At 34.8% G+C, this 288358-nt stretch overlaps 11 protein-coding genes, 1 long non-coding RNA gene and 1 pseudogene across 16 annotated transcripts; 7 read left to right on the top strand and 6 right to left on the bottom strand.

Moving 5' to 3' along the window:
• Positions 1 to 12325: 12325 nt before the first annotated feature.
• LOC129244875 (antichymotrypsin-2-like) lies at positions 12326 to 14149 on the top strand. Of its 2 annotated transcripts, none has more exons than XM_054882770.1 (4): positions 12326 to 12414; positions 12496 to 13541; positions 13693 to 13804; positions 13913 to 14149. In XM_054882770.1, exons 1-4 carry the CDS (start codon positions 12390 to 12392, stop codon positions 14044 to 14046), a joined length of 1317 nt encoding a protein of 438 aa, XP_054738745.1. In that variant the 5' UTR covers positions 12326 to 12389; the 3' UTR covers positions 14047 to 14149. The 2 variants fall into 2 exon arrangements, with proteins under 2 accessions (XP_054738745.1, XP_054738744.1); XM_054882769.1 differs by having other exon boundaries at positions 13910 to 14149.
• Positions 14150 to 73637: 59488 nt separating this feature from the next.
• Positions 73638 to 74381, bottom strand: LOC129246359 (dynein axonemal light chain 1). Its single transcript, XM_054885112.1, has 3 exons — positions 74221 to 74381; positions 74026 to 74137; positions 73638 to 73940 (listed from the first exon to the last, which is right to left on the bottom strand). Exons 1-3 carry the CDS (start codon positions 74370 to 74372, stop codon positions 73638 to 73640), a joined length of 567 nt encoding a protein of 188 aa, XP_054741087.1. The 5' UTR covers positions 74373 to 74381.
• Positions 74382 to 82993: 8612 nt separating this feature from the next.
• Positions 82994 to 84485, top strand: LOC129244721 (putative odorant receptor 92a). The gene is made up of 4 exons (XM_054882517.1): positions 82994 to 83789; positions 83848 to 84049; positions 84128 to 84283; positions 84354 to 84485. Exons 1-4 carry the CDS (start codon positions 83002 to 83004, stop codon positions 84399 to 84401), a joined length of 1194 nt encoding a protein of 397 aa, XP_054738492.1. The 5' UTR covers positions 82994 to 83001; the 3' UTR covers positions 84402 to 84485.
• LOC129244720 (nucleolar GTP-binding protein 1) lies at positions 84329 to 87072 on the bottom strand. Its single transcript, XM_054882516.1, has 4 exons — positions 86952 to 87072; positions 86495 to 86769; positions 86100 to 86430; positions 84329 to 85899 (listed from the first exon to the last, which is right to left on the bottom strand). The coding sequence occupies exons 1-4, from the start codon at positions 86997 to 86999 to the stop codon at positions 84598 to 84600; spliced, it is 1956 nt and encodes a 651-aa protein (XP_054738491.1). The 5' UTR covers positions 87000 to 87072; the 3' UTR covers positions 84329 to 84597.
• Positions 87068 to 88615, bottom strand: LOC129244198 (uncharacterized). The gene is made up of 5 exons (XM_054881810.1): positions 88219 to 88615; positions 87975 to 88142; positions 87559 to 87907; positions 87332 to 87501; positions 87068 to 87165 (listed from the first exon to the last, which is right to left on the bottom strand). Exons 1-5 carry the CDS (start codon positions 88520 to 88522, stop codon positions 87068 to 87070), a joined length of 1089 nt encoding a protein of 362 aa, XP_054737785.1. The 5' UTR covers positions 88523 to 88615.
• Positions 88616 to 108116: 19501 nt separating this feature from the next.
• On the bottom strand, positions 108117 to 286599 carry LOC129243527 (uncharacterized). Of its 4 annotated transcripts, none has more exons than XM_054880601.1 (10): positions 286240 to 286599; positions 283228 to 283533; positions 214832 to 214880; positions 210080 to 210128; positions 149781 to 149985; positions 149608 to 149674; positions 112514 to 113064; positions 110228 to 110387; positions 109995 to 110153; positions 108117 to 109900 (listed from the first exon to the last, which is right to left on the bottom strand). In XM_054880601.1, the coding sequence occupies exons 3-10, from the start codon at positions 214874 to 214876 to the stop codon at positions 109703 to 109705; spliced, it is 1434 nt and encodes a 477-aa protein (XP_054736576.1). In that variant the 5' UTR covers positions 214877 to 214880; positions 283228 to 283533; positions 286240 to 286599; the 3' UTR covers positions 108117 to 109702. The 4 variants fall into 4 exon arrangements, with proteins under 4 accessions (XP_054736576.1, XP_054736578.1, XP_054736579.1 ...); XM_054880603.1 differs by lacking the exons at positions 283228 to 283533; positions 286240 to 286599 and adding exons at positions 231134 to 231236; positions 239519 to 239644; XM_054880604.1 differs by lacking the exon at positions 283228 to 283533.
• Positions 154031 to 155321, top strand: LOC129243529 (apolipoprotein D-like). Its single transcript, XM_054880605.1, has 5 exons — positions 154031 to 154057; positions 154134 to 154248; positions 154306 to 154436; positions 154813 to 154994; positions 155080 to 155321. The coding sequence occupies exons 1-5, from the start codon at positions 154050 to 154052 to the stop codon at positions 155229 to 155231; spliced, it is 588 nt and encodes a 195-aa protein (XP_054736580.1). The 5' UTR covers positions 154031 to 154049; the 3' UTR covers positions 155232 to 155321.
• Positions 157906 to 159001, top strand: LOC129243531 (apolipoprotein D-like). The gene is made up of 5 exons (XM_054880607.1): positions 157906 to 157962; positions 158024 to 158138; positions 158208 to 158338; positions 158454 to 158635; positions 158721 to 159001. Exons 1-5 carry the CDS (start codon positions 157955 to 157957, stop codon positions 158846 to 158848), a joined length of 564 nt encoding a protein of 187 aa, XP_054736582.1. The 5' UTR covers positions 157906 to 157954; the 3' UTR covers positions 158849 to 159001.
• LOC129243534 (apolipoprotein D-like) lies at positions 175866 to 176947 on the bottom strand. The gene is made up of 5 exons (XM_054880609.1): positions 176876 to 176947; positions 176693 to 176804; positions 176494 to 176624; positions 176193 to 176365; positions 175866 to 176121 (listed from the first exon to the last, which is right to left on the bottom strand). Exons 1-5 carry the CDS (start codon positions 176881 to 176883, stop codon positions 175994 to 175996), a joined length of 552 nt encoding a protein of 183 aa, XP_054736584.1. The 5' UTR covers positions 176884 to 176947; the 3' UTR covers positions 175866 to 175993.
• LOC129243532 (apolipoprotein D-like) lies at positions 183053 to 184178 on the top strand. Its single transcript, XM_054880608.1, has 5 exons — positions 183053 to 183176; positions 183253 to 183364; positions 183433 to 183563; positions 183705 to 183877; positions 183947 to 184178. The coding sequence occupies exons 1-5, from the start codon at positions 183169 to 183171 to the stop codon at positions 184078 to 184080; spliced, it is 558 nt and encodes a 185-aa protein (XP_054736583.1). The 5' UTR covers positions 183053 to 183168; the 3' UTR covers positions 184081 to 184178.
• LOC129243530 (apolipoprotein D-like) lies at positions 189246 to 190453 on the top strand. The gene is made up of 5 exons (XM_054880606.1): positions 189246 to 189367; positions 189429 to 189543; positions 189613 to 189743; positions 189861 to 190042; positions 190116 to 190453. Exons 1-5 carry the CDS (start codon positions 189360 to 189362, stop codon positions 190241 to 190243), a joined length of 564 nt encoding a protein of 187 aa, XP_054736581.1. The 5' UTR covers positions 189246 to 189359; the 3' UTR covers positions 190244 to 190453.
• LOC129246656 (U2 spliceosomal RNA) lies at positions 192464 to 192649 on the bottom strand (annotated as a pseudogene).
• On the top strand, positions 196325 to 196672 carry LOC129243535 (uncharacterized). The gene is made up of 3 exons (XR_008582323.1): positions 196325 to 196352; positions 196430 to 196509; positions 196579 to 196672. It is a non-coding gene; the product is annotated as an uncharacterized LOC129243535 (long non-coding RNA).
• Positions 286600 to 288358: the final 1759 nt, after the last annotated feature.

The following is a 288358-nucleotide window of genomic DNA, read 5'->3' as shown; positions in this document are numbered from 1 at the left end:
CACATTATTTTATTTTTTATACGCACGTTGAGTGATCAATTGTGAATGACTTCTTTTGTTGAATGTAAATTTCAACAATTTGGGAGCGCTCGCGTGGCGTGTACTGTTCTATGGTAAAAATCTGCTTGGTATGTCATTAAGCGATCTGACGTCTCTGTCAAAATATACAGGGTTGCCAGATGGGTCCGTCGAATATTGGCAACACTGTATATAAAAGTTATATGGTATATTAATTTCATAAAAGAACTGTCAATTCTGTTTTCAAAATTTGTGGAATTCTTCGTTTTCTGCTTGCTTTTCAACATGTCAAAACTAGCAAAAAGAATACTTCGTTCATCGCCAGTCCATTTGATATTTCGAAATTATAGGCTTTTAAGAATGTACTGTGAAATATTTGGAAGGATATTCTCAGTATTTCCCATTTTAGTAGGTAGAGTCAGATTCGTCACGCGGCGGTATCAATGGAAAATATCCACTGTCAAAACTATAAACCCAATCATCTCAAAATTACTTTTTTCGGCCTGGTATTGTCAAAACAGCAATGGCTATCGCCCCTACTAGAATTATATTATTCTTTCAATTATTTCGTTTTTTTTTTTATTAAGAAACTGAAAAAAAAAATTATTTTTAGAAGGTCAAATTCAAAACCGCGCCATTTCGTAGCTATACTGATTAATAATTTTTTTGGTTTTTATATGTAAAGAAAAGAGCCAAAATGTACAACACCGTCCAGGTCCAATTTTTCAGAAGAGTCAACTTCCGCGCCATTTTTAAAATTATTGCAATTAAAACAAAAAATGTGAAAGAAGTTAAATAAAAAGCCTAAAAAAGTTAAACATTGTTTTTCATTTTTTTTTATTGTAAAAACAATTCCTGAAAATACCCTAAATTTTCGAGCTCTAGACCACCGGGACCCTTTAATAGAAAATCCAATATTCAATGCATGGTTTGAGAAATTAGAGGCCAAGCTTGAGGTTCAACATAAAAGTATCAAGTCAGTCCATAAGTTCGTGCATTTTTTAAAGGTGGTTTTAAAATTATTGAAAAATTGTTTGTCCCTGGAGCCAAAATACGCTTCGATATCCATTTTTATAGCTTCTTTTGAGGAGTAATTCTTGTTACTCACATGGGATTGAAGTCCACGAAAAGGGGGATAATCACAAGGTGCAATATCCGGAAAGTATTTTTTTTTTATTTTTATGGTGGATGCGGCATTAGCTCCCATCCGAGATCGTTCAGCTTGCCTAATGTTGGCCTTGCGGTATGAGGTCATGCGTTGTCGTGGTGAAATAAAACTTTGTGTCTATTCACTAAAGATGGTCAATTTTTGTTAAGTGCCTCATTCAGGTTTGATAGCTGATGGGAATAATAATAAACAGTTATCGTCTGGTTTGGTTCCAGAAGTTCATAATAAACAATACCGTCCATATCCCGCCAAATAGACAGGAGAATCTTCTTGGGGTGAAGGCCATCTCTAGGGGTCGGTTCTGGTGTTTCATCTTTATCTAACCATTGGCGTTTGCGAACAGGATTATTGTAAAGGACCCATTTTTCATCACCTGTAACGATGCGGTTCAAAAAACTTTCATTTTCAAGCCGTTGCAGCAGCTGAGAACACACATTCACTCTCTGCTGAAGATTGGCGACGGAAAGTCTATGCGGAATCCATTTCCCCAGCTTTGAAACCTTTCCCAACTGAACCAGGTGCCTGTGAACTATTTCATGCGATGAATTTAACCTCTGAGCTATCATATCGACTGTCAAATTTGGCTCAGCTTCCACGAGTTCGAGCAAGGCGTCGGAGTTAAAGGCAATTGTTGGCGTATGCCGATGATATTAACATCATCAGCCTCGCTGTTAGTTCTGCCTTTTCCAAACTGGATAAAGAGGCAAAGCGAATGGGTCCGGTGGTGAACGAGAACAAAACTAAGTATCTCTTGTCATCAAACAAACAGTCGCATATCGCATTCTAACCATCAATCACTCACCGTATTCACCTAATATGGCGCCCTCTGACTTCTACCTATTCGGAAAATTGCATTTGGCCACGAAAGGAAAACGTTTTGCGTCCGTAGAGGCCATCTAAAAGGCTTGTGCCGACATCCTGAAGGTTATTCCGGTCAATGACTTGAAACACTCTTTCGAAAAGCTTTTATATCGCGCAAAACAGTGTATAGAGGCCTTAGGGGACTATTTTGAATAAATAAACTCAAAGTCATCAGAACAAAGCTTCTGTCGTTTTTATTTTAGCTCAGTCTTGCTTATTTTGGACTTGCATTTGTAGACTATTTGGAATAGAACAAAAGAATATTTACATTTCGATTTAAAGATATTTAGTCCGCGCCTTAATTCTGCCATATTTGATTCAGCATCAAAACGAAGAAATCACATACTATCTAAAATGGTATACAATGGCTCGGAGAAGCAACCTTTTGTACTATTTCTCGTTACGACTTGTCTCTTTTACCTTGAAATAAAATGTCTATCGTCCTTTCTCAGCTCACGTTTGTACTAAAAGCGTTAGCAGCCAAGCCCTATTATTTTTTCCTGTGGTAGCGTGGCATTATTTTTGATTTTATTTGGTTTAGTGCGTTTTGCTTTGCCCTCTTGTTGCTCCACGTAAATAAAAAATGTCTTTTAATTGTTATTTATTTTATAACTTGTCCACAAAAGTTATTCTACCTCATTAAATTTGGGGCGTGTAAGAACTTTCCAAAAAAAATACAATAAATTACAATTGCAACTATTTCTCACATCAAATAACAAAACAATTTAAATGACAGATAAAATATTATTTCTGTAAGCTAAATAAGTAAAATTACGCATGCAGACACACAGACAGATAAAGGAGCAGACATTTTATTATTTGCTAGAAGTACGTGAGAATGTCGCAGCGCTGGCCAAAATAGAAGAAGCAGTGGCATATTTAGATATACTTACAGCAACACAAATACGCATATGGCTATGCATATTTGCAGTTGTAATATTTCGAAACATTTCCATTGCCCAGCCAACTGTAACACCTCAGGCGTTTAGCTAACTGTCTGCTGCCACCTGCACCTTAGCTGAAAGAGAGCGCAAAAAAACATGCTCATAGTATCTAAATGCACTAGTGTAGTCAAATATTTGTTCATGTGTGTGTACGTGGATGCGCGAGAGTATTACAATATATGAAGCTTAGCAAGCACAACTCTGCTTTTATCTTTTGCTTCGTGGGTGCGTATCAGCTGAATTTGCTACATTTTACTGTTTTACTTATTTCTCATTTTTACTACTTTTTTGTGTAACCTCAATCGTTTCTACTCATAACTGAAGGGTATTGGATTTTGTATTCTTTGAGATGCCTTCACATGCAACCCAACGCTGCCACAATACACTGGTATGCCACTTGGCTGCTTGTTGATTTTTTTTCCTTTTTTCTAATTTTTTTCCTTTTTGGTTAGTAGCAAAACGAAGAAAACAAAAAGCAAATCGTACGTGAGCAGATTTTATGTATGATTCTAAAGCAAACACAACAATACATACACAAACACACTAGTACAAATTTACATTTACAACTTTACACAGCTCCCTTTAAATTTTTTATTTATTTTTTTTTTCTTTTTTTGTTTTGTTTCATTTTTTTAGTTTGTCTTTTACTTTTCTTACTTTCATTTTAACAATTGTAAGTGTTTCTGCTTTGCGAAACAATTCAAGGATTTTGCATAAATCCCATGTTGAAGGAAACAGCGACAACGGAATTAGTTGGAAGGAAAGACAGACAGTCAGATATCAGCGAAGGTGGACAAGCATACACACACACCTTCTGTGGAGGAGACTAGGAAAAGCTGGCATGCACTAAAACACCTGGACTCACTGGTAGCAAAAGGAATTTAAAACTTGGAAAATCTCGGCATGGAAGGCATAAAACATAACAAATACTATGAAAAACAAGAAACTACTAAATCGGCATGTAAGCAAGTGCAGGTACAAAACTTTTCTTGTACGAGCGAATTTATCATGCGACACCTTACACAACACGCACCCATGCCCGGTAGAATAGCAGAAACAGAGTGTAGAAAAGACCAACGCATATTAGCGTGCCAGTTAGTAAAACCTTTGGTGCTCTTGCAGAAGACATTTCCGATTAGATTCTCTACATAATCTGCCCCTTACAACAATATTTTCAAACTTGTCATTCTTTTTTCTCGAGTAGTAACGTAGAGAGATTCCACAAGGCTGATGCAAAGCGCCTCTAATAGGCGCGTACGCCTTTGTTAGGTGTTTGGCCGAACTATAACTCCAATTTGTGGTGACGGTTTGTTGTTCTCCCATAAATGGAAGTTTTTTTGTTAAGAACTCGGAGATTTTCCAGTGCCTGCCGAGGGGCGACTGCTATTCGAATTTTTTTTTCTATCATTTGGTGTTTCATGCACGGAGTTTTGCACCCTGGTACTGCCGAATCTACCCATTCGGATACGGCGATGGACTTTGCAAGAGGAAATAAGCAATTTGAATTGTCTTTAATTTGCAGATTGCTATTTAAAATGGGCAATTGAAATGATGAGAGATGCAGGAGACAACTATTCCTGTAACTGCAGTCATACAGATTACTCAAAACCGAATCGTTTCACACTCGTCTGCTTACTTTATGTAGAACTAATTCAAAGTGCAATTTAATAAAAATAGTTTAACGATTGGTTTGAAGCTCGTCCGCTTACCTGCAGGGTGTATTCGCATACATATACAGTACCAATCAAAAAATTAGAAACACACGAATATTTCAAGCCGGCATTTTTAAAGAATTCAACATTGGATTTTGTAAGTTTAATTTATCGATCACATAAGCTAAAAACGCCGTGCAACAAAAATCTATAGATTTTATATGCCTGCATATACAGTTTTTTATTTTCTCATCAGTTCAAATAGTAAAGAAGAATTTTTTGAAAATGTATTTCCTTCAAACTTGAAATCCCTTTAAAAAAAAAATTGATGAGAAACTTAAAAAACTGAGTACACGGCATTACTATTGTATATAAAATCTTTAGTTTGACGAGCATATGAAATTTATCTGGATAATTTTTTTGTCACACAGAGTAATAATTAAAGCAATAAGAGGCTTTACCGCATTTTTTTATGGAGGTTTCTAGCTAAGTACAGCAATTCATTGCTAGACTGTCAGCCTTATTCGCCAGACTTTGCGCTTTGCGACTTCTCTGGGTTTCTTAAAATGAATAACTTAAGATTTTAACCCACTGAAATAAAGAGAGATTTGCACGAAGCAAAGGAGGGACGCAGGAGGCAAATATGTTTATGGTGCGAATTAGCAAAAAAATAGTAGCATCTCGTAAATCAGATTGTAATTTTTTTAACTGTTTTACCACCATTCTATAGACAGCACACCAGGATATCATTACACCCTCCCCTCCTCTAAATAAATAAAGTTCCCAAGTTTGAGACCATAATCGACAAAATAACTTCGAAGTCCATAGTCACCAAGTAAACAAACATTTAGAAGCAAACCAAAAATTTCATATTTTGTTATTCCATGCATCTAATTTTTTGACAAGTTACTGCATCCACCTGGTAGCGAACACACAAAAAATATAGATGCTTTCTGACAAGCGCAGATTTTCGACTAGTTCGCATATGAGCGCATGTACTAAACGACGGCATGCATATCATGCGCGCATTAGCAGCGTCACTCACTGCATCATACTCACACACACAACCGAGGCCCTCTATTGCTGAAGTGCCCTTGTTAAGCTGGCTGTCGCGCTTAGTTACAAAGATTTTCAAAATTGGAAACAATTTGTTCAGCTGGCACATTTGTGACTGTCGTGCTTTCCTCGGAATTTATGTTTCTTTTGTTCCACTGCAAAAAAAAACAAAAAAAACAAAAAACACCAACTTCGGTACAACAAAGAACTAGCGAATGGTATACTCAGTTACAGTATGTCTACTCTCTCTTACTGGTGTTCTTGTAATCTTTGGTATTAACGTAAAAAGTGTTGGCGATATGGTTTAACGCACGTTTGAATAATTTGAAAGAGCATTGAATAAAGGGAAAGATTTTTTATTTTTCTGTACTTTGATACCAAAGAAAAAATCTTGTCTATCAACTCCAATTGCAGATTATGCTTGTTATGATGAGACATCACTGCATAATACATACATGTGTATGTATGTAAGCACAAGTGAGGTATATTGGACATTTTTGCACAAAATATGTGCATATGCACTAGTATATTCCAATGTACGTACATAGATGGACCAAATGAAGGCTTTGCCCTTAATAAACTAGGAAGATTCTTCCGTGAGTAGAAGTCCTTGCAAGTGGGGAAAGTTCCAGATCATCATTCCCTTGGGAGTGACCAGGATAATTCTTCTACATACGCTTCAAGCAGCTCACAACTTACGCGTTTCACCTGGGTATCCTTTCGGTAGCTTTCGAACACTTGTTTGGGAGCGAGCTAATGTGAGAAGGCGAAACAGCCCTGGTATTCTGGTTGTGCAATGGGTTTGGAACCCACTACGTCAAAATCCTTTCCCAATTAAATGAAAGTAAAGCTGACAACCGGACTAAGAATTATGATTTCAGGCATATATCTGGAGTCCCGGTCCCTTGATGGAGAATGTATCTCTGTCCGGCTGGTTTATGTCCTCCTGAGAGTAAAGGCTGGCATCAGCACCATTCAAAATGTCGTGGCGTCGGTGGATGTGGCAAGGCAAGAACACCATCGGACCTTACAACGTCTACTACAGCGGTCATGTCTAGTCGCTAAGTACTATCGCTCACTCGTAACGAGCGACAATGGAAGAGAAGGACGATTGCTTCTATGAGCGCCTGGAACGTTCTTATGAATCACGCCACAAAGCAAGAAGATGATTTCCCCTCCCTCAGTCGGGATATTCAACCTATACATCGAAACATCCGATAACGGACTGAGAGTGATGGGCTTTGTCTGGCCCAAAACATGGTATGCAACACTGTCCCCTAATAGAAAAATGCGAAATCAGATCGATCATTTGCGATAGATGGAAGACACGCTTCTAGTGTTTTAGATATACTTACCATCCGAGAACCCAACTTTGACTCGGGTCATTATTTTATTCCAGCCAACCACGCACACGCTCCTTTGTAGCAAAAAACTTACATCTAACTATGCAAAGATTGTTCCACATCGAAAAGCTGCAATCGCAACATACAGCCAGAAGGTTCGCTACTCAACTCTCACTCCAGCTCTCAGAGAGTAATACCCATCAAGCCGACATGCACGAGCAATGGTGCCTTACTTCTCGTTCTTTGTGTACCGCCGCCCAAGAAGAAATCGGATTTCGGCGAGCCCGAAAAAACAATTGGTACGATGAGGAATGTCACGCTGCCGGAGCGAGAAAGGACGCTGCATATAACGCCGTACTGAGATCGGCCACAGCGGGAGCCGTGTGTGATCGGTACCGAGAGCTAATAAAAGCAGAGCGACGTATAATCAGTAAGAAGAAACGAGCGGCCAAAATACGTGAGTGCGATGACCTTGAGATGCTGACCGAAACACTCGACATTTTTTCGTTTATCCTTCAGATTTGGCTTGGATTGAAACGTTCAAATAAATGCTTGCAAAAGTTCGCCATCACATTTGCCTGCAGTTGATTCCAACCAAGTACTAAAAATTAAGCAACATCTTTTAAAGTTAAATTTTTTAAAAACTTAGTGGTGTCCTCTTTACCTATAGCCATTAACAACAGATGTTTCTTGCAGTACAGCTTACTTATGAGAATCACATTTTTATCTATAGATTGAATCAGGAGCGTTAGTCATTTTCTGGCGAATGTGAGCGCACGTTGTCAAGCAATAGAAAAGCTTTGTTTGGCGAACCCTTTTGTTGCAAAAAACTGTTGGACTTTATGGTAGTTTAAAACGAAAAACACTTTACAAAATTATTATTAAGATTATAATAACTATTAAATAAAATAATTTATTGTTAATTTTACCTGAGTTCCTTTAGGAAACGTTTTTCAAACTAAGCCGGACTCGTTCTCATTGCATATTTGGTTCTTGCAAAGCTTCAGCTCGTAAATAATATTGCTAAGGTTATTTTTAAATGTTTGAATCGCTTGGGTATTCGATGCCAGTTTTACATCGCACACTTTTAACAATCGAGTTCCAAAACGGGCGGTCAATAGCTTCTTGAAAAAATTCGCGTTGTAGGAGACTTTTAATGCATACAAAAATCTTGGCTAAGTTCATATTCGAAAAAAACATATATGCTTTTATATGTTTTATTTAAGATATTTTTCCAATTATTGAATTCATTATAACAACATAAATTAATACCAACAACACAACACAAAACAAAAAAATAAAATCTGAAAAAAAAACAATGAATTAAATCCAAATTCAAATCACAACCTTCTACAAATCTTCCCCCTCCGGATCACTTACTATAGTTTGAATGTGTTTGAAACCGTTTGCTCGTGGTCGTCTTAATTCAAAGCCAGAGCGATTACAGGTTTTAAAAATCTTTTATTGAAGTCTGTTTTCCCTTATTTCGTAAATCTTTAGGTAGATATTATAAGTGGGCAGGTTTTCTAGATTTCTTTTGAACATTTCTGCTCTATCCCTGAGAGGATCGTTTTCTAAAACATACTCTTCGAACTCCTTCACCAGATTTAAAAATTTCTCCACACTTTTTAGTGAAAAGTTTTTATTTTCTACATGGAAAATATCGTCAGAACTATCTTCAATCGATAATGCTTCATTTGTCATTACCACTAAATCTGCTCCATTTATTTCGCCATCCGTAACTAATTCTCGAAAATAATCGCATAGTAATTGCGTCAAATGCATCGCCTCTTATTACGTTCGCCGGTCTTGCTACGTTTCTATATTCGACCTCTACTGGATTAGCAACAGTTTCCTGCACTGCTACCTCCGGCAATAGTGTTTTCCAGCAAGCTCTCAGTGCTAATGGTAAAACTTCTTTATGTGACGTACCAACGATTTCAACACAATTTAAAATTGGGAACTGTTTCCAGATTTCCTTGACCGTTATTCTTGATGATTCCATCTTCTGCAATATGAACTCAAGGGATTTGCGTATGTAGTATATTTTAAATATTGCTATTATTCCTTGATCTAAAGGTTGTAAACGATGTATTGTTGGGCCTCGACTTGAATATAAGGATGGCATAAGTTAGTTGCATGAGATGGAGCATTGTCTAAAAGTAGTAAAACTTTAATTGCCAAGTTCTTTTTTTTTTAATAATTTTCTACGCCAGGAATAGAGCAATGATGAAACCATTCATTAAATAAACTGACAGTCATCCGTACTTTTTTGATCGTTCTCCAATACACTGGAAGATGGTTTTTTTGCATCCTTTCATAGACCGTGGACTTAATGATCGGTTAATAAACATTGGCGTTGTTATGAAATCACACAATGTTATTCGCTCCTTAGAAACCTTAAAGCCAGGTGCTGTGTTACCGTTTTTCGAATTAAAAGTTCCTGACGGCATTTTTTTCCACCATAAACCCATCTCATCAGCGTTAAATATATGATCTGGTAAATAATCATATTCTTTAACTATTTTTGTGAGCTCTTCTGGATATTTATCGCCTGGATCAGCATCTGCGAATGCTCTATCCCCCTGTATTTTCGAACTGTGTACTGTGTTTTCAAACCATCCTTTGCTAGCCACGAATTGATGGCTTTCTTCATCGGTTGATGGTTGTCCTGTTTCCTCTAAATAATTGAATATTTTTAATGCTTTCTACTTAATAACATTTCCATCTAAGGGCAATCGCATTTTCATCATATCTTCTATCCACACCGTTAGCGCTTGTTCCATTATCTTTGTTCTTGGACGAGAAGTGACTTTTGCGACTACCGATGATCCAGATGATATCGAACATCTTATCTTCTCTTGGTTTTGTTTTTCTTATTGTTGATTCATTTTATTTAAAATGTCTAGCAATATTAGCTACCCTCTCATGATTTTGAATTACATCCAAAATTTTAATTTTGGTTTCCATTGTGATAAATTTTCATTTTAACAACGTACCTTCCTTCCCTTTTGGCATTTTAAGGGCCTAAATTACAATTTAAGCTATAAAAGAACTTAAAAGAAACTTACCCATTACGAAATGTGTTCACGTTGATTTTCACAAAATAAATTTGTAAGACAAAAAATACAAGCATATAAATCCTCTACCTTTAAAAGTTTTCAAATATATTTCAAAATTAAATATTTCACAAATGTTTTAAAACTTGGTGACGTAATTCTCACGACTTCTTTACTGTGAATGACGAGATAAACATAAAAATCCAAAAGCTCTTTCAAATTTAATTTTCGGGAATTAAAAAAATAAATAAATAATTGGCGCGTACACTTCTGTTAGATGTTTGGCCGAGCTCCTCCTCCTATTTGTGGTGTGCGTCTTGATGTTGTTCCACAAATGGAGGGACCTACAGTTTCAAGCCGACTCCGAACGGCAGATATTTTTATGAGGAGCTTTTTCATGGCAAAAATACACTCGGACGTTTGCCATTGCCTGCCGAGGGGCGACCGCTATTAGAAAAATGTTTTTATTAATTTTGCTTTCACCGAGATTCGAACCAACGACCTCTTTGTGAATTCCGAATGGTAATCACGCACCAACCCATTCAGCTACGGCGGCCGCTATTTTCGGGAATTCCCCTTTTTAAAAATAAAAATGCATGTGTAAATGTTAGAAAAAAATTACATTGTAACGTTGCCGTTAATTTGAAAATCGCGTTGTAGCGAAACCGCGCTATAGAAGTACCGCGTTATAGGAGGGTTACCTGTACAGTTAACTAGGCGGAGCTGACATGAAAACATCAGTTTGTTTCGTTAATATACATAAGCCTTATTGCTTTTCCTTTCAGCATTTTCCTGCTGACTGGGCAGTTTTTTTGCGTTGTTCAACAAACCAGTTGCTTAGTGAATTCTCAATACGCGAATACCCGTCTCTTTTAAAAGTTTTTCTCTTCGTATTTCGTCTTTTTTTTGTTTATTTTAGAAATTGCTAATTTGGCTAGTCCATATTGTAACTTGCCAAAAGTTCTAACACCTTTTCTGGTATTTTCAACAAATTCCTGATTTTTATTCTAACTAAAGGAATTTCCTCAAACGCACAATCAAATTATTAGCAACTTTCAACCAGGCATCAAAAAAGAAACACCTTACTCACAAACAGGTTCCTCTCGACAAAAAACTAATCAAACGTTAACGAGAGAATAATTAGCGTGTGATTAATCCTTATGAGATAGTGACCCGAAATCAGCCTAGTTATGGTTTTACAGTATTATATTTTACCACAATGCAATGCGTATGTGGCCCAACAGTAGAGCGATCGCATCCTCAAGTGCAGTGTGCCAAATATAAAGACTTTTTTCATTTGGATTGCGTTAACATTTTGGCGAGTGATGTTGAATTTTTGTGTGCCGCTATTCGTCGTAAATCCATTCGTTCACCTCCCTCTCCAATTGTATTAGTCGAGAGTGTGAGTCCGACTCTTATAAGCAAGCAACTCGAAAGTATCAATTTGCTTACGGGAAAATCAATTGCTGAACAACAACATTCAATGTTACAGTCAATGGTAAATGAGATTGCTGCTCTTAGAGCTGATAGTGCGCATATGTTTTCGGTGATCAATGCACTGCATAAGAATAAGGAGCCCTTAATAAGCAAAACTAAATCTCTTCAGTTGGAAATACACGCTGCAGAGTAAGCTTCGCTTGGATGGGTTGCCCTCGGCAATTACTCTTCTTACTGCGGAAATTAATTATTTTCGGGAAAATGTTATAAAGAACAGGCGAAAACATTGTAAAATTTAAAGAAAGCAGGGAAAGCTACCTTATTAATTCACCTTTATTATTCCGCCATGGCACATATCTACGAGTATACCATTTTTTTCTATTGCAATTCGAAAAGACGAATTTGATAGAATTCGAGAAGCGATAGAGATTAAATTCATAGTGAGATTTTATTTCCATAATTAGAGCAACACTCATTGCCGAAAAAGCAAAGCTGATAAGAGTTTCAAACACGATAAGCTTTTATACGAATATTGTCTATATGAGAATTTACTAGTATTAGGTTGGGACGTTTTTGTTTGACAGTATATGTGAGTGATGCTTTCAAGCAATATAAAGTGATTTTATTGTTAAATTTCAGTCAAAATTAAAGCGGTAAGCTAGTCTTAACGTTTAAACTATAATTTAAAGAAATGAAGAAGCCAAAATAAATAGCCACCCTAATGCGCTTGGGCACACTTGACTAGCGTCTGTTATTTTGTTGATTTGCATATTAAATTAATGCTTTAGTAGTGAAATAAAAATGCGCATGTTAAGAGCTTGTTGCGGTTTTTAAAGCCTCAAGAAAAAAATATGACCAGTAAAATTATTTTCATATGTAAGTATGAGAGTAGAAAAAATGCAAGAATAGCAAAAAATTGCAACACATGAACCAAATCATGGAAATATTTCTTTACAGATTTTTTACTATCGCTGTTGTGCTACTTAAATCTCACATTCACCACTGCCACTACTGAAAGGCCAGCACTAGCAGGGATAGCGGCGACAGTGGGCAGTGCTACCAACGCCACTGAGCACACCGTTGATTTGGTGCATTTGGTGCTGGAACGCGTACTGGCCGAGGCGGATGCAACAACCAATTTTGTGATTGCGCCACAGGAACTGCTGGCATTGTACCTGCAACTGCATGGAACGGACAAAGAAATTGCTGCCGCTGCCGATTCCTTCAGCGCCAATGAAAATAGCTACGATCCAGTGCGCAATGAGGTCGAGAACACCAACAGTACGGGGGAGGTGCAAGAGTACGAAGAGCTGTTCAACATACCGGGGAGTCCGATTTTGGTGTCCAATACGTTGTACGCCGACGTATACAACTCCAAACGATTTACAAGGAAGTTGAAAAATCTGCAAATTGTGCTGCATGAGGAGAGCGATGAGGATGATGAACGCACCGGCAGCAGCGGCTACGGTAGCGATAATAATAATGCTGCAGTGGCAAGGAACCGCATGGCGCACAATGTGTGTAATAACAACAACCGCAACAAAAACGACAATTGTAACGAACTAATCAATACGGTGCGTATAAATTCACGCTGGGCGCACAATTTCCAAAAGCGTGATACCCACAAACGCCAATTCTACATGCCACATACACATACACATGCCTACTTGCATGCCATGCGCAAGGACGACATCTTCCCCTATGCCAAATTGGAAGAGTTCAATGCTACCGCCTTGGAATTGTCGCTGCAGCGACAGCAATTGAAAATGCTCCTCATACTGCCTGATGCCAGGGATGGTTTGCCACAACTGCTGCAACGTCTAAGTGCCAATGTGAAATTGCTGGATGAGTTGTGTGGCATGACGCGCGACACGGAACAGCCGACAAGGACAGTCAGCATAGCTGGCTATGAACGTCGCTATTTGGAACCGACATTGGTGCGCGTTTCTTTGCCGAAATTTCAATTTTCACAACGCACAGCCTTAGATGGCATTTTTCGACAGGTTAGTGCACGCAAATAACCCAAACAAAAATGCTCATATGTACCTACTACTGCAGCAGTGCAATTCATTGTGCGCATATGTGCATATATGTATGTGCATGTGTGTATGCCTACGTACCTCGAGTGCTTTCAAAAGCTTCGATTAATTTCAGTTACTAAACGCTACAGCGAATGTGGATCTTCATTGGCCCAGCGCATGGCAAGTGACACAGGATGTACAGTTTGCAGTGAGCGAAGATGGTATTGGCGAACTGAAACCATCGAGTAAGCAATGAATTTCAATTTAATTACCTGAAACATTGATTGAATGCTACCACTTTGTGTACGGCATGCATGTATTTGTAAGCTTAATTGTATTTTCATTTGTAGTAGTACTGTTTTGGAACGCCTTTTCGTCGTTACGCACTAAACCACTGATGTTCAGTGTCGATCATCCGTTCGTGTTCATCGTCTACAATGGAAAAGGAATACAGTTATTGGGGCATTTGGCACAACTACACGAATGAGTGATGGGAGATGTTTGATATGTGAAGGCGAGTATGTTGCATGTGTGTATGGTGACTGCAGAGCCATGCGTAGCCAATACAGACGAATGTTAGATGTAAAATTTGCAGTGCAAAAGTGTCGATAAACTCTTGGAAAATAAATATTTGTTTTTGTTCTTGAACATAAAAATTCTAAATAAAATAGAACAGTGGCGTGCAAAACTGAGGCACAATTCTAATCATTTGTATATTTTTATAGTATAATGAATGCGCGATATTTTATTATACGGAGGGAGATGCGCAACAACTCCGCGAAAAAAATTCAAAAACAATGCGAATTTCGAGCTACTTGTAACTTGCGCTTTATTAGACCAAAATGGAATGAGTTTTAAACTGTACAAGTATAAGCAGAATTTTTTGAAAGATTCTGAGTTCAAAGTTTGAAGTTTTGATGAAAATTTTCCAAAACTTCATAAATATTGTATAAGGTTTGAAACTATGCGTAATATGAATTTTATTGTAGTCACTTAAAAAAAAATAAATAGTTGAAATTTGTCAATATACTTTCTTTTGACGCAGGCAGAACACATAAAAGGTCTTTCAAAAGAGACGCCTCATTTTTTTTTTAATTTATATCTTAATATCTAAAAAAGCTCAGAATACTGTGTCATGAATTATATAATCAGGGTAAAATTACCTACAATTAGGTTACAAAAAGAAAATTAAGTATTGTGACTTATATATTAAATGAAAATGTATGTGAATTTCAAATCTTTAAAACAATGGCAAATATCGATGAGCCAAGGCAGCAGGCAGGTCCTAGCAGGAGTGGTGAGATCTATCCTCCTCTAAGGCACGACGAATTGGTATGGTTCACTTAAACGCGCTACATATGCACGAAGCACAAATTTCACGTACCGCTTGTACGCTCTTACAGTCTGCTCTACTTTCAGAACGGTTTTGGAAGACCCAGCCCATGTCTACTTGGCCTGGTAGCGCAGGAGATGTATGCAGCTAAAGACATAAGGCTCAACAAAAACCTATGTGATCCCAATGAACACATACAAATAGGGAAAGTGCGCATCCCCAGAGTGGAAGAATGGCTTGAAAGAAAGCACGGGGAAATCGATTACAACCTTACCCAAATCCTTAATGGTCAGGAATGTTTTAAAGCATACCTTTATCGCTTTCATACGTTTCTATGGCATGGAGAGAGTCATGACGGATAGGGGAATGGCGATATGATGATGGTTCTTTCATCAAATGATTTAAACAGTAGGTGGTAACAAGCAAAAGCTACTTTCGACTTATTGCATCAGAGCAGTAACGGACGTTACGTTGAATCTAGTGCTCAAATTGCCACCCGATGAAATACTTAACGGTAGTACCGGGAAGATTGACAGTTTAGTTCGGGTTAAAGCCCCACACTGACGGGGTTAGGTTTTCGAAGTGTTCCTGAAAAACCTTCAATATCTCGACGTTCTTAATGGTCAGACATTCATGAATCGACTGTTGGGCGAATTTTAACTCGTTGACATGCTCATAGTGGACATTTAAATTATGTAATTTTTTACATATAAGTTTTAAGAGCCGCAGTTCGAATGAAAATAGTGGAACCTGAAAGAATCTGAATTTTTATATCTTTCGTTTTAAAACAACATCTAGGCACGTCTTTGAAAAGGTCCTTTATTTATTGAAGTGCTTCTCTGTACTAACAGTGGAAGAAGCAGTGGCTTCAAAATGTTCATTATTTATCATTACTTTTACGCATTACTAGTAATTACTTACGTAGTTTTGACGTCACTAAATAACTTTAAGAAAACGATTGAATAACTTTTGTTCAATGCATTTACAAAATACAGCGTGTTTACATACATATACATACATATGTATATGTAGTAATAATGCAGGCGAACTGATGATATATTTATTCCTTTATTATTCTACTTGGAGTAGAGTTTCAGCAAAACATTTATATTTTATTATATTGACTGCTGTTCTCTTTGCAACATCCTACGTTTGGTTAACTGCTTCTAAATCACGAAGTTTAGAACGCCTCCAGGTATTTCGTGGACGGCCGGGTCATCTGTGGTCTTGAGGATTCCACTCCAACGCTGGATGGATTGGATTCGTTCTTGCTCGGTGATCTGCCGCAAGTCCACATTTCGGATAATCTTAGGCCAAAAAACGTTTCATATAATCCAAAGGCAATTGTTTGTAAAGCTTTGTAATTTCTGTGTATTGCTTCTCAACCTCATCCACCCTTCACTGCCCTATAATAATGTGGATTTTACACATGCATTAAATATTCTTATTTTAGTTTTCTATTTTCTTCTCCAAATGGGCTGTAAACGTCCAGAAGCCAGCCTAGCTTTACGCAGACGATTTTCTGCGTCCTCTTCAGCTCCTCCGTCAATCGACAATATGCTTCCCAGATAGCAAAAACCTTTAAGAGGTGCAGTATCGCTTCTCCCTCGATTACAATATTGTTGAGATTTGTATTATCAGCCGCATTGCTACCGTTTTCTTGCTGTTTATTTCCAGGCCAACGTTTCGTACAGCAATGGTTAAAAGATCGATTTTGGTCTGTACGTTAGAATGTCTATGTGAGTGTCTATCGTCCGCTTAGTCCAGGTCATGTAGTTGGCAAGATTGCGCCCAAGTGATGTTATAGCTCCTTTTTTTCACTTTCTGCATTACTTCGGGAAGTGTAAACGCGAATAAAAGTGGTGAGAGTGGGTAGCCCTGATTTATACCGAATGTTGTTCTAAATGGTGTGCTTGTAGCGCCATTGGGGAGGTCCACATTGTGATAGAGTGCCTTGATGAGCTGCACAATTTTTGTAGGAATTCGTTCTTTTAATATATAAATTTTAAGAAATTAATTTCTTAAATCGATAGTGGTTTTAATACAATGCAGCTGAAAAGAAGTAGATTTACAGAATAAGACAATTCCCATACTTGTCTATTAATTTAAATTTTTTCTTTAAAACTTGATGTCAATGGCATTTTAAAATACTGATAAAAATTATCATATTAATATTGGGATGGATCATTCATTAGCGACCCGTCTGGCATCACTACCGAAGAAATGAGATACTAAAACAAAACATGAAAATATGAATTGTCACATCTATAAATTATGATAGCATTAAGCAAAGGTGCACGCCGACAAGGTAATCATTCTAAACAAGCTCAGAAGAATAAAAGAGAGGCATATTATTTGTGAAAAACGTACCGATGTATATTTTTTTTATTCCAAGAAAAATAAGTGACAACGATATTTAAAAAAAAATACTAATTTTATATTTAAATTAAAAATTGTTTTATTAAATTTGTTCAAGCTCCTTCCATCTGGTATCCATATTTTAGTATTTAAGTAAAATGTGTCATAAGTTCGTAATTTGCAAAAATAATAATCATATAGAAACACCAGCTAGAAATATTTTTTAATTAAAGCTTGTTAAAATACTTTTAATTTGTGACTTATGTACGAGTAATAGTAATCAGATGAAATTGGGAGTGGGTTATTATTTTAGCAATGAAATTCGGGTGGCAACTCTATCAATTATTTGATTTTTCTTAAAATCATTTGCCTTAATACCCATTATGTAATACTTAAGTCAGTTTTTTGGCATATAATTCTATTTTTGCTTAATACAGGCAGATAGTAAGACTCTGTTAAATTGAGTGTTACACACAAACTATCTACGACCCATAGACTTTCGAACGTTCGAAAACATATATAAATAAATTAAAGACACCTATTTTGTATAAGTAGTCCGACTATCAAGCGAACAGTCATGGCCCATTGGGCCTGGTTCCGATTTTAACACCAACATTTCAACCTAAAAAATTATCAGAGAAATGAATCAAATTTGAGATTCCATCACTAGAAATTAAATCTTCAAGAACCAGAATTCTTTTCTGGCCAAGGCCTGTACCTTCGGCCTTATCCTACTAACTTCATGGCAGTAAAGTGACCTACACTGATCCCTTAAGGCTCACAGAAATGTGTTGATTTCATTTTTGAATATTATGCAAATTTTCGGTTCACATACAAATCGACCTGAAAAATTAAAATACTCACATACTTACAAACGTACAAACGTACACACAATAAAAACCCAGCAAAACAATGAAGTTTAAACCACATTTTCCATTTATGTCAATGCATTATATGTCAGCAAAAACAAGAACAATAATAAAAGCAAACAACAGCGAACTATTTTTATACCAGCAACACTGCAACAACAATGTGGAATCAGCACCAGCAACGTTAGCGGTGAGCAGGCGGTAATTTTACTGTCATCCTGCGTCAACATGAAAATCTCAGCAGAAATCGCAGCTTGACAGCTAAGGGTGACAGCCAATTCATTTCATTCCTTTCCCTTATACTATCAACACATTTATATACCTACATATATACATATTAAGAAACGCACACAAGCACACGAAATATGCACGTACGGGTATTTGCAAATTCCTCGCATAAACTATGCGCGTGTGTGCGTGCTGTGCAAAATATGTGTTTGTGCAAAAATATTTTGCTGTCATCATTCGACGCTTTTGAAAAGGTTTTGTTTGTCATAAATGTGTGGCACGTTGACTTTGCGCTCAATGGCACATACACATACATATAAGCAAACAGCGCATACTCATACATGTGGCACTATCCATATATTCGTATATACATATTAATATTTCTTATCCCTATAGAAAATCTTGGAAAGTTCAGCTAGTTTGTCTACTAACAATTACTGTATCATCTTTCGAATGACTTTGAATTCATGAACTTGTTATTATGTTTCAGATAAATACAAATTGATTTTTTTGCTGTTTTCTAATTTGTTTACCTTTTAAAAAATTAAACAAAAATATTCGGAAACCATTTTTTTTAATATTTTCAAACAATTGATCAACGTAGAATTATTCGATAAAAAAAAGTTGTCAGTTATAAATTTATGTTAATCTGTACGTCGATCAAATGCACTATGCCCGAGCATCTTTACCAAATTTCATCAAAATAAAAGCCATGAAGCTATTTGGTGGATACAATTGAAGTATTTTGTTCCATAAGAATAATTAGAATAATAACTTCATTATTATTTTTATGGAAAACACTAAAAACTTTTTAATTCACTTAGTACAGGGCCCGCCATCTATCGTTACGGATTTGAACTAGGTATTATTTGAAGAATGGTAACACTTAGCTGTCATCTGATTTGACAGAAAATTACTTTTATTCATCCGCTGAACGAAAATGGTTGTGTATACGCTCAAGGAACCCTGGGAAATATTGCGACATTACTTTGAAAATCATGGTAATGTTGCAGAATGTGTACGAAAATTACGTCGCACGGCAATGGGAAGAAGAAAAGCACCGAATGAAGCGTATGTGCGATGAAGCGCATTTCGCATCTCGGCGGGTATGTTAACAAGCAAAATTGCCGCATTTGGGGCTCAGAAAACCCGCACGCACTCGAAGAAAAGCCGATGCATTCACAACGAGTCACTGTTTGGTGCGGATTTTGGTCGAGAGGCATCATTCATCGAAAATGAGCGAGGAGTGGCCGTAAATTGGCCGAGAAATTGAAGTGGAGGATATTGGTGGCATTTGGTTCCAACAAGATGGCGCTACTTGCCACACAGCGAATGCTACGATCAATCTTTTGCGCACTGTCTTCGAAGATCGCATTATTAGCCGAAATTCTGATATCGTTTGGCCGCCTCGGAGCTGCGATTTGACGCCGTTGGTTTATTATCTTTGGGGTGCCGTCAAAGACCAGTGTTATGCCAACAAACCAGTAACAATTGATGCACTGAATACCAACATACGCGATGTTTTAGCTGAAATACAGCCGCATACAATCGAAAATGTGTTGAAAAATTGGACAGATCGTATGGGATGGTGCCTAGCTAGCCGAGGCAGCCATATGAATGAAGTTGTGTTCCATCATTAACCGGAAGGATTGTACTTCAAAATAAAAAAACAGTTTGGAAAAATATTGAGTAGTTTCTTTTTTATAGAAATTTTAATTCCGTAAAGTTGTATGGCGGGCCCTTTATATTCTAGTACGAGAAAGGTGCTTGATCACAAAAAGAAGCAGGGTAGCAAGGTTTATATGTAGGTTTTTGACGAGTAACACACGCAGTAAAATCACAAAAATAATGTCCCATTAATTTTTGGCTGCTGCATTAGCTGCAAGTGGATTTAAGTGTTACTGTCATTCGAGTAATCCCGAGTTCAGTACTAGCTGACGCCTTTCGGAGGTAAAATAAAACTGAGGAGCCCCCTATTTATAGAGCAACATTAAGGCGCTCAAGGTTCTGGGTTGAAATCTACTGCAGGCATAACTTAAAATAAAAAACATAACTTAATAAAAAAAAGTTGTTCCTGATAACGGTCCTATGTCGACTGGCATTGGCATGTATAGGTTAGCTATATCTGGCTGATCTGAATAGACCTCACATAACCGTGTTAAGCATAGTTCGATATACTTGTCTTGGAAGGTTTTAATAGACAGTTCAAACTTTTGCAAGCAATATACTTAAAAGATATACCTTTCATCTCAGATCATCTCACCGATCCCAGGCAGTTGTAAGAAGTTCCGCTTAGAGCAGGGCAGTGGCAAAGAAGGCGTTCTAACGTACCCCTTTCTTCCTCGCATAAGTTACACGTATAAACCAATTAGTTTACTGCGTAATATGGAGTGAGACAATGTCCTGTCCATACTCCAACCAATATTTTATATTCCTTCTTGGGAGTGATAAAATAAAGTTTTTTTCGTGTTCCAAGTTCTTAGCAAATCTTTCGGCTGAGTTTCTTACTAATAATTTGATTGGGAGCCAGTAGAGAAGTCTTCCTATTGCCGCTATTGGATTTGTTGCACGCTTTCCCATCTTTTAACGTAAGTTGCTTTATCACATGCCATCCACCATACTAGCAAGCAATAGAGCATTACTGATCTAATGACCGCCATGTACTCGTATAGCCAATGTGTGAGTCGAGGAGATAAGCTACTGAGCATTTTCCTGCGTGCGTATAAGGCGTTGGAAGCTGTCTTTGCGCTTTCTTCCACATTAAATCTCCGCGACAGTTTACTATCTACATAACACCGAGGTGTTTGGTCGATGTTTTAAGCGTTAATTCAACTCCTCCAAGTATCGGTGGTGACCAGTTGGGAATTTCGTACCTTCTTGTGAATAGTACTAAGTTCGTCTTATCTGGATTTACTTCCCGTCCGACCAATTCCGTGCACTTGTAGATTAGATTTTCTAAGCGTCTTTATGAGTATTTCCCTCATCGTTTGAGGACACCTACCCAAGATGATAACAACCAAGTCACCAGCATATACCGTCAGTTTTAGTCCGCTATCGCGGTATTTGATGAGAATCTGGATGGCATTCGCAAATACCCAAGCGCATTTCAGCTATGAAATCCTTGTTAAAAAACTATATCCAAAATTTTCAAGAACCATCTGCCAATCGGAAACAACAACAAAATGTATGGCATTGCATTCAACAGACGCTTTGTTGTATTCAATTTACTGAGTTGTTAAAAATATGTTCATTAGGATCGCTAAACATTTAGAACTTAATAAAAACAAAATCTACTTTAATTCAATACAACACGCACAAATTTTCCTGCCGACAACACAAGAAGATGTTATTTACTTCTATTAAACTCAGTGTGCGTTCAGCTATTTCGTAACCCAATTGAGGGCGCAAACATATGTGGCACGCTGGTGTGGCAAATATAATTTGCATTGTCATCAAAGCGTACAGCTACAGCCAACCTCGCATTAGTGGCATACAGAAAAAAGGAAATAGTACAAATACAATGAAGTAAAATGCAATACTGAGGGAAAAATCTATGGCCAACAACGGTTAGGATGAGTAGCAGCCGCCCATATGCTGTTAGTCAGTCAGAAAATAAGTACATTTCTAAGTACGTGTATGTAAGAATGTGTATGTATGTATGTATGCATGAAATTATCTATATGCACATATAAATGGATGTATGTACATGTAGTAGGGTAGCTCATATAAAAAGAAGCAATTTTCCGACTGGAATTATAGAATTTATGATATTTTAGAACATCCACCAAAATATTTTGTATTAACCGAAACAAAAGATTTTTGGACTCTGAATAATTTTCCGAAATAATTAGGCAGAAAGATTAAAATAGATTACATTTTATATTTCTGATGCAAAATCGTAACAAGCCTTACATAAAGAAATAGCTGCATTTGTAACTGACTACAAGAATTTGGTATATTTCTTGAATCCAACCAAAATGAGTTGGCTCAACACGATTATTCCTAAGCTGGTTTGTGTTAAAAATATGGTTAAAAGAGGTTGTCTGTAAAGTCGGTTTACTGACGATAGTTTAACGTGACAACGTCATAAGAAAATATTGATGGAATGGTTGCAATTTTCAAAACAAAATTTTAATTTTATTTGTTTGATAGATATTTTGTATGGATATAGAGAAGAAGGTAAATGGAATCGCAATGGAAGAAGTCAAGTTACATTTACACAAACGTGAACAATTACGAAACATTGATCAAATTCATGAAAGATATGTTCCATTTCGATTATGCATCAGACGTTAATAAGTCAACAACACTAAGAGGCACCATCATCGATTTGCCTTTTACAAGACACTTTACACTCGAAACACTCCCTTTAATTTCCTACTTTTTCTATCATCGTCGTATTCTCAACACAGAAATAGTTCATTACCATGCACACAGGAAGAAGGCATATGCAAATACAAGTATGTGAATTTATATACAAATGCGCATATACATAAATATACATACATATATATGCTCACTCAAGTAGGACAGAGCCAGATGTCGAACGTTGCCGAACACGGGGGCCGATTGTGCTCTTTGTCGTTCGTTCCGCGCTCTCGCTTGCAGTTCAAGCACATTTGCTTGCCTACAGAATAGATTCGTATATTTGATATGTACATATGACTTGTATGCATCTTTACATATAGATTTGTTCTTTTTGAAAATTGCGCGAAATTGTATGTGTATATGCATGTTTATATACATATATTATTTAGTATACAACATATCTTACAAGGTATGTGGTAAATATTACCATACATTTTTTCCTTCATATATAATAAAAAAATTAATAATAATAACATTAAAACAACAGGTATTATTAACAAACTTGGTTTTATTTTAAATTCTTCAAGTAAATCAAATTAATAATAATCAATAAGAAGGCATATGCAAATACAAATACGTGAATTTATATATGTAATTAATATACACTAGCATTTCCCAGTGGGCTTCGCACCACCATACATAAAATGTTTTTTTTATATCGCAAGAAATTTTTCATATTAAGTTTTCTTTATTGAACTCGTAAAATGTTTAAACAGTTAAATTAGTTGATTTTTTTCATTCAACATACTTTCTAAAGATGTCACAATAGCCTTTTCTGTACTTTTTTAAAATCTGATTGTGGTGGTCACCTATATACAGGTAAGGTGAAAGAGCCGATAAAAACTTGTAATTAAACTTTGATTCTTTAATTTCCATTTCAATTTTTTACGCTAAATAAATTATGCTAAAATAAATAAAGAAAAATGTTTTTCCAGTTCCTTGAATGCTCCAGGTTTTATTATATTTTCGTCCAAAATTAATATTAACATAATACACTTACAACCACAACAGTACAATAGAAACGCTCATAAGCGGCTGTGTATTTGTTGTTGTTTTTCCCATACAGGCATTTCGTATGAGAGGAAACCATTACTGACATAAAATGTCATAACTCAGGAACGGCTGCACCAATTTCAATCAAACTTTACACAAACCACCTCCTTAAAGATAGAAAAGAACTCTAAAATTTGTGTGTCAATCGGTTTGGCGGTTCTTGAGTTATAAGATTACCAAGGAAATGTAACTTCTTTTTATATATATAGATATGCGCATATACATACATATATACGCTCACTTAAGTAGGAGATGTCGAACGTTGCCGTTCGTTTGCTTTGTCGTTCGTTCCGCGCTTTCGCTTGCAGTTCATTCAAGGTAACGACAAATGAGCAAGGTAACACTAATGAGCAAGGTAACGACAAATGAGCAGGGTAACGACACATTTTTTCGTGCGTGCAGCCAGCTAAATCGAATTATAAGACGTTATCACGTCAAAAATTATTTTGGTTATGAAATCTTATCTTGATTTTTCAACACCTTTTTCAATAAAAATAACTCTTTTTTATTCTAGTTAAATTTATTATATACACTAATTACTAATATAAAACAAATCTCAGTATCTTTGACATAGATTAAATAACACCAAGTCCATCAGATCACCTTAGCTCTTGCACGCCAAATTTCAATTCCACGCCACTTTCCCGTATTTTTTCCTATTAGCATAACTTTTTCCTCCCTACTTTTAACTCTCTTATATCTTAAATGTTTTATACCTTAGAAATAAGTTTCAGATTTCAAATTTAAATATATTTATCTATCTAACTTATACCCAGTGCTGAAATACAGCCAAAGGTTGTAGTGCTGGATATTAATACAGAAATAAAAAAAACATGAATAAAGGCTACTTACTTTAAAAAAATTTAATTTTGAAATAATTTTTTTTTTTATAAATACTTGATCAGTAGGGATTTTTGGTATATTTTATGGATTATGGCGTCGTTTGACTCAACTATTTTGAGTATGTCAGCAGATCAAAAAAAAACTCTTATGCTTACAGATTTCCCATCGTCAGAATCAAATAATTCCTGCAATGTAAATGTTTTTTTTTGTTTGTTTTTTTGAAAAACTTAATTTAAAGTATTTTCATTTCAATTACATGTAAACATGTGGGGTTAAAAAATATTTAGATTTTATAGCATTTTATGGCTTACAAATTCAACAAATTGTACAATTCGTACCAAGGCAAATTGAACAGGTATTAACAGTTATTCTAAGCCGTGTCTCTGTGTTTATAGATCTTGAAATTCTAGATACCAAAAGCAAAATCAAAATACATTGCGCTTGTTGTTTTTGTTCTATTGGTAATACCTCTTCGTTTCTAATCAGATACGCAGAGGATATCGCCGTAGTCATCACAGCACGAAACTCGAAAGAAGCTCGTAGAAAACTTAACGAAGTCATGATGCGGAGAAAAAGGTGGCTAGCTTCTCGTGGTATTAAATAAACCACAGAGAAAACGGAGCTAATACTTCTAACTAAGAAGCATATCCCGTTACAGACTTACTCAAATAAGTTAACCACAACAAAAGTTCTAAAGTACCTAGGCTTAAGACTGGACTCAAGAGTAACTTTCTGGGCCCAAATAAAACACGCAGCAGAGAAAGCCGTCAAAATTATATCTTTACTCAGCAGACTGATGGCAAGCATAGGGTTGTGGATATTAAAGAACGAGAGGATGGAAGAAAGAGTGATAAAACTTGCAGCTCGCGAAATAACTCCGGTGATGTCAATTTTTATACAACCCAACTGCTTTCGGGGCACAGGTACCTGTTCAAAATCGGGAATTGCGAAGACCCCAGATGCATATACAGTGATGCAGCCGAATATGATGTTGAACACACCTTTTCCCATGCTTGCGCTGGGAACAAGAACGTCGAACTTTGGAAAAAGCATGATCACATAACCTATGAAAATTGTAATCGACAAGATGCTAAGTAGCGAGGAAACGTGAGAGATCAGCAGTGGTTTCGCAAAAAAAATTCTCCGGATAAACAAGGGGACCTGGAGACAGGCACATGGAGTTGGAACGCCACTCTGAAGTAATGCGAAACCGATTCCAAGAGTGCGCGACGGTTCCAAACGAGGTGGAGTTTTTTAGTCTCCAGACATACCATTGCTGCCACGGCAGATTTGATGATACATTCGATATTTTAAACCCTCTCATCCGCAAACAAAAAAAATACTATTACTTGTTTAATGTTCTTTGATTCGTAACGTTTTTTTATGTTGTATAAAAAGTGAGGCACATTAATGTATACATATGTAAATTTATGTGTGCTGAGAATAGAACTTACATGTGTATTAGTATGAGCTTTTTCTTAAGTTTTCAGTAGGTGAATTTAAAAATATGTAATGAAATGTGCAATTTGCTAAATATTTTCGGGCAAGTTGTTTCAGTGTGAACACATATACATTTGCGTGTATAATTATTTTCTCTAGTTAAGTCACAAATGCAACTCTGTTCCGTGGTTAGCGCTAATTTTCTTAATAAAAAGGTTGAAAAGGAACAAACCACTGAACCTCTTGCTTTAATATTAGGTAGTTGTATTTTTTTTTGTATTTCTAATCAAACTTCAACTCATTTTTTTTTTAATATTTATAATGAACTTTATTAAACCAAATGTGTACCATTTTGGTCGACCACCTTTTGCCATTTCTCTTCTAGAGACATTATTCCATCAGTGTAAAACTTTTGTGGTTTCTCGGCGAAAAACTGCGACAAGTAATTTTCACACAGGCTTCTCTTGAAGCCAACTTTAGTCCATTAAGGGAGTTCTGTATTGACCGAAACAAATGGTAGTCCGATGGTGCAAGGTCAGGGTTATATGGTAGATGCATCAAAACTTCCCAGCCAAGCTCTCCCAGTTTTTTCCGAGTCATCAAAGATGTGTGTGGCCTAGCGTTGTCCTGATGGAAGACGACGCCCTTTCTGCTGATCAGTTCCGGCCGTTTTTTTCGATTGCTTGCTTCAATCTCATCAGTTGTTGACAGTAAAGTGTAGAATCAATCGTTCGAGCATGCTGGAGCAGCTCATAGTGGATGATTCCCTTCCAATCCCACCAAACACACAGCATACCCTTTCGAGGCGTCAATCCTGGCTTTGCGACCATTTGTTGAGCTTCACCACCCTTGCACCATGATCTTTTTCGCACATTATTGTCGTATTTGATCCATTTTTCGTCTTCTGTTAACATTCGCTTCAGAAATGGTTCGATTTCATTTCGTTTCAGCAAAGAATCGCAGATGTCAATTCGGTCCATTAAATTTTTCACAGAAAATTCATGTGGTACCCAAACATCGAGCTTCTTTTTGTAACCAGCTTTTTTTAAATGGTTCAAAACCGTTTGATGATGAATGTTTAGTGCCTTGGCGATGTCGTGGCAGCTTATGTGACGGTCAATCTTTTCCATAATTTCATCGACTTTTTCAACGATAGGTCGACCGGAGCCGACGTGCATGTTTCACATCGAAATTTCCAGAACGGAAGCGAGCGAACCATTGTTGTGCTATACGAACTAATACAGCATCGTCTCTGTAAACTTCACAAATTTCATTGGTGGCTTGCGTGGTATTCTTCCCTTTTTTATACAAAAATTTCAAAATATAGCGTATTTCTTCATTATTTTCACTCATTTTTGAACAGCTATAACTTTTTTTCAACTTCTCCGATTTAAACTTTTTTTTTGGCTAAATGAAGCTCAAAATGTCACCTTTCTAACACCATATGATATAACACAATGTGATTGGTAGCACTGGAGATAGATGACTCCAACGACATCTATTGACAAAATACGAAAAGACTTTTTCGAATACGCAATATATCCATGTTTTGAAATAAATATTACTTGTTAGTTTTGTTAACTAGATATGGCAAAAATGAAAAAAATAATAAAAACAGTGAAAAGTATTTCTTTATCTCTCTAATATAAAGAATTTCTAATTCAATTAATTTTCAAAACATACTACCAGGCGCAACAAATAACCCCTTCCAGCGCATAAAATTTTCACTGCTCTTTTCATATGTCAAGAACAAACTGCAAAGGCATTTTTATTATTAAAAATTCTTACCCAGTACCTCAATAAGTTTCGCCAGCTATAAAATAAATAATTTACTAAAGGTACATAATAAATCCTTCAACACGTCTGGTGCTCGACAAAAAATCACACAGGCATTGCACGTGCTTTCCACTCAACTGGCGACTAATGAAAGCCGGAAGTCAATAAAAATGCTGCAAATAACCAAAGGAAAATTACCGAAAAAAAATGCAAGCAAACCAAGTGAAAGGAGCATCACAGAAAATTGCTAAGGACGTCTTCTGCGCTCTCCATGCATACATAAATATACTCTCCTTCACTTAAATAATCGTCGGCAACCATTGAGTGACGAACAAATTTACTATCCTTGAGTGGAAAAATAATCGCCTGCTACTTCACACAAATCTTCGGGTAAATTCGTAAGTACGTGAGCATCTGTCGCACATACACACACACACCCACCAACACCAGCAGCACCAAAGCTGATAACATAAAGCCAAATTGATTTTCGTTAACCTTCACCTTCTTCACAAAATTTCGTTTTCGCCTTTCATTCAGCCTTTAAGCAGCTGAAGTGGCCCAGAGTAAGTGTCGCAGCATCAAACAATCAGCAAAAGTATTCAAGTGCTGAAATCGTTGAAGTAGCGTAGTGTTGAAAACCAAAGCGAACAGTCGACACTTGTCGAATTTTGTTGTAATCTGGTGGTACTCAAGCAAACTTTGCCGTGTACACCTGTCTTTCAAGCTACCTTCTACGTCATTCCACGTCCTTTTCGTTCACGTCACTATGCAGCATTGCATTTACTAGGCAACTCTTTGCCACAGTCTCCACTACTTAGACTAAATACTATTTTACTAATGTGCACTCGTTTGATAATGATGTTGGTATCATGTCTATAAGTATTAGATTTATATAAACATGCATACACGTATAAAAATCAATGTATGTATGCACTTAAGGCGCCAAAGATACGCCGCTGAAGCCAGGGTGCGAAGAGCATCTGACATTGTCCGCTTGCTGGTATGTATGTATGAGCGCTTGGCTGTGCGCTTATTGGTTGCTACAGACATCATTAAGACACGCTTAATGATGTACTTCCTTTGACAACAACGACAACAACAACAATATGATCAGCAACAACAGCAATAGTCGTGTTCGCGAATGCGTAAGTATCCGCTTAAGTGTGGATTGCAAATGTGTTAAAGTAGAAGTGCAGCGGATGGGCGAACGATGCTGCATAACGGAAGCAATGAAAAGCGGGTTAAGATTATAGCGTTGATTCACTTTTTTTACTGTAGTTGCTCAGAAGCTGACAGCAAGCTTTAGAACTACATTGCTAAGTAAAGCTACTTAAGTAGTGAAAGCAATACTTAAGCATACAGAAATAAAATTTACTTTACTGGAAATTAAGCTGCTATTTTTGTTAATGGTAAATATCAGATATTAAAGAGAGTACCCTTGATCAAATTTTTTAAATTTCATTATTAGTAAATGTAGTATCGCATTTAGCAGAGACGGCAAAATTTTGTCAAGCGAAAAATATGTGGAAATCAGTGGAATTAACAAAAGGTCTGTATTACTTGCTTAAAAACTGTTATTAAATGGTTACATGGGTTTCGTTGGTTCAAAAATCGATTTATTTTTTTTTTTCCTTATTAATTTCTACAACTTCTCAGGAATATTATCCAAAATTTTTAAGTCGATCCGAATAATAAATTCGGACATACAGCCTTTGGGATGTGTGCGCTCCAAGCCACTTTTATTGTTACTCAAAACTTTAAACGCGTTTTTCTCGGAACTGTGTTTTCAAAGTCAGCTGTCAAATGTTCTCGAAAACTACTCAATCGATTTTGATGAAATTTTACACAGGTGTTCGAAATACAATTTACTCGTGCTTGAACGAAGGATTTTTTTTTTTTCAATTGCAACTATTTAAAAAAATCAAAATGTCAAGCAAATTTGACCGAAATTTTCATTTTTTTGCAAAAATGTCTGCCAAAATTCCAATTTTTACTTTTTTTTCCTTTCCTTCGTTCAAGCACGAGTTTATGGTCTTAACTAAAGCACTTATTTTTGTTTTTTCATTTTTGATGAGCCTGTCAGGAGTTATACTGACAACGCGGAAGCACCTTTTTTTCGAGGGATCACCGAAAACGACGTCACAATGGAGGAGTTTTAATTTTTTTTTTTTTGAAATTTCAGAAATTATTCTTTAAATATGTATCTTTAAAACAGAAAAAAGTGTATATATAATTTTTTATATAGAAAAAAAATATTGAAAATAGGCCTTTTTTAACCCGACGAAACCCATGTAATCCCTTAATACAGACTGGGCCATATAGCGTTTGCTTTTTGAACCACCTATTTTTTTGAGAATGGTAACACAAATGACATGTCAAATGTGTTCATAATTTACTTAAAGGTTTGACATTTACGAAATGGGACGCTATACGCTTGAACAAAATTGGGAAATATTGAAAACCTATTTCCAAAGTGGTGAGCCTTCTTCTTTTTCCGCGCTTACAGTAAATGGCGAGCGTTACCGTGACATGCTCAACGAGTTGTTTCCAAAAATTGAAGAGGATGACATGGACGACATTTGATTTCAACAGGATGGTGCAACTTGTCACACTGCCAAAGTTACACTCGAACTTTTGGCTACCGTTTTTGAATTCCGATATCAATTGGCCGCCACGGAGCTGTGATTTAAGCCCGTTGGACTATTTTTTGTGGGGAGCCGTTAAGGACAAATTCTATGCGAACCATCCAGAGACGATTGATGCTTTAAAATACAAAATCGAAGTTGCCATTCATGAAATTGGAGCTCAAACAATCGAAAATGTGCTTAAAAGTTGGGTTGATCGAATGGACTACTGTAAAGCCAGTCGTGGCAGTCATTTGAACGATATTATTTTTTATTCATAAATGTCAATGTTCAATCTTCAAAATCAAAAAAAAAGTTTGAAAAAATATTGATTAGTTTTTTTTTATAGCCGATTCAAAAAGCAAATTTTACTAATTAACCCAAAAGGCAGGCAACTTTATAAGTGCATAACTGATAATAATCTCTCCACGCTGTCTACAGGTAAACCAACTTACTGGCCTTCCGATCCTAGGAAGATTCCTGACCTACTAGACTTCATTGTATACTCAGGTATACCCCAACACCAAATAAGTATAGCTGAAAGCTTTGACCTGAGTTCGGATCACTCGCCACTCATTGTAACATACAGCTCCGTGTCAGTAAAATGGAATTTTCCTTACAAGGTTATTACGTCGAAGACAGATATTACTGCGTTCAAAAACTGGCTTGAAAATAAAATTGATATAAATATGCCCCTAAAAACTGGCACAGAGATAGACTTAGCTGTCGAAAAGTTGACCAACAACATACACGAAGCTGGATTTTTGTTTGCGCCACCTCCAAAAGAAAGGGCAAGAAGTAGCGAATTTATATCTTTAGAAATCAGACGACTAATCAAACATAAGCGAGCTCTGAGGAAAAAATGGCAAACAAGTCAAAATCCTTTGGACAAAACAATGTTCAATAAGCCAAGAAACGATCTTAAGAAACGAATGGTTGAATTAAGAAATGAATCAACAGCTGATTTTCTAAAAAATCTTGATCCCTTTACAAATGACTATGAATACAGCCTATGGAGAGCTACGCGATACCTAAAGCGTCCTACTAGAAGAAATGTCGCTATTAAAGACAGCAATGGAGTTTGGTGCAGGTCAAATGAAGAAAAAGTGGAGGCATTTGCGCAACACCTTTCCACAGTGTTCCAACCTAATCCTGTTGGTGATGGAATACAAGACGAAGAAATTTTTAATTTCTTAGATGTGCCATGCCAAATGAGTTTTCCAATAAGCCATATTAGCACGACAGAAGTAGAGATAGCGATTAAAAACATCAATAACAAAAAATCACCAGGATATGACAAAATAGATGGAAAAACTCTAAAAAATCTGCCCCAGATGTGTCTTCAACTATTAACGAATATATACAACGCTATGCTGAGACTTGACCATTACCCAACGCAGTGGAAATGTGCGGAAGTTATTATGATAAATAAGCCCAATAAACCTGAAAACATTATGTCTTCATACAGACCGATAAGTTTGCTGGTAATATTCTCTAAAGTATTTGAAAGAATACTTCTAAGAAGAATGCTGCCAGTGCTGGACAAGCATAATATAATACCGGAACATCAGTTTGGGTTTAGAAGAGGTCATGGAACAGTAGAGCAATGCCACCGAGTCATCAATCACATCACAGAGGCACTGGAAAGTAAAAAATATTGTACAACAGTTTTTCTTGACATACAACAGGCATTTGACCGAGTTTGGCACCCGGGAATTTTACATAAAATTAAGAAATTACTTCCCGCTCCATACTACTTATTACTGAAATCATATTTAACTAACCGAAAGTATTATGTTGTAAATCAAGGCGTAACATCTAATATATACTCCATAAATGCTGGTGTGCCGCAAGGCAGTGTGCTAGGTCCGGTTCTGTATACAATATTCACTGCCGATTTGCCAGTGTTGGCAGATGTAAGCATTGCAACGTATGCTGATGATACAGCTATAATTGCAACATCTCTGACCCCAGAAGGAGCGTCGCTGAATGTACAGAAAGAGCTTTATGAAGTAGAGAAATGGATGCACAAATGGAGGATTAGGGTCAACCCCCAAAAATCTACACAGGTAACTTTCACTCTTAGAAAAGGAGACTGTCCTCCTGTTAATCTTTGTGGTACACAAATACCACCAAATACGACTGTGAAGTATCTTGGTGTACATCTTGACAGAAGGTTGACCTGGAGATCACATATAAACTCTAAAGTGAAGCAACTTAACCAAAAAACAAAAAAGATGTATTGGCTTTTTAGTAAAAAATCGCAGCTAAGCCTGGAAAATAAAGTAAGAATCTATAAAGCAATCTTAAAACCGATTTGGACTTACGCTTTACAACTCTGGGGAACAGCAAGCCACTCCAATGTGGAAATAGTCCAACGTTACCAGTCAAAAACTCTAAGACTAATAACAGGTGCTCCTTGGTTTGTGAAAAATGAGGAGATACATAAAGACCTCAATATTCCTTATGTTAAAGAAGAGATAAAAAAATACAGCAAAAAGTATATTAATCGACTCGAAAATCATTGTAATATCCTAGCTATAAATCTGTTAGATAATAGTCAAAGTATACGACGACTAAAACGATCCCATATACTAGATTTATCAAATAAATAATATAAAATATCCTAACATAAAATGGCATATAATGGTTAGTCTCAGTGGAGACTAAACCATTTCTGTTAAGTACCTAGGTTAAGATTACAAAAATTATAACATTTGCTTTTTGTCGTCAAGATAGATTGCAAATAAAAGTATACATACAAAAAAAAAAAAAAATTTTACATGGCCCACCCTTTACTTGTGGGGTGCCCTGTTCTGTACATGTTGAGCATAAACCATCTTTTTTGTCGGGAACCAGTTATCTCGTCGAACTGATATCTCACCATTGCTGTACCTGGATTGCTTCTGTAGATTAAATTGTTTAACACTTTTAGATTAAGATCTCCTATCATCATTGGGATCTTTTGGAAAAAATATCTTTAAAATGTAACTTTGTTAAAGAAAAAGCTCTGTTTTATAGGTATTTTAAAATCTGTCTTACCTGAGATCTTCACATTTTTGCGAAATCGCTTTGTTTTTTTTCATGCATGGCGAGTAGTGCACCTACCTAATGTACCCTAATATTTATATATTATCTTTCAGAAAAATTGAATTAAATATAAAAAATAGTGGGGAAAATAATCAAGACACAAGACACTGCATTCAAAGAGTAGGCCTTTTTTCAATAAATTCTTTTCTGAGGTACAATAATGCAAGTATGTTTTATAATAGCGACCAACGTAGCAAAAATAATTGGTGCGTGACTACCATTCGGAAGTACATGGGTTCGAAACCCCTGGCTTAAAACACCAAGTGATAGAGAAGTTGTTTCTTCTAGCGATCGTTCATCGGCAGTCAATGGCAACCCTCCGATTGTATTTCTTCCATGAAAAAGCTCCTCATGAAAAACTATCTGCCGTTCGGAGGCGGCATAAAATTGTAGGTCTCTTCATTTCGCACACCACAAATATAAATTACGTATAACGTTTAAACTTACGAGCTCTAATTGTTCTTTTATCAGTGAGTCGCCCAAAAGATGGAATTAACTCGTGAAAATTTTCATGTACTGGTTTTTTATGACCTTCCACAGCACACTTAGTCACTGTGAAGCGCTGATACAATGATTTGGCACGTTGGCCGTCGATTCAAAAACGGTTATTGGGCGGTTATCGATTATCGTCCGTCCAAAAACGGTTATTGTGCCAAAAACAAACTATGCTGTGCGTCATTTGATAATGCAAGATCGTCATATGATGTATGTTATCGCGCGATAGAGACATCCTTGGTTATTACCACGACCAACATACATTCAATAATTCATGAACATTTGATCGTCAAGAAGAATTCTTCTCTTTGGATATCGCATAATATGACCACTGCCCCACAAAAGATTCGAGTCGGTGACTGTAAAGAAATGTTGAAGAAACTTAGCCGCGCAAAGCACACCTATGACATTTTGTATCTATGCATATGAGCCGAACACAAAGCAGCAGTCCACACTATGGCTGTTCCAAAACGAGCTGAATCCAATAAAATGTGTTCGAGGAAGAATCACCTCAAAGCAATTGGACACCATTTTTTCGGAAAATCTTGCCGTGTCCCAACTGTACTACAACAGAAACTTAAAACAGTGAATTCTGAGTGGTACGCCACCAATTGTTTGCCATGAAATTTTCGAAGACTTAAGGACAACCAAACGCCGAAAATGAATCATCCTTCACCTAGTCAATGTGACCTCTGACGTATCGACTCACACAAGAGAGGTTTTGAGTAGTCAAAAGATCGTGTTAGTGGTCACCCGCCTTACAGCCCTGATTTGGCATCTAATGTTCCTGAAAATCAAAAATAGAATGTAAGCTCAACATTTTTGCAATACTTGAAAAAGCTGTTAAAGCCTTTAAACAGCTCTTTTTGGAGATATCCACTTCTGAGCGGTAAAAGTGCTTTGAAAATTAGTTCAAGCGAATGCAGTTGTGTATTATATTCCATGCAGAGTATTTTGAAAACCAGTAATGCCATTTTAATTATTATTGTACTGCGTTTTCATTAATAGGCAACTCTCGTATTCTTTTTTTAATCAGATGTAAAAGTGAGTAGTAGTAAAATTTACGCGGTTCACTTATAACGTTACTTATAAATTTTTGTTTTATAATCTGCAGATACACTACTTAAGTTCACTTTAACTTAGTTGAAATTTAAATGTTAAAAAAATGTAAATTTACCCCACTTTCGGTGATTACATATATATGCGCTAATACAAATTTTATTTCCTATGAAATTCTTAAGCTTGTCAATAGAAGTTGTATTCAATAGAAAAACAGTTTATCACTGCTGATAGCTTTGCAGACAGGTTATTGGGGTCGAGTCAGCCACTTTAAGGGGTTACATGGGTTTCGTCGGGTAAAAAAAGGCCTACTTTCAATATTTTTTTTTCTTTGTAAACAATTATTTATTTAATTCAAACCTTTTTCTGTCTTATAGATACATATTTAAAGAATAATTCCTGAAATTTTCAAAAAAAATAAAATTAAAACTCCTCCATTGTGACGTCATTTCCGGTGACCCCCCGAAAAAAAGGTCCGTCGGCGTTGTCGGCATAACTCCTGACAGGCTCATCAAAAATGAAAAAACAAAAATAATTGTTTTAGTTAAGACCATAAACTCGTGCTTGAAGGAAGGAAAGAAAAGAAAGTGAAAATTGGAATTTTGGTAGACATTTTTCCAAAAAAATTTAAATTTCGGTCAAATTTGCTTGACATTATGTTTTTTTTTAAATAGTTGTAATTGAAAAAAAAAACAATATCCTTCGTTCAAGCACGAGTAAATTGTATTTCGAACACCTGTGTAAAATTTCATCAAGATCGGTTGAGTAGTTTTCGAGAACATTTGACAACCGGCTTTGAAAACACAGTTCCGAGAAAAACGCGTTTAAAGTTTTGAGTAACAATAAAAGTAGCTTGGAGCGCACACCTTCCAAAGGCTGTATCTCCGAAACTATTATTCGGATCGACTTGAAAATTTAGGATAATATTTTTGAGATGTTGTAGAAATTAATAAAATAAATCGATTTTTTGAACCAACGAAACCAATGTAACCCCTTAAGAACACAGATCTGTTTTTTCTTGTTTCTTGATATGAAACTGGTTTCCGATGTATTCTGGCGACTCTGGTGGCCTGCACGTGATGGTTTTGAAAAAAATTTAATATAAAAACTCATAAAAATTTAGTTTTGTATATTGCATAGTATTTTTACCCCTACTTCTCTCGAAAGCCTGACTTGCTAGAGACCCCAACCAATACTCAAATAAAAGCTAGAAGCTTGCATTATAATAATCAGGCATGCAAGTTCCAAAATTAAAAGGTATTTATTAAAACGGGGTTAATCCATTAAAGTCCAGTGATTACGGCTGAATTCTTCCTCTTCTTTATTAGTACAACAACTGCGATTTCGGCCGAGTTCAACAAAGCGCGAAAGTCATCGATCGTCATCGATCATTGACAAATGGTACTGCTCGCGAGTTTTTGGACTCACTTATTACAAATCACTTACTGAAAATGCCTGAGTATTCAATTTGACGATCTGAGCTCAACTTTTTTATTTTGCATTCGCAAACTTGAATCCGCCAAGAAATATAAGTAAGGAAAACGGAGGGAAAGAATGTACTACATAGGAGCTGTGTTCAAAAAGAACCGCGAATTTTAAATTTTCGAAGGTTACGTTTTTTTTTTTGTGGTGATATGTTGGTACTCATGTCTCTCACTCATGCCAACGAGTTCGGCCATTTTGAATGTTCAGTTAATTGTTGACAGCTGCTTTGCTTGCACGTGCTTCGGCTCGTGGATTTTTACCTATTCAAAAATATGGATCAAAGAACCTGTATCAAATTTTGTGTGAAAAACAAAATTAAGTGCGCGAATGCATTCCGAATGTTGACTTTGTTATACGGTTATCGACCAAAGCAACGTTTATCGGTGGTAAAAAAAAATCATGGGTTTATGGTTATGACGTGGAAACCAAAACTCAATCATCTCAATGGAAGCTGCCACACGAACCAAGACCGAAAAAAGCGCGCTAAGTTCGGTCGAATGTATAGGGTTTTGCTTACCGTTTTCTTCGATTGCAGTGGCGTTGTGCATCATGAGTTCTTGCCACAGGGTAAAACGGTTAATAAAGTTAATAAGTTTGGCCAAAAACAACACACTTATGAAGCCACATCCACCGTATTCCCCAAATCTGCCCCCCTGTGACTTTTTCTTGTTCCCGAAACTGAAGAGGCCCATGAAAGGGCGACGCTACGCTACGAAGATTGGAAAAAACGTTGGCACAAGTGCATAATATCTCATGGGGATTACTTTCAAGGGGACAAATATATAGATACTAATGAATAAATAAATAAATTTTGAAAACCCCAAATTGGGGGACATCAGAATTCGTTTTAGAGGTATGGTTCCTTCAGCAAAGTTTCTTATTGTGATCCCTAGAATACGATTTTCACAGAGCAATGAGCGATTTTTAAATCGACGCGCCCTAATGTGTAGTCAGAATATTTCCATAAGAGTTTCAAGTCAATTGATAAAATGTTTTCCTAAATATCCGACAATTGAGTACAGAGCTACAGAGCTCTTGATAATCAAAACAAAAACTTTGAACGCGTTTCTCTTTCAGCTTAATGAAAGCTTACAAAAATTAAAACATGATCGCAGGATTTTTGTTTTTGTTGAAGAGCTAGATTTTTTTGAACATTAAATCATAAGTATTATATATAAATCAGATAAATTTGAGTTTTATTTTCAAATTACCTTTAATAAACATACAACCAAATATCAAATTTTTTGTAGACTTCTTAAACACTTATCTAAATTCATCAAAATTTCATACTTTTTATTCTGAACTGTTGGAAAGTTATTGGGTATGCAATTATATAGCATTCTTCACTTAACATTTGTTATATGAAGAAAAAATTGAATGTCCTACAGAACTGCGCACTCAATTTTTTTTTTTTCAATTTGAAATTTTAATGAAAATTTGTCGAATTTGTATAATTTAGATTATATGTCTATATAATTAGGAGGGCGGTTTAATAAGTACCTGTGTTTGATGACAGAGGGCATTCTTGAGGGAAGTTGGCGTTAGCATAAAATAAAATTTCAAACTTATTGATAGGTTAGTTTGGATTTGGGAGCTATTCGAGTAAGACGTGTTTCGTGATTTTCGCTAAGATGGACATTATCGTTCGTAATTCGTTTGTTTTTGGATGGGAAATAATGCGAGGAGATAAAAGCAAAGATGGATGTTGTCTATGGGGACACTTCGCCATCTATGACCACAGTTAGATATTGGTTCAACGAATTTAAACGTGGGCGAATATCCGTTTTTGCTGAGGAGCGCCCGGCAGACGTAATTACCGAGGATATCATTCAAAAAGACCACGACATGATTCTCGCTGATCGACGAACGCGAAGTAACAGAGGTCATAGGTGTGTCGGCCGGAAAGGACATTAATATTTTACATGATAATATGGTGGATGCGACTGTTAACTTCGAAGAAGTATTTAGAGTAATTTAAGCGAGATCCGAAGGAATTTTCGCATCGAGTTGTCAACGTTGATGAAAACTGGATTCATCATTACACACCAGAAACCAAGCAATAATCAAAACATTGGATTTCTACCGGTGAATTTGCCCCAAAGAAGGCAAAAGGTCATGGCGATGATTTTTTTGGATGCGAATGGCGTCATCCTCATGGATTTTTTAGAAAAAGGAAGAAGAATTACTGCATAATACAACAGTGAGTTATTGGTCCATTTTCACAAAAACTGAAGGAGACACGGCCGCATTTGGCGAGAAAGAAGGCACTGGCTCACCACGATTGCGCACCAAGAAATTCATCCGGAATTGTCGCTGCTTAACTGCATGAATGCGCTATGAATTGCTGCCGCACCTCATCTGGTTCCCTTCGACTTTTTCTTGTTCCCTAACATAAAGAAGTGGCTCGCGGGAAAAAATTTAGTTCAAACGAGGAAGTCATCGCCGAGACAGAAACGCATTTTGATGAGTTCGACAAATGCTATTTTTTGGAGGGGTTAAAAAAATGCCCGGATTGTTGGGAGAAGTGTATCTTTCTAAAAGGGGACTATGTTGAAAAATAATAAAAAAAAATGTCTAAATGGTGTCTTCATTTCTAACCCGAGTACTTATTGAAATGAAAAGAAAATAAATAGTCAAAAAAAGTACGTAAGTGTGTATGCATTTAAAATTAAACAAAAATATATATTTTATTAAACTGAAGCAGTTAATGTCTCTTTGGCGTAACTTCACATGAAAATACGAGTCACGTCAGCCTTTTGGAAGAAGTTTACATTTGTGCACCAAAATAATGTATGTACATATATGGGGCGTTCCATGAAAGTAGTACCAGTTGGTCCTTCAATTTTCTTTATACTTTGGAATTTTGTTGTGTTTGTGACTCTTTGGAAGCATGCCAAAGGGTTGTGCAAAATTTTAATTATTTTGCAAGTTATTGTTTATTGAATTTTTATGCTAAATTTTTTTCGATAATTTTTATCTTGAAATATATTAGTGATACAAAAAAAATTGTTTATAAAAATTATAGGGAAAAAGTTGAATTTTCATAACATATTTTTTAAAAAATAAAAAAAATAATTTTTAGCTAATTTGTTTAAACAATAATTTTTATTGTTGTTTTTTTACTCGAAGTACACCGTGGAATTTTATAAAAAATTTTTTTTATCAAAGTTGCAACCCTTCTTAAAAGATACTGCAAATTATAGAGATGGGTTTTTTTTTGTTCTCGAGAAATTAATTTTTGAATTTTACACTGCATGACTCGGCCTAATACTGTACCAATAGCAACTCCTGGAGTATTTTTTAACATAGTTAAAAACAAATTTGATTCAATTACATTTGACTTTTGTTCCAATGAAGCTCTTGAAGATATAAAAAAGTTCTTAAGTAAACGATTTTTAACATGCAAAACAATCAGTGGCACACGTGGTTTTCATTCTTTTATTCCAGTTGAAAATGAAAAAATTAAATGTAAAAAAATTTCTAACTTCAATGATAGTTTATCTTCCGTATTTCTATTAATATTTCATAATAATTCTTATCAATTCTAAAATTCTAAATAGAACACAAAAAATTTTTTTGATTATATTGAAAAAATATATACAACTTATGTTATGTATTATTTTATTTTATAATATAGAGAAAGGGAATGGTGGATTAGGCCTACTGGGGATACCACCTTTTTTTTACATTTTTTTTTAAAACGCACTTGACTTACTGTACCTCCAGGGTGGTGTGGAAAACGGTATTTATTTAATAAAAAATTTTAATTTAGTAAGTTGGAATAATATTAAAAAAAAATATGATGTAAAACTGTGTTCTTTATACTGTATTGGTAAAGAATAAAGCATGCTGCGGGAGCTGCCGCGCGCGGCTACTAGGCCGAGTCATGCAGTGTAAAATTCAAAAATTAATTTCTCGAGAACAAAAAAACACCCATCTCAATAATTTGCAGTATCTTTTAAGAAGGGTTCAAACTTTGATAAAAAAATTTTTTTATAAAATTCCACAGTGTACTTCGAGTAAAAAAACAACAATAAAAAATTATTGTTTAAATAAATTAGCTAAAAATTATTTTTTTTATTTTTTAAAAAATATATTATGAAAATTCAACTTTTTCCTTATAATTTTTAAAAACAACTTTTTTTGTATCACTAATATATTTTAAGATAAAAATCATCGAAAAAAATTTAGCATAAAAATTCAATAAACAATAACTTGCAAAATAATTAAAATTTTGCACAACCCTTTGGCATGCTTCCAAAGAGTCACAAACACAACAAAATTCCAAAGTATAAAGAAAATTGAAGGACCAACTGGTACTACTTTCATGGAACACCCCATATATATAATAAATTTATTTTTACAAGGAATTCAATTAGCGTCAGCAATGGATTTTTCGCCATTTCTGTTTTCTACATAAAAACTTTTTCTGAAAGGTCGCAAAACTCCAAACGGGACTTAATCTTTATTGCGCAACCAGTCGCCTTGCAAATAAACGACAGTTCACTTAAAGTATGGCTTAAAAAACAACAACAACATTACAAGCACACAACTGAATATAAAATTCAGAGTATTTTGCAAAACGTAACCGCGTAGTGGTAAAAGACGCAAATCCAGGGAAGCGCGGGCAGTAGCCTCTAGTCGGTGCAGTTCACTGAATTGATAAAATTTATGTACTGGAAATAAGCAGACGTCCATCTGCATCTGCGATGGCATCAACAACTAGTAGCCAACAGCGCGCGAAGGCAAAAGCAGCTACATACATGCAGCAAAAAATCAAAACAACAACAATAAGTATGCAAATGTATAGTAGTTGCGGAAAATAAAGTAAAATAAACGAAAAATCCCAATCAGCACAATAACAAGAAAAACTAAAAAAAAAACTATTAGTCGGAATCAGCGCTGAGCAAAACACACAACAGCACAAGGAAAAGAGTGACACAAGCTCTGTTGGGAGGAGTATTTTCAGGGGACGGACGCGCATTGTTTGCTCGCGTTTAGCATCGGCCATTGGTATTGGTGTTGGTGTAAGCCAAAGCTGCCTGCAACTGCATTCACCTGGCAACGGACAATATTTTTCCAAAAGGTTGTCCACGGCGGATTGAACAATGTCAATAGAGCTTATGGAGTGGGAGTATGAAATAGCTGTTGGCAATTGTTGAATTGAATGCATTAAATATATTTGCAACTAGTGGTACTACGAACATGCACGAACATGGTTTAAAGATCTTTGTTTTTCTTCTGTTTTTTGTTGAGAAAATAAAATGTTGAAGCAGCTGATCTGGCAGCGAAACAGAAACAGACAGCGAGCAAAAGCACACTCAGAGAAAGCGTTTTTGCCACTAATCCATCGTAAATCGGCGTTGCTGGCCTTCGCTCCTTAAAAAACAGGGACGTATTTACATTATTGAAGGCACAGATCCTTTAGAAAGTTTAACATGAAAATAGAGTAATAACTTAATGACCAGAAAGAAATAAAGTGTTAGCCGAAATCTGAAGTCGATTTTTTTACAATGGTTTAAAGTTTTAAAATTTTCGCCGAAAATGTAATTAATTTATCGAAAATATCATGTATAAAACGACAAAGCATTTTCTGTATTAGATTTTTAACCCCTAAATTCTGATTAAACAACTATAATGAAAGTTCTAAAAAAGACAATTAGGGGGTTAAAATGTTCCATGAAAATTTTAGGCAACCAATTTTACCAAGGATCTATTTTTACTGCGGGTTAATATATCAAAAATGCATATGAAATTTTAGCTCAAGCTAATGTTTACACATTCGGCATAAAAGTTGCGAACATTTACACTTATGAGAACTAGTGCGGATCGATTTTTATTGAGAACTATTATTAGACTTTCTGTATTACATACAGTGTTATATATAAGGCGTTTTTCAATAGGTGCGCTTCAATTTTTTCCGATAGGGAGGGCGAACGACGCAATATTTTTTGTTTTTCACTTGTCATTTGTAAACTTCATTAGTATACATTTCATCATGGAACGCTACACACTTGAGCAACGATTGCAAATCGTGCAAATTTTTTATGAAAATAATCGTTCTGTTGCTGCTACTTTAAGAGCATTACGGCCATTTTACGGTCCATTTAACAAGCCATCCCGTTCGGCAATCGACCGTCTAGTGAAAAAATTTGTATCTACGTTTTCGCTACATAATGTTCCGGTGTCAGTGAGAGCAAGAAGTGCACGAAGTGTTGAAATTATTGCTGCCGCCAGGGCTTCAGTTCAAGAAGACGCAAATGTGTCGCTCACACGACGTTCTCAACAATTGGGCCTTTCTGTGTCGTCATTGTAGCGAATTTTGCGAAAAGATCTTGGCCTACATCCGTACAAAATCAAGCTGACACAAAAACTGAAACCGTTTGACCATTTGAAGCGACGTCGATTCGTAAATTGGGCTGAAGATCAACTCGAAAATGATCCAGATTTTTTCCAAAAAATCATCTTCAGTGATGAAGCTCACTTTTGGCTCAATGGCTTTGTCAACAAGCAAAATATGCGTTACTGGGCAGAAAACAATCCACACGTGATTCATGAGGCACCGTTGCATCCCGTTATAGTTTAGTATATGATTTAGGTCAAAGCATGGAAAATATTAAAAAAATATAACAAGCAAACTTTGGAGCGGAAATCCATTATTTTTTTTACGCAAATGCTTTAAAACTGTTTTATGGTGGATCTTTAGCTCCTGGGCAATGTTACGACTACTAACATCGATTATTTCTGTGATTTAATCGACATATTCGATATTATCGACATTTTCTTTAACATCAAAAATGATTGATCGGAATCACAATTTCAGCGGGCCAACTAATATTCAGACAAAATCACCAAGTATCCAGTTATGCTTACCAGTATATCTTTATGCAATAAAAACAGTGAGGGATTACGAAAATATATTTTAATCGAGGCATGCATCAAGCCGACTTGACCAAGTAGAAAAAAATTGCGCACTCAGAATTTTTAATGTTTATTTATTCAGTGAAAAAGTTGTATATGTTATTAAAAAGAATTACAAATTTGTGTTTATAATGATCGTATAAATAGAAAGTTACGGATAAGTATAGCATTCACCTTATGAACATTTAGCTTTTCGTCCTCATTCCAGATTATAAGGGTCGACTTAAAATTCCGAGCTTTTGCAATTTCTTATTTAAAATTATATTACTTTGGAAAATTTGGCAGCCTTACGCATAGCATTTGAACATTTTGCAGCCAAAGAAATAACTGGAAGTTGAGTTTATAAAGAAATAATATATATAATTAGTAAGCAAGCTAAAAACCAAATTCAAGTTGGTCGGATGATTTGTTTCCAAGTTAGAACTGCAGCAAAATTTTAAAAATGATGGTTTGAAGAAAATGTGTTTAAAGTTTGCGTATTGATTTCATTATTCTGTGAGTGTAAAAATTTGAGATTTAAGCTACAAGCAAATGCAAAGAAAAATCCACTTTCAAAAGTGTCACACTAGTAGTGACCCTCAATATTTTTCGGCACAATTTTTTCTAACTTTTTTCTCAACAGTTATAGCCAAATGCATTACTACTATTTTGTTAGTCGTAGGCTCGAAGCCAACCGCTGACAAAAACCATCAAATAATTAGAAATGTATTTTTCTTCTATTGGGGTGACCCTCAGCAGGCGGTGACAAATCAAAAAGTGTATTTCATCTTCCTTTCGGAAACCGCTTCTTAAAATTATAAAATGGGCTTTTGGAGAACAATCTCGACCGAATGTCTAAAAACGGGCGTATGTGTATTAGGATACCTCAGCAAAAAAATTAGCGAGTTTTTCGCCGATTTTATGCAATTTGTAATATTTTAAGAATTTAAAAGAAAAATACACTATTTTCTCGGTAGATGGTTTTAGCGGCCGATATCTCGTTGTCAAAGGTGACATTTCACAAAAAACAAAATATTTTGCCGTTTTTCCTTTGTTCCATTCAAAGAGAAAATTCCGTGCGAAAATGTAAGCTGAAATTGTGAATGGTGTTTACGGTGCCGATAATGTAACAGCCAAATACGTACAATTTTGTTTAAAGAAAATGTTGATAATGTCGAAGATATCCATAAAATCACAGAAATAGAAGTTGACCGGCGTGTTAGTAGTCGTAGCACCGCCCAGGATTTAAAATTCGATCATAAAACAATTTTACCCCATTTGGGCAAAAATTTTACACAAAAATTATGGATTTCTTTAATAATGGATTCAAATTCAAGTTTCCTTAAATCTAACTTCGAAGAAAGTCAGAAAATAATTCAAAAATCTCATTATTTTGATTCTGTTGATACGATTTTTGAACATTTTTGTGCAAGCCTTTTACGCTTTTCAGTCATTTAAATTAATTTAGTGGGAAAAATTTTTTGAAAACCAATTTGATTTACAAAAAACTCAATTCCTAGAGATATGTATAGTAGATTTTATAACTACGATGGAAAAGGAGTATGCATTTTTTTTTTTCTACGGAAAATATACTTTATACTATAATACTTTTATTTATTTCTAATTATTAATTTTTTAGAATTTTAGAAGGTTTTCAAGTTCAACATAAAAAAGTTTGTTTTTAATAAAGCAGAGTGTATCATTTTTTGGCCGTTTGTGAAGAGAAATTAAAAAGGAATATTATATTAAATATATCGATCTATAAATATTTTTTTTTCTTGGCAATTCGATAAGAATTTTCAAAGCAAGTAAATATTAAAAAAAATGATTGATAAGAATTAAGGAGACTCATTTTTTGACCATAGAACAAATTTAGTACTATTATAATATTGTACATATTATGTAATATGTATATTTAATATACCTCTGTGTTAAACATAAAAGTATGTATGTATATTTTCTTCCTTTATTTATTTTCCTTTTTTTCTAGTATTCAATTTTTCCATAAATTAATCAGGTAAATTTGGCGCCCTGTGGCAATCTCATTTCCAACAAATTTCACTGCACAAAGGGAAAATAGTTTTGAGTCCTCGCGAAAGCCGCTCAAAGCTGCACATCCTCTTTTCGTGGCGCGAGTTTTCCGTTGGTTCCCTACGCTAAGGCAAAGAAGGAAGCGAATTTTTGGTTTATGGCTTCAATTGAGTTCTTTTGCTTGGCAGCACACAGCTTAGCCGGCAGCGGTCATTGTGGTCGCAGTAGCGGCAGCCGCCAAACCAACGCAATTCCTTTTTTTGCATTCCTTCTCTTGCTTTTGAATAATTGTTATGTTTGTGTTGTTGTAACTGGAGCTGCCATTGTAATTAATATTCTCAAGCAGCGCAATAAATTTTAAGCCACTGATTAATCCTGGCACAGCAGTATGCAAACAAACAACACATATACACTCATCCACAAGTGCACCTCATTTAGCGTATATGTGCATACATAAGCATATGGTTATACATATGTGTGTATGTACTGCCTCCTACGAATTTTAAAAACAAACAACTAATAGTAAATACCTACAAAAGCAAGTGGAAAAAGGGCTTTTCCTGCTTTAACGCGCTTTCATAGCCTTTACAGCTGACTGTAGCTTTACAACCGTTGCGCCTGTTGCTATGCAATTATTGTTGCCATGTTGTTCTTGCTCGGTTTAATTACTCGCGCACCCGAAAATAACCAGGAAATCCTTGGAAAATATTTTATTCTCACTGAATTTACCAGCATCCAGAATTTCATGTTTTACATTTCGGCCATTACAGTTGGGATGCGTTGCTGGAAGCAGTGTACAGCTGCTTGTTGTAGTTGTAATTTGTTCTGCTTGTTTGTTTTCAATACTACCTTATGCCCTATGCTAAATATCCACTGACAAAATCCAAATCTTAATCGGTGTAAACGTGTGGTTCTCTATTGTTATGGTACTTTCTACTATCTACGGCTCCATACTGAATATACCGCTCTTTATTATAGCATTTGTTGTTGTTTTTGTTGTTGTCTTTGTTATCCACAGTTTATTGTTGCACAGCAATAAATTTCTGCAACTGGCTTTTGCGTAACAAATGAGTCTGCTGCATGTTTTCACTGGTGCTCAATGTTGTTTGTGTTTTTGTTGTTGGTGTTGCGGTGTACATACTTGGACTCGCTTTTACTACTTCGTTTTGTTTCCTACACTTGCATTCCACTGCCATGCCACAACGTACATTCTAGGGATAAAACAAAGGCAAGCGATATTTTCATTTCGCGTAAAAGCAACCAAATGCCAGGTGAATGTGAAAGAATTCAGTGGCGTTTTTGTGAATGTCAGGAGCATCGAAATTCAAGAGGTGGATAAGTGAAAACGAACTGCATAAATCATGTCATGAAATGCAGCAAGGCTTCGAGTTCTAATAAATGCAATGTAAGTGGTGAGAAATTTTGTGAATGGAGTAAAATTTGGCGCAATTTGCGAAGCTTATCTGATTCCCAAAAATTCATTTACCAGTCACACAATTCAGAATAAATTTAGTTCATATTTCTTTTAAGTGGATTTGAATCAGATAGATTTAAGCTTTCCTAAACTAGTTGCTTGTCTATTGGGAAACATAAAAAAAGTACAGCTTAAAATTTTCTCTATCGGAGATTCGTTCTAGTGAAGCCTACCTCACCGAACGGCGTTGCACCAGAAAGCCATTCCTAATCTTCTTTTCCTTCTTCTCGATTGGCACAACAACTTCTTGAGCGCTACAGTTTAACAAACGCACCAATCGATTTACACTTCTACTAAGCGGCACCAATTGAGCATACCAAGTGAAGCCTTCCCCGCTTGATGTGTCCCACCAAAGGAGGCCTTCCTCCTCCTCGGCTACCACCAGTAAGTATCGCATCGAATCCTTTATAGTTGGAGCGTTTATTTGGCATGGTTTGCCATGCCATATCACATATCGTTAAATATAAATATTCTGAGTTCGTAAGCTCTTACGTTTTCTTATTATCAATTTAAATTTAACGATAAATAAAAACTTTATTTATAGTAATGTTATCCAAAGAAAAATTTGACTTTGTTCACTTATTTTTCACAGATTTTTACTCGGTAGCTATGTGAAAGGTCAACATTTCCTGCCTTTCCAGCCTATTTTGCTGCTCTTGAAAGTTGTAAATATTTGCAGAGAATAGTTCTATTCATGAAGCAAATCAAGTTTTGGTGTTCATGTATCCAATAAACATGCAAAGTTGGGGAAAGTGACAGAGCAAAACAACATTTCATTTTGAGGGGAAGTTGCCAGTTTTTACTTGTAAAAATTTGCAAGCGAAAAAAAAAGGTAATCGCAAAGTAAAAATAAAATTTGTGAAGCCAAAGTTTTAAATTTAAATGCAAGCGGTGATTCAAATGGAGAATGTAAGTAAATATATTTTAGTTAAAATTTATAAAGTTTATTTGAAATGATATATTAAATAGGAATCTGCCAATGATATAGAGATACATACGCACTTCTGACCCACAGAACCACATTAACTAATTTGGTAATATTTGTCCAAGACAGCAGAGCGTAAATTGGCACATTTTCTTTAAATATTTCGTCGAGTTCAATATTTATTAGTTAATTGAATAAGAGAAAAAGTAATAAAAAAGCGCATTCACAACATAATAGTAAAGAAATTGTATGCTTACGGAATTTACCGAGAGAGAGAGAGAGAGAGAAGCAAATAGCAACAAAATTCAGCCGTTAAGCTTAGCTACGAAATATGTACATATGTATGTAGTAATGTTCTTTCGTTTAGAGCTCTGTTAAACTCACATTTTTTAATTAAAATTATGTTAAAGTCAATGTACTTATACCAGAGAATGTTAATGCAACATTCTCTGCTTATACACTTACTGTTTTCTGTACTCCTTTTTCTTATGATTGTGTAGTGCAACATGTTAAGTTTTCATGCAAGAAAATAATATGCATATTTGTGAATTCGGTTCGGCAATACATATTATATATATTTATTATAATATATTATGTATATTAAAATAACGGGCGATGTTCGGAACGAATTACATGTGTGTAGACTAGCATTTCTTCGTCTATTTTTTGTGAAGCGTCGTTAAGAATACTACTGTGGGCAAAAAGTAAGGTGAATTTATTTGTCAAACTTCGCGGGATTAAAATTTCGCTCTAGTTATTTTTTTCATGAGTTGGCAGCTCTGTTAATAACATCTGGCCAACTTTCATGTGAATGTCATTATCAAGAGTGCATTTTTCGATTTTCACAATGTCTGATTTGATTGAGCAGAGAGGTGCCATCAAATTTTGTTTGCGGAATGAAATTTCGGCTACGGAAACGTTTAGCATGTTGCAGAAGGCATTTGGTGATTCGACCATGTCACAGAAAAATGTTTATAAGTGGTACAAAGACTTCAAGAGGGTCGAGAACGTGTTGATGACTTGGAGCGCTCCGGACGGCCGTCGACGCCAACAGATGACCAACACGTCAATAAAGTGAAGGAGTTAGTGCTCAAAAATCGTCGGTTGACTGTTAAAGACCTTACTGATATGATCGGAATATCAGAAGGATCTGTGAAAACCATTTTGAAAGACCATTTGGGCCTACGAAAAGTCAAATCTCGTTTGGTACCGAAAACTCTCAAAAAAAAAGGAAAAAAGTCGTCGCGTTGATGTGTGTGAAACAATGCTTTCAGACTATCAGGACAAGCTCAAATGCATGATTACGGGAGATGAGACTTGGATTTATGCTTACGACCCTGAAACAACCGACCAATCAAGCGAATGCTCGTATCGTGCTAAAAGCGAGGCCAGACCGAAAAGAGCACGTCAAAGTCGTTCAAAAATAAAGGTCATGATGACAGTTTTTTTCGATTTTCGTGGTGTGGTGCACTATGAATTCCTTCCACCTGGCCAAACTGTTAATAAGGAATATTACCTGAGCGTTATGAGTCGTTTTCGTGAAGCAATTCGTCTAAAAATACCAGAATTATGGGCCAACAACTCTTGGTTTTTGCATCACGATTATGCACCGTCTCACACTGCACCTCGTTCTTCGTGACCATTTCGCCAAAAATTCCACGCATATCGTTCCGCAACCACCGTATTCGCCTGATTTGGCTCCGTGTGACTTCTGGCTATTCCCAAAACTCAAGAGACTACTCCGGGGAACGCGTTTCGAGTCGATTGAGGAGATAAAAGCTGAATCGAAGAAGGTGCTGATGGCTATACCGGAAATGGACTATTTGGCATGTTTCGGGGATTGGAAAAATCGTTGGCAAAAGTGTATTTCATAGAGAGGGGATTATTTTGAAGGGGGTGAAATTGATTTACAAGAATAAATAAAGATTTTTCATTTTACAACCAAATTCACCTTACTTTTTGCCCACAGTAGTACATGTTACAGTAACCATCCAGAGCCGATGCGTCGATATGATGCGTCATTCATTTATAGACCAATTAAGTTCTTTACGCAAGATGAAACATCCTGCATTAAATTATGAGAATTATGATTCCATTTATTATTTTTAAACGATTATGAAGATTAATTTGGATATTTGTTGTAATGCCTTGACTTTAGATTATTACTTGTTTAATGATAACCTTCCTCATTAACTAAATTAATTCACTAGATTTATATTCAAATTATTTAGCATTTAAATATTACAGCCAATTACCTACACTAATTGTCTCCAAAATTTTTGTCACCTCTGGCTAAATTAGAAAAAGACTGTTTTTATAGTTCCTCGTCTCCCTTGAACAAATGAAAATCTGCAACACAAAAATTTCACTAATCAGAGCATTCTACGAATATGATAATTGAATGAAAGACCAACTTGGTTGGCATAGAAAATAATGTATATTAATAAAATTTTTCAACCCTTTGCAGGCATTTTCCTTTCTTAAATTGCAATGAAAAACTTTTTCCTCATTTTCATTCATACCGACTGCTCATTCATACCCTCTGACTGCAATTTATTTCAATTTAAATTAGCTTTATTATTTTGCCCCACACGTTGTTGAGGTGAAATTTGCCTAATTTGCCGCCATTATGCAGTTACTACAGCGCTTAACAGACTGAAAGTTATTTGAAAATTCAATTTGAAATTAACGCGCATAACCAAAGGTGCCGACTGCCATCTACTTCTCCATCGACGCCGGAAGAAATCTTATTCTACACTAAAACCTTTAGCAAACAGGCCCAACTACGTCAGGAATACGGGTACGGGTGCCAGCAAAAAGTTCATGCAACAAGACAGACAAGACAATTTGGTTGGCAAATTTACGCCAACGGTCAGGCAGCAAGTCGGCCGAAACTGGCATTTGCTTTGTTTTACTGCGGCTAAAGTCACGTGATAATCGAGTTAACCGAACCAAAACATCCGGATTGGGGATTTGCTCAGGCGCTTTTATATATATGTATGCCTGTATGTGAGAGTGTGCGTATGTATGTATGTATACATTAGAATGCGGAAGGAAGCGTTTGAACTAGTGGCTCTACAAAAGAATTTTTTGAAGACCCGCCGGGTGGGAAGCTAAAGAAAAACTGTGCAGGCCTGGGTATGTAGGTATGCATGTTTGTATGTTGCAGTTGCGTAGGTATAATCAAAGCGACTAGTGGCGAATGGGGTGGGTATGTAATTGGTAGCACAGGTCTGTATATAAGATATATGCATACTACATGTAAATATGAAGCGTATGTGTGTGTATGTCAGGGAATGATATGAAAAGTTCATGTCAAACTTTTTAAATTAAAATTATGAATTTTTACACTTTTCATCGAGTGTGCTGGCTTCATTCATTCAATATGTGTTCAAGTGCACCGGCGCTATTCAACTCATATTGAGGTTGGGATTTGGGCGTGAAATTGTATGCATGTGATTGCATATGTATGTATAAGTAAACACACATTACATTGCAAACAAAATGCTTTGCCGTTATAAAAAACTAAAGTCACCTGAAATTGGCTTACTTTTTTTATTTGTTTTTTTGTTTTTTTTTTCGTTTTTTACTCCAAGGGTTTTAAAAAAACAAGCCTAGAACTTTGCCGGAAATATTCCACATACTTTTCTAGCCTCATGTGGCATTTGCGGCTGATCTGATTGGAACATTCCGTAATGTTTAAAAAGTTTGTCTAAACTTTTCATATAAAATTTGCATATTGCATTGCTACTCTTACAGTTATCCCCTTTTGGAATTTCTCGCTTTTGCTTTTATTACGGCTTATGAAATTTCAATTTTATTTGCTGTTAAGCGGATAATTGATTTTTCACTGTGGGAAAGATAAAATACACCAACAAAAGTTATACGTTTCAGTGAGCTTAACAGTGTAAGCGAATGTTTTTTTTTTTTGTTGTTCACATTCACTATTTCGATATAAGAATTGCCATTAAAATGCAAAGGTTTAAAAGTTTATAGCTTTATTTATTTAATTTTGCACAAAATTCCTTAAAGCGTTAAACTACTTAAATTTAAAAAAATGCCACTTTCGGAGTTCATTTATGTATGTATATACAGGGTGTCGGGACAGAAGTATTTTTTATATTTAAAGTTTCGACCGGACCGCTGGGCATATGAGAGGAGTTGACTGCGATATCTTCGTTGTTCATCCGGATTATTTAGTCACAATGTCGCAGAGGGCCGGTAAACCACTCGTGTTCGCAATCGAAGCATATTTCAAGGCCACTCATTGGCCTACAACTGCCTGTCGTAGACTTTTTTCACGTTACAATATTCGACGTTTGCCTGATACCAAGGGTGAGACTCGTTCATGGTACCGCGGAACAAGTTCGATGGCAAACGACTCACGGCCGTGGATATCCCATCAAGACATCGAGAGCTAATGAAAATATTGAATTCTTCACTTTTTGCACGATAATCCACGTCACGCCATGCGTAAGAAAACGGCTGCAATGGGATTTCCAAATCATGGCGCGATAGCGTTCGCCATTCACTGTTACATTGTCGCCAGCCTCCGACTCCTCCAACCTATAGGCCGCATCGATCGGTTGTTTTGAATTAATGTAATGGCTGTTCTTGAATGGATTCGGGTTGCTCTTCAGCCAAAATACGGCAATTAAGCCAAAAACGGGCCTCATCGCTGAACACCATAAGTTGCTCTGAGCGCGCGATGAACTCCTTTCAGAGAGCGTCGCTTTTTGTAATACAATTGTACGATTTATAAATATAAGTATTTCGATGATGAAATATCTATGAATACTGAAAAAAATTACGCATTTAATTTGACAGTAGTCATGCATAATATGTCAAAAAAAACCCTACTAGAGAGAGTACCTCCAATCTGATCACCCTTTAGTACTATAATTTTTAAATTATGTACTAAAGTGCATTTCGAAACAATGGTATCAAGTTTAAAATACCCTATGATCAAAAAGTACCGGGAATGTTTAAATTAAACGAACCGCGCACGTGGGAACCGGTCCATATTTTTACCTTATGTTGGTAGGACTGTAAGACACACATCTGTCACTTTTTAGCGCCATCGGATCATTAGTGTCTGCCTGGCCGGCCGGAAATGTGAGCAAACAATTCTTGGATTTTGCATCGCCATCGCACCGAGCCCAAATTGACCAAATACCAAGTAAATACCACCGTGCAAGCACCGTATTCACCTGGTACGGCCCCGTGTGACTTCTTTTTATTTCCCAAGCTGAAGTTAGCACTTCGCGGAAGGAGATTTCAGTCGATAGAGGGCATCAAAGAGAATGCGACGAAGGAGCTGAAGGCCGTCCCTTCGTCGGCCTGCCAGGGGTGCATGGAGGACTGGGTTAAACGTTGGAGCATGTGTGTTGCTTCCGACGGGTCATATTTTGAAGAAGATAAAATAAATTTGCCTGAAATTTAATTCTATTTTGTTTTATTTCAACATTCCCGGTACTTTATGATCATAGGTATATTGTTTTTTTTTTTTTATTGAAACGTTATAAATATTTAAATACATTTCATTCTTTTACACCTAGTTCACAACTATCAAGTAATATTATTTTATTAAATTCGACAGTATTTACAGGAAATACGTATATAACTGGAAGACAGCTGACAGAAATTTACATATACAGGGTAGGCCATTTAAAGCGGGCCCATCTGACAACCCTATAACTTTTGACAGGAACGTCAGATCGACTAATGACATAGCGCGTTGGAAGCGTCAGTCCAAGACAATTTTTACCATGGAGCAGTACACTCCAAAAGAACGCGCTGAAATAATTCAGCTTTACATCCAAAATAACTTCTCAATTGTGAAAACTCAACGTGCGTTTAAAAAAAAAAATAAAGTTAAAAGTGCGCCATCCAAAAGCACTTTACAGCGTTTATACGCAAAATTTATTAACCACGGTAGTCTCAGCAATACCAGCCACGCATCCAGACAACGTACACGACGTTCTGCTGAAAATATCGAGGCTGTACGAGCCAGTGTTGAGGAGGCTCCGCGAACATCGAGTTATCGTCGTTCTCAGGAATTAGGCATCGCCAGGACAACACTCAGGCGCATAATTCGCATCGATTTGAAAATGTTTCCGTACAAAATTCAAATGGCACAAAAATTAAACCCGGCTGATTACCCGAAACGGCTTGATTATGCCAAATGGGCCGTCGAAACCGTTCGAAATGAACCCGACTTTTGGCAAAAAATCATCATGTCAGACGAGGCTCATTTTCAGTTGAATGGAGGCGTAAACAAGCAAAATTGTCGCTTCTACGCTGCCGAAAATCCTCAATTAGTTGAAGAACAGCCTCTCTTCGATCAAAAAGTGACTGTGTGGTGCGGTGTTTATGCGGGAATGGTCATCGGACCGTTCTTTTTCGAAAATGAAAATGGAGCCTCTGTCACCATCAATGGAGAGCGTTATCGTGCCATGATACGCGATTTTGTTATGCCAATCATCGAAGAAAATGACATGGAAGGCTACTGGTTCCAACAGGACGGGGCTACATGCCACACTTCACGCGCTACAATCGATTTTTTGAAGCCATTGTTCCCTGGAAGGTTGATTTCGAAAAATGGTGATTTTCCGTGGCCACCGAGATCACCAGATTTGACGCCACCGGACTTTTATTTGTGGGGTTATCTGAAATCCAAGGTATACATCAACAAGCCAAGGACTCTAACTCAACTTAAAAACAATATCCGACGCGAAATCGCCGCCATACCGGCCGAAATATTGGCCAAAACGATGGAAAACGCCGAAAAAAGGACACATTTGGCCATCAAGGCCAGAGGCAAACATTTGAAGGATATCATTTTCAAAAACTAGCTGGAACAAATCTCCTTGAATCAAAATAAATGATTTTTCATATCAACACAAAAAAAAATGTTTTTTTCAATGTTTTTTTTTAGAAACAAATGGGCCCGCTTTAAATGGCCTACCCTGTATTTGTCAGTCATCAAAATTTCTGGGGCAAGATCATTTGGTTTTTTTCGTTTAAGTCTCCGGCATTGGTCATCTAAATAGGCAAGTCGCCGAGTCTCCAGGTTAGTATGTTTTTCCAGCTTTTCGGCATGAGCTACAGCGTAATGTTTAACAACTTCTGATACTAATGACATCTTTAGGTCACGATGTAAATCAGTGTTCCTCACATACCATGGTGCGTTTACAGCGTTCTTTACAAACTTGTTTTTAAATCTTTGTATTTTTTCGATATGAGTTTGTTTGGCACAGCCCCTTAGCTGTGTACCATAAGTCCACACAGGTTTAAATACTTGTTTCTAAATTAAAAGTTTGTTTTGTATGGAAAGAGGAGACCTTCTTCCAGTAAGCCTGTTTAATTTTTGCATTTTGAGGTTTAATTCCACGTGTTTTATTTTAACGTGCTCTTTCCAGCATAGTTTCACATCAAGCGTCATTCCTAAGTACTTCACCGTATTGGAGTAAGGAATTTTCGTGCCAGAAATATATACAGGATGATATTGAATTTTTTTGTTTGTAAAATCCACATGAAGTGACTTGGCTTCATTAAGTTTTATACGCCACTTTGTAGTCCATTCGGTGATTTTGTTAACATCTTCCTGAAGTTTGCGAGTGGACTGTGTCTCATCGTCTCCAATTGCTAAAATGCACGTATCGTCAGCAAAGGTAGCTATAGTGCTAGTCTCAGAGACCGGTAGGTCCGATGTGAAAAGCACGTAAAGTATAGGACCAAGGATACTGCCTTGTGGAACCCCGGCTTTAATTCGCTTTAGGCTTGAATAAGAGCTATCATACTTGATCCTGAAATATCTGTTGTTTAGATACGAAGTAAATAGGTCCGAAAACTCCCTTGGAAGCAAGATTTTAATTTTATGGAGTAGTCCGTCATGCCATACTTTGTCGAAGGCCTGAGCAACATCGAGAAATATGAAAGATCACATTTTTTTCTTTTCGATTACTTCTTCTATCACATTTGTGATCCTATGCACTTGTTCGATTGTTGAGATTGTTGCAATTCTTCTGGCTGATCTTCATTCCAAAATCAACAATTCTACTTATTTACGTACCCATTGATCCAAAAATGAGCTTCGTCGCTGAACACAATTTTTCGATAAAAAAGTGGATCTTCGGCCAACTTTCCAAGAACCCATTCACCAAAAATTCTGCGTTGCGGTACGTCGTTCGGCTTCAATTCTTGCACCAGTTGTATTTTGAAAAGCTTCACACCTAAATCCTTTCGCAAAATTTTCCACGTTGTTGAGTAGGCCCAATTACTGCGAACGGCGACGAATCGATAATTGATGGTCATTGATGACTGGCCGATACAGCTGCGATATTTTCTTCAGTTCGCACTCTACGTAAGCGTGTTGGTGTTGGTGGTTTGATGTCCAATAATGTAAATTTGGTTCTGAATTTAGTCACAATAGCTCGAATAGCTACTTCAGTGGGTCGATTAAACTGACCATAAAATGGAAGAAGCGCGCAATAAACTTTCTTAACAGAACACGCATTTTTATAATAAAATACAATGATTTACAAGCGTTGTTCGTTTGTAAGACGATTCATGGTTAAATTATAGACCACACTGAAGATGTTTGACAGTGAAACAAAACACGAAACGTGCGTCAGCTATTTAAACCAACTGTTTAGAAAGATAAAAGCTAAAAAATCACCCGTTATATAAAGATAAGTTATTTTACTTGTAGACTCGTTCTACAGATTAGGTTTTTCAATAGCAGATTCATGAAAACCGTAACCAATGTGATTACCCTCTCCAAGAACACTCAAGGATTGGAACAAAGGCGTTTTACATATTTGCTTATATAATAACAGAAAACAGTTTCTATTTTAAGTGTCTTGAAGCCAGAAAAATACATATTAACGCATATTTTTATGTTTACACTGAGCTCTTAAGCTTAGAATCAGGTAATATTGCAACAACAGCCTTCAAACTACAAACTAACCATCAAATAATATTTACTTTAAATTGAAATGTTATATTCTCCTTTAGTAATGAGCAAAATGACTACGAGTATTATAGTACTATTCTGTATGTATTACTACATCTATTCGCAAGTATCAAATTAATGACCAGCTTTACTTATGCCCATTTTAGTGCCTTGTTTGATTTGGATGCTGCTTTTCAACGGGGGAAATCTTGCTCTTCTTCTTATGCTCTGCCACTGCTGTCGCATAAATACACTTTGACTTCGACTTCTGTCAATTTCATATGAGATATTTACTGAGTAAATAATTTATTCATTTTGGAAGCTATTTATTTTGTGTTTTAGTATATGTGTGTATGTAATTAATTAAACTGATTTTCATTCTCGCTTCTTTTCGCACAAATAAATCAACAAATATTTAATTAAATGATATATTCTCATTATACAACGACGAGTACAGAAGCAATTTGTAATGCAAAGCTCAAAATATTATATTAAATTTCTTTATTGGTTAATTTAGCTTTCCTGGAAACAAGTAACGATTAAATGAATTAAATAAACTCAACAATTTCCAAGCAAAAGAAGTTGAAGTCAGACAAAGTCTAGAAATTTCAAAGTAAAGTAAATTCGGATAATATGGACGACTGGAATAATAAAGGGTATTTCAAAAGCGACAGCTCGAGGTCAGTAGGGACGGTGCCATTTTTTATGCCATCTTCGGCATTTGTCAAGTAGGCAGATGTATAATTTTAACCAAACGCGTTAAAAGTATTGAAACTTATTACGAAAATGGTCAATCATATACATCGCAAATTTCATAATTTTATTGGTAGAAATAATCATCCGAATGAGTCGACAATCCCAAGGTTGGGGACAAATTTCAAGATACTGTTTCTGTCGAGGATAGGAAAAGGATTAGTAGTCCAAACACTGAACTCTCTGTTGAGAATATTGTTGCTGTAGCGCATTCAAGAAACGACTGTTTGGGTTGGTTTCACCTGCAGATGTGCTCATGATGGAAATTTATAATATATTATGTAATTTTTTTTTTTAATTGCAAGAGCCTTATTTTGAATAAAAATAGTGATACTTGAAATAATCTAAATTCTTACATGACTTGTAACAAAATAACATCTAGGCGCGTCTTTTGAAATACCCTTTCTTTACGATCCAACTGTGTGTCCATTTAAATGGATGCATTTAGCGTGTGAATGAGTGTATGCCCTTTACAGGTATTTTCTTTATATTCTTTCGGAATATGAAGTTGCTTTGTATTTAATCATCTTTAAATCCCATTTCAGTCCATATTTTCTTATTATAAAATTATTCTCTACATCATACAAAATTAAGCTCCAAAATATGGACATTTTTTGTATTTATATTTTCCTCTGTTGGAAGGTTTTTCGACATAAATTGTATGAACTGGTAAGTGGTGCGTGCGTATACTGTAAGCCAAACTGTGTTAAAAAACTATAAAATTAATTTTCAAACCTAAATGAAAAATGACTCTACCGTTTCTTGCTGTAAAACTCAGAAATTTTTCACTATCTAAAAGCACGCATTAGTGTGGAAAATTCATCAAGCGAATGACACAAAATTAAGAAGTATGGGATATAACAAAAACAGATCAGATGTTATCAGCCAGTGTTGCCGTTTTATCCATTTGATGGTTAGATAACTTTTGCCTATTTTTTGCCCCAGAGATTGAATTTCGCTATTAGCCACATTTACAATGGGTTTAGGCCTTAAAGCTGATACATTTTCCGTTGAATGTTCTATTAAATAGACTTGAAAGTACTATCGCAAGGACAATACGAAATGCTTTTAAAGCTTTTCTTGTAAAATTGTTTTCACAAATCATCTACGCAAACCTCACTTCATTTTGGCAAAGAAAGTGAGAACGGCATCGAAAACACCGAACTTCCGTGGATAAATACATAAAAATATTCATAGGAAAATGGAGATATGCTTAATTTGTTGTCTGAAGTTTGAAAATTTGGAAATACTGTTGTAAAAAATCCTTTCAATTATTAGTTTTTTATACCTGTGCCATTAAGTACTGCTGAAATTAAAAAAAACTTGCTCCGTAATGAATTTTGTATAAAAACATAAACACCGAAAGTCGCTTATGCATTTTTAGGTACTTTTAAAATAAACACCAAAAACCTTTATAAAAAACCATATAAAATAAAGGTTCAAGTATTCATTACATGGAAGGAAATGAATCGATGCGAATTTTGAGTCACTTTAAACTTTCATAGAATTTTTTATGAAGTTTGAAATTTTGATGGAAATTTGTTGATTTTTTTTTTTTTTTAATTTTGTTCATAGTTTAAAATTGTAAGTTATCTAGCTTTTTGTTTAATATGAACTATATTTTTTATAAAAAGATAAAAAAATTAAATTAAATACGAAAACTATAGGGCGGGCCATGTAAAATTTGATTTTTGAATCGGCTATAAAAAAAAACTAATCAATATTTTGTCAAACTTTTTTTTTTTATTTTAAAGATTGAAGATTGTCATTTATGAATGAAAAATAATATCGTTCAAATGACTGCCACGACTGGCTTTACAGTAGGCCATTCGATGAACCCAATTTTTAAGCACATTTTCGATTGTTTGGGCTCCAATTTCATGAATGGCAACTTCGATTTCGTGTTTTAAAGCATTAATCGTCTCTGGATGATTCGCATTTGTCCTTAACGGCTTCCCACAAAAAATAGTCCAACGGGTTTAAATCACAGCTCCAAGGCGGCCAATTGATATCGGAATTCAAAAACGGTAGCCAAAAGTTCGAGTGTAACTTTGGCAGTGTGACAAGTTGCACCATCCTGTTGAAACCAAATGACGTCCATGTCATCCTCTTCAATTTTTGGAAACAAAAACTCGTTGAGCATGTCACGATAATGCTCGCCATTTACTGCAACTGCGGAAGAAGAAGAAGACTCACCACTTTGGAAATAGGTTTTCAATATTTCCCAATTTTGTTCAAGCGTATAGCGTCCCATTTCGTAAATGTCAAACCTTTAAGTAAATTATGAACACATTTGACATGTCATTTGTGTTACCATTCTCAAAAAATAGGCGGTTCAAAAAGCAAACGCTATATGGCCCACCCTGTAGATATTTAGAGGCCACCGTATAAATCGGATTATACAAAATAAGTAAAAAGTCTGAACTTTGCATCATGTTGAGCTGCAATTATTCTTACCGCCACTGAAAGTTAAAGGTTCTGAAAACTATGATATGATAATTATATGCAGCGGTAATTCTTTAAGTTTTTTTCATTCTTCGAATTTGAGTTTAAGTGACAAAAGTACATAATTTGCATATTAACTTTTGTTGTAGAATTTTAACAAATTTTTATTAACTTTTATTCCAAAAATTACGTAGTCCATATTTGGCTATTTCCCATACACCTTACAACAAATCGTCACAAATGTGTGATTACTTTGCAGGTACTTCAACACCAGATAATGCAAGTAAATTAGTAGTAAATATGAAATGCAACCAGACAACAAGAAAATCAACCAACACTCTCCTCTATCAGTTCAAATACTAGTGCAATGCCACTAAAGTAAAGGCTGAAACTAATTGCAAAATAGACGAGTACACATATTTACCATTTGCCCAATGGCAACAAATTCAATTTGTGCGCAAATTAATTGAAATGTTGTATGCGAAGAGAAACTAAGTATCTGAATGTTATGTGATGTTCATCAATAGCCCAGGTGGAATAGGTTTACTTAATTTTAAAATCTTAGACTTGCCATTCCTTTAAATTTGTCAATTTAATAATAATAATAAAAAAACAAAACAAAAAAAAGAGCTATATTAAATATGAAATTGTTAAAATGCTCCAATAAATTTTAAAATTCTAATATAAGTTATACATGAAGTAAGTTATACAATTTTCGAGTAAAAATTAAATCTAATAACATAAAATATGCATAAGAATTGTAAAGAGAAAAAATTCTATAGTTTTCTATGTAGTTTTGCACCAGTGTAAATACTATGCTGTCATTAGGTAATAAGATTTTTTTTGCTGAATATCTGTATTCTAAGATAGATTGCAAATAAAGTATTTCCATTAAAAAAAAAAATTTTAAAGTTGTAATCTCCGGACTGCCATTCTAACCGATAATCATGCTGTGCTCAAGGCATTATCATTCTTTATTGTCAAGTTCTCAATAGTCTTTGAGTTCATAGAGAGAAGAAACTTATTACGGTTCCGGGGCATAAGGGGATGCCTAGGAACGAGGTAGAGGATGTGTTGGCTGGAGAGGTTGCGGCTTCGAAACCAATGGAACCTTAACCCATCTTTGAGACCACATACCATCAAGAAAGGCCTCAGAAATGAAGAGCTAAAGACACGAGACGTTTAGTTGACACCAAACTGTAGAGCTACACCAAGCTAAGTCCTTTCTGAGAGGGTAAACTCAGAAACGGTTTAAATATATCTAACTGATCACTGCAGGCTTTGAAGAATCTTTAATAAAAATCAACTTTTTTTGTTATCCAAGAAAAATTTCATATGCACATTCAGCTATAGAATATTTGAAGTAATGCTGCATACACAGTTTCTCATTTCGTCATCAATTTCAATTTTTAAAGGACTTTAAAGTTTCAAAGAAATAATTTTTCAAAAATGGTTTGGAATACTTATACTCACCTTATGATATTAATATGGATATCAAACGAAAGAGGATATATCCAGCTATTAAAAAATAAATTTTGTTTCCTTTTGATTAGCACAAATATAGATTTTTCATAGTACTCATTCATTTAAGTTCACTTGCTCCTTGGATGCTATGCGATAGCGAGAAGAAGTAGAAAGCATCTTGTGCTGGTGCGGCAAAAAGAAATACACATTCGCTCGGCGTAACTTAATATTGTACAGTTAATATTTACATCAAAGTCTCAAAACAAAGCCTAAAAATATTTACATATATAAGTTAATAACTGAGCACAGAATGCACCGATTTGCACTTTTTTTTAAACTAATCTCTCCCGGAAGGCTTTTTTCGACATAAATTGCATGCACTTACAAAAGAGACATGTCTATAAACCAAACTGTGTTAAAAAGTCATAAAACTAACTTTCAAACTGAAACAAATCAAAACTAATTCAATCGATTGGAGTACGGAATTTTGCTAAAAAACTTTGAAATACGCAAAATCAGTCGGTTTTAATAAAAATTATAGATTATTTGTTATTATATTTAAATTTTTGAAAACAAAAGGAACTTTTTTCGAAATATTGCTGCTTATATGTATGTATGTTCGCTCTGTGATAAATTCCAGTAAGCGAAACCATACTTAAGTTTACTGAGAGAACTGAGTCTGAATGAGGTATTACGATGAGTAAAGGGCACACAATATCTTCAGGTCGAAGTGCAAATCTCCATTTTATTCTATTCTTTTATGTAAATTTTAGTTTTAAGAGTAAATTCAGGCCATTGAAGTAACTTTTCTTAGCTTCTCATTCAATTTATGATGTGTATCTTGTTATTGTCTACATATGGAGGGGCCCACAGTTACTCTCTCCGAACGGCAGAAGAGCACTCCCTCTTCTTCCTACATTCAAAAGCATTGCTGCCAGGGACGGAGTTATATTGTTTTTGAATATTCTTCAGCTGTACTGTTTTAATAGTGACAATTCAGTAGCTTTTTAGAAAGTGTGGAATATCCTATGAAGAACGAACAGAAAAAGACGTCATCGAGTAAAATTTGTTTCATAAAATTCTTAAGGACCCAATGAGGAAGTAGTCTCAACGCAGCAAAAAATTTCTATTTTAATTTTTATCCTCTCCACAAAAGCACCAAAAATAGCACCTTTTAAATATCGTGTAAAAAATAAGCTATGTCTAGAGCTCTATCTTCAAACGAGTTTGTGAAACATTTGAGGTTAGACAACTGTATCGCGCCTTAATAATCTCAGTTAGCCAATAGTTGCCTGTATTGTGATTTCAAAAGCATTATTTCTTTTTAGCCCGCTAGTATAGAAAGTGAACCAAGATTTCCTGCTGGGAAATTGTACCACATATTTTCATGTTCTGCATTTGTAAGGGGAAATCAGTTGTTTAATTATTTCTGTTGTTGTTGATTTCATTCATCATAATTGCGTATTTGATAAATTCACTTGTAAATTACTTTGCCAATAACACCGCTAACTGGTTACGTATATACACACGCACATACAAACATATAGAAGTTATCAGCAGCAAAGCTCTCTCTCTCTCTCTCTGTGACACAAACTTAATAAGCAAACAAAGATATAATCACAGCAACAAAGTGCTTGTAATTACTCACTCAAGTGGTTGACGTTTTAGAATGAATGGGTTGGGTCAACATAAATACAAGCACAAATACTGCTATAACAAATATAAATATAAATACAAACTGCGAGTAAATCCCATGTAATTTCTGCATCATTAGAATGCTCTATACTTAATGACAGATTAGTAGCTGAGAAGGCATGAATATCCATGGTAACACAGAAAGGCAATGTGGGTGGTTAGCTCGTCATATAACTGATAAAGCAAAGCTGGCAAGTACTCGCAAAAATACTCAATACGAGTATCAACTCCCACATGCGCTGCTGCTGCTTTCACAATTTGCTACAGCTTAAGTATTAGCAGGCCAATCGTAGTCATTGCTAAAGTATTTTGTTTTTACTTAGCGTTTTTGTTGCCGCTGATTCGCTATTTTCACATCCAGTTACCATTTGCATTACCAAGTTCATTTCAAGAAAATAACCCGCCGCTCCAGAAATCATGGGGCTGAGCGGGTAAATGCGTGGGTGCGCAAATAAATGGCTAATAATAGCTAATAGACAACTTTTCACCAACACATACTTGGCTATAAAGGGTAAGTTGTCCACTGTAGGGCACACTGTGATGCCGCATGGAAAAATTTCCTAACCTCTTCTAAGACCATTGTAATCTGTTCATTTCACAGCACTGAGATCTTCCAGCTCATTAAAGAATTGTCTACCTTAAGGAGTGAATATTCATTTAGATAGAGCGGAACAGTGGCACAATACGTGCAAAATCATGTATTTCTCTTCTTTATCTAGACTGATCATATGACTCTGTGCCCATCATTTGGCCGTGTCTGTCTATTAGGCAATGCCCCATTATAACGGAAATCAGTGTGTAGTAGTGTAGTCTTACTATGATTATTGTGGCTAAGCAGAGATACCCTGTGTTTAGCATTGGGATCTGGTCACAATTGACCGGCGATCCTTACAATTTTCTCAAAAACAAGTGTCTTATGTTTGTATTGCCATCTATATATTCGGTAGAAATTTTGGTGCCGAGTATCGCTAGTTCAACTGTTTACAATGGCCAAGAACCCATGCTACATTTGGGCGAAATTACTAAGTTATTTCGTTAAGAGATTTTTTTTTTTTTTTGTTTTGTCGGGACAACTAGCAAGTGCAGCACTTAGACATTAATTAAGTCCATTGTACTACACTTGGATTCCGTTTTAATTTTCTTTAAATCCACCTGATCTCCGAAGAAATCTGAGTAGATCTTGTGGTACTAAGGAGCCAAGATGGTCGCTTCTCAACACATCAGTCCCAAAGACCTCAAACCTGATTCGAGCGAAGGCGGGGCAGACGCACAGGAAATGGTCCGCCGTCTCATCCTTCTCTTCACAAGCTGGGCAGAGTACACTGTCTGAGATGCCCAACCTTTTCATGTGCTTCGCCCACAGAAAGTGGCCCGTCATCAGTCCAACTAGCCGTCTGCACTCCCTTCTTCTAAGGGATTGCGACAGTCGATCGGACATCACAGGTAACATCAGTTCAGTCCATATGCAGCCTCTCTCATCCTGCCAAGCCCGCTCGGGAGTTGTAGTTACCCATTTGCTAACCGTAGCTATTATGGCCGCAGAAGGAAGGGGCAAAACGGGATCTGGGCCAAAGAAGTTGGCCGCAGAGCCCATCTTAGCTAAGCAGTCAGAGGTCTCGTTACCCACGATACCCACGTGTCCCAGAACCCATGTTAGCATCAGGCTATTATGTCTAGTGACATAGTTCAGCCTGGATTTACAGGACTCGACTACCCCTGATGGGGTTGGAGGGCTTTTTAAGGGCATAAACACAGCTTGGCTGTCACTGCAGACACATAGAAATCTGCCTCTCCATCGGTTTTCCACAACACAGTTCATCGCTTCTTGAACTGCATACACCTCCGCTTGAAACACAGATGCATGCATTCCAAGAGCAAAGTGCAGTTTTGTCCTGCTGGATTCCACGTAGACCCCAGATGGCTCGGTCCTGGAGCCATCCGTGAAAATGTGAAAACAGTGTTTACCGGGCTCATTTTCTGAGTTTGACCACAACTGAGCCTCTGGCAGCACTACACTGTATCTCTTTTCAAGTAAGACTCTTGATGGCATGGAGTCAAGGGGCATGGAGAGAATCGTTAGATCGAAGTCCATGCCTGCTCTGTTTTCCAATACCGGGTAGGGGCCATACCAGTTCCCATTGTGTGTGAAAGACCCCCGTTTTCCCAAAGACACCTTTGCACTGCCAGAAAGCTGCCAGGGCTTTGGATATCTTTGCTTCAACGTGTGATTTTCAGAAGAGCTTACTATCGAGTATTACTCCAAGATATTTAATTTCCTTGGATAGCTGGATTGTGACTCCTTTTAGCTTTGGCAGAACGAGTCCATCAAGCTTCCTCCTTCTGGTGAAGAGGACAATATCAGTCTTGGGGGGGATTTGCTGATAGCCCATTCGCACCGCACCAGGTGTCAATCAGATCCAGAGTTTTCTGCACTTTCCTGCAGATATTCATAAGCGGAGGGTCTGTTACCAAACAGGCAACATCGTCCGCATATGGTTGTGCGTAGACTCCCGATCGCTTAAGGTGGTGAGTAGAAGATCGATTATCATGCACCAGAGCAATGGAAACAGCACACTGCCTTGGGGCAACCTCTATTAACCCCGGATGACACCAGCGGAGCCGTGCCTACTAGCAGAGCTACACATACTATCAAAAGTGGCTTTATCAAACGCCCCCTCTATGTCTAAAAAAATGCCCATAGCGTAGTCCCTCCTATCGAAGGCCAGCTCTACCCTAGCAACAAGGTTTTGCAGTGCCGACTCGCAGGATTTTCGACTTTGATAGGCATGCTGAAATGGATACAGAGGGTGAGCCTTCAGCAACTTCTGACGTATACGCAATTCCACCAGTCGTTCGAGACTTTTCAGCATGAAAGAAGTCATGCTGATGGTTGTTAAGAGATGCGCGCGATTTTATGGCTACTTTATAGCTGCCTGACTGTCAGTGGAAATAATAATAATATCTACAGGTACCGCATCCCACTCTACCAGTGTCGGCCTTAGTTATTAACATCAGTTCAGTCTGATGAAATCATTGGTTCAATCATTTTTAAATCATATTTTTAAGCTCACAAGTGTGTCGAAAATGCACGTTGGAATAACATTTGAAAATACGTGTATTGCAATTTTTCTTCCAAAGTGGAGGATATGTGGCCGAAACTGCGCGAATTTTAAAAAGAAATTTTTATCGATACACAATCCGCAGTTTGAGTCCTATTTGTGAATAAAGCATTCGGCCCGCTGAATCGAAAAACGATATGTGACTATTAGTTAACGAAGCTAACGCTGTTATAGAAGAAGTAGTTACATATTAGTACGTCAAAAGCCAGCCACCGCCAGCTGTTTAGCCTGAAGCCGTGTCCCTTTTGAAGGCAGCACCTCCCAGTACAGTAATTTTATTTTTTTTTTTTACTGAAAGTTGTTAAGTTTAACCACAGGGCACCTAATGTTTTAACAACGAGAAGATCACCAACTATGTGCACCCTTGAAAATTAATCAAATTTATTGGAAAAGATAATAACATGTGATGAATTGTGCTAATATATTTTTTGGCAGTATTCTGTAATAAAGCGCCAATACACGCAAGCTCCAAGTAGTGGTGCTATTTTGTTCGATATTGATAAAATTGGCCACTTTTATTGAATTTCTAAAGTTGGAACAACTAGTTAACATTACTAACTTTGTTTTCTCGCTGAAATCTTTGAAAGAATAAGAAACAATTTGACAAATATTATGAAAGAAAGCTCTGGTTCTTTATCAAGACAACGCACCACTCAATTCCACTTTGTGTGAAAAGGTTTCTAGCAGAGCGTTTGTGTCTAGTAGAGCATTTGTGTCTTATTAGTGTTATAATTAGCCCTATGCGCCGGATCTTGGGTCATGCATCTTTGATCTGTTTTCTGTGAAATCTTCACTAAAAGTAAAAAGAAAGTAAAAAGAGCATTAAGAACTAGAAGCCGACAGCAGAAGAACTCCAGCATTGTTTCAAACAATAGAAATTCGAATGGAACAATGTAGGGATAGAGAACGGGTGCTTAATGTATTTGGTAATGAGATAATAAGTGCGAAATCAAAATAAAATGTTTTATAGCGTCAGTCTGATAACTTAAGAAAATGGATTTTGTAAACCAAAATCCCTTAATGAATTCCTCGCCCATGCACTCTTAAAAATATGTTAATGCACTATTGTTGGAAAAGTCCTCTTAGCTGTACGGTGCTTTAGTTTTCTTGAAATATTTGCTCAAGCGCTTTGATACTCTTATACATAAACAATTTACATCAGAATTTAATATAGCAACGGAAATAATTTCAACCTGTCAATCAGCTATTTTATTTATACAAACTATGCAGATATGTAGCACTTTCGAAGCGACAAATGTTAACTATTTGATTGACTGCCTGTAAAATCTGTCGACGGCAGTTGGGAAAACGGCCTTAAGTGCCATTTTCTCACTGAACCTCTAACTTTACAGGCCACTTTGTCATGATAAACGCTTTTCGTTCTCCTAAACTAACAGGCCAAGTTATGTATGTATAATATTTAAAGGTCAGTTGATTATTCCCTAAAAATGTTGTAGCTCGATTTAAAATGCAGCATGCAATGTGAACAGCTGTTAGTCAATCTGAGTTCAAATTGAAATTTTGAAATAAATACTCATGCGTTGCTATAGTTTCCTTTAACGTGAATCCATTAAAGGTGGTAGCAGTAGACCAGCTAATTTGTTCTTTTTTTTCTTTCGTCAGCACAGAATTAAATTACGAGTCGTATTATTTGCATTAAAATTTGTGATTTGAAAATTTAATTTTGTAAAGAATTTAAATTCAAAACTCTTTTTTATAAATAAATAAAATAATGAGAAGGTGGGCAATTTGTTTTAAATAAATAAATCGCTTCTTTGTTTTCTACTTTGACGTGCAATTCTAACGTCGAAATTCTTATTGTTTGCCTAGTGCCACCACATTAATGAATTCGCCTTGGTTTTCTTATTGGCTAATGTTTTTCTGGCAAATTGCTGAGAAGATTAAGCAGGTTAATAGTGATGGCCCTACTAAACACTGAACAAAAAATCATACTATAGGACAGTGCTGTCCATCCCATAGATCAATTGATCACACGTATTCTTACTCTCCATCGTTCAATCGTTAGCAAACCAGCAACGAATAAACACCAAGTTTGTCCGCGACGCTTAGTGTATGCAATACAATGCCCTGTGAGAACTTTTTTATGCTAGAAAATGCCTTTGGCGACTTGCAATGCCTTTTATGTTACAAGTCGTTCAAAGGAGGCTATAGATGTAATATCAAAAGGCATTTCGATTCCTCCCACAAAAATATACAAATTTTAGACAAAAAAGCTAGTCAGGGATTATATGAAGAAAAAAGTTAGACTTTTTGGAAAAATTCAAAGGGTGGTTGGCTTAAGTAGAAAATGAGGAAGTTGTTAAGCAATCAAATACAAAAATGAAAGCTGAGCTATCTATCATGATCAGCTTATATATTGCTAAACAAGGCCGGCCTTTTATAGATGGTGTTTTTGTTAAAAACATTTGTCTAAAAAATTTTCGAATTTATCGAATGTACTTTTATTAAGAAGCTGTCACGAAAGTATTCATATTAAAGATTTTATTAGAGATATAATATATATTTTATTAGAGATATAAATTACAAACCCAAATATATATAAGGAGTTACATAACGTTCCAAATTTTCTACTCCAATCCAATATTTATTTATTTTGGTTTAAATTCCCTACTGGGCTGCTCCCATTCTCTCGTTCTCACTTATAACGGGTGATCAATTAAGAGGAGTTTTTTTCATTTGCGTTTTTTTACAGATCGCGCGCGAGTTGTGGCAAACTGTCATCGTGGATTTGTTGAACAGCGTTTGGCATTTCATCATGGAAAGACTCACACCGCAACAACGTCTACAAATTGTTCAACTGTATTATGAAAATCAGCTTTGAAGAAGATCCGCTGTTTTCGAGCAAAATTTTGTTCAGCGATGAGGCGCATTTCTGGCTCAATGGTTACGTCAATAAGCAAAATTGCCGTATTTGGGATGAAGAGCAACCAGAACAGGTTCAAGAGCTACCTTTACACCCAGAGAAAACAACGGTCTGGTGTGGTTTATGGGCTGGTGGAATCATCGGTCCATATTTTTTCAAAAATGATGATGGCCGCAACGTAACTGTGAATGGACTGATATCGGACTTTTTGCTACCTGAAATTGAATCTAATGATCTCTACGACATTTGGTTTCAACAAGACGGAGCCACTTGCCATACAGCTCGTGAAACAATGACTTTATTGAGAAGTCATTTCGGAGAGCAGCTGATTTCACGTTTAGGACCTGTGAGTTGGCCACCAAGATCTTGTGATATCACACCTTTGGACTTTTTTCTTTGGGGATTCGTGAAGTCCAAGGTCTATGCTGATAAACCAGCTACGATTGAAGCTCTGAAAGCCAACATTACGCGTGTTATTCACGACATACCAGTCGAAATGCTCGAACGAGTGATTGAAAATTGGACCTTCAGAATGGACCACCTTAAGCGTAGTTGCGGCCAACATTTGAATGAAGTCATATTCAAAAAGTAAATGTCAAAGAATGTCCTTTCAAATGATAAATAAAGGTTTTGAACATAATTTACATTTTTGTTTTTTTTTAACTATTGAAAAAAGCACCTCATGATTGATCACCCGTTACACTCACATTTTTCATTCTGGACAGCACTGCTATAGGACAACAAATCTAAGGTCTTTCTTATACAGACTATCTCTCAACAGTTTTTTTAAAGCTACGCAATAAGCGATACCAAAAGAACTCGAAACATACTTAATAATCAGTCAAATCTCCTTAACATACCTTGAAAGCTGGCACGATATAAAAGAGTAGTTCGACCTGTTTTGTGCAACGGAGCCGAGACGTGGACAGTGAGTGTACAAAGCAAGACAAAAACAATAAACGTTTGAAAGGAAATTTCTCAGGAAAATATTTGACGTGGTTAGAATTGCTCGAATGTCACATACGATTGCATGGTGAACCGAGGGCACTAGTCAAAGGCGAAAATGTATAATGCTATGTAAAGGCGCAATGAATAACATGGCTAGGTCGCGTTATGAGAATGGACAGGGCAAAAGCCGGAAAAAAGTACTGAAGACGAAGCATACACCAACAAAACTAGAGGGAGGCCAAGATCGAGATGGGTAGATCTAGAGCAACTACTATAAAACTGAAAAACTGGAAACAGAAAACAATGGACAGAACAACATGGGGGCGTACTGTTCAGTAAGCCAAAGCTCACAAGAAGCTGTACCGTAAAACGATGATGATGATGAGTCCCTTAAAATAGAGCCGCACTGAGTTGTCAATCACATCTTACTTACCTACTCTGTTGGAAAGATGATAAAACAAACGTCTTTCTAATAAAGTAAAAATCATTGGAAAATATTTAATAGCATTTTTAAAGATAAATCCACCAGTGTGTCACCCTTTACAATGTTTAATTGCAGCAAGTAATGTTTGAAGAGCAAAGAAAAATATAAAAAAACACACATTTAAAAACAAGAACAACAAATAATGACTTTTAAAATGACCACAATCACGCACACATTTACATATATTTTTTTTTATTTTTCAATTTGAACTTTTGTGGTCGAGTTTTGCATTTTCCACAATTTGAAGGCTTCAATTCAAAACTGCAATAGAATTTCCATTTCCATTTGCTTTCCCCTTTCCATTTCAATTGAATTTTTGCCCACTTCACTGGGATGACATTTTGAGTGCTCATTAATGTTTGCAACATTTCCATTCATTTTGCATTTTTCATTTTGCGCCAAAACTACATAATAATGAGTGGCTTTTCATTCACGACGAAGTTGGAAATATGTGCCTTAGAAAATGGAATCGCGTAAAGCACATAGTCATAAAAATATTTCACAAATAAGGGTTCTGAGTAATAATCAATTTATAATATTTAGAAAAAAATGCGTTACCTTGAGCTGAGTTTTTGAATGCGTTTCGGTGTTGAAAAGTCACATTGAATGGTTTTAAATATCTGCATAGAAAATTTTCAAGTTTAATAACCCGGGGCACCATCTCTAGCGTAGTGGTTCTCTAATATTGAGTCGCATCACAGACCTTCTGTACGTAATATATTGTTGGGAAAAAATGTGACATTATCATGAGAAAATGTTTTATGAGTAAAGATTTAATGAGTTATCTGTAAAGATTAAAACTATGAAAGTACAAAAAATTAGAGACGTAAAACACTCTAGTAAGTTCTACATATTTCTTCAGGTGCCCATATTCTTTATACTATTTGTTATACCAGCCAGACAAATTACTGTATTAACTTCTCCATTTATTGTTTTCTTTAAATAAACAAAATACACATTTTGTAATGCTCAGCAAATTTGAGAATTAATTTGAAAGACCTACCCTACCTCTGTGCATGAAACAGTTTGCCTATCAACAGGGGAAATCAGTAGAGACTGCAATATATAGCCTTACAAAATAGGTATTAGAAAAAATATGGCCCTGCGTACTTTGGTTGACATCTCAGGGCTTTCAATAAAGCGTCGTTTCAAGCGGTGTAACAGGCCATGCTGCACACAGACATAAACCCCATGTATAGTCGCTGGATGCTATCCATTTTCATGACAACAAAAATCAATAATGGGATGAAGTAAGTGTTAACATCATAGGGATGAGCATTCACAGAGGAAGTAGAAGATAGTTTCCTTTTTCTCCGTGGCATATGGCAATCGAAATGAAATTCATTCTATTTTAGATCAGGCGCACTTAGATTGAGGTAATCCTTAGACTCACCCTAACTGGGAAATCTGGTACACACATGGCTCGAAGCTTGAGGAAGGTAGGACTGGAGCGGGTGTCATTGGACCGAACTTTACAAGATCAATCCTAATAGGCGATTATATATATCACAGGCTTTCAATTTGCGGCAAAGAATACCACGAAGAGGTACTACTTCGAAGCGCATCTGTATATTAGTCATACAGCCAGGCAGATCTATCTGCATTGCCGTCTCACAAATAACTCTTACTGGATGCTATACGGGATATTATACATAGTATTCGTTATCATTTTAGGAAACTATTACTAGTAGAAAAAATTGTATGTATATACCTATGTAAGCTTTGCGTACTGTTATGAGTGCTGCCGCTCACATGTATACCTACACTAATATAAGCTTAGTATACTATACAGAGAAGAGCACGATAATTGAGGAGATTGCACTTGTTTATGCGATGAGTCAAGTTTGTGAATTCAAAGCAGATGGTCGATCTACAAAAGTAATAGGAGTAAAAAACCTTTAATTGTTGATTTTTCTATTTCTAGGTTAGTCGACCGCGTGCAATTACTTGTTATGAATTTAGTTCGATATTAATAATAAAGTTTCTATTTCTAGATAAATCGTATTGTGTGTTTATTACTCCCAATAAAACAACATATTACATATAATTTTTGCAAACTGGACAGTGAAGTGTCGGAACCCAATGTGCAGCTCATCAAATAATAGAAAAGGTTTTTTTAAATAGCGGTCGCCCCTCGGTAGGCAAACCTCCGAGAGCATTTATGCCATGAAAAAACTCCTCATAATAAAATATCTACCTTTCGGAGTCGGTATAAAAATATAGGTCCCTTCATTTGTGGAATAACATCAAGATGCACACCACAGATAAAAGGAGGAGCTCAACCAAACACCCAAGAAGAGTTCAAGCGCCAATTATATACATACCTATATGTATATGTATAAAGCTAACTAACTAAATTGATAAATTAATAGTCGATATCTTATGAGTTTGAATTTTATAATATTTTTAATCATTATTTCAGAGCGGAGTACTAATAGGGATATATTTTTAATGTAAAAGTAAATAAGTACCTTCTACTCAAATATGAACGAGACGGTATCAATAAAACGGTCCGCGGATGACATATGGCAAAAATAAATTTTTTGTTTTTTGGTAGGACTGTTATAAGCTTACATGGCAAATTTCAGCGTGATATGTCACATAGTTTGTTTTCTGTGCTACTGTAAACAAGTCAAGCTCGAGTGTGTTCTTCGAATTCTCTTTTATGACTTCAATTGTCTCAAAATGTTTTCCACGGAGCGGCAACTTGAGCTTGGGAAACAGGAAAAAGTCATATGGAGCCATATCAGGCGAATAGGGTGCTTGCGGAACGATATTAACATTATTTTTGTTCAAATAATCGCGAACAAGACGTGAACAAGACAACTTGAATTTCCATCGTTAAATTCGAAGAACACACTCGAGCTTGACTTGTTTACAGTAGCACAGAAAACAAACTATGTGACATATCACGCTGAAATTAAAAATTCAAATTTCAGTGGCCTTCACAAACTGCTGAAGATACAAATCTTATCTGCTTTATAATGTTGGTTCCTCATTCATCACCACTGGTTCGCCATCCAATTTTCGAATCGTTGGCAAACGTTTGATACACTCCGCCCGATATGTGGCCTCATCTATGCCTTCGGATATGGGATTACCTACCACCACAAGATCCTCAAGTGCTTCCAATTCTTGTAGGCGATTAATCTCACTCCAATCCTTGATCACATTATTGCTTATATAAAGCACTTTTAGAGCTTTCAAAGCGGAGAGACCCTTCAGTTTCTCGATCAAATTATAGCTGAGCCATAATTCGATGAGTGTATCAGCGACAGCTTCCTGAGAAACAAATAATAAGTAATTAAAAATAAGAGACTACTTTTAATTTAATTTGAATATTTTTATTACAATAACAACAACTCACCAAACCCGATACATTTTTAATATAATTCCGTGACAAGGACAACACACGTAAGTTTTTCATGCCATTCAGACCGAAAATCTTCTCTACCATATTTGTGCACAGGCTGAGGCGTCTAGGTATGTATGTATGTTTATAAATAGTTGGTTATAACTTGAATAAGCTCTTTTGTTTTCATAAATGTTATACTACACTTACTCGCAATTAACCAGTGTGCTGAGCGTGTTGTCCATTTTCTCGATTGGCGGCCATTGGAATTGCAATTCGATTACTTTGGCCTCCACGGCGCTTTGCTGTTCACGTTCTTCCCAACGTTTCAAGGCTTCTTTGATTGTTGTGGCTTTTGACATATTTTACATAATTTTAATTTTTTGTTTTCATAATTCCATAATTTTCAATTTCGTTAACTTTTACTAGCGAGGGATTAATAACTTTCCGTCTGTGCAGTAAATTATTTATAAAACATATTGGTTGCCAGGGCGAGTTGTTTTTATTCTCAACGAGCAACTGCTTGTGTGGAAATGAGACGCAAGATGTGTATCTAAAATTCTACTTACTTAGTGAGACCTCCTAAATGTGTTTTATGTCCCAAAACATAAGACATTTATTTTTTTTTTTTATTTTATTTAATATGTGCCCCTACCGCCAGTGCTTTGATCATAATCACTAAATTCTCAGAGGGAAAATGCACTTTTAAATTTTGTATAAATTGTTTACAGATTGATGTTATTTTGTCGACTTCAGGATCCCCTATGATTTCTTATAAAATCTTAAAAATTATTTTTACTTTACATATTAACTTAACAATATACAACTTATATAAAAAAATCAGAATTCAAGGTTCACAAAAGCGTTTTGCTTATGACTAGTAGCAGTGTATAAATACGAACGTGGCGCAAAATTAATCATCCAATATTGTTTTTAAACCCCGTTTTTACTAAATAAAAGAAATGATTTTAACTGATGGAAAACTTTATTTTGACCTTTACGTGCACCACTGCATGTCTGTTCGTATACAGCAGCTGTTGAGATCACAAGTGTCAAATACGATTGACACACGACGCCATTTACAAAACTATAAGTCTTCCGATTGGATGATTAACTGTGTACCACCTTATAAAGTGGGCGGGTAGATGTTGAAATGGAATAAACTGGCGTTTGCTGTGTGGCACGTAGCGCCGTCCTGCTGGAACCACATGTCGTCTAGGTTCATATGGATCAATATGGAACATAAGAAATTGGAAGGGCCACCACGTCTACCGAGAAATGGGCGCAATGCGCGCAACGTTTGCGTTAATGAACACTCATTTTGATAATAAAGTTTTATCATTTGAACGTGCTGTTCAATCGTGTAACTTGCCATGATGATTTGGCATAAACAACTGAATAATAAACAAAAGATTTGACAGATGTCACCAAAACAAAATGGCTGCCACAGGGCGCCAAAATCGAATCGCGCCAATTGTAAAACCCTTTATAAGCACAATTTCGAATGATAACCATTATTTTTGGAAACAGCCTCTCAGCATCTTCGTATAAATTCTACCAACTTTCGGCGAAATTCGGCAGGTACTTTTCTCCATTCCTGGAGCTAACCAGCCTTCCCTTTTTGATGCAATTTTGTGTTCCCGGGCCAAAAGATTTTCTATAGGGTTCATGACATGAGTTTGAGCAGCTGTTTGCAAATGCTTTGTGTTCAAATGTGTACACATTTTAATATCATAAACTGTCTGGGCCATTATCGTGTTGAAATAAAAACTCCTTCCATTCCTTCTGCACTGAAATGTAATTTTCTCTTGAAAATAGGTAAATAAAGATGTTCATCCATAGTGTAATCTATAAAAACTAGTTTTCCAACTCTCTTAGCTGACATACAACCCCAAACCAAACAGAACTGCTGCCGTGCTTAACAGAGGACTTAAAGTTTTTGATTCAAAGGTATTTATTTCACTTCCGCCACAACATACGATGACCATCCGATCCAAAAATGTACTTACTCTCTTGTCACTAAATAAACGATTTTGCAAAACTCAAAAAAAATTTTTTTAGGTGTTAACGAAACCTCAAGTCTCTTTATTTATTTTTATATAACCGGCTTTTTTCGTGCTATGTGACCTTGGGCAAGGTTTCTTCAGAGTACTCTACGCACTGTCCCATCCGATACTTGGGTCAGAAGTGAATCTTTAGTTTATAGTTAGTTTTTGGTACTGATATATGGCGGCCGCCGTAGTCGAATGGACTGGTGCGTGACTATCATTCGGAATACGTAGGTTCGAATCTCCGTGCTTAAAACACCACAGTAAAGAAAAAGTTGTTTCTAATAGGGGTTACCTATCGACAGTCAATGGCAAACCTCCGAGTGTATTTCTGCCATGAAAAAGCTCCTCATAAAAAAATACCTGCCGTTCGGAGTCGACTTGAAACTGTATGTCCCTCCATTTGAGGAACATTATCAAGACGCACGCCACAAATAGGAGGAGGAGCTCGGCCAAACCCAACAGAAGTGCAAACGCCAATTTTTACTTATTTTTTATTTTTATTTTACCTATTTTTTATTTATATCTTATTGATTTTGTTTTAATATAAAGGGTTTTTCTCTGACTGTCAGTAACTTCGGTGGACCACTACTGGATTAAGTCATATCAGAACCATAGTATTTCAGAACTATAAACCATCGGATTTTCTTCGCAAGACAGATGACGACTACTTAGATGTGATTTGAAAATTTAGTCTAACCAGTAAAATAATTATCTAATAATAATTTATAATCCTTTTATCATTTATTTCATTTAAAAAACTACATTCCTCTTCTTAATACTAAGAGCAAAGAGGTTTTTTAGATAGTACAAAATTATTGAACGGATTCCGTATTTATATGAAAAGTTCTATCATTAATATTGTTTAAAGATCCTAATTCAACTTGTGTTTGTCGAACACTGGGTTTGTTCATGAAGCAAATAAATTGTAACAATTGTTACAAATTATCACGTTTTGGTGTTCACGTACCCTAAAAACTTGCAAAGTAGGGGAAAGTGAGAGAGCAAAATGACATTTCATTTTGAGAGGAAGTTGCAAGTTTTTACTAGATAAATTTTTACTTGTAAGAATTGCAAGTGAGAAAAATTAAAATTTGCAATTGCTTATGGAGTGTTTTTCATCTGACAGCGATGATGAAATAGAACAAATTATTGTGGACAAAATGAAACTCGTTATTTTGCATTTTATTTGCTTTATTTTTTTAATTTAATACGAGGTAGCTAAAGTGAAAATGTTTTTAATTTTTGTGATTTTTGCTGCCAACAATTTAATCAGCTGTTCGTAAAACTTACAAATTATTACTGGTTTAGCGTTTTTTGATATTTTCTCTTTGAGAGACAGTTGTCGGTAATTAAGTTACTGACAAGTTACTGCTAATTTTTACATGTCTCATTTTTTGATTTCAGATGATTTAAACACGTGGTTAGACAGATTCTCCGTCTTTTTATGAAGATTGAATGTACGTATGTCTAGTTCAGAGTTGTATCGGGTGTTTTTGACGTGATAACGTCTTATAATTCGATTTAGCCGGCTGCACGCACGAAAAAATGTGTCGTTACCTTGCTCATTTGTCGTTACCTTGAATGAACTGCAAGCGAAAGCGCGGAACGAACAAAGCAAACGAACGGCAACGTTCGACATCTTGCTCTCTCCTACTTAAGTGAGCGTATATATGTATGTATATGCGCATATGTACATATATAAATTCACGTATTTGTATTTGCATATGCCTTCTTATTGATGATTATTAATTTGAGTTACTTGAAGAATTTAAAATAAAACCAAGTTTGTTAATAATACCTGTTGTTTTAATGTTATTATTATTAATTTTTTTATTATATATGAAGGAAAAAATGTATGGTAATATTTACCATATACCTTATAAGATATGTTGTATACTATTATAATATATGTATATAAACATGCATATACATATACAATTTCGCGCAATTTTCAAAAAGAACAAATCTATATGTAAAGATGCATACAAGTCATATGGACATATCAAATATACGAATCTATTCCGTACGCCAGCAAATGTAAGCTAATGTGCTTGAACTGCAAGCGAGAGCGCGGAACGAACGACAAAGAGCACAATCGGCCCCCGCATTCGGCAACGTTCGACATCTGACTCTGTCCTACTTAAGTGAGCATATATATGTATGTATATGTATGTATATGCGCATTTGTATATAAATTCACATACTTGTATTTGCATATGCCTTCTACCTGTGTGCATGGTAATGAACCATTTCTCTGTTGAAAATAGGACGATGATAGAAAAAGTAGGAAATGAAACGGAGTGTTTCGAGTGTAAAGTGTCTTGAAAAAGGCAAATCGATGATGGTGCCTCTTAGTGTTGTTGACTTATTTATTAACGTCTGAAGCACAATCGAAATTGAACATATCTTTCATGAATTTGATAAATGTTTCGTCATTTTTCACGTTTGTGTAAATGTAATTAACTTGACCTATTCCATTGCAATTCCATTTACCTCTTCCTCTATATCCATACAAAATATCTATCAAACAAATAAAATTAAAATTTTGTTTTGAAAATTGCAACCATTCCATCAATATTTTCTTATGACGTTGTCACGTTAAACTATCGTCAGTAAACCGACTTTACAGACAACCTCTTTTTTTTTAGCAGCATACGATCCATTGATATCGATAACTAAGGTTTGGCAGCTAAGAATGGCAAACTGGGACAAACTGTGGACATTTACTTCGTAAAAAATAAATCTGTTCACGAAATTCATAGAGCCCTGGTGATACAATCCCTCCTTATTTATATCTAAATGCCTTTACGGTGAATGGCGCGCGACATCGAGCCATGCTGAGCGAATTTTCGTATCCAAAAATGAATCAGCTAAACATCGACGACATTTGATTCCAACATTCGCCCAACTTGGCATACAGCGCACTTAACAATCGATTTATTACAATATTCACGCCGCTATTGACGCCATACGGCCAAATTTCTGGGAAAAATAGTCAAAAATTAGACTGATCGAATGGACTATGTAACACGTAGCCGCGGTTGTCATATACCGGATATAAATTCAAAATGTAAATACCTTGAAATTAGGTAAAACAAGTACACATTTTTCAGTTAGCCTCCTCGTATTAAATTAAAAAAAAAGCAAAGTAACGAGCTTAACATCATTTATTCCCCGGGAGCATTTCGTAAGTGTGAATAAAGTAAAAAACTAGGAATACACTATAATATATTTAAAAAAAAAAAAAAAAATAATTGGCGCGTACACTTAGGTTTTTGACCGAGCTCCTCCTCCTATTTGTGGCGTGCATCTTGGTGTTGTTCCACAAATGGAGGGACCTACAGTTTCAAGCCGACTCCGAACGGCAGATATTTTTATGAGGAGCTTTTTCATGGCAGAAATACACTCGGAGGTTTGCCATTGCCTGCCGAGAGGCGACCGCTATTAGAAAAATGTTTTTATTAATTTTGCTTTCACCGAGATTCGAACCAACGACCTCTCTGTGAATTCCGAATGGTAACCACGCACCAACCCATGCGGCTACGGCGGCCAGACCCAAATTTCAATCTTCTCCTCTTTTTCAACTAATAAACAGTGAACTCAACGAAATATTCCAAAGAATCTGAATAACATCAGTGATTTATAAGATGGCATAGTCTTAACACCAGGTAGCTTTTAATTTTATTTTGTACTATTTTTTATATTAATTTAACTCAAATATTACATCTTTATTTTATACGCGGATATTTAAAAGAAAACATTTCATCTGCACCCACAAATCCCAAAAAAAAACAAAAAAAAAAAAAAACAAACGGCACTGAAGCAGTATATGGATGAGAAAAAGAGGTCCGATGCCCAATTCTGGAAGAAAACACGACACGAAAAAATAAAAAGCAGAAGGGAAAGCCGAGATAAAAAGGAAGAAAGTCGATATTTTGAAGTCGCTGGTTGATTTCCTAAAAAAGTAAATATGTTTATGTGCATATACAATATATCATATGTACTTATGTATTTGAAATGATATGAAAATGAGACGCTGAGAAGTATTTACTACATTGTCTTATAAATTTAATTAAGAGAATGTTGAATTTATTTACTTATTTTTGTTATTAATTGTAGTTGGTTGGTTGGTTGGTTAGAGTGGTGATTCATCCAGAATCCAACTAGCGCTTCCGCACCATTTTGTTGCCACATCCTCGTTACCAAATTGTTTAACAGTTATTTACAGCAGGCCTATATCCAGTCTGTGCGGTTTAGGAACCTTATTAGGTTGTTAACGTCTACGCCAGACAGTTGCTCGAGACTCTCGAACAGCGGTTTGCCCAGGGTTAACATTCTGTCCTTTCATAGGGCAGGGCATTCACAGAGGAAATGGAAGATTGTTTCTTTTTCCCCCGGTTGTTTACAACTATGACAGTATGTGTTATGAGGGATGCCCATTTTGGCGGCTTGTTCTCCGATAGCCCAGAAGCCAGTTATGACTGCCGTAAGTCTACAGGTGTCCCGTCGTTTCATGTTTATTAATGTCAACGATTGCTTGAGGTTGTAGGTGGGCCATAACGTTCTGCTGATTTTGCATTTCGTCTGGTCTCTCCATCTACAATCTGCAATTCGAAGATATTTTAGGGAAATTGCATTCTTGACCGCACCTAATGGTGTGAATACCGGTTCTACAAGAGCGCTATTCATGGCAGATCCCCCTCTTGCCAGTTCATCAGCTTTTTCGTTACCTTCTATGTTCCGGTGTCCCGGGACCCAAATCAAGGTTACTCTATGGTTTTCACTCAAGTTGGTGAGGCTATTCCTACTTTGCTCCACCACTTTAGAGGTTGTTATAGTCGCGTCCAGCGCCTGGATTGCGGCTTGGCTATCCGAAAGAATAGCGATATTGTCCTTAAAAGAGAAATCTGCGATTAGTAACCTACAGGCTTCCCCATTTGCTAGTACTTCCGTTTGGAAGACGCTGCTGGTATTAGGGAGACGCACAGATTTTTCAATTCCAAGTCTATGAGAATATATACCAGCTCCAACACCACAATCCATTTTACTGCCATCTGTATAGACTATGGTATCGAAGTTGTTTAGAGAGAATCCAAGGTGGATTTAATAAGGTGACAGCATTCACCCAGCTGAATTTTTCGCCGTAGTGATGGCTTACGTCAAAATGATATGCTTTGTTTGTATGTATTGGTATGTTTACATTCGTATGTTTACATTTGCTTGCTGATTTTGACATGATGCTTGCACCAAACGCAACAACAAATACATGTAGGGTTTTACTTATATGTGTTTGCTGTCACCTGTAATAAATTCGCCTTGAGAGAATCCCTTCTTCCATTCTTTTTTAGATGGAAAGAGTGTGGCAAAATTCCTATTGAACGTTACCATCGGGACGATTAATTGTAGTAGTTTTGTTTTTTTAATACATATCGTTTTTCTAATTGAATTCACAAAATGTTTAGTTATACAGTCTGTGTCAGAAAAAAGGAACCGCGATTATTCATGCAGTATAAAAGACATATATTTAAAAATTTTTAAAGTATGAAAGTGTGTACAAAACTACTAGTCGCAATTACACAATAAGCCGTGTAGTCTTCATCGTTGTCGAGTATAGCCTGGCATCTTCTTCATGCTTTGAATCAGCTTTTCTGCGTAGCTCGTCGACAAACAGGAATAGATTTTGCAAACTTGACGCACGAGTTGCTTTAAACGAATTAGAATTTAAGTAAACCACAAACTTTTCCCTAAGGAATTTTCTATTTTTCGCTGTGATTGTGTGTGACGACCGCTCTTTTGACCCCCCGTTCAATGCATACTGTGGATATGAAGTTAAATAAAAAAAGTGTTTTTCTCGCAACTCGGCAAGCTCCAAAGTGGATTTATGCCATGAAAAGCTTCTCATAAAATATTTCTATTATTCAAAAGCGTTTGTAGGTCCTTAGATTTGGTGGGTAACATCTTGCAACGTAATGTACACAACAAAATGCATGAGCAGCTGGGCCGAAAAGCTAAAGTAATAAAAGATGTCAATTTCAAATTCACATGCGTGCGAACATGTATGCGTGCATATATGTGCATATGTACATACGTACACTTTTATTCACAATAATGGCAGCGTCACATATTACAAAGTTTTGACTTTTTATTTATTTTTTATTTAATTTTTTTCTATAAAAATTACGTTCTTTTAAGCTTTGTACAAAAGCTTATGCTTTAAGCTTTGTAAAAAATTAAAAAAAAATTCCAAAAGTCTTCATCAAAATTTCAAACTTTTTAGTCCGAATTTTTAGAAAAATTCTCTGTATGCAATTTTGTAGTAATAAAGCTGCCGCCGCAGCCTCATGGGTTGGTGCGTGACTACCATTCGCAAGTGCATGAAAACGTTTTTTTTTTTTTCTGATAGCGGTCGCCCCCCGACAGACAATGGCGAACCTCCGAAAGCGCGGCCAAACACCCAAAACGAGTAATATAAATAAAGTGTCATTTTGAAGAGGCTTAAATTTGTAAATAAAAAATAAAATAAAATTAAATTTTGATTATAATTCTTAAAATTTTGAGAAAAATTTGTCGAATTTTTTAAGTTTATGCAAAATTGGAAACTTTTATAAAAAAAATAAAAAAACTTTTGTAATATGTCGTACTACTATTAATTTCAACATAGGTGTATATTCATTTGTATATATGTATATATTTATTACGTATAAGAAAAATGGCAACAAGGCTTTTTTGTGGTTAAAGTTAAAAAAAAAAACAAATCGCGTGGGATAGAAAATGTGTTCGGAAGCCATTAACAGCTAATGTCGGGTTTGATCAGCTTTGTTGACACAAGGCCATACAAAATTTGAGCAACTCGCCACTTCCTTCAAAATTAATTGGATTTTCAAAATGAATATAAAAGGCACATTTTTATTTTTCCAAGACAGTACTTTTTCCTTGACCAATGCATTCTCACTGGCAAAAAATTCCACTCTCTTTTGCAATGAACGGCGTACAGCAAAATTCAAATTTCCAACGCTTCACTGCCGGCCCAGTTAAATATTTCAAAATTATCGGCATTTGCCTACAGCCACCGGAAACGCTGCGCATCAAGTGCTCACGCTTCATAACAGTGGCTTCTATTTTTCTAATGCTGGCACATCAGATTGGTTATTTGCTAACGCCGGGTCGTACTTTCGCCGAACAATCCGCCGCTGTTGCACTGATGAACTACACAACTGTTAGTTTCGGAAAGATACTTTTTCTAATCTACAATCGTCACTTGCTACTGAAAAGCCACGGCCAATTGAAAGCTATACACCCTAGCGTGGAGCTGGAGCGTCAATATAAATTGGAGCATCACTTACTTTTTTATGCGCGCGTGGAGATTCTACTTTACAGATTTTTCAAATATATATTAATTATATATTTGGTTTATCCTATAGTGCAATCATTCTACGATCTGTGGTCTACCGGTGTATATACGTACCTGATGCCATCGTTTTACTGGTATCCAGTACGGGTGGAGGAATCGCTGCTTGTTTATTTATTCTATGTGTCATTTCAGTCTTTTGCAAGCTATTGTGCAGGCACGATTATATTAAGCGCCGATTTATGCCTATTTAGTTCGGTTTCACAGCTATTGTTGCATCTGGAATTAATAGCGCAACGTATACTTGAACTACAACCGGCTGAAAGCGACAGCCTAGGAGCACTAAAAGTGATCATTGAGTATCATCAAAGAATTTTTATGTGAGTAACGCTAATTTAAGTCCAGCTTTTGCTTATGTAGGTTTTCAATACTCTTTAGGCTCGCCCATGATGTGAATGCCATATTTGCCGCATCCATCATCTTCAGTTTGACCTCTTCATCGTTCATCCTGTGCTTTAGCGCCTACCAACTCTTGGGAGATGTATCATTCATTTTCGCCTTGAAAGTGTTACTTTTGCTTTGTTATGAAATGAAGCAAGTCGTTATCACTTGCTACTACGGCGACAAACTTATGGAGAGTGTAAGTGTTGGGTTGGCCTACGCAGTTAAATATACATATGTATTCAAGCAATATTTTTTGTTTTTTTTTTTTTTGCAGAGTTTGAACTTATTTAATGTTGTTTATGCGCACAATTGGCCCGATGGCTCACCGGCATACAAGCGACTCGTGTTGATAATGATGATTCGCACTTACCGGCCCATTTGTTTGAATGTCGCTGGCATAGCAGACGTCACTCTGATTACACTAAAACAGGTAAACCGATTTCCACGCGTCTTATCAGTAAAACCGTTTACAAAATTGTGAGTTTATAATTCGATTGCAGGTTTTAAGTGCCTCTTATCAAATATTCGCAGTTCTTAAAACAGCGTAGACTACATACAATTTTCTCTTGTTTTTGTTATGAAATGTAATTTACATATTTATTAATAAAATACATAGAGCGCTTCAAAGTTTAGTGTTTGTTGTTTGTTACAAATCAACATAAAAGCTAATTGCTCCAGCATTTTGCCCACCCAAGCATTAGCATTAGCCTGCAAACGCGACTTATACTGCTTCCAATTTGCTGCTCAACGTCTGTCTGTTTTACCCGTACCGCGTTTGCCAGAGTACAAATGCTTGGGCATCTTGGTGCCGATGAAACGATCAGCTTCGCCCTTTAATCCCAGACGTGTCACCTTCTTTGCAATGTCTCGTTTCGCCATGAGTTGCGCCTTCTTCTTCATCGCCACATTCTTGATGCCCATTGTATCACGCGATGGTGCACGTTTCAATGGTTGGCCTGTCTTCTTTACTATCGCCGATGATTCTTTATCCAGCAATGGTTTCTTCAACTCCTTTGTGCCAACAGGCACCAGACTACGTCGGAGATCCACAACAGATTTTGTGAAGTTGGCGTTTTCTGTGCCAGACATATCGACACCGAGATTTTCCATGGTTTCGCGCAGTTTAGCCACCGAACGATCACGCACCTTGGGCTGCTTGTGACGTGGAATCGCTGGTTTGTTTTTTTTCGAAGCCAAACGGCGATCGTCCCGTAACTGGAAGCGTTTGCCGCGTATTTGTTTGGCCATTTCTCGAATTTCCTTCAGCGTTTCATCCATTGTCATATCAGGTTGATTGTAAATACCGCCTTCTTCACGCATACCCTCTTCACGTTCAAGTTCTTCCAATTTCGAGAAAATATCGGGGTCAATGTAATCGGCAATATTATGGCCATCCCAAATTTCGGGTATAACATCGTAGCGTTCTTCTTCAGGTATTTCGGCATAGTTCTTCTGCAGATCCAAAATATAGTCATCGCCCATTTCGTCTTCGATTTCTTTCTCGAGTTTACGTTTACGTTCTGCTTTTTCAGCATTCTTCTCGAGACGTGCCAGCACTTGTTCGGGTATGCAAGGTGCACGTTCCTTTTCATCACGAGGTGTGGGCATGGCCACATGAAGACGATTTAGAATGTTGTCCACTTTCTTTGTGCGCATCTTTTGATCTACCCGGAATGAGAGCAGACGCTCGCAGGCCTCCATTTTTACTTCCATTACTCCCTCCTCGCTCACAGTGGAGGTGAACATCACCGGCACACTTTTATCCTCTTGTAATTGGGTGATGATCGCACGGCGTTCTTCAGACAAGTCTTCTAGGCCAAGAATATCGATTTTATTGATGGCTAAAATCAATGGCTTATTTGTGAACAGAGGTTTGATGCTTTCGAACAACTTGACTTGCTCTTCTAGGGAATGACCACACTGTTCAGAGATATCCATAAAATAAAGCACACAAGCACGCAAGTGGGCTAAGGCAGTGATGGCTTGCATTTCTATGACATTTCGTTCCTCCAAAGGATGGTCCAGTATGCCTGGAGTATCGATAACCTGCAAAATAAAATAACATTCTTAAATGCATAACAAAATAATTATCAATTGTATGTATTTTTAAGACTAAAATTATATAAAGCTGTCATATTAATTTTTTACTCGGTGCAGTGGCGATGAAATAACACTACATGCTTTCAGCACTTAACAGTATTTTTTTTTTTAATTTTTTCTTTAGAAACTTGAGCATTGAAACTCACCTGCCAACGCAAATATTTATAATCTGTGTGTCCCACATACAGCGATTTTGTGGTAAACGCGTATGGCTGCACTTCTACGTCCGCACGTGTGATTTTGTTGATGAACGAAGACTTACCCACATTGGGAAAGCCGCAGATGAGAATCGTACGCGAATAAGGATCAATGGTGGGTAAACGTGATAAATGTTGTCGCACTTGTTCCAAATATGTTAAATTGCTAGCTTGCTTTTTCAAGATAGTGGCCATACGGCCAAGCGCTGCCTTCTTAAGTTGTTTGCAACGGTAGAGCGAATCACCATATTTCAACAAACGCACATAATCTTTTGCGACGCTATAATTCAAAATTGGTGTAAAAATTTAAAAATTAATTAGTGTTTTATTGCACGCATACATACTTGTCAATCAGATGTCTAGCAGTATTTAGCTGACCCAAAGCCAATTTGTAATGATCCTTGTCGTACAGCACATTCATCAGATCAGCATAAAAGGGATGGACATCATCCAGCTTCGGAAAGTCCTGTATTATCTGAGACAGACGGTCGTGGAAATTCTGTTGCGTGAATTTGACTTTACGTGTGTAGAAAGCACGAATACGTGAAATCTTATAGCCCTTGTGTACAACTGTTGGTGTTTTCCGTTGTGTCTTCGAAAGCATAATATCGATGAAGTCCTGCCATTTTAGTAGTAAGCAAATAGTTAATATTAGTAAATATATAATTTCACAATGGTTTGTAAACATAACAAAAAAAACAATGCGGAGTGAGGTTATGTCTCAGGTGTCCCACTGGTACTCCGTGAAGTGACGATTTCGGCCTCTACTTCTACCGACATTTTATACTTATTTCAACGTACCTTTGCTGGCGGAACCACCATAATCTTTTTAAAATTATACAAGCTCATTTTGGTGTGAAAATTTCACTGTTTTCACGCCAAAAATATAAATTAAACGCGATTGCGATGCGTAGCAATTACACGCGATTGCGATGCGTAGCAATTACACGCGGCCGCAATGCAAATAGAAAAGAAACAGTTGGCAATGCCGCAGTGACGAACAGCTGTTGCACGCCTAAATACGAATCAATGGAGAATTTTTGACATTTTAACTTTAGCGTCATCTAGCGGACAATAGTTCGATGAGTTAATAAATTACTTTACTTCCGACAGGAAATGTTATTTATTTCAACATATTTTGTGCTCCCCATAAAATTGTTAAAAAGTGTTAAATAGTGTACTATATGTATAGGTGTTGGATGCACATGCCCCTGCAGTGATTGCAGTTTCATTTAAGTCACTCCGCGATGTGTATATCTCACAAATAAAAGGAAGCTCTCGCTCGCAGTCCACCGTCATCCACGTGCGCTCCTTGGTTACAGCAATGCAACTTATATTTGCAAAATTCGCGCTAAAAATTTTAAGCTAAACAGTTAATGCAGTTTAAAAGTATTTCGCTCACGCCCACCTAGTACGCGGATGTCCCGGCGCCCAGGCTACAAATTGAAAACAACGCAGTGGCTCATCGTCCATATTAATATACTCAATAGACTGGGTGGTATAGGAGCGATTGAAATGCAGACCCACATAAGCCAAAGTGTATTGTCGTCCACGCATTTGTCGAGCAAGTTGATTGTAGGTGCTCAAGAGCTCCGCGAAGGCATCAGTGCGAGCTGCCGAGGCAACATGTGCCAATGTGGCTATACCAGCAACGCCTGTAATATTCCGGCAAAATTTTGTAGCATTAAGAAAATTCGTTGGTAATGCCTGCAGTTGAAATAGGCCCACTTGAGGTATACAGGAATAGTTGTGAGACGCTTAAGTGAAAAAAAAAACATATTTTAATATTTAAGCGGTTAGCTTGCTAGCCAACCAACCACTCACCAACTAACGCGCCGTACAAACTATAATAGTCGTAACGTCTGTCATTCACCAAACTGCGCAATGTATTGTTCTCTGGACACGCGAGCATGTGACAATTAAAATACGCTTGCGGTTGCTGCCACACGCTCTGGTGGTTTTCGTCGAAGCGACCATCATTCGGGCGTGTAACTTCAAAAATTAAGGCAATGAGAATTTGATATTTAATAATTTAAGGATGAATTTCACTTCTTATTCTATTGCTTACTTTGTTGCAGCTGTTGCTCGGTGAGTAGTATTTCAAACACTTCACTACCCTTCAAATTCTGCTTGCTTCTCGCTCTTGTGCCAAAATTCAAAGCCAAACCTCGCACCGCTATTGTTGCGCGCACACAATCCTCTAGAGTGGCCGTGTTTTTATAAGCGATTGCAGACATTTCAGAGCGTTGGCAGGTGCGTACGAGGCTAAATTTTAGATTATCTAAATGTGAATCACGCGAACATGAAGCACTACTGGACGAAATTAATATTATAATCAGAAACAAAAACTGGAACACTTGAGCTGACGACATTTCGAGTGCAACTGCGTGGAATTAAAATTTAAATATTTAAATCACCGAATGTTGAATGTGAACTTGAGCCGATTCAGGTTGCATACTGTCACTCAATTAGAGAAAATTGACTATTAGTCTGTCACTTCGTTGCTTATTGCAATTAACTTTTTTGATATGTGTCCTGCTAAAGGCCGATAGGCTTTTAGATATGTCACTAGAATGCGTTATATGTGCTTCAAAATGCTTTCTGAAAGTATCAATACTAACAGAATTTAGGGTTCCCTTAATAGATGTAATACATTAACTACAAAAAACACTAACACTTCCAAATAGAGTTAGTTTTCAAAATTTATAACATCTCACATTTTTCTTGCTAAGGTTTCAATTGACAAAGAATACAATAAATCTTATTTTTGTATAAATATTTGAGCTATTTACTTCCAATAAAAGGTTCCCCAAAAACCCTGAAAAACCAGTTTGAAGCAAACACTTCTTCTTCTTCTTCTTCTTAGCATCACAGTCCGTGGTGGACCATAGCTTCATCAACAATTTTTCTCCACTTTATTTTATCCATGGCTACATCTCTCCAGTTGTGTACGTTCATTTGCTTAAGATCTGATTCGACGTCATCACACTAGAAAACAGTTTATTTTTGAAGTGAAACTTCTTAGGCGTCGATGGAGGAGCGAGAATGGAGAGTAAAAAATGTCAAGTCCATGCAACGTTTTGGGCATTTTCGTTCCGCGAGAGAGAAACAAGATATAACGTAGAGGAAAAGGAAAGAGAGAGAGCTATACCTTATACATATATATCTTAGATACACTTTAAGGGGGTAGTATGGTTAATTCGGTGTAAAACAAGCATATTTTTCGAAATTTTTTTTGTCGACACAGTTGATTTATTCAAAATTTTAAAATTACTTAATTATAAAGTCATATTTAAAGAATATTGTGTGAAATTTTCATTGATTTTTATGAAGAAATGAGTTGGTGGCAGCGAATCTTTGCGGACGTCTCATAAAAAAGTTTTATTGCGGTATCCCTCAGAACTCATTACTGGATCAACTAAAATCAAAAAACCAAATTGATTTCATGAGCTAATAAAGTTTCGCAGGTAACAACGTCGAATTTTTTTTTTTTTTTTTTTTTTTTTTTTAATTTTTTAAAGCGCTTTGAAGTCAAAACACCGATTTTTCATAAAAAAAACTTGAAAACTTTGTTGTTTTAAAATATGACAAAATTAAAAAAAAAAAAAACTCGACGTCATTACCTCGTGAATAAAGTAAAGAAACAAAAAAACCAAATTTGAAAAGAATCGGTGCAGTAGATATGAATCTACAGTGAACACCGACCGTAAAAAAGGCAAGTGTGAGAAAAACGCGTTTAAAGATTTCGGCTGCGTGAAATCCGGTTGGAGAGGTAGATACTTAATCCTTTGTGTCTTTGTCAATTTTACTCCAATGCACTTCAAACTTTCACACAATAATCTTAAGATGTTATAGAATAATTAAAAAAAAAAAAATGAAAAAAAAAAAATACCATACTACCCCCTTAAGCTATTCACGTCTCCCTTTTTTGTTTTACCATATACTCGTAATAGGGTTGGTGTCGAAATTCTGTATGTACAAAATTCTAAAAACAAAATTCTGCTTTTTAAAAGTCTGCTTTTTAAAATTCTGCTTTTTTTAAAATTCTGCTTTTTTAAAATTCTGCTTTTTTAAAATTCTGCTTTCAAAATTCTGTATTACAAAATTCTGTATTAAAATATAATGTTAACAATGTTAAAGAGGTAATGTAATTATTTAATTTATTATTATTATTATTTTTTATTATTATTCGAGATATTAAATAAAAAAAAAAAATAATAATATTAATAATAATAATTTTTTCTTCAGTTTCGATAGAATCCACAGTATTTTTGCGTAGAACTTCTTTTCGCGTGGGCGGCCTTCGGCCGCGCTTCAAAAAAATAACCCTCATCAGTCCAACTCCGGCTACGCAATCTACAGTATTTTTGCGTAGAACTCTTCTAAAAAAACGAACAGCTGCGAAGAATTATTAAGAAAAGAAATGAATTAAGTCACACCACATATTTAAAAAGAATTCCAAAAAATATTGTAATTGGCTAAACTAAAATATTGTTATCGCTTAAACATATACATATGTATGTATATTTATGGAATAAATGTTTATTTTGTTACTTCTTGTATGACGAAAATCACAAAACTTGAATAAAGCAGAATTTTTCTCATTAAAAATGCAGAATTTTGAAAAAGCAGAATTTCAGAAAGCAGAATTTAAAAAAGCAGAATTTTAAAAAAGCAGAATTTTAAAAAGCAGAATTTTTTTGCAATTTACAGAATTTTGTCACCCAGAATTTTGTAATACAGAATAATGACACGCTCCCCTCGTAATATTCTAAATTGTTCAGCGCCGTCGCGACGAAAATAATCATGGCCGCTGCGACTGCGTTTACGAATGTATTTTGTTTTTGTAGTCACTAGCCTTAGATTTTGGGCTTGAACGACATACGCATTTTGGGGCATGAAGTGAATGCTTTGCGTTTTTGTTGTGTTCTGGAACATTTTGGAATGCGTGGTACCAAATCGGCCTTCGCGTTGCGCTTGCTGCTGCTTTTGCGTCAATCAAGGTATTTTGTTTTTGTAAGTGCAATATTCGGAATATCGACTGGTGGAAGACAAAAGTACACGAAAGCAAGAAGGGAGCGCTGTGCACGCGCATATATGCATGTATGTTTGAACGTGCAAGGAAGTTTAGAAGGTAAGTAGGTATGTGTGTATGTATGCATTCCAGGACTAGGTATATATACATACACACCTACATAGGCTTTAGAACAGAATTGTTTTTGCACTTGTTAGGAAGAAACTCGTTCACTAGTGCGTATGTGTATCTGGTTTCTTGTAGGAATGTGATGTGCTGTGACATGTGAATAAATAAGTCAAGGTTATTTGGGCATACATGCATATGTACATATGAAAGGAAGATGATGTTCTTGCGCTTGTGCATTATTGTTTTTAATATACAAATGTACATACATACATATGTAATTTGCCGTCGAATACATACACTATAAATTCAAATACAACATAAAATAAGTGTTGATTTATCTTAAACCATTATTTTATTTTTGTAAATTTTGTCTATTTGTATTCTCTGCAAATGTTGTGGATTTATTTAGATATATATTCTTTCTCTCTCTCTCTCTCTCATTCTCTCACGGGTCTCTCCCTCTCTCTTTGCCTGCCTTGAAAGTTTCATTCTGTTATGTGTACTTGGCTACTCATACATTTTTTTTTTAATTGAAAGCTCTAATCTAATTTTTATAAGTAGCTCAAAACCGATATCCTAAAATATTCAAAGGAAAACAGACTCAATAGCTCGCCCAAAATTTTACCATTTCACGTTTTAAAATAAAATAACTTCGGAGAAAATTTAATTTTCCTCAAAATAAAATGTCACTTTGCGCTTTCAATTTTCTCCATTTTGCAAGCTTTTTTGTGTACACGAACACCAAAAGCTGATAGCTTAGTTATTAAAAATGATCAGCTTCGCAAATAAATTTATTTTTAGCCGAGTTATGCCTTATATTTTTTTTCGCCTGCAAGTATGCAATATCTGCACCTCACAAATTCATTTGAAATTGTAAACTAAAAGCGCACGCGGCATGCGTACTAAAACCAGAGAATGTTAATGCAATGAGAAGGTGCAAATGTTACTGTAAGCTTTTTTTAGTACAATTGAGATCTGAAAGATTTGTAATAAGGTCATTTAGCACACCGAGTTTATAGACACCTCACTGACTTTTGCCCACACAAAAATTAGAAACACCACACATCTTTCACCTCAACACACAACACATTTCTCACCTCGACATTAAACCAATTAAATTTGTACTATTTTCGTATTTTTGAAATAATAAGCGAATACGTAAAATTTATTACATAATTTTTTTTTTTCAATTACATTAAAAAAAAAACGATTTTAAAAAATAAAATTTATAAAAAAAAGTTTGCACCGGGAATTGAACTCGAGTCTAACATGTGGCGAGGAAAAATAGGCGGTGCGTTTATTTCTTCGACTGCTTATTTTTTGACCATTTTGTTACTTTTGAAATGATAAGCGGATACATAAAATTTATTAAAAATTTTTTTACGATTACATTAAAAAAAAAATTTAAAAACGAAAAAAAAAATTTGCACCGAGAATTGATGCCGAGTCACGTGGGGAGGATAAATACATTAAACTAATTAAATTTTTACTATTTTCGTATTTTTTGAAATAATAAGCGAATACGTAAAATTTATTACATAATTTTTTTTAATTACATAAAAAAACGAATTTAAAAAAAAAAGTTAATAAAAAAAGGTTTGCACTGGGAATTGAAATCGAGCCTAACATGTGGCGAGGAAAAATAGGCGGTGCATTTATTTCTTCGACCGCTTGTTTTTTTACCATTTTGTTACTTTTGAAATGATAAGCGGATACATAAAATTTATTAAAAATTTTTTACGATTACATTAAAAAAAAACACATTTAAAAAAAAATAAAAAAATTGGCGCCGAGAATTGATGCCGAGTCACATGGGGAGGATAAATACGCAGTGCGTTTATTTCTGCGCCTGCGTTGTGAACCAAGGTTTTGTGCATGCGCGCGACGCGAATTAATTTTAATAAAGTTCTGAAAGTAATTCATGAAGTTTTTCATTACATACATGCATAAATGAACATATACTCTATATGTACATAAATGATGGTATATGACAATATACATACATAATATGTATGTACATGTCAATAGGAGGTATTTGCATTAAGAAAAAAAAAACGGTTTAAGATAAATCAACACTTATTTTATATTGTATGTCAATTTATAGTTTATGTATTCGACAGCATTTACATACATATGTAGGTATGTATATTTGTATATGAAAAACAATAATGCACAAGCGCAAGAACATCATCTTCCTTTCATACATATGTACATATGCATGTATGCCCAAATAACCTTGACTTATGTATGTACACAAGTCACAGCACATCACATTCTTACAAGACAAATACACATACGCACTAGCGAGTTTCTTCCTAACAAGTGCAAAAACAATTCTGCTCTATGTATGTATTATGTCCTAGCATATATACATACATATATACCTACTTGCCTTCTAAACTTCCTACAAAATAATTGTATTCATATGTTACTACATCCATGCACGTTCATACATTCATGCATATGTATATGCGCGAGCACAGCTCTCCCTTCTTGCTTCCGTGTACTTTTGTCTTTCACCAGTCGATATTCCTAATATTGTACTTACAAAAACACGATACAGAGAACGTTAATGAATAGAGAAGTCAAGACAAAAATTGAAGATTTATCAAATATTGGCAAATAATTCTACGCGAAATATTCCAATATTGACTATTTTCGAATTGTCGAGAAAATTGGCATATGGGCGGCTCGTTTTATGAATGAAAATTCTTGCTCTTAGAACTATGAGCTCGAATTTATCAATGAATTTTTTGAAGATGAGTTTTTGTTGCACACTACAATAGTTGAAACTGTTCGGCGCCGCCGCGACTGCTCAGCGCTATGGCAACTAGAATGATGGCCGCTACGCCTGCGTCTATGACTGCATTTTGTTCTTGTAGTCGCTAGGCATAGAATTTTAGCTTTGAACGACATACGCATTTTGAGGAATAAAGCGAATGCCCTGTGTGTGCGCTTGTATGTACATGCATATGTGTATATTAATAAGCATTGTTTTGCTTGAATTCAATATTTATATTTGCATATGCCATCTTTCTGTGTGCCTGGTAATGCAGCGTTTTGTATACAGAATTTTTTGATTTGTTTGAAGGGATATGGGCACCAAGTGTACATACGCACATACAAATATGTACATGAGTATTCAAAAGAAATTTGTTTTAGCTTTTGTGAGGCAGGAATTTGATCATTAGGTTATTTACATGAAATATAAGGCGATGCTCGTGAGGTAGGTCATGTTGCTTCAGTGCACACATATGCGTGCAACATATATATATTTAATAAAGATGCAATTGAATTTAGTTGTCCCATATATGCAAATACGTTTCTTTGTTTCCTTTATTTATTTTAAAGTTTTATACTATCTAGAAAATGCATACATACAAATGTATGTATATTATTATTCCCTGTAATAAAATGTAAATTGAAAAAGATTTGGTTTGCCAAAGGAACAAAAAATGCATATTCAAATGTAAATATGTACATATGTCGATATGCCAAAACACTTGTATGCTATGAATTAAATTAGTAAAAATTTTCATCAAATTTGTTTAGTTTTAAATTTACTAAAACGCACATACCAAAATGTGAGAGGTAAATTAAATCAAAATATAAAGTTACTTTGATTTGAAATGTTGGCGCATATAATAATTTCAATCATTTTTCTTCATCACCTTTGTTTGAAAATACAAATTGAATAAATTTTCGTTTACCAAGGGAACATAAAAATGCACAAGCAAATGCCTTGCAAAATGCCGTCGGCATTCGTCAATTTGATTTCATACAGAAACCAAAAACTGAGCAGAGCCAATGTACTTGTACATAATTCACTGTAATCAGCCCTGTTAAGAACTTCCCCGCTGTCGAGTTAAGCGAGGTGAAATAGTGTTCGCGGTTTCACTTCATTTTTGACAATTCACACTATTCGTAGCTCGTGAGAATTCTCTATATTTAACGTTCTCTGCGATATGTACTTTGATAGACGCAAAAGCAACAGCAAGCGCAACGCCATGGCCGCTTTGCCACCGCACATTCTAAAATGTTCTAGAACACAACAAAAACACATACCTCACATGCGCATGTCGCCCAAAGCTAAAATCTAAGCCTGGCGACTACAAAAATAAAATACATTCGTAGACGCAGTCGCAGCGGCCATAATTCTATCAGCGACTGCGCTGAACAATTTAGAAGAAAAACAAAAAGTTCATTCATAAGTTAGAGCTCATATTTCAATTTCATTCATAAAACGAGCCGCCCATATGCCAATTTTCGCGACCATTCGAAAATAGTCAATATTGGAATATTTCGCGTGGAATTATTTGCCAATATTTGATAAATCTTAAATTTTTGTCATGTCGAGTGGCCGCGGCTCCGTATGTATGTATGCACCCTTATATGTATGTAAATATGTCTTCTAACTGTGCGACAGTCGCGAGTTAATGCGACTTCCAGCGAATCACACATTGCTGTCCGCAAAGCCGCAAGTATGTACCTTATGATCAGAAAGTACCGGGAATGTTTAAATTAAACAAAACAGAGTTAAATTTAAGGCAAATTTATATTATCTTCTTCAAAATATGACCCGTCTGAAGCAACACACATGTGCCAACGTTTAACCCAGTCCTCCAAACACCCCCGGCAGGCCGATTTGTATTCTCTTTGATCAGTGCGATGGCGCGTTATCATCATGCAAAATCTGAGAATTGTTTGCTCACATTTCCGGCGGTTTGCAACACACAGCATCTCTCTAAGGTTTCAAAACGGATAAATAATATTCTCTATTGACTGTCTGGCCCGATGGAAGGTACTCATGGTGGACTATGCCTTGGCAATCGAAGGAAGCAGTCAACATCACCTTCCCGGTTCTTTTTGCTCATAGGGTATACATATCCCATGTGTCAAGTGTGCGCAGAAGCTTGTGTTCTGGGTTTTGTTAGAATGGTGGTGGTTTGTGCATATATTTAAACACATATGTGAGTATGCGCGTTAGGCTTCCTGGATGGATATTAGAATATTTTCTCATCAATATGTGTATGTAAGTAGTTCAGATTTGACTGAAGAAATTCAATATAGGAATGCATATTCATATGATTGCCTTTATGGATGTTTTACATATAAATTAATTCAAAAGAAGTATGAATAATGTTATATAGAAAATAAATTTCTAAATAACAGGTATTAGAAAAACCTGAATACACTATTTTAAATCAATTCTAATTAAATCAAATATAAAAAATGAAATAAAAATATCGAACAAAAAACTGTGCACAGGATTTGAACCTGAGTCAAACATGAGACTACGTACTGCATATACGACACGTCTTTCACGATTGCGCTAATCTACAATTATTAATGATATTTTCTAAATCACTCATTTATTCGATTCGCAGTTTTATATGTACATATTCTGCGTTAGTTGAAAGTTTGTATGCGTAATTATATGCATATGCATCTGTGTATGCGCGTTTGGCTTTCTGGACGGATATTAGAATGATATTTTCTCATCAATATAATTTGGATTTGATGAAATAGATTATAGACATATGTACATATTTTCTGTTTTGATTGATTTATATAAAAATCAGGTCATATCCAGTATGAACTATTTTATACCGAAAAGAAATTTCCATTTATAAAATACAAAAAACAGTATTTTAAAGAAATTTTAATTAAAATAAACTCAAAAATTTTACCAAACTTTCCTGGTTTGAATTGTAAAAAAAAAAAATGTGCAAGAAAAAAAATATGACTTCAGGATTTGAACCTGAATTATATACGTGCCAAAAAACAAAACGAATAATTCCGCCGACTTTAGCTTCTGCACCACAAACTAACTACCGCGCGGCCTTCTTAATCGCAATTTTATTCGCTTCGATTTCCTTAGTAGTGTGCCGAAAAATCTTATGAACGTCCTCAATAGTATGGTAAACGCAGAAAATATCTGAATTCTTGGCCTAGCGTGGTAAGTAAATATAGAAACCCTCCACTCGCGTCACTCGCGTGGTAAATATCTGCAATTCCGACCTCTTCAGGAAAGTTGAATTTGAAATGACCTTATTATGAATCTATAAATTAGAACTCGAAAAAAGCTCATTTAACATTTGTTCCTTCTCATTGCATTAACATTCTCTGCCTCAGCGATGTTGCTCAGTTCCTATAAAATGCAGCAGTCGTTTCTTACTCATAATAACTAACTTCAATCGAACCCAACTCATCAAGTGGAACCAATTGCTTCTGCATCTGATCTTTTCAGAGAAAATAATTGCTTCCTCTTCCTCTACTACCAGAGAATGTTAATGCAATGAGAAGGAACAAATGTTAAATGAGCTTTTTTCGAGTTCTAATTTATAGATTCATAATAAGGTCATTTCAAATTCAACTTTCCTGAAGAGGTCGGAATTGCAGATATTTACCACGCGAGTGACGCGAGTGGAGGGTTTCTATATTTACTTACCACGCTAGGCCAAGAATTCAGATATTTTCTGCGTTTACCATACTATTGAGGACGTTCATAAGATTTTTCGGCACACTACTAAGGAAATCGAAGCGAATAAAATTGCGATTAAGAAGGCCGCGCGGTAGTTAGTTTGTGGTGCAGAAGCTAAAGTCGGCGGAATTATTCGTTTTGTTTTTTGGCACGTATATAATTCAGGTTCAAATCCTGAAGTCATATTTTTTTTCTTGCACATTTTTTTTTTTTACAATTCAAACCAGGAAAGTTTGGTAAAATTTTTGAGTTTATTTTAATTAAAATTTCTTTAAAATACTGTTTTTTGTATTTTATAAATGGAAATTTCTTTTCGGTATAAAATAGTTCATACTGGATATGACCTGATTTTTATATAAATCAATCAAAACAGAAAATATGTACATATGTCTATAATCTATTTCATCAAATCCAAATTATATTGATGAGAAAATATCATTCTAATATCCGTCCAGAAAGCCAAACGCGCATACACAGATGCATATGCATATAATTACGCATACAAACTTTCAACTAACGCAGAATATGTACATATAAAACTGCGAATCGAATAAATGAGTGATTTAGAAAATATCATTAATAATTGTAGATTAGCGCAATCGTGAAAGACGTGTCGTATATGCAGTACGTAGTCTCATGTTTGACTCAGGTTCAAATCCTGTGCACAGTTTTTTATTCGATATTTTTATTTCATTTTTTATATTTGGTTTAATTGAAATTGATTTAAAATAGTGTATTCAGGTTTTTCTAATACCAGTTATTTAGAAATTTATTTTCTATATAACATTATTCATTTGAATTGATTTATATGTAAAACAGCCATAAAGTCAATCATATGAATATGCATTCCTATATTTAATTTCTTCAGTCAAATCTGAACTACTTACATACACATATTGATGAGAAAATATTCTAATACCCATCCAGGAAGCCTAACGCGCATACTCACATATGTGTTTAAATATATGTACAAACTACCACCATTCTAACAAACCCAGAACACAAGCTTCTGCGCACACTTGACACATGGGATATGTATACCCTATGAGCAAAAAGAACCGGGAAGGTGATGTTGACTGCTTCCTTCGATTGCCAAGGCATAGTCCACCATGAGTACCTTCCATCGGGCCAGACAGTCAATAGAGAATATTATTTATCCGTTTTGAAACCTTAGAGAGATGCTGTGTGTTGCAAACCGCCGGAAATGTGAGCAAACAATTCTCAGATTTTGCATGATGATAACGCGCCATCGCACTGATCAAAGAGAATACAAATCGGCCTGCCGGGGGTGTTTGGAGGACTGGGTTAAACGTTGGCACATGTGTGTTGCTTCAGACGGGTCATATTTTGAAGAAGATAATATAAATTTGCCTTAAATTTAACTCTATTTTGTTTAATTTAAACATTCCCGGTACTTTCTGATCATAAGGTACATACTTGCGGCTTTGCGGACAGCAATGTGTGATTCGCTGGAAGTCGCATTAACTCTCGACTGTCGCACAGTTAGAAGACATATTTACATACATATAAGGGTGCATACATACATACGGAGCCGCGGCCACTCGACATGACAAAAATTTAAGATTTATCAAATATTGGCAAATAATTCCACGCGAAATATTCCAATATTGACTATTTTCGAACGGTCGCGAAAATTGGCATATGGGCGGCTCGTTTTATGAATGAAATTGAAATATGAGCTCTAACTTATGAATGAACTTTTTGTTTTTCTTCTAAATTGTTCAGCGCAGTCGCTGATAGAATCATGGCCGCTGCGACTGCGTCTACGAATGTATTTTATTTTTGTAGTCGCCAGGCTTAGATTTTAGCTTTGGGCGACATGCGCATGTGAGGTATGTGTTTTTGTTGTGTTCTAGAACATTTTAGAATGTGTGGTGGCAAAGCGGTCATCGCGTTGCGCTTGCTGTTGCTTTTGCGTCTATCAAAGTATTGTGTTTTTGTAAGTACAATATTAGGAATATCGACTGGTGAAAGACAAAAGTACACGGACATAATACATACATAGAGCAGAATTGTTTTTGCACTTGTTAGGAAGAAACTCGCTAGTGCGTATGTGTATTTGTCTTGTAAGAATGTGATGTGCTGTGCCTTGTGTACATACATAAGTCAAGGTTATTTGGGCATACATGCATATGTACATATGTATGAAAGGAAGATGATGTTCTTGCGCTTGTGCATTATTGTTTTTCATATACAAATGTACATACCCACATATGTATGTAAATGCTGTCGAATACATAAACTATAAATTTACATACAATATAAAATAAGTGTTGATTTATATTAAACCGTTTTTTTTTCTGAATGCAAATACCTCTTATTGACATGTACATACATATTATGTACTTATGTATATTTCATATACCATCATTTATTTACATATAAAGTATACGTTCATTTATGTGCATATGTGTGTAATGAAAAACTTCATGAATTACTTTCAGAACTTTATTAAAATTAATTCGCGTCGCGCGCATGCACAAAACCTTGGTTCACAACGCAGGCGCAGAAATAAACGCACTGCGTATTTATCCTCCCCATGTGACTCGGCATCAATTCTCGGCGCCAATTTTTTTTTTTTTTTTAAATGTGTTTTTTTTAATGTAATCGTAAAAAATTTTTAATAAATTTTATGTATCCGCTTATCATTTCAAAAGTAACAAAATGGTAAAAAAATAAGCAGTCGAAGGAATAAACGCACCGCCTATTTTTCCTCGCCACTGTTAGACTCGATTTCAATTCCCAGTGCAAACCTTTTTTTATTAATTTTTTTTTTAAATTCGTTTTTTTTATTTAATTAAAAAAAATTATGTAATAAATTTTACGTATTCGCTTATTATTTCAAAAAATACGAAAATAGTAAAAATTTAATTAGTTTAATGTATTTATCCTCCCCACGTGACTCGGCATCAATTCTCGGCGCCAATTTTTTTTTTTTTTTAAATGTGTTTTTTTTTAATGTAATCGTAAAAAAATGTTTAATAAATTTTATGTATCCGCTTATCATTTCAAAAGTAACAAAATGGTCAAAAAATAAGCAGTCGAAGATATAAACGCACCGCCTATTTTTCCTCGCCACATGTTAGACTCGAGTTCAATTCCCGGTGCAAACTTTTTTTTATAAATTTTATTTTTTAAAATCGTTTTTTTTTTTTTAATGTAATTGAAAAAAAAAATTATGTAATAAATTTTACGTATTCGCTTATTATTTCAAAAATACGAAAATAGTACAAATTTAATTGGTTTAATGTCGAGGTGAGAAATGTGTTGTGTGTTGAGGTGAAAGATGTGTGGTGTTTCTAATTTTTGTGTGGGCAAAAGTCAGTGAGGTGTCTATAAACTCGGTGTGCTAAATGACCTTATTACAAATCTTTCAGATCTCAATTGTACTAAAAAAAGCTTACAGTAACATTTGCACCTTCTCATTGCATTAACATTCTCTGCTACTACCACTAACAGCTGCCATCAAGACTCAAATGTTATAAATAAAAATTGTGTCAGGCAAACTAACATTATTAGAGAGGACAAAGCGGAAAGAGCGCTTAAAGTAAAACCTCATTGTGATGCGTTAAGGTGCCACCTCTAAAATTTATTGAGTTTTGTGGCTCGGGACACGCTGAGGAAGAGTTTTGCTCGTATGGGTAAGAAATTGATGCGAAGTATGGTTTTAGCAGAGAATGTTAATGCAATGAGAAGGAGCAAATGTTAAAAGAGCTTTTTTCGAGTTCTAATTTGAAGATTCATAATAAGGTCATTTCAAATTCAACTTTCCTGAAGAGGTCGGAATTGCAGATATTTACCACGCGAGTGACGCGAGTGGAGGGTTTCTATATTTACTTACCACGCTAGGCCAAGAATTCAGATATTTTCTGCGTTTACCATACTATTGAGGACGTTCATAAGATTTTTCGGCACACTACTAAGGAAATCGAAGCGAATAAAATTGCGATTAAGAAGGCCGCGCGGTAGTTAGTTTGTGGTGCAGAAGCTAAAGTCGGCGGAATTATTCGTTTTGTTTTTTGGCACGTATATAATTCAGGTTCAAATCCTGAAGTCATATTTTTTTTCTTGCACATTTTTTTTTTTTACAATTCAAACCAGGAAAGTTTGGTAAAATTTTTGAGTTTATTTTAATTAAAATTTCTTTAAAATACTGTTTTTTGTATTTTATAAATGGAAATTTCTTTTCGGTATAAAATAGTTCATACTGGATATGACCTGATTTTTATATAAATCAATCAAAACAGAAAATATGTACATATGTCTATAATCTATTTCATCAAATCCAAATTATATTGATGAGAAAATATCATTCTAATATCCGTCCAGAAAGCCAAACGCGCATACACAGATGCATATGCATATAATTACGCATACAAACTTTCAACTAACGCAGAATATGTACATATAAAACTGCGAATCGAATAAATGAGTGATTTAGAAAATATCATTAATAATTGTAGATTAGCGCAATCGTGAAAGACGTGTCGTATATGCAGTACGTAGTCTCATGTTTGACTCAGGTTCAAATCCTGTGCACAGTTTTTTGTTCGATATTTTTATTTCATTTTTTATATTTGATTTAATTAGAATTGATTTAAAATAGTGTATTCAGGTTTTTCTAATACCTGTTATTTAGAAATTTATTTTCTATATAACATTATTCATACTTCTTTTGAATTAATTTATATGTAAAACATCCATAAAGGCAATCATATGAATATGCATTCCTATATTGAATTTCTTCAGTCAAATCTGAACTACTTACATACACATATTGATGAGAAAATATTCTAATATCCATCCAGGAAGCCTAACGCGCATACTCACATATGTGTTTAAATATATGCACAAACCACCACCATTCTAACAAAACCCAGAACACAAGCTTCTGCGCACACTTGACACATGGGATATGTATACCCTATGAGCAAAAAGAACCGGGAAGGTGATGTTGACTGCTTCCTTCGATTGCCAAGGCATAGTCCACCATGAGTACCTTCCATCGGGCCAGACAGTCAATAGAGAATATTATTTATCCGTTTTGAAACCTTAGAGAGATACTGTGTGTTGCAAACCGCCGGAAATGTGAGCAAACAATTCTCAGATTTTGCATGATGATAACGCGCCATCGCACTGATCAAAGAGAATACAAATCGGCCTGCCGGGGGTGTTTGGAGGACTGGGTTAAACGTTGGCACATGTGTGTTGCTTCAGACGGGTCATATTTTGAAGAAGATAATATAAATTTGCCTTAAATTTAACTCTGTTTTGTTTAATTTAAACATTCCCGGTACTTTCTGATCATAAGGTACATACTTGCGGCTTTGCGGACAGCAATGTGTGATTCGCTGGAAGTCGCATTAACTCGCGACTGTCGCACAGTTAGAAGACATATTTACATACATATAAAGGTGCATACATACATACGGAGCCGCGGCCACTCGACATGACAAAAATTTAAGATTTATCAAATATTGGCAAATAATTCCACGCGAAATATTCCAATATTGACTATTTTCGAATGGTCGCGAAAATTGGCATATGGGCGGCTCGTTTTATGAATGAAATTGAAATATGAGCTCTAACTTATGAATGAACTTTTTGTTTTTCTTCTAAATTGTTCAGCGCAGTCGCTGATAGAATTATGGCCGCTGCGACTGCGTCTACGAATGTATTTTATTTTTGTAGTCGCCAGGCTTAGATTTTAGCTTTGGGCGACATGCGCATGTGAGGTATGTGTTTTTGTTGTGTTCTAGAACATTTTAGAATGTGCGGTGGCAAAGCGGCCATGGCGTTGCGCTTGCTGTTGCTTTTGCGTCTATCAAAGTACATATCGCAGAGAACGTTAAATATAGAGAATTCTCACGAGCTACGAATAGTGTGAATTGTCAAAAATGAAGTGAAACCGCGAACACTATTTCACCTCGCTTAACTCGACAGCGGGGAAGTTCTTAACAGGGCTGATTACAGTGAATTATGTACAAGTACATTGGCTCTGCTCAGTTTTTGGTTTCTGTATGAAATCAAATTGACGAATGCCGACGGCATTTTGCAAGGCATTTGCTTGTGCATTTTTATGTTCCCTTGGTAAACGAAAATTTATTCAATTTGTATTTTCAAACAAAGGTGATGAAGAAAAATGATTGAAATTATTATATGCGCCAACATTTCAAATCAAAGTAACTTTATATTTTGATTTAATTTACCTCTCACATTTTGGTATGTGCGTTTTAGTAAATTTAAAACTAAACAAATTTGATGAAAATTTTTACTAATTTAATTCATAGCATACAAGTGTTTTGGCATATCGACATATGTACATATTTACATTTGAATATGCATTTTTTGTTCTTTTGGCAAACCAAATCTTTTTCAATTTACATTTTATTACAGGGAATAATAATATACATACATTTGTATGTATGCATTTTCTAGATAGTATAAAACTTTAAAATAAATAAAGGAAACAAAGAAACGTATTTGCATATATGGGACAACTAAATTCAATTGCATCTTTATTAAATATATATATGTTGCACGCATATGTGTGCACTGAAGCAACATGACCTACCTCACGAGCATCGCCTTATATTTCATGTAAATAACCTAATGATCAAATTCCTGCCTCACAAAAGCTAAAACAAATTTCTTTTGAATACTCATGTACATATTTGTATGTGCGTATGTACACTTGGTGCCCATATCCCTTCAAACAAATCAAAAAATTCTGTATACAAAACGCTGCATTACCAGGCACACAGAAAGATGGCATATGCAAATATAAATATTGAATTCAAGCAAAACAATGCTTATTAATATACACATATGCATGTACATACAAGCGCACACACAGGGCATTCGCTTTATTCCTCAAAATGCGTATGTCGTTCAAAGCTAAAATTCTATGCCTAGCGACTACAAGAACAAAATGCAGTCATAGACGCAGGCGTAGCGGCCATCATTCTAGTTGCCATAGCGCTGAGCAGTCGCGGCGGCGCCGAACAGTTTCAACTATTGTAGTGTGCAACAAAAACTCATCTTCAAAAAATTCATTGATAAATTCGAGCTCATAGTTCTAAGAGCAAGAATTTTCATTCATAAAACGAGCCGCCCATATGCCAATTTTCTCGACAATTCGAAAATAGTCAATATTGGAATATTTCGCGTAGAATTATTTGCCAATATTTGATAAATCTTCAATTTTTGTCTTGACTTCTCTATTCATTAACGTTCTCTGTATCGTGTTTTTGTAAGTACAATATTAGGAATATCGACTGGTGAAAGACAAAAGTACACGGAAGCAAGAAGGGAGAGCTGTGCTCGCGCATATACATATGCATGAATGTATGAACGTGCATGGATGTAGTAACATATGAATACAATTATTTTGTAGGAAGTTTAGAAGGCAAGTAGGTATATATGTATGTATATATGCTAGGACATAATACATACATAGAGCAGAATTGTTTTTGCACTTGTTAGGAAGAAACTCGCTAGTGCGTATGTGTATTTGTCTTGTAAGAATGTGATGTGCTGTGACTTGTGTACATACATAAGTCAAGGTTATTTGGGCATACATGCATATGTACATATGTATGAAAGGAAGATGATGTTCTTGCGCTTGTGCATTATTGTTTTTCATATACAAATATACATACCTACATATGTATGTAAATGCTGTCGAATACATAAACTATAAATTGACATACAATATAAAATAAGTGTTGATTTATCTTAAACCGTTTTTTTTTTCTTAATGCAAATACCTCCTATTGACATGTACATACATATTATGTATGTATATTGTCATATACCATCATTTATGTACATATAGAGTATATGTTCATTTATGCATGTATGTAATGAAAAACTTCATGAATTACTTTCAGAACTTTATTAAAATTAATTCGCGTCGCGCGCATGCACAAAACCTTGGTTCACAACGCAGGCGCAGAAATAAACGCACTGCGTATTTATCCTCCCCATGTGACTCGGCATCAATTCTCGGCGCCAATTTTTTTATTTTTTTTTAAATGTGTTTTTTTTTAATGTAATCGTAAAAAATTTTTAATAAATTTTATGTATCCGCTTATCATTTCAAAAGTAACAAAATGGTAAAAAAACAAGCGGTCGAAGAAATAAATGCACCGCCTATTTTTCCTCGCCACATGTTAGGCTCGATTTCAATTCCCAGTGCAAACCTTTTTTTATTAACTTTTTTTTTTAAATTCGTTTTTTTATGTAATTAAAAAAAATTATGTAATAAATTTTACGTATTCGCTTATTATTTCAAAAAATACGAAAATAGTAAAAATTTAATTAGTTTAATGTATTTATCCTCCCCACGTGACTCGGCATCAATTCTCGGTGCAAATTTTTTTTTTCGTTTTTAAATTTTTTTTTTAATGTAATCGTAAAAAAATGTTTAATAAATTTTATGTATCCGCTTATCATTTCAAAAGTAACAAAATGGTCAAAAAATAAGCAGTCGAAGAAATAAACGCACCGCCTATTTTTCCTCGCCACATGTTAGACTCGAGTTCAATTCCCGGTGCAAACTTTTTTTTATAAATTTTATTTTTTAAAATCGTTTTTTTTTTAATGTAATTGAAAAAAAAAAATTATGTAATAAATTTTACGTATTCGCTTATTATTTCAAAAATACGAAAATAGTACAAATTTAATTGGTTTAATGTCGAGGTGAGAAATGTGTTGTGTGTTGAGGTGAAAGATGTGTGGTGTTTCTAATTTTTGTGTGGGCAAAAGTCAGTGAGGTGTCTATAAACTCGGTGTGCTAAATGACCTTATTACAAATCTTTCAGATCTCAATTGTACTAAAAAAAGCTTACAGTAACATTTGCACCTTCTCATTGCATTAACATTCTCTGGCTGAGGTGCTACCGAGAAGGTGTCGAAATAGGGAACTTTATGTAAAGAAAAAGGATATATTTTATTCGAATATGTCCAGCACGTAAAATAGTTTAAAACTGTTTTATGGTCGATCTATAGCTCCTGAGCGATACTACAATAATGTTACTAACATGCCGGTCAACTTCCATTATTTCTGCGATTTTATTGACATTTTCGACATTTTCTTTAACATTAAAAATACCAGAACTGAACCGACGAAACCAAATTGCACGTAATTAGCTATTACAGTATCGGCACCATAAACACCATTGACAATTTCAGCGGTTTGGCTTGTATTTTCGCCTTTATCAAAGAAAAGCTGTAACATGCATCGAATTTGCTTTTTGTTGACTTCCTTCTTAACACCCTGTGACTCACAACTGAATGGAACAAAAAAAAACAAACAGCAAAAGATTTTGTTTAGTGTAAAATGTCGGCTTGACCACGAGCATAAACTTTAAATTGTTTGATCGATACTTTACGAGATCTCTATCACTACAGCCCTCTAGCGAGAAAATAATGGATGTATTTTTCCCCAAACTAATATTTTAAAGACTTTCTCATAAGGATCACTTTGATACCATCCATTTCTGTGCACGTAACTAGCTTGGTGCACCTGTTATTCAATGAAAAATACTAGTGAACCAATAATACAACGCCTAATGTTGAACGAGTCAATGTACAGGGTGGGCCAAATAAGACCTACTAATGTTAAGCACAAATAACTTTTTTATTTTTTGACATATTTAGTTTTCTCTTTTTGTAGGTTCTAATTGAATTGTTGGAAATTTATTATGAAACCCTGTAGTACAACACAACGCGTTAAAATTATCGAGTTTTTCTATTCTTACACAATTAGCCACACAAATTGATTTTTTAAATAATGTTTTGATGTCGGATGAAGCTCATTTCCATTTAAATGGTTATGTCAACAAACAAAACTGTGGTTTGTGGGGCTCTGAAAATCCAAGGGCAACACACCAACATCAGTTGCACCCATCTAAATGTACTGTTTGGTGCGGTGTTATGGCCACTAGAGATATTGGCCCATATTTCTTCGAAAATGAGGATGAAACGCCGGAATCGATTTCAGGAGCTTCTTACAGAACATTGATTGAAAACTTTTTGCGGCCAATGGCGGAGCAGTATCCTAATTTGTGGTTTCAACAAGATTGAGCAACTGCGCAAACCACTAGGCAGTAGTCTTTAGTCATTAGTAGGTCTTATTTGGCCCACCCTCTATAATACCATAAGTATTGTGAAAATAAAGGAATCAACATTTTTGTAAATAAAGAAGTAAATAGACTTCTAAAATGACGCCAATCCAATTGATTCTGTCAAATGTATTCTCTCAATCGTGCATTCGCCCTATACCAAACGCGTACACAAATAATTTTTAGGACTGTTCATTTTAAGGGCCTTTATTTCTTTCATATATTTATTTTATAAGTAATTTTTAATTGTTTTTTCCCGCCATAACGACACACTTTACAATTTATAATTTTTCAAACGCATACGCTTTAGACTTAAACTTTCTGTTTTAGTTTTGTTCCTCTTCTCATCTATTTTCTTTTAACCAATAAATTAGTTTGATTTAAATCTGATTCGATAGTTTAGTTTTAAGTTAGAATTAAAGTAAATAGTTAAAATAATAAAGTTTAAGTTGTAATGACAAGATGGTACGTAGTGTAAATACAATATTGCTTCTCATTTTTTCACTTTTTCCAATTTTTTTTTGTTTTTATAATTTTATTTTTCACGTTAGATAGTAATACAAAAATTATTTTCGTTTCAAGTAGCAATGGATAAACTTTGGTTTTCCAATACAACAAATATAACTCAATTCCAATATTAGTGGATTAGGTTAATAATTTAAATTTATATTAGATTAAATAGTTAATAGTATCACCTGAGCAGGTTGAGCGCGTTCGTTGTTCGTACAAATTCTTAATAGAAAAATTGTAGTATTTCTAAATTTTTCCCTTTGCATGTGGCGCGCCAACCAAGCGTTAAAATTACATAAATGTAATAAATTGACCACCACCAAAAATATTCTCAAGTTTTACGAGTACTTTTACTTGTATCAGCTAAACAAAGGTACCTGCGAGCATGCGCTATGACAAGTTGCATACTTTCAGGTGTTATACCTTTGCGATATTAAAGGGCAAATATTTGCTTACTATTTTTGTTTTTTAACTCACACTTTTACCTTTTACACTTAACTTTTCGTATTTTAATTGTATATTTTTATTGCCCAGTAATATCTACGCTATCTACATATACTGACTGCTTGTATGTATTAAGTGTTCATGTGTGTATGTGCGTAAGTGTATCTGGTATAGGATATAAAGACTCTAAAGGAAGCGTGTGTCGTGGCTTACTATAGACTTAAAGTTAATACATTAATTATTTTAATTAATTAATTGCATATTTATAGGCAGCTCAAGTTGGGGCAGAGCAAAAAGGAGAAGAAGAAGAAAACAGTAAAACTCACAGAATTCCCTATGCGTTTACTAAGCATAGCTTGAGCTTACTTTTTGAAGTATTCCGTGTGTAAGTATTTTTTCTTCTTGCCTATATGCTTTGCCCTTAACACATTTACACAAAAAACTATTGCATTATTTATTTCCACTTATGCGTCGCTTAACGTGATCTTTGTGACCTTAACAACTAAACACAATGACTACTACAAACTGCGCTTCTTTGCGGCGGCAGTGTACAAGAAATTTTCAAAACTTCTCTTACTTTAACATTTCGTTTGTTTTAAAACACTTTGAGTGTTCATATATGAGTGTGTGTGTAAACCAAAAATTAAAAAAGAAATTTAAATTACAAATACACAAAATCAAAAAAAATTATCCGCGTAAAAATCCAATATAAAAATTTTTTAACCGAAAATTTCTAGCTCCTATTCGTGTGTGTGTGTGTGCATTCGTGTTTACATTTGTGTTGTGTGGTATTTGCGTTGGGTTGCGGTATTTTGCGTTGCATTTAGCTGCTATGCGAGAACGCTGTATTCGTGTAGGGACCACTGTAAATGGAGCTGCCCGAATTCGACACACTCTTCGTGCTCCTTCGGGCCATGATGCAGAGTACGGCGGCAACGACGGCCAACATCAATATGAGACCGGCGATTGCTATGGCAATGGCAAAAGTACGCTGCGAAACGCACAACGCATCCTCAAGTGTCTGTAAATATAAAAACAAAAACAAATGTTGAATTTTAAAATGAATCCAAAATGGAAAAAAAATATTCGTTCATATTCAGTTAATATTTACTTACACGTTCTTTGAGCACTGTATCATCATCGCTCTCGGACACATCCACATTCTCGTTCACATACAGACCGGAGTAGACTTCGATGGTGGCCGGTTGGCCGTCTTCGTCTTTGTTGTCGTTGTTAGTTTGTCGTTTGGGTCGTTTGCCGCTGCACGCAGGAGGCTAAAAATACATATACATATACAACAAATCAATTATATGCGCAAATAAAATTGATATGCAATGGTTGCACCCACCAATTGGCACTCGGGATCCTGCAAGGCGCACAAATGCACATTGCACTGATAGTAGACGGATGTAGTGTAGGGGAACTTGTGTGCTGGGAAGGTAACATTGGCAGCCAAATGATCGCTAGTATAGTTGAATTGGCCCATGATTTCGTTATCCATAGGGCAACTGCGTAAATTGCGGCGGTTGAAAAAGAAATGAAACATAAATTCTTGTTAGTGTTTTACCGATGAAAAATTTCAAATTTAAACAAAAAATTTAAATCGAATTCCGAGCATTTTTTTACTCTATACAAAACTGCGAAATAATAAAAAAGGAGACTATTTACATTAAAGGTTTGTTCTATATTTTGAAAGACAGAATAGAGAATGTGAACTGACACATACTGAGGTTTTTTATTTTTTGTTTGTTTTTGTTGACCACTAAGCCCTCTTTTAGGGATAAAACTATAATATATTTTAATCGATTTTCATTTCCGCTATCGGCGGCCGCCGTAGCCGAATGTGTTGGTGCGTGACTACCATTCGGAAATCAGAAAGAATGTAGGTTCGAATGTCGGTGAAAGACCAAAATGAAGAAAAAGTTTTTTCTAATAGCGGTCACCCCTCGGCAGGCAATCACAAACCTCCGAGTGTATTTCTGCCATGAAAAAGCTTCTCATAAAAGTATCTGCCGTTCGGAGTCGGCTTGAAACTGTAGGTCCATCCATTTGTGTAACAACATCAAGACGCACACCAAAAATAAGAGGAGGAGCTCAGCCAAAAACCCAAAAAGGGTGTACGCGCCAATTATATATATATATAGGTATATATCGTTTCCTATGGAAAATTGTGGTCAAAATATTGATGCAAACCGCATAAGAAAATGCAGCTGTTCAAAAGTTATAGACTGACGAGCCAAAGGCCGACCCCTCGATCCGAGATTGATTTCAAATTTGGTTACAATTTTTCAGTTGCTGAAATAAGCAAGGATATCAAAGATGCCTACAATCTTGCCGATACCACAACGTCAACGCTCGCCAGGTTCAAAGCCTCGGATAACGATTTCTGTAGAAGCTGTAAAGATGAGATAGTAAATGTCTACCATTTTGATGAATGTCTTTCAAATTTCTGATGAAACACTTCGTTTAGAACATAGTAAGTTTAGACACAGTATGAGAGAAGGACTGATTGGATTTACCAAAAGATCGGTGACATAAGTACCGATACCTTAAGCACCGAATGAACTCTATTTTTATAGAAACTCGTCTAGCCTAAGTTAGCTTAGCCTGACATGAACGAGCTAGCTTTGATAGTCGCTAATGGTTTAAAATATTTAATAATTAAATAAAACATTTCTAATGAGTGTAAAATGAATGCTTTTTCAGTCAACTTTATTATGTGTGAATAGAATGGCCACCTATTTTGAATATGACATTAAAAAGGTTTCGTTTTTATTCAGAAAGTTGGGAAATCACATCTTCGGTAGATGGCTTCCGGTGCAACAAATAGCAACGGACGCGAGAATATTATAAAATTAACATTCGGCTAACGCCAGTTTGAGTCGCGTTGGAGTCTAAAAAGAAATCCGAGGAGATGTTGGCTTCCGAAATAGCAGCTACAGTTTCGCTTTGTCCATTGTTAATTTTGGAGTTCGCATTAAAAAATCTTTGGGCTTTGAGGTCGTAAAAAATACTGTTACTGCTTAAATTATTTCGCCATAGTAAAAAACAAATGCAAGAACAGCAGACATCTACGCACTGAAAGCCGAATCGCGATTAAATTTCTCATAGTTACTCAGTACTTTGCTAATAAGTTATGGAAAAATATATTTAAAACAACAAAATACAGAACATCTAATATTTAAGCTTAGCCCACAACTCTTCTGGAAAGCAAAAAAAAAAAACGTTATTTAAAAAAAATACTTAAACAACCCTCAAGAAAATTTCTTATATAAATTTTCTTTAAGCATTTATAAATTATATATTTTTTGCAAAGTTTTTTATAGAAAGTAGAGAAAGTATTTTCGAGCGTATTCTTGAGTTTTAAAATTTCAAATCGCAATTTTTTACACATGCATGCATACAAGTATACCTAGTTTTAAGTTTTTCTCTTTTATTCTACGAGTGTGGTTCATTCTTTCTTAAATCGCATTTTCTCTACAATATACTCGCACTTTCTTCTTCTTGCTACAAATATTTTATAATTTCTTAAAATCTTTAAAAACAAGTGGCATTTCACATTTTATATACAATTTCTACCTTTTAATCAATGAAATTTTTTTTTTACTCTTTCTTCATGATCTCTTTCACTCACCCATCATCGCCCAACAGCCGCTGCTCGCCCCAACCTAAGCCATCGCGCACAATGCAATCGGTCACATGTAGCCCATACAGCTCCTGTTTGTCAATACTGATGACAATCGTCAGCGGATCGCCAATTTTCACATCATCAGCAATTTTATGCTCTGAATTGTAGATTTTCATATGGCAGCCAGGCATCGGTATCTCGTTAAGACTCTCCTCATTACCCTCGTCCACAGCATCTTCGCCATCTTCAAACACATCTTCCTGATCGAATTCATCGCCAGTGGCACGATACTTATCCAATGAGCGTCCATAATCGCGACGGTCACTACCTCCCACTCCCACTGGGGCCGACTCAGCGCTGCGATAAGCTTGCGGCTTTTGCGCATGCTTGCCACTGTTCGCTTTGCGTCGTTGTGTGTGCTTCTTACTTGGCGAACTGGTTGCCGCATCACGGCTCTTGTATGAGCAACGCACATGATAGCCACGACCCGCATCGGTGATGAGTTTCAAATGCGGCTGCAGGACAATGGTATTGAAGAACTCAATGCCGCCGTCATCCTGGAGTTGAATAAATAAGAAGAGAAAATTTTTAAATTTAATTAACTTGTTTTTTTAAGTGGATATCAAATATTTATTGTTTTTTTAGTAAATCATAGCTTCTTTCATTAGTTTTTGTATAAAGAAGGGGCAGTAAAATATGTCAGTAATATTTGTGTCTTATAAAATTGATGATAATAGACATTTCGAAAATACTATATTACTTCTTTTAAATATTATTTGTCATTTATGTATAAATGGGCGAAAAATACTAAATTAAATATGTGGATGTGTATGAACTTTTCATAATAACCCTCTTAGATAGTTATTTTTAAGATTATTTAACATATTTTTCTTCTTTCATTTTGCTTCATCTATGTATGCATCGGTCTTCACACAAACCATTTATATATGTAAACTATGTACATTAGGGTGCCCCACCAAAATTTTAATTTGTTTTTCTACATTTCAAGACTTCGACCAAATTTTAAGATTTGCGTGAATTGGATCGATTTGAAAATGCCTCCAAATTCAAGGTTTTCATAAACAAAATTAGTTTTAAAAATATTTTTCCAGAAAATAACTTAAAAAGGTTTGCATAAAATTCGAAATATTTTACCACAAAAAAAATATTTGGTACGTAAATTGGTTAACTTTGAAAATGTAAACGGTGAGACAATATCTTTCCAATGATACCCTAAAATTGTACATCGTTAAGGATTTGGTAAAATTACTCAAGTTCCTCTTAAACCTATTTTCCAAAGTAAGTCAAAAATTACGTCTCAAATCTTAATATTTTTTCATAATATTTTAGCGAAAGCCTTAAAATATAAATAGTAATTTTTTTTTCCAATGTAAAAGCACCATTTTTTTAACGATGATACACCCTAATTCTATATACCACATATATATGCGTGGTGGTGATTAATATCTAAGTATTACTTTCTAAATATCCATTTGCCTTAGGCAAAGGCAGATAGTGCTTTCGAAAGCGCTCTGCGGTCATAAATATTTTCGGTTGGCCATTTAACTTCGCAACATTTTTATCACGAAAATTTATATTTGCCCAAAAATTGCGTACATCTGTTGCCCGTCTCCAAAGTTTATTGTATAAATAAATGAATAATTCGATTACCATGTTGTTGTGGTTTTTGTGGAAACCTTACTAAGCGCTGCCTAGGTTGATGTTCCTCTAAGGTTTATTTATTCATTAAGCCAATGAATTTTATAAAAGCATATAGGCGGCCGCCGTAGCCCCATTCGGCCATTGGTGCGTGATTCCCATTCGGAATTCACAGAGAGGTCGTTGGTTCGAAAATTAATAAAAACATTTTTCTAATAGCGGTCGCCCCTCGGCAGGCAATGGCAAACCTCCGAGTGTATTTCTGCCATGAAAAAGCTCCTCATAAAAATATCTGCCCTTCGGAGTCGGCTTGAAACTGTAGGTCCCTCCATTTAGGGAACAACATCAAGACGCACACCACAAATAGGAGGAGGAGCAGGGCCAAACACCTAACAGAAGTGTACGCGCCAATTATTTATTTTTTTTTATTATTTATATAGGCTAAGTAAACATATTTGAAGGTTAAAAAAGGAAGTACAAATAAACTATTAATGTTAAACTAACTATTTATAACCATTGCCTGCCGCGGGACGACCGCTATTAGAAAAATGATTTTCTTAATTTTGGTGTTTCACCGAGATTCGAACCTACGTTCTCTCTATGAATTCCGAATGGTAGTCACGCACCAACCCATTCGGCTACGGCGGCCGCAGCTTGCTTACTTACTCAAAATTACCCAATTGACCATTAAAAATTTGAATTGAGTAAATTAGTATAAGCAATTACAAGGAATAGACGCAAATTCCAAAAGTTCAATGATTCTAAGACAGTTGACCAATAAAAGCTTCCTCCATATTCGTCAAATGCTTTGCTGTTTTTGCTTTCATACTACCCATAACGTTTCTTTTAGCGACGGCAAGTTGCTTTTTTTGCAATAACAGTTACATATTTCTACTTCCTTATTGCACACGAGCACACTGCACTTAATTGAATGTATGGTAGTGTACGAGTATACAAAGAAAAGTAAATAACGCATATGCTAATGCAGTTATACTGTAATAATAGTGTGTTGGCTTCCCGAGCGTGATTTGCATTTATTTTCACATTTATTTTCATTACTGTATTTACATAGAAAATAGCAGAAATTATAATAGAATGCAGCCAGTAGAATGCTAACCCACGCTAGACAATGGTTCAAAATCAACGGTACTTGCTATTAACATAATGATAAACAAAAGACTTTAGATGCGAACTAGCTGTAAAACAATAATATAATATTATATTTGCATGCGCTTCCACATATGCATGGGAACATACAAAGTTATACATATACCCATATTTTTAGTACTGTTCTTGGTTTTGTGTTGTGCTAAATGTGATAGTGGTCCAGTAAAAACAAAAAAAAATAATAATATAATATGAATCACCCAATCCCTATCCTCACCATTCTATGCAAAGCTACAACCCATAATTCATACTCATACCACCAACAAAAACAACAGTGAATTTTGAGAAGTGCTCAGCCAATGATAATGATATGTGATTAGGTCACTAATACATGCATGCATATTGATTGCTCTCTTATCCGGAGATCTCCTAGCTGTTATATTAATAGGTCACTGTCTAACAGGAGCAGACAATATGTAAACTATTGATTCCCTCTAATAATTTTTACCTCAAAAGATATAGAGAGCGATATATATTTTTTTTCTCTCTCGCAATAACTGCTCAAAATGTGACATCATTCTTGTACCAAAAACATTTTCCAAATATCGACATAGCTAACCCAGACTCAATGAATATTCACGATTATCTGATTTAGGTGGACAATTGCAGTACTTCAACTTTCATGAATGAAAAAAAAAAAATTTAATATAAATTCAACGAAGTTTTTCTACAATGAACCAACCATCTTTGTGCACCTCCGAAATGAATATGAAATATCCTTGAATGTGATCTGTTTTCTGAGACAACCGAATCTCATAGCTTTCAATTCAGCCTTAGTCGCTTTTAGAAAAGTATAAGAGTTATTGCACTCTTATGACTACCCACCACACATTTTTTGTGACGCATTCAAACGTGTCAAAGTTTCAGGCATTAAACATTTATAAATTTCACATGTCTACAAAATTCACGTTGAACATGATTCTGAGGTCCAAAAGTGCCCTTTTTGAATTTTGAAATACTGACATCGAATATGAAATCAGCGACCCAAAAACCCTTAAGTAGTTATTTTGATGAACTTGGCTCATAACAATTTGCAATTCGAACGTAATCACTAACCCTCTAAGAGTTAACCCCATTTGAGTATAAGTTGAAGTCTCTCGCACGTCGGGTTTTTGAGAAAAGGTCGAGTAAAAACATCCAAAAACTGATTTTCAGGGAGTTTTATCTCCAATTTCTCGCAAGCTTGACGGTAAGGGCACTTTATGGCCCCATAATATATCGAAAACAGGCTTTTATAAAAAAGCATGTAAAACTTTGTAATTAAAAAAACAAAGATCGTAATAGAAATTTCGTTTTGAAATTCCAGTTAGTGCTGTCGCGGTATCTTGTATCATTGATGAACACTTTAGTAGTTCTTTAGATATTTCATTTTTGCAGTGCAGACCTACAGCTTTAGCGCAACGCCGGAAGGCACCACACGACATCACCACAATTGTTGTGCTTCATCTTTCTTATTTTTTACTGTTTGATTTTCTCCCATTTTCCGCAGAACGTACTCACTGCACTCACTAGTACTTTTTGATATCATAGAGCAGAAAATCATAAATTTTCATATGTGTAACAAATTTTTGTGCAAATGTGGGTAAATACAACCCACTATTATTTTGAGGCACATAATAAAGCAGCAAACATAAAATATATAATATATTTAAGCAATAAATCATCAGCGATCCCTTGTGCCTATGGATATTCAAGACGCAGTGATTATACTCCACATACATACACACATACATATCTCCACAAACGGTAATAAACTAATAAAAAATTGTGTAACGTAAAAAGTAAAAAATACTGTAGAAAAGGCAGCGGGCAGCAGACATCGTGTTTGAGGAGCTTAGGTTATGTTTCAAAATACTTAAGACATGGATTAAGAAATTTGTGGATATAAAGGCCTATATTTTTAACTTGAAAATCATCCGATATTCGAAATTTTTACAATTTTCAACTCTATTGGCGGAAATATTTTTTTTCGAAAATTAACAATACATGGAAAGTGGATATGGTTTTGTAAATGTGAAAATTTAAAGCAGGCATCCGAACAATTTTGTGTTGTTTATGAATCCAATAAAGTGTGGCATGCAATAACAAAGCCCTGGTTCCAACGATACCATGTGCGCCCAAGATGAGCCACGCTCTGGTAGACCAATTTCGATAAGATCATAATACTATAATGTAGTGATCGCTAACATTCTGTAAATGAAATGGCAAATAAAGGAGAATAGAAATTGCAATTTAACCAAACCAACCAACTGAGGGTTGGCAAAAAAAATGTGTATCTAAATTGGTTTATCCTAACTTTGTTAATTTCATCGTCGAAGTAAAGCGAGTTAAGCACCTTTTACTTCAACTAATTTAACTTTTGCTCAAATTATTCGTTTAGTAGGCGGATTGAATGGATAGATGGGAATTAAAGTTTTAATTGCCTTTACCTATTACGCTTGAGAAGGTCAAGTTTAATACATATAGGGTCTTTCAAGGGTGATGCAAATCCTTGATAGCAGTTATTTGTGTTATCCTGGTTTTTTCTGATTTTTATAATATATTCGTAATTGTTACTACAGGCCAAACTTGGAAATAGAGCGATACTCAGGTGAACAGCGCCTGAATTAGATGACATGGACTTGGGTACTAAAAACAATGGCCTATTGCGAACTTCCCAGATCAAATTATTAAACGAAACAAAGAGCTGTTATGTCCGCCCACACCTTGTGATTTGACACCATTGGACTTTTTCGCTTGAAGTTACGTGAAAAGTATGCCAATAAGGTCGAGACAATTCCGAAGTTGAAGAAGAAAATCAAAAACATTATAGGTGAACGAACTATGCCAAAAAGTAATGGAAAATTTTGATATGCGCGTGCCTCTATTGGTAGGGGCATCATGGTCAGGATTTAATGAATATTTCAAATATAAATGCAATGAAACAATATCATTTCGACACTTTTTGTTGTTCATTTTAAAAGAAAATCTGCGGAATTAATGAATCACTCTGTATATCAAACTTTTGTAGGCAGGCACATTTACTCGGTAATAGGTGGTCTACTTCTCATTTTCCAAAACTTTTAAATAAACATAAACATTTCTTTCTCTGCCATCACCGCCTATCCAAGTACATAATTCGCTTCAGTAACCAGTTGGGGTATTTTAAAAAACTAAAAGGTCTACATATGAAGCCTCCTTTCTAAAGAATAAATAAATTTGCTTAATATTCCATATTTGCTGTGTTATCATATTTTTTGAATTTTTTTCTTTTTTCAATTTACCGTTATATGGAAGATTGGCGTGGTTAAAACCCGATTTTGCTTATTTTCAATACGCCTCTTCTTTTCGCCAAGCGTTACCAAAAGGTGAATAGTAAACATATACTGGTATAAGTAAACATATATTGGCAGCGCTAGAATAAAGCTGCCTAAAATTGCATTTGTTGCTTTCACGCCCTTATTTTTCATCATGTGAGCCGAGCAGAGAAGTGGTGAATAGAAGAGGGCTTATATCAACCTACCCTTGGGTCATACTTAATATATGCACCAAGCTTTGTTAAAAATATCTAAATTTGCACTCCACTCATCAGATGAACAGAGACACTAAAAGATCTAGCTGAATGGATTTTTTTGGTTTTCCAACGTAAATTAAGCAAATTTCTAATATAATATCATTCTGCACTAGGGTATTGGGGTATATATACACAAACGCCGGAGGATTTACTCTTCAATCACAAAATTCATACAACTTTAGAAATTACAAAGATCTTAGGCTTAAATTGCATACTCTTAGTGATTACTTAGCACTTCCTTCAAACTGCGGAAAATCTAAAAATATAACTACTTATATGCTTCCCCATCGGAAATTCCGTGATGCCAACGAACAATTTGTAAAGATGCCAGCCAAATAATATGAAATCAGAGCCATGCTAGAATGCATTCTATAGGCAGCGAACGGATAATGTTTGCGCTCTTTGTTTGGACAGTGCCAGAGAAAATAACTCTTAATTTTTTATTTAGCAGGGACCAAATTTCTTCACTTTTCCTCTTTCTTTACTTTACGACATATTTTTCTAACAGGACGCCAAAGATAACACTTGTGTGAAATCGAAGAAATTAGAAATAAAATAATTTAATAATAATCTGAAGACGTAGTGTGCGAAATATACGAAGGTGTCTATTTAAGTTTCCGGTCTTGGGCACTTCTAGTATTGTTAGGTGCCATCTGACATTTCTATTGGAAGTTTGATGTATTTTACTATAAACGCACCCAGAACATATTGATGTGTGAGCCATATAGGTGTTGTTTACAGTGGTTTAAAAATTCATCTTGACAAAAACACGGATGGAGCTTATTTTGCACAATTTTCCACGTGGATGAACAAGACGAGAATGCATAGGTGAACTAAAATCGTTATACGGCAAGTGAGTAACATCTTTAGTACCGTAAAAACCTGATACAATAAATTTTCTCGTGGTCGTTGTTCCCTCACCGATTAATTCCAGGAATGACATCCAAAATCAGTTGCTGTCCCAAAAAATAAAGATTTTTTCTTTTAGGACTGAAAATTGATTAAATTAAATCTGTCCTCGAATTTCGTTTCTACTTCGATTTGTGGAGTCATTTACTCCGTAGTTGAATTTCATAGGTCACAAGCCTGCATAAATCCCCTCAATCAGGAGAGGGAATAAGGTTGTAGTGAGAGAAAGATAGAGAGAAGACAGCAGGAAATAACATTACAAATGATCGAATGGAGGGAAAGTGCATTGAAACATAATATTCTGCCTTGCCCTGTCATACATAAATGGACTGACTTTCCTAGGACCTTGTCTGGAATATGCGGATGCATGCCTATAGATGAACATTTTCTACTGGGTTGTACTAATATGCACATTCACTTAACATACTCGACCACACACACATACTCACATATGTATGCTGTATAGAACATTGGTTTGTTTCCTCGCTTACTTTGCAGAGTAGAAGGTTAGAGCACTTTGTTCTCTTTTTTTGCCCTTTTCGCTTTTACTACAATCGCACTAGTACTTGTACCATCATAAAGTCATGTCCCAAAAACATGTACCAACTTGTATGTAAGTTATGGCCATGCTGAGAAACGTATTCTAATCTATTTGCTACACAGCAGGCATGATATGTGTGTATGTACACCCGCACACACATACACTTTCTATATTCCTCGCATTCGTTTGCCCCACAACACTTTTAAGGGTTTCATGTGATCATTTTTTTCCTTCAATTTTTTATCAAATGTTATGCTTAACTTAGTGTGACGATTGGCTGAGCTGCTGTTACTATTCTGCTTTATGTTGCTTTGAGAATACGTTCATTTTTCTTGATTATTTCCTTCTCTATATTTGTTTATGTGTTCTTTTGCTTCAAAAGGCGTACGGATTTTCATTTAATTCTTTTGCATTTGTAGGTATGTAAGTGTGTAAGTAATTCTCATTAATATGTATGTATGTGCATATGTTTGCAAAAATTAGAAGGTATTATAAAAAGTATAGTGGTTGATGAGAATGTTGAAATGTAGAGCTTAACGCAAATTAAAGTGATGTAGCGTGACTATGCCGCTGTTCATTTTCATCTTACAAGTGGATTTTGTGTTAATGGTGATGTAATAATCATTTCCGTTTCGCATTAAAAATTTGCATTGAACTTCTTTTGAAGTCGAAAAAATCGAAGTTTTTAAGTAAGTCATATAATTATGAGATTTGCTTACGCATCATAAGTTTTGATGGGGCGAAAGAGAGACTAGGAGGTTGATCTCTACAGTCAGTCTATAGTTGCCGAGGAATTTTGTTAGGTTTATAATGAAATTCCCAGATAATCTGAAGAGGCGAATGTAGTATGGGCTTCACAGTTCATGTGCATCTTCTATTCTGCTTCATTCTGCCTAAACTACATGTATCAATATGGAATATCTATAAGTATATCAACCAGTCGAACAACATACGGCTCAACTTAGGGATTGTTTTGGATCTGATAGCTTGTCGTAGGAAAATTTTTCTTTGTCTTATATGAGCTTAGCAGTGCACTAGCGGTCAAGTCACTTCGTGCCTTAGTGTCCCTGAAAACAAAAAAAATATCAAGATTAGAAAATAGTCTCTAACTTTAGGTTTGATTACTATAGCTGCCGCTCTTCGGAGAATGCAGAGAGAAACACTTCAGCCAAACGGCCCATTGTAATGCCTTGTTAGTGTGCTCCAATTCCGTGCCCTCAACTCCCAATATAACCGATAAAACACTGAAGATTTCTAATTTCAACGGACTCCAAATCTGCTAAGCAGATCTGCATTACTTGTTATTATGGTGATGTCGCAGATGGCCAAAGAGTGATTCCGCATTTGTTTGGAACATGCATAATTAGGTTGAAGTCACTTGCCCCTCATTTTTTTTGAAACAAGTAAGAGTCAAAACATCGAAAACATACTTTTGTTAAATTCAATTTTTATAAAAATATGTGTTTTTTTTTTAATTTTTGTATATAATATATATAATTATGCAGTTTAAAGCAAAGCATTTAAAGCGTTCAATCACTTTTACAACAACACCAATTTGTAAACCTCTAATAGTACCTGCAATACAGTTTTACGGAAAAAAGGTTATATAATATTTATATAAAGAATCAGGCAAAATACGACCATATTTTTAATTTTTCAGTTGTTTACAAACATTAGTATTAAATTTTTTTTTACTAAAGCTCCAATGTCGGACTTTGAATTTTTAACCATATCTTGATTTTGGAGGCTTCTTTCAAAAATCAGAAATACTACTTTTTTACTTAAGAATCAATTTGGTTTGGTTCAATACCCAGAACAAAAATTGATTTTTAGTATTTAGTAATAATGTAATATGCATGCATTTATTTGAAGGAACCATCTTTACACATATTCGTGCGGCAAGAGCTCATTATTAAATGGTAAAGTATACGCTTATTTTCAAATAAATAAAGGGCAAACACCAAACATAATATATACAATGGAAAATCTTTTAAGGACAATTCAGCAACCAGAAGCACATAAGCAATGAAGCTTCCTTCTCAGATGTTGTTCAACTTTATTATCATAGCTCAAGCATTTCTTGTCTGCAAAATCTGCCTAAGGAAGGAAGGCACTTAAAACCTCGGGCTATTCTGTGGATTAACTACGAGAAAAATTGAAAAAGCACGGTTTGATGAAAAGTCAATTCAAACGTCGAATGTAAGATTTACTAACGATGATTTTAGGGTATGGCTCCAACTTAGCGAACTGATCTATTTATATTCGAGAAAGTCATGAAAGCCAATGTGAGGCTGTGGCTTTGCGTCATTGCAATATAAGAGAGGCAAAAAGTAATATTCTTTGTCGATGGCAACCCAATTATGATGATAAAAGTTTGGGTACGGCCTTAATGTAAAAGCTTGGCTTAACAAACAAGCCGCTGTGCTTGTGTGTAGCCTTAGTAGACTGACTTCCCGTAGTGAGGCAATACTTGCTTTGCTTTGTTATAATTTCAAAACGCCACTTGAGAATAATGTATTACCAAAGTTTCGCGATAGCAAAAAAGTACAGAATAAATTGCATATACATATGAAAAATTTATGTCATTGCCGGCAGGCAGTAACGAAAGACGCAAGCAACAAACTTGGTGTAAGTGCAATGCATAAATTATGCATTAGTTGTATTATTTATGTGTAAAAGTTCTATTTTTATAACAAAAGGAACGCCAAGCAAGAAGGAAAATGTCCACAACAATCCATTTCTAAAAGTGAACTCGCTAGAAAAGAAAAAAATTTCACCGCTCAACAATTCTCCCAAGTGCGCATATGAATGAGGTAACGCAAAGTCGAACGAACTGCCGTTGGCCATCAGCCTAGAAAAGTTCAAAGAGCCCACAACATTGCCAACATCAATTACGTGCTTCGTTTTATTAATACGCATTGAAACAGCGTAAATTGCCGACACATATAAAGGGTGTTTTTTAATAGCATCAGGTAAATTAAATTAAGGGGTTACAGGGGTTTTGTTGGTTAAAAAAATCGATTTATTTTTTTTTTTGCTTATTGATTTCTACACCATCTCAGGAATATTATCCTAAATTTTCAAGTCGATCCGAATAATAAATTCGGAGATACAGCCTTTGGAATGTGTGCGCTCCAAGCCACTTTTATTGTTACTTAAAACTTTAAACGCGTTCTTCTCGGAACCGTGTTTTCAAAGTCGGTTGTCAAATGTTCTCGAAAACTATTCAACCGCTCTTGATGAAATTTTACATAGGTGTTCGAAATACAATTTACTCGTGCTTGAACGAAGGATTTTGTTCTTTTTTTTCAATTACAACTATTTAAAAAAACCAAAATGTCAAGCAAATTTTACCGAAATTTTCATTTTTTTGCAAAAATGTCTGCCAAAACTTCAATTTTTACTTTTTTTTCTTTCTTCGTTCAAGCTCGAGTTTATGGTCTTAACTAAAGCACTAATTTTTGTTTTTTCATTTTTGATGAGCCTGTCAGGAGTTATGCTGACAACACGGACGCACCTTTTTTTCGATTGGTCACCGGATATGACGTCACAATGGAGGAGTTTTAATTTTTTATTTTTTTGAAAATTTCCGAAAATATTCTTTAAACATGTATCTATAAGACAGTAAAAGTTTGAATTAAATAAATAATTTTTTACATAAAAAACAAAAATGAAAATAGGCCTTTTTTACCCGACGAAACCCATGTCACCCCTTAATAAAATAATAATACGAAACTGCTATATTGTTGGAACGAATGTTTTTATTATAATCTGATAGATAATTTCATGGCATCTATTTTTTGAGTATTATATTTGGCATATATGTGCCACGACTATGAGTTACATGAGCCATTCGAACAGTCCAATTTTTAATTACTTTTTCCAATAAATATGGCCCTATGACGTCTAGGTCGCAAAAAATCGATCGCTAAAAGCGCTGTACGGCAATTTGCGCCATCTTGTTGCAATCAAATGTCATCGATGTTTAGCTAATTAATTTTTGGAAACGAAAATTCAGTCAACATTCACCGTAGGGGCAGCTCCTTTCTTATTTCGAAAGAAATCAGGTCCGGTTATGCCGCCTGTGCTCTGTGAACATTGCGAACAGATTTATTTTTTCAAAGGAAATTTCCACAACTTATAAGCATTGTTCCGGCGATGAAACGATTCATGATGACTGGCCAAACTTTACAGAAATGCAGAGTTGGCCATTCTCAACTGTCAAACCATAGTAATCGATATCGTTAGTTCTCATGCAGCTAAAAAAGCACTCGATACATATACAAAAATACACATACAAAGGTATTTATAAATATATGGACTTTATATGAGTTTTTTTATGCTATTGTGCAGCACGCATTTTGCCACTGCCACATACTTACATGCAGGCACACATATTTATTAATCTATTTATATGCAATACGTAGACATTTTCCTATATGTGTATTTATGTATGTATTCGTTTTTGTGCTATTTGCACAGCGTAAAGGGTTATGCTCACATTTGTACATAGCTATGTGTGTATGTCCATAAGTATTTATTACTTTAGTTTCTTGTAAAGTGTGTACGTAAACAGAGCCATGGGCCACCATGTATTGTGCGAATTTTCTCTCATTTGTCTGCAACATCTTTTCACGAAACCTTTACCGTCGAGGAGCGTATAAATTCAGAACATTTTTATTGCCACTATTCTCACTAATTTTGCTTTGATACCTATTTATAGAGACTAGCTTTACGAATGGGAAAGCAAAGTTTTGCTCGTAAAGTGAAGAAAAATAAGCAGTAAAATTTCGAATTTACGTTTACTTAATATAACAACATTTCGACACCGAATAGGAACTCTTACTATTTAACTCTCACGAGTGGAAAAATTATTTGTAATAAAAATCTTAAAAAAGTATGCTGGTTATGTTCTTAGCTAGACACAAGTAGATTTATTTGAAAAGAGTTGATTGAATATTTTAACCTTCTACTTACCTAAATTGGCATATTTTGACTCCTTTACGGTAAAGAGCAAACAACAATTCTCCCATAACGGGTTAAAATGTAGCATACAATTATTTGCCACCATTCTACTACAAGCCTCTTAAAACACCAAAGTTCAAAATTCAACTTAACTAAGTCTAATTTTAGAATCACCAAAAAGAGGAATTCTTATTGGTCACTTTTCTTGCCAATCCCTCTAAATGGTACTCATCTTTCTCCTATGTAATAGCAGAACATGCCACAGTTGCTGCACTAAATCCATATATATATGAATGCAAGAACAGCACAGGTCGAACTGGAGTGCGTACTTACACACATACATACATACTTAGCCAAAACATTCCCCATTTACTCACACATTCAGACTGGCGCGCAACCACAAAACAAGTGAGAAATCAAAACCAAAATGCGGTTATAAATAACGTCAATATAACGGAAATATCAACCACAATTTTGCTGATTAGCAGTTATTATTGGGGAATCAGCACGGAAGTAACGAATTGGGCTTGACGAATCAAAAAAATTGTTCAAAGTACTTCACAGCAAATAAGAAACTGAGAACTAACGTAGCAATGAAAAGTAAACAGTCAGCAATATAAAAATATACAAAAATATTCTACATTTTATAAATTGGTTACTAGTTGGGCTCATATAAGAAGAAGAGTATTTCAAATTTAATAAATTAAAAAAAAGTTGATTGTACAAAAATGTTTTAAATACTTGTAATCATCCTTTCAGTTAGCCAATAACAGCTAGAAATTGTAAGGCATTTAAGGACAATGTTAAAAAGTAGCAACTCAAGCATTTCTATAATTCTCACAAGCAGCGCGGAAAACCTGAAGAATTACAATTACGACTCCATTGACAATTTAATAGAAGTAATGAGTAGGAGGCCAGCAGTGAGCTGTGAAAATCATAGTATTAGAAGTAGTTAGTTGAGGAAACTCGCAAACGACGTAAAAGTAGCAAAGTCACTAATGGCAGTCATTCCCAATGCACCTCATTCAATGCCAAGGCGTAACAATAAAATGCTATTTACGCGCATAAAGTTCACATAACGGGATACGCATCATTATATCATTATATGACAATTGTTAATTTTTGACTTTGCTACTTCTTTTTCTATCTATTAAGCTTACTTCCCTGCTATTTACTATAGAAATTCCCAATCATGGAACAGCATATTTTTCCCATGAAACCTAAGCTGATGCCGCCGTTCGTTGTTGTGGAGTGAACTGTTGAACAGAGCAAACATTGAACTGACTGCAAGAGTTATTATTACTTCTTCTTTTTCTTCTATGCCAAGTTATGTGATATGGCCTATCATGCCTGCCAGCTATACTGAGCTGTTGCCTGTCATTGCCTCGAGCATCTTAGCAGAACACAGTAGCCGACATAAATACTTATTTTTAAAAATTATTACGCTGTTGCCGACAGTGCTTTGACCATCTTCTTCTTCTGATTCTTGTGGCTTTTCTTCACACACTTTTTCTCCCGCGACGTACGTCTTCAGTTAGACGCAAGACATGCGCTAATGATGACTTAAAAGTTGATTATGCTAATTAAGCGCTGATAGGCATCATGTAAATGTAAACGTTTAAGCCACTCAGCCGCACTCACTCGCACACATTCTGTTCGAGGGACGATAGTGAGATGAAGGCCCTTTGTAGAGAAATCTTTAGAATATTGTTTAGTGGAATCATATCCACAATGAGAAAATTTTATTTTGCTTGAGGGGGATTACAGTGGACAAAAAAAAATATGTAAAAGCATACTTCGCGAACTTAGCAGCCGTCCCACGTCCCTATATACAGATGTATGCAGATAAAGCTTCAAAATGTAATTTGTAAAAAGAAATAATTCCTACTACGAGTATTTACTAGTAAGTGACCAGCGTTGCTACATATAGAATTTTCACACATTGTAGGAATTTAAGAAAGCAATAAGCCACAGAGTTTTAAAACTTTTGATATGAGCTTTTTTCTTGGTTAGTTTAAATTAATTAACTTAATGTTTCTCACTCTACAACTGTTGGGGCTAAATTATATGGTTGCCCACGCGAGGACCGCTTGGTCGAGGAATCAAAGTTTCGTCCCTTGTAAAAATAAAAGGAAGTAAGGCCGAAAAGAAAGGATGGCGGAAGGGTTTTGTTTGAGGGTTATGAAGAATACCGAACGATGACTATTTACGGCTGTGTTAACCGCTTCAGAGTTTTGTTGCAATTCATCGGATATGTGATATCTAAATCTGTTCATATGCCATGTTTAGCAAAAGAGTGAGAGCTAAAATGCTTAAGCACGCTTACAGTTGTGAAGAAGGTGCAGAAAAGAATGGAACACAGCTTCGCATGTGGTCAAAACTAGCTTCGAGCGCATCAACACCAATCCCAGGGCACAAATTGCCAACTGGGCGTCGGAGTAAATATATAACAATTTTAAAAATACGAAAACCAAAAGTGTTTTCATTTCACGAAAATAATATATTTTTAAAATTTTCAATCGTCAGTATGTGGGTTTAAGAAATATATTTGCATGCAGGATTGACTTAAAAAGCTTTAAGAAATGAATAGATAATTAAAAGAAGCCTGTGAGGCGGCCTCGGTAGTCTAGCGCACTTTTCCAAACTTTCCCACTTTCCTAGTCCTTTACTCCCGTACAAAGAGTCAACGCATTACTTGCTTTGTGGCTGCTAAAACAAGCAAAAAACAAAGAAAAATACACAGTTACACATTGCATCAGTGGCGCTAGCAACAGGAAACGGACAATTGCGACAATAGCTCAGACATACCAAAATTTAGCGAAGTCCTCAACCATCTGTGTGATCCTTCTGACAGAAAAATGTGAAACACAAATGGCGTGCTAAACAGTTAGAAGGCGTTGTTCCTAAGCAACGGCAGGTGTGCTTCCCCACTATTTAAGACTATTAAAGACTGCGTCCTGTCGAGGCCCTATGCGCTCGAGAGGAGTGAACAAGGAAAACAAAAAAAAGTGAGGTAAATTTTACCCAGCAAAATCCTAGGAGCCTCTTGACTCATCAAAAAGGCGACTTCTAATACATAGTAAAAATGTGTTAAAAACCTCTTAAAGAGAATTAATTTAATAGCGATAAGATTCAATTTCAATATTTACATTATTTTTTCACTAATATCTCAAAAATATTCTGACAAAATTTTAAGTCGGGCAGAGCAAAACTCACGATGTTATGAGTTTTTAAGCGCCAGTTGCTCGAGGCCGTGGTTACATACCTCTTCAACTGTACAGCATTTTCGTGAAGCTTTTTATTTATCGTTTTCAAATGGTGCACAGTACTTCTTCACGTAATTCACCAGGTATCTCTAATCTAATCTCTATCTAATAATCTTACAATAGGAAATAAACCGATTTTTTTTTGTTTTTTTTGCAGAATTTGGGTTTTCGGTCTCAAAAAACTACGCAAAATTTAAAAATCGGTAAGAATTCCTTCCAATAATACTTTGAGAAACATCTCCTTTGACAAATGCATTTTAATTTTTTTTTTGACTTCAGATGATTCTATTCCGACTTATTATTGCACCACAAAACAACTTTTTTCAAAGCTTCCGTCGATTAACTATCACTCTCTCTATTTTCAATATTTTGGAATGAAATTAGGAAAATATTTTTCAAATGTTGCTATATAATAAAAGAATTGTCTCAACAAGCTAACACTATCTAGATATGCAGTTATCTTTCCTATTAAAATATTATTCACAATATTTAGAATTTTTTAAAAACTAAATAAAACACAACAGACTATGTGAAATGAGAGACTTTTAGAAATATTTTTGAATAGTGTTTTCATATAGTGTTCAATGACGCACAAAGACAGCTCAAATGCAACCATATGAAAAAGCTCACCGCAAATTGCAGACATCACAAACAAAGATCAGTTGTATGCCATGGAAATTCATCGTTAAATATTATAATAACATATCAGCTCAGAGGCTTCTCAATGAGGTGAGTACTTAAACTCTGCTAAACTTTATCACACGGATATACCGCCGGTCATATCCGCGGCAAGAAAATATATGTTGTAATCATTCATTTGGAGCACGCTTTCCTTCATTAAATGATTGAAATTACCACTGATCCTTTTTTTGTTTTTTGCGAAATTTTCCCATATCTCGAATGCGCACTTTTTCTTATATGGAAAAATAATTGCAATTACAATAAAAAAATAAGTATGTAAATGAATAGTCAAAGCTTGTCAATATGTTGTGTTTTTACATTTTGTCTTTATCTTTGTTAGAACTTTTTATATTCCTCTACTGTACTTATATAATATGCGAAACACCCTCCAACCAAAGCCTTTTTACTTGAAAGACTTAAGCTACGAACTTTTTAATGCAATAAAGTCTATAGGTGCTGAATATTTACTTTGGAATTGTTATGTTATTATAGCTTATGTATACATAAATAAAAATACATATAAAATTTGAGATTTTTCAACCGAAATTATGCATACAAATGTTTGAAAATTGTACTCGTATCAACGAAATCGGAACTATGAATATTTTATACAATATTTGACTTTTTTTGGAAGATAAATTTAAGGAAACTTTGAATAGCTCAGCCAAATGTTGTCCGATTTAGATTTATAAAGTATAACTGGAAAGGTGTTTTCTAAACCTTTTATTTTCAGTAAAATTAATTCATTCTCGTTAGAATTTTTTTTTTCGCAAATATAAACATTTTTAGATTCTTTTATGTAGACTTCTTAAGCTTCTATCATATGAGCTGACATTTTGGAAAACTAATTTTATTTATAAAAAAACTCGATTATTCCAGGTATTTTTCCGAAAAATTTTGGTGGAAGCCTTAAAATATATTATAACATTTTTTCATTCATTTTACATTTTCAATGGAGGGCAGTATTGATTTTTTTTGTATGTAAAAAATATAAGTACATAAAAGAAAAATTATATAACAAATGAAGTAGTGAATTGAAAATGTCAACAAGTATTTAAAAAGCCACAACAACAATGAACACTCGAGGGAAAATTTCAAAATCTTTAAAAGAAGCTACATAGCTACTAGGCAAACAATAGTTTTATCAGCAACAAACAGATTTTCAAAGACAAATATTTTACATTACAAGTATTCATGTGTCAAAGTAATATCGCTTGCATTAATAAGTATGACAAATACTAATAGCACAAGCAAACAGAAAAAAATACATGCACTTAGCAAATGTATATTTATTTTCAAACTTAAGTGGGAATAAATGTCCAAGCAGCAAAAAAAAAACGTATATCCATTTACATTCTTGTTGTTATCGTATTATGTCTACATATGCCCGTATAGGTGCATCTTTTCTTGACCCTACTCGCATTGCTCTGGCGTGTAGGTGTTCAACATATAGCCAGCCTTCGGCATTTATTGTTAAGTTTATTACCTCAGCAGCCTTTTTTCGGCACTTTTCACGGTCAAACGGTTATATCGACACTTCGTTTTCACCAATATGTCTCACACTCGCACGAATAACACATCTAGGAATATATGTGTGTAGCGGCATATTCTTATACTGATAAATATATTAAGCATGCATCGTTGCTGCTTGGTTGGCCCTTCCGTTTATGGACTGCACGCTGTGCTAGCATAATATTGCGTCACCTTGGTTTTTTATATTCTTCGTAATATTTTTAGTGCGGTAATAATTTGATCCGTTTTCTTTTTTAATGGAAGTAAACATTATGCTTTCACACGTTTTTAGCTCCAAATTGTTTACGCTATTTACTAAGGTGTTTAACAAAATAGCTTTTTTTATATAATTTTACATATGTATACGCATGCCCATTTTCTCAAATTTTAGTAGAGCTTCTTCGAGCAACTCAGTTTCATTGCAAATGAGATGTTTAAAGACTTAAAATGAAGCTGAAAGAAAGTACAGAACGAATTGATTTTTATTGTTCAAATTTGTCAAGTCTTCGTAAGTTAATTTTTCTTACGTGACGGTAAAAGAGGTTTAAATCATATGATGAACTTAACTTTAAGCTTCCAAGCCATCTCAGCGTTCTTCAAGCTCAATTAGTCGCTATCAAACAAATAATCGATTAGCTGCTGGGTAGTGTAAGCCCCTTTAAGTAGCTAAATATGATATTTATCGACAATCTGGTTCACCGAAGAATGTTTGACTTCACTTCTAGTTGCATGAATGAGAGGTATTCAATCTGGCTTTGATGTCTATCAGGCGACCGAGTCATTGCAAAAAACAGTATAGTTTCTGCGTGCAAACTGATTGTTTATGGTGTACTTTTGTGTAGGGAGATATTGCGACAGCTGCACAGGCACTGAGATTTCAAGATACTTCTGGCTTCGAGAACCGCTACTTTAGTTAATGGTAGTGATCTTAATTGCACACTGCCCTATGCGAATCCATGTACTGAGACCCTAGATAACTTTCTGTCCCTTTTATAAATAAATGAATGAATAAATAAATAATGAGTTGGAAGCTTTTCAGTATACACCTCTCACCTGATATGGATTTACACTGTTTCAGAAAGCCGTCACATTTTAATTATCGAACCCCTAGGGAGCTAAACTTTATGCTCTGACATTAATCGCTTACGAAATTTTCTTATTACCGCCCAGCATTTCTGAGTTCATGATTCTTAGTCGACATTCTTCGAGTATCTCCTTTGCTTTCTTCCTTTTTCCCTTTCCCTTTCCACTTTCCGTGCTTTATGTTAGTACAATAGCTCTGGTAAAGTTAGCTCGGGTTGTATTTCCTAGTGTGACATACTTAATTAGGTTCCTGATAATAGCTACTAACACTAATTTGCGCTCAAAATAAATTTCTTCTAGATTTTGATATTTATTGAATTTGCTTGTCAGCTGTCTCAATAATCTCGTTATGAGATCAGTAGCAATTCATAGTCACTCTTGAGATGTGTATAAAATGAAATATAGATTTAATGACGCGAAATCTTATCACTCTGTAGCAGTCGAAATATTTCCATCAGCTCGACTTTAAAGACGCTACAGTGATTTACCTGGCTGTAACAGAGTAATAAGTCCAGGACATCTGATTATTTACAGCCCACAATCTGAGATTTATCCATACGCAAATGGCTCCTAAATCACTTTTCCTTACGACCTCCACTCTCCAATGGTGAATTTGGTATTCTTGAAAAGCGTTGAAAAACAGTAATTTGTTTATTTATAGAGGTTAATAACGGAGTTGTGATCGATGAAAGAATGTAATCATCCCGATTGTTACATGTATTAGGATGGACGCTAGTCGGTGAATCTTGCTTATCCAAATCCCAACTCTCGGCATCTAAAGATTAATACTGCGATGAAGATTGCCTCGAGAGAGGCACTATTCCACGTGGCCTACCATCTATCCCATTTGGCTTAACTTAAACTGTTGTTATAACAGATCTTATATGAGGCGCTCTAGTTCAACAATTAAATTAACGCTTCGAACAGCAGCAGATGATTACCACTTACCAAAAACAATTCAAATTTTACCAACTGTATCTGTGAAAAATTATTTTTACATATATAAAAGTGCTAAAATTTAAGTGCATTCATTAATCGTGAAACGCTAGAGCTTCATCAGTCTTGTGGTTTTTAAAAGGTAACCGCCTCAACTTCAATGTGTGGGAAAGAGATGAGGATTTGAAATGAAATCTTTTGTTCAAACTGCCTGTGCCCTGAAACAGCCGCTTATGTCTTTTGGGTCTCAGCAACCTACATTTTTTTAAAGAATAATAGCTCCAACTTGATGCAGAAAAATAGATAACGATTTAAAATTAAACGTTTTTTTTCGAATAAAACTTTTTTTCGACTGAAACGTTTTTTCCCCCCAATAAATATTTTTTGTGAAACTTTTTTTAAGGCAAAAATATGTTTTTATCTATCTCATCATTATCGCATGTCTGTCTTCGCTCAGGAAAAGAAATCCTTCTATTCTTTGTAATTTATATGACAACCTCTCGTGTATTTCGCAGTAGTATCAGGAAATCAAGCGTGTCAAAATTAAACACTAAATTTTGTATTACGTAATTCTTCAGCTTGTTGTGAATTCGTATGAACTTCGTGGCGCAATCTTCTTTCATGATAATCTCATATACGATACATATACATTAGGGTGCATCATGTTTTTCATTTAAATTTTTTAATAATTTTATTTTTAATTTATAATATTTTTTTATCTTAAGACGTTCGTTAAAATATTTTGAAAAATATTAAGACTGATTTGAAACTACCTCCAAAGATCGATTTTTTTTAATATACATTAGTTATTAAACATATTTTTTCAAAGAAAAGAACATCTTGGATGATGAAAGCGTTTAAGCTTAAAACGAAGAAGTGTTGATATGTGCGAAAAAAAATTGGAATCTTAGTTTGTCAATTTTCAAAGAAATGAAGAGAATGAGAAAATACCTTAAAGAATTCGTCACGATTTGGCTCAGTTATTCAAGTTTTACCTAGATATGTCTCCAAAAATAAAAAAAATTACCACCCTGAGTGGAAAGTCACGCATGTCGAGCTTTTTGGCAAAGAGTGTAGAGAAGTAGACGGGGTAGACGGGGTAGGCATGCAAGCACGGTCAGCGAAATTGGTTCTTTTTTTCTTTCATCGTATTCACATTTTCGTATTTATATGAGTGCACCAATGTTCAAGTGAATGACTAAAAAATATTCTCAGTTTAAACATCAGAAGCACACAAGGAAAGCCGCAAAAAAAATCATCATGCAAATGTACAAAGATTTTCGAAGGCTTCTTTAAAAGACAATGTGCAAAAAAAAAAACAAAACAGGGTGAAAAATCATCGTAAATTGATGCATATTTATGCAGACTTTTAAGCTTAAACTCTTCTATCATTTGATAATTTTTTTTTGTATTTTTAAAAACTAGTTGTATCTTAAGAATTGGATGTTTTTCCTAAATATCCTAGCGGACTTGTTAAATATAATGAATTTTATAATTCCAATGGAAAAACTTTACCGATTTTTTTCTGTATGTAGAGTGGTTCATCATAATATAAGTGTACATACATACTAGGTTATCCAATAAGTTTTGCGGTTTGAAAAGAGTAGTAGCAAACTAATGAATAAATGTTCTTTTGTAATGTTGTGTCAAGTGTGTGCAGTTTCATTTCAATCTGTCAATTCATTTTTTGTTTATAAGCCACTCAGTATCGACGTGTCGAAGTACTTTCTACAATGGAAAAAATAAGTACCGTGCAGTGATTAAATTTTTAATTTTGGAAGGCTTAAAAGCAAAGAAATATTATGAATGAATGTTGAAAGTGTGTAAGGATTTTTCGCGATCAATTAATACAGTAGAAAAATGGGTTACTGAATTCAACGTGGTCGTACAAGCCTTGAAGACGATTCACGTTCAAAAACAGCAACAACACCAGCAATCGTAGAAAAAATACAGAATATCGTATTGGAAAATCGTCGAGTGACTGAAGGAGATTTAGTAGCAGTCCTAGGCAGCTCATTTGGTAATGTAAGCAGTATTTGACTGACGTATTGGGTTTCAGAATTCTATGCGCACAATGAGTGCCCCATTTGCAAAAAAATGGAACAGAAACACATTCGACTGCGACTTTCTCAGCAACATTTAGCGAGTTTTGGCAAGAATAAATGGATTTTGTGCATCAATTCCTCCCTATAGATCGGACTTGTGTCTATCCCTATGATCCCAAATCAAAACAGGAGGATAAAGAGTGGTGTGAACCTGACACTTCGGCTCCGAATCGAGATGGTGTCCAGTAATAGGCCAAGAAGGTGTTGGGATACAAAAGGGATTTTGTTTGTGGATTACTTGCAAGCTGGTAAAAAAAATAGATTCTGAATGTTATTGTAACCTTTTAGACTACCTGAAGGAAAAAAATCGTTAAAAAATGCCCAGTTTGCAAAACAAATTTGTTTTTCGCAAGGTCAATACACCGTGTCACAAGAGTATTTTGACAATGGCTAAAATCCATGAATAAAGTTCATATTGTTGGAGCATCCACCGTATTCAACAGATTTGTCCCCTAGCGGTTTCCATATATTTCCAGACCTAAAAAAAATCAAGCGTGGAAAGCGTTTTTCATCAAACGATGAGGGCATTACAGGTGTGGAAGCGTATTTTGCAGCTCTTTGAGATTCTCAGTTCAGGGATGGAATTAATAAATTGGAACCTTGTTGGAGTGTATTGATGTTTAGGGAGACTATAGTGAATAATAAAGTGTATTTCAAACTATAAAATTGTGTTTTGATGTGAAACATCTATAGGCTCACGGGTCGCCACGCTATACTAAGGTATACATATATATATTTTATGTGTAGTAGTATGAGAAGTGCTAAGCCAATTTCAAAGGAACAACTCACAAATGATGTGGGTTAAAGTGTGTTAGTATGTGTGCCATGTTAGAGAGACAAATGTAGAGTTGCTAAAGAGCGGAAAATTGGATGCTCGTGAGGGCTTAGTAAATGTTGGTGCATTATGTGTTTTTGAATGTGTTCGGTAATTTGCTATGTAGATAATAGGAGTTCGATTACAGAGAATTGATGGGAAACTGGAAGACTGGCTAAAGTGGGCACCTTTCTCTGTGCGAAGAAATGACGAAGGTCAGTGTTTGAGTTGAGAAATATCAAAAGGTCACAGAAAGCAGAGCCAGAGCAGAAAGAAGTTTCATTACTCAATTATTTAAACCAAGTGGAACTATTTTGCAATGCCAAATTTATTGCTTTATTAATTCGAAATGAAAAGTGCAAACTTATTTAATTGCAAATTCGAGATATGCCAGCTCGTAATGAGCAAAAGTTCAAATTGAATAAAAAGTTTAAGCCTATGGAAGAAGGCATATTTTAAAGACACATTTTGATTATCATACAAAGTGACACAAAATTAATCATGCTATCGGATTATTTATATTTTTTACAAATAGTGCAGTACGTCGATGATTAATTTTGCGCCACCTGAGAATTCAAAAATTCCATCACTCAAAATCATTTTTTTATTTAATATTTTTTTAACTTTATTTAATAATTTTCAAATACAAAACTGGATAATTAATTTTGCGCCACCAGAAACGTCAAAAAATTTCATCACTCAAAGTCATTTTTTTATTTAATTTTTTTTTTTAATTTTATTTAATAATTTTCAAATAGAAAACTGGATGATTAATTTTGCGCCACCTGAAAATTCAAAAAATTTCATCACTCAAAGTCATTTTTTTATTTAATTTTTTTTTAATATTATTTAATAATTTTCAAACAGAAAACTGGATGATTAATTTTGCGCCACCTGAAAATTCAATAAATTTCATCACTCAAAGTCATTTTTTTATTTAATTTTTTTTTAATTTTATTTAATAATTTTCAAATACAAAACTGGATGATTAATTTTGCGCCACCAGAAAATTCAAAAAATTTCAGCACTCAAAGCACACTTCAAAAAGAATTTCAATTGCAAATTAACAACAATTCAAGAGAATCTACTACCAAATTTGGAACAACAATAGATGCTGTATTTGTGAGATATCTTGATAATATTTCATCCAATACCTTTGTAACGTACTTTAGTTATCATCGACCAATCGTCACAGTAATACCGGCAGAGGAAACATCGAATATAACTATTACTGAAGTCACAGATGAAAATATTTAAATTGTGGCTTGATATTAATATCGAATTTTGATATCACATGTAAATAAATGTTTATTAAATAAAGTTACCATTTTCTGTAAGAAATTCGTAATACTTCATTTTTTCATTAGGCTATATTTAATTCCTGTAATAATATTATCTTTTATGCATATTACTTGTACACACACGATGTTTCACATCTGCCAGGCGTCCCATGACGGCTCACATTTTTTTTTTTCTTATCGAACCACAAAACTTATTGAACAACCTAGTATGTACATTTGTGAATGTCTGCATACCTGTGTGCCATCTGACAGTCTGTATGATTCCAAAAGTCCTACGAAAAATCCCAAATTATAATCAAAATGCGCAACCACGTCTTCACATCCAATCGCTTTCGATTAAAATCAAAATAAGTATATGGTTACCACTCGATGGTCAAAGTAAATAATTTATAGCGTCCTTCACACTTGAATAACGCGCTGTTTGTTTGGCAGCCAACGCAGAATTAAATATACATATGTACATACACTGCTATGCATTTTGCATTCAAAAATTTCCGTCAGCAAACACAAAGCAACGAAGTGGTGGGCAAACATGCCCGATTTGGTAAATATTGGGCAATTTTAAATAAACAAAAAAAAAAAACTGAAATAAAAACACAAGCAAGAATTTTAAGAATAATATTTAAAGAAAAATTTACGTATCATGAAGGTGGAACGGGCAAATCAGCAAGCCAAAGCAGAAAAAAAAAGAAAAATAATTAACTAAAAACGATTTTTTTCCCCCTTTGTCGCGCTGGAAATGTGCGCCGCATACCAATATTTGCGCACTCGCATGCAGCTAATGCGCATGCGCAGCACCACTCACAACCTATTAGATGAGGTAGTTGGCAAGATATCGTTTGTGTTTTTTAAATTTTTTTGGCACAAAATATGTTTGCATATACATTAAATTTGACAGCATGACGTTAAAAATCCAGGTAAAATCAATTAGCCACAAATACTTATGCACGAGCGTCCGCAAATGTGTGCGCTTCTAAGCTTGCGCTTCAAAAGGTGTTTTTGGTTTTACTTTTGTTGCTGCCTTTTTCGTTGTGGTCATTTGGGTCGCCGTCGACTTAAGTATTACATTGTCTAATGCAATTGACTGCGACGCACTCGACTGACTGTCTACGGTTGATGATGAGTTCATCGTTAAATTTAGCGCACAAATGAAGAGGCGCGAAGATTTACTTATTCACAGGCTAACTTACCTACCTACTTACTTACTTACTTGGGTCAGTAGTTTTGCTTAGGCTGTGTAAGCGTATTTATATGTGCGTAGTGAGTGGCTCGTGGCATGCAGCAGGTGCCAACTTGTATATACGTGTGAATGTTTGATTATATGTTGTGCTGGTCATTTGTTCCACAAGATTATACGACATGACTAATATTTTGTGAAACAAAACATTTCGGCTGCGAACACAATACCAGAAAAATATTTATTTGCTGAGAAAGCATGATGTTGAATTAAGGAAATTTAAGGGAGTAGTAAAACCTGTCTTTAATTATATTTCCAATTGTGCCTAGAGTATTGCTTCAACAATATAACTTTTAATAGGGTTCAAAAATAGCTCGTTGGCAGTTTTTTGTTTCAAAATAAAAGTAGAAAACGGTAATATTCAACCAAAACGAAAAAACAGAGCAGATGCCCAAAAAAATGTATACTGGTTTATGGACTCAATATAGTATCGAATTCAACAGGGAAACCGTGATTCTGACGATTTCGTTCCGGTAATGTGGGCGTGGAAGATAGTCTCCTCTAAGAAGCCAGTCGTCGAAAATGTCGAAAAATAATTTGAAACCATTTTTATGAAGCCTGTCAGAGGAAGAAGATATGAGAAAAGAAGAGATACATACGCCAAATAAATTTACCCAAAAAACCCCTTTTGAACCGATTTGATGTCTGTGATTGGTTGTGGAAACGTAACGGAGTCGACCCATTTTTGCAACGGATGGTAATTAACGATTAAAAATGGGTCACATACGAAAACAATAATCGAAAAAAAATCGTGGTCACGATAGTAAGTCCCGAATTTACCGCCAAGAAAATGTTGTTGTATGTTTGGTGAGATTAGAAGAAAATCATCCACTATGAGATGATCCCATCAGGTCAACTATTCAATTTTCTTCCCTATTGTCAACAATTGACAAGATCGAAGCAAAATATCGACCAGAAGCGCCAAAATGGAAAGGTTTTGTGCTCCATCAAGACAACCGCAGGTCGGGCACTTCTTTAACGAATGACCAGAAGCTTCAAAAGTTTAAATGGGAGTTTTATATGGTAATCCCATAGTCCAGACCTGCCACAGTACGATTATGACGTTTATCATGTAATCATTTCCAAATTGTCTTCTGAAAAGTCGTAGCGGACAGGCCAACTAAAAAAAATTTCTGGTACTAAGCAAAGCAGATTGCTCAGAGCATTTGAACTAAATAAAAAGCCATAAGTGGTATAACTATAAGCAGAATTTAAAAAAAGTGTTAAGACGAAAGTCTACGACGAAAGAAGCAAGTAAAACGAAATGGCATAATTTTGCTAAATATTAAAGAAATAAGAATATTTTATTTGAACTCCAGCGTTAGGGTAACTTATGCTTTAATGATGCATAATCTTGAGGATTTTGAGATTCAAGTCGACCAGAACAAAATTTTCGAAATTATGAGTATTTGGGACTCTATTGCTTTAGGTCGGATTTCGATATCTGCTCGACAGCTGTGCGACGTTCTTACTTGGTGCTATATTGTATTCATTTATTATAACGGTAAAGAAGAAAGTTTCGTATAGACAAATACTTAAAGATGCTCTATATCATCTTGATGAAAGCTTTTTGTTCTGGTGGACCTATCATCGATAATTCTATGTGAGTAAGCGAAAGTTTTAAAGGGTTTTTCGGAAACTTGTTACTTTTGCAGTTCGTGTGCGCCATAACCCGAAATCTACTAGAAAATCTTTATAAAATTTTGCACACTATGTCTTCACATAATTCACCAGGTGTTCTTTGAAGGGTTATTTTTTTTTGTTTAATAATTATTAATCTCATAATAACAAACTAGACGATTTTTTTACCGAAAATAGGTGACCTGCAGGTGCAACGAAAAATTGAAAAATCGAAAAAATTCTCTCAAGATAATTCGATGCTATCTTGAAATAGATACTTTTAATTGTTTCTTTCTATCGGTAAAAAATATCGCGCATATCCAAGCATCGAATAAAATACTGCATAGAAATAAATTTTTTGTTTAATTTTACAAAGAGAGATGCACAAAAAATAGCATTTATACATTTAATATAACATACTATGCGAAAAAATCGTCTTGACGAACTGAGTTACAAATTTCTTCAAATATTTGATTGAAAGGTAGTTTCTTTTTCACATACCTTACACTCTGCAGATTTATTGGTTAAGTTCTTCCAAGCGAAATATATTAAGCGCATTGCAATATCTACACTTTTCAAAATCAATTACACGCTGAGGCCACAAAAAAGTAAACACGAAAAAATAACTGCTAATTGAAATTTACATAGCATACTTCGACATAATTACTGCAAAAAAGTACCGAGAAACAACTCGAAAAAAGAATCGAGTAAAAAACTATTTGCTGCGGGAAACAAGTATCAAGTATACATTCTGTCAAAAAAATATCGGGAATTGTTCATTTAAAAAGCGCGTGTTACACATATGTCTAAATTTTTTTTGCTGAAATGTTGGTACAACTGTCCTCTATAGTGTCGCAGAGTTTGAGCGAGATTCGTCAGTTAGCTTGTTTTTAGCATTTAATTATATCAGTCAACCGCAGTTGTGCTCGGCGATTTTCACTATGGATAAAAATATCGAACAAAGAATTTGTCTTAAATTTTATGTTTTGAACAGTATTTCTTATGCCGAATCATTCAAAATGTTGCACAAAGCCTATGGCGAGTGTGCTTTATCAAAAACACGGGTCTACGAGTGGTATAAAGCTTTTACAGAGGGCCGAGAAGTCGTGGAAGATTTGCCCCGATCTGGTCGCCCATCAACGTCTTCAACGGATGAAAACGTCGACAAAGTCAAGAAAATGGTGCTGGAAAACCACCATTTAAGTCTGAGGGAGGTAGCTCGTGCCCTTAGCGAATCAATTCTCAACACTTTACATCATCAATTGGGCATGAGACGCGTGGCTTCTCGACTCGTTCCAAGAGAGTTTAATATCTTTCAAAAAATTCATCGGAAGAAGGTGGCTGAAGACATGCTTGAGCAAGTGAATTCGGATCCGACGTTTATCTGGCATTTCATAACAGGTAATGCTACATGGGTATTTGAGTTTGACATGCAAACCAGTCAACAGACGGCTGAATGGCGCAGTCCCATAGGAGCCGAAACCCAAAAAACTACGTCAAATTCGGTCAAACGTGAAAGTCATGCTACTCGTTTTCTTTGATTATCATGGTGTTGTGCACAAGAATATTATTTGGAAGTTATGCGACGCTTGAGAGAGAATGTGCATAGGAAACGGCTCAATTCGTGAAAAGAAAACTCATGGATCTTGCACCATGATAACGCACCGTCTCACAAGGCTCATAATTGAACACTTTTTTGATCAGAAACTCCACAAATATCATCGAACAACCACCGTATTCACCGGATTTAGCTTCCTTTTCTCAAAACTTAAATTGCCACTTCATGCACGCGATCAGTCGATAGAAGCCATCAAGGAAAATTCGCTGAACGAGGTGAAGAAGATCTCTTCAAACGCATTTAAAACGTGCTTTGATGACTGGACTAATAGTTGGCATATGTGAATGGAAAATGGAATGGAGCCTATTTGGAAGGCGTCAAAATAAATAATAAATGATGATTAAACAATTATATTGCGCTTTATTGAACAATTCCCGGTACTTTTTTAACAGAATGTATTTATTTGCAACTACAGGTATCGAGAAATCAATAACGATACCTCGACAGACTTCTACTTTAACAATAATTTTTAATTTGTTTTCGTTTTTCTTTCAAATTAATTTGTTGCGAATTGTGATGCATATGGCAAATCAATCGTTTTTCGAGACGCTCAATTTACAATATTTTCCGCTTGGATATGAATTTATTTGAGAAAATATTTGCATGAAATAGTATATAAAGGCAGTAGCATATGCCACGTAAGAAATAATTTATTTATTTATCTAAAATATTAGTGACATCTGAAGTATTATGATGGCTTCTGGTGCATTACGAGGGGTGCCTTTTATATGTCGGGATTAGAGAACAAAAACAAATTTTAATCATCGAAAATCACTTTATTGTTTTTCAAAATATTCTCCATGAAGATCTATACACTTTTGCATGCGTTTGAACCAATTGTCGAAGCACTTTTGCCACTCTGAATGAGGTACCTCCAAAACATGCATTCTGAATGCCGCAACCGCTTCTTCAGGTGTCGAAAAACGTTGACCTCTCAGTTTGTTTTTTATGTACGGGAATAAAAAGAAGTCATTCGGTGCCAAGTCAGGACTATACGGCGGATGACCCATTAATTCGATGTTTTGGGTGCTCAAAAATGTTGTTTGAGCCGATGTGTGAGAGCTCGCATTGTCCTGGTGGAGAGTGATCCGTCTTTGGCGATTGGTTTTCCTAATTTCTTGGAAGACAACTGGTGAACAAATGGTTGTGTACCACTCAGAATTTACTGTTCTGCGTTGTTCTAGTGGTACGGTTGCGACATGTCCAGTTTTTCCGAAAAAACAGGTTTTCCGAACAACTTTTGTTGGATTTGGCTCATCTTGAAACACCCATACAGTCGACTGCTGTTTACTTTCGGGCTCATACGCGTAAATCCATGATTCATCACCTGTCACGATGTCATAGCCGTGTTTCGAAGCCCCGCGATCGTATTTTTTGAGCATTTCCTTCGACCAATCGACACGAGCCTTTTTTTGAGCGATTGACAAATTGTGTGGGATCCAACGCGAACAAATTTTTTTGACAGTCAAATGTTTATGCAATATTGAATGTATGCTGGTCCCACTAATGCCTAAGATTGTCTCAATCTTACGGTAGGTCACATGACGATCTTGCAATATCAGTTCGCGCACAGCATCAATGGTTTTCGGAACAACAACTGATTTTGGACGACCTTCACGAAATTCGTCTTGGAGTGAACTACGACCACGATTGAATTCACCATACCATCGATAAACACTGGTCCTTGATGGGGCTTCATCGCCAAAAAATGAATTAAGTTCATCCATGCAATGTTGCTGAGTTAATCCACGTCGAAAGTTGTAAAAAATAATCGCACGAAAATGTTCACGATTTTATTCCATTTTTGGACCGAGATGAATCTTTTAAGTTACTGTAAACAACACAAATAGCGCTGGTATTTAAAAACGTTCTGAGTACGTAAAAGCCAAAAAATGTCAAACTTTGCTATACAGCTGTCAGTTGCCAGATTGCAACACCAGGGTTGCCAAATCCCGACATATAAAAGGCATCCCTCGTAGAATAGCAAAACAAAAATAAATCAATAAAAACAAAACACGTCATACGCTTCTAGGGCAAACGAGTGTATGACCTGTCTCAGATGTCAAATGTGCCCAAGGGGTTAAGGCAACCATGAAATATAGTAGATGCTGATGTTTATAGTCAGCGGCTGCTATATGATGTCTAAGTTTATATTTATTACATACGTGGAATTCAGAAAATTAACTTGGGAATATTGGAGAAAATTTCTCAGAAAGCGTTGTTAAATTATGTTTGCCTAGTTGTTCTTGTAGCTTCATTTTTAGGGAATGCTGCTGCTTTGATTTAAACAAATCACTTGAAATCAAAATTGAAAAATGTATTGAAAAATTCTCACAAGAAAATATCTAGCACACCAAAAAAAATTGCAAGCAGTTTTTTTACAGCTTTACCTTATTCAAAAGCTTAAATTGCAGTTCAAAGGCATGCATATACACATTCACACTCTTATGTATAAACTACAACTTGCCGAAAGGGGCATAGGAGGCTTCTGCCAAACGCCCTTTCACCTCCCGTTTCGCTCAACTCTTTCTCTCTCTCTCTACGTGCTGACAATTTAAATTGGTTGCAGCTGGTTGTAATTAAGTTTTGCACGGTGTTAGCCCTGCTTTCAACGACAGAAAAGCCAACTTAACTTCCCTGTGAGCATCCAAGTCAGCAGAAGCCGTCAAAGTCAATGAGTTGGCGGAGCAACGAGCGCGCATGCGAAGGTGCTGACACTTGGCCTCAAGTTCATGGCGTGTATTACTTTGTTTTTAATATTTTCATACTATGCTTAAATACATACATATACATATGTACATATGTAGTTGGTGTTGTATGTTGCTTCTTGTTGTTGTTATATATTACCGCTATTTTTGGTAAACAATCTCTACTTAATATATTTCGCATGTTTAGTTTAATTACATCTTAACTACTGGAAAGAGATTCTGTTTTGATGATAGCAAAAACGGAAGAGACGAGTAACACAAACACATACACAAATCTAAGTACTTGGGATGTGCACCTTTAGCTTAACAAAAGCCAATTTAATTACTTTACGTGCATATAAACAAACAATGCAATATAAGTAATTTTTCCATTTTTCATTAAAGTTCATTCTTGTAAATGTGACTGCACGGTTGCTTTTAGTATTCTGTTACCTCACTCACAATCAGTAAGCTAAAGAGTTCAAGTTGATTCGACAAAGTTCAAAGTCACTGACACTGGCAATGACACTGTCACATCTCCAGTGCAACGGGGTTATATTTGTAGAACGTATTGGTAACTAAGTTGTGGCTGGGAAGCGCTTATGCTTTTATCAACACAAACATACATACATATTACATAGTAGTAATGGTTGACTGTTATTATAGCATAAAAATAATTATGTAATTTACTGCAATCATTTGAATAAAGTATTACAACATATTCGCACATATAAGCATTCAACCGGTCAATGACAGCAGTTGACAGCCATCACGTGACATGCAATAGTATGCATTAGGGGGCCCAAAAAAATACTCTCTAAATTTGTTTTGTGTCACTAAAAATTAGAGACCTATTATTTATTTATTTATTTTTTGCTTTATTTAGTATTTTCGCGTGTTGCCATTTTTTATTAAATTACCGCTGAATTCCTAAGGAAAAATTCACCACTTTCCCGTAAATTTTCTACATACTGATAATAAAAGGTGTCGCGAAATTAATTACCCGATAGGGAGACTTATAATTTTTACAAATGGCGTCCTACGTCATCATATTTGACACTTGTGAACTAGACGGCTGCTGTATACAAACAGACACATTGCTTACCTTGCGCGTAGGTTAGGTTAGGTAGTGATGGTTGCCCAGAGAGTAGGGCCCACTTGGACGAAAAAGTTTGGTTCATCCTTTGTGATACCATTGCAAGAGGGTGAAGGAAAAAAGGGGAGAAAGGGAAGGGATGGGGAATGGTGAGTGTTTGTGGACTACGAACGGTGACTAGTCTGCGGTTGTGTTAACCTCTTTATGCTACGCGTAAAGCTCAAATAAAAATTTCCTTCCCACAAAAATCGTGTTTTTGTTTCCGATTTAGATTATATTTAGACTCCGATTAGAAAGTTATTCAAACAAAAAAGATGTTTAATTTTACGCCGACTTTCGTTAACAAATTCTAAAAAACTAGTTGCGCAAATTTTACTGTAGTCGTATTATATTTAAATACAATCAAATCATTCCGGTGAGTCGGTTTGTGAAAGATAATTTCCCATCATTATATAAATACGCCGCACTAAAATATTTAATGAAAAACATTTGAAGGAAATAACTTCCTCGCGGGCAGAAATGTTAGCCCCGATATATAGAGGGCGTGGTATCTGACGTATAGACCAAAATGTTAAAACCAACATATCTCTAAAATAAATTATGCTAGGGAGCTGAAGCTTGGCATTAATGCACAAATTGTATATACCGATCATATGGTGAAAAGTAGTAAGCATTGGAAAAGGTAACTTTGCACCTCCCTTACAAACTGAAATCTTCATTCAGTTTTTCTCTGGATAAAACGTTACTGACAGTGAGAATTATTGATTGAATTTTCGACCGCCGGCGATACTAGTAAAGATAGTTGGGTGCTTTATCCTTCATAAGTCGGAGGAGAAAAACTTCAGTTTTTCGCATTGCTGTATTCAGATATTTCACCTGCCAGTAACCAAGAACTCCAGCTGAAGATACATTTCATTAGCGGTTAGTATGATAAAATACTGCATATATTCTGTGAGCAGATTGAAGATCCAATCGATTGTAGACTAGTTCGGGGTAACCGATTATTGGGGATATAAGGAAAGTTTTGTTTGGTATTAGAAAAGGGATGCAAGGAGTAGTCTCGTGGTTAATTATATGAGTAAGCGAGTGGTAGAACTGAGTAGATGAGTGGTAGAACTGTTTTCATGAAGTTAACGATTTTTTTTTTATAATTTTTTTTTATCTGGTAGCAGTAAATTCGTGTGCCGCCAAAATAAATTGAATGGACACACATTTTCGTTTACTTCTTACAGTTCACAGTAAATGGCTGTGCGTGGTCAAAATTACCAAATGTTCGAGTTAAAGAGTAGTGGGTAAAAGCAAACTAAAATCTAGATTTTGCCAAGAAAAATAAAAATTTACCTAAAATATATCTTACCATGCAAGCTATTCAAACCAAATCTTAAAAACAGGAGCGAGCAGTCTGCCCATTTTATCTGTATTTTTCTCATATTTGTAAATTAAAAATTCTAGAAATTGCAAACTAAGCTAAGGCTTATTTAAACCTTTAAATACAAATTGGCGTTAGAATGTAAAGCAGCTCAATCGCAATCGCAAAACCCAACATTATATACCGCTTTTTTCCCACTCGAATATCTTGCAATACAGTCCATGAGCACGGAATTTTTGAATAAACTCTTTATAGAAAGAAATTTGAATTTTAAGTTCATATTTTTTATTAGCAGAACAACTTTGCCCATTTTGTGTGCTAAGCGCATCGTGTGATCTAAGTTACTAAAACGAGCACGTTCCCTTCAGTACAAGTAGTAGAGTTTTGTAGTAGTAAATGTGACAAAACAACGTAGAATTTTTGACTTCAGAACAACCCATCTCGATTTTCACAAAATGTTTTAATGATCATAACTTTTTTTAACAAACTTTTATTAACATGGCTTCAAAATCTATGACGGAAAATAATAACAGTTTAAATTTTCCATTGGAACCAAACCATTTAGTGTTTGACAGGAAGAAAGTACTAAGTGCACTTAATTGGTTATTACCCTTACTACTCACTGTACAGTAATAAAAAGAAAACATTATTCCCTCACACTTACATTTTGATATCTACTCTCAATTCTAATTAATTTGATTTCTCATGCTACGAATCATTTCAAATTAGCCGCTGCTAGTTTATTAGCGAGCAGTCGACACTCACACATACTCATATTAACTCTACCTGTTATTATATGTAAGTGCTCACACTGCTAATTTCATTGACTCGACCATCTCTATATCTTTCCGACCTGCCTGAGTAGCCACATCCATTTATGTATCTCCGATCACCTTGTAACAGTTTTCGAATGAAAAGTATACATAAAGGGTGTTTTTTTTAGAGGTTGGATTTTCAAGTTGGCACTACTTTTTTCGTAGATGGTCTTTTTGACAGCTGTCACTTAATTTATGCTCAGTTTGGTTTGCCATTTCATAATGAAAAATAATGGTTCGGTTCGCGCGGTTCGAAAATAATGGTTTTTGTTCAGCGATGAAGCTCACTTTTGGTTGAATGGGTATGTCAATAAGCAAAATTGTCGCATTTGGAGTGAACATAATCCACAAGCCATTGCTGAGACGCCGTTACATCCTCAAAAAGTCACTGTTTGGTGTGCTCTATGGGCATATTTCTTTAAAAATGAAGCCGGCCATAATGTTACAGTCAATGGAGAGCGCTATAGAGCCATGATTAATGACTTTTTCGTGCCTGAATTGGACGATGTTGATGTGGACGACCTTTGGTTCCAACAAGACGGCGCTACATGCCATACAGCCAACGCAACAATCGATTTATTGAAGGAAACTTTTGGTGAGCGCATTATCTCGCGCCGTGGACCTGTGGCAAGGCCTTCAAGATCGTGCGATATAACACCGCTGGACTATTTCTTGTGGGGCTATGTGAAGTCGCTTGTCTACGCTGATAAGCCTGAGACGATTGACGTCTTGGAAGAGAATATTCGGCGCGTTATTGCTGACATACGGCCCCAATTGCTGCAAAAAGTGGTCGAAAATTGGGCCTCTCGGCTGGAATTTATTCGAGCCAGCCGCGGCGGCCACTTGCCCGAAATCATTTTTAAAACATAATGGCAAACCCTTATCTTTATAATAAAGCTAAATTCTTGGCCATAACATTAAATTATATACGTTTTATTTCATCTTGAAAACCTGACCTCTAAAAAAAACACCCTTTACATACGTGCATATATCCAAACCCCCATACCTTGCTATACTTATGTTTGTAATGGAACTATGACTAACAAAAGTCTCCTATAAGCAAAAAAATCAAAAAACAAAAGTAAACTTTAATTGCACTGAACAGTGATAAATAATTTTTATTAAAAGTTAATTTAAATTCGTTTATGGCAAAGCAACTTTTTGAAATGTAAACTGAGGGGAGGAAGACACTTTGCACTTCCATTCACACAGCTAAATGATGAGTTAGGTAGAGTGTCTCTTTGGGTTGTTCATTCAACTACTCTGTTTCGAGTGGTATTAAGTGCGAGTGTAGTGAGTAAGCATTTGAGTGTCTATCCTATTGAGCGCCTTATCAGCAGTTGGAAGCAAATTTGAAATAAAAGAATAAACAGACAAAAAACAAATAACTTTTTAATTGGTCTTTGCTATCATTAATTGTTTTAATTTGCAATTCATGCAAAACCAGCAACATGCTTGTATATGCAATAATGACCCCGCAACAAACAAGCCTCCATTTATTTACATTAGCAGCAGCAGGAAATTGCTGTTTTATGATAAAAATATGAAATCGACAATAATTTAATGTTTTATCAACACTCGTACAAGATTAGATAAAATTTGGGGGAGAGAATTATATAATTTTTTTTAATATTCGTTTAGGCACTTTCAGTGACTTACAAAAGTTCAATGATTCCATGGGAGTATTTATTATGGGTTTTATGAAAGAGAGAAATAGGTAAACAAATTTAGAGTATTGTGTAAAAATCCACTATACTGTCCAATAAATATTAATTTTTTGTTGGCATATTAATTGCTAAGGTTAAATTCACTTCGTTGATAAGCGGCAACCTCACGTGGACCAGAACTGGCCTTTATAATACTTTAGTAAAATAGCGCCAAGTTTTTCAGACCAATTTTCGTTAATTTTGTATAAAAATGTATTGTAGCTCATACTAAAGCAAAACAAACATCAAACTTAAAAAAAAAAATCGAAATTTTAACTCAGAATTTTTAAATTTTTCCGGTATGCAGTTTTATAGCTCATTTCATTCTAAATAATTAAATGTCTTTCGAACAATTCCCGAAAATTAAAAACAAAATAGTTTTCTCAAAAAACTGTGAAATTATTCTTGCTCAAGTCACCTGTTTACATTATCTTAACATTATTTCTGCCTTTCCACTCACCGTTTCTTGTGGCATTGTATTACAACTACGTAACGGCAGCTTATAACGCAATGGGCCTTCATGGTCCCTGCAAGGAAAAGAATTTTATTTTGTCAAAAGAAAGAAGAACTTTTCTCTGGTACTATTTAAAATAAACCCAAACAAAAAGACTCTCCATTTACACAGAAACTCACCTGTACTCTGTGAGACAAGTCGAATTTTTCGACAGTCCCTTTGGATAAATCATGCCACTAAAGAGGCCAGTCTCATGATTTAACGGCGCATCTTTGATGGTTATCAACATGGAACCGCTCAAACACTTTATTCGCACTGTGGGTTCAATGCTTGGTTTCGTTGTGGGAGAGGAGTCGGACGCTTCGAGTTCGGCCAAGGCATCTTCTGTAAAATAGCAAGAAATAAAAGAGGAAATGCATTAAGTTGGGGTTTATTTAATGGAATGGATTAATAGGAAATTAAAAACACTCGTATTGAAATATATATAATATTTTTGCATTACTGAATGCTAAAATTTTAAGCCCGAAAACGGCCGTGCAATACAAAATCTTGTAAAACGAAATATGTACTCGTACTTAATTTAAAACCAAAATTAATTGTGTAAAATGTTAATATGTTATAATTAATTTATGCTTTATTTGTCGACAAAATATTTTTCAGCAAATAAGAAATATTACAATGTTGACAATTTTCCGCAGATTTCTGGTAATGTAAATTTTTTGTACTCCGTCACAAGACATGAATTGCAAAAAGCAAACGCAATTAACCCAAGACAAATCGTTATATAACAAATGCTTTCAAGTACTCGCATGTAATCAAATTGATAAGGTTCTTTTACACAGTATAACACTTTAGTAAAGTGAATTGTATTAAAGTTGAGTACGAACTAATGACAAATATGTTTACGCAGATTTTTAACACAGTTTGAAAAATCATTTAAAAAATTCGATAAGAATTAAAAGTAAAATGCCAAATTATGTGCATGAAAAAACTTAAAAAAAAGTTGTATTTACTAAAATGCACTCAGTTACATATCAAATATTAAAAACAGAAAAATTTTAATTATTAGAAAGACTGTAACAAGATTTACATATATATAATTAGAAAAAAGAAAATAAAACTTATTTGAAAAATGTTCATTAGATGAAATATTTTCTAAATGTATTAAATAGCATGCAAATAGTACATGCACTTAAGGCAGTAGTCTGCTTTAGAAGCCGAAAAAAAGCGTTTTTTTAGCAATTTTTTTTGAAAGGGAAGGAAATGATTGCGGTAAACAGAATTTTTAGACGATAGTGTACTATATTTAAGATTTAAAAAACAATATTTATTTTTAAAAAATATTGAAATTTTTTAAAGTTGTAAGTATTTTTCTGGAGCGCCTGGAGTCTGCACTTGTAAATCGGTGCCGGTGATGGAGGTCGTGCGATGCATCTGAAACAGTCGAACCAAATTTTTTTTTAATTTTTATAAGTTTCTTTTCTTTATGAACTAAAAAAATACCGAAGAAGTTATAAAATTCCAAATTTTTTCGAAGTTTGAAAAAAAAAATCACTTTTTTAAGAAAAAAATTGACTTTAAGTTGCAAAACAAGTAGTTTAAATAATACTTTTTTCCAACTTTTTTAGTTCAAATAGAAGATAATTTAATACTGAAGCTAGATCACTTTGGTTTTTTTCGATCGGACATATATTCTTTTTGCTATCGCCGGCACCGTTTTCTAACACTTGTGAAAATGAAAACTCGAGAAAACGCGCTTTAAAGTTCTGCCTGAGCATTCGCACCTGCTCGACGCTCGGCCACCAAAACTGCTCTAGCTTCGAAAATATGTCGAATTGGCCTCTGGAATTTTAAAGACATATTCTTGGATAGTTTTGGAAGAGATTTAAAACAAAACAAAAAAATCGATTTTTTGAAGCCTGTAAAGCAGACTACTGCCATAAATCGAGGTTTCAAACAACTGTTTTTAAAAAAAATGCAAATTGTAGTACGGATTCCAATAGAATACTCATTGAGTAAAGATGTTTGTTTGGAAAGAGTTTTGGTGAAGGCGATAAATTAACAAAAGTAAGATCTCATTGCCGATTTAGGCAGAAAATAATATCTATTCACTAGCAACATATGTGATTTTTGATAAAAAAGTATCAGTAAAAGTAAAAGTAAAAAGCGATCATGTAAAGTACATACAGGAGAAAGTAAATTTGGCGTTTAAAATTTTATATCCCGTATTAAATAGACGCTCAGGCTTAAGTGATGAAAATAAACTAATAATTTATAAGTCTATATTTCAGCCAATAATATTATATGCCTGTCTAGCCTGAAGTAATATCGCAAAGTCACATGTTAAGAAACTGCAAATCTGCCAAAATAAGGTACTCAAAATGATGCTACGACTCCCATGGCATTTCTCCACCAGAAAGCTTCACATCAAAAACTAAGATTTTGTCAGATCAAATACAAAATTTGACTAAAAAATTCAAAATTCGTTCCAGTTTTTCGGACAATCTGCTAATAACTGAACTTTCTTAATGTTCAATTAGGCCGTGGTACTTAAATGCGTATAGATTAACCCTAGCTTGTAAGATGGAAAGCGGAGGTTTTTCATAGTAGTTTCTTCCTTCGAAAAAAAGAAAAAATCGTTTAAAAACCAAACCTGTGATAAATATATAAATATAATGATATAGAATTAAGATTTATATCATATTCTGTAAATTGTGCGATAACATAAATATTGTAACGTTTTTCTACTTAATAAACTCTTATCTTATCTTATATGTTCCGTTTATTTTATTTTAATTTTTTGTTAGAGTAGAAAGCCTCACACATGGCAAGGCATTTTTATGCAGCTTTATGAACAGATAAACGTTATTAGGTTTTTGTATTACGTATTAAGGAAGAAAAATGTTTAAAAATACTGGTTATATTTAACTTTTGAGTAAGACTCTACGAATTTCAAATAAACCTTTTTTGTATTTTTTTATTATTTTATTTTTATTGTTAATAAATTGTTTGTACCATCTACGTGATCTGTGTAAATGGTAGCTTTCGTACTTTATTGCACAGTCGCATTAAATTCACCGTTCGTCATTGATACTAGCACAACTTAATTAATTTTGAAGACATGAGCACTATAGTAAAGGACTTTATTCCAAACGGACTATGTACATATATATTAAACAGTGTAGGAAATCCGCCTTAATAAATCTTCTGGGTCATGCAGATATTTTATGTTCATCCTCTGACTAATTTTTTGAAAAGCAAAGTTTATAATTAAACAATCTGTAACCGAAAATACGAAAATGTCATAAAACCAAAATTTTTTATTTGAGTTGTTTTTGTTCTGCTAAATTTCACTCACAGTGCTTCATATCTTTACTTGGACCATGCGGTCTCTAAAACCTGGTTTTAATTAGTTTTCAAAGCGAATTTCGATCTAATCTAAAAACGGCTAGTTTTTTCGTAGATTTTAAATGTTTATGATGAATTGCTCATTCCGTCTTGCTCATTCTGAAGGATATATGTCTAAACGAGAATCATAACTTTCGTAAGCTTGATAGGAAAACGATATTTGAATCTCACAAATTTTCTCGAGAGACTCCAATATAGATATTTGTATCTCCTAACTAAAGAAGTGTCCTTTTAACTGAGTCTAGCTTTAAATATGTGCGAAAATTTAAAAAACAAAAAAGTGGTACCCTGCTGCAAAATGATGCACAAATTTTAACTATTTTCTCTTTTACTTACTATTCATAATTCTTGTATAAAAATATAGCTCATTGTCTAACGAAAACCATATAAACCCAATTATAAAATGTTGTGCAAAAACTGGATAAATGCCACAAACTTTTCTTCCCAACTCCACGTTTTTTAATATTCTATAAATTTTCTAAAATTTATAGAAAGATTTTTGGTATGCAGTTTTATAGCATAGTTACTTTTAGTATAAGAAAGCATAGGCTTGAAGTTACTGAACAACTTCATTGATTTCTTATAATTTTTCTTATAATTTTCTCCATATAAAAAAACTCCATTCGGCAATAGGGAAAGTTAGCAAATTTCATTAGTACATCAGAACACAGTTCAAAACACATTGCCACACAATTCGATGTCTTGAAGTTAACACCGGTTGACATTACCAAATTTGTTCCATGGATTAGCACAAAACAGATTAGCAAGAACTCAGCGAGTTGTTGAGCCTACAAATAATATACAAAAATATAACATAAAAATTGATACTTCAGTGAGTATTCTGAAACAATGACCGAGAACGTTTTTAATGTGCCTTGATTTTGGCCTATTACTGTGCACTATTGCACACTGTGCTTTCCAAGCATGCGCCTGAGCAACCGTAGCTACGAATATCAAAGAAATCAGATTTACTATAAAAAGAGTAGAGTCAGTGTACGCTAACTATTAGTTTCAAACAGCAAACACACAAAGTAGGCAGCATGCAAAAGTAAGTGATAGAAAATTCTAAAGGAGCACCTCAACATGAATCTATAAATTTAAATTACTAATTTGGCTCAATATAGGACAATTCTTGCAATCATCACATTGGCCCTCTTCGGTCTCGCTAATGCACAAGTAACATTTAGTGGTGCCTGTCCATGCAATGTGCAAGTGCAGAGTAATTTCAAAGTGGAACCTGTAAGTAAAAGTGCTCGGCTGTTTCAAAGTAGTAAACTAAGAAAATAATATTTTCAGTATTTGGGCACCTGGTACGAGTATGCCAAATATCCTGTTTACTTTGAGGCTAATGGTAAGTGTGTACAAGCAGTGTATACATTGAAGGACAACGGTGAAGTGGGCGTGGTGAATGACATGGTTGATGTAACGTAAGTAATACTTCAGACATATCGCACCCTAAATACAAAAGGATCACAACTCAAAATTTTCCACAACCGAGCTTGACTTGTTTACAGTAGCACAGAAAACAAACTATATGACATATCACGCTGAAATTTGCCATGTAAGCTTATAACAGTCCTACCAAAAAACAAAAAAATTATTTTTGCCATTTGTCATCCGCGGACCGTTTTATTGATAACGTCTCGTTCATATTTGAGCAGAAGGAACATTTTGAGTTGTGACCCTTTTGTATTTAGGGTGCGATATATATATATGCATAAAAATATATATTTATATAAATGTCGGCTTCGGAGTCCCTTAATTCCACTTCTGAAATCTACTTCAACTTTTTTTACACTGCAGTACGAATAAGTCCACCGATATTGTCGGTTATGCCGTGGAAGTTGAGAATGCTAAGTTGAAGGTTACCTTCCCCGTTACCCCTGCAATCAATGCCACCACCAACTATTGGGTTTTGTCTACCGACTACGTTAACTACAGCGTTGTTTACTCTTGCCAGCCAGCTGACGCCAACTCACATAGCAGTAAGTAGAATTGAAAATTACATATACATATTTGATAAATATTATATGATTTAATAAAAACATATATTTAACGTCTTTCCCACAGCCATCGTTTGGATCTTAACCCGCACACGGGCACCCTCTGCTGAAATTATTTCGAAAGCTAAAAGTGTTTTGACTAAAAACGGCGTTTCTTTGAGTGAATTGGTGGTTACGGATCAAAGCAATTGCCCAGCAGCAGTTCCGGAAGTCTGCTGAATGAATGAAGAAATGGCCTGAAATTATGAATGAGTAGCTTACTCAGTTTAAAGAAATCTCTTTGACATTTAACGTAAATAAATTATTTGAGCTGAACAACAGAAATTGGTAAAAATCAAAATACTTATTATATATAGGGTCAAATAAAAAAGTCACTGGTATCTCTCCTACCTTGTCGTAGGACATATATGTAAGCATACATACATGTACGCCAAAACAATTTCAAAAATGATTAAAATGAGTCCAAGTTAATATAGCTTCGCTGTTGCAGATATTGTTGGAAAGGCCTAGAATCACAGTCTGTCGATAAAAATCTAGTTCTTTTGCGATTTTTCAGCAGACAATATGGAGCAAACTTGAAAATATTTTCGAAGGTAATTATTGTCCGAAAAACTCCTACAGAATACTTGGAAGAGAATTTTCAAATTTTCTATGCCTTTTTACAGGGCCCTTAAATTGTTCGATCGATGATTTACGAGATATCGATCACTACAGCCATCTGTATATCTTTCTCCCCAATCTAATATTATATATTCAAATCGCTGACTCTGCTAGCTGTGCAGAAATCGTCCAATCTTACGATAGAATTGATTTGTGGAGGAATGGAGGAAAGAGTGAATATTATCTGGCCGTTCAGATGAGATCGTTTGCGGCTTTATTTTTTTGAACCTAATAGCTCGTGTGGTCTTTAGTAGATAAACAACCAGCTGTGGGGTAGTAGATAAATAAACAGCGAAACATGCTGCATACTTACAGGCAGGAAGAAAATTTTACGCAACTCGCTTAAATACCAATGTTGCAGAACATTTCCCATTTTCCGGTACCTATTTCAGCATTAGCGTGAACAATATAGTAATTAGCAATGGCAGAATAAGGGCCAATAAAATGTTTAAAATTTACGCAAATTCAATTCGGAAATATCATATATTACCATAAGTTAACTATATACTTATCACGTACTCGTATTACCTATTAAACTTTATTGCACACTCACCTTAGTGCGTAGAAGTTTTTCACCTTCGGTCCACCCAGTAAAGTTTTCTGCTTAAAATTTCTACAGAACATTTTAAACCTCAAAGTATCTTTTTTAGCTAACTTTATAAAACTTATGTTAACGAGGGTCAAGAAAAAAGAAAACCCATTCAGAAGAAGGGTTAAAATGTTCTAAAAGAAATGTCTCACTAAATTTTACTAAAGTCGCTGTATTCAGCATACAGGAATTATGTCGATTTGTATAGCAACCAAAAAAAGATGTAAGCATGAAATATGTATATACATATACATATATAATAATATTATTTATCCGTTTTTGGCCAATACATTGAAACCTTACCCCACTGTAAAACAGAAACTGTGAAATCCTCCTCGCGTTAAGGAGGAATGATTGTTGAGGCCCTACAATGAATGTTCCGCTGTTTTATTAAAACCAGAAAGAAAAATTTAGGTCTTATTGTGTATCTTCCGAAAAGATGACTTGTTGTACAAGCCCGACATCATTCGCACTGTTTCGGAAGCATAAAACCCTTAGAATATTCCAGATCTCGCAATTTTATTCAAGCGTAAAGCGATTCGTCCCATGGCGAGAAGTTGATACTGATTTCTGACACTTTTTTAAACTCAAAGAAAAAGATATTATATACCTCCAAATTTTTATATACCTACATATTATTATATACCTCCACATATAGGTACATATCTACTATGGGCATTCACATACAATACTTCGTAAGATATACCTCTCTTGCGTAGACTTTTCAGAGCGAAAGGTATATAATATCTAGCGAGAAATCAACGAAGAGAAAAAAATTGTATTTGGCATAACAGCAAAAGAACCATATACGGACACAACACAAAGCATTCGCAAGTAATTTTATAGTTCGTATACACAGAGTTTCAATAATATAGCAAATCTGTTATTGACTAATGCAGAGGCATTCCTAACTAATTTTACGAAAAAATTTGTCTCACAATTATGGAGTGGAGTATGCCCAAACCCATTTAATTGATAAGCATTTACAATCAATTTAAATGTCTTTGGAACTATAGAAGTGAACTGTAAAAGTGTTCAGACTTGCAAAGAAGCGCATAGATTCAGATCTCAATGCCCACGAAAATATTGTTTCCTTTTCACTTCACTTTAATTCAGTTAAAATGAAAATAGTCGGGTGCAAAGCCAGTTTGACTGACTGTACTTGTACTTATACTATTATATTCATCACCATCAATGAAGGAAAAAATATTTATGAAATGTAATATATAGTATTAATAGTATTTTCTCCATAGGAAAAACAACGTCCAAATAAAACAAAAGCTATTAAGTGGATGCTCATAAAATATAGCTTAGATCCAAATTAATATATGAAAACTATAAATTTTGAAGTGGCATAAAATAAAAACAAACTGTTGATAAAAATATTTTGTACAATACGTGTCTTCTTACTTTGCATAACCTGTTCGAAAATTTTATGAGATTAAGCATTTTTCTTCATTTAGTTGCGCTGTGTAGCTATTATGAGCAAAGTGGCCAGCAGAAAATAACAGATATTAATAAAAAAAAAAAACATTGTCTATACAAATAACGTATTCTTGCTGATATTGCAGTATTTTAAAGTTTATTTGTACTACTCACACAAAGCAAACAAATTCTTACCACGCCTATAAAAAGAGTAGTCAGTGCAGGCAAAACATTAGTTTCAACCAGTAAACTACACAAAGTAGACAGCATGCAGAAGTAAGTAATAGAAAATGTTTAAGGAGACTTAAATTTAAACTATTAACTTGCACTAATGTAGGACAATTCTTGCAATCATCGCATTGGCCCTCTTCGGTTTCGCTAATGCGCAAGTCGAATTTGATGGTGCCTGCCCAACCAATGTGCGAGTACAAAGTAATTTCAACGTGTCGGCTGTAAGTAAAATTGCGCGGTTGTGTTAATGCATCAAACTAAGAAATTTCTTATTTCAATATGCGGTATAGTATATGGGGATTTGGTACGAATATTCCAAGTATCCCGTTTACTTTGAGGCTAATCGGAGGTGTATACAAGGGCAATTAACGTTGAGGGAGGATGGTGAAGTGGACGTGGTGAATAGCGGGATTAACACGATGTAAGTAATGTAAACAAAATCCTTATGTGCTCGTACCTCTTAGATAAAAAATGTTCTCTTCCGGGTGTGAATGTCAACTGTGATTTCGTTTTTATTTTTTTTTTTTTCCTTTCAGTACCAACAAACCCAGTTCCACTGCCGGTTCTGCCGTGGTCGTTGAGAATGCTAAGCTGAAGGTTACCTTCCCGCAAAGCACTCCCTCTAATGTCACCTCCAACTACTGGGTTTTGTCTACCGATTACGATAACTACAGTGTTGTTTACTTCTGCCAGCCATCTGATGCCAACTCACATAGCAGTAAGTAGAATTGAAAATTACATACACATATTTGATAAATATTATATGATTTAATAAAAACATATATTTAACGTCTTTCCCACAGCCATCGTTTGGATCTTAACCCGCACACGGGCACCCTGTGCCGAAGTTATTTCGAAAGCTGAAAGTGTTTTGACTGAAAACGGCGTTTCTTTGAGTGAATTGGTTGTTACGGATCAAAGCAATTGCTAAGCAGCAGTTCCGAATATTTGCTCCCATAAGCTGAAAACCCCTAACTGAAGGAACGAGCTTTAAATTGTGAATAAGTGGCGTATTCAATTTAAAATCTCTCTGCCAGTTAACTTAAATAAATTGTGTATGCCAAATAAAAGTAATTGGAACGCATTGCATAATATTTCTTATAGTATCAAATAACACTATCCCTAATATTTTCAACATAAATTTTGCATTTAAAGTACTGCTGGACTAGACAGTCGACGCTATTTTGCAAAATTCTGAATTTATAAAAACACCTCGACTGTGAGTGAGTTCTATCTTGATGAATTGAAGTTTGACTGGATTATATTTGCTATATATTTTTTTACACGCTTTTCTTAAAATTAGCATGAAAGCAAGAGTGTGCTAATGAAAAGAGGGTATATGATATTCTCGTTGAATAAAAAATTATGTGATTGGTGAGGTGGCTAGATCTGGATATTGCCCTCATGCCAGAGTATTGAAAACTATTTGGTTAAGCAATTTTTATATACTTTTAAACGCTATGTTGAAGTCCTCGTGGCTAAATTCGTTTAGTATCTCTGCTTATATTCGTATCTGAATGGTCATGGCCTCTGACCACCATATATCCATATTGGTTTTATGAAGCGCTTTTATAAAAATACTTTGCTTCTGGTCAATTAACCAATGTAAATTTAGAGTTTTCAATATTGTTTCCTTGTTGTTGTTACATTATTTATTTCGAGCGTAAGTGTCACACGTTTACACTTTTGCTCATTCACTTTAACTCTTACTTACGAGAATATCAGATGTAAACAAATGATATAGCGTTGAGCTAGGAACGCCTGGTGATATCTGAAATTCTTCTGTAATAAAATCGTTTACCCATAGAGTTAATCGTCTGTCCGAGAGGTACTTTCGAAGATACAATGGAGGTTTAATGGAGGCAAATTGTTAATTTTGTGTACTTGTGAAAGCTCTTTGTGTCAAACCTTCGTGAAAGAAGGGGCTACCGAACATAACCTTTCACAAAGGTCATGTTAAAAACTTAAAAATGGTTATTAATACGAGTACATATATAATCCATATATGCAATAAGGCGGACTGAAATTTTTTTAGAAAGAAAGTTAAATTTCTATCCTAAATCAATTGTATGGCGTTCTAAAGTACCTTATAACGTTATTTAATGTTATTGACGTACTTGGTAGCGTCAATTGGCTTTCAGTGACGAGCTTGCAGGAGGGGTGATAAGTTGTTTATTGTTTAAGTTATTATTATTGTTAAAATGATTATTTTTCTACTTTAATTCTGCAATTAAAAACAATTACAAAAATAGAAAATAAAGATCTTGGATATGTATTTATTTTATTATTAACAACTGTATTTATTTCGCAAAAATTTGATTAGGCTTATTGCATCCTAAGAAGGTTTCGGTTTTTATTAGCTCTTATAAAAATAGCATTTCATTATATTCCATTACGAAAAAATATAAAAATTTCCATACTTCCATAATATTACTTCACCTTAATAGACATGATAGGATGGCAGAGGGCGTTCCTGAGGGAAGCTGGTGTTAGCATCGTGTGCTGCCATCTATGTGAATACTACGTAATATTTTTTTTTATTGTATATTATTATTATTTATTTTTATATTATGTATTTTATTATATAAGGTTGTCAAAAAAGTCTTGCGGTATTTCCGCAAGCTTGTCTTTGCAAGCGCGTAGTTCTAGTTGTATTCGTCGCATCGGTTCACGCTAGAGCTTTTTGGAAAGCTCTTTTCACGTGCTAACACGTGTTTGATTAATTGTTGTTTGCTTTTAGTCGTTCGTGAGTTATAGCGTCGCAAACATGGAGCAAAATAAAGAGAAAATACGGCATATTTTACAGTACTACTACGATAAAGGCAAAAATGCATCTCATGCTGCCAATAAAATTTGTGCAGTTTATGGACCCGATACAGTTTCCGTTTCCACCGCACAACGATGGTTTCAACGTTTTCGTTCTGGTGCAGAGGTGATCGAAGATGCGCCACGCTCCGGAAGGCCTGTCGTCGAAAATTGCTATAAAATCGCTGAATTGATCGAAAGAGACCGGCATAGTAGCAGCCGTAGCATCGGCCAAGAGCTGGGCATGAGTCATCAAACCGTTATAAACCATTTGAAGAAGCTTGGATTCAAAAAGAAGCTCGATGTATGTCCTCATGTCATTGCTTCTAACTGTAATTCGTGGTCCTCAATTGAGTCAATGCAGTCAATCAAATTCTAGAATTTAGCGAACACGCATATTTTAGTAGTGCATAAGATTTTATAAACGGATTCACTCAATATTAGTAATCGACTACATTTCAGAAGCAGTTTACATAAATACATCAACACGGCTTTTGATAATTCAGTATTGAAAATTATTTGGCTGAGCATCTACCGCATGTACGATTCAAAAATGTTAAAAATTACATTGACCTGATTATTGTTTATGCTCCTGACATTACGAAATTGAAAGAAAAACGTCTTGAGTTCTACGAAATGCTTTGCAGAACAGCATTGACCGGTATAAAACAGAGATTTAATGAAGGAGTCATAAATGATAGCGGTGAAATGCTAACAAACCTCTGCGCATATAATAATCTAAGAATCAACAGTACTTTCTTTGACCATGCCGAAAAATACAAATATACTTTTGAAAATTCGCAAGAACAACAGTCAGTAATCGACTATATTATTACAAACAGACAGTTCACACCGCAAAATATATTTTACGTACAAACACTCAATTCGACCAATGTCGGTAGTGCGCACAATTGGTATTATGTAAGATAAGAATCGGCTACATGTATTTAAAAAAAAGAAACGAATGAAAAAATAGAAAAGCACAGCCTAGAAGCTCTTGATTACGAAAGCACTAAGATTTTATTAGCGAACAGATTGTCGCGAAAAGTTACTAAAAATTACGTAAACGAAAATGATGAGCCGAATGCAGCATGGAAAAAAATTAAATCCAACATTTTGAAAGCATCAGAAGAAGCTCTAGGTAAACGGCTAGTAAGCATTGCTAAGGCTAAAGGGAACAAAACTCCCTGGTTCACCGAAGAAGTAAAACGGATAACTAAACATAAAAAGAAGGCATTTTCAGACTACAAAACAGCAAAAACAGGACACAAGAACGTTACATTGAACAAAGAAATTTAACCAATAGAAGAATAAGAGAAATAGAAAAATCGTTCTGGGCAAGTCTCACAAAGTCCATGGAAAGTTATATGTATGGTGCTCAAAGAAAGGTATGGAAAATGTTAAGAAACCAAAAGATAGAAGTGAATGAAATTATAAAAACGCATCCAATACAAATTAATAAATGGGAATCATACTTTAAAGAATTATACAAAAATGGCACCACAATGATAACGAGTGCTCCATTTTATGATTATGAATCTAAAGATGTAAATACGGAAGTTGAACTTGCAATAAAAGTGCTCAAGAATAGAAAAGCTCCTGGCCCTGACGGTATTGAAAATGAAATGCTTAAATATGGTGGAGAGTATCTGCATCAAGAGATTGCACATATCTTCACCATTTTATTGAGATATGAAAAAATATCGTAAAAGAGGAAATCAAGCGCTACGATATCAATTTTTAAAAAAGGCAAGAAAGATGATAAACAGAATTATCGCGGTATTACCCTGCTAAACTCACTTCAAAAGCTTTTCACTAAGATTTTGTTGTCGCAACTCCGTCTTTACCTACCTACAAGAACAAGAGGAGCAGCAAGGCTTTCGTCAAAACAGGCCAACAACGGATTGCATATTTATTTTACAACAAATTATGGAAAAGTCAATCGAATTCGACAATCCTGCTTTTATGTGTTTTGCTGATCTTAAAAAAGCGTTTGATCGCGTCAAACTTGAGGAGGTGCTGCAAATATTAAAAGAAAGAAAGGCGCCTCGACAAATCCACGTGCTCAACAAAAACAATGGTAAATGGTAAATATACCGAAAGTATAAATTGCGCTACCGGAATACGACAAGGTGACTCCTTAAGTCCACAACTTTTCAAATTATCTCAGAGGCAAGGCACTTAGCTGGATACAAAATAAACAATGAACACATATCAATAAAATGTTACGCAGACGACGCTGTTTTCGTATCTGATTGTGAAGTGAAGGTTATCTTTGGCTTTTGCATCGCTTTGTTATAACTTGCAAAAAATACAATATGGTAGTTTTAACTGAAAAAACTAAATCTTCAGTAATATCAAAAAAAATCTAAAAGATGCAAGTTGGAGATTGACCGCCATATAATAGAATAAGTGATGCAATTTAAATATTTGGGTCTAGATGTATCTAGCAATGGAGATATAATAACAGAGGTGCGAGTGACATGCGCAAACGGTGCACGGATATCAGGGTGCCTGCGAGAAATCGTGTGGAAAAATAAGTACATGAAAATGGAAAATAAAACACGAATCTATAAAACAATTGTAAGGCCGATATTGAATTATGGAGCAGAAGGTCGTGCAAAAAAACATGAAAACGAAACAACTGCTGCGACTACTGAAATAGTACATGCCCTTAGGGTCATAGCTGGGAAAACTAGACTATACCATTTAAGAGACGAGGAGACAGAGGTGACCGACATTGTAAAATTCATAAGAGCCGGAAGACGGGCATGGAACGAACACGTGACACGCGCCCCTAGTAATCGGTTGATAAAAATAGCTCGAGATGGGATACCAGAAGGAAGAAGACGACCAGGAAGACCACCAAAATGATGGGCAGAAAGTTGGATATCTACTTCAGCAGAAAATCAACCACAACAATGATATGAAATGTATGCAAATGTATGCACAACATGAATGTACAACAATTTATGTGTAATATCCCTAAATATTAAAATGTATTTAAGTATCAATGTATAGGGTTATTCAATAGGTGCGCTTCAACTTTTTTCCGATAGGGAGGGCGAACGACGCAATATTTTTTATTTTTCGCTTGTCCTTTGTAAACTTCATTAGTATACATACATTTCATTATGGAACGCTACACACTTGAGCAACGATTGCAAATCGTGCAAATTTTTTATGAAAATAATCGTTCTGTTGCTGCTTCTTTAAGAGCATTACGGCCATTTTACGGTCCATTTAACAAGCCGTCCCGTTTTGGGGTTATGTGAAGTCATTGGTCTACAGTAACAAGCCGGCGACGATTTGTGAGCTCAGAGCCAATATTGAACGCGAAATTGCTGGAATTTCGGCCGATTTATGCAAAAGAGTGGTCGAAAATTGGGTTCAACGATTGGACTTCGTAAAATGTGCACGCGGTGGTCATGCAAAAGAAATCAAATTTCATACTTAAATGTATATGTTCAAACTCGATAATAAAAAAAAATTAGTTAAAAAAGTCAAACCGTTTGTGTTTTATTCAAAAAAGTTCAAAAGTTGAAGCGCTCTTAGTGAAAAACCCTATGTATATGTGAACTTTAATTTATAAATATGTATGCATCCTAATTGTTGTGTAAAGAAAAACAGGCAAAGCCTATAATAAAATATACAGAAGAAGAAAAAGAGTTTTCATATACTTTTATACGCTATGTTGCAATCGCCGTGGCTAAATTCGTTTAGTGTCTTTGCTGATACTCCTGCCTGAACGGGTATGGCCTCTGACCACCATATATCCATATTGGCTTTATGAAGAACTTTTATAACAGTGTAAAGTTCTGGTCAATTAACCAATGCAAATTTTAAGTTTTGAAATTTATTTCTAGCTTTTTGGCAGGAATGTGTATTTACCAGCTAAAGCGTTTGTTCAAAGGTATACTAAGGTACACAAACTTGTTTTCTTGGGGAACGATTACATAATTTGTTTGGAGCGTAAGAGTCACAACAAAATTGTATTTACAAAAAATACAGAAAAGTGTCCAAATATATACTATCGTTCCACCTCTATATGCATTATAGACTTATCAATACGCACAACAATTTGAGTTCTTGCCAATTCATGTCATGTCAAAATGTCACTTAGCTCAAGGATTTAACAATTTCCTTTCTCATATGTAGTACAATTTTACTGCCCCCGCCGTAGCCGAATGGGTTGGTGCGTGATTACCATTCGGAATTCACAGAGAGGTCGTTGGTTCGAATCTCGGTGAAAGCAAAATTAATAAAAACATTTTTCTAATAGCGGTCGCCCTTCGGCAGGCAATGGCAAACCTCCGAGTGTATTTCTGCCATGAAAAAGCTCCTCATAAAAATATCTGCCGTTCGGAGTCGGCTTGAAACTGTAGGTCCCTCCATTTGTGGAACAACATCAAGACGCACACCACAAATAGGAGGAGGAACTCGGCCTAACACATAACAGAAGTGTACGCGCCAATTATATATATATACAATATATATATATATACAAGTATAACAATGTAATATATGTATACTTCTCTTTAACCTTCCACCGAGTAAACCAAGCTCTTAGGGCTTTAGGTCATGAAGTCTACGATGTATTTTTGATAGAAGAAGCACAGCCTATTGATTGTGGATTTTAGTGTACAGATATCTACCATCCTAAATGGGTTTGATAGAAGAGGATCCGAAAAACTAAAAATTATTCCTGAAAAATAACAGTGAGGACAGTATAGCAACCTCCAGATTTGAGATTTATAAAATTGTTCACCAAGTAAAGAACTTTTTCAATTTACAAATTTCTGCACTATCCTGAATTTTATTTCGTTACAACACACGATGTGCAAAAAATCTCACAATTAGGCGAACAAAATTAAACCACGACAAATCGTGATCTTACAAATGACTTCGTGCACTCGTAAAGAATAAAATAGATTAGGTAGCATTGCACAGTGTAACACTTGCGGAAACTTAATTATATTAAAGTTTTTATCTAATAAAATGATAGTTATCCGGCTAATACTTTAAATATATTTTAGAAAATTATTATCCAAATAATAATAAGTACATTATGTGTATCGCACCAAAATTAGAAAGGGAGGAAGAAAAACAGTGGAATAAGACTAAAAAATAAAATAGATATATGGGTATGTACAGAATTAGTATTCAACATTTTTATTGTTATTACTTTTTCATTCCGGTTCTTTTTTTAATTTCATCTATTTTTTCTACAATTATTCAGTACCATTTCACTTCTGAATTAAAATAATGCATATTTTGACCTACCAGACCGCCTATAACTGAACACTGTACGAGTACTCGAATAAATACGTTACTAAGGGTATAAAAAGTGCAACCAGTGCAAGCAAAACATTAGTTTAACCAGTAAACTACACGAAGTATACGGCATGCAAAAGTAAGTAATAGAAAATCCTTAAGGGAAACCTAAGAAACAAATCTATAAATTTAAACTAATGCTAGTAACTTGCACCAATATAGGACAATACTTCCAATCATCGCCTTGGCCCTGTTCGGTCTCGCCAATGCACAAATCAACTCAAGTGGGGCGTGCCCAAGTCCGGCAGTACAGAGTAACTTCAACCTATCTGCAGTAAGTAAAAGTGAACAGTTGCGTACATTTGTCAAATACTAAATTAATGTTTTCTGTTTGCGATACAGTATATGGGCACCTTTTACGAATATGCCAAGTATCCTTCTGCTTTGGAGGGTAACTCCAAGTGTGTGAGAGCAGTACACACGCAAAAAAGTGAAAATGTGATGTACACCGTGGATACATTGGTTGATCCAACGTAAGTAATTCAATTGAAATATATACCTGCATATACCGGATATGTACCTTTTTCATAAAACATGTCCTCTTTCGGATATTAGTTCAACTTTTGATATTATCTTTTCCATTTTTTTTGTGCTCTGCAGTACCGGCAAAAGCAGCGATTATAATGCTACTGCCACGCAAATTTCAAATAGTAAGTTCACAATTTACTACTCTGGTCAAGTAACTCCCACCAACTTTTGGGTTTTGTCCACCGATTACGTTAGCTACGCTGTTGTTTACACCTGCGAATCTGCTAGTGGCAACACACATAACAGTAAGTAGAATGGAAAATTAAATTCCAAGAATTGATTAAATTCAGTGTTTTGACATTCGCTTATATTTCTGATTTTCCTTAGCGTGGATTTGGATCTTTACCCGCGAACGAGTACCCTCTGCTGCCACTGTGGCGAAGGCTAAAGATGTTGTGAGCTCAAGTGGATTTGATCTCTCGCTATTGACTGTTACGGATCAAAGCAATTGCTAAGCAGCAGCTTCTGATGATTTCTCCCAAATGCTGAAAAACCCCAATTGAGTGGACTGGCTTGGAATTATGAATAAGCTGGCTATTCAGTTAAGCAAAAAGCTAAATAAATATGAATTCTTAATAACTGGAATTGATAAAAATATCTTCTTACTAAATATATGTAGTATCAAATAAATAAACTCTTGAAAATTAAAATGTTCCATATGAATTTCGCATATATAATGGATGTTTTTTATGATAATTTTTCTGGAAATAAGCCTGTTCAGTTTAAATAAAACACTACTAATACCCTTAGTAGAAAGACAAAGAGCTCCAAAGCTCAAGACGTAATCTATGTCAGAAGAAAAGTCGCACGAAGAGCAAGTTCTTCATCAAAAAAATTAGATTCAAAAAACTCAGCAACCCGCTTCACTTCAGCTTCGCCCTTGACTACTATCTAAAAAGATGGCGGTGGAAACAGTGGCAAAATTCTTTCTAGATTTTATGTATTTCCAGAAGGTTTTAGGATTTGCTTTAATATTCAACTCCATGTTATTAATTTAAGTATCATAGACACATTTATGTTAATAGTTGAAATCCTTTAACGTTCGTTTATATTTAACGAAATACAAATGATTTTTAGTATATTTAAACTTATTTTTAAGATTTTTAAGCCTTTTAAAATCCTTAGGATACCAAGATAAATTATAATATAATTCTTTTTCTTTCTAAGTGGAATGTTATCCAATCAGAATTTAGACAAAATCGATAACAATAAAAACTGGAGTTGGCAAAATTGCATAATGGATAATTAAGCGATAACCTGGCATCGGAAGGAACAGCAAAACAAAGTAGCAAAACAGTAGAAATCGAGTTTGACAACTAAGAGTAAATGATGCATATCTTTAGGGTTTATGTGATTCAAACATTCATTGATGTTGTAGCTTAAGTTATCACTTACAAATATAGGGCCCATAATTCTATTCTATTCTATAAGAAAAATTATTTGTTGTGAGAGTAGAGTTAGAGATACTCGTTAGAGACATGTTGAATCAGCTAAGACACATAAATGACTGTCATTTAAATTATTTCAAACTAGATGTACTATGTTGTCAACCGACGCCTTGTACAACTTGTGGAAGTGGGATAACTTATACAGACACAGATCTGGTCTAACAGAGAGTCACCATTCATGAGTGGAGACAGGCACGCGCTTAATGGACAGTTGACAGTAATTAATAATTTAGTTGATAAAGAATTTGTTCTTTCGCGCTACTTCTCTTCTGACATACATTATGCCTTAAACTTTGGAACTTTTTGTTTTTTCCCTGAGGATATTATATAGTAATGATTTATTTAGACTCAAATCTTCCTCTCAAGAGCTACTTTGGACTAAGGAGGCAATTGAGTAGTAAACTCCTCTCTCAGCGAAAAAAACTAACACTCTACAAGGATCTCATCATACCCATCCCAACGTACGGCGCAGAAGCGTGGACGATGACAAAATCCGATGAAGCGACGCTTGGAGTGTTTGAGAGAAAGATTCTGCGTAAGATTTTTGGACCTTTGCACGTTGGCAACGGCGAATATCGCAGGCGATGGAACGATGAGCTATATGAGCTTTACGACGACATAGACATAGCGCAGCGAATAAAGATCCAGCGGCTACATTGCCTGGGTCATGTGGATACAAACGTTCGTCAAATAGATACAAACGCTCCGGCTCTGAAAGTATTCGATGCGGTACCAGCTGGTGGTAGTAGAGAAAAAGGAAGAGGAAGGCCTCCTCTACGTTGGAAATATCAAGTGGAGAAGGACTTGGCTTCACTTGGTGTGTCCAACTGGTGCCGGTTAGCACGAGAAAGAAACGACTGGCGCGCTTTGTTAAACTCAGCCACAATCGCGTAATCGGTTATCGCGCCAATTAAGAAGAAGAAGGATGTCAATGCAAAACTCAGTTTTGCCGTTAAATCTTCGCCGTTAAATCTTAAAAATTGGGTTAATCGAATGGAAAGCCAGTCGTGGCAAAATTCGATACAATGTAAACTTTTTTTTTTTTTGTATATTTTTCAATTATTATTCAGTAAACTCCGGAATGCATATGGCGTCTTAACATTAAGCATCACCGCTGATGAATTGTAAATATAACAGTTCTTAACCTTGAATGCGCTTCCATCCGCTACTTATCTACTCACTATCTCTGGGCTCTACTCACTTGATGAAAAATTTACACGTGAAAGCGACAATAAAGTTTTCGAGTTTGATTCGCCGCTAGCGAATACTGGTATAACTCAATAAACTGGTATAACTCTCTATTTTCACAAACAAATGTAATTTTTGCCAGCTCTTTTCCAACGCTACCAACATGTGTTTATTTATACCAGTTGCTTCATCTATTCAGCACTTGCTAACGCTTGGCAAAACGGAAAAGCCCAGTGTGTCGTTTATGCTTCTGAATCAAAATTCAACAGAACTATTCTGTTTGTTCATATTGTTAACAAATATTATTGTTTAATTTTATTGTTATAAGTTGCTTATTTTTATTGTTTATATTGTTTATTGATTCAGCTTGTTCAGTTGCCGAGAAGAAAGGTTTTGGTCGTTCAGACTCAGTGAACTGGAGAGTTATTTTGGTTAGCGTTTTCATGTTGTTGTTGTTTTGGTCATTCCTGTTATTCAAATAAAGGTATATTTTTGTAATAGTGGAACGTGAAGAGTCTGTTAAAGAAAGAGCTCTACTTGGAGTATTACCTGGTTTGTCATTCAATAAATAAATGCTATGTTGTTTTCGTTTGTTATTGTTTTCGGAGTAAAAGTACTTTGTGTAGTACTTGTAGTTTGTGTAGTGTTGAGGTATTAACTGGGGTCAATGTAATTAGCGTGCGGTGTATGTTTCTAGTTTCCATCATGCAGCTCCTGATTCTTGTTTTAATGGCTAAGATATCCTTCCCTAATTTAAAATGTTTGTTCTCACTGAATGGCATATTGGCATTCATAATGCGAATGCATTCATCTGGTTGATGTGTGGGTAATGAGAACATAACAAAAATTGCTTGATTTCTATACCATTTGAGGTATGGCCAAGTAGTTGGCACAATCATCGGATGGGATTGAGTATATATTCCCTCACTTTAACAGAAAGTCATAAGATATATATTTTATTAAGTAATTTGTAGGTGTCAGAGCACAAGAGGATAACACCACTGGCAGGCGGTTTGAGTTTAGTGTATTATAGTACCCTCTTGGAATCTGGCCTCCTCACTCCATGCTACTCGCTGGAGAAGTTTGTCTTCAATCTCGTGAGCGATACTTTCTTTAAGATAAAAGACATCGTTCACAGAAATTGCTTGCCCTCGAAGATTTTCAAAAAAATATGGTTCAATTATTCCACTGCCTAACAGTGCACGCCAAACCTTTGAGGTTGTGACATGGCTGTTCATGTTTTAGGAGTGGGTTCGGTCCTTTGGCATTTAAATAAAAATGGGATTCATCGCACATAGTCTTTTCCTCACGAAATTACTCGCGAAGAAATTTTTATGCAAAATTGTAATCGTTAGAGTATACGATTGCATGATTTGAATTTCGAAGGGATGAAGTCTAAGATCCTTCCTCAATATTTCATGCAAAAATTATGAAGTCCCAAGGCAGCCGCTCTCTGGCGCACGGATGGGCGCAAATTATGGTGCACAATTATAGCTGCGAGTACAATATTTTCATTTGTTTCGATATTCGGCTGGGCCCCGACCGTAGGCTGGGCGAGCTTTTGCACCCGAATCATTTGCTTTGAAATATGCTTCGATTACGAGATACGTAAATTCCGAGGATATAAAAATTAATGTCGAAAGTACCTTTTAAATACACCAAAATAAAAGGTGTTGTTATAAAAGCTGGAGAACTTAAAATGGTAATATATTTATAATATTAGGCCGGGTCGATTTGCGGGGAGGCAAAAAATCGCCCACTGCTCTGTAAAAATCATATTCTAGGGATCAAAATAAGAAACTTTGCCGAAGGAACCATACCTCTAAAACGAATTCTGATGTCCCCCAATTTGGGTCGAACTTTTTAGTTTCTTTTCTATAGCTCACTTAAATTAATTTTTAAATAAATTTCTTAAGAGAAAAAATAGATATTATTATAAATAAATAATAAACATTATTAAAAATAAATAAAAATAAAGAAAAAACATAGCCATTTAGCTGATTTTTTCATGTAAAGGCCAAAAATGGTGATATTTTTAAAGTTTTCGATTTTTCGACCCGCCGTAATATATATATGTATAATTGGCGCATGCGCCCTTTTTTGGGTGTTCGGCCGAGCTCCTCCTCCTATTTGTGGTGTGCATCTGTTGTTGCGATGTTGTTCCACAAATGGAGGGACCTACAGTTTCAAGCCCACTCCGAACGGCAGATATTTTTATGAGGAGCCTTTTCATGGCAGAAATGCACTCGGAGGTTTGCCATTGCCTGCCGAGGAGTGACCGCTATTATCATTTTGCTCTTTCACCGAGATTCGAACCAACGTTCTCTCTGAATTCCAAATGGTAGTCACGCACTAATCCATTCGGCTGTGGCGGCCGAAAATGGTTATAAACAAAAATATTCTTGTTCTGCTTAGCGCCACAGTCCTTCACAGCTTCTTGCCAACGATCTCGATTTACAGCCACTTCCCTCGAACATTGCACGCGCATTTTCCTAAAACCAGCTTCCACATCTTCTAGCCACCTTTTCCTCGGGCATCCCCTTTTTCTCACACCAATTGGGCGGAGATCTAGTGCCTTTCTCGTTGATCGCTAAGCCACCACTCGTTGAGACTTAATAAATCTTCTTATAGATTCTTTCTTAACTATGTCTTCCAGTTCGGCATTGTGCCTAAAGCGGTAAATGCCATCTGTCAGTCTAAACGGAGCATAGATCTTTCGGAGCACTCTTCTTTCAAAGCACAAAAATATTGTTGGAATGGATTTTTTTATCATAATCTGGTAAATAATTTCACAACGACGAATCGATATTTAGGCACAATTTGGAAGCATTGTTGTGACGTTAAACGATTGCCAAACTTTACGGAGGAGAAATATCAACACAATTTACCATTCTTTGCTGTCAAATCATAGTTATAGATATATCTGTAGATAGTTTCCATGCAGCTAAAAAAATACCAAATACTTCAAACTCAGGGTTGTGCGATGAGCTTTTTTTGTTGGTACGATCTAGTATGTTTGTACCCTTATTCCTAGGACAAAACGCCAACTTTCTGCAGGTTACAAAGACCTGCAACACAAAGAATAATGCTCGCATGGTGTCCAAGCATCTGATAAGATTCGGCACGAAGAGATTTTATAAGTATACAAAATTAGCAAGTTACCACGTTTACACTTCCATGGGATCTTCGAGAGCACCTCTCTAACAGACGATTCACTCTAAGAGCTAACGACAGAAACATCTCAAATATCGGCTGGTATGCCTCAGGAATGCATTCTTTGCAGAACGCTCTATCTTTTGCTTGCATACATCGGGAATTCCCATTAATAGAAATGTGTTAATTTCCACATGATTCCGCAATTAGGTGGCGAAACAAATGCCCAACAGAGATATCAAAAGTCCTACAAAATCACTTAAAACTTGTGGATGAGTGGCTGTGGAACTGACGAATTAAAGTGCTTAAGCACAAGTGTAAACACATGACACTTACGCTCAAAACAAGTAATGTAACCATTCTCCAAGAAGACAATTTGGTGTACCTCGATATAACTCGAAAACACCAATTCCTACCAAAAACGTACTGAAAAGTCAACACTATTTTGTGGCGGAACTAAATTAAGAAATTTGTGTGTTCAAGTGTTTTTCTTTATTTTTGGTATTACTAGGATACACGAAATAGTAAGTGGATAGTTGGAGTTAGTATAGTTACGCAAATAGTGGGTTAATAGTAGTAATAGTCAACGAACAAAGTAAATAGCGAAAGATAAGTAAAGCGACATCAAAATGTACGCCACAAGTAAGAGAAGGAGCTCGACCAAACACCTAACAGAAGTGAACGTGCCAATTATTGTTTTATTATTTATTTAAGTTCAGCGAGAACAAGGTAATATTATTTAATGTTAAGATTAAGTACAATTTTTCTACATCTGCCATTATTTCCTACTTGTTTTATTCAAAGTTTTGTTGCATTTTGACTTAGCAGGTACAAATAAATATCAAAACTACAAATTTATATTTGTTAATTAAAAAATCATAAAATCATAAAAAAATAATCATAAAACCAATATAGGTATATGATATACAGCTTTGGAGCACTACCCGTTCAAACACCAGTATCAGCAGTGATACTAAACCAATTTAGCCACGAGGACTGCAGCATACCGTATAGAAGTATTTAAAAACTACTTTATCAAATAGTTTTCAATGCTGAATATATTTGTGTAAACAGCTTCTGAAATGTAGTCGATCACTAATATGGAGTGAATCCGTTTATAAAATCTAATCCACTGACTGCATTGACTCAATTGTGAACCAAAAATTTCAATTAGAAGCTATGACTTGAAGGCGTTATCCAAATCAATGAGAATATCATAGGCCCCCTTTTCAGAAGCTCACTCTTACCTCTCATGGCAGTTTTGAGGAAAGGCTGTAGAAAATCCATTGAGATAAATACTTATATTATTTGCCGATGGGACAGAGTAGTCACCGCGACGGAGTATTGAAGATGGAGTGTTGATGGAGGGAAGTATTTTTCAGTCGAATTGTTTTTATAAATTCGGAATATTACAAAATTGCGTCAATTGTCGCGAGCTCAAAATAAAAAGAACTGTCGTAAAATGCATCCAATATTTTGGTGCACAAGAGATTATTCATTTTATATTTAATAAAAAAGTTATTTTTACCAATTCCAGTTGTGGAGAATACAAATTGCTGCTTAGCAATTGTTTTGATCCGTAATAGTCAATGGCTCGAGATCATATCCATTTGAACTTAAAAAAATTCTAGCCTTCGCAATTGTAGCAAAAGAAGGTTTCACTTATTTTTCTAATAGCGGTCGCCTTCGGTAAGTTTACTTGGTTAACAATTTTATAAATCTCAAATCTGGAAGCTTTCCAATTGGGCTCAGTACTTCTATTATACTTTCTTCAATGCTATTTTTTAGGAATAAGTTTTAGTTTGTCGGATTTTCCTCTTTTCTCAAACCAGAGAAACTCCCATTTAGGATATCTTTATATAAAATCAACAATCAATCAGCTGTGCTCTGCCCAACTTGATCCGCCTTCGTCAGTTAACAGTTTGTTTTTAGGTTCCAATTATTAACCAGATAATTTAATGCTTAGATTGCGTCAGCAATAAAGTAAAAACTTGGCATATAAAACTCAGTTTTTTGATGAACAGGACAAATGGCAAAGGATTCAAAAATCGAACTTGGCGCGATAAAATAATATGGCTGATGATTGTCAACAACAACCACACATCTACGATTAAAGAGATAGGTCTCCGGCCAATGGAGGGTTGGGGAATGGAAGCTAAGGCACGCTAATTTCTTAACAAGGACTGAATGCAAAACTCTGTGAGAAGTATATATGTACAACATCGGCCAGAAAACCTTTTCTGAAGAGTTGTTACGCAATTTTCTGAGAAAACAGCCTGGTCTGAAATGGTCGGTGAACCAGGGATGAAGCCGTGAATGGTAGGGGCAAATTGAAATTTCGAACTAAAAAAGCGTCTTATCTTTTACAATGCATTCAATCTACTTAGAGGTTATCTAAATCATGGAAATAGAGCTGTCATTACTCATATATTTTCTTTTTTCCGTTTTTAACGATTCATGTAATGAAAGACAATTTCCACTCATCAAGAAAATTACCTATCGATTATGACCTGTTATAGATCAACTGGCGAAACGAAATTTTTAAGCAAAACCGCCGAAAGCCATCGACAATTGTTTGTGAGGAGTTATTTCTTCGTGAACTCAAACTCAAAATCCCTAGCAGACGGAGGAATAAAATTTTATTTAAAAAAGAAATATCATTGCCAGAATTCACACCTTTATCATTGAAAAGTAAGGCAGATGGAGTGCTAGAGAGTACTTTTTTAGATTTTATGACTTTAAATAGTTTTTGCATTGGTTTTTATATTAGCTTCATAACTCAAAATGTAGTTATTATGTAAAAACTGAACTAGAAAATTGTTGTTGAAAATTCAACTAAAAAAAATTAATAGATTTCTTGGTTGTCTTTAGAATTAATGAAAGAATTTTATGATTGGATTCTTTAATTTCTTTAAATGTTTAAGATGTCAAGCGATTTGACATTGATTCTTTATATTAAGAGGAATATTAGCGCGAGCAATGCTAGCAACTTCTGATTCAAATAGACCAAAGCAACTTGAGTCATCTGAACCCGAAAACAACGGGTCCAAGTCAATAGTAGATAATAAATTATTAACGTAGAATCTCAATCTCTATATCTCAACAGATAGCGGAATTGTCTATTGTTTGTATGTACTTATTTGCATGTGATTGGCACTTCCACCCCTTCCGGTGTTTAGCCGACCTCCTCCTCATATTTATCGTATGCGTTTTGAAGTTATTGCACAAAAGGAGAGGCCTAAAATTTTAAGCCGACTCCGGACGACAGATATTTTTTGTGAGAACCTTTTTCATGACAGAAATACACTCTTAACTTTGAAATTGTCCCTATTAATTTCCATACAATCGGAGTTTTTTTTTAATTCAATATTACATAATAAAAAGTTGTCATAAAAAATATACATTATAAATGCGAAAGTCATATCGAATATTTTGCTTCCAAGAGTTTATTTATTTGATACTATATTTAACAAAAAGTTATTTTTACCAATTCCAGATGTTAAGAATTCATATTTATTTAGCTTTTTGTTTGACTGAGCAGCCTACTTATTCATAATTGCAAGCCAGTCCACTCAATTAGAATTTTTCTGCATTCAAGAAAAATTATCAGAAGCTGCTGCTTAGCAATTGCTTTGATCCGTAACAGTCAATAGCGAGACATCAAATCCACTTGAGCTCACAACATCTTCAGCCTTCGCCACAGTAGCAGCAGAGGGTACTCGTTCACGGGTAAAGATCCAAATCCACGCTAAGGAAAATCAGAAATATAAAACACTGAATTTAATCAATTCTTGGAATTTAATTTTCCATTCTATTTACTGTTATGTGTGTTGCCACTAGCAGATTCGCAGGTGTAAACAACAGCGTAGCTAACGTAATCGGTGTACAAAACCGAAAAACTGGTGGGAGTTACTTCACCAGGGTAGTAAATCGTGAATTTACCACTCGAAATTTGCGTGGCATTAGCGCCATAATCGCTGCTTTCGTTGGTACTGCAGAGCACAAAAAGAAATGGAAAAGATAAAATGAACAGCTGAACTAATATCCGAAAGAGGACATGTTTTATGAAAAAGGTACATATACGGTATATGCAGGTATAGATTTCAATTGAATTACTTACGTTGGATCAACCAATGTATCCACCGTGTACATCACATTTTCACTTGGTTGCGTGTGTACTGCTCTCACACACTTGGAGTTACCCTCCAAAGCAGAAGGATACTTGGCATATTCGTAAAAGGTGCCCATATACTGTATCGCAAACAGAAAACATTAATTTAGTATTTGACAAATGTACGCAACTGTTCACTTTTACTTACTGCAGATAGGTTGAAGTTACTCTGCGCTGCCGGACTTGGGCATGCCCCACTTGAGTTGATTTGTGCATTGGCGAGACCAAACAGGGCCAAGGCGATGATTGAAAGAATTGTCCTTTATTGGTTCAAATCAATAGTTTAAATTTTTTATATTTGGGTTCTCCTTAAAAATTTTCTATTACTTACTTTTGCATGCTGTCTTCTTTGTGTAGTTTACTGTTTAAAACTAATGATTTGCTTGCACTGGTAACTCCTTTTATACTCTTAGTAACGAAATTGCTTGTGTTTGGTAGCCAAGCGTTAGCAAGTGGCGAATAGATGAAGCAACTGGTATAAATAAACACACGTTGGTATCGCTGGAAAAGAGCTGCCAAAAAGTACATTTGTTTTATGAAAATAGAGAGTTTAATGGGATATAAGCAGACTCGCTAACGGCGAATATTGCTCAATATCTTTATTGTTGTTTTCACAGAATTGCCGAATCGAAGGCACCTACTATTACCCCATACAACCCAATACAACAATTCAAGCAACGCTATAAGAAATACCAATACAATCACTGATCACAGTTTCAATAGTACCACTTTTTCTCCGCCTCCAACTTTGAACGGGTTCTCTCTTAAACTCAAATGTCAAAATTATCAAACTCTTCCGACAAATGATTCTCGCAATAAATGTCGATTACTTAACTTTCTCTTAATACAATTTATATATTATAATTTATTATGTTAACATTTTTGCAATGGAATGTGAACAGCTGTTTTAATAACTACGTCGAGCTTCTTTCGTTAATTTCGAAACATAAGCCTGAACTTGTAGCACTACAAAAAACACATTTTTGGAATCATAGCCCTTCCTCTCCTTATGTAGTTTAGATTAAGAAACACGCCACCAATGTGCTTATTAAAAACGGTGTTAACCATTAAATAATTGATTTCCAAATAAACTTGAACATCGATCTGCGCCATTTCAAATCAATTTCACTGCCACAATTACTTATCGTTTGAGGCGATGTAAATGCATGGCGGGCATAGCCACTGATGAAGTTATTTGTTCCCTAGATTAAACTTTCTGAAATAGTAAATCTCCGAGACATTTCTCCACGTGGAATGCATTTACACACGCCTCAAGAGTATAAGGCAGCTCATAACAAAATTATTTTTTATGCAAAAAAGCGAAAAAGGAAAGTTTTATAAAAGTTCAGGGCTTCATAAACCCATTATACACTCGTAAAGAAATATGGAACAATAAAATTAGTTATCGGGTTTCTATAGTAATTCTACTATAACGTCACCTTATTGTAAATAATAATCTATTTGCTGATGGAAAGAAAGAAGAGAGAAGAATTTGTGGTTTTTGCTGAAATTAGCAAAATTGTAAATAAGTAATAATAAATCTAAGCCAATTATTTGCCCCGATGATTTTTTATATTTACTAAGCTTAATAATCTATTGAGTTATTACAATTTTTGTTATTAAAATTCTGGACGATATTTTCGTATGGTTGCTTGAATCAGCAACGATTAATTTATATGAACAATGCAACATATTGCGTGTTCGGCGGAAGAACTGCTGTTCCAACGTAGAATTCAGGTACAATAATAACATCTATTAATATCGTGAACAATTAAAAATATTGTTTTAATTGACAATCAAATTTCTTTTACGATTTATTGCAATTACATTAGAAATAAACCAATTAAATACCATCAAAAAAACCTTTCTAAAATCTAACCCTACACTCTAATTTATTACGCACGCCCATTCTACGGAGCTTGAGCCAAAAGCAACCCGAATCTTCTTTTTTACTTCATATCACGCTGCAATGTGAAAAGATTTACATGCATTCACCACACTCCAATCCGTAAAATGTTAGCTGAATCTACAAACTTCCGAGCATAACTGAATGTGGGAGCTACATGACTGCTGGGCTCTACATTAAGCTTAATGCTGCAATAACAACAACTCATATACTTAAGTTTTCAATTCTATCAATAGAAAACACCTCCCAAAGAGACTTCCAGAGTTACATCATGTGCGTTTCCTGGCCAGCAAAATGAATTTCCCAGTTAAGCCTACTCGGAAAGTTTATGCGGAATTCCTGCCATGGCTTCTTTCCGTATTGGAATTTGTCTAGTGCTTTCAAAGCTACTGTAAACAACATAGGTACTTGCATCATTATACGCCAAAACCTCTTTCTGGAACATAAACAACAACTACACCACAAATCGTTTGAACTCATATCCACAGATGCATCAGGAAATAACTCTTCAACATTCTGCTTCATCTTTACGAGTGAAAATATGACAATTTATCAAGCGGCTGAAATAGGATGTAAAGAAAAAGGTAAATTTTGCATTTGTACTGGCATCTGCTATCTGCTATCGACGCACCACAAAACTTACTGCCCTGATTGAGTAATTCTTGTACCTTTTTGGCTAAACTTTTATACAATCCTAGATTATATATTTTTCTGAATTTCATTTCTCTATGAACACAATCTGTAAAAAAATCGCAGAATTAAGCGAACGAAATTAAACCACGATAAATCGTGATGCCACAAATAATTTCAAGTACTCGAATAATAAAATAGATAAGGTAGAATTGCACAGAGTAACGTTTAAGAAAATGAATTATATTAAAGTTTGTATTAAAGTCATAGACATCCTGCTAATGTTTTAAATATTTTTTGAAAATAAACTTTAGTCTAAAACCGAAGATAAAAGCGGTGTGTGAGCATAAAGAAAACGTTAAGAAAAATATTAGTGAGAAATGCTTTTGACCAGGGTTGCCGTATTTCGTTAATATTAGAAAAGCAATTATTATTTAAGTTTGATCTATCTATGTGATCATCAAGTAAACTATTTAAGAAATAAATAAAAAAAAATGTTTAAAGTTACATCGAATCTTTTAGAGTAAGTGTTCACATTTCTTTTATTATATATAAAAAAGTTGAGTATGAAATAAGTGGCTAATAAATTAAATAAATATATGGTATGTAAAAAACTAGTATTACTAATTCGTATTTAATTATTATTTTTATATCTATTTTTCAATTATTATTATCAGTACTATTTCAATTCTCAATTTAAATACATTTTTAAACAACGGAATGCACATTTTGACCAATCAGATCGTCTATGACTGAACACTGTACGAGTAGTCGTGGCTGCGAGACTCAACTAAATTCCTTACTAGGAGTATGAGAAGAGTAGTCAGGGCAAGCAAAACATTTTCAAACAGTAAACTGCACAAAATGAACAGAATGCAAAGTAAGTAATAGAATTTCCTTAAGAAAAATGTGAAAACTAAATCTATGAATTTAAACTATATAATTGCATATACATATACAGGACAATTCTTTCAGTCATCGCCTTGGCCCTCTTCGGTCTCGCTAACACACAAGTCAAATCTGGTGGTGCCCGTCCAAATGTGCCAGCGCAGAGTAATTTCGTCCTATCTGCAGTAAGTAAAAGTGAATCAAATATAAAATTAATATTTTCGATTTGCGATACAGTATATGGGCACCTTTTACGAATATGTCAAGTATCCTCTCGCTTTCGAGGGTAACGGCAAGTGTGTTAGCATATCACACACGCAAATAAGTGAAACTGAAATGCGTGGGCTGAGTACAATTGTGGATCCAACATAAATAATTCCCTCTCCGGGTGTTACCTTCACTTTTAACATCATCCTTCCTCTATTTTTTTTTTTTGCTCTGCAGTACCAACAAAAACACCTCTGTTAGTGGTACGAAGCTGATTTCGAATGGTAAGTTTCAGGCTACCTACGAAACTGCTACCACCCTTCCCCGCATCTAGTGGGTTGTGTCTACGGATTACGCTCACTATGCTGTTACTTACAACTGCGAACCTGCTGATGGCAACTCACATAACAGTAAGTAGGAATAAAAGTTGAATGCCGTAATGTAAGATTTCCTGGATCTTTACTCGCGAACGAAGTCCTTCTGATGATACCATTGCGAAAGCTAGAAATGTTTTGAGTTCAAATGAAATTTATCTGGTACCATTGACAGTTACGGATCAAAGCAATTGCTAAGCAGCAGCTTCTGATAATTCCTCCTAAACGCGGAAAAACTCCAATTGAATGAACTGGCTTGGAATTATGAATAAGTTTAAACAAAAAGCTAAAAAAATATGTATTCTTAACATCGGGAATTGGTGTAACTAACTTCTTATTAAATATAGTATCAAATAAATAAGCTCTTGGGATTCAAAATATTCGAAATGAAATTCGCATTTTTAATGGATGATTTGTATGACAGTTTTTTTTTTTTAATTTTGAGCTGCTAGCAGTCGAGCTCATTTGCCAATATTCCGAATATATAAAAATACCTCAACGGTCTACTTTTCGAGGACATGTTTGAAATTTATATGCCGTTAACTTGTCATACACATGCATGCTGGCATACCAAAACAATTTCAAAAATGATTTCGAGTAGACAGATGATATAACTTTTCAATGAGCACCTCGATGTTCTCGATAAATGAGTAAATAAATGAAGGCGAGAAAACTTCCAAGCATGGCTTGAAAAGATATTACATTTAATATGAAACCATGAACTGAACCGCTCTATTTTTTATAACATAATTTCAGCTGTACTAGCTGCAGTTTTGTTCCAGCAGTACGGCAATTGCTATATAAATGGGTAGAATGAAATATTTCGTCGAGTGATTCACTTTGCTTCTAGTTGATGTAAGTTTTCAGTTTTCAAATTTATTTGTCCGTTTTTGGTAGTGATGCGTCTTTTCCAGTTAAGGATCTGTCTAAATGCATACCAAGATTTACATCATTGGCTTCTTGGAAAAGGATTGCACAATTTGTTTTGAACGTAAGTGTCACATGCTTACAAATAAAGTATAAAAAATTACACATACTATCACTCCTTCTTAATACTCATGTTGCATGTATGTGCATATGCACCATTTAATTATTTTTTAATTAGACTCTAGCCTCAGCACTAAGAGCCAGTTGTGAGGTATGGCACATCTCATGAAGGTATTTTGAATACCAGAATATCAGTCCTGGTACACTATGAGTGCTTTTCAAAATATAATATTAGATTATAATTTTATATTCGAGTATTCTGCTGTAAAAAAGGTAGCAAACAGAAATTCGTCCACCATTAACAAATCACCTATTGAATGTGAATAACGACCCTTCTGAGTCGTAATGATACTTTTGAAATGTTGTTCCTTATTCTTTTACACCAGGATTTCAGAGCAGTCTGTTCCTGTCTCTGCTGTCCTAGATAAGCCCGTAACCTGTGTCTCACGGAGCAGTCTAGCTTTCAGCATTTTATAGAAAAATGGAAGCAGCTATTTCAGTGATCCTGTAAAACCAACACGAATTCACGCAGAAACTTTTACGAAACAGCAACATTTGTTTACTCCGCTCTTAAAACAACGGGGAAAGATGCTTCCAGTAGTAAACGTAACAATGGTTCTTACAACATTTTCCACATTTCATCCACTAAAGCAGGATAAGCACGAATTCGATATATACAGCAGACAACTGTTCGGTAAATAAAAATATCTGTTCCGGTTAAAAACGCACAATACATAGCTTGATATGATTTTTATATGCCCATATAAGGGCCAACTTAGAGAAGGAATGAAATTCGGCCATTGTGATACCATATAGAAGAAAATAAAGAGGGTGGAACAGAATAGAGCCGCAAAGGAAGAGGCGACCGTGGATTAGAAGAGTATGCGGTGTGTGCTATCTATACCTGCTATATTCGTAAGTGTAGCACAAAAGTAAAAGTCAAATGTCTACTACAGAAAGCACTTGAAGCAATCCCAATCCTCACCGCATGGATACCTAACGGACAATGTCCGGTAAGGATACCCATAAAATTCGAAAACTGCGGCTTGGTTAGCCTTATCTTTAGTCAACCCAACTCGCGCTGAGTTGACGCGAATAATAAAGAACTTCTATAATTTACAATGTTGACAAACTTTTGCACATTCCTGAGTTATATATTATATTTTTCTGATTGTTATTTTTTTTTTCTTTACAACACACGATGTGCGAAAAATCCCGCAATTAGAAACGAAATTAAACCACGATAGATCGTGATGTTAGAAATGACTTCGAGTACTCGTGAATAGTAGACTAGATTAGGTAAAATTGCACAGAGTAACACTTGAGAAAAATGAATTTTATTGAAAAATTCGATAAGAAGTAGAAGTAATAGATCATATTATGTGTGTTAAACAAAATTTATAAAAATAAGAGAGGGTCTAATATCATGTTTGAATAAAACAAACAAACGACAATTAAAAAAATTAAAATAAAATTATGCATATTTTGACCGATCAGGTCGCCTATGCCTGAACACTGTACGAGTAGCCGTGGCTACGAAACTTAAATGAATTCCTTACTACGAGTATAAAAAGAGTAGTCAGTGCAAGCAAAATATTAGTTGTAAGCAGTAAACTACAAAAAGTAGGCGGCATGCAAAAGTAAGTTATAGAAAACCCTTAAGGAGATTTAAAAAACAAATATGTAAATATAAACTATTAACTTGAACCAATATAGGACAATTCTTTCAATCATCGCCTTAACCCTCTTCGGTCTCGCCAATGCTCAAATCAACGCCGGTGGTGCCTGCCCAAATCCGCCAGTGCAGAGTGATTTCAACTTTTCGTCTGTAAGTAGAAGTACACGGTTGCACGCATTTATCAGATAGAATATTAATATTTTCAATTTTCGACACAGTATTCGGGCACTTGGCATGAATACGCCAAGTATCCTGCTAGTTTCGAGGGTAACTCTAAGTGTGTGACAGTGGTATTCTCGCCAGAAAACCTAAATGAAGCATATATACTGAAGAGAATGGTTAATCCATCGTAAGTTATCAATCTGAAATGTATAAAGTACATGCCTTTAAGCGATATGTACCTTTTACATAAAACATGTCCTCTTCCGTTTGTTAATTTCACTTTTTTCATTTCACATTCTCCTTTCCGTGTTTCCTTTTTTCTCTACAGTACCGGCAAAAGTAGGACTATCGTTGGTGATGGCAAGGAGATTTCGAATAGTAAGTTTACGGTTACTTACAAAGATCCCAAAATTCCCACCAGCTATTGGGTTTTGTCTACCGATTACGATAACTACGCTATTATTTACACCTGCGAACCCGCTAGTGGCAACACCCATAACAGTAAGAAGGAATAAATATTAAATGCAGTGTTTTAAGATTCGATTATATGGTATTTCTGACTTTCCACAGCATATGTTTGGATCCTAACCCGCTCACGGAGACCCTCTGCTGCTGCTGTTACGAATGCTGCAAAATTCTTGTGTTCAAATGGAATTTCTCTCGACCCATTGACTATTACGGATCAAAGCAATTGCAGGGATTGATAATTGCTCCTAAATGTTTAAAAACTGTATTTTCGTGGATTGGTACGGAATTTTGAATGAATAGGGTACTTAGTTTAAACAAAAATTTAGAAAAAATAGGTATTGGTGAAACTAACTTCTTATTAAATATAGTATCAAATAAATAATTTCTTCTGCACCAAATATTCGATATGAATTTCACATTTTAATGGATGTTTTTATGGTAGTTCTTTTTATTTTGAGCTCCTGACAGTCTAGGCTATTGTTCAGAATTCATAAAAACACCTCTACGTTCTAGTTTTCGAGCAAATGTTTAAAATTTATAACCCAACTTTTCAATCCTTTGTAGATTCTTATTTTATGAGTGCAGTATTTGTGTAAGTGATGTTAACTGATCATAGGACATACTTATCGAAAGATTAAAATATTTAAAAAATTATTTTGTGGAAGCACACGCACCCCATTTTTATAAGAAATCGACAAAACTTGTCGATTATAATGACGTCACATCGACTCGATCGGAATTGATCGACTGATCGAGAAGAATATTGTATGAAAGCATTAATCTGTAAAACATTGGCCAGTAAGAAGAGTGAGCATGAAATCCAAAATGTGTATACAGAAATTTTAATATTGATAAATAACTTTTTTTTTAATTAAGATGTGTGTTAGTGTATTTTCAATCCTTTTTTGAAATTTTATTAAATTGGTTTTTTGTTTTTTTGATGGCAAAAAGTTCGCTTTTGGTGTATCTGCTTGTCTAACTGCAAATAGCTTCATTTAGAGAGTTGGGTAAGGTCGATGTCGCATATTCCAAAATAAGCTATTGCAGTAAATTACGTGTCCCTTCACGTACTTATATATTACATATATAGTACATATAAACATACAAAGAGCAACAATATAGCCAAAATGATCTATTTTGTCATATCGCCTCACCCGTAATGGGACCAGGGACCCTCTAATTTAGACTTTGATGTCAAATGTAAACGTCACTAGATTAAACTACTTGCAAGTCTTTTTATACAATAGTCACAGATGCATTATACCCACGTATATGAACTCTGCAAAGTTATATTTATGCAAAATCGATAATAAGATCAAGCCTAATATTCGAATAATAAATAAATACTTAATACTATAATTGGCACTTCAAAGGCATCACAAAACAAAAAACAAATTAACTAAATTAAATGAATACCTGTTGCCACCACCTCAAAGCCAAGTAAGCATGATGATCGAAAATATTTCATTTCACTTATACACTTACGGAAACACTTTCAATCGAATATTCGTAGACTATCAGGGTTTTGTATACTATTTTCACAACAATAGCTTGATATTCTCGTTGAATAGAAGATTATATGATTGATGAGGGGGCTAAATTGGAATAAACCGCTCATATCATTGCCTCTAACTGTACTCCACTCTATTACGAGTACTCTACAGTTGAGTCAATTCTGTTATGAATACTCTTATGACCTTTCATGCCATCCGCTCTATGCATGTCTTCCGTAATAATTTTTGGTGAAATATTATACTTAAGAATTTTAACTTCTCTTTGCATTTTTATCTCAAATGATAAAACATTACTGTCTTATTCCATCAGGAGTTCATATACTACACCACTTACCACCTTGCGAGTACCTTTTGGATGTACCATATTTGGTATCTCTTTACCTACCTTTCTCGTACTTAGCATATTGCCTATCCACTAAGCGAAGGTATTATTATTCCTTCCATTACTAGAGCCCTATTTCTGGCTTCTTGTGAGTTATTATCAGAGGCAAGTTATAGTGTATCTGCTTCGATATGGACCTGTTTGCCTACTACCTATTCTATCATTTTTAATATAAATGACGGTAGACAAATTGGAATGAGGGCCAATAATCCATTATTTCATGGTAACTGCACCCAGGGTTTCAATATGTTCCGTTCCTGTCTCTACCGTCCTAGAGAATCAAGTAAACTGTGTCTCAAGAAGTTAGATAATGAGCTATAGATTTATAAAAAACAATAAGATCAGGTCTTTACCAATGTCAGCACTTAGCATTGCATGTAGCAAGCGAACCTAATATACAATATTTCAGCGTTTAATCAAGCACACAATTCGAACCAGTGGAATTCCCGGTGGTGCTAATGATTAAGATTATTATTCACACAGACGAAACCGACGAGAAACATATTCCAAATCGTAGATTACTAATACTAATGCAGAGATTATATGATAGTGCTAAAAAATGTACATTTATGCGAGCAAAGTTGAGACCAAGGTCAAAGAAGTGTACAGAGGCAATTGGAAAATACCATATCCAAAAAGTTTAGAAAAATTGCAGTGTACCCAGCTCGCGCTGAGTTAACGCGAGGCCCATCTTTCTAGAAGCGGACCACAGATTTTCAGGAACACCAATCCTTTCATTCAGCTGGAAAACAAAGTCGTGGGTCTCCCGTATAGCTATCTCATCAGGTCAGCAGATTGCCGCAATGCTTAACACTTTTTTCGAACGCACCAACAACGATTCTATGGTTTTATTGCCGCTTGGCTGTCGGGGTAAACGTTTACCTTCCTCACAGTAGGTACAGAAGTAAGCAACCAATCCACTGCTTCTTTGATTGTGGCTACCTCCGATTGCAAAACACTACAATGGTGCGGTAGCCTGAATTTAAGGTTGACGTAGAGCTTCCCGGAGTATGAAACAAATAAAGAAGCTGAAGAAATCAAAACTCAATTGAGAGGACAGAGGCAATTCAATCGTTAATTAAACCGTGATAGCGCCAGAGGAGATTGGTGATGTATCTTTCAACGCTGACTCTATTTCACATATTAAAAAATTTCATAAAAATGTAGATCGAAAACTGTTATATTTATTGGATTTTAAATCTGGTAAACTAAATGGGCTAATTTATAATAGGACTATGAATAAGTTCGGTTTTTTTTTCGAAATTTGAAACTTTATTGACGTAAAATGGTTACAAATTTAATATTCAAAGTATTGTCCATCGCTTACTACTACTTTTTCCCATCTTTCTGGCAATTCACGGATTCCCTTTGTGAAAAATTCGGTCGGTTTTGCCGCAATCCACGAATCGATCCATTTTTTGACTTCATCGTAATTACGGAAGTGCTGGTCAGCCAGGCCATGTTGCATCGATCGGAAGAGATAGTAATCGGATGGCGCAAGGTCTGGACTATACGGCGGGTGGGGTAGGACATCCCATTTGAGCGTTTCTAAGTATGTTTTGACCACTTGTGCAACATGTGGCCGAGCATTGTCATGTTGCAAAATAACTTTGTCGTGTCTATCGGCGTATTGCGGCCGTTTTTCTCGCAGTGCTCGGCTCAAACGCATCAATTGTCGTCGGTAGACATCCCCCGTAATCGTTTCATTCGGTTTCAGTAGCTCATAATACACAACACCCAGCTGGTCCCACCAGAAACACAGCATAACCTTCAGGCCATGAATATTCTGCGCCGACGTCGATGTTGAAGCATGGCCAGGGTATCCATACGTTGCCCGACATTTTGGATTGTCGTAATGGACCCACTTTTCATCGCCAGTCACAATTCGATGCAAAAAACCCTTTCTTTTGTGCCGTTGAAGCAGTTGTTCGCATGCCATAAAACGGCGTTCAACGTCTCTTGGCTTCAATTCATACGGCACCCAATGGCCTACCTTTCGGGTCATTCCCATGGCTTTTAAACGTTTGGAAATGGTTGATTGATCAACTCCCAAAGTTTTTGCAACCTCTTCTTGCGTTTGAGCCGGATCTTGATCGAGCAATTCCTCCAATTCGGTATCCATGAACTTTGGCGGCGCACCCTCGCGTTCTTCGTCTTCCAAGCCAAAATCACCACTTTTAAAGCGTGCAAACCACTTCTGGCACGTTCGCTCAGCTAGAGCATGCTCACCATAAACTTCCACCAAGATACGATGACTTTCGGCTGCTTTTTTCTTCATATTAAAATAATGAAGAAGAATTCCCCGCAAAAACACATTATTTGGCACGAAATTCGACATTTTCAAGTGTGGTAAAAATATTGTTGTTTACGCTTCAAATAAAAAACTTATATTGACGTTTGTGCCTTACGACAGTAGCTCTCCAATGAATGTTTGGAAATGTGGATCGATGGAATAATAATCAAGTTACGCCATCTGTTGTAAAACCGCACGAACTTATTCATAGTCATCATCCTATATCATATTCATAGTCCTATTATATTAATTTGTAACATCGGAATCTGTAGGAATATTCTTGAATCCGGTGCGGTAATTATCTTTTAGTTCTAATTTCTTGAATTTGATATTGAAGGGAAATAAGAGAGCTGGGCAAGAAAAATATCGGCGAATTATTCAATTTCATAGATTTGAATAGGGAAAGCGAATGTGACCTAACACCATTCACCACCCCTCCACGAAGACAATAGGAATTGTAAGATGTACTCTAAAGAAATGTCATTGCAAAACTAGAACCAGGTGATAAAAGGCCAGATTTGTTTTGGCCAGGTATTTTTCAAGAAACAAAGAACTTTCTTAATTAGCAAAGTTACTAAATTACATATATATTTATCTGATTTTTATTTATGCAAAAAACTGCACAATCAGGCAAACGAACTTAAATCACGACAAATCGTGAGCTCCAAATACTCATAAATAGTAAAATAGATCAGTGAATTTCACACTGCAAAAAATGAAGAAAATCAATTATATTACAGTTGACTCGTTTTAAATTGATAGACCTCCTGCAAATATTTTTAATATTTTTTGAAAATTATTTAATAAATTCAATGCGAAGTATAAGTAAAGATCACACTATGTGTATCAAACAAAATTGGAAAAAATGAAGAAAGAAAAATTCTACCAAAGTTCATCGCACAAAAGATTTTTAAGATACCAAACCAAAATCTTATTTCACATACATAATTTAGTCTAACAAAGTAGACAAAAGCGTAAAAACTGTGCAGATATTGTATTGTAAGCATAAAGAAAACGTTGAAAAATATTAGTACGAAATGCTTTGGAAGAGGATTGCCGTATTAAAGTATTAATAAAAGTAGTATTCTTAATGTTTTTTATCTATGTATTTTTCAACTATTGTACGGTATAATTTCAATTCTCAATTCAAATAAAATGTTAAGCACCCGGTTGCATATTTTGACCGATCAGGTCGCCTATACCAGAACACTGTACGGGTAGTCGTGGCTACGAAACTTAAATAAATTCTTTACTACGAGTATAAAACGAGTAGTCAGTGCAGGCAAAACATTAGTTTCAACCAGTAAACAACACAAAGTAGACGACATGCAAAAGTAAGTAATAGAAAATTTTTAAGGAGACTTAAATTTAAACTATTTACTTGCACTAATGTAGGGCAATTCTTGCAATCATCGCATTAGCCCTCTTCGGTTTCGCTAATGCGCAAGTCGAATTTGATGGTGCCTGCCCAACCAATGTGCGAGTACAAAGTAATTTCAACGTGTCGGCTGTAAGTAAAATTGCGCGGTTGTGTTAATGCATCAAACTAAGAAATTTCTTATTTCAATATGCGGTATAGTATATGGGGATTTGGTACGAATATTCCAAGTATCCTGCTTACTTTGAGGCTAATCGCAGGTGTATACAAGGACAATTAACGTTGAGGGAGGATGGTGAAGTGGACGTGGTGAATAGCGGGATTAACACGATGTAAGTAATGTAAACAAAATCCTTATGTACTCGTACTTCTTAGATAAAAAATGTTCTCTTCCGGGTGTGAATGTCAACTGTGATTTCATTTTTATTTATTTTTTTTTTTCCTTTCAGTACCAACGAACCCATTTCCACTGCCGGTTCTGCCGTGGTCGTTGAGAATGCTAAGCTAAAGGTTACCTTCCCGCAAAGCACTCCCTCTAATGTCACCTCCAATTACTGGGTTTTGTCTACCGATTACGATAACTACAGTGTTGTTTACTTCTGCCAGCCATCTGACGCCAACTCACATAGTAGTAAGTAGATTTCAAAATTAACTGTAGTGTACAAACTTGTATTTCTCAATTTTATTTCACTTGTTTCCCACAGTCTTTGCTTGGATCTTATCCCGCACACGGGCACCCTCTGCCGAAATTATTTCGAAAGCTGAAAGTGTTTTGACTGAAAACGGCGTTTCTTTGAGTGAATTGGTTGTCACGGATCAAAGCAATTGCTAAGCGGTAGTTCCGAATAATTTCTCCCATAAGCTGAAAACTCCTAACTGAATGAACGAGCTTTAAATTATGAATAAGTGGCGTATTCAATTTAAAATCTCTCTGTCAGTTAACTTAAATAAATTGTGTATGCCAAATAAAAGTAATTGGCACGCATTGCATAATATTTCTTATAATATCAAATAAAACATTCCCTGAAATTTTCAACATAAATTTCGCATTTGAAGTACTGCTGGGCTGGACAGTCAATGCTATTTTGCAAAATTCTGAATTTATAAAAACACCTCGACTGTGAGTGAGTTCTATCTTGATAAATTGAAGATTGATTTGATTATATTTGCTATATAGGTATGTATACTCTTTTCTCGAAATTGCCATGAAAGGTTAGCGTGAGCTACTATAAAGAAGGTCTATGAAATTCTCGTTGAATAAAAAATTATATGATTAGAGAGGTGCCTCAATTTGGATATTGCCCTAATTTCATTGCTTCTAACTGTACATAGTTATTGGTCCACACATGATTAAATGCAATCAATGAGATGTTAGAGTTTAGCGACGACGCATATTTTAGCGGTAGAAGGTCCACTGGGTAAGGTTTTGAGAACGGGTTCATATTAGCATTCGACATTTTCAACGTTTCAGAAGCTAACAAGCTTAGGGCTTTTGATAATTCAGTACTGAAAATTATTATAAAAAGTGTTTACATTTTTATATGCTGCGTTGTAATCATCGTGGCTAAATTCGTTTAGTGTGCTGATGCTGATGTCTGAACATGTAGTGCCCCAGAGCTGAACACCAAATATCCAAATTGGCTTTATGAACGACTTTTATAATAATAATTTACTTCTGGTCAATTAATCAATGTAAATTTAAAGTTTTCAGGCAGGAATGTGTCCTTTCCAGATAAGGCGTTTGCCCAAAAGTATTTTAAGGTAATCAACATTAAGGTACACATTTTTACAATTTTTCTTATCGTTTTAGCTCGCCAGTCCCACGGCCATTCCTTTACAAGCTTAAAGTGGTTTTGAAAAATTGTTGATGCGTCTGTTGGGCAATTGTTGCACTACCTAATTGCGGTATCGTGTGCAAAGATGTAAACAAATGATATAGCGTTGAGCTGGGAACGCCTGGTGATATCTGAAATTCGTCTGTAATAAAATCGTTTACTCATAGAGTGAATCGTCTGTCCGAGTGGTACTTTCGAAGATACAATGAAGGTTTAAAGAAGCCAATCTGCTAATTTTGTGTACTTATAAAAGCTCTTCGTGTCGAATCTTCGTGAAAAAAAGTTTGCCGGGCATAACCTTTAGTTCAAAAGCTAACTTTTCATATAACCTTTATATCGATCGCAAAGGTTATTTTAAATACTTAACATGATTATTAATATGTAAAATTATAAAAAGTCAACGGTCAGATGCAGCCAGTATAGCTTTCCTAAGTGGTTTCGTAAGTGGTTGCACGGAGAGGTCAAGAAAGACCAAACAAACCCTGGATTGAGGAGGTCACAGCCCACTTGCGGAAAATTGGGTTAGCGAACTGGAAAGACGTTGCAGAAATCGATCGGAGTGGAGAACTGTAGTTGTGATATCGGTGATGATGTTGATGATGATACGTAATAGGATGGAGTGAAATTTTTTTAATGGAATTTAGCAAATCTTGAGGAAGGTCAACTCCAAAGTATTTTCATGGCATTCTAAAATAATTTATAAAGCTATTTAGTGTTATTAATGTATTTCGTGGCGTCAAGTGGCTTTCAGGGGCGAGCTTGCATTATGGGGGATAAGCTGTGTCAGATATTATTATTTAAATTATTTTTCCTCTATGTTAGTTCTGCAATTACAAAAAAAAATACCAGTCTAACGGTTAGACTTGATAGAAGTGAAACCTTCCGTAAAACAAACTGAGAGAGAATAAGACGAAAGCAGCATTAGGAGCGGGATAATTATAGGTTCATTATAATATTGCTATAAAGTTCATATTTTATTTTCTTCATTTTATCATTATTCATCCTCAATGTTTTCAATTTCAACAAATGATACGAGTGGCTTATGATAGATAAAATATGATACAAATGCTTTGGTTTCGATGTTGTCAAAAAAAATACCCAAACGGACCGAAGAAACAGACTTACAAATTTCTTCCATTTTCATCTACTTGTATTCATATAAAAATTTATGTCTCTTCCCACCAAAGCTAAATGTATTAGTATATTTTTTCTTGTATTTATTCAAGGCTGAAATCTCGGCGGTACTGCAATACCGGGTCAACCCGTAGCAGAGGCGGAGCAAGCCCCTAAAACACTCCGCCCATTTCCAAAAATCAGTTTAACATTTGTTGTCCTCCGATGGAGGATCTATCAGATGTTAAGCTGATAGGAACAGATACCACACTACCTACTTCAATAGATTTTCTAATAAACCTTTTGAGAATTACACGCTCACAAAAATTATTTATATCAACATATAATATAACGCTTCGTAACTAAATAACTTTTAGGCCAGCGACGACAGCATGACGCGGTAGCCGAGCGTCTAGCAATGTGAGCTTCCGATCCAAAATCCTTGGTTCGAATCACAAGAAAAAATAAAAGTTATTTTTATTTAGTTCGTCGCTACGTTTATATCGACATATAATATAACGCTTCGTAGCCAAGTTGGTCGAAATGAACAACTGTATTTATTTCTAAAAATTGATTAAGCTGGTGCACCCTCAAAAGAAATATTTTTTAGTTTTTATTAACGCTTATAAATACAGCATTTCCTTGTTATTCCATAAATAAAAAATATAAATATTTCCACATACTATCACGCCACCTTAATATGCACGATATATGTATATATCAGTTAATACATTCTTTTATTTCAATCCAGTCTTAGTACTAAGGGTAAATGGCTGAGTTATGGCACATCTGTTGAATGTATTGTGAATAGCAGAAGATCAGTCCTGGTACATTATAAGTGCTATTTAAAATATAAGATTGGGTATGGGAATAAGTTTCTGTCCTTCATTTAGACATATCATCAAGGGTTGTAAATGCGTCTAATTATTGTAGTTGAGTATCTTCGAATTTTTTCGGTGCTTCTTCGCGATATTTATCACTCACGTCGAAATTACCACCTTGGAAGCGCCGAAACTACTCTTTACAAGTTGTATTTGATGGAACGTGATTACCGTAAATATTGATCAGTATACGACACGTTTCACCTGCACTTCTTTAAAATGTAATCATGAAGAATGACGTCCCGCAAATGCTGTTTTTTCGAGATGAACGTAGACACTTTTGACGTCAGATAAAAAAGGATATTTACGCTTTGCACGAGTCTTAACTACTGCGATCAAGACCTCACATATATACCTTCAAATTACCGGTACATTACTAGAGTGAACACAAAAATAGTATCAGCAACAATACATCTTTTACGAGGGCGGAAACTTATTCCCATACCCAATATTATTATTATTTATTATTAAAGCAAAAACGACGGCAGAAATTCGCCCAGTTTACCATCATTAACAAATCGCCTATAGCATAAACACTGTCCTTTCTGAGTCGTAATTACACTTTTAAAATGTTTTCCCCCAATACGCAACACCTCTCAGTACCAAAAAAGCACCGATTTTGTCGGTAATGGCACGCAGGCTGAGTTGTTGCGAGCGCAAAGGCGAATAATAAATGATTTTACATCTGTCTATGACAGAAAGCATACAAAATTTTTGATTTTGTATATACATATGTATGTTATTATGTTCAAGCATAATCGTGCGACGGAAACGCCTACGCAGTTTCACGTCTTCTATGTCAGAATAACTCTGAATTTGTGAGAGGAAATATGAACCTTACTTTATTCTCATAACCGCTTTGATTTTACCATTATTAAAATTGTTATATTATTCAAACTGAATTCAATCAAGTTGTCTTTCCAAGGCAACTCCTACGTAAGGGTTCTAATCATCTCTACAAAATAAATGGGTGTAAATATCTCACCGTAAAGATCGATAAGGATATCGAAGGAGTTATCCATTGTTCAACATATTCATCATGTAGTTATATAAGTTATAAATTATATCAACTTAAAGAGTTTTTTACATGTGCAATAGTTGGGGAGAATACACTTTGATTTCATAGGTCCTTCCAAAACGAAATGTGTTTAATTTGTGTTGACTCTTTCAGGGAGCACATTTATCATTAAAATGGAAAGTACTTCAACAATTTCAATTATAAAAGCCTTAAAAATTATTTTTTGTATAGAAGCTCTACCACAAACAATTATTGCAGAACACAATTTACGTCTCAGGAATTTTTCAAAATTCTGCATAGTAGTGCCAAGCATTTACCATCACGCACTTTTGATCTTGCAGTCTGAAATATCCTCTTTAAATATTTCATTAGTGGCTACAGATCATTTGACGCAGTAAAAGGACCACAAACTCCTTCAGACTCTTTCGCCTAAAATTAGCTAAATTTGGTAGTGTTGAGACGCCGTTTCTTGATATAATTCAGAGCTACACCTTTCACAACCTCGTAACATGCTGATCTAAGCTTGAAGTAAGTTATGTTAGGTTGAATGGCTGCCCATATAAGAGCTCTCTTGTAGAAAGAATGAAATTCGTCCATTGACCATTGACCATTCGACCATAGAAATTAAAATACAATGAGTAGAACAGAACAGAGGGGCACGGAAGAGGCGATCTTGGATTACAGGGGTTTGTCGACGAGACAGGGGTTAATTAATATTGGGTTCATCGCTGCAACCGACTGATGAAATTTACCAGGTGCACAAATCTGCTATATTCGCAGATGTGGCAAAAAAGTGAGAGCCACGATGTCTGAATCGGCGAGAACCGAGCAGCTGAGGAGGAGGTGCTGAGATGAGTCCACGTCCTCCACCAGACAGCTGCTACAAACAGGACTTGAAGCAATGCCCACAAAATTCGAGACCTGCAGCTTGTTTAGCATTATCTTTAGCCTTTGAGTTGACGTGAAGCTGACTCCAGATCGGAATCGATGAGAATATTTTGAGCTATTTCACTCAAGATAATAATCTTTCAATTGTGAATTCTCTAAATTGATATTGAAGGTAAATAAGAGAGCTTGGCGATAAAAATATCTCCAAATTATCCAATTTCGTAGAATTGGAGAGGTAAACGAAATGAGGCATACCACCTCGTTGAGGACAATGCAAATTATAAGATGTACTCTAAAGAAAAGTCTTTGCCAAATTTACTTATAGAACTTATAGTATTTTTGTACAATACATATAAAGAACTTCTTTAATTTGCAATGTTGATAAACTTTTGCACAATCCTGAGTTATTTATTTTTCTGAATTTTATTGCTTTACAACACACGATGTGCGAAAAATCACAAAATTAAACCACGACAAATCGTGATGTTACAAATGACTTCGTGCACTCGAAGCGAGTAAAATAGATGAGGTAGATTTGCACAGTGTAATACTTGAGGAAAATTAATTATATTAATTCGATAAGAAGAACGGTCTAATGTCATTTTTGAATAATTCCAGTATGATCATCAAACAAAAGACTTGCATAAGACCCAAAGTAAAACCTTATTTCGAATAAAATTAGCATAAAGAATATGTTAAAGAAAAATATTAGTTACAAGCGATTACTCTTCAGTTACCGAATATTTCAATATAGGGGAACAAATTATGTTGCTAAAAGTATGATCTATGTGATCATCAAGTAAAATATTTAAGAAATAAATAGAAACAAAATTTTAGAAGGGGCATCGACTCCTTTTGAGCAAGTTTACAATTTCTTTTTAAAATATTTAACGAAGTGTAATATAAAATACGCACAGTCCACAATAAGATCAGACAATTCAATAAATATGTATGCATGCAAAAAAAATTGTGTTCTTAATTTCATTTTTAGTTTTTACCTATTTCTCAATTATTATTCCCAATTAAAATAAAATTTAAAAAATCTGAATGCATATTGTGACCGATCGCCTATGCCTGAACACTGTGAGAGTAGTCGTGGCTACATAACTCAAATAAATTCCTTACTTCGAGTATAAAACGAGTAATCAGTGCCAGCAAAAATTAATTTTCAAGCAGTAAACTACCCAAAGTAGACAGCATGCAAAAGTAAGTAACGAAAAATGCTTAAGGAAAACCTAAAGAGCTAATCTTTACATTTAAACTAATAACTTGTACTAATACAGGACAATTCTTGCAATCATCGCCTGGACCCTCTTCGGTCTGTGTTGGTCTTCCAGCTCAAAGTAATTTCGACGTGAAGGCTGTAAGTAAACGAGCACCGTTGTGTTAATGTGCCAAACTAAGAAATTAATATTTTCAATTTGCGATACAGTATATGGGCACCTTTTACGAATATTCCAAGTACCCTGTTGATTTCGAAAACGACAATAAGTGTGTGACAGTATCACTCCTGCGAAAAAGTCAAAATTAAATAGCTGTAGTACCGACAAAAAAACCAAATCAAATAAATAATCTGGTGTGAATCAAAATATTCGATGTGAGTTTCCCATGATTAATGAATGATTTTTATGAGAGTTTTTATATTTTGCACACATAGCAGCCGCCGTAGCTGAATGAGTTGGTGCGTGACTACCATACGCGACTACGTAGGTTCGAATCTGCGTGAAACACGAAAATTAAGAAAAACTTTTTTCTAATACTGTTCGCCCCTCGGCGGGCAATGGCAAACCTCCGAGTGTATTTCTGCCATGAAAAAGCTACATTTGAAGAACCTAGGTATTGTCCTAAAAGTGAACTTTGCGCAACTCTGTCAGAGACAGGGGGAAAAAAGCCACACTTGAACACTGTACCTGTGTTTTGGAAGCATTCATAAGGTTCAGCTGGGTCATTAATCTTTTAAAAATAAAATTAAAATAATATTAATAATTTCTTTTGTCTTTTTGAATTCTGATTAATTTATTGTAAAAGTATAGTTCATTCTTCAATAAATGTCAAATAAATCAATGTTTCCGCAGCCGGCGTAGCCGAATGGGTTGGTGCGTGATTACCATTCGGAATTCACAGAGAGAACGATGGTTCGAATCTCGGTAAAACCAAAATTAATAAAAACATTTTTCTAATAGCGGTCGCCCCTCGGTAGGCAATGGCAAACCTCCGAGTGTGTTTCTGCCATGAAAAAGCTCCTCATAAAAATATCTGCTGTTCGGAGTCGTCTTGAAACTGTAGGTCCCTTCATTTGTGAAACAACATCAAGACGCTCACCACAAATAGGAGGAGGAGCTCGGCCAAACACTCAAAAAGGGTGTACGCGCCAATTATATATTATATATATATATAAATCAATGTTTAAAATTTTTTAAAAAATTTGGGAAAATTGAAAAACTTTACATTTGGAAGTTTTAGCAGAATTTTTAGAAAATTGTTTGAATATGCAGAAAAGCAGTGAAAACTGATCAAAATGTCGAATTTCTATTATTTTGAGCATAGGTACATATATATATATATAGTAAATAGTTTCAGAAAATTGTACTTCTCTCTCCAGAATCAGAACCAGGATAATATCATAATATAACTTACAACTAAAGCAAAATGTGCTACTTTTCGGTTTTAATAGAGGTCGCCGTGAGTGAGGACGAAGCAGTTTCTCTTTTCGATAGTAGGTTTCGCCTAATAATGTTTCAAAAGGCAGCAATACATTTTATATTTTATGGAAATTACATTACTTTCTGAATTTAGAAATAAAATAAAAATTTTTTTTATTAAAATGTTCTCCATCATCTTAATACTAAAGCTTTACTCATTCTTTTTAACACATTTCTAGCTTGCTGCGCTATTTAAAAATATTATATATTGGATTGAAACTATCTTTATATGTATGAATATGTGGCGGTTAGGGTATTTATAAAGGAAAAACTGTGTAACCGGCTATATTAAATATTATTAACTTTATTAATTATCACAATTTTAATTTAATACAAAATTCAGATTTAAGTTTTTAGTTTTACAAATCACAAGAAAACTCGCGCTCAATACCGCTGCTGAAAGGATCACAAAGTAGAGAGAGAGCATCAAAAAGAAAGAAAACCGTAAGGAACTTTTAACATATTGCTTTGCGGGATAGTATTACCATATATTTTTACAATTCATATACTTTTTAATTCAATTTCTTATTTTCTAAAAATACACTTTCTTATTAAAGCTCGTTTAAACACCTTTCATTTGAACCCTATATCATAATATTGAAGTAAATTTTTGATAAGTTGGTATTGCAGAAAATTAATTGACAACGCTATTGAAAAAATTGTTCTGGATCGTTTTTTTTTTATTATGCCTTGATATCGATTTTGTAATACCTATGTCTTTTTTTTAATAAATTACTTATTTTTAAATACAAACAAGTGCCAGCATTCTTTTAAAACAAGTGCTAGACTCAAACCTTTTATAGCCCATAGGTTTTCCAACGGTGTAAAAAATGTCAGGGTCGCCAAGTGAATTTCTGTCATGAAAATGCTCCTCATAAATAACCATGTGCCTTTCGGAGTCGGCTTAAAACTGAAGGTCCCTCCATTTGTGGAACAACATCAAGACGCACGCCACAGATAGGAGGAAGAGCTCGGCAATAGAAGTGTTGCCGCCAATTATTTGTTTATTTATTTTACATGAAATTTTTCAACTTTTTAATCAGAATCTATTTAAAACTCCTGATTTATAGCCCATTCAATTTCAGTTTTTTTTTCAAATGATTTTGAGAATTTTCTTTCATAAAAAGCATATGCTCGGAAGTCTTTTCTATGGAAAATAATTCTAAGCATTGTATACAACAAATTTTCAAAACTCTAGACGATTTTTGAGCGAATTCAAATTTCAAAATCATACCAAAACTATTACGAATATTTTAAAAAGATAAAATGACTTAGTTATGTGAGCACTCATTCTAATTCTTCCGCTAGGAAATCGATATTTTTTTCTCGTAACGGACCCATACTTTATTAAAGTGCATGTAATAGTCATTGCTCTACTAGGGTGGTCATTTTAATCAAAAATAGCTTATTGGAAATGGGTGTAAATTTTTTCGAAATATCATTTAACTCGACTTTAACCTGATTACTAAGCATCAGTGACTGAGGTGTGACATCAGCAAAAATGCTTTTCAATATTTGAAGTTCACAGTAGGTATGACAGACGAACCTACATTTATTCATGCCCACACATATGCATTTATGGTATGTGCGATTTTATGTAAACAAATTTGGAACTTTAAAGGTGCATTCAAAGTCAAGCAAACAACGCGCACTGTGATCATGACATTGGAACAACTCCATGTCAAGTCAGGCAGAAGTTGAAGGAACGGACAAGAATTACAAACCCAAATTCAATGGACAAAAACGCGGAAGCAAACAAAGCTGGAGTTGAAGTATAAGAAGAAGAAGCTGAACTTGTTACGGCATGCCAACTGCGACATATAGTGGCAATATTAGGCACCTAGCAAAGAAATAAATAAAATAAATAAAGAAAGAAGCAACCCAGAGAAAAGCCATGCAAAGGCACAAGATCATTGAGATTAGCGCATGTAAGATGCGACACAAGCAAATACTAAGCCCACGAAACATAGCGGCACACACAATTGCAGCAGAGTTGCAAGGCAAGATGGTATGCCTGTTTGTTGCGCGTCATAACAAAAACAAAAACGAAACGAACAAAAGCAACAAAAATATCAGACACTGTCGCATCATTGTGCACACAAAAAGGTGACTGCCACAAATGGCATAGCTGTGGGCCAGCAAAGTTCTTTGAACCCAGAAACGAAGCCAAGACTAGTCAGAACCTTTTGATTTTGTGCAACTGTTATAAATGTTGGTTTCTTGCTCCACACCACATTGCAACTGCACAGTTATTGCGATTCGCCGGCTTTCATGGTAGCGATGTTGCGTTTGCCCGACACTTTTGACTTTGCTCGGGTGTTGTTTTAAATGCATTCTTGGATTTTTCTTATATATTTTTCATACATAACTTTGGAAAAATTTTAGGTCTGGATTCTAAATTTAAAGTTTTGGTTTTCTTTTACGTTACTAATAAAGTGAAAAATATTTTTTTTTATTAAATTTTGCTTAGAATTATTAAGAAAAATAATAATTTTTTCATATCTTTATTATAAAATATAATGAAAAAAAATGTTTGTGATTATCGGAAAGTTTTTGGTCCAAGAATAACACTGTCCAAAGCTGGTAACTCAACACGAAACATCTCCAGGGGTTATAAAAGAGAATGTTTTCAGGATTAACTTTACCGAAGACAGTACTAGTCCTGATTGTCTTACTTTTTTTTGTTAATAGAGTTAAAGTCTTAAAAATCGGGCGAAAGTTTGAATATTATTTACAAAATTTGAGTTTCAGCAAATTTAATGGGAGTCACTGAAGACAAAAAATCGTACGCGTTCAAATGAGTGCGCAAGAAAGCTTTATCCAAGCAATTTTTACACATTTCGTATAGATACATCGTAAACGCATACGGCTATGAGCTTAGTAGAAATCGTTTTGTATGAAAACCCATTTTTTGTATATATAATAATTGCCCAAAAATTAAAAATAGTGAAATATAAAAATTCAAAAGTGAATATTCTTCTCTGTCACTTTGCTTATGATAAAAGATAAAGAAAATCTTAAAAGCTAAGTGAGAGTAATTTCGTGCCTTTCGAAATCTAGCATCAGAATTACGCATTAAAAGCGAAAATCAAAAAAAAGTTGTGTTGATCTGGTTTTCGATATGTTTTTCAGAACTTCGGAAAAGTAAAAAAAAAAATATTCCGTTTAAATTCGCGGATATTTTCCTATAGAATAATTTTGATATTTTCGCGGTGGGAGATATATTTACTTTATATAAAAGCGTTTGGAGATTTCTTGGTCTATCATGGTATGACTGCAACTAAGTGAGATTGTGCGTGAAAAGCATTCGGTTGTTGCGGACTTGAAACCCACCGTGGGTATGGAGCATGAAGTTATGGAAAAAATATTGAAAGCGTAAATGTATTTAACTTTTAACTCGGCACTTAATCCACCAATAAATGTGACGCTACACCATTAATTGCCGCACTGCTCTGTTAACCTTGACAGCCCAATCTAAATTCTACACAAACCTGAACAAGTATAATACTTCGTTTGATTTGTGTAATGATCGTGAGCCAATGTTTTTTCACTAATTGCATCACTGATTACTGTTTGATCAGCTTCAAGGAGGAATATGCATTGTAGTATCGTAAATACCCACAGTCATTAGGACAGGCAGACAGCAGCTCTCGCTGAACGTATCCGTCTTTTCACAACAAAACCGGCAATATAATTCCCATAACTTCCCGGTTATTGCTATCCATACATCTATACTTTTACAAGTAGAATTTACCAACCGCTGCAGACGCAGTAGCCACTCATTCTTCCGGCTAATACAGCCACACTTAGACCATGTATCTATGTACGTCTGTACTTCTGCATTTCTGCCACAAATGTCGTTTTCAAGTTCACTGAACCCTTTTTATTTTTGCAACCAAAGTGCATTGCCTTTTGGTCGCTTCTAGCAGCTGGTGACCAAAGCAGTCATAGCAAGTAACCAAACAAGCCTATGAGTATTTACGAGTAACGCGAATTGCTGCAACGTCTTCTATTGCAATTTCTACTGGTAGACACTTTGTTGCATTTTCTTCCTTTGTTGGACCAAAGGCGACGCTGCATGTTGCATATACACAGGTATATTCTAGTATATTTGCGTCGTCATACCCGCCATTGCCAGTTTGATTGCTTCTTTTCTAACTGATATAACTACTTTTCTACCGCTTTTTATGCGCTCGCCCTAACGAATTGCCTTTTCCGTAGACCTCGCCGCCACAGCGCTGGCTGGAAGATTCGCAAACGCAGTTACGTGCAACGTGATTGCCATGTCGCAGCCGTCAGCAAGTTTTGCGGTGTCATAAAAAATGGCGTCACAGCAGCCAACTGGCAGAAACAACCTTCCATGCTTCCGCCCTGCTACTCACTCAATGCAACTACTCTTCGTGATTGGAGAGCCACACTGCATCGATCAGCGAACAGCTCAGTTGGACGCGTTGAAGTTTTGCAATTGCATGTGGCCTTAATTGAACTGGTCATAACTTCGTGCCACGCATATTTTCACATTCTTTTACTTATGCTATTTGCTATGCTTTATTCTATCTATTTTATAATTCTGTAATTTCTGAGACTGATTAAATATGTTTACTAAGCATAACCGCTTCTCATGCGGACATCTTTCTAAGTTCAGCATTGCAATGTAACCCCTTTTAATCCGATGGCCAAAACGAATTTTTGTTACTTCTTACATAAAGATCCTTCGCATACATAGTTACTATATAGTTACATACTAGCTTACATATGTATATCAAATCTGCTAAAATTTGTCTTACTACGATTATGTTACTACGAAAATCTTTCTCTGCTATTTTTACACAAACTCTAAAACCTGCTGGGAAATGGCATCGCCATTAAACAATTTCACGCTTATCAACTATCTAAATTAACTGCCGCCTTTTTTTGATTTTTTTTTTTTTTTAATTAGAAAATCGCAAAATTTATATTAGTTACGAGTTAAGCAAATAAGTAAAAAAAAATCTGTAAAATAAAGGATTTTTCTATGGAAAGAGTTCGATATTGGCCGTGAGTGGCGGCATACTGCTTTAATGGTGTCCATCAAATCTGTCGTTTAATATTATTATAGTTCCGCTATTGTAAAGAATAGTAATGACAGAACTTTATTATGAACTATTTGCGGTTTTTATCATCTCCCGGGGAGGGGTCTTCAATTGGCCATTAAGATCGTGTGATTTTCTGTCGCTGGATGTTTCTGTCTGTGGTTTTCTGGAGTCGCAGATGTATATATGTCAAGAAGCCACACCCAACAGCTACCAGAATAGTTATTGAGTAGGTAATATTTTTTTAAAAAGTAACTTATGTCCTGAAGCGAAAATTCCTATCGAATTAAATTAGGCTTATCCGGAGTTGAGCGCATTTATGTAGACGTACAGTCAGGGAGGGACGCCAAATTTTTACAATCATCCTGTTAAACAGATTACTCGCTCTATCATCCCCAATTTTGTTTTTTTTTTTTATAATATTTTCAATTTGACTTCCATAGCAATAATACTTTTACTAAAACTTCTATTTCTATTACTGAACTTAAAAAGCTTGCAATTAAACAGAAAAACAAAAAATACGTAAAGGCAAATCGTTATTTTTAATTCAATAATGGCTAACCGCATTAAGGGAACCCGGTGGTCTAGAAATTTCAAAAACTCGATTTCTTGATATTTCGAAAGTATAGTATCTTACGAGTATACTGTGAAATTTTCATTCAAAAATTCCCAATATTGTAGCTTCTTAACCCCATTGACTAGGTAGAGAGCGGTCCGCGCGACCCTGTACCCCAACCTTTAAACTCATTTATCTGGAAACGACTTTTTCGGCCTGGTGTTATCTAAAAAAACCATTCAATCGAATCGTCCGAAATTTTAATATGTTGTTCAGAATAATGTTCAATGGCTATTGCCCGTACTAGAATCATATTATTATTTGAATTATTTCGTATTTTTTTGATTAAAGAACTAGAAAACCCCATTTTTAGAGTGTCAAATTCTAAACCGCGCCATTTTTTCAATTTTTTTTTTTTTCTAGTAGGGGACATAGCTACAGTCATACTGAATAATAATTTGTTTGGCTTTTGTGTTTCAGATAAGTAGAAGAGCCAAAATGGACAACATCGTCCAGGTCTAATTTTTCGGGAAGGTCAACTTCAGCGCCATTTTTGAAATTATTAAAATTAAAAAAGTGCGCCGGGACACCTTAAAGTAAACAATTTGGTAAGTTCGTAAAAATTACACAAAGCGACCTATTTTTGCTCTATATCTAAGCCACATGCTTATCTACATACGCATATACATATATATAAAAATAACAATAAAAATGTAATTCTTACTCATTATTCACCTATCAGCCACCATCACTTGAGTTGCACGCTTGCCACTTGGACAATAATTTGACAATTGTTATCGCAACTCTGCACAACTCAACTCGCAATTCAGTTCAGCAATGTTTTCTTTACCCAAATTGTGACAACTTACTAATGCCAATATATCTTTTTTTGCGAGTACAAATATATACAGATATACAAGCGATAATGTGCCAACGGCCAAATAATGGCAACAAACCGAAATTGCGACATAGTGAAAGCCACACAAGCAAATGAATTTTTGGAGAAAAATGGCCCACCAAGTGTGCGAAAAAGTACAAAAAAAAAGTATAGTAACATAACGCTAACGCGGGGGCGCCAACGTAAACACCCTAAAAATAAAACAAGTTTACTGACCGAGCTGAAATACAATAAAAAAGAAGGGGGCAAAAAAAGCAAAATATTTAAAGTAAAGAAAACTATCAAAAAGTCTTAGCAGAAAATACAAAATTAGTAATAATATGCCATTCACGCTTCAAAGGGTTCGTATTTTAGCAGTATCATTAATTTTAAAATGAACGATAATCTTCTGTGTTATGTAATTTAGAAAATGTTCAGCTTGGGACAAAAAGCTACCGCATTTACAGCAGCTCTACCACTATAAAAATCTTCAGTTTTACGTAACAGAAAACTAGGGACCTCTGCAATCTAAATGTAAGTTTTCTCCCTTTAATACGTATACTTTTCTAACTCTGGCAACGCAAAAGCCCCTCCACCTCCCTCATAAATGTTTTGTAGAAGAATTCCTAGCATTTGAAGGTGCGACATTACAGAAGTTGAAGTGATTTAATCCTCTCTGACCAACGCTGATATAAGATCAGTGGTCTTAGCATGCCAGCGATATGTCGCAGTACAGAGACATAACGAACGCATGTGAAAACATAGTCGATTTTGGCCTTAGGAGGTACTCGAAATCATCAGCCTGACCTCCTATTGCGCTCAAACACGGTAGACAACATCATAGGTCGCAGTACATAATTTCGCTATAATATAATAGCATCGGTCCCTGTTACTCATTATCTAAATGTCTACTATTATATGTATATTACCTCGTTATATACTCTACAATTAGAGATCTGCATGATTCCATCATTCTTAAAGCTGAGAATGGTGGGCTGCAGACTTGGTATACTCGGAATCATCCGGTTCTGAATCTGAATAAGTGTTCCCATGCTACTTTTACTAGAGAGTTCATTTTCTTAAGCACTGGAGCTAAGGAGTTATATACTATATGTATATTTTGACACGAAAAATATTAATTATATTTTTTTGAAATCTTTTACCCGACGTAAGAGCCGGAGATATCATAATTCATAAAGATATATCGATAACCTATTGCTAACTTTACAGTGGTACACTGTACAGCACAACATAAAAAATAAAAAAGCTCTGACAGTAGAATCTGGTAGAAGACGACAAAACAAATTTACCTGTCATAGTGATTGGTGAGCTCACAATTTTATTTTAGAGAGAGTTAAAGTTTGCACCCTGTCTTACATTCTTATGGTAAATCGACACACCTTAGACCCATTAGATAATATAATGTGCTCAGCAGGTGCTATGTTAAAAATAACGGCAAATATTTGTGGAACATTTAACCCTCTAACTCATCAATATTTTACGAGAAAAGGCAAAAAACTCTCAACTGAAGATATAACGATTTAAAATGTACTCAAGAAATAATTTCCATCAAATTCTATTATACTATAAGTATCTTAAGTCAAAACAAAAACGTTTGCTATAACTTAGATGTATTGAAATTTACATAAAAGAGTGTACCAAGAATTCCCCTGCTTGCCCAGTGAACAACAATTAAAATGGTTAATAAATCGAAAGCAGAGAATATCTCCAAATATCACTATTAGAAAAATCATCAGGAGTTTATATATTCTAACAGCAAACGCGAAGGAAGCCGAGGAAAACTCCGTTGTTGTTGTTGTAGCAGCATAAACATTCTCCATGCATGTATGGGGAATGCTGCTGGAGTGACAGTCCTTGGCCGCATATATATCCGGGTCTTTCCGGTAACGTAGAACCGACTGTTGTGGGAACGACAGTTACCTGCAATCAATAAAGTCTAAACTTTATCATAATCTAGAGCCCTGAACTTCATTTTGGACTGAAAGTTGTTGGTGTCGTTAAATTTTTTGTATTATCTTAAAGTGCGCTTCAAATTAAACTTACTTTTTTTAATCAAAAATATTTCTTGAGGGGTATAATAAACAAATCTAAAAAAAGGAAGAAAATACAGTCCAAAGTCGCTCGCATTTGCTGCACATATTCAGGTATGTATTTTTTTTTTAAGTAGCTAAGTTTAAGCTTACAATTTGTGTCTACTCTATATTGAATGCTTAATACTTTTCGCGAAATTCGTGTTATTTTTTCTTTTTTATTGTATTTGTTGTACCGTCCATACATTCACTTTCATGCGCCGCCACCACATTCACGTCATTTTTGCTCAGTTGTGCGCATTTTTGTGTTCACTTATTTTTAAACTTGTTTTTTGTTACTTTTATTATAGGTAAACGTTAATATTTTTTGGTACATATTTTTTGCGATTTTTCTGCTCCTTTTCAACTTTGTGATTTCTGCCAATTTATTTATATTGTTACAACGCTATTATCTAATATTTTTGCAATTAAGTAGACAAAAAACATCCAGTAAATGATTGCTTTATTAGCGTAGTTTAATCGAAAAAACGTTATCTGCCCCACATCTTTTGTAAATTTAATGTATTGGAAAGCATTGACGAAGACCCTTCATTTACTAAAAAAAACTGTTATAGTGAACTTTTAAATATTGTAACTTTTCTGCTGGTCTTTAAACATTGTGCCCCAGCTTCTTTAAATTCTTAGGCTTTCTTTGAGTTATCTTAAATTGTCTAACAAATTAAGACATCCTACAGCTAAAAAAGGAAATCTGATTATAGCCTGTAATGGTTCGCACAGAAGCAATAGAGATGTAAATGAAGAAGACATCTAGCTTCTCTGCAAAACGGCAGTCCATTTGCGGAAGTGTTTAGAAGTAATTGCAGAATCTATGCAACTGTCGTCTCCACTACAAAATAAAGCAAATTGTTCAACCGAAATCTGTGATATTGAATTGGTTCTCGGCTACTACCTGGAAGTTTAATTCGTTTTTTCGTCGCTATTACAAGTACCATAGGCAATCGCTTTGATCCAAATATTGATGCAATGTGGAAGTGGTTAAGATTCATTTAGGTAATGTTATGTTTTCGATGATACCAAGAATCGGTAAAATGGTGCTGTTCTATAGCTCATAAAATCCCACGATTATAGCAATAAAGTAGCAATCCCCTGCCTACGAAGTATTTTAACTAAAACTACCTCTAGCAGCGCAGTGAAGAGCTTAATTGAATTAATCCTGAAATATCTGAGGGTGCCAAGTTTTTCCAATGATATAAGAAAAAATGTACATTTGAACAAGGCTTGTTTGCGCTGCAAGCCTTCCCTTTGTACATCCCTGAGTACATCTCCCTTGAAAATGATTTTAATAAAATCTAATTTGCTCTTCGGAGGCAGCAAAAAACTATAGGTCCCTCGAAACTTTAACCGCTACGCTACATCAAATGAGGAGATCTGCTTGTAGCTTGTTCTGTCCATGGGCCTGCTGTTTGCTATGAGTTATTTAAATCGGATATGGATTGAATAGGTATCTCGGCATGCCACAGTAGCTTATTGCCAGTTCTTCTGCCCCTCTATCGTACGATCTCAATGGACGCCACTCTATAAGTGATAATCGGTGCAAATCCTCTTAACCTATTATTCTTAGAGCTATACATTTAAGGTTGAAAAAGAGTTTTGGAAGGGCTTACTTAAAGATTATTTTTAATGTAAGAAGCTTTTAAAGGTGTCACAAATTTTGGAAGGAGAAGCTACTGCTTGAGCTTAAATATCTCCAGACTGCTTTGACTCATACTCATTTTTACAATATAACTAAAAGTTTCCAAAGCATTTACAAAGATAAACTTTATTTGCTCAAAAATATGAGATTTTTCGATTTATATTTTGCCAGAAAACAAATTTCGAAAATTCGTTTTAGTCCTTAAATCTAATTTATGTAATAGAATTTAATTGTGAGATTTAAATAAAAAAATTCTCAGTTGATATACAAAGTTAGTCGTAAGCAGGGTTGGGCGTTTACAACATTTTTTGGATTGTTTACACTTACATTGTAAACAATTGTAAATAATGTAAGCAATTGTAAACGTTTACCAGCATATGTCTAGAACTATATACAATACAACAAGTTAGATCCTGATAAAACTGCAAAAGTAACGGATTTCCTTTTTAATACTATGAGTGGAGAAGCTTTGCAGGACCTATTTCTGAACAGAAGATCCTACTTCGGCGTATTACAGTCAAAAAATTTGAGCGAAGATGCCTGTTTATATTGGAGAATGGCATCGATAAAATATCCACATCTGGCAGAAACAGCTTTGAAATTAATCAATATACCCACCTCTTCAGCGCGAATTGAACGCTTATTTTCGAATTGGAATTTTATTCATTCAGATTTGAGGAACAGACTCTCGTTTGCAAGGTCCAAAAAGCTACTTTTTATTTATTATCAAATGAAAATTGACCAAATCAATGAAGAATCGGAAAGTGAAAATTAATAAAAATATTAAAATACTAAATATTAAAGCGTATTTTTTTATTATTTTTATTACAAGCTTGGAAAACTGTTTGAAAAATAGTGAAAATGCTTAATTAGTAGTAGATTGTTTCTGATTCATAAAAAAAAGCAAAAAAAAATGAATTGTTTACGTAAACAATTAACTTGTAAACAATTGCTGCAAACAATGTAAACAGTTTACAGGCCCAACCCTGGTCGTAAGAGAATAAAAGCATTCATTATTGCATTGACCGTACTTAAGTAAATTTTGGCAGGTGGCCCACACAGAATCATTTATATCATCTCGGTGATATCACTAGTTGGTTTTCCTAGTACCAAATTACTCAGATTAATAAATTTAAATTATAGCACTTCATATAAATTAAATTTTTGCACAAAATTTTAGAGGATAGCAAGACTGTCTGTATAGGCACAGGAATTTGGTGGACTGGCACTTGAGTAAAAAAGTTATTATATGTTTGCAAACCGATTTAGTAGGTGTATGAACCAAATCAGGTCAGTAATAAATTTATTTCTAATATCTTATATAGTTTAGTTCTAATATAGTTTGTAACTAAATTGTTAATAATAATATTCTCACAATCTTTGTGTGCGGTTGCAAAACAACTTAACTTAGTTTCAACGAGGTCGTGGGAAAGGTATAGTATGGAGGCACAGAGCGCAAAAAGCATTAATTTGTTATTTATTCATTTCGTCATTAGTAGTTTTAACAATCCTTAAGAGAGAGCATTTTATCATAAAATGAAAATGAGTATAGTTCTGTGCATTTCAGTTGAACAGACACATTCAATCTGGCTAATAGCCCAATGTAATAATTTGCATCGAGTTTACCGAGTTTTATAACATTCCAATTGTTTACATTAATTTAAAAAAAATTAATTCGCAAACTATATTTATTTCAATAGAAACCCATTTCTCCTTTCATTTCCTGCTTTTATTTCTGATCAGCTCAAAGCATGTAAGTCGAGAGAAATGGTGAAAATCATGCACACAATATATTTTAATTAACATAAAGTAAATATGTATTACTACTTGTACAAACATCACACTCAGACACAGATACAGACACTCAATTTACATTTCTTCATTCAATTTAGGTTAATAGGTATTGGATTGTTCGACTTATTGTAATTATTTTCCAATATTGATTATGAGAAATTAATTTTGTGCAAAAATGCATTACTTACTCGTGGCTGTTGGTATTTGTGCACCATGTGTGACCAATGTGGTGATTGTCTGCAAATAAGTTAAGGAGAGGGAACCAATTTTAATTTAAAGTAAATTAGCAAAGTAAATAAATAGAAATTATATAAAATTCAGCTGCACCTACTGTAATGTGACTAATGGAGTAGAAATTGTGATGCTGATTGAAATACTACTTCACCAGTTACCTGCAGTAGTAAAACTCAAAAGAGATTATATAGATTTAGATGTTGTTTGTGTTTTCTGTTTTTTTTTTTTTTGCTTAACCCCGTGTCGTTTATTAAGATTTTTAGAACAGTATTCGTAAACTGTTATAATTAATATTGCATGTTAATTAGAATATAAATTCAAAGCTGTCATTGAATTTTAACTCTTTATATGAATATAAGAACAGGAGAATGGCTTTACTCGCTTCCTGTGAAACCGTAGCTAGTCTCGACCGTGGAATTCTTAGGTGCACCGAAACTTAACTTTCTTTTTCTCTCGAAATATATTTATGTATTCATCGATATCTACAACTGATGTATATCCTTATCAGCTTCGTATATCTGATTTCAGCTCGTGTTCCAATTCTTAAGGGACTTCTGATATGTGCAATTTGGTATGGCTGAAATCTCCCAGCTATGCAATCTTTAGTGCCTACATTTTGACAAGTTCCCATTCTTTCTGGGTCCTTTACAATTTCGGAAAGAAGAAAAAGTCACTGAGGGACCACTCTGGTGAATTCTCTAGCTGTTTTTCGACAGCGAGAAAACCCGTTTCATTCAGACTTTATATACATGCATATCTCAAATACTGCTTAGAAAATAAAAATTTCTAACAATTTCACGATGATCAATTACATACACATATGTATCATACTCGTATAACATTATGACAAAAAACTTTCAATTTCGAATGCAGTACGTCGCCCGCGAAATCTGAAGTCACCTTCGTCAGCCCTCCTTTAATTTGACCTAACGGAGATTTTTTGGAATATTAAAACCAACCTAGTATTAATTGTTTATAATTCAAAAAATATATATACAAAAATCCCAGTCAGCCGAAAATTGTCACATTCGTTATTAACAAAAGAGTTTAAAGAACTTCATATAATTACTACCGATGGACAGATTTTATATAATTGAAAAAGATGGAAAACTTCTCATTTAACCTTGGACGGTTTTTGTGTAAATTTCTCACTCTTTTAAATGGATTTATCTCTGCTATATGAAAAGCAGAATTTACATGATTTTATAAAAATCGCATATAAAATTGATGTACACAATTTCGCGACAGATGGATCTCTAATAATCAAGCTACTCGAGTGATACAAGTTTGTGAAATATATCAGCAAGAAATGTGCCCATACACGTCGCTTGAATAGAATTTGAGTATAACTGTTTAAAATTTTGCCGATTCTTACCCTATATTCAGTGTTATTTCCTATTTATAAGATGATTCGAAAATTTCAACATATTTGTCGATTATTTGTATTTGTCGATGTGCGGACGGAATTGAACATTAGACATTTTTTCCTTTTGAAAAATTTCTTGAAAGTTGGAGAATTCATCGCTGAAAAACTTACTCCTGATATACAAACACGGAACCTAGTCTTATGTGGAAATAACGCATAAATGAAGGCTAATCAAATTATTACAGCAAAAAGTGACTAGATTGAGTTTCATTAAGAATACACATATTAATATGAAAGAATCTGTGATTGCTAATAAAAAGGCAAAAAATACTGGCTATCAACCACAGCCAATGTTTAACTTACTTAGCGTGTTGCTTGCGATAGCAAAATAGATAAAATGTTAGGAGGTTAAAGATGTTAAATAAAAATGAAATGTAAAATTTAATCCCATGCGCTATAAAAGCGTATATTAATATTACAAAGCGACAAATGACGTAAAGAAACAGAATAGAACTTCAAGGAGAAAAAATCCTACTGTATCAAGCCTAGCATGAGTACTAAGCCGGGTCGATTTGTGGGGAGGCAAAAAAATCGCCCATTGCTCTGAGAAAATCATATTCTAGGGATCAAAATAAGAAACTTTGCCGAAGGAACCATACCTCTAAAATGAAATCTGATGTCCCCCAATTTGGGTCGAACTTTTTAATTTCTTTTCTATAACTCACTTAAATTAATTTTTTCATTTTCATATGTTCTGAGAGAAATTTCTTAAGAGAAAAAATGGATATTATTATAAATAAATAATAAATATTATTACAAATAAATAAAAATAAAGAAAAAACATAACCATTTAGCTGATTTTTTCATGTAAAGGCCAAAAATGGTGATATTTTTAAATTGGCGGACATCAGAATTCGTTTTAGAGGTATGGTTCCTTCGGCAAAGTTTCTTATTTTGATCCCTAGAATACGATTTTCACAGAGCAATGAGCGATTTTTAAATCGACCCGCCCTAATGAGTACATATATGTGGTAATGACCAGCATATGTATTTTCCTTCGCAATGTTATTGGTTGTAGCAAAAAGCTTGCACTCTGTAAGCAGTCCCTGTTAGGTTCTCAACTTTAGTTTAAAATCTATAGCTGTAACAGTCGCCACCCTCTGTAAGCAGTATCTGTTAAACACTCAACTTAAGATGTGGCATCTAAAATATCAACAGTACGGCTGTCAGCAAAATTTAAAGAGATGATGTTTCTTCTTTTTTCTTTTTGAATCGTTTGAAGGAATCGAGTAAGGAAATTATTTGTGTAGTATTAGTACTTTTATGAAATTGTGTAAATTTTCAGTATGATATGTATATGTACATATAAAGGGTCCGCCATATAACTTTACGGAATAAAAAATGCTATAAAAAAGAAACTACTCAATATTTTTCCAAACTGTTTTTTTTATTTTGAAGTACAATCCTTCCGGTTAGTGATGGAACACAACTGGACCAATTTGGACTTTGTATGGCGTCATACCAAGGTCTTTACGCAAAATTCGTCTCAATGATGTCTCCGAAATGTCCAATTGTTGAGAACGACGGTGAACTGATGTTCCTGGTGATTCACGAACACTCTCGGCCACAGCAGCAATATTTTCGGGTGTACCTACGGTTTTTGGTCGGTCACGCGTTGGTTTGTCAATAAGCAACCCGGTTTCTCTTACTTTTTTCGCAAAGTAACGCAGATACGCTTCATTCGGTGCTTTTCTTCTTCCCATTGCCGTACGTAATGTTCGTACACATTCTGTAACATTACCATGATTTTCAAAGTAATGTCGCAATATTTCCCAGCGTTCTTTGAGCGTATACGCAACCATTCTACAAATAATACCTAGTTCAAATCCGTAACGATAGATGGCGGGCCCTTATATGCACTTACATATACATACATACAATAAATTTGCAGCTCCTCGTCTATTTTTTAACCATTTAATGAGCTCAATATACGACGGTAGACTAGGAAATTAATTTTTTCACTTAAGGCCGACAAATGCAGATTAACGGAATTTTTAGAAGAATTTACCACCACACATCTAAAGCCACAGCGAAAAAAATACAAATTTGCAGTTGCGATTATTAAGCCACCAATGGAATATCCGCTACAGAGAAAACTTATAAAACTGTATTCCCACGTTTCTGACTAATGTTGCAAACACTTTCGCCAAAATTACTTGCAATTTAAGGAAAATTAGTATGCAAGTAGCGACGAACTAAAGAACTTCGCAATACACCGTTTCAACTTATCCGCTATAATGTTGTACGAGTAGATGTGTGTGCTAGACTGGCAAGCAAATTACTTCGAATAAATTGCAATGCAACTGCATTGTAAGTGGAAAAATGTGAGAAATTGTGTATGTTGGTAGTAGTCTAAAGGAATATGTGCCACATATCCACTGACCCTAAGAGGTCAATATGAGCAATTTGAGTAACAAACTTCGTAGTGCCGAAAATAATTGCTCTATTGCAAAGAAAGGCTAGAAAATTAAAACAAAAAAAACCCAACAACAAACTAATATTTTAGGTGACGTGCATATGTCGGATGTATGCCAATTTTCTTTCTACTACTACGTGATGAGTAGGTAATTTCAGGTCACTTGTTACTTCAGCAGTTTTCATGGGCAGAAGTCAAAATGTCATGCATTTCATTGATTTTTATTTTACATTGATTAATGAAAGGCTTCTCGCGCCAAGAATCGATGGCTACAAGCTTCGAGTGTTATTTTTTTTATTAAGGGGTATCTTGCTGTGTTGTATAAAAAAGTGTTTTTTCTCACATAAATCGGTTCTTTCACTTTTACTCAATACATCTTTAGAAGTATATTTGTGATTCAAGCCATTAATAACGTAACACACGTGGATTGAGGTGATCCAAGTTGGCTTAAACTTTTGGGGTGCGTACCTTTTTATTAAAACTGAACTATTCAAAATTGCAGGCATGGTGGTGCATCTAGGATTTTAAAAATTTCTGTAGTTGATAACAGTTTTTGATTTTATATTTGGGGAAGCAAAAGGTTCAAAATTCTTTAGAATTAACCGATTTCTCAGATGTGGGAAATAAAAACTATCTTGAGACTAGTAATAATGCTGACAAAAAAAGTCCAGCCGCTCTTCGAGAGGTTGATAAGGGCATTTAAAATTTCACTCAAAGATTGTTGATCTGATCTTGATTCAATTTTTTACATTCGACATCTAATATTGGCTAGCTGATCACAAAATTGTATGCACTTCAATATAATTTAAATTTAAATAATTAAAAAAATAGTTTGAATAAAATTTGTCTACAAAAAATACTTACGATTATTTGCAGCGCCGCATAGACGAGTTGTATGAATGGCTTCATTTTGCTGTAAATATAAGAAAATAATTTCTAATTAATGAAATTCAATTTTACTAATATAATATATACTAATAGTATTTGTTATCTTAATAGTAATAATTTGATATTTTGCGATATGCGAATGGAGCAGAACTTAAGATATACATATGTACTTGTGTATACCCAGCGCATGTTCTAGATTTGCGGACCTTTTTTTTAAAATTTCGCGAATGTTGTTATCCCCTTTCATTACTTCAAGCTCAAAAGCAAAACTAACAAGCTTAGTAGAATTTGAAGTAAATTTTGAAACCACATGTACAGGGTGCGCATTCTTTTATGTCGTTATGAAAGCATTGAATAACTTTGAAAAAAAAAACAACTGATTTGTATATGTGAGGTATTTTTATTTGGTTTGGTTATTTACAATTTATTAAAACTATTTTTTGAATACAATATCAATCAAGTGGCCACCTTTATTAGCAATCACAAACTGCGATCTTTTTTCTGCCCTTGGCATCACCTTGTCAAGTATTTCGGGTTTTATAGCGTCGATTTCGGCACGAATGTTTGCCTTAAGCTGGTCAATAGTTTGCAGCTTGTTAGCGTAAACCTCACTTTTCAAATAATACCACAAAAAGAAGTCCGGGGGGTTAAGTAAGGTGATCTGGGGGGGCTAGTCGATGCCGCCTCTTTTTGACAGTAGACGTCCCGGGAATTTTCGTTGCAGAAAATCAATTGTTGCATTCGCAGTGTAACCGTCTAAACTGTTCTCACGCATTTGCGGGCAGACATAATGAGTCAACATCCATCGATGTCGGTTTACATCGACCGTTTCGTTTTCTCGATAAAAATATCGCCCAATAATGGTTTTGGCGAAAATGCTGGCCCAAAAAGTTACTTTCCGATCATGCAATTGATCTCATTGGATCTTGGGTGGATTCTCAGTTCTCATGGATCTTGTGTGGATTCTCAGTTCCCCAAATGCGACAATTTTGTTTATCCACGCTGCCAGAGAGATTAAAATGTGCCTCGTCAATCATTAAAATTTGCTGTATGTACATATACATAACAGTGGGCTGTGGCATTTATATTCGCCAAAATTAAAAAAATTATTTTGGTTTAGTTATAAAGATCTAAATTACGAGTATGTGCCGCGTATTAAAATATGAGCATGGAAATATAAAAAAATTCGAACTCGCATTTGGCGATTGTTTCAAGAGATTTCAGAATTTTTTGCAAGCTGAAGAAAATAAAGAAAATAAAAAATCTTTTCGAATACTATGGGTGTGAGCAATCCGATTAAATCAAAAATATTGTAAAAAACCAGCGTCAATTCGAATGTGTGGAAATTGTACTCGTATTTCACAAATACACACAAAAACACATTTTTATTTCCATAAACTTAACACACTTTTGATAGCAATTTATACATTAGCAAACGTCTTGGCATTAAAGCATTACCTCGACGCAATTCGTTTCGCAGCAACCCACACAAATACGCACATACCCGTAACAAAAGCAAACATTTAACATTGGGCGACGAACAAAGCAACCAATTTCTTGTTTTCTGGCTTATTAACACTTTTCGCGGTTGTAAACTTAACAGAGATTAATTGACAGATACGCGTGCGCCGCTGGTGTAGTACAAAAAAAAAGCAAGATTTGCAGAAAAGCCTGAAATTAAAATAATCGAATTTTGGCAACGAGAATTGCCATTGGCAAACTGAACTAGAAAGGTTAATGTATTTTTGATTCCTTCGCTCATTCATTAGCACTTTTGTGTAAGTCATTTGTGGGTAATTTTTTTCGTCTTCGTCGTCTGCAAAATCTAAGAGATTTTTTCTTTTTTCTAAGCTGATTATTTTAAGCCAACTGTCCATATAATAATATATAATTTTGCGTAGGAAGTATGAAAATGAGTTCAAAGCGCCCCGATTCTTAGGTACAGAAACCAAAACTCTTTTCACAACGCAAAGAAAAACAAGAAGAACCCAAAGAAATATGTTTGTTTGAAACTTAAAAAAAAATAAAAATATAACAGAAGTAAATATTACAAAATTGGTTTTAAAACGAAGGTCATTTAGGAAAACTTAACAAGAAAACAACACGTTTTAATAGAATTGTCACCTAATTTTTATTGCTAAAATAGGAACCAATGCCACAATTGCATTAGACACCAAAACAGAGATGTCGTATCAAAATTTACAAACAACTCTTTAATAAAAAGATATATTTTTTAATGACGCTGTCACCTAATTTTTAATAGGAAAGAATAATTTAATTGCAAAACTGAGTAAATAAAATATATGTATTGAATCAAAACCGCTAGAAAAAGTTATAGTGAAAACAAGTTTTAAATGTCGTAGCCTCCCAATCCCCAAACAGGAAAAAATGAATTAATTGCATTACTGATATAAATATTCAAATATTAGAGCAAGGGCATGAAATAAAAAATACCTATATTTCTTAAAAAAATATTTTCAACGGTGATGCCACCTAATTCTTAATGTTTTTTTAAGTATAACTTAATTACAAGAATGAGTAAAATATTAAAATATGGGTAACAAATGGAAATTTTATTAGAAAGTGTTAGAGAAAGTTATAGTCTAAAAATATTTTTAAATATCGTAGCCTCCCAATCCTTAAATGGGAAAAAAGGAATTACTAACATTGTTGTTTTTTATATAAACACTAGCAAACCCGGCGAACTCCGTTTTGCCACCAGATGGCTTCGTTTTTTGTAACATTTCGTTAGGGGATTAAAAGATGAAGAAAAATTATTTTTTTTGTTTTATATTTGAAAAGGAAAAATTTTATTTCATTTCATTACAGTAATAAATTCATTTCGATTACAAAAATGAAGTGTAATTAAGTTGAACTTCTCTAAGTAAAAAATGAAAGTGAATCCAAAGTAAATACTGTAGCGAAGCATTATACGTGCTCTTTGGTAAACCACATTTTTTGTTCTTTGGTCTGACGGTAACACAAACAAAGCGGATGGTTTCCCAACTCGTGAACACGCAACGAATAGCTGCCTATGTGAAAAACAATGATTTTCTAAATTTATCCCGCAAACACTAAGCGATTGGCCTTGCGACTTGTTAATTGTCACTGCGAACGCAAGGCGAACCGGAAATTGCAATCGTTTGAAGTCAAACGGAAGATCAGTCGGAATCATTGGTATTCGAGGAATACATACATTTTCACCTGCGTACTTTCCGTTAATAATGGTTGCCTCAATCAAATTTTGGCATAAGTCTTTTCACCGCAAGTCGAGTACCGTTGCAAAGTCGTGGTGGATTCAAATTACGCAATATCATAATAACTAAACCAACTTTGAGTTGCAAGTTATGTGGTGGAAATCCTGGTAACTCCAGAGAGTTCAAAATCTCCGTTGGATAATTTACTACATCATCGGGATTTGTTATGGAATCAACGGACTTGTATGTCACCAAATCGCCATCGATTTTTGATTGAATGGGGAAATTCAGTGCGTGTACATCATTATTCTTTGCGGCGAGAATTGCTCGTTGACTTAACCAAGCATAATTCTGATAATTCTCGCTAATGTCTGGGAAAACATTTTCAATAAGAGCTAAATGAGAGTCCACAAATCGGCAAAAGTCGTTAGTAAGAGTAATTAATCCAGCTGTCACATCAACTGGGACTTTTCCATTTCCAACAGCTAACAATTGTTTGGAAAATAATGCAGCACTTTAATCATTTTTAGTTGAACTCTCATATTAGTGGTTAGCGATAATGTTTTTACGTTATTCCAAAAAGGTGATGCCTTCAGGCAAGCATTCAATTCATCTCCAGGCGTTCCATGGGGAATTACTGGCAACGTCTGCCTGAAATCGCCTGCCAACAATATCATCAAGCCGCCAAAGATGTTGTTATTTCGCCGAAGAACCTTCAGTATGAAGTTAAGTGCTTCAAGTGATTTCTTATGTGCCATTGTGCACTCATCCCAAACAATGAGCTTGCATTGCATCAACAATTTTCCCATTTCACAACCTCAAATGAACGTCCCACAAAATTTACACAGTTCAACTTACCACCTTAAGGACAAATGCCTACTGTTGAAGTTGAATAAAAATTTGCACAATACGCATGATTGATTTTATGGTTTTCAATTGAACTGTAAGGAAACGAATAACTTTAACCTCAACTTCACAGTGAACACAATACCGATTTTAAGTTAGCGTTTGAAAGAAGGTGCGCATAATAAATCTCACATGAAATTAATTGAGCAGAGTACATGCTATAAACCTCACGGAGCCCGAGACCTTTTCAACGAATGCAAAACCATGGAAATCGGTTCGTGCGTTCTGGAGGTATAGCATCAGGAAGGAAAACTCGACTTATTTGTATATTATAGATAAACATATTTAACAAAAACAATATGTCTAATTGGCGTTACCCTGTAACTTTTAAATTGGTTTCTATTTACCTAAATGGATAATGTGTTGGCTGTGAATATGATTTAGATTTAGATTTAGAGGAGGTTTGCACTTCGACCTCGTGGTATTTTGTGCCATCTACTAATCCACACCCAGTTCTCTTATTAAACTCAAGATACAGCTGGATTGAACGTATGTACCTTTCTTTCGGCTGCAAATGGCCGAGATGTCTCAACCTTCTCCGCGCAATAGCGCCGCATTCCTGGGATTGGTCACAGAAACATTAGACAAGAGTCAGTGGCCAATATCCCGTTCATGCGCAGATGACTACGCAGTCCGCAATAGCCTGTGAAAACGCCAATGAGCATTCTCAGTTTATCCGTAGGGAAAGTTGTAAGATTTTTAAACCTCGTTTCTTTGTACGCCTCATAGTTTGGACCAGCTAACCTCGCTTAGCTTTACTTCTTCACTTCCAAAATTCTCCTTGATGGTGTGTTGTCCCTTAGCAAGGAAGGGTTCAGATCCTACCAATGAGGCCGCAGCCTCTCTTACCAATGCGTCCGCTATTTAGCTCCCAGTTATACCTCTGGGTCCTGGGATACATATTAACCCGATTCCATTGTGCATACGTAACAGATTCAGTTTTTCGATAAACTCAAGAAGCAGTGAGAATGAAAATGAATGCTCTGATGGAATTGCGTGGTGTGGCTAAATATTCTTTATTTGAAATGGTGTTGGATTTGCTTTCTTATGTACACGACCAAACGATTGCCAAACATTTTGACAACTTTTGACTCTTTTTATTTTATTTTCTTTTTCGTTCATTATTTTTATGAAAGTAATGCTCATTACCTAACAAAAACCTAATCACACGGTTTCCAAGCTTTATAAAAAAATCTGTAAAATTTCAAAAATTTCCACGACAGTTCCATTACTTTCAGTTGAAATTTCTAGAAAAAATTTTAATATGCAGTTTTATAGCTTATTAAATTTGAATATAAATTTCAAGTTCCTAAAAAATTCCGGAATTTTTTTGAAATGATTCCCTTAACGGTATGGCGCATTTTATCCATATAAAAACATCTTCTGCAAAAAAACACTAAAAGAAAACAACCGGCTTCTCTAACAACATTAAGCGTGGAATTTCACATTTTATATTCCAATAAATTAACCATAAAATATATTTTGCAATTTCAATTTGAGACATTAACTATCTTCAATTTCCATCCGCATTCATTGGAGCCACAGGTTGTACAAACAACTTTATGTAATAGTTACTTAAACTCTACAAATACCTGCAATTCTGCATACTTTTCATTATAATATGCACATTAAAGGTTTGTTCATAATCTGTTATATTTGATAATTACTTTTTAAACTTCTCATACCGTATATTCTGTTAAGTTAACATTACACTTTACTGTGCTGTATACTACGATGTACTGTATTTTATAACCGCTGTTAACAAAACTTATGCATTTTAGTTTCACGCTAAAGTGCTAATAAATATTCGAACTTTATTGGTACATTAATGAGCTTTCAGCGTAAAATTAAAACGAAGCACACAAAGAAATGCAATACTTGAACACTTTAAATATGTACAATGTAATGGCGGCCAAACAAAGCAAAGAGGAAGAAGTTTGTTGCAATAGTCTTTCGTTGAAATCGCTTTGTACGCACACCACGGCTGTTCTCTACTCATTAGCGTCAAGAATATGAAATTGTATAAATTCAATAAATCTAAAGTCCACCTTTTACTCTACAAAATTGCCTTCAACAAAGTGAGAATGACAAAAATTCGTTTCAAAGAAAATATTAACTAATACATAAATGCTGAAATGAGCTGTGTTTATTGGAAAATAATTAAAATACTTTTTTTGATATGAATTTAGTAATAAGTTAGCGCAAATTGCTGACCCAAAATCTCAGTAATACACAAAAACAAACAATTAAAGGAGATGGCAAACTGCATGGAATAAATAATAAAGCGACAAAGCAAACTGTTCCAAAATCCGACAATCGGCAGCAAATGGGATAGAAAATATAATATTAATAAAAAAACCTATCGACCAGCAACCACACACGAGTATTAGTGAAATAGTAAGTACTATGCATGCCACAAAAACGATGGCAACATGGCAATGAGTAACATGCAAATAATGACTGTTGGCTGAAAACTCAAACTCTTTTGGGTAAACAAAAATCGAGCGAATGTTCAATATAAATCTGTTTACAGGTTTTTTTTCTGATCTCGCATGCAACATTTGTCACGTCTTAAAATTACCGCTAGCGAAATATGCAAAGGCTATTAGTAATTCAAACAGTTAAACGCTCAAATAAAAACGTAGCAAAAATGTCAAAGCGGCAACAAGCGTCCAAAATGTCCACTATGATAAACTGCAACATAAGCGAAGACAATTTAAAAATCTAAATTGCGCTGGTAAAAAAAAAAAGATTTTCAATGATTAACTACTCTTAAGACATTACTGTAGTAATTAAAGTACCCCGAGCAATTTATTCCTTTTTTTATTTCTAAAAAATCTGCTATCTCTGCTGTATACCTATGTATACCTATGTATGTATACGTACAAGTATTATATTAGGGTGGAAAAACGACTGCATCGGCCTGCCTTGCAGGATGTATTATTGTCCATCAAAATTGAAAATTGACTACTAAGATCACGTACTAAGTGTTCTATAAAGTTTCTTAGCGATTTAAAATCTTTTAATTTATAAAAAGTAAGATTTTTTTGAACAGTAGCATCATCGCACCTCATAGAAATATCATTATTTAAAACCTGTAGGCAGATTTAGTCCAAGCTATGATGCCGATATTATGAGTTATCATTTCATGTGTATCATTTAAGATGATTTACTGGAAAAAAATTTTGTAGTGCATATTATTTTCATGCATTTATGAAAATTCAACCATTAGAGGTTTTTTTTTAACTCAATTCAGCTCATGAATAATTATGTATTGAACCAAAGAAACTGTTGGTGGAAGTCATACAATATACTAAATGTTAAAACTATCTAAGAAAACAATATTTCGACGACTTAGCCTTGATTGTTGTATGAGCTGTATGAGCTTTACGGCGACATAGACATAGCGCAGCGAATAAAGATCCAGCGGCTACGTTGGCTGGGTCATGTCGTCGGAATGGATACAAACGCCCTGGCTCTAAAAGTATTCGATGCGGTACCAGCTGGTGGTGGCAGAGGAAGGCCTCCTCTGCGTTGGAAATCAGGTGGAGAAGGACTTGGCTTCACTTGGTGTATCCAATTGGTGCGGGTTAGCACGAGAAAGAAACGACTGGCGCGCTTTGTTAAACTCGACTAAAATCCCGTAAGCGGTTATAGCGCCAATTAAGAAGAAGAAGCCTTGATTGTTATCCTCCGTAACTCAAATATTTATTTCACAACAAAACAATTTGTGTATTCTTGCAGTCGGTTTTCAAAATTTCCGGGAACAAAAAGTAGTCGTTAAATTAATTTTTTAAAGACAGAATACGGCTTGACCGAAATAGATCAACTCTTTTGCACAAGCCAATCTATTCTTTCATTTACCTGGAGAATCATTCGATCATATTTTCTTTTTATTCTTATTATTATTTTTCTAAACTATCAGATCGATAATTGGGATTTTTTATTTTTTAATCATATTTTATTGATAGTATATGATTTGTATGTCATATTTCATCCATATTTTGAAAATTGAATTATCTCGATCATATTCGTTAACATTATATCGATATTTTGACATTTTTATTTTTGATCATATTCGGCCGAAATAATTTTTTTAGCATATTTAATTATTATTTTTATTTTCAATTACATCGATTTATGATTCGAATTTTTTTATTTTCGATCACGTTAGATCGATAAGTTCAAATTTTTATTTTATCGTTAATATTTTTATTTATTTTTATTTTTTTTTTATTTATTCACGTCAAAGAACAGCCTTACTGATTCGATTTACAGGGTTACATAACAAAAGCATAAGAACTAAAATGAAATAGCAAAACAAAAGCACAAGAACTAAAATAAATTTGATAAATAATAAAACTCAATGAGTGACTTAAACCGAGACCTTGGCACCGCAAAATGAAGGTCAGACTTCTAGAAAACCGATTCAACTCTTCAAGTCCTCTTGTAAGAGGGTCGAAATTAAGATAATTAGATCTGAGAACTTCGATATAAAATAAATTATAAGAGCGAAGTCTCTGAACAGTCAATAACCACCGGATATTATATCGTATATGAACATTAAGCTTTCAACGAGTCGTTTGATCTCAAGTAATAAAACGTCGACTATCATGCACTGCACTGTAGGATGGCAAGGGACTATCAAAGTGTAGAGGTTGTATTGCACTCTTTCAACTCCAAGAGAATGTGAGCATGCGAGCATTGGATTCTAGCTGACGGAGCATACTACACTACAACTTCGAATAGACTAAAGCATTATACAATTTTTTTTTGTGTATGGGTTTTTATATCACTAGCATAGCGTCGCAAAAAAGCTAAATTAGCATATGCCTTCCTATTATTTCGAAGTTAATATGGATAACGAATGTAAAAGACGAATCAAAAATAACACCAAGATCACGAATTTCATTGACAGAGAAAAGAGTTAAATTTAAAACATAATAGGTTGAGGAAAGGAGATTCATGGATTTGGAAAAGCTCATGTGATAAAACTTACTAGTATTAGCACATAGTTTGTTTTGTAGGGCCCAATCAGGGTCTGATCGAAATTTTGTTTGTTTCCATGGCGTTTGGTCGATAATTCAAAATTTTTGATCAAGTTCGATTAATATTCTGAAGCCTTTTTTAATATGACGTCCTATGCTCCATAAGGACTTAAAGCAAAACATAAATATTTTTTTTATAAATTTCAAGAGCATGTGTTGAATGTGAACCACACCTAAATGTCAAGTTTTTTTCTGCATTTCATTTGACATTGTTCAATTTCAGACTAACTCAATTTGAACCATGGAAAGATAGACAATCGAGCAATGCGCTAAAGTTATTCAGTCTTATTATGAAAACGGGCGTTCAAATCAAAATGCATATCGCGCATTTCGTGATTTTTTCGGTCAATTTAATCGTCTAAATGTGCGTACAATCGGAAAAATTGTGCAACATTTTGAGCTCGTACAGCTCGTACTGCAGAAAATATTGCTGCTGTTCGCGATAGTGTGGTTGAAGAGCCGTCCACCTCGACTCGTCGTCGTGCCCAACGATTGCACCTCTCACGCTGGTCGTTGATGAACATTATGAATAAAGACTTGCATTTACACGATTACAAGGTGCAATTGACTCAAGAACTAAAGCCTCTTGACCATTTCAAGCGTCGTCAATGGTCAGAATGGAAATGGCAGGAAATGGCAACAGTGAATGACCAATTTTCGAAGAAAATCATCTTCAGTGATGAGGCACATTTTCACATTTTCACCTCAGTGGATTCGTCCAAGAGTGATTGCCAAAAAACCAATGCACCCACAAAAAGTGACTGTGGTCCGGCGCATCATTGGGCCATATTTTTTCCAAAGTGAGGTCGGTCAGGCAGTTACTGTGAATAGTGTTCGCTATCGTGATATGATAACGAACTTTTTATGGCCCGAATTGGAAGATATGGATACGGACGATATGTGGTTTCAACAGGAAGGTTCCACTGGTCACACAGCTGGCTCTTTTGCGCGAAATTTGATGGCCGAATAATCTCACGTCGCGGCGATGTCAATTGGCCGCCAAGATCATGTGATTTGACACCGTTGGACTTCTTTCTTTGAGGTTATTTGAAAAAAGGTGTACGTCGATAAGCCAGCAACAGTTCAAGAGCTAAAGGATGAGATAATTCGGCACATTAACGGAATAGAACTTCAATTATGCCTCAGCGTCATCGAAAATTTGGGCCATCGGGTGGAGGTGTGCCGCCGAGGCCGCGGCGGCTATTTGGCCAATATTTTGTTTTATACGTAATTGAGCCATACCAATATTATTATAATAAAGAAAAATGATAATAATTTCTTAAAAAATTGTATCTTATTCAAAATCAACACCGGCCTTTAAAACTTAACCACCCTTTATATTGAAACTTCTATTATTCGACAGTATTTTATATTTTCTACCATATTGAAATGTGTTTTAAATTTTCTGGTTTTTTACCATATTTGTTCGACATTTACAAAATTTTATTTTCCCATAACATTTGATCGCTATTTCCATATATTATATATATTTTTTTTTATATATATATTTTTATTTAATCTTTATTGCTTTGGTCATATTTGATCGATGATTGATTAATGGCTGACTAATAATTGAAATATTTATTCTTTGAATCATATCCGAGCTATATTTTCAAATTTTTTTTCCCAGCCAATCAGACCTACCATACATTTTGTGATTTTTATTTTTTCAATCTCACTTTCTCGATATTTTAAGATTTGTATTTTTTTAATCATGTTTAAACGTTTATTTTTTTTATTATTTTTAGGCTAATAATAAAGTATTTTCTATCGTATTGATTGAAATTTTAAAATTTATTGTTTTCGAACACATTTGCTCCATATTTAAAATTTTTTTTCTGCCGATCATATTTAATCAATATTTGTGTACTTTTATTTTTTCGATCATATTTTTAAAAAATTATTATTGAAAATTTCGACACTTGATTCAAAATAGAAGGTGTTCACATTGCAAATCAAATAAAAGCACCCGATTTCTTGTTTAGTGCTGCCAATACAAACTACTAAAAACAAAAGCGATTCTGTGAACTCAATTTTCACGTAGTTCAGTTTCGTAGAAGTTGCTATCAAATCCAAAGTTCAAAATGTAATTACTATACAAACACAAATATAAATCGTAGTGCTGCCGTTATTGTCAAGACCAATAGTTCTTTTTTTGTATTTTGTTATAGTTGAGAAAAATGCAATCGGAAATTAACATTTATTTTTTTTTAATTTTATTTATTATTAACATTGCAATTAGTTATTCATTTTTTAACTAACGAGCAATGTGCGATAAGTTTTGTCTAGCAAAAAATTTTAAAGGAGTTCTGCAGAATTGGAGTTACTCCAGGAGATTATTGGGCTTTTTTCGTTTAGCCTTGCCTTCTAAATGCTTAGTACTTTTTTCTGAAAACTTTGAATCTGCATTGCATTGCTGGAATTTAAGCAACCCCAAAGAAAAGTTTTAAAGAAACTTTTAAATTTTACAGACCTGATTGCAAATTTTAAACCCATCAGTATAGGCACATTCATTCACATACATTCACATATACTTGTATGTAGTGTGATAGTGAAGCGTTTTAAATTAATTTATTAAAAAATAATGCATGCGGTGACGCCATTATTCATCAGCTCATGCGCCTTTTAAGCAAAATCATATTTGAAGAACGAGGATATTCGTCTTCCCCACACATACCTGTCCCGCCACCATCATACCAATCATACTTCAGCGCACGTTTATGCAAATGCTTTGACACCAAACCAGCAAACAAAATTACTTCCGCAAATATTTTTAGCTACTGCAAAATACGCCAAGGTATTATGAATTATGAAAATTTCTCTTTTTTCCAAACAACAAAAGCAACAAAACATAATACAGACATACCCGTATTTAAATAGGCTGACTCGCACACAAATTCTATGCAAATCTCTGACTTTCTTCACCCCGATTGTGAGGCAAAATGATATAAAATCCGAAATACGACACACAAAACGAAAATCAAGTTTCTTTCTTCAGTAGCATAAAGCACGACTTTGACCGGATCGACCAAGCGACCGGCGCATAAGTGCACCAACTCAGCTGATACTCGTATTATGGTAGCTACTCATGCGCATGCCTCCTTTGGAAGCAACACGAAATTTGCATATTAAATAGGTTGGAGAAGAAAACACATAAACACAAGAAAGTATTAATATAATGAAAAAAATTTAGAAAATTTTTCTTATCTGCTACATTGCCAATGAAGAATATTTCATTTAATTTCCTAGTCATTGAATTGTTGGAGAAAGCCATAATACTCGTACAACTCTACTATACTAAGGGGGGCAGTAATGCTTAGCAGTTGTCACTAAAGTTCGCGCTGGCCGACAAATAGTTCTTCTTCTTCGACAACGTGTTATGCCTTTTCGCTTTATTTAATGGGTACTCGTGTGCAACAAACTATGATAAACGTATGCAGAGCGCCCCTTTTATTCAGCCGCTAGCTTGCAACTATTCGTTCTATTTGCATGCAATTGGCTTTCTAGCCCTTTTTCTTTCTCCATGTGCCGCTGTACCCATGAATTGTGCTACTTAAATGGCCTTATACTCGTATGGTATAACCCATTTCTTTGAAGTAAAAAAATAGACTGCAACAACAACTGTAAGAGCTTTAAATGGTAACAACATTTCATGTCTTTCTTTTGTGTTGGTACCTTTCCATTCTCCTATTTGTGGCCTGCTGGACTTAAGTGTTAAATATTTATTGTGATAGCAAATTTGCATATTGGTAGTGGAAAAGTGTAAGCAATATTCGTAATAAGTGTTGGGAAAGGTTAGATTTTAAAGAATTTGTGCCATGATGCAGCATTAAAAAATGTTGAAAGCATAATTTACCTAATTTCAATGATTTTTTAGTGATAAAACAAATTATTACAAGCTACTGTATACCAATTTTGTAATAATAATATTTGAGATTGATAAATACATGTGTATGTACGAGTCTACACAGCTAAGTATACAAATTCCAGCAGCTGTAGGAGCATATACCTTTCTCTTAACTGGACTAGTAATCGCCGCCGTAGCTGGGTATATGTGACTAATTTAAGGTGGCATCCAGTTGGAATCAATTGAGGACATAATAAAGGGTTGAATATAGTAATGTACACTAAATCAAGATTTTCACTACTCAAATTTCACTTCCTCTAATGAACCTACTCTGATATCTATGTACTATTCAAATGTATTCTTCATATTTCCTAATCAAAAGTTTTCTATCACTCACATTCTTTACCTTGTAAAACCTTCAGTCATACCATATTCCTGAGAGCTTTTCCATAGATTCGCCGAAAACTGTCTCATTTGGAGAAACTTTGAGTGTTGTTTTTCTTCAGGAGCTTATTGAATCATTCTTCTACACCAAGAAACCGAATCCTGCATTTGGTTGGAATGAGTTTGAAGAGTATATTTTCGAATTAAAACCGTAAGCGTTTGGAAATGAAATTTTTGCAGTGATGTATATACATATATATATATATATATATATATATGTAACTTCATAACACCAGTAGTGGAAATTGATTTCGGACATGTGGTCAGCATGAGGTATGCATGCCTGGAGCACCAATTTTCAGATGTGAACATAAATTCGTGTTAATATTTCTGCCCTTTTTTTCAAAAAGTTGTTCATATATAGCATCCAGTGTATATATAATCGTAGGATGCACTGACAAGAAAAGAATAATTTACGGTTTTATTTTAACACCTAAATTGTATTTCATTTTTTGTTAAATATATTAAAACTATTGTTGGAAAAAAATTATATTTTTTGTTCAAAATTTTTGGGAACATTTTTATTTTGTCATGTTTGGGAAACACCTTCCCCCAGATTTACATTTAATTTTTTTATTGAAAGCTGAGATTATGCAAACTTGCAAGCTTGATGAAAGGGTTCCCATAACTTTTCGAGCAAAATTTCAAATGAGTACAGCGAATCAGCGAGGAATACCGTGTAGAAGCTTACTAATGTACGTAGCGGCGCTAGCTAACACGTCGCTAGAGCAATATTTTGCATTGATTTTTCATTGAATCGCTGTACGCATTTGAAAATGACTCGCAAAGTAAATGAAACTTGCAGTGATTACTGAGCGTAGAGTTAAGAAAAAATCTGAGTTTTCAAAAATTACGAAAAAAAAATTCCCACAAATTTTAGAAATAAAAATTAAAGTTTGGTAAGAAAAAATGTTTCGAAAAAATACATACCAATTCATTACATAAAAAAAGGTTTTTATACTCTCTGAACCAAAAATGAAAATCCTATACCAAATAAGTCTCGAAATTGTAAATTTTTTTAAGTTTACTTCTTATTATACCCACTTCACTTTTATTTAAACATCTAATTCTTGCTATTTTATTCCTTATTTTTGACTCACATATAAGTCGTTCATGATTTCCGAGCCCTATAACAAATAGGTGTTTCCTTTATCTGGCCATGGAGCAAACTTAGGGGAACGCATCAAGAAAGGAAAATGGTTTTCTTCCATCGTAATTTGTGTAATACACCTACATATGTATGTGCATAATGCTCACAATTTTCATTCTATCATAACTTTAAATATTATAAATACATATAACTAAGCGGAGAGCCAGCCATTTAAGCAACTCCATGGCGGTAGAGAACCAATGAAGACGGCAATAACAATACCATTCCATTTCACTGTACGACCTTCAGCAATTCAGTGTGGCTCCCCATTCCATATTGCGTCAATCAGATGTATGCATACATACATAATGAATGAATGGATCTGACGGAACTGACTTGCTAAGTGACTCTTAATAATAATCTCATTACTTTGATAAAAACATTCTGTAATGAATTTACGCGCAGACCGGAAAGCCAAACCACCTTAGAGGGAAAATTCAGAATACTGCGGTAAACTTACACGTATGTATCAGTATGTACGTATGTTCAATGTACCAGTCAAAGCTAAATAATAAATGAAGTTAAAATAACTGTAAATTGATGTTTACGACTCTAGACCGTAAATACATTTGCAGGTGAAGCTGAACACTAGCTTTGGATTTCTCCGTCGCGAGTGTAAGCTCTTATAATAATTGCACTCGACCAGTGTGAACTTCTGAATGGCAGCTAATTTACCAAACATTCCCATTCTAATTTGAATATTTATGCTTACATATGTACATTCACACCACCATACACGTTACACATATCAATCGGATTGCAACAAAGCGCTCTTGCCGGAAACTTCACCACGAATGGTAGCCGCAAGAATGAAAATTTAATATAAATCGAATACCAAATCCGCCACACAAAGCCTCAGATTTAAGCTCTACCACTCAAAAAAACAATTCTCAGACATTGTGTGCTTACATATAAGAAACAATTTGAAGATATTTACTTACACATGTACACTTGCGTTCACAATAATAGTAACGCGAAATATTGCACAGTTTTGACTGTCAATTGATTTTTTATAAATTTTGTTACATTTTTTATAAAAGTATTATTCATTTTAAAACAAATACCAAATTATTTCAAGTTTCAAGCTTTGTACAAAATTAAAAACAAAATCCGACGAATTTTCATCAAAATTTCGAATTTTTTAACCAGACTAATTAGAAAAAATTCCAGTATGTGGTTTTACATCCAATTGAATTTTAGTATAATTTTGATTTTTAACAAGTTTGTTTGCTTGTGATCTTTTGAAATTTCTCCATATAAAAAAATTTCAAGCATTCGTTATATAGAAGAAAATGGACAACATAGTACACAAAAAATTGTCAAAAATCAGTGTTATCATCACTTTATTTAACTAAAATTTTATAGGCTATAAATCAGCACACTCAGAATTTTTCAAAAAATGCTGACTAAACAGTCTGAAATTTTCATTTAAATTTGTTGAACTTTTTAAAATTTTGTACAAAGTTTGAAACTTTGAATTATATGATTTTAGTTGAGTATTAACTATATTTTTATGAAAAAAAAAATTTTTTTTAAAGTAAGGAAATAGTCGAACCTATGCAGTATAGCACGCTGCTATTATTGTGAACACAGGTATGTCTGTATATGCATGTATGGACGCGCACATATACATATGTATATCTGCATCCGCATAAAGTGGCTAACTTGCGGCCTTCGAACACTGACCTTTCTTACGATGAACTGCTATAAAACTTGCTAGACCGCAGCACATCAGCGGCTGAATTGAACAACTTCTTCTGGCACAAACTTAATTTCCGGTATCAGTTACCTACAAGAAAAAAACCCAAGTTTAATGATATACTCGTACGTATGTACATATGCGTATACATTACGAATGACACACATTATGACCCTACACAAAATGTATGTAATTGTACTCCTAATACTATCAGGCGTGCACACCACTCTATTCTTTTTGACCTTATTCACATTTATTTGATTATTAGAATTGTAACCATAAAAATTCGAAGGGGTTGATATCAGCAAGTCATCCTTTAGCACTTCACGCTTAATGCACCGTTCAGTGTATGCGTGAATGATGCATTAAAATACGAGAATAAAGTATCTAAATAGTTAAGGGAAATATCTGGGAAAATTTTGTACACTATCACTGCTACCAATCGCGCATTTGTTGTGTTCTTAAAAAAAAAAGTGTAACGTGAAACCGGCGCATGGACAACTAACTGCCCTACTCATTGATAAGCGCACGATTATTGTATGACTTATAATGATGATGAACATCATCACAGGCTTGGTCACAGTCGCTGGCAAGTGAATTGACTCTATGCCAGCGCATTTCTGTTGGTCGGTTGTAACCGAAATATGAAAAGAAAAATACATTGAACATTAGTTGTATGAAAGAAAACACCCAATGCTGTCAGCAAAAAAAATTATAAAACATCAATTTATTTTAAACTTCCGATTTAATAAACTAGAATTAAATGGGCTATAAAACTGAGCACACTTAAGATTCTGATTAAAAAACTTGAAACTGTTAAATTTTTCTTTTTTTTTGAATTTGCATAAAATTTAAAGCTTGGCTTTATATGGTTTTTGTAGTAGAATGCCTGTTTCCATAAAGAGAATATTTAAATTAAATAAGAAATAAATAAATTGTATATGTTATGAACCGCACTTTTTGTGTATACGTATGAACGTGTGTATAAGGATAGTTGAAGTGATGAATTAAGGTGAGCTGAGGTTAATTTAGCTGCGGTGCGATGGTTTGAATCTTTTGATCTGCCAAAAAACAAAATGAATACTAAATTTTATTACTGAGAGAGAAAATAACGCTCACGAAATGAGTTTATTATCGATCAAAGAAATAAAGCTCAAGAACTAATATTTTTCTTTTTTTGTGATACAAATTAGAAATTAATAAAAGGATCACTATTTTTGCTCAAAATTATCGCAATTCACAAAATAACCATTATTTCAGAGCAAAAACTAAGGTGATAAAACTTTTTTTTTTTTTTGATCAGAAGAAATAACTCGATATACCATTATATTTTCTGAATAATATAGTAAAACTCAAATTTTTTTATTATTTGATTGCAAATGTACGAATCTCAAAAAAAATACTATTAAATAATCAAAATAATAATTAAATATCAATGAATTCGATCAAATTCATAATGTTAACAATACCTTAATTGCCAACTCCACCATTAAAAATAATCTTTAGTCAAGGAATGTCTTCGAAAATGCCATCCTCTTCGTGCAAGCCAAAAACCAAAATTATTTAAATATGATATGAAGCAAATTTTATATTATAAATATTTCAACAAGTCAGTTTCGATAGTACTAGATAAACACGGCTGATCAACGCAGACTATCTGAGATCAGAAAAAGTCCCTAGTATTATCAAGAAAGTGTATGAAGTGATACGCTGAGATTCTTATGCACTTTTTCGGCAGTTTTAGTATAGTTTGATGATCCTCTGTTGCCCGATATCGCTCAATGAGTGGCATAGCACTGAACCAGAATAGCTAAGATGCTATCAGCAAATTTTATCAATCCACTCATACTGATCTATTTCTCAGCAGTTAGGAGCTCGATTATTAGCGCAAAGTTTGTATATCTCTGATCTCCACTGCCATAACCACGAGAGTTTTTAGCTGTTTTAGTGCAGTGTAGATTTCGGCTTGATAAATGTAGCAATAACCCGAGAGCTTAAACAATCATTGAAAATCGAACTCTTTCAATAATTTTACTTAGATAGGTCTGTGAAGAAATTGCAGCCAGGGCGGATCAATTGAAGTCTTCTTCCCCATGTGGGATCCATATTTGAAGATCTAGGCATAGTTCTATGTGCTGCCATTCGCATATTGCCGTGGCTGATTGGGTTCAATATATATTTTTCAGAAATCTAAAATTTAATTGATTAAAAAGTATGGTAACATACTAATTTTTTTTATATAAATGAAACATTCCAACTCATTTTATGGCGACTCGTTGCGAACTGGTTTAAATACATCAAACTTAAAAGCATTTCTTACAATCAATTCAAATTTTAAAATAAGTTGCAGAGTTATGCTGAAATAAACCAATAACCAACACATGAAAAACCATCAGTACCATTCATGGAAATTCAATCGAACATGAAATGGAAAAAATCAGCTGTACATTTAACTTTAGAGGCTTCTAAGTATCTCTACAGGGTCCACAGTCTATGAGCATAAATGTGTAAAAAGCCTTAGTGTGGAATATGCGGGCACCCTACTTCATCTACATTCACTTTTACATGCCTGCATACATATAAAACAGATGTGAGAATGCATATCACCTGCATCGAGTGAACTTCATCATTTGTTTGTATCAATTACAAAGTCAAAACAAAAGCTGCAACAATAAAAACTATGCCGTTCTTCACTCGTTCAAATTGTGGTTTGCACTTAACTGTTATTTACCATATTCATTACCGTTTGAGAGGCTTTGTTTCTGTTTTTTTTTCTCTTGCTTTGTTTTATTACTTTGTTATAATGCTTGTTGATAAATAGCCATTTGGAGTATTCTAGTGTTTGTGAGAGCTTTTCTCATATATAAAATATATGCACTGATTACAATGAAAGCCATTTGCATTAGTTGGTATGCGTTTGGTGTACAAAATGTCGATATGTATATCGAGCAATTTTATTGAATCTCATTGATCTGGTACAATAGATGTGAGAACAAGCAAATTGTGAAATTAACAAAGCACTCTTAAAGTTGTTTAATCAAAGACAATGGATTTGTTTACGCTAGAAATTCGAAACGCTAACTCATCTTATATTTACAGTTATTTAACGTAAGTAGGCAAACACCGAATGTTGGAAGATTTGAGTAACTAGTTTTATTTTGATTTTCTCTTAATTTAAATTTCTTTGCGCTCGAAATGGACTAGATAGTATACAACAGTAAGAAGTTAAATATGACTGCAACATCTACTTTATACTCTTCGTTTAATGTTAATTCATAGTTAATTTATATGACTAAGAATTTGCTCATCCTGAATTCCCAGGCAGAACAGGATGATACCGCACCTTCGGCACCTATCTTCTATTAAATCGCCATGTATCGACCTTTGGAAATTTCTTGTTGGAATGTCTATAATAATATTTTGATCTACTGCGTAATTTTCTTCGGTTTTATTTGAATATTATTTTTACATAATTTCAATTTACTTAATTTTGTTTTTTTTTTCTTTTATTTAACTTTATTTTCTTTCATTTAGTTAAATTTTTCTTTAATTACCCTATTATTAAGTTATTTGCTTTAACCTAGTTTATTTTATTTTAATTTATTTTATTTCATTTACTTGAATTTTTTTAATTATTAATTTATATAATAGGACTATGGTTAAGTTCGTGCGGTTTTTTTTCGAAATTTGAAACTTTATTGACGTAAAATGGTTACAAATTTAATATTCAAAGTATTGTCCATCGCTTGCTACTACTTTTTCCCATCTTTCTGGCAATTCACGGATTCCCTTTGTGAAAAATTCTGTCGGTTTTGCCGCAATCCACGAATCGATCCATTTTTTGACTTCATCGTAATTACGGAAGTGCTGGTCAGCCAGGCCATGTTGCATCGATCGGAAGAGATAGTAATCGGATGGCGCAAGGTCTGGACTATACGGCGGGTGGGGTAGGACATCCCATTTGAGCGTTTCTAAGTATGTTTTGACCACTTGTGCAACATGTGGCCGAGCATTGTCATGTTGCAAAATAACTTTGTCGTGTCTATCGGCGTATTGCGGCCGTTTTTCTCGCAGTGCTCGGCTCAAACGCATCAATTGTCGTCGGTAGACATCCCCCGTAATCGTTTCATTCGGTTTCAGTAGCTCATAATACACAACACCCAGCTGGTCCCACCAGATACACAGCATAACCTTCAGGCCATGAATATTCTGCGCCGACGTCGATGTTGAAGCATGCCCAGGGTATCCATACGTTGCCCGACGTTTTGGATTGTCGTAATGGACCCACTTTTCATCGCCAGTCACAATTCGATGCAAAAAACCCTTTCTTTTGTGCCGTTGAAGCAGTTGTTCGCATGCCATAAAACGGCGTTCAACGTCTCTTGGCTTCAATTCATACGGCACCCAATGGCCTACCTTTCGGATCATTCCCATGGCTTTTAAACGTTTGGAAATGGTTGATTGATCAACTCCCAAAGTTTTTGCAACCTCTTCTTGCGTTTGAGCCGGATCTTGATCGAGCAATTCCTCCAATTCGGTATCCATGAACTTTGGCGGCGCACCCTCGCGTTCTTCGTCTTCCAAGCCAAAATCACCACTTTTAAAGCGTGCAAACCACTTCTGGCACGTTCGCTCAGCTAGAGCATGCTCACCATAAACTTCCACCAAGATACGATGACTTTCGGCTGCTTTTTTCTTCATATTAAAAAATTCCCCGCAAAAACACATTATTGGGCACGAAATTCGACATTTTCAAGTGTGGTAAAAATATTGTTGTTTACGCTTCAAATAAAAAACTTATACTGACGTTTGTGCCTTACGACAGTAGCTCTCCAATGAATGTTTGGAAATGTGGATCGATGGAATAATAATCAAGTTACGCCATCTGTTGTAAAACCGCAAGGAACTTATTCATAGTCCTATTATTTGAATTTAGTTTATTTTATTTTATTTTATTTTATTTTATTTTATTTTATTTTATTTTATTTTATTTTATTTTATTTTCTTTTATTTTATTTTATTTTATTTTATTTTATTTTATTTTATTTTATTTTATTTTATTTTATTTTATTTTATTTTATTTTATTTTATTTTATTTTATTTTATTTTATTTTATTTTATTTTATTTTATTTTATTTTATTTTATTTTATTTTATTTTATTTTATTTTATTTTATTTTATTTTATTTTATTTTATTTTATTTTATTTTATTTTATTTTATTTTATTTTATTTTATTTTATTTTATTTTATTTTATTTTATTTTATTTTATTTTATTGTAATTTATAACAGGTACTGAGATAAAAATTAAATAAATGTCTATAAAATTATATAAAATAGTTAACAATTTTACAAACAAGAAAAACGTTTACTGTAAAAAGTTTCGGACTATATGACAAGAATTGAGTAAAGCTGCTTTCTGCATGTCGAAAATTAAAAATTCTGAAACTTGAAGAGTTTTCACGTTGTCTGCTAAGTTTTTATGCACTAGTCCGTGGGCTGAGATGATAATTGGTAGTATGTGCACCTTCCTTAGCTTCCACTGGCGTTTGATATCAATGCCTAGCATCATTCCAACGACAGAGCTTTTTGGATGACGTGACTTGTATTTAGTCATAATTGTACGTATTATTCGTTGTATATTTTCTATTTCAGTAGATGACTATTTTACAATTCCGAAGCTATAGGATACGACCGGGACGACAAATGAATTAATAGCGTGGATTTGGTTTTTCCCGTTAAGTTGGGTTTTACAGACAGCGTGGAGGCGCCTTTTAAATTCTGCTATCAGATTTTTCCTCATTTGCATCGTATTTATGCTGCTGCTTTGCATAACTCCAAGGTACTTGTATACCTCTCCCGGCTCCATTTCTGTTATGTCGAGTCGCTACTTTCCGCAGTTACATGTGGAGAAACCACTTTACCTTTAATTATTGTGATCTTTCGGCATTTATCAAGTCCAATAGGCATTTTAATGTCATTGGAGAAGGTTTCGGCACATTTCAAAAGCTTATCTAGATGTTTGGAATTGCTGGCGTAGAGTTTCAAATCATCTACGTAAAAAAATGGCTCAGTCGGAATCTTCCAGACTGTCCGTGTTTTAATACAAACCCATGTCCCGTCTCATTCAGGATGTGACTTAAGGGGTTCATGCTGAGAACAAACCAGAGCGGACTCAACGAGTCACCTTGAAAGATGCCATTTCGAATGTTTATTTCGGTCGTGTATTGAGAGCTTTCCGTGCCAGGTATTTTTATTCTTGTCCTCCAGCTTTGCCTAACTTTTTCTAGAAAGAGTATGATATTGGAATTGAAGTTGTAAATACGAAGTACTTCATTAAGCCAGGAGTGTGGAACCGGATCGAATGCTTTCATCCAGTCAATATAAGCTGCATAGAGGTTTCTGTTCTTCTGTTTAGATTGCCCGAGAACAACTTGTTCTATAATCACTTGCTCTTTACAACCTTGTGATGCACGTGTACATCCTTTCTGCTCTTCTGCAATCAGATGATGTGTTTCGATATGCTCAAAAAAGATGTTAATTAGTTATGTACGTCGTGAGTATTTTGTAAATAACTGGCAGACAGGTGATGGGCCTGAATTTTGAAGGGTCGTTGATTTCATCACATTTTGGAATCTTATATGTCATACCAAGCGTTGCAAAATTTGGCAATTCTTCTTCGCCGGTTATTATCTTGGTGAAGAGAGCTGCAAGTTTGTCGTGTATACATGACAGCTTTTTGAACCAGTAAGCATGCAGGTTGTCACAGCCTGGAGTTTTCCAATTGTGGAGCCTTCGAGCAACTTTCGCAACCTCTTCAGGGGTTACGGCTGAGAAACCGAGTCTTGGAATACTAGAGTACAATAATTACTCCTTATAAGCGGGCATGGCATCACACAGCAACAGTTTTTCAAGTGATGATTCTACCGTGCCACTCGCAGGAACAAAACGAAGATTTTTCAGACAGTTCAGAGGAAATCATACCCCTTTATCGTCTTTCTACACGTGGCTCAAGGATTTTATCCAGTAGTGAAGATGAAGATGCTGAACCTTCTGTAAACACCATAACTACTTCGAATATAGATTGGACTGATCCCATCGGAAACCAACCACGCCTTACGCCTTCGTTGGTACACCGGGTTTCAAAATATTTAATCAAACTTGTGAAAACCCAGAAAATATTTATTTTTTGCTTGTGAATGATGAGTTTTTCGAACTTGCAGTCATAGAAACCAATCGATATGCGCAAAAATTACTATTAGAATAAATATCGTTGCGATTAGCCGAATGGAAACCAACGGACAAAAGCGAGATAAAACGTGTTTTTGGACTTATTGCGTGGATAGGAATTGTAAAGCTTCCAAAAATAAGTTTTTATCGGCCGCCGTAGCCGAATGGGTTGGTGCGTGATCACCATTCGGAATTCACTGAGAGGTCGTTGGTTCGAATCTAGGTGAAAGCAAAATTAATAAAAACATTTTTCTAATAGCGGTCGCCCCTCGGCAGGCAATGGCAAACCTCCGAATGTATTTCTGCCATAAAAAAGCTCCTCATAAAAATATCTGCCGTTCGGAGTCGGCTTGAAACTGTAGGTCCCTCCATTTGTGGAACAACACCAAGACGCACACCACAAATAGGAGGAGGAGCTCGGCCAAACACCTAACAGAAGTGTACGTGCCAATTATTTATTTTATTTATTGGCCCAAAGATCCGGCATATTCGCAAACTCTTCCATTCTCTATAGTTCTGCAACAGTTGTGAGGATAAACCACTCCTTTATTGTCACATAAATGTTAAATAGTAAATACTAATTATGTTTCCACTAAAATGTTTTATCTTAAGCTAATATAGACATCAAAACATATTATGTACGGGGATGCGACTCGTTTGATAGAGTAATGTTCAGCCAGGTAATTGTTAAACTAATTCCTAGAAAAATAAATTAATTGGTTTGTTGTGTTATGCTTCTTATATTATAAACTCTTTCCTTGATAATTACAATTTTTGCACAATTTTAATCAGTGCAAGGCATACGTTAGTAATAAAACAATATAACTGTAACGCGGCCTGAACGGAAAGTCTTCAAAAAACGGTCTGGCAGGGAATATGTTAACTTATTTCATTTCATTTGGTATTTTTTATTTCTTTATTTTCGCTTTATTTTATTTCATTTTATTTTAATTCGTTTTATTTTAGATTACATTATTTTATTTTAATTATTTATAAATGTAATAATTTAATCTCAATTCACTTATTTTATGAAGAAATATTTTCACATTTCTATTTCAGTTGCTCCCAGTCATACTTATACGAACACACATATTACCCTATATACAATTCTTTCAAATACTATTGAGCTTAAATTTCACTTACTCTTTAGGATCTAATTAAACTTTTGCGTGCACTTTTGTCGCTTAAATTCAATAAGTTAACCGGCGCTCACGACGACACTACAACATGGCCGGCGATTGCAAAACTGATGACTGTCAATAGACTAATGCACATCAGGTGTTTAGAAATTCCTTAATACTCATACTCGTACAATACCAGCAATTACCGGCATATTTTTTTACATACATAAATGTATGTATTTGCAATCAGCTAACTGTAGACACCTAGCTAAACTTAATCTATGTACCCCTATATGTGCAATAGAATGCGCCAACAACTTCACTATGAAACAAGCTACTGATTTTAGCAAAAACTATTGAGGCTTCAGCAAAACAAATATTGAAAAAATTGTTTAAGTGAGATATAGTAAAAAACTCGCAAAAAGAGAAAAATGCAAACTACAAAACTCAATAACGTAAGCTTCAACCTCAGCTTCAAAGCAAAGCTCAGCTTAGCAAAACAATGCAACGAATTAAATATTTTAACTAAAATTAGCTAAATGACGTAAGCGTGTCTGTAGTCGAACAGATGGGCAGATGATGAGTGATTGTTTTGTATATGACTGTATCGGCAGATGCAATCGTAAATGAGAATAAAAAAGTGAATGACTGCCAAGTACTACGATCAAATTAGAAGCTAAAACAAAAACAGTAAACAAAAATCAAAGTGTGAAGGTGAGCGTGGCTGGTTCTACTGCCTGCACTCGACTGCCTGTGATTTATTATGTATTATTGATGTTTGAGGGGGTGTCAAAATGAAATTGTGACTTTGGGATGAGTTATTGTAAAAAATGCAATTAAGCATGGCAATAATATTCGCAACCAAGGTTGTGGAGATGCGCTAATCATAAGCCACAATAAAATATATTTAGGTAACTAAAACTAAACTGTATGGTAGCTAAGGTATGCAATTAATATAATATTGCATTTTTAGTAATTTTTATCGACTAGGATATTTTTATTTTAGTAGGTGCTATGAAAACGTGTCTAATGCCGTTCGAATTTGTAGACGCATTGGAGTATTATAAGGGCATATGTACACTATGGTCTCCGTTACTCGGTTCGCAAAGTGGCAATCTGAGCTACACAATAGCTATGTTTTTTTACTCGTATATGCAAGTACGCTTACAACAAAAAAAAACACATACGTCGACAATTGTCTATAATCCGTCAAAACATTTGGCATCACTCTGAAGCAAGTTTTAAATGAATATTTATTGAAGTAAATTAAGAACTGTAACATTAAAGTCATAAGAAAAATGTAAGGAAGTCAGCAGCAAAACGCAGAATGAATTCTGAAAGTGTAGTGATCTTCTCCATTACCATTTCTATTGATTTTTACGGTCAACAAAGCAGATCGCAAAAAGCGAACGGAAACTGCATAGCAAAGCTTGGAAGCACCGATTTCATGCGCAACTATTTCGCAGAATAATCGCAGACGCATATACGCGTAAAAAGCACAGCTAATTTGAGTTCAATCCTTACTTGATCTCACCTGGTATATGTAAAAGTTCTTTCTTCTAGGAAAAGACTGAATAGAAATCAATTTTTTTTTTTAATTTAAAGTGGGCCTTTCAATCTACGCATATGAAGCCTGAAAATTTTTAGAGTCTAGTCAAATCCCAAAGGCGGTCAAAAGACAGGCATAAGTGTTTAGAGTGAACTGTAAGGGATATATACAAGGTGGGGCAAAATATCTATTCAATTTTGATTTTGAATAACTTTTTTCATAAGCAGAAGAAACTGATTTTGATTTTTGGGGAATCTCTATTTTTACATTTACACACTCCATTCTTTGTAAACTACAGCTGTCTAGTTCACCAATGATAAATTTGATTGGCGTATGACGCCATTTGCAAAAATTATATATTATATATCTTCCGATAGGATCTGAGCATTTAAATGACCTAAAAAAATTGTTTTTATGCTACTTAAATTTGTTTTATGACCAAAAGGCATTGAACACAAATGTTTCATTTCTTGTTTTCTTTTATTGAAAATTTACACGTGCCACCAACGATTTGAAAAAAGCATTAAAAATATAAGAAAAAACTTCGCTTTTCCATAAATGTGGTATAAAATGTTTACAGAACCATCAAAAAATATTCGGAAATGGCACCGCAAAACAAAAACCAGGTTTATATTTTTGTTCTTTTATTTTTAAGATATTTTAAAGTTTCAGAAATAGTTACAAAATATGTATTTAATTCATAGCTTACCACTTTTTGAATGTTTGTGAAGAAAAATCAACAGAGAAAAGTAAATTGATCCGTCAATGTTTTTTTTTTTTTGATTTTTTTCTATTCATGCTAATTTTCAAAGCATTAACGGATCAACTAAGTTTTAAATATTACAATTATATAAATATACGGGTAAATATTTAATAAAACAAAAATAAAATTATAGGTGACTATTTTTTTAGCCATAAAAGAAATTTAGGGGGTAGTATCACACAAAACTGATTTTTGTTTAGCTCATCCTGCTGTGGGCCATTATGACACTCGTTATTACTTGTATGCAATTAAAACTTGAAGACGAAGCTCTTATGTCAGCCAAATCTTAATCAAAATTTCATGCGTTGCTTTTTTGGCATATTAATCAGTTCTTTTTGTGAATAAGCAGAAAGTATATTCACCTCTTAAAAAGCCAAGCACTTGTGAAATAAACTTCAAATTCGCTTCTATTGAACTGTAATAGTGTGCCGTAAGTATATATAAGTACAAGTACATACATTCAAATATTTCGTGTTTTATTCGCCAAACAAAAACAAGTAATTCTACTCTTTTTGTGTTAAGATGACCTCAACATCTTAACGAGATAATACTATGAAACCAGCACAACCTAGTATAGTCTGCCGTCTACCACGTTAAGCCAAAACCAGCCAAACAATACAAAGAAAAAATAAACAAGAAAAATAGCAACAAATACACAATCGAAAATTGCAATTAGGCTGGTTTTTGTTTCCCATTTTTATTTCAAAATATACCGCGCCGCATACGCCCATTTTTGCTAGAGGTACATCAGCAATAGCATTGTTTCGCCAGCTAAGAAATTTGTAGTTAGAAAAAATACACAAAAGAAACCCAAAATGTAAATGCAGCTACTCTTCTGCGTGCCTTATCATTGGCTTCCACCAGTAGTGCTTTTGCTATTAGCGCATGCGAAATTCCATGCTGACCAAACAGCAAATTAAAGCAGAGCAGTTACAAGTACACGATTAGTTTTTTTTTTTTGTATTTTGTTTTACTAAAAACAACAGTTGCTGCGCTGCATTGCTGATTTCCACTTCGCGTCCACTTGCCCAACAGTGTAGCGGCAAACACGCACACGCATATACAAACCATACTCAGGCAATAAATTGTAAGTGTACTAGTTGGTCAATTCACCTCCTCCTACCGCTCCTTCAACTCCTCCACCTGTGCGTCGATTGTGTAAGCGCGCACTGATATTATGCGAGATCAGCATTCAACAAGTGTGTATGTGTGTATTGTAATCAGTGAGTTAAGCACGAGAGGTGGCGACGGCAAAGCTAGCAGTTGAAGGCAAAGTGGTTGGTTGAGATGCAACAGTGAATTGAGCCGAGAGCATTAATTGCTGTTGTAGGCCGCAATTGTTGTTGTTCGTTGCATTTGCTCTTTATAGCTGATTTTTTAACAACTTGTCTGTGTTATTTATTATTATTGTTTTCTTTTTTTTTGTATATTGTTTTGTTTTTTGTTTGTTTACTCTTCATTTTACGCACCACATGAGTGCCACTTTGTGTTGCAGCATTACTTGGTTGCGGTTTATCCAATAATTTTTTGTTTTTTGTGAATTGAAATCAGGTAACACCACACACTCGACCTATTTCTCTTAATTTGAGGGTTTCAAACACTTAATTCATCACTTGAAGTACTTGAAATTTTGATATCGAACAGACAGTCGTGATCTCAAGAACATTTAAGAATGTCAAACCCTTTGAATTATACTATATGTCGTGACTCTATAGAGACATGTCATCAAACAGTATGACAAATTCAGAAAGTGGAAACATTCGTTCGCAGGTTCAAATCGAGATACTTCTAAGTCTGGTGTGTATCTTTACCAACGAAAATCGGCTTAGACAGTCTTTGCTTGTGATCAGATATATGTACCTATAAAATTTTCGAGGCACAATTTCCATATGAGTTCGAAAATGAATATTTCAATATGAATGAAAACAGATTCTACCTGATTAGTTATATTGTTTGATCGAGGATTATCATAGAATCTTTGTGCATGCCAAAAATTAGCAATTTAGATAAAAGGAACAATTAAAAAAATTAACTGGGTTATTTTGCAGGTATTCAGATTTGAGCAAGTATTTTTAATTTTACTTTTCACTTCTTTTATAACACACAGCATTCCTTTGTTATGGATTGATTACCTTATTGATTACCTAGTTTTTTATTTTTATTTGATTACTTTATTAAAATGTTTGTAGTTTTTTATTTTTATTTGCATATATTTTATATGTAAAGCATCGAAAATAAGTTTACAGCTTTAGCCTACAGTGTACTTGAAAAATAAATACAAAGACACATACACACACTCTCATGTACATGTATAATCTCTGCTGGTAGCACAGCTGCACCTACTCGAATACCAAACCAGGCATCCTACTCCACCCAAGACATAGACACATTCCTTTTGATTATTTCCATTACTTTTAGAGTTTTCAAATTAATTTAATTTGAGTTGTAATTTTTTTTCTTTTGTGGCATCAAATTAACTATGAGCTTTCGTCACATTTGGTGTAGATATGGACATGGCCAATGGAGTCACTCAACTGTGATGACTGTAAAAATAAACAAAAAGCAACAATAAGAAATAGTCAACTACAAAGTGATATAAAAAGAAAAAATTCCAATTGAAATGACCAACTGACCGAATCACTGATCCAATGAATGCGACCAAAGTGACACTTAAACGTGTGACACATAAAAGCATGCGTATATGCAAACAGACACACATGCACACATACATTCGCATGCGTAGTGAAGCGTGCAAATGAATAAATTACTATTTAGCAGTACGTGTGCACACACAACAATATGTCGGAAAGTTTGTATAGCAACAACAGCTCAAGTACGCTGTTAAACAATTGCAATGCATTAGAATAGAAAAACAAACAAATGCATACAAATTGAGCTGAAGAGAGCGCGACCTCACTTTACACTACACCACTTAACTTGTGGGTGCTACTGGGTGATATGTAGAGCGACATATGCACACATGCTCTACATTGCATATATATAAATACATGTGTATGTATGTCAGCATGCGATTGCTCTGTTGAGCAATAAAAGTAACATAAATAAAATAAACTTCACGCTCGGGCAACTACATAAATTCGTAATTGAAAAATAAATTTCACAAAACTAAAAAAGAAGCATTGCACACAAAAGTGCAATAAAATTAAATGAATATTTCCCTAACAACTGCAGTATTGCGCTGAATATTATTATATGTAGATATTTGTTAAAAAGTAAAATTTAAGTTTCTAGAAGATGCAAAGGGATGGTCTAAACAAACATTGTTTTTTTTTTTTTTTTTGTTTCCCTACATTTTTAAGACAAAAAAGACTATAAAACAATACAATTTTATATTTATTTTTCCTTTTTTAACATTTACCCGTGCCATACAGGCTTTGAAGATTATCATTGAATACCTACGAGAAACACTTTATTTACCATGAAAATTATATAACAAGTTTCCATATCGATATTATTTAATTTCTTCTTTTAATTTGCCTGCACAGACGTGCAAAAAATGACATCCTTTGTTATACTTGAAACCCGAAAATAATTTATACTAATTTTTAGGGTACGCTGAAGCCCCCAAAAATTAAAAAAAAACATTAGAGATAAAAATTGGAAATTTTTTTTTCTTAAAAATTGTTTAATATAAATATACTGTATTATTATAATTTTTTTAAATTGTATAAACAATTTATTGTTGATGTTTAATATTTCTTTTATCTTAAAAATAATAATTTGTCCGACATCCTAGTTCTCATATAAACATATGTATTCATATACTCATTAGTAAACACAAGCGTTCATAGGTACATGCGTCTGCTTGCACACTCGCTCGTTTTAACGCACTATTCATCAGCCGCTTTGAACCGCCATACACTGTTATATCGACTATTTATGACACATTTTTACGGTAAATGTACGCGAGTAACTGAGTGGAAAATGTGCATGCGACACAAAACAATTATGCGCTAATTAGTAGTGAACTGCAACAACAACTACACCAAATCAACACACTCTTTTACACATATACACGTATACTCGTATAAATAAAAATTGCCACTCAGTTATGGTTTCCATCCAAAAGTTGGTTTAGCTTCAAATGCGCCAAAACAAAAGACTTTAGCGACGTACTTGAAGCAATTATTCATGCATTGTTGATTTGCCTTGCATTGACTTGTATAAGTAGCATTTAATAAATGCAAATTTAAAGAATAGATTATCGCATGCAATTTGAAGTAATTAATGTGTTATTGAATTTATCAAAATTTACAAATTTTCATAGCATTTGGATTGTTCAGCGAAATCTAAAATATCCATGTGAAGGCTGTGGATTTTGAAAACAACGCATATTCAGGTTAAGAAAAAAATTACGCACTCTATATGGAAAAAATTAGCTTCTTACAAATACCGGGTAAAGTCCAAAATAAAGAAGACTGAGCTAAAATAGAAACGACAGGAGCTTTGTTCTGATGACTTCGAGTTTATTTATTCAAAACAGTCCTCTCTGGTCACGATACACTGTTTTGCGCGATCTAAAAGCTTTTCGAAAGAGCTTTTGAGGTCATTGACCGGAATGTCCTTCCGGATGTCGGTACAAGCCTTCTGGATGGCCTCTATGGACGCAAAACGTTTTCCTTTCATGACCAAGGGCAATTTTCCGAATAGGTAGAAGTCACAGGAAGCCATATCAGGCGAATACGGTGAGTGATTGATGATTACCTAAAATGCGATTTCTAGTCAAAAAATCAGTCGCAAGAGTGAATCGATGAGATGGTGCATTATCATGCAATAAGCGCCAGCTTCCTCCTTCGCCACGCTTCAAAACGCCCAGATGGCAAATTGCATTGACGGTTTGGCCCATTGGCACGAACTCCTTGTGGACAATTCCATTGGAATCGTAAAATAAATGAGCAACGACTTTATTTTTAACTACTCCCGACGCGATTTTTTGGGTGGGGGCTCGTCTGGGGCCTCCCATTCAGCACTTTGACGCTTAGTTTCAGGTTCATATTGGAACCACCACGTTTCTCTACCAGCTACAATGTTGTAAAATAAGTCTTCGTCTTATCTCACCTCTTTAATGAGGTCTTTCGAGTGTTGAATTCTGAGCAATTTTTGTTCCTCAGTTAACTTGTGTGGAATGAAACGTGCACAGACATTTCTTAAGCCCAAATGATCAATTAAAATGCGTTAAATCGATGTTTTGGAGATATTCAACTCCGATTTCATGAATTTCAATGTTGATTTCGGCTCATTTTTTGATAAATTTACAAATTATTTCAATGGAGTATTTGGTGATTACTGATTTTGGGAGGCTCGTATGTTCAATGTCATTTATGTCCTCACAATCATCTTTGAAACGTGTAAACCACTCATGAACTCTGGCGCGAGATAGACAATCATCGCCATAAACTTTTTTCATCAATTGAAATGTTTCGGTAAATATTTTACCGATTTTAAAACGAAATTTGATGTTAGTGCTTTGTTCGAAACTCATTTTTGTACCGATGACACAATAATACTGACACTTACTAACGCAATAACTTCGCTTCCACAAAACCGAATGTCACCAAGCTTTGGAAGTCAGCTAGGGGTGTAACTTCCAACACACTAATTCCCTAAAAAGATGGTGCCATCAAAAATATTTTTATGACAACAGTCTTGTTTATTTTGGACTTCACCTTGTATAAATAATCAGTGCATAGATTTAACAATGATTTCCTATAGTTTACTACTCGATTGGCAGATGCCCCCGATTTCACTTGCGTTTAAAATGAAATACTTTAAATAAAATACTTATTAATATTAAATTGTTGAAACCAAAGAGCACTTTAAAAATTTTCAATATTTTTTATATAGGACATAACTCAAGATATTCAAGAAAGTGATGCAATGGTTTTTGCATGCGCGATGAAATAAATTTGTAAATTAATAAACTGGGCTTCGTGTTATGCACTTGTGAAAAATTTTCAAAATTTTTAATTATACAAGTATATTATTTTTTGTCAACCGCATCCACCTGCTCGCAAACTCTTTCTCTGGATGTTTTTAGGTCGCTGATTACGAATCAGAAGTCCTGTTTCAAAATTCAATTTGGCGGATCAAATATCACAGTCCAAAACAAAATCAAAAAAAAAAATTCCAAAACAAACAAAGTTGGAAAATTTTAAAATGGCAAAGATTATAGTTTAAAATTATAAAATTTTAAAATATAAAAATAGTAATGTGAGCATCATTTAAATTAAATGGTAGCACCATTTAAAAATATTATTGAATTACTATCTTTACTTTACAGTGATGTTCGATCTCTTAATTTTCAAAAATAGATGGAATAAATATTTTTTATTAAAATTTTTAAAAGCATTTTATCAGGCATCCACATTTTAGTGTTCAAATGAAATTAATCATTAGTTGTTATTTTTGGAACAGAAATTATGTGGCAACACCAGACAGAAATATATTCTATTCAAGCTTGCTCATTTCGTTTGATACCCATATCTTAATACTTGATAATTAGAAATTTCCGATAAGTTGATATTTTTGCCATAAAATTAGGGTAGCAACCCTACAAAAAGTGGTTTATGGAAAGGATTTTGCATAAAAATATTTTCTTTCATCTCATGCTGTAATACTTATAGGTATATGTAATTGGCGCTTACACCCTTTATTTTTTTTTTATTTGTGCGCGTTCCTCCACTTATTTGTACGTCTTTATGTTGTTCCACAACTGGAGGGACCCGCAGTTTCAAGCCGACTCCGAACGGCAAATGGAGTCGGAAAAATATTTCTCCAATATTTTTCCATCATCAGATTACAGAGAAAGTCGCACTAGATATTTAAGCACGTTATTATTTAGGACATTTACTGTTACATGACTTGATATCCAAAACATAATCATTTTCGTGATATTCAGTTTAAAGGATTATTTAAAAACATTGTTATTTTTTGCTTGTACCTCCACTTTTCTAATAATAGTTCGAGGATTTGATTTTGTTCCTGTTTTTAGCTAAAGAATATGTCAGTTATCCTCAAAATCATAAATAAAACTTGTCTACTTTATGATAATCAATAAATGGCTGGTTTATAAAATTTTCAATTAACGATTTTTCACTAAGGGTTTCCTACTGCTTTAAACAAACCATTTTATATAAACTATTCCGTGAATTATTTTAGGAGCCAGTAGATCCCTTTATCTATCCTAAAAGGTATAATATAATAGTAAAGTTAATGAACTAACCCATGCCATCCCCACTAGAAGAGAGCAAAATTCCATAAGAAGGAATAAATTTAAAAAATAATAAATAGAAGAAATCAATTATTTCACTCTGAGTTCTTTTTTTTTATGTTTCACTCTTTGCTCACAACCCTTCAAACAGAAAAGTAGAAACTCCCTACCAAAGCATAGCAAAAGTATAATCAGGTGAAACAACAAATAATAAGCACCGCCAAACAAGCAAGAAATACAATAACGCAAATTAATTTTGAAAGATGAGTTAATATGTAAATACTTCATCAAGACTGTCTGTAATTTGCGCAAATATCCATACATTGAGCAAAAGAAAGACCATTCGCGCACATACAGCATCCAAGCCAAAGTAAAAAAGAAGACATACACAAAACGAACTGGCAAAGGCATAACTTGCAGTAGTACGTATGAAACAATGTTTGGTAGTATGTACTTATGTACACGCTAATGTTTTGACTTTTCATTGGAATCAATGCGCCGACCTATTTGCTATACAAAATGCCAGAAGCGAGTAGACAGACATCGGTAAGTAGGCAACCCATTTCTGTGTGATAATTAATTTTCCTTTTTCTGCAGCGTACTCCTAACTTCATTCGCCTTGGGTGAAGGCAAAATATAATATGTATGTGAGCTAAACATCAAACAGCTAGCCATGTACATACATAGCCATATACGCATACATATATTTTTATGTATGTTCGAGTAGTAAAAAGTGGTAAAAAGTAGCATAAAATGCCGATAAGGTGAAGTAGAGGAGTGTGGTGGTATAGCTCAGGCATACGTGACCCCATTTTGTGGCCTTTGTGCATTTCTTTATTTTCTTCAATAACCCCCTCCACCACTTTCTTCAGCTCCGTAAATTTTTACTGATTTTTACTGTTCCTTTAGCTCAAATCGTTTCAGTGAGCAATCGAAATTAGCATTACTAGCCACTAGCAAGCAGCCAGAAAAACTTCACAACTGGTAGCGCAGAAATAATCATAAAAGAAATGCATTAAAAGCACTATAATAATTATATCAAAAAACGTAGCATATTTATTTTGCATTATTCAGCGAAATAAAAAGTGTTACAATTCATTAGCATACCTGCATACATATGTATGTACACCAAAGTGAAGTTTGTGTCTTAAGTCTTTTGTAAAACAATGCGGTACTGACCTTATTTCACTTGCACAAGCGTGCGGCTTCAAAATCTGTATGCTTTTACATTTTTTTGTGTTCTTTTTTGCGGTTTATAGACAAAGCTATAAATCAGAAATTAACCACAAAAAACAAGAAAAAAACTCTTGTAAAATATGTAAAAAATCGCAGCTGATCTTCTTATGTAGCCACAGTGAATCAATCATCATTAGCTGTAGCTGACGTTCTTTTACCACTTTTAAGAATTTCGAAAGTGTTTTTCATACATTTTTCTAACACTTCATATCTTTCGTTGCGCGCGTAAAAAAGAAAGTCAATTTATCTGCAACATTAAAACTTTAATGTTATTACTGATTACTTTTGAGGGCTCTTCAGATGTGCGATTCATCGTCTACATCGTGTGTATGATGCTGCAGATGTGTTCAGTGCGATAACACAGCTATTGACAGCTATTGCTGTCTCTTAATTATGCTAATTAAGTATGGTGACCTACTCCTTTTTACCGTAAGTTTATTGTTTCCTACTTTTGACCTTCTTTTCGAGTTTTTGTTTTTTCCTTTTATTAGCAAAGAAGCCTTTGGTCGAAACCGTGTATTTTTGATGGTTACAACCGATCAATAAAACTTGAAACAAAAAAATACTCGAAAAATCTAAGTCAACTGGTTCGGTAAGAGGCACAAAAAACAGTGCATGTTCGCCCTGGTCGCTCAATTGAAAGGCTTGCTGCTGTACGAGAAAACTTTCAAAATGGTCAGATCAGAACTGGAAATGCGATTACCAGCAAAGAGATGCGTATGGAAGTATGCAGCATTTTTTAACAACAGTACACTTCTCATGACCTACTACAGGTCACATAGCTAACGAAGGTATCAACTTATTGTCCTGAAATTCAAGGATGTTCCGTCCTTGAACTATCTTCTATTCTATGTTTCATATAAAGTTTTATATTTATATTATTTATTTATTTATATAAATCTACAGCACGAAGCACCTTGAAATTTAAATTTGAAATTTGAAAAGGCCGAGCCAAGAAGCATCGAGAGGATGATAACTCCTAAAACACTCAGGCTAAAAACAAAAATATTGTATTCGAAGCTCTGGAAAGAAAGCTCTGGGTTGATAGGCAAAGAGAAAATGAGAGAAGTGATAGAGAGAAGTGGATAGGATAGAATAGAGACAGAGAATGTGAGAGTATTCCAAATTCTTTGGCAAATCTGAAGATATCCGCCAATTTGAGAAAACGAATTTTACTAATTGGCCGATTCATCGGCAATTGCAACATAATTAAGCTTGTACTTACATTCTTGAACAATCTATGAGGTTTGCTTTGCATTCTCCAGGGCCTTCAGTGCAGCTTCAATGACACTAACGACTCCAATCTGTTCCCCGCTTCATCTTCTCTCAATTATTCAATCTGCTACTTTCAGACTGGCAAAAATTTCCGTTTGGGAAACGCATGCCTTTCCTCCATGATACCTATCGTTTAAGCACCATGCAGCTCCAGAACTTATTTTATTCTTGAACCCATCGGGGCACTACCAATGGTAGTCACGCACCAACCAATTCGACTACGAGTGTTGAATTAAAAATTTGTGTAAAATTATTTATTTATTTTGATTTGACGAGACAGCCTGAATTGCATTTTCATCTCTACATTTTGGGCATATTTTCATCGTTATCCCTCAACGTGCACATTTCGTAAAATATCATCAATCACTAGATAGGCAGGTAATGAATGCTCATCGCCATTTAAAGAATTCAAAATTCAGTTTAAAAAATAAACTCACTCTGGAAACACCCTGTATATTAGCATACATATGCACATATGTGCCATAAAATGAAGCGTTGAAGGTAACGGTATTAAATATGGTAATTTGCATATCGCATTCGGTTTGATTGATTACATACTAAAATCTCTGCGAAGCAGGTAGTTGAAATGATATGCAATACCACCTCAACAACTTGTGGGGCTGATGTTATGAGTACAGTAAATAGCGGCTAGCGGCTAGCATAAATGCCCAATGCTATAGCAGAGGGGTGTGTGGTCTAAAATGGCGCTGATGAGAATTGTATAGAAGTGATCACTGAAGCGTTCAACGCATTTGCAACTGCATTGCAAATAGCTCACAGTTAATAATGTTGTAAGTTGCTATAAAACTTGTTGTTGTTAGCAGTGCCGGCATTAACATCGACTGCCATAGCAACAATAACGCCAATACAACAGATTTATGCAGTGTTGCGCGCATCACCAAGGTTAACGTGTACACGCACTCCTCTCAATCACCTCTCGCTCTCTCTCTCTCTCACTCCCCTCATTTTTATGTAAGCGTCATGGGAGATTGTATTGAATGAGTAAATATGTGATAAAGCAGCAATTTTATAACAACTGAAATGTGCCACAACAGCTAATGCGACTAGTACGATGAGCTGATGAGCTGATGGGCTGAGGGCTCGCACCTGCAATTCTATTTGCTGGACTTCAGATGCTCATTGTTAGACATGAACGTTTATGTTAATTGAAAATGATTTTCAGATACGATAGTACGAAATTACTGACTGATTGCACTTAGCGAATATTTCAAGGTGAACGATGTTGTCAATTTTTTATTTATATAATTTATTTTTAAAATTATGTAGGTATAGTTGCTAATAAAACAGTGTAATCAACAATAATGAAGGTTAGCTAGACAATGAAAAATAATATAACTTCTTAATAGCATGTAAATATTTTCCATACTATTTTATAATTGACAGAAAGACTTATATATGTATGTAATTATAAAATTATAAGGATGTTGCTTCAAACTATTAAATAGCTTTTGCTATGAAAACGCTTTTGTAAAACGCTTTATGAAATAGTTTTTGTTAAAAATTACAGGCCTTTCACGAATAAATAAAAAAACAAAAAATGACATTTGCTTTTAAAAATCTTAAAGACGAGGAACTGAAAGCATAAAACCAGTGCCGGCTAAAGTTTTACTACAATTTCTCCCCAACTATTCTATCAGTTTTTCTCCTTGGAGTGATCATTAAGCAATTTTTATAGCTTCACGCATAAAAGCCTCCAGTTAAATAGTAAATATTCAATATCACACGGTTGAGTAAGCAGAAGTATCCGCTATGCATATCCAAATCTGCCTAGAAGTGTAAGTCAACTTGTTGATAGCGGTTTAGACAGAAGACCAAAACATTTTAAACAGATTCGCTTTAGGAGTGGGCTCAACCATAACCTCTGCGAAGTCCTCCAACTCCAATGGAATACTTTTTGCTCATAACAGAGTTTCAAAATGTAACCTAAATAAAATGCTGAGTGCCTGAATATGAGAACGCCGCAGCATAAAATTTTAATTTATTTTATCACAAGCCAGACGGGGATTTTAGTCATGTATTCTAGGCAAATCCAATAATGAGCGCTTGGCTAGTTCTGCTTAAACAGACAGAGGAACAGCCAGGCAAGTTCCTTATTTATTTTAAATCTACAGTACAATGCACCTTACGCGATAGAAAAAATATCAAGATATACATATGTGCCGATAACTGTAAAAGCGATCTAAGTCGTAATATATATTTCTTATTTTGAAATATTTAATAATTTGCATTTGAATAAATTAAAACATATTTTTATATGATGTGATCCTTTTATTTAGAATTTTGTTAGTCTTGAGGAACCGAAATTTATTATGAATATGAAATTTCGTGTAAATGTCATACGAAAATGTTAGTTTTAAAATTGGAATTGACTTAAGCCATTTTCAAAATTAACTGAATTTATTTATCATTTCAAGTTTTCAAATTTCTTAAATTGTTTCTGAAAAACTGGAGGGACGTATAACCGTAAACATGTAATATCTTTATGTTTTTCCCTGTTACTGGTCTAGTGGTGGTATATATGATAATAGAAGTAGCTTAATATTTCCGTATATTATTGGTCTTCTTCTTGTAGGTGAAAGATCCAAAATGCAGAATTTAGAATCATCTAAAGACGTTTTATAAAACATTTTATAAGAACCATTCGTTTTTCATTTTATTTTTCAAGAATCTCATCCATTATATAATATTTGCAGCCAAGAGACAAATTCGCTCGGGGTATTTTTTAATCCTCTTTGATTTTGATTCTTCTAGTGATTTCTAGAGACCTATAAAAATGGCATCTTTGTCTTCATTCAAAATGTAAATATAATAAATAAATAAAATATGTATTCGAAACTCTTTTTTTCCAAACCAACTCCTAACAGTAATTAGCAGCAGTTCTTTGTTTCAGAGACCTTCAAATGGCACACCCTATCAAACTTTCAAAATCACATCAATTGTGACTTGAAGTGGCTTACTTAATAGTACGCAATTGCTGATTATTAATCAGAGGCAAAAACAGTCAAATCGTGCTTGTTCTAGTTTTTTAGGCCAAGTAACTAAAGAAAAAAGCAAATTTTGAGTGGCCACTTACATTCTCACGACTAAAGAACCTTAAAGTCACAAGCAATCTTATTGAAAAACATTTAGCCAAGCACGGCGTACATATATAGAATTTACATATGAACTTAAGTATATTTGTATATAAAAAAAATACTCGCAAAACGGCCTATAAGTTTGTCTTAATTTGATGATCTGCATGACTAACTGCGTTTTTCGCCTACGAAAGACTTCAATCAAACAAACAAACTTGTTTCTCGTTAATGCATAAAATGGAAAGTTGTTGGGGCTGTGCAGTCCTTGTACGGAAAATACACCAATTGCATGGAGAGACAATTTGGCCAGGTGATAGCCAAGGCAAGACAAGGCAATTGAGAAAATCTGTACTAGCAGCTACCAGCAGCAGCTTACAAAGGCGAACGGATTATATTTATTTATACCAGTATAAATATATACAGTTAAATTGTCCACCACTCCAATTCTCGCGCTATATTTACTATATTTTTCTCAGGCTCTTGGCTCATTTAAACTGTCCGCCTTCTGATTGCCACACAATTGCTGCATACATTTTTCATGCCTTTGTGGCAAATGTTTATAAGCGGCGGTTGTTGTTATAGTCCGGTTGTACATAGCACGGTAGTCACGTTGCCAGCGCCACCACTACCAACACCGTCATTTACAGACGTTCAATCAGCAAATAAATACCGTTTAACATTTACTTCGGTAGCTGCGGTGGCGATGGTGGCCACAATGGCTATGCCTACTGCTCTACTGCTGCATGTTTTGACTTAATTTTTTATTTGTTTTTCTATTATCTCACCGCCGTTTTTCATTATTGTTTGTAACATGCTCACATGCACATAACTTTGTCTGTGTGTATGTGCAGATGTATGTTTGCTTGCTGGCGAGCACATTATGCATTAACTTGCCACGTATGTCTGCTGTATGTTGCAATAACTTTTGAAGAAAATTGCTACCTTTTTGCACTAGCCAATCACTCGCGATTTTAATCGAAATAGAGCAGCAAAAACTCGTCGTTTTGTAACCGATATTCTGGTGTGCTGGTAACGCTGTCAGCGAAGTGAGACTTATATACCAGACATGCAGTGTAGGGATGTCTATCTTGGAATTCCGGAAATTCCGAGATTCGCTTGTAAAAATCCGGTGTTTCCGAAACATTATAATAAAATAAAATAATACTAAAAGAAATTAAAATAATTACCCATTTGGAGATAGGAGTCATTATCGTCAAATGACTTATGACCATATTTTGACAGTTCAGTCGTCAAGTCTTGAGGACGAAAGATTTTTTTGATCAGCAGATTTTATATAACAGGTTCAGATCAATAATAGATTCCACTGTTCTTAAGTACACATTTGAAATGCAATAATAATAATAAAATAATACAAAGGGCCCACTTTGGCAAATAATCGGAATTCGAAAGAAGAAGAAAGAAGGAAAAGAACCAAAGAGTAGGAAAAAGAAGAAGGGGCTTTGGATTAGAGGATTAGAACCAAAAGTGGCTAAATATTTCGTATTAACCACTTCAAGCTACCAATGAAATTTACCAGGTGTGATATATTTGAACCCACAATATCCGCAGGTGTAGCAAAACACTAAGAGCCCAGATCTATCAATCTCAATCTTTGTTTGACGAAAGCAGGGCAGCTGAGAAGATGGTTAGATGATTGAAAGGACTTGAAGCAATCCCAAGTCTCACAGCATGGACACTTAACGGATAATGTCCGGTAAGGATGCCTATCAAATTCAACAGCTGCGGCTTTGTCAGTCTTAGAAGTTCCCTCAAGTGGCCCGATCTACCCGTGGCCAGAAGGATATCACGACTTTGCACGTTTTGGCACTAGTCTACACCCACTTTCCCGGATTAAACCGCAAAATCTCAAGGAAAAGAACCTATTCGGCTACGGCCGTAAATACAATTTAAAAAATTGATTACTCTAACCTTTATCTGTATTAAAAACAAAATGTGATTTAATTTCATCGTTAATCCACATTTCGTTAATCTTCCCTCTTCCTCCGCCTTAAGAATTGACTACAACAGATTTTTGTATAGAGCTATAGGAAGTTTGGAAGTGAAAATCAAATTAGTATGATTTAAAACAATCGATTTGAAGCAATTATTTGAAGCAGACAGATACTGGAAATAATGACGGACGAGCTTAACCCTCCGTTGGGTACCTGGGTCTAGCCAGACTTTTTCAACTTTTGCCGTGAATTTAACATATTTCTATTATAGCTAACGCATCATAGTAGCTTCACAAAATTTAATTTTTTATCAATTTATGGATATAACCTTTTAAAAAGCATCGACGAACAGAACGAAAATAGGCCAGACCCGGGTGCCCAACCGAAAGTTTTAAAAACGTTTTCCAACTGAGGGATGGTTTCCCTGGATTTCATTTAAATTATATATATGTAGTAAAATCAACTTTGAAAACCTTTACAAAAATATATAAAAATTTAATTATCTTTCAACTTAAATAAAAATTTATAAATATTGTACATTACAAAAACTTTATTTCAGCTTCCTAGAGGGGAAAGTTTGTTAGTGACCCTTTGCAAATCATTAATGCTGCAGAAGTGCAACGAAGCTATCCCACAATTATTTATTGTCGAAAATTGAATTGAATCGCTTGAATTTTCTAATCGTACTTTTTTAAACGTAACTTCTAATACCCAAGCCATATTCGATCAGTAACATTTCAACAAACATGTTAACGCTTCTTACTGCGTACATACATACATACATACATATATATCAACTTACTCAATACTAAATTCTGATACCATTCTCTTATTTCATTCAGTATATTTAAATAACTCAACAAAATCGCTGCTTAGCGGCCACCGGAGTATATAAGAAAAAACACCTTTGCACGCGCCTCTTGGGATATACGAGTAAATATCACATCTACATACAAATATTGCGAGCGTGTATCCCATTCAATTCGCATAAAATATTCAGTTACAAAGCCTGATTTGGACAAATAGTTCAAAAGCCGCATACAAAAAGTGTAAAAGTGTTGGCGGCGAGTTGCAGGCAAAACACAATTAGCCACTCCCTTAGGCACCACTGGCCGGTCAAACCGCCAACTCACCAACCACTTTGAACGTGCGACTTTTGTGACCATTTATCTATGTATTTTTTGCACTACACTCACACAATTTTTGGCTTTGTTTTTCTTGTTTTTTGTTGCAAAATTTAAGATGGCAAATGTAGACAAGGCAAATACGCCAGCCGCTCATTCAGACTTTCAAACAACTGAAGCTATTTATATTCGTATAGTTGCGAAGTGGTGGAGGTCAGACTGGTCATAAATTGTATTGAAGGAAAATAATCGGCAAACGATCGATCGATGGTGAATGAAAATGAAATGTTAAGAATTGAACACAACAAATTTGTTGCTACTCGCAAAGGAATAACGAAAAACAGGAAAAAATTCATGCTTGCACTAATTCGATTTGAAAGTACCGTTATTCTTTGTCAAATAAAATTAAAAAATACGCCAAAATGAGTCATAATTGGCGCACTTAAGATACCCACGCTTGTATGTAGGTATGTGAGCATGCATGAAAATATATTGATGCACATACATACATGCCGTTATGCACGAGCTCCATACATACATATGTACATAAGTAGATGTACATAGCTTGCATGTAAGCGCGGACACACCTCTTTGCGGCTGCCGCAGCCAAAGACACTCGCATATGTCATGAGTTTTGCGACATTTTCGCGCTCTGTGTGAATACGAGTAGATATGAATGTAATTTTACGACAGTTTTTTATCCACATCCGTAATTTCTAAGCTAAAAATTGTCAGACGACTTTTAAGCTATATTTAATTTATTTGTATTTTATGTGAAAATTGTAATTTTTAATGACTTCATGAGAAGCGGCGGCGGTTGTCATATCATTTGAAATGTTTGAAACGAACATATTTTATGGAGGGTAGTGAAAAAATCGTCATGAAAATTGAAACATTTTAAATGTAACGAAGCTATTAATGTGTCTCTTTCCACCACAATTTTTCTGATATTGAAGATGAACAGTACGCAAATTTTAGAATTTTTGGGAGGAGGAGCACTAGCTTTTTCAATACTTAAGTCGCCAGTACGACTTTGAAGTTGTATAAATGAGTGATTTAATTTTTGGTTTCGCTGCAATTATATAAAGATATAAAGCAAATCCTGTTTCAAAATAATAAGATTTTGTATGTTGAAGAAGAACTTGAATAACTTAGCTAAATCTTGATCGATTAAGACCTCTAAAATATCATTGGAAAGGTGATTTCTTAGTAATTTAATTTTTTGGAAAACTAAACTTTTACGTTTAAAAAAAGTTAAAAAATATAGTAAAAGTGAAAAAAAGCTTAAAAAATCTGATGGTTTTCATTATGTTGATAAAATGTTTATGCTGATATAAGCGAGCTGAGATGATTCTTTGGAAAAAATATTTTTAAAAAATCATTTGACTCGTAAAAAACTCGATTTGTGAAGGTACTTTAAAACTGATCACTTCACGTAAATCTTCAAATTTATTGAAATATTTAGGAAGAAGTCTAATAATGAAATAAATTTTATAATTCGAATGGAAAAATTGTACCAGAAATAGCATAAAAAAGCCGATTATTTTAATTCTGTTGAAAAAATGTTCCAAAATTTGTATGCATTCTTTAATACTAAACTTTGTTTATTATCTGACATGATTATTTCGCAAAACCATTTCTAAAAAATTATTTTATTCGTAAAAATCTCGATTCTGAACGTAGTTTCAAATCTAGCCAACTGATAATTTCATTGGAAAAGCAGGAACGAATTTTATGTTTCTATTGAGAGTGTTCCACCCGTTTTTTTTCAATCATATTCTATAGTTATTTTATTTTATACTAAATAATAATAAACAATGTATTTATATACTTATATAATTTTTGGATAATTTTGCAGACACTACCAACAAGATTAATAAATCTTAAAAATATGCAAACAATTGTTCTATTCTGAGCATTTTGTGTTAATATTTATGCATTTTCGGAACAAATCACTCCTTCCCATTAGTTTTCAATTCTTCAAAAACTATTAATTTTTACATTAATGAGCATTGGCAACCCACGAGAGAATAATTTTAAAACTGTGAGAGCACTCAATTGCTCATAAATCATAAATTGCTTTTAAACCACTTTTATGGGAAAGCATAAGTGCCCACCGCAGCGCACCTTTCCATTTAAAAATTCGTTTACTCCAGTGAAAACCACTTAGTGCACTGTGCAAAAATCAGGAAGTGGCTTGAATGAGGAAACAGTATTTCAAAAGGAAAATTGCAAAAGTAAAAATGAAAAAAGGAAGCAAAAAATTATTTAAAGTTTCTAACAACACTTGGGTATGAATGGCAAGTGATTAGCCACTAAATTGCATTCAAATTTTATTTTTTCTTTTGCGTCACATCTAACTGTTAGCCAAATGCTGATAGACAAACGTGAATATATGCGCATATTACATACACCACATTAAAAATGAAATAGTGTGATAAAATATCAGAAAACAATGCAACAAAGTAACAGCTGTGAATTGAAAAATTTGAATATAAACAAACCAAATTATAGCAGCGAAAGCAGTCACAATAAAACTAACACAAACTAATAGTATAAAACAAAAACAAAGGTAACTCTCAGGCTTGTGATAAAATTAATGCTCACGAAACATGATGGAAGTCAATGACAATGGCATTCCAAAATAACGCCTCACAAGACAAATACTAACATCCCACTACCCAATGACATCCGTAACATGATCTTCACTATAATCGTTGTTTCGTTGGTCTTCGTTGCTCTCTTCTTGCCCATTTTTGTACATGCGCAGTATAACAGACAAGGTGCGGACATTGCACTCGACAAAGAAAACAACAACAATTTTCGTACGGAAGCGAACTTACATTTCTATAAGCTGATGTGGATAACCCCACTGATGATTGGCATATGCTGAGAAGTTTGTAGCTGGCAAAAGAAACAATACACCGCTCTGGGTGAATGTGTGCGTATGTGTGCGTATGTGCTCTGAAGTGTTTTTGTTGCTTGTCGATTGATGATTAATTACACAAATTACTGGGCGGTAAATTTTTTCTTACTATTTTTGTGACTTTGATTTAAAAAATATTTTTTTTTTAATTTTCGCCATGGCACATTTAAGGTTATTGGCATTATTAAGAAATGGACTTATGCGAACAGAACAAATTATATATGGAAGCATTAACTTTGCTTACCAACACATACGTACTCACAAGCGAAGGTTATATGATTATACGCATCGCACGGTTATTAGCTACAAAGACTACCTTATACATTTTCGGCAGCTACTTCAAGAAAGAAGTTCGTTCAACTTACGCCATCAACGCCCTGAAGTCAGCGAAATTTTATCAGCACCTTTACAAAACAACTATAATGCTACTTTTCTTTAAATTCTAGGGGCCAACGCTGCGTCTTCTTCCCTCCTTTTTCATTTATTTTTCTACTTAGTAATTCGCAACGCATATTTCTTATTGGTCATTGGAGATACTTTTAGCAAAATTGCTGATGTTTTTGGTAATTAATTTAATTTACAGTTGCTTTCAATTGCTTTAAGGTAGCTGACGTGCTTGGAAAAAATACAGATCAGTGAATTTATTGCCAAAATTTATTCGAAAGCAAGCAAAGAAGTTCGTGTATGAGAAGGTTTTTTCTACACCCAACGCATTTGTTTAGTAATTATATGATATTCTTGTGCTGGGCATGACGTATTAGCAGTTAAGTTTTAGGAGAAGGAAGGTACTGATTATATCTGTACAGCCCAAACAGAATTAACAGCATTTTGGGCTACTCCTTCAACCAACATCTAATTGGAATAGGAAATTTCATAGTTTAAAGCACCATTTATGAGACTTGGTTGAAACTTGGGTCTACTGTGACCCCTTGAGGATAGATGATTCTTCTATATGTCACAATTTCCGAGTGACTTTAAAACCGTAATATTTTCAACTACCAAAGGTTTTCCCTATTGGAGCATTGTGAGACATTTTTCTGATAGTCGGACTACTACTTTGACTCGGGTGTCTGTCACAATCAACTTGAAACTTATTAAACAATGAAAAACTCATTTACAAAGCACTCGTAGCCTTATTTCGGTAGATTTCGGCGGCCGCCGTGGCCGAATGAGTTGGTGCGTGACTACCATTCAGAATTCAGAGAGAGGGCGTCGGATCGAACCTCCGTGAAAGATCAAAATTAAGAAAAAGTTTTTTCTAATAGCGGTCGTCCCTCGACAGGCAATGGCATGTATTTCTGCTCTGAAAAGGCTCCTCATAAAAAATATCTGCCGTTCGGAGTCGGCTTGAAACTGTAGGTCCTTCCATTTATGGAATAACATCAAAACACCACAAATAGGAGGAGGAGCTTGGCCAAACACCCAAAAAGGGTGTACACGCCAATTATATATACATAATTATACATATTATATATATATATGTATATATTCGAATTCATGGTCATTGAAACATCCTCAGAAATGAGCTACTCAATAAGTGAGACGGAAAAAGTGTCTTGATCTATTCAGCATTTATCTTCAGCATCGTAACAGAAATGGAATGAAATATAGCAACTCTAATTATCAGGTCATAGGGATAAAAGAGATCAACCTTGTCTTCAACTTGAACGTTTCCTTCTTCGACAGAAGTGATTTAGGATTTAATATCATTCTAAGAGAAGATGAGATTTCAATCTTCACAGATAGCGCAAAAATTTGCATTGGCACAAAATCTAGTGTTCTCTCGCAGTTACACATACTAAAAAATGTCCATACTGTTGTTGCCGCAATCTATGTGATTGATATGAAGGAAATCCTCGCAACAAAATGACCAAGATGCCTATAATCATTTCGACAGCATAATGTCATTCTCCTCAATTGATAACGTCCTCAGGTACCAAAAGTTCATCACTATCTAATAAATAGATTCAGAAATTTTGATTTGGATTTTTGTAATATGGGAAATGAGCACCGATTTCCTACTACCTATAACACAGAAACTTATTGACAAGTTTTAGCAACATATTTGTTTTTATATATGGAACAGAGAGAGCACACAAATTCTGATAAATCAACGCAATTTCTGAGCCACTTCAAAATTGCTTTTTATTGTACTAAAAATTTTGATGAAAATTAGCTGATCTTTTTTTAAATTTCCACAAAATTGTATTTATAAAGTTTATGTTAGAGAATGAACTAAGTTTTCATAAAAAAATGTAAAATTAAACGAGAGAGAGATAAATTGTCTAAACTTGTCAATAAGCCTCCGCGATGTAGTTATTTAACGCTGTTTTCCTTGTTTTAGCGGGAATGTCTATACCAGATCGGATTCTGCTACCTCAAGTTTAACTTACGGACACTTGGATGGAAAGATTCATAAGTGGGATGAAATGAAATGTTATTCGAAAAAGTTAGCTATTTTGGCAACACCTTTTGGTAAGTATGAGTGGCAAGCAAACATCTACATATTACCTTCATTTCCCACTGTGTATATAAAAATATTGAAGATATGCTCTTTATATAACGGCAGACGAATGAGTATATGCTCTAAAAATGACTAAGAAATTTATTATATTATTAAAAATATTTTAAATATACTTATATAGATCTGTGTAGGCATGTAACTAAAAGCTTATTCTGCCTTTATGAAAGACTTAAGCGAGCAACTCGTTGCACCAAATTTACCTTCAATTGCAAACGTGTACGTGCGCAAAGTTTTTTATTCACTGTACATAGCGATTTTGTACTTAAATTCTTCAAAGACTCAACAATAAATGCCATTAGTTGTCTTTATTCCGGTTTTGGTGGTCATTTTAAGTACTTTTTCTCACATAAAAGTTTTACTTTATGACGGCTTTTGTTTATTAAATTAAAGTTGTTTTGCTTGTACCGCCTCGAATCTTATTTTTTCAAGGTCGGTTGCTCTTTTTTATAAAAAGCATTTATGTACTCGTATAAACAAATTTTTGGGCGATTGTTTATTACTTTTTGTACTTATATAAGCACTTATGCACGTAGGTATATATATATATATAACACTTAAACATATACATATACATATATATTTCATTCAAATTGTTATTGTTGTACACATATTACTCATTGCTGGTAACGACACCCGCCGCAGCAGCTCTCATAGCAGTCAGTCAACTTTCTTGAACATTTGCATTGTCAAAAGCACATTCACTATAAATGTGGCGACTTAAACTTGTTTCCAACTCGATTTTATTGCTGATTTTAGTTCCTAAGTATTCATACAAAATGGCGCAAAATTAATCACTCTATTGGAAGTTTTATAATTTTTGCAAATGGCGGCAGTATAAAAATGACCATCTCTAAGAATCATTTTTTTATTTATCAGAAAAGTTGTTAATTTGTATTATTTTTATTTCCTTTTTACTTTAGAGACATGAAATACAAAGAAAACGCGTAACTGTTCAGCAGTAAAGAGTTTTTATAAAAAAGATAAAAGAAAGAAACGGAGAAGATTTTATGTATGTATGTATGTATGTTGTGTGTTTCTTTGTAACTTTATTTTTTTTAATAAAATATGTACAATCAATCAAATGATTGCTGGTTTTATACGAATGTGTGTAAGTGGCCTTAATTAAGTGAATATTTTAAGAAAATTGGTTTTTAATGAACGCTTTTTTGTTTTTAATAACACCTTGAATACGAATTGGGAGAAAAAGACAAGAATGCATTATCACTAGCAATTATGAAAAGAAGAGCTCTGGAATATTAGACCACCAGCCGTTTTGTCTCTAAACGTCACAAGTTTTTAAAATGTATTAAGGTCTCCCTAATAGCAAATTAGGGTTAAGCACTAATGCCAAATTAGGGTCAAGTTGACTTAAATTATATGAAAGAACTCGTATAAAACTGAACTCCCCATTAATATTGTCTTTAAGTGTATATAATAAAATTTAATGGCGCATATTTTTGTGGAAGACTTTAACCCAATGTTTCTTACCTATGAGAATCAAATTTGATATTTAAAATTTAAATCTGAATAGTAGTAAATTTGTAGAGTCGGAATTTTAGTAGAGGTCTTCTCAGGCGAAAGTAGTGTGCGTTAACGGACATAACGGCTGCCATAACAGAAAGGTTTGCTGCGGGACTACCATTCGGACACAGGAATATAGAAGGAAATGAAATTGCCGACGAGCTTGCCAGGAAGGGGTCGACAGAACCGGTTTCAGCTGTCTCCCTCGCAGACATCGGTGTCCCGCTGTCCGTTGTTAAAGGGAAACTACACAATTTCTTTCTAGGGAAAGCGCAAGACAGATCGAGGTCTGTCTCATCGTTCGCTATTTTGAAAACAATATGGCCTCAATACGATAGAAATAGAACGCTTAAGGTGATGGGACTCCCCCGCCATTCACATTGCGGTGTTCACTGGTCACTGGGTGATCGGTACTCATGCGAAGAAGCTTGGAATTCCGTACAACCCCTATTGCAGAAGCTGTGGGGATCCTACAGAGAAAGAGACTGATGAACATTTTCTCTGCAAATTTCCGGCTCTGGCGGCTAGGCGCTTGAGATTCCTTAGCGTGCCCTTTGAGGATGACTTGAAGAAATTCTCCAGCCTAGAACACTTTTCTCTCCTCCACTACATCAACAGCACTGGATGGCTGTAGAAGGTTTTCTCTTCCCATAACTTTTCTTTGCGCAGGTAATGGTCCACATTATGGTATCAAAACAGCACGTAAGTGCTACTTGAAGTGTGCCTGTGGTACTCTTGCCATTTTACCTACCTACCTACCATTCGGGAGTGCATAAGTTCCAATCGCTGTGCATGAACATCAAATAATACAAAACATCTTTTGCTAATAGTAGTCACCCCTCGGCAGGCAATGGCAAATCTCCGAGTGTATTTCTGCCATGAAAACTGTAGGTCTCTCCATTTGAGGAACAACATCGAAATGCCCACCACAAATAGGAAGAGGTGCTTGGCTAAACACCTAACAAAAGAGTATGCATCAATGATTGATTTATTTTTTAACGGACAAAGGTAAACCATTAAAAAAAAAGAAGTAAGGAACTTGAGAATGTTGGCTCATTAATCGAAACTGTAAAAGTCCGCTAAAAATATAGAAAGTTTTTAATCACAAAATATATATTTTTTTCAAATAAGTGTTTTTAATATATTTTATTATAAACAAAAAACATAAAAACAAAAAAATTTTGAAGATATTGAAAGGAGCTGAAGATTCTACTTCAATTAACTATACACCAAAGCGTTCAACATTGAATAAATCTCAAAATTATAACTTTGTTGATAGCCCTGGCAGCTATTAACGTAATGAAGCCAGTAGCTCCATTATTGTTTTGACCCGAATCAATGAATTTGAGGAAGCATTTTCACAAAGTTGACAGAAGGTTACATTCTCACACGCAAACAGTACATCTATCTGTGAATGTGGAAAAATAGTAATCACAAACATATATACGTGTATGTTTGTATATAATTAGCTTATTTAATAGCTCACTATAAATATTTTGATAGTTGAGTAAACAAAACAACAAATTAGGTATTTAAATGGCAATTCGTCAAATCATTTTATTTACATGAAAGGAAAATGGTATTGTGTTGAAGATTATTAATTATACAACCATTTTACTCACATTTTACTCTATAAAACATCATTGCAGAAGAACATTATCAAGCAGAAGAGTAATCAAGAAAATAGGATAATTACTTCTCCACTTGAATTGAGTAAGAAAAGAAAATTAACAGATGTGCAACCACAAAATCCATTTCTATGTAGGACGGAAGTGTTTCAACTGCAATGCCACAGCTCTATTGGTTCTAATCCTGCTCTATGCCAACACTTGAAGCAGCCAATCCTATTCTTTTCTCTGCGGCCCACACTTTGTTCATGCTTGTTGAGCGATAATAAATCTAAATTTTCAACGCTGCAAGAGGTGCGCAAGCGTACACAGCAGCCATTGTTGAAGTCATAACAAGCGTAGGAAAAATTTAAAATAATTATTATTTAATTTTTGTTTTCTTTTTTATAGGCTTGAGCAAACGCATTCACAGTGCACATTGAATTTTTAAGAAATTGCTGTCTTCTTTTTTAATTATGAAAAGAGCTCGTAGTAGTGCATTTGCGTGGTTATGCTTGTATGTGTGCGTGTATGTGTGACACTCTTGTTCCCTTTTCGATTAGCTCTTGGCGCCTTCAATGCTTCGACGCGTGTTAATTAGTTGCCACCAAATAGAATACGATCAGCTAAATAACAAAGAATGTAACAAAAATCAACAATTATGATTGCTTTATGAAATTTTAATTTATAATTGGGGAGATTCTTAGCACAAAGTATGAAAGGCAAAGAGGTAAAAGCGAACAGTTTTTTATCCGTTGGTCACAGGTAACAATTTTTGATTGCCTTTAGAATTATGCCCTCTTGCTGGATATTCCAAAGATATAATTTTATTCTTTCAGTGATTTGAAATTAATAAAAATGGAAAATTATTACATGTGTCGAAGAGGAAGTTATATCAATAGTCGAAAAATAAATTAAATGCAGCACTAGCCAACAAATTTTTTTCCTAAAGATATATGTCAGTTGCTCAATGTTAAAAGATTTTAACATGAATTACAAATCGTCTTTTCCCTCTCAATTTTAAGAAAACTGAGACTAAATATTCCTCAATTAGTTTTATGGAACTTTTTAGTTTACTATGAAAAAGGCAACGTGATAGAAAGCTCAAATAAAGCTTAAACTTTAAGCTTAAACTCCAAGCCAAGCAGGAAACAGCCAGGAAAAAATGGTCTGGAGAAGTACTTTTAAATCACTACATATAAGTAAAAGGAGGATAGAATAGAAAGCTAAAATTAAGTTTAATGAAACCTCAAACCTTAAACTTCATTATTCGGAAGCAAAAAACATATGGTTATAAGAAGAAACTGTCTTAACAATATGGACTGGACCAAAATTATTTTCACTGCCGAAGATTCAGTTTTAATTTTGTACAAGTCTTTGAGACTAGTTTGAACTGAATATGAATATGGATCTGAATGACTGAAGACTTATGAAGCAGAGAATTAAGGGAAACCAATTTTGGGGAAAAAAATTTAACCCTTTAACGTCTCTGCACCATATATATCCCACCTACGAAAATTATAATAACTTGATCAAATCAGGGTGTACTATTTACTTGATACCTTGGATAATTTTTTAGGTGAAAGATCTAGAAATTCGGAAAGTTGTAAAACTTTGCAACTTGGTTCTTTTTTTTTTTGATAAAATAGTTGCAAACATGGAACGAGTAGCTGCAAAGATCTCAAGAGAATGCAGCAGTTTGAAATGTAAACCAGACATACAAAAAAAACATTATAAAATAATGGAACATACAAATATAAAAACTAAATAATTTACCCTAAAAAATTGTTTACCCAAAAATTTAAGAATAAAAGAAATTAAAAAATAATACAAATTTTCCCAGACTAAATTAGAAAAACAATAAAGATAAACAAAAATTTAACCAAATAAAATTATCTTTTATAAGAGCACCTTAATCCACCATATTGGACCCATTATTTTAAATTTCCAATATGACCTCATATTTGTAAGTAATTAACCTGAAACCATCATTGTAAATAACTTGAAACAAGTCCAATTTATCTTTAAAAAGTGTTTCCAGCCATTTTTGATCAGCAGCCTCAAAAGTAGCGAAGTGTAGGTGTGCTTTCATCAAGCCATAACGAATTTAAAAAAAATAGCGGGGTATTGGACCGGCTATTTCGAATTTTTCAACGTAAGCCATGAATTTAAATTCAGCAAAACAGCAAACCTTAGTTAAGAGGACAGATACCTGTGATATTTCGCAAAAAAGAATTTTTTTTTTTCATAAAATGTTAATATAATCCTTTAAAAATATGTCAAAAAAATTTGCTGTTCTTTGCGTTCGAGCACTGGGAGAGGTATAGTTACGTTGTATTCAAACTCTAGACGCGTTTTTCTCAAAACTATATTTTTCGAATTGGCGTACACGATAACTCGAAAAGTTATTGACTGATCTTCCTGAAATTTTACACACATCTTTTTTATGATATTATTTTCTATGTGTTTCAAGTTTTCGAAAATTTTTCGAAAAAATTATTTGTTCGAAGCAAAAATAGTAGGAAAATTTGCCCCAAAATTCATTTATTTTTAAGCATTTTATTTCGCCATTTTTTTTTTCATTTATTGTTAATTCATATAGAAATTATGACATTAATAGACAAAAAATATGTTAGTTTTGTTTTTGTATTTAGGTCACTGACGCCAATGCAATAATGCCCGCCGATTGAGAAGCACCGCTAAGACCTTCCTGGAAGAATTGAGTGTACATCCGCCATTTTAAATGATTAAAAAAAATAAATTTATATTATTTTAATGTATAAATAAACTGTTTGCCAAATTTGAAAAAAATATATTGACTTCTTCATTTTAAATAATTTTAATGAAAATCAGGAAAAATATGGCCGTTTAGAGATATCTGTCCTCTTAATACCATATTTTACATATTGTCTCATATTTTTTTCAGTCTGCGCAATTGAAATGATTTCAAAAAAATTTGGTGGCAATTACCAAAAGACTATAACAAAATATGTATGAAATATATAATATATAAGTTGTTAAAAACAGATATGCGGAAGACAGAAACGTTTTTTAAGCAACTTTAGCCTTAACGGAATTTTAAAGTTATTAAATTCGAATTTGTTTTTCTGAGTCAAACAGCTAACTGCTTGTGAGACTCTCGCTGTAGACTAAAAAAAGTCTTCGAATTCAAGTTACCTTTTCGTTTTAAATGGATTTTTTCTAAAATTAACTACCGCAAACCTTCAGGCAACTCAAATTTTTTTTTTAATTTTTTTTTTATATTCTTAGTTACTCTACGCAAATGAGACTCGTCTTCAGAATGGTTGATGGGGTCACTAGTATGCATAATGGCATATGTATCCACAAATATTTACATATGTATGTGCTCATACCTCACATATACCTGGATCTTATGGTCCATATTTTCCCCTTTTAATCATATCTACTTAAAAGAACTTATCGTGTACTCCCTCAGATAGCTTTATAATCTCTGTTGACTAACACAAATTTTACACTCAGCGTCTGCTTTTTACATCGCAAGTCAAACAATAAAAAATTATTTTTGTACAATTATGTCTACTTTCTACCTAATCCCGTTTTGTAATTAGCTAACGCCCGCTGGTTATTAGTACATACTCGCGAAGGCGTTGCCGGAGAATCTCCCCTTCCTCACCTCTGCACTGCAAGTGCTCATTTATTTTAGTTGTTCTTGCCGTCAACTTTTCCCCCAAATTAGCTGCTTTCCAGACACTTGGTTCTAATAAGTTTTTGTTGTTTTATCCCTGCAGTTAGTTTGCGGTTTGATTCAGAACCTTTAATTTTCCTCTCTTCCGGCGGCGGTCAGCACACATCACGACATATGGGGTTTAGGTGAGCAGATACAAAAGTGTGCATACATATGTACCTAGTAGAATATAGACAGTGTACCGCTTGGAAACGATCGCCATTGCCGCTTGCTGTTGCACATACAAACACTCGCTATTAAGGCATTAGCAGGCGTACTAGTATATTACTGGAAATGAATAAATCATACATTTATATATTCGAATTTATATGCTTGTGCTTATGCGCATGTATGCTTCACGGAAGTCGATTTGTCTACCAGCATAATTTTATTTTATGGGTATTTTCTAGTTCACAGTTGGAAGTTATGATTAATAGTAATTTTTAAAGATACCCTTACATTAGCCTTTTTAATGAACTCAGATATCTGTGCATATGTAAATACTCAAGTGAGCGCATGTTCTAATGTTATTTTTCACTTAGAAAAAATTTCGCTGGGTGAAAGTTTTTTTAAATTGCCATTAGGAACATGTAAATGTAATGCCTGTAAATTTAATGACATTCTCAACTGGGTGGCAGTTCTAGAAATAAGTATTTCTCAGTATTTTTTTTTTTTTTTCAAATACCTGAATACATCGGTACTGAAATGCTTTCATATTCATATATATATATTTCGTACGTTCGAGTATGTATATAAATATAAGTTTTCACAAATTTTTTGTTCTTCAAGCAATTTAGTGAAAGTTTCAGAACCAGACGTGATTTAATGGGCTAGACGGTCGTTAATAACAGCTGCAGGCAAATTTTAATGGTCTCTGTTGTGGCACGTTTTACATGTAAATATGAACATAAATATACTTATATATGAGCGAGTTTAAAACTTAATGTAGTACAATGCATTAAAATATGTGAACTCTGTATGAGTACGACGTTTTTTACGCTAATACACGTAGCTTAGTCAGATTGGGCTGCTAGCGTGCAAACTATAAAACTTACGTTAGATTCTTTAAAAATTAATGTCATTTTGAAAATGTAGTCATGGCAATATATGAATATGCGAAACCAAGCACATAAGGGTGTGCGCGGTCAATTTGTAGTCATTGTAATATGCGCAATAGTCAATAGATTAAGTTTGTTGCCGAGTTCGAACTGATGGTTGTTGGATGATGCATATCAGGGCTGTCCATAAGTTCGTGCGTTTTTTACCCATAATTTCACTTTTGTACGAATTTTGCATACAAAAAATTATTCGCGGAATATAACGAAACTATTTATATTTTCTTTGATATATTGTGCATTCAAAAAGTGATTTTAATCGCGGATAGAAGCAGGTGTTGTTAAAAAATAAAATGGAATCTTCGAACGCGTATAAGAGGCATATTTTGTATTTTTTTTATAAAAGTGGTAAAAATGCAACAACTGCTGCTGCAGAAATAAACACTGTTCACGGAGAGGATACCGTGAGTGTAAGGACTACGCAAAAGTGGTTTTCAAAATTCCGAACTGGTAACTGCGACGTGGAGGATGCCCCGAATGCTCGAACTCGTGGAAGCTGAGCAAAATTTGACAGTCGATATGATAGCTCAGAGGTTAAATTCATCGCACGGAACAGTTCACAGTCACCTGGTTCAGTTGGGAAAAGTTTCAAAGCTGGGAAAATGGGTTCCGCATAGACTTTCCGTCGCCAACCTTCAGCAGAAAGTGAATGTGTGTTCTTAGCTGCTGAAACGGCTTGAAAATGAAAGTTTTTTGAACCGTATCGTTACTGGTGATGAAAAATGGGTAACAGTAATTCTGTTCGCAAACGCCAATGGTTATATAAAGATGAAACACCAAAACCGACCCCAAGAAGATTCTCCTGTCTATTTGGTGGGATATGGGCGGTATTGTTTATTATGAACTTCTAGAACCAAACCAGACGATAACTGCTTATCATTATTCTCTTCTCATCACCTCTTCTCATCAGCTATCAAACCAGAATGAAGCACTTAAAAAAAATCAACCGTCTTTAGTGAATAGACGCAAAAATTTGTTTCACCACGACAACGAAAGAACTGAACGAGTTTGGATGGGAGCAAATACCGCATCCTCCATACTCTCCGGATATTGCACCTTGTTATTATCACCTCTTCCGTGGACTTCAATCCCATATGAGTAACAAGAACTACTCCTCAAAAGAAGCTATAAAAAGGGATATCGAAGCATATTTTGGCTCCAAGGAGCAACAATTATTTGAGCAGGGAATTAAAAATTTGCCTAAACGTTGGGAAGACATTGAAAATAATGAAATGAAATAATGAATGAAATATTTTTAACATCTCTTTTGTTAATTTTAAAACCACCTTTAAAAAACGCACGAACTTATGGGCTGACCTGATAGTTTGCACAAAAAAATGTACTAGAGCTCCAGATACCTGGGCATCGTACAGTATGCATATCTCAACTCATGACGCAATAATTAAAAGAGATGTAAGATGTCTAATTTTCACCCTGTGTCGGCGATATTGAGCTACTTAATAAATTCGTGATGTCCTCTTGGAAACGTTACTTTTTATTTCAGAGCAAATTCAAAAGAAAAATTACTCAAAAGTTCTCTTTGTTATGCCAAAAAAAGTGGGCAAAAGAGGGTGTTAAGTTTGTGCCGCGACATGGGCACTTCATTGAAACGGGGTGAAAAATTTCGAGATCGGGTCAGATCGGAAAAGGCCAAAGTTATCTCGTAACGCTCTTCCGATGCCTATCGAAGTTTTGCATTGCTGGAATGAACCTGAGACGGGCCATCCTTTGGTTGACGCTAAGTAAATAATTAAAAAGTGTAGTTTTATTTAATCGAATTTTGATTCAGATCATATACTAGTCCATACTGGGTAACGAAACTGCATAAATTCATATCCAACCTAAGTCAAATACTTTCTGAGGGGCAGATTAAAAAGTTTGATGACCCAACAAAAACAAGTGACCGGCAATTTCCAAAATTTCTACATTGTTTAATTTAGGCCTTCTGAGAATTCTATTTTTTTTTTTTTGTGGGAAACTTATAGTTTTTAAGATATATGTTATCAAAGCTTTTGTGAAACATGCCGAAAATTGATTGTTAAAATCTAGTAATTAAATGTTTTGATTAACACAATTGTTTAAAACTACGAGCTTTTGGAGTTAAGATATTTAACTTTGTAAAACCCGAAAGCTTTGCAATTATTATTGCTTTTATTACTGAGCCATGTCCTCAGCTACTCAAATGTTAGTTCGAAATTTTTGGGCTTTCGAACAATTTGCGTACTAAACAAAAATTTTCAATTATATTACGCATTAGAGCGGAATGAAAAGTTGGGGTTTTTGGGGTTTTCTGCAATTTCGATATATTCATATATATTTTTCAATTTAGTCTTTTGTGCGTAAATCAAGTTGCAGTAAGTATTTAGCACGTAAATAGAACGAGACTTTGCACACTCGTTTATAACTGATTACTTTTTTAAGTACGCGCATTTTCAGAAATAAATTTCTTTTTTGTTTTTCAATTTTTTTTCATTTTTGCTGTTTTATGGAAAAAAAACTCTTGGCTTAGCATAGTTTTAATATGACTTTTATATAGTGATAATCTAGAGTCTTTTACAAAAGAAATGAGATTAAAATGGGAAGATAAGATTAAATAAATATTTTTCTATGTACTAACAAAAGCCTGGATAGGCTACTTCCTTCACTTTACCTCTACTAAGTATGAAAGTGCGTACACGATTTTTTTAATATGATGATATAATATTTTGTCAAAATATGAGCTTCTAAGTAATGGTAACAAAAAATTTTTTTTTTATTTCAAACTAGCGAAATGTGTAAAGGATTGCCTGCGTTCCATCAACTTAAAATATTATTTTTACAGAGCTTCAGGTTTTAGAGCAGGATTTTCAACTGTTAAGGAGATAAGTAAATTAGTGTACATATATACGTGTCGCACTCAGTATAATACAAGATGCTTCTTTATATCGCCTGGTATATTTATAAACTTGTGGACAATTGCCTAATTGGAAAATGCCTAATTTAAGTAAAGACGAACTGTTGCATTCGAAGGGCGTACTTGGAATTTATATACTTTTTGCGACTACTGGTTCTCTTATTCGCTATATGAATTTGAATATGACTCAAAAAGTCATGGAATTCACGTTATGAAACTTGCTGCGATTACTGGGCTAGTCTGAGCTGCAACTACAAAAGTATAAGGAAAAGAATCTGAGTAGAGCTATTTTCAAAAAATTACCACAAAAATTTAGATTTGCGAAAATTTTGAGCAAAAAAAGTTATTTTCTCCCCTACAAACATTTTTTTAAGGTATACTTTTTTCTCTAAAAAAATTACACAAACATGTTTATGAAAATGATAAAAAAAAAGATATTTTTCAGTTCAAAAAATTCTATACCAAAAGTTTCAACATTGGGTAAATCTCAAAAACTATTTTTTTTTCTTAGTAATTTCGCTTTACTTCGTATTATACTCATGCCTACAAATAAACGATTTTTTAGAAGAACTGACGACAATGTACAAAATACTTGGAGTACTTGACATAAAATCACTCAGATCTCGCAAAACATAGATTTTTGGCCTTAACGATCGATTCTTCATAGGAAGTGGATAGGATGGTGGAGCTTTTAGGTAGGTAGGTAGGTGAAATAGTTGAAGTGCCAGTCTGGCACTCCTCAAGTAGCACTAAAGCGCCCGTTTGATACCATAGACTAAGACTAAGTTTTTTAGACTAAGCAAACAATTAATTATGTGTACGCTAGTGGTAGTATATTATTTTAAAAGAAATTCAACTGCGCTTGTGTCGAAATACAAAGATTCCATTTTAATTCCTGAAATCATCGAAGTGAAAATATCATGGCTAAAAAACACGTCAGCCAATACAAATATTTATAAAAAATGACAGCTATCTATTATCTTCAAGAATCTACGTGTAGTGAGCAGATAATGCATTGGGTGCATTATACATTTTACTCATACCTCGCATGCAGCGCACAACAACGATGCTTCAGTCAAGATCAAAAATCAAAAATAACATCAAGACACGCGATGAACACAAAACTTCGCACATGGCCAATAGGTCAATCACCACAGTAGACATTTTTCAATGTGTCACCATGAAAAGCACTTCCGCTTGTCATCTGCCTTGAACGGCACGATGCAATAGCACTCGTTCAGCAATGGTGCAACCGGGTGCGGCGAGTGAGCGCATAGTGCACGTACGTACATCGATAAATATATGTATATGTATTGCATTTGCTGCCACGCTACTGAATGATGATCTCAGCTGTGATAGCAAACAGAAGCAGCAGACAAATAGCAAACGCTGAGAGTGAGAAGAGCCGTAAGTGGGAAAAAGGTGTTGCAGCAACAAAAACAAATAAAAAGCCATAAACAAAGTAAGCCGCCCGTAAGCAGTCAAGCGTAGTTGACAAAGAGCACCGACGGATCGGTCCTTTTATTGCATTTGAAACGCATAGCAGAGAATTTTATGATTAAGGTATTGGGGTGTGTTGACAGCGGTAATTTTTTATTGTGTGCTGTAATATATATACATATATATATTTTTTTTTGTACTTTTACTTTTATTGTTATTATTATTGTTACTATTATTTTTTTTTGCTTGTTACCAGAGCGCACCTTTTTCATTAGAAGTTTATTTCGTAGAAAAATATTCGGATAACGCAATAACCCTACTACACGTAATCCACTTTAAGCAACGTACTTAATTAATACTTAGTGTCGTTTTACCTGAAACTCATATTCACTCGCATACAGACGCTCATCATACTTTACATACTTACACATGTACATATGTGCATGCTTCCCATCACTTTTGCGTTTCAAGGCCGCTAAGTGTCAATGTAAAAATGTCACAGCAAATTGGCTGTCACCAAAGGAGCAGCCGCTGCTTGTCGATGTGCGACGGTTATGACAACGATGATGCAATAACTTTCACGCTTTGATTTTTAACCCATTGCTTGTTGGCAGCAGTTGGTTTGCAGCATCCAGTCCATGTGGCCGGAAACGGCACACACAGCTGTAAACCATTTTTTATGTAATTTAGTGAAGATCAGTTTAACGTTTTTTTCCTCATTTTTGGCTTGATATTCTTCTCTGCTTTTTCACACATTTGCAATCAAGGCAACACATTCGAAGTCATCACCGGCAATCACGTTAGTATCCGATTTCGTATACACAAGTACAAATTCGTATCTGCATTTTGTGCAATCGGCAATTTGCAAACGACAGTGAAGTAAAGCGAAAAAAACAAAGTTGATGTTTTTATTTTGCTATAACCTTGAAAAACAGGTTAATACTTGGCTTGGATAAATGAAACCAAACAACTGCCGTTTTAGACAATTTCTCGGCATGGGCGTGACATCAACTCAAGTAAGGTAACAAATTGCAATAAATACAAATCGCGTCAATAAAGTAAATGAAATACTTTCAAACAATCAAACATCAAACGTGAAGTAATGCTGTTCGATAAAATGCTGTAACATTTCCTTTTAGCGATTTTCGTTGGCTGATAAATTTTAAAGCATTTCTTCATAAGTTATGTACCCATTATATGGAATAGCACACATACATATTTGCCAGCGTTTTTGTTAATTCAAATACTATTTCTATATACATAAATATGTATGTGAGCGCACATCTTGAAATTTTTTTGCCTTTTTCGCTCACACATTTGACGTCATTTTTCTGTGAATCCGCAAAAGTCCACAAAGTTAGCTTTAATTTCAACTTTTTTACGCCTTTTGCGGCAACCACTAAGCAAACACGGCGGTGATTGTCGGCGACAACTTTGCGTCGTTGTTGGTCTTCAGAAATCCGGTTTTTTGGCGAAGTTTTTTCACACATTCAAGTCAACTGGGATGCCCAGTAGGAAAATCATGAACAGTTTGAGCAACCGAAACTCAGAAAATTAAATAAAGTAAATAACTTTTGAAAATATAAATACAGAAACACAACGGTTATGAGCACGTAAAGCAATACAGTAGTTTTCGAGAAGTGATAGAAAGTTTAATAATTTTTTTTTTTTGGAATTTTTTTTTTTATGTTTTTATAAAAATATAGTGCATTATACAACAAAAACCGTACCGCATACAGCTCCAAGCTTTGTACAAACTTTTGTACAATTTTCCAACTTTTGATTCAGAATTTTCGAAACAATTTTTAAAAAATTATGGGTATTCAGTTTTTTAACCCTTTAAATATTTTTTTATCAAAGTTCAAATTACAATTAACTGGAAATTTTGGTTCATTTTCGACATTTGTTTTTCACTGAAGTGTTAGGCCTTTTACTCCATAAGACTGCCGAAGAAGAATATGTGGAAGAAAATTATAAACATCGCCTCCGAAAAATTGTCAAAAATCAGCGCAATTTTTGAGCAACTTCAAACTTACCCTTTACTAAAATTGAATGAACTGCATATCTTGCAGTTTTCCAAATATTCTGATTAAAAGAGTTGAAAATTTAGATGAGAATTTTTGTTTTTTTTTAATTTTTGGAATTACGAATTCGAAGATCTTAGCTCTGTGGAAATCATGAATCTTCTAAAATTTTTCAAAATTACACACTGGTTTTAGCAGGATTAGAGCCTAAGAGTGCCCCACACTCGACAACCGCTTCAACCGAACGAACCTACATTTTTGGGACTTTTATACAAAGTTTGCAACTTTGAGTTATATGGATGGCTTTTGTTGTATAATGCATTATACTTTTATAAAAACATGCAAACAAAGATAAAATTTGTTGCGCTTCTATTATTCTGAACACAAGGTGTGCTGAACAAACTGAGCCTGCGCCATTTAGACCAATAGTTTTTATATTAAAATCTGCCTTATTTTATAAGAAATACCAAATAAAGTCACATTTTGAACTTTGTACAAAAGTTATAAGAATGCAACAAATTTTCAAGAAAACGTTTCAACAACCTTTCTACCAGAATTTTTAGAAAAAATTTCGGTACGTAATTGAATTTTAGTATAGTTAAATAAAACTTTCAGTGACTCAAAATTCTCTTTGATTTTTATAATGTTTTCACTTGACGGTGTTAAGAATCTTCCCCATATAAAAAAAATTACCGTACATTATAAATATAGCCCAATTGCTCAAAATATTGCTGACTTAATTAGTTGAGCACAAGGGTATATATTTTATTTTTTCTAATTTTTATTTAATAGCGATGTATAAAAGTACTCGAATTAGTCTCGAAATCACTATATGAACCCCAGTTCTTTAGCAGCGATTTTCCCTTCAGGGTAAATAGCCATATGAAAATATATGTACGAGTATGTACAATTGGCGTTTTGATACGTGCATAAGTTATTTATCTGGGTAGCTGAACTTCAATATATGAAATCATCTTTTGCTCGCCAACAGTCACCTAAATAACCAAACATACACACACATATGCATCCAAATGTAAGTAGATAAACGAATTGACAGCTACGTGGTGCTAGTATGCTGTGAATATTTTATTGCGTATGCCAAATATGCCTGAGAATAATACGTATAAACACATACAGATATGTGCATAAATACTTTTTGTAATCACTCGTAGGCGACTAAGAGAATGGAGTAACGCATTTATTAATTTACCTGATGGCTGAATGTGAAATCACTATGGGCTTAGTTCTAAAAAAAATGTATATGTCTTCAGATTAGCACCATGTTTAGCTACATGTGAGCTTATAAATTCATACATATATACATACACACAGATGTAGAATACAATGTTCACTTACACATTAATGAATCTTTTAAGCTTCTTAGTTAATGGATACGCTACTGGGTAAGCGTTTTCAAGCAATTATGCGAACAAAGCACAATTCATGGTATAAATATATTGAGAGAGAATGAAACTGTTGTTGAAATGAAGATGAAATCACTGTATTAAAGAAGTTCTTCATTTATTTATCATTTTCTCATAATTTATTTAACTCTTTAAGCACAATTCATAATTTACAATCGCAGTTAGTGGGAAAAACACAAGTCGAGTGCCGGTTATTAATTGGTTTATTAGAGCTGGGGGTAGAATTTGTAGTAATATATGATGGATGCTGAGACTAAAGAGGGCACTCATGTACTGGAACGATTTCTAAAAATCTAGGAAAATTACCAATACAGGCAATGGTATCATCATAGACATCAGTCTACTTTACTGTCTCTTCGGCAATATTTCTCTAACATTTATGTGCAATTCTTATGCTGTTACAACGACAATAACAAGTATATAATCAAATACATTTTGAAATAACTCTTTTTTTTCTTTGAATTTTTAAGTGAATTCAACCTGAATAGTAAAGTCAACTGGAACTTATTGCTGGATACAAAGCAAAAACAACATCAGGTAAAATTTCTTTAAAAAATATTATCACATCATAATATGTGGTTTACTTAAGTAACTCTTACCAATGATTTGGAAGAGAAATTCGAGAAATTAATTCAAAGGGAGATCGTCGTTTATGTATATGAGCTCGACTTGGGAGGAAGTATTTTCAAAAAAAATTGTATTTATAATTTTCCAGTGCACAGGGGTACAAATATGTGTTATATAAATCCAGTGTTAAGCAAATTGCATACTTGTTTGAGCACCAACAAAAAAGGTTAAAATTTCTTTTGCAAATCGTTTCAATGTCATCAGTTATATGGATATGAAATTTTATGTAATTTATTGTGGTTATTATAATTGTTATTATCTTTAATATCCTCGCTACTCTTATTTTGATGAAGTCATATTCTTATGGGTAAAGCCAGTAAGAGAATAAGTTGTATTCTTTTAAAAGCTAAAGAGACGTCGTGAAGATGGAAAGTATTATGCCCTATCTTTGTCACTGTTATGGTCTGTCTAAGACTCGAAAATAATATTTCTGCACTTTTTCGAATGCTTAGCAGAAGAAGAAGTAAGAATTTACCACTTTTTGTCCTCCATAAAACTCACTTAATATTTCAAATTTTCGTAATGGTAAAAGAATCAAGCCGGCCAACGTAGCCGAACAAGTTGGTGCGTGACTATCATTCGGAATTCAGAGAGAACGTAGGTTCGAATCTCGGTGAAACACCAAACTGAAGAACAATTGTTTTCTAATACCGGTCGCCCCTCGGCAGGCAATGGCAAACCTCCGAGGGTATTTCTGCCATGAAAAAGCGCCTCATAAAAAATATCTGCCGTGCAGTGAGTGCTTGAAACTGTAGGCCCCTCCATTTGTGGAACAACAGGGTTTGATTTAAAAGTAATAAGCCTTTCCGCGCGGAGCATCTGCCAAGCGATCAACCGAATCGGCTGGTGGTCGTTGATCGTTGGATCGTTCCCCTTCCACTAGATATCGGTCCCAGTTCGCTGGCAACAGCGGTGCAGTCAACATCGCTCCGCGCGTGAAAGCTGTTTTAAAAGTGTGTTAGGATTTTGCAGTGGCAAAAATATAGCGATCGTTGAAGCAACGTTACTCGATCGTCCACAAGGAGTTTGTACCTCCAGGAAGCACTGTAAACGCGACATTTTACAAAGAAGTGCTAATTCGGCTGAAAACCCGCGTCGCTCGGGTTCGGCCCGACCTCGTCAACAATTGGACCCTACATCATGACAATGCGCCGGCGCACACCTCCTACATCTGCACCTCTGCATTGGCCAATGGGGGTTTCGGTGCTTCCCCACCCTCCCTACAGCCCAGACCTGTCCCCTCCGTACTTCTTCTTGTTCCTGCGCCTGATAAGAAAGCTGAAGGGAAGGTATTTCGACTCCATCGAGGCGATCCAAAAATCTGTGACAGCCGAATTGAACGCGATTCCGGCGGATGAGTTTAAAAAATGTTTCCTGTAGTCTAAGGTGTATTGACGCTCAAGGGTCCTATTTTGAAGAATATTAGTTGTATAAGGCAAAAGGTTTAATAAAACTGCTTAAAAAAAAATAAAATAAAAAATGAAATAATATATATAAAAGAATTAAGAGTTTTCTCTCGCTTTCCTTCAAACACCCTGTGCAAGACACCAGCTATACAAAATTTAACCTAACTGTAATTTTTATTATAAAATAACAAAACAACCAAAGTTGCATCTCAACGGGCATTGTCAAGTTTTCGGAACCCATTTCCGCCATGAAAATACTTTTCATAAAAATTACTTCATATTCAGAGACGGCACGGTACACTATCTTCTAAAGTTATTTATACCTTAACTCGTCTACAAGAAATATTATTGCATCAACAAAAGAAATAAATTGTAGAGACCTCTATTTGTAGGACAACATCAACACATAGTTATTGAGGAAAAGGCTTGGGATAAACACATTTTTAAGATATGTGCGTCAGTATATGATTGTTAATAATGAGCCGTGACAGCCACCAAACCAAAACAGTGCTAAAACACAATAAACTAGAACTTCAAGGGATTGTAATATTTGTGTGAATATTGTCTGATCAAATTGTAAATACGCTATTTATAGTTTTATTCATTTCAAAATTACATTAATTAACATATTATTATCGAACAGATATAATTAGAAAAGGTACCGTGTATTCCATATACTATACACCAACAACGAAAAGTTCGATGGTTTGCCAGTTGAGGATGGCAAACTGTATTGACATTTCTATTCAGTAAGGTTTAACAATCCATAATTAATCCTTTAATGCCCCAACACCACTTCCAAATTGTGAACATTTGCTTTCAGTAAGTAAATCTCTTCGCGAAGCTCATAGAGCAGTGGCGACATCATCGGTCCTTAATTTTTGCGAAATGAGGGAGAAGCTACCGTTAAGGTGAATGGTGAGAAATATCTATTTATTTTGTATTTAGCATAGTTCACTGAGTTTTCGTTACCAAAAATTATTCATTTGTTTCTAACAGGACGGTGCAACTTGCCATACAGCGTACTTAACAATCGATTTATTCCAATATTCAAGATCTATTGGTGCCGTATGGCCACATTTATTGGAAAAAGTAGTCAAAAATTGCACTGATCGAATACGGTGGACATGTGCCGGATCTCATATTGCCATGAAATTATCTACATTATCTACCAGATTATAATAAAAAAAAATCATAACAACAATATTTCTGTTTTGTATTATCATTTCAAGTTCTCATGCTCTTAAGACAACACCCGATAGAAGGCAACATCCAATACCATCAGCAAAAGAAATGCCAAGCCCAACGAGATATTTGAGCCAGTGTACTAAACACTACCAAAATTCAATGACCTATAAAACTGTATACACAGATTTTATCTAAAACTTCTGAATGCAAAGTTTCACCTTTTGATGAAAATTTCTCGAATTTTGTAAACTTTTGAAACCTTGCATTATTTGGTTTTTAAACTCATTTTTTATAAAAAAAATAACTGAAATTAAAAAATTATGACACTTTTTTGCCGCTAACTGCATATGTAGTATAATATTATACTTAGACCCTAGAATGAATATTTTTTGCATTCCAAGCTAAATAGTTAATTTTTTAACTCATAATATAATATCACATTATTTTCGAACTTTTTTGAACAGCCATCCACCGCCACAAAAACAAACAATTTAATAATCCAATGCTTGCCTACGAAAAAAGTTACATAAAATTCAAGCCAAATTTTATTAGAATTTCATAAATTTATTCGTTTATTGAAATGTTAGCCTTAATCGTCAAAGAGCTCGATGTGGCGTTGGCATACAAAAGACTTAAGAAACAAACTTCAATGAACTCATGCACCCACATAGCCGAGTGATATAATCGAAATGTGTTTAATATATTTAAGCTTCCATTGCACAAAAATGATTGCCCGAAAACATGAAAATTAATTAATAATAATGAAATATTGCAGTTGAACTCGATTCTGCATCTATTCGCTCAGCAAAGGTAAATGGCAACGTCTTGCAGTGGGCGTAAAGTGACATTTAACATTGGTAGATACACCGCTGAGATATTAATTGTGCTTACATAAGCTTCAACAGAAGATTTGGCAGTCATTAAATGCTTTCATAGGTAACTGTTAAAAAAAAGTTCCACAGCCAATGAAAACTTGAGATAAATGTTTGATGCAAAAAGTGAAAAAGAAATTTGCCGAAAAATTTTAACCAAATTAGCACAGTCAGCTCTTCATGTAATTAACCAAAATTACTAACAGTTTACATACTTAATTGCATAAACTTACCAGTCTGTGCTGTTTGACAGTTGTAACTATTTAAATTTTGTATATTAAATTTTTTTTGTATATTTTTCTTTTACTCTGCCAATTTTTGGTTGCCCACTACTCGTTGACCGCTCCTTTTGCTGCTGGCTGTTTGACTTGTTGATTTTTACGTAATTTTGCCAAATATAAATTATTTGTGTAGTTGTTGAATTTTAAAGTCTTATTTGTTGCTCATTATTTAAGTGTTGTTGTAGCTATTGCGTGCAATTTATTTTATTTCTTTTCACTTCCTTGTTGGGACATTATAGTAGATATTTATATGTTTTGCTGCCAAATAAATTTATGGAAATTAGTTTTTCTTCTGGTTTATTTCAAAATATGTCTTTGCAAAAAAAAGCTTTATGAGTTTGATTTATATTTTACACCCATTATTTAGGCCACTTTCCTTTGGTTACATAACGAGCCAAAATTTTTAGTTCAGTATAACTATTTTTTTGTTTAAAATTTCATTTGTGTATTATTTAGCTCTATTTATCTCTATTTATATACTCTTTTTATGCTTTTTTATATTTTCTACAATATTAAGTTAAAGTTATTTAACTGATGATAAAGCAGTTTTATATGATATAGCAGTTTTTTCTTCTTTGGTGGGAAAAAATATCCGAAATTGAAATAAAACTGTCGCAATATCTCATTTCACCAGAATTATAATAGCAAAATAACCTCCGAACAAAATATCGGCCTACCAAATAAATAAAATAATTAAAATTTTGTGTTTTATTTAAATTCCGTCCTTGAGTCCAATTTATTGGAAATAATATTCACAATTTAACGACAAGGTGGCACAAAATAGTGATCCAATTATTTTTGAATTACTTTTTTATCAAATAAAAAATTATTTTGAATGCTGGTAATCTTTATTTGGGCCAAGTGTCAAATTTTATTGACGCACGACGGCATTTGCAAAAATTATAACATCATCCGATAAAGCGATTAATTTTGCGCCACCTTGTATCTCACTACAAATTTAGTTGTGGACCGTCTCAGCTTATTTGAAGTACTTAATATAACTTTAATTCTAATGAGAGTCGCAAATGCTAGCCAGAAATTATCTAATTCATTTCAAAACCTAGGCAAAAATAATAATGCGATTTGAACTCAAACCCTTCGATCTTAGCTACAACATTTTAAAGCGAATATAAACTGGCCTTTAAAAATATTGACCCGAGAGCGCTTTATAAGCGCTTGAAATGAGTAAAATGCATTTACCGGCACAATAAAGTGGCCTATAAATTTAGAGACTAGTTGTCAAAAATGCTATATAAACTAGAATCTTATATGGAAGTAAAGCACTGAAGGCCCAAACAGCTAGTGTGCTCTTCTTTTTTGTTTTTAAGTTAGTATAATATTTATATTATTCTAATAAATAATAATAATAATAATATATGGAAGTATGCCCTCGGCAGGCAATGGCAAGCCACCGAGTGTATTTCTGCCATGAAAAAGCTCCTCATAAAAATATCCGCCGTTCGGAGTCGGCTTGAAACTGTAGGTCCCTCCATTTGTGGAACAACATCAAGACGCACACCACAAATAGAAGGAGGAGCTCGGCCAAATACCCAAACAGGGTGTACGCGCCAATTATATATATATATATAGATATATATATGGAAGTAATATTTTATAAAACGTTTTAAAAACCGTTTATTATTTATCTAAATGAAACCATTATTTTTTCCGAATTTTTTGAAATTTTCATACAAAACTTTGCACCCGCAGTACTCATGCACATTCCAATTCGCTATTTTTCAGTTTGTTTCACATTCTTCCATTTGCTTTCGTAATTTATTCGTACTTCTTCAACATTTTCTTTTGTGGGTGTTTTTATTTATTAATTTCGTTTTAAGTTTTTTCTTTTTCTGCATAAATTTCAGCACTGTATTGAGGTTATGCTGTCGCTTCATTCAACGCTTGCGACTGATGATTGTTCAACTGTTGCTGGCTTTGGAGTTTTTGTTATTACATATTATTGCTGCTTTTGGCCTTTTTATTATTGTTGCTATTGCCAGCTTAAGTATAGCTATGGATTTGGTCAAGAGCGCGATACATTGCGCTGGCAGTAAGCGTAAGTATTATGAAATCAAATACACCAACTTCTGCGTTTAATATTAATTTTGTTTATTTACTTATACTCTGAACGCTTCAGGCGCACAGCTAAGCTCAGCTCACTTCATAGATGGTGTGGTGCTGAGCGATTAATTTAAGGCACAATCACAAGCGTGCAAGACGCACACAAGTATACACACTCAAAAACACTCAAAATATATGAATTTTAGTTTTTTCGAAACAATATTTCTATAGATTTGCGCAGCAACTATAATTAGGTGCGGTGCAGGTTCGTTGCTTAAGTCTTTTGAAAAGAAGAGTAGCAGCAAATCAAATTTTGATCAATCAATTTCTTACGGCTCGTACTGTCGCTTTGTGTATATATTAAATGAGCACAAGGCGCACATTTTGCTGACATCATCGACTGCTAATGACGGCTAAGCAATACAAAACAAAAAAAAACTCAAAACAACAACGAAGTTCACTCTAACTAAACGTTCAGGCTTAACCGCAAGCGCAATGGGTTTATCGTAAAGAAATGCACCATGAAATAACTTGAGCCCATTCATTTGCACTATCATTCATAGCGTGTTAGCGTACAAGGGCAACAAAAACAACAATAAAAATGCAAGCAGCTAAAATCATCAAGTCAGCCGCAAAACAATTCACATGCACGCGTTCATAAATGCCAATAGCAATGATTTAACAACTTCAGCAAGTCTTTGCACGCATTTGTGAGACTTCCTGCCGTGCGGCGCGTGACGTTTGTAAACATTATTTTCAAAAGGGAGTTGTTGAAATGCATAAATATGTACATATGTATTTAGATATGCTTTAACGCGCACTTCACTTTACCAACCAACTAAAATACAATTATATTGAAAATTTCATTGATTTAGAATTCACATTCCATGCATGCTCACATACCTTTGCAATAATTTACAGCGTATCACGTTTTATTAAATTTATTTTCTTTAATATTTTTTTATTGGTTATCTTTAAATTTGAAATTATCACTTCTCTGTTTCGTTGCGTTGTCTATTCGACTTCCTTCGCAACGTTGTACTCGTACATATACTCGTCTTCCACTCGAACCACATTCGAGCTCACGCACACACTACTTCACACGCGCACAATCAAATCCAAACCAATTCAATCTAAAATCGATGTACTAAAACTTTTAACCGTCCGACGACAACGTGCGCACGCGTACCGTACCTCAAAGCGTTTGTGTTGTACTCGCCACACCGAGTAGGCTAAGACTGTCGAAATCGTAGTGGCTGTGAGACATTTGGCTAGCTAGCTAGCTGGCTAGTTGATTGGTTGACTGAGTTGCAAGTAAGCCAGCAAGCCAGCAAACAAGTTAGTGGCCAATGCCAAAGAGACAATGAGAAGAAAATGAGTTAAGTAAAAACTTCTCCAAAGAAAAGCAATCAACTGAAGCGCTCAGCGCAAAGCATTTACTCGTAAGTTAGTCAGCGTCTGCAGCAAACAGCAAACAGCTGGTATGCTCAGTTGCTTTTCTTAAACTGCGCTCATTGGGGTGCTTCCATAAACCCCCAAACCGGTCTTGCGAAGTTTCAGAGAATTTGCAACGACTGTGTGGAGAGCTTCTCAGCGTGTTGAACGTCGAAGAAAAAAGTAATTATAATTAAGTCACCGCCAATTTTGTTTTATTGGCCTCACCTCTTCTCCTTTCTTATGGCCGACTCTCTGCCCACTGTGGCGCTGTTTTTGTTTTTCTTTCCTTTATTTTTTTAGCTGCTATATGTGGATTTTGTTGTTTTTGTCTTTGTTAATGAGCAAAGTCAATTTTGGTTTTTATATATCTTTTTGCGACGCGTTAAGTTTAAGTAGACAGACCCACAGACACAAGCACACTTACACACACACATCACTCACTTTACTCTTTTCTGCTTCACGCTTTGTTGATTAACGTCGGTGGGGTCCGCGAATCTTCTTCTTCTACATCCGATCTGGTCTTTGGCGATTTAACAACTTTGACGGCAACTGGGCGACGATTTGTATGCGTCGACCGGCGGCGCGGATGCGTTACGCCTGGGCCACCACCAGCTCTAAGGCAACTACAAGTATAAACAGCATTACTTACCTACTTGCCTGAGTATTTAATACATAATACTTTGTTTTAGTACTTCAGCGCTTGGCTAAGTTGTTGTTATTGTTTTCATTGTAACGCTGTTATGCTCGGTTTGATTTGATTTCATTTGAAGTGTGTTGCAATGATTTTAAGAACACTGGTAACAACATTTTTAGAATTCAAATTCTTAGAATGTATATATGTAAATATTTTGCTATAAATTTTCTGAAAATATGTTGTAGCTGGAAAACTTATTATTATTATTGGCATTCTTTGATTTAAATATATATATATATATAAATACATAGGCAAACTACGTCTATACCGAGCAATAATATAGCCATTTCTTGCGTAGGGCTACGAATGCTGAGTTATAAAAATGAATCGTGTCTAAGAGTGTTCGAGCGAAAAGTGCTGTGAGAGGTGTTTGCTCCACTACGACTGCCAGATGGTATATACCAGACATGTTTCAATGAAGAATTGCTGCAACAACATCTGGAAATACGTCAAGTCACAAAGACTACGATGGTTAGGTCATATGACGCCCATAAGACGTGGCCGACCCCAGAAATCAATCGTGCCATACAACCTCGTAACGCCAAAAGCATGAGGACGTTCAAGACTAACATGGTATGAACAAGGAGAACTAGAAACTGGAGAACTATTACCAAGGATCGAGATGCATGGAAACGAATCGTGAACGGAGCTAAAGCCCACCCTGACTTACAAAGCTGCCTGATGATGATGGTGTTATAAATAGAATCGCAATTTAAATAATTATTTCGATTGTATTATTCTTGAATTACCATATAATTTTAGGGGTTTAAGTAATGAGATTTGTATAAATAAATATGCGCTCGACCTCATACCCTCATAGACAAACTATTTTCCTTATATTCTCGATACCCGGAAATATCTTCTGGTCATCTTACACTAAGGATGTCATTC

This window comes from Anastrepha obliqua, chromosome 4 (genome assembly GCF_027943255.1).
Source record: "Anastrepha obliqua isolate idAnaObli1 chromosome 4, idAnaObli1_1.0, whole genome shotgun sequence".
NCBI classification, from domain to species: domain Eukaryota; kingdom Metazoa; phylum Arthropoda; class Insecta; order Diptera; family Tephritidae; genus Anastrepha; species Anastrepha obliqua.
This window is presented reverse-complemented; position numbering and strand designations above follow the sequence as displayed.

What these genes read in the sequence shown, in the direction of transcription:
- LOC129243530 (XM_054880606.1), top strand. An exon ending in GTAATTTCAACGTGTCGGCT is followed by an intron (nt 189,544 to 189,612) that starts GTAAGTAAAATT and finishes TATGCGGTATAG; the next exon opens with TATATGGGGATTTGGTACGA. An exon ending in TGACGCCAACTCACATAGTA is followed by an intron (nt 190,043 to 190,115) that starts GTAAGTAGATTT and finishes TGTTTCCCACAG; the next exon opens with TCTTTGCTTGGATCTTATCC.
- LOC129244875 (XM_054882769.1), top strand. Translation starts at nt 12,390, where the DNA reads ATGACCAGTAAAATTATTTTCATAT. An exon ending in CAGTAAAATTATTTTCATAT is followed by an intron (nt 12,415 to 12,495) that starts GTAAGTATGAGA and finishes ATTTCTTTACAG; the next exon opens with ATTTTTTACTATCGCTGTTG. An exon ending in TGGCGAACTGAAACCATCGA is followed by an intron (nt 13,805 to 13,909) that starts GTAAGCAATGAA and finishes TTTCATTTGTAG; the next exon opens with TAGTACTGTTTTGGAACGCC.
- LOC129246359 (XM_054885112.1), bottom strand. Translation starts at nt 74,372, where the DNA reads ATGTCAAAAGCCACAACAATCAAAGAAGCCTTGAAACGTTGGGAAGAA. An exon ending in AGCACACTGGTTAATTGCGA is followed by an intron (nt 74,138 to 74,220) that starts GTAAGTGTAGTA and finishes ATACATACCTAG; the next exon opens with ACGCCTCAGCCTGTGCACAA. An exon ending in TTAAAAATGTATCGGGTTTG is followed by an intron (nt 73,941 to 74,025) that starts GTGAGTTGTTGT and finishes TTTGTTTCTCAG; the next exon opens with GAAGCTGTCGCTGATACACT.
- LOC129243534 (XM_054880609.1), bottom strand. An exon ending in GTAACTTCAACCTATCTGCA is followed by an intron (nt 176,625 to 176,692) that starts GTAAGTAAAAGT and finishes TTTGCGATACAG; the next exon opens with TATATGGGCACCTTTTACGA. An exon ending in GATACATTGGTTGATCCAAC is followed by an intron (nt 176,366 to 176,493) that starts GTAAGTAATTCA and finishes TGTGCTCTGCAG; the next exon opens with TACCAACGAAAGCAGCGATT.
- LOC129243529 (XM_054880605.1), top strand. An exon ending in GTAATTTCAAAGTGGAACCT is followed by an intron (nt 154,249 to 154,305) that starts GTAAGTAAAAGT and finishes TAATATTTTCAG; the next exon opens with TATTTGGGCACCTGGTACGA. An exon ending in AATGACATGGTTGATGTAAC is followed by an intron (nt 154,437 to 154,812) that starts GTAAGTAATACT and finishes TTTACACTGCAG; the next exon opens with TACGAATAAGTCCACCGATA.
- LOC129243527 (XM_054880601.1), bottom strand. Translation starts at nt 214,876, where the DNA reads ATGAAGCCATTCATACAACTCGTCTATGCGGCGCTGCAAATAATC. An exon ending in ACTTGTCTCACAGAGTACAG is followed by an intron (nt 149,675 to 149,780) that starts GTGAGTTTCTGT and finishes TTTTCCTTGCAG; the next exon opens with GGACCATGAAGGCCCATTGC. An exon ending in AGGATCCCGAGTGCCAATTG is followed by an intron (nt 110,154 to 110,227) that starts GTGGGTGCAACC and finishes ATGTATTTTTAG; the next exon opens with CCTCCTGCGTGCAGCGGCAA.
- LOC129243532 (XM_054880608.1), top strand. An exon ending in GTGATTTCAACTTTTCGTCT is followed by an intron (nt 183,365 to 183,432) that starts GTAAGTAGAAGT and finishes TTTTCGACACAG; the next exon opens with TATTCGGGCACTTGGCATGA. An exon ending in TAGTGGCAACACCCATAACA is followed by an intron (nt 183,878 to 183,946) that starts GTAAGAAGGAAT and finishes GACTTTCCACAG; the next exon opens with CATATGTTTGGATCCTAACC.
- LOC129244198 (XM_054881810.1), bottom strand. Translation starts at nt 88,522, where the DNA reads ATGTCGTCAGCTCAAGTGTTCCAGTTTTTGTTTCTGATTATAATATTA. An exon ending in CCGGGACATCCGCGTACTAG is followed by an intron (nt 87,502 to 87,558) that starts GTGGGCGTGAGC and finishes TAAAATTTTTAG; the next exon opens with CGCGAATTTTGCAAATATAA. An exon ending in ATCCAACACCTATACATATA is followed by an intron (nt 87,166 to 87,331) that starts GTACACTATTTA and finishes ATTCGTATTTAG; the next exon opens with GCGTGCAACAGCTGTTCGTC.
- LOC129244720 (XM_054882516.1), bottom strand. Translation starts at nt 86,999, where the DNA reads ATGAGCTTGTATAATTTTAAAAAGATTATGGTGGTTCCGCCAGCAAAG. An exon ending in TGGTGGTTCCGCCAGCAAAG is followed by an intron (nt 86,770 to 86,951) that starts GTACGTTGAAAT and finishes CTAAAATGGCAG; the next exon opens with GACTTCATCGATATTATGCT. An exon ending in GCTAGACATCTGATTGACAA is followed by an intron (nt 86,431 to 86,494) that starts GTATGTATGCGT and finishes TTTGAATTATAG; the next exon opens with CGTCGCAAAAGATTATGTGC.
- LOC129244721 (XM_054882517.1), top strand. Translation starts at nt 83,002, where the DNA reads ATGCATTCTCACTGGCAAAAAATTCCACTCTCTTTTGCAATGAACGGC. An exon ending in GCGACAAACTTATGGAGAGT is followed by an intron (nt 84,050 to 84,127) that starts GTAAGTGTTGGG and finishes TTTTTTTTGCAG; the next exon opens with AGTTTGAACTTATTTAATGT. An exon ending in CTCTGATTACACTAAAACAG is followed by an intron (nt 84,284 to 84,353) that starts GTAAACCGATTT and finishes ATTCGATTGCAG; the next exon opens with GTTTTAAGTGCCTCTTATCA.
- LOC129243531 (XM_054880607.1), top strand. An exon ending in GTAATTTCAACGTGTCGGCT is followed by an intron (nt 158,139 to 158,207) that starts GTAAGTAAAATT and finishes TATGCGGTATAG; the next exon opens with TATATGGGGATTTGGTACGA. An exon ending in TGATGCCAACTCACATAGCA is followed by an intron (nt 158,636 to 158,720) that starts GTAAGTAGAATT and finishes TCTTTCCCACAG; the next exon opens with CCATCGTTTGGATCTTAACC.